This window comes from Heterodontus francisci, chromosome 22 (genome assembly GCF_036365525.1).
Source record: "Heterodontus francisci isolate sHetFra1 chromosome 22, sHetFra1.hap1, whole genome shotgun sequence".
NCBI lineage: Eukaryota > Metazoa > Chordata > Chondrichthyes > Heterodontiformes > Heterodontidae > Heterodontus > Heterodontus francisci.
Window position 1 is genome coordinate 58,354,152 of NC_090392.1, and position 236,854 is coordinate 58,591,005.

The 236,854-nt window shown below is 42.3% G+C and overlaps 3 protein-coding genes across 5 annotated transcripts; 2 read left to right on the plus strand and 1 right to left on the minus strand.

Annotated features, from left to right (window-relative positions):
- Positions 1-39,269: 39,269 nt before the first annotated feature.
- lim2.1 (lens intrinsic membrane protein 2.1) lies at positions 39,270-45,003 on the plus strand. The gene is made up of 4 exons (XM_068054324.1): positions 39,270-39,444; positions 40,993-41,142; positions 41,252-41,386; positions 44,942-45,003. Exons 1-4 carry the CDS (start codon positions 39,270-39,272, stop codon positions 45,001-45,003), a joined length of 522 nt encoding a protein of 173 aa, XP_067910425.1.
- Positions 45,004-65,624: 20,621 nt separating this feature from the next.
- Positions 65,625-70,807, plus strand: bsx (brain-specific homeobox). The gene is made up of 3 exons (XM_068054325.1): positions 65,625-65,886; positions 68,732-68,922; positions 70,550-70,807. The coding sequence occupies exons 1-3, from the start codon at positions 65,625-65,627 to the stop codon at positions 70,805-70,807; spliced, it is 711 nt and encodes a 236-aa protein (XP_067910426.1).
- A 38,094-nt stretch (positions 70,808-108,901) lies between these two features.
- jhy (junctional cadherin complex regulator) lies at positions 108,902-213,159 on the minus strand. 3 transcript variants are annotated; one of them, XM_068053885.1, is made up of 10 exons: positions 213,097-213,159; positions 204,804-205,362; positions 194,180-195,230; positions 147,874-147,993; positions 142,816-143,630; positions 137,079-137,373; positions 123,407-123,497; positions 122,367-122,503; positions 112,388-112,469; positions 108,902-109,911 (listed from the first exon to the last, which is right to left on the minus strand). In XM_068053885.1, exons 2-10 carry the CDS (start codon positions 205,166-205,168, stop codon positions 109,853-109,855), a joined length of 3,015 nt encoding a protein of 1,004 aa, XP_067909986.1. In that variant the 5' UTR covers positions 205,169-205,362; positions 213,097-213,159; the 3' UTR covers positions 108,902-109,852. The 3 variants fall into 3 exon arrangements, with proteins under 3 accessions (XP_067909986.1, XP_067909985.1, XP_067909983.1); XM_068053884.1 differs by having other exon boundaries at positions 108,902-112,469; XM_068053882.1 differs by lacking the exons at positions 108,902-109,911; positions 112,388-112,469 and adding an exon at positions 120,268-120,723.
- Positions 213,160-236,854: the final 23,695 nt, after the last annotated feature.

Sequence of the window (236,854 nt, forward strand, 5' to 3'; positions counted from 1 at the left end):
TTGACAGAATAAAATTAAATGGTTAAATACTCAAATGCTCTTCAGCAATTCTCCTAAAGCAGAAGAGCATGGAGTAGCAGCTGTATGTTTTTAATTTGAGTATTGATCTGGTGGCTAATCCATTTTATTCAATGAGCACTGCAATAATGTGGGGCTTGTGCAGAATTCAGCAATTCTGGCAGTTTTCTGCAGTTGATGATTAGATCCCATTATCGCAGCCTAACCAGAGCCCTGAGATAAAGGAACAGGAATAAGAATCCAGTCCAATTATTGTCCCTCTAAACCAACTTTAAAACTCTTCCGGTAAATGTCAATAATCAAAGGAGCCAGTAATAAAAAATTTGTGTTAAAAATAAAATTAGTGTTTCAAATAAAATCCTGCCCTCCACCCTATTACAGATCTTTCCTTTTGTTCTTCTTTCACTTGTTCTAAACCTACTACATTCCTAACTTTTTCCAGTTCTGATGAAAGGTCACTGACCTGAGACATTAAAACTGTTTCTCTCTCCACAGATATTACCAGACCTGCTGAGTACTCCCAATATTTACTGTTCTCAATTCTCAATCCAGCTCAATAGAAAATTAGGAAATCAGTGGCAAAGGAGGAGGAGCAAGATGTTGAAGTAACGTGTTTTCTCTTTGTTGTTTCTGACTTTTCTTTATTGAGTCTATAAAGTTGCATGTTTGCAGCCCTGTAGAAAACTGTCACATGAAACAGCCCAACCTGAACATCAGAGTAAATGGTCATTGACTCTGGATAGTAGAATAACTGAAGAACTGGGTTCGAAATCCACACCAAACCAAAGACACCTAGTTCATACCGAATGTCTGATCTGTTGTCTTTAGCAACCATTTAAGTGAAAACCTCGCTAGATTTTAGCTTGTTACTTTGAAGTTTAATACGTCCCACAAAAGCCAACAAAGCTATATAATTAGGGCACAATCTATAGCAGCTACAAACTTAGTTATTGATGAATTATTAACACAAACAAAGTAAGGAATTCAGTTAACCAACTTTGAAATTTACATTGCACATAACTTTATTTCAATTCTATCTCATTAATTGTGTCTTTGATCATCTCCCCAACTTTTCTTGTGCTGTTGCTCTTTGTCCATTATCACCTCTGTAAAGGAAAATGGAGCATTTTACTATGTTAGCAGCACTGAAAAATGTAAACATTATTGTTGCCCAAGGTAATGTTAATGATGATAGAAAATACAAATTCAGCACATCTTGAAACATCGTTCAATCTTATACTTAAATCCTATTGTTGAGAAAAATGGAAACATTGAGAAACTTTTTTTGAGTGAACATATGCCCTTTCCCAATGTTTACCCTGGAAGAACTGAGACCAGATAGATCAAAGCATTAAAATAATGTGCAGACTGGGAGACAATACTGTGGCATCGTACTGGAGAATTTTGGATTAAATGTGATGAAATGCTCATCCATATTTTACCATTTGACATTAACAAAGTTGAAGACTAAGACTAGATAAAAGTACTAAAGTCAATTGATGCTGCATCAAAATGGTACTACTGTACCTCAAAACATACTCAGTTCAGTAAAGCTGCATTAATAACACAATGTAGAATGCTGACTCAAAATAAGGCCTTTTAGCTTAACATTATAGCCTTAAAACATACAGACAAAAATAGTTTTTTTCTGATTTTAAATGTAATTTTGGATTAAAAGACTTTATTTGAAGATGCATTTGGCAAATGCAGGATAGTCAAAGTGTGGTTCAATTGCGAGCTGTCCGACTTAGAATCTGGAAATATAGGCTAAACTGAAAATAAAATAAAAAGAAAAGCAATAGAGTATAAAATGCTTTGAGTTAAGTGTGTCTACTGACAACCTCACATTTTCTTTTTGTTCCCTCTTTTCAGGCTTCTATTTGTCCCCATATCTCTGCCTAATGCATGTAATGGACCTGCTCCTTCACTTTGATCTTCAGGATGGTTACTGTTGAAAAAAATAAATGTTCATCTGATAAACAGAGGCCCAGCAACACAGGCATGAAAGAGAATAAGAGCTCCTTAATTATTTGACAGAGAAAATTTTCATTTCTCTTTCTGAATTAAACACACATATAGAGTTCTGCCCACTTGACGGTGACCTCAAATCATGGCAAGTCTCTTATTGCACCATCTGGTTCATTCCAGCGTTTAATTGGAAAACTCTCAGATTAGCTGTTTTAATGTTAATTTTTCTTTGATTGAAGTTGTACACCTTCAATTAAATACCATGCAATTTTTACAATATAAATAATAAAAGAGCAATTCCTTCAGGGGACTGAGTAGTGCAGTACATTGGATGTGGGCTTTTAACCTCTGGGAACTCAGTTCAAATCTAGTTGAAAGTTTCTTCTTCCATTTGCTATGATTTTCTCATTTGCTCTAAACAGTCTCTTAACTGATGGGTCCAATTTCACCTTATTCAATATGCTGATGTCTTTTTGGTATTAAGGAAGATTGGGGTAGATCTTGGCTTTATGCAATAGTGTAAAACGGATGCTAGCGAGTCGGCAGCCCATTTTACATCTCTCCCGATTTTTATTACCATTGAAGTAAGATTGCATGTGAGAAAACATTGTTGTCAAAATTCAGAACACAGCAGTCAGGCAGTGTGATGCCTGTGATAGTTTAAACACATAATGCAAGGCTACATTTTCAGTATGTAAAAATTCCATGGGTAGATATATGTGGTAATACTTGTGAAGATATTTTTGGATTGCGAGTTCACCCATTGCCTGCTTACATTCGATTTGTGCATCTCTTGTACCTGGTGTGTGGATAAGAAAGCTCATTGCCCACTTATTTTTCTAGTTCAAACTAAGAGGCAACTATATCCAAGTGTCTGCAGCCACCACTTGAAGTGTGATTTGGTAATCATACAATGAACAGGCTATGAAGACAACAATGTGCAGCTAAATAGAGCTGACTTTGTGTGTGTCTTTGGGGGGAGAGAATGCTCTCAGTGGTATTTGTAATATCTCTTGTGGAATATCTCTAGGCTCAATTTAATTCATTTGTTAACCCATGTAATTTAGAACAAAGCAAAGTATCTGTTAAAAATATGGCTGAGATCAATCTGACCCCTCTAGTGTCCACATTAGACACACGTCAGAGATTAATGCTGGGTTAGTATGTAAGGAAGCTGCAATTAAACAGAAGCACTTGTATAATGGGAAAAAAAACAGGAGAAATGGCCATTGAGTTTGAACCTCCCAATAGCCTACATACAACTGACCTTATCATGAAGTCTCCTCATCATCCCAAAAGATTTGAGAAGACCTAATAAAAGAACATTCAAAAATGCCATCCTGATTTTCTGGATAGCAATTAGGCAGAAACTCCAAGATATTAATGAAGCTTATAATCGGTATCATTCAAATTAACAGTATCTCCTCCCAGCCTAAACTTTTATCAAGTTGGAAATGATAAGATTATATTGATAGATATTTGCAAAGTTACTTATAGTTCTACCAAACTATGTTTGCATGCCTCCAAGTGACAATATCCATCAAGTCTTCAGGCTAAAAATTACTCAGGAATGCTTAATGCATTTTAAATAGATTAACTTCACCAGTTAAAAAAACAGAGAGAGGCATGTGATATAAAAATATTCAGCATCCACATACTATTATTACCAGTGGTATTTTCTACCTTCGCTTTATATAGAACCCTTATAGCCAGAGGAGGAAGAGACTTTCATCCTGTCAACTTGGGCTTCATTTCAATCAGGCAATAAAAGATGAAAGGACAATTTACTAATCTATTGTATCACTCAGTCCCTTTTGCAATGACTATTCTATTGAATAATAAATCATAATATGCTGTGTCAAAAATGACAATCCATTATATCATGTAGGCTTGCTGTTATATTTCTGTGCCTGCATTTGGAAATAGAAGCTTCTCTGTTGCAAAGCCTAGAGGAACTGGACTCCTTTCTGCAAACAGATCAGGAATGGAAGACTTGCAAATCTCCATAAACTAGTGTGATGCATTGGAATCCTGTAACACAAAAATGTAGTCCACTCTGCATATTAATACAATGTTGTAATCAGTTACTCCAATTAGTTTATGCTAGGAACTCACTTACAACCTTTTCCTAATGTTGAGTTTGATGGCCGAGATCTGGAAACAAATTCTGCATTGTTTCTTGTTTTTGCTGACACTGTTTGGAATCTGTTCATTTCTGAGTATCAGTTTGGCTGAGATTAGGGATAGCTCAAATTTGCCATTGTATTAAGGATTAACAGATATTCAATGTGTTATTCACACTGGTTTCAGTCAGGTAGATAATCAACTCACTCCAAATCTTGCACAATTTGATTTTAAATCTATTAAGCAGGAGGAGGGCTATGTACATGTACAACTTGAAATTATATAACATCTGTAATGTAGCAAAGAAAGGGCGTTTCACAGAAACATAATTAAAAAAAAATAAACAAATGAAAGATATTAGGTAGGGTGACCAAAATGTTGGTCAAATAGATGTTAAAGGAGCAGAGGGAATTAGAAAAGATTTAGGGCTGGAATTTAGAGCTTGTGGCCTAGCATGCTGAAAACATCACTGTCAATCGTGGAGAGAAGGGATGGGGATGTACATGATACAAGAGAAAGAAAGAGTGCTATGGGAGATTGCAGTGCTTAAGGAGGTTACATAGATAGAGGGGTAAGACCATGAAGGGGGACCAAGTAGGTCAGCGAGGACAGGGGGATAGGTGCATGGGGCAATGCAGGGTTGGATACAGGCAGCAGATTTTAACTGAGCTGAAGTTCATGGAGAGTGGAGGATTGGAGGCCAGCATGGGGAGCATTGGAATAGTCAAGTCTGGAGATGACAAAGGCATGGTTGAGGGGTTTGGCAGGAGAAGTGCTGAAGCAAATTGCAGATGGTGTTGCAGAGGTTTCGAAACACTGAGATTGTGAGAATCTCATGTTCCATAAAAAGTATGCAATTGATGGCAAATGTACAGAGTTTGTGACAGGAGCCAACTGTGATGGCTTTGGTCTTCCTAATGTTTGACTGAAGGAAGTTTCAGACAACCAATCTGACAATGTAGAGGCACTGAACGAGTTGTGAAAGATTGTGAAGAGATAGAGCTGGGTGGCATCAGTATAAGTGTTGAAGCTGACCCATTATCTGCCCTTGCTACCCTCAGTGCTTCTTTCAAGTGGTGTTCAACATGGAGGAGAACTGATTCATCAGCTGAGGGTAGGTGGTAATCAACTGGAAGTTTCCTTGTTCATGTTTGACATGATGCCATGAGACTTCATGGGACCTGAAGTCAATGTTGAGGACTCCCAGGGTCACTCCCTCCCGACTGTATAGGTGTCTGGGACATTGCTTGTAAGGTATGATTCTGTGAGTAGGACTATGTCAGGCTGTTGCTTGAATAGTCTGTGGCTCAACCATCCCAATTTTGGCTCAAGTCTCCAAATGTTAGTCAGGAGGACTTCACAGGGTATGCCTTTATCATTTCCAGTGCTTAGGTTGATGCCAGGTGGTCCATCCAGTTTTATTCTTATTTGACTTTTTTGCAGCTTGCTAAACCATTTCAGAGAGCAGTTAAGAATCAACCAAATTGCTGTGGGTCTGGAGTCACATGTAGGCCAGACTGGGTAAGGATGGCAGATTTCTGCCCCCGAAGTGAACCAGATTTTTTTTTCACAACAATCTGGTAGTTTCATGATTATTAATGAGACTAGCATTTTAGTCCAGATTTATTAATTAATTACTTTCCCATCTTTTCTTTGTCCACCAAGCCAAATCTATCCCCAGGCTCTGCCTTGTCCTAGCCCTGAACCTGCATCTCTCTATCTTCTCTCAAATCTATTCAGACCTTCTTCTCATCCATGAGACCTACAACCTATTTCCACTAAATTGCTGATCACTCAATTTCTCTTCCTGGCCTTCAAGCCAGCGGACATTGTAAGTAATTTCCTCTGCTGAGGTACTGTTTCCCTCTTTTTCAGAGCTGCCATCATCAGCAACCCCCCCCCCCCCACTTAAAACAGCACCCTAAATTCCTTTGTCTTTACAAATGATTTGCCCTTCTTCCATCTTCTGTTACTCTCTAAAGTCCTTGAACTTTTTTGCACCTCAAATCTATGCCCATCTTTTCACCTTTTGAATCTCTCCAATCAGGTTTCCACATCCACCCCAGCACTGAAATGGTCCTAAACAAGGTCATAATGGTCATCCTCATTTCTGCTCAGCATCCTCAACTTACCTACAATATTTGTTGCCCATCCCTGATTGCTGTTTATGAGCTGTTGGTGACCCACCTTCTGGGCAACTGATTGACTTAGTAGGCCATTTCAAATGGCAATTAAGAGTCAAACACATTGCTGTGGATCTGGAGTACCTATAGGCTAGACCAGATAAGGACAGCAAATTTCCTTCCCTAAAAGACATTAGTGAACCAGATGGGTTTTTACAAGAATGTAGTAACTTTATGGTCATTATTATTGATACCAACTTTTTATTCCAGATTTATTTAATTAACTGAATTTAAAGTCTGGCAGGATTTGAACTGAGATCTACAGATCATTAGGATAGGTCTCTGGATTATTAGTCTTGTAACATAATCACTATGCTACCATTAGGTGAAAGTGGGGTTTGAAGAGGGTAGTGGAACATGGTGGACATGGAGGCAAGAAAGTGGTCCGAGATGGCTTTGTCTAATACATTAGAGTGGAGAAACCATGCAAAATAACAGTGTGGCTGTTAATATTGGTACGAGAGTTTATCCAGAGAGAAAGGTTTAGGAAAGACAGGAGGGCACTGAAATTAGAGGGAAAAGGGCATGGGGATGTTTTTTTTAACAGCTGGAGATGAGGATATACTCAATGCCTCCTCTCTCTCTCTCCTTCTTCTCTCTATAATAAGAGAAGACAATGGAGGATATCTCAATGAAAAACTTAAGGTGAGGCTTAGGGGTGGAGGTAGGCAAAAGGAATTTTAAAGGAAAGGCGAGGGGGTGGAACATGATGAGGTGCTTGAAGGTGGAGAAAGTATAGGAGGAATAGAGTCATTTGGTGATAAGGGCCACACTGCTACTGCAGTAGTTTGTGTGGGAGCAGTGATAAACTATGGACAGTTGGGGAGGCTTCAAGAAGGTACAAGGTGTTGTTATCCATCAGCTAAATTTCAATCAAAGTGAGAATGTGAATGGAATCATCCACAATAAGGTTGTGGACTTCAAGGACCGTGTTTGTGTATGAATGGAGGGCAATGTGGACAGATCAGTGATTGTTCAACTATTAAGTGCTTTCTGAGCTAAGGCCCCCAGTGTTCCAAGTGTCAAATGCTTGCAGTGTAACATCCTGTTACAAATTCAGGTTTGCCTTAGATTTCTTTTCAGGTTGTTAGTGTCAGTTACTCCTGTAAGCAGCCTGTGTGTTTCATGTTTATGGAAATTGACTCACACTACCCATCATTTACATGCTCGATTGCTTAACCATGGATTATGATAGTAATGTCCCCTTCTGACCTTCAATAAGAGGCAGGCGAATGAACATTTGGCGAGTCTATAAAAACAGCAAGTCACAGACTTGAAACATTAACTCTGCTTCTCTCTTCACAGATGCTGCCAGATCTGCTGAGTATTTCCAGCACTTATCGTTTTTATTTCAGATTTCTAGCATCCGCAGTATTATATTTTTATTTGGTGAGTCTATGCTTGATATGAATTGCTTAATAAGTTGCTTTAATTCACAGCAAAGTAAACATGATCAGAGTCACTTTATTCAATATATACAATTTATCTTCAAAAAAGATACAAAATTAAGATTACACCACACCACACCTCATCAGTGGGCTGTTTTACTTCAATTAAGTAAGATAGCCTCTAACGACTCTCCAACATGTTTAACCTCTACAGAAGCCCCCACAGTTTTCCCTTTAACAAAGCTGAGTGGCTTTTCAATCTTAGTGTTTTTTGCAGTCCTATTTGAATATGGAAGCCTAAAGGAGGAGTTTCTGCTACCAACCTGAAATCATGGCAGGAAGTTGGGCAGGTGAAATAAAAATTGCCAAGGATCCAACATTACTGAACCCTGCCCCATTTCCCACTACCCCTTGCTGGAATACTGCTCCATCTATACACTGGGTGCAAGTAAATATGTAAGTTAAAAGGCAAAAGTTCATCATATTCAAAAACAAAATACTGCGGATGCTAGAAATACTTAACAGGTCTGGCAGCATCTGTGCAGCGAGGAACAGAGTTAATGTTTCAGGCCAATGACCTTTCATCATATTCAAGCCTGGAATTTTCTATTGATACGATTCAATTTTCTCTTACATTCCTATCTGGTGAGCAGCAAAAGTAGATCCTGTTATGTGATCCAGTCATTAACACCTTCCATCCACAGTTACACTTTAAAATGTAAGCATCAAATAACTGTCATCATCTAAGGAACAGACTATCAATTTGACTATTCAAATTTTTTATATGTTCTGTCAATGATGGCAGATATCGAGAAGCTAATTTAAGACCTCATTTATTTGGCATATATGACGGAAACCACACCTACAAAATGAAACATATTAATTTCGTCATGTGGAACATTACTTTTGAACTGTTACTGGACAGTGGCTGAAAACATGGCTGCACATTTGCATTCTAAAAGACAGCTGCATGGAGAGACAATGGGAGTACTCCCTGATTCAATTAGCCAGATGGGTTTTGTCGATAGTGATGATCAAGAGACATTGGGAGTCATTGAATGTGTAAAAGCCAGCATTCCACCGCCCCCCCCCCCCCCCCCACCAGCACCACCAACCCCTCCCCCTTCCTACCACCCCATTAAGAGTGTCTGGTAAGCTTGGAGGAATCCACAAACCTCACAGGTGAGGCTGCTCCAAACAAGGAACTAGTCACGTGACTAACCTGCTGACCAACCTCGGGCTTTTTGAATTGTACCTGACACGGAAAGGGAGAGACTGCAATTGACCTTCAAGGAGGAAGGTCTCCCTTTCTCTGTCTCTTTCTCTCTCTCACGCAAAGTTCCAGGAACCCATGGAAGTAACTTAAGCCTAAAGACAGAAGACCAGTGAAACAGGTTTGAAAGTATGCACTGGGCCCCAATGAGAACTGTAAGACTTAACTTCAATCCAAGACTTTACATCCAACTCAAAACCAGTAACTGAACTCCATCTATTACTTCAAAGCTTTCCCCTTTAATTCTTTCTCCTCCGCTGTCTCTATTTGCATGTGTGTTTATCGTGTATGCATGCTAGCGTGGTTGTGTTGCGTATTTTTAGTAGTTTTAACTGAGAGTTTTAAGGTTAATAAACTTACACCTTTCTTGTTTAAATCTGATAAAACCTCTTTGGTTGATTTCTTTGCAATTACAATTAGACAGCAGTGAGCAAGAACTCACTGAGGGGAAGTTAAAAACACTGTGTTTTAAAAGTTAAGCCCTGTTATGGCCAAACCAAGAAAAGGCTGAGAGGGGAGCCCAAGACCCGTTCCTCACCTGGTTGTAACACATAGTAATCATGCTCTAAGTTCTTCTGATTCACATTGAGGGAATGATTTGGAACATTGACAGCTGAAGAACAAGATTGTTAAAAGAGTAACAGTCATGACTGAGGGGGTAATTTTTACCTAACCCACCCAGCAGGAACAGAATGAGTTCAGGTTGGCATGTTTACTCCCCACCAGATTCTAATCTCCATTAAAGTTAATGGCGAGTAAAATAGGGCAGAGTGGTAAATTGGGCATCCAACCCAAACCCACCCAGTTCCCATTCAGCGGGTTAGATAAAAATTGCTCCCTAAGTTTCTTGCTGCTGTTGGATACGGTCTATAGATGTTATGTTGGTGGACTAAGATGCCCTGCACTCATGGCCAGAACAAAATTAGTAGCATCTCACGCCCATTGTCAGTGCTTTCTTCCAGAGACTCATCTTGTAAAATTGCCTCCAGTGACACTCTTTACTTATGAAACAGCAAAGGCAGGAGTATCTCCAGCATAGCAATGTGCTATTTATACGTTATGAAGCATTAACCCCATTTAGGGTTAAGACTGTAAAATAGGGTCGATTTTAACTCCCAGGAAGCCAGTGAGCATGGACAGCAATCCCATGTGGAGTGTGAGTTGGACCCGTCAGATGTTGACGCCAGTCAGATTTTAACTACCAGTCCTCATTTGAATCTTGCTGGTCAGCTGCTCGCTGTTTCCAGTGAAAAGCAGCAATTGGACGTCAGAGAAGGATGAAAATTGGACAGCCCAGAGGCCTCCTTCTGCCATTGAAATAGAAATCTGCAACAGAAAGATCAGTCTGGAAGACGTGTTGTTGCCAAGGGCTCACATACAGGAAATGCAAGGGGAGCCTGCAGCAACAGTGACCCAGACTTCCCTTGTGAGGCCCAGAGGAACACTTCTGTACCTCCAGACTACACTAAGAAATGCTTTATTTAAACTTACTCTAACTGGCCTAACTTCCTGACAGGTTTATCTGGTGAGTTAGCCACGATGGAAACCCTACACAGGAACAGCAGTAAATTTGGGGTCACACATACTTCTTGGGAATCTGATTTCCCGTCTTCTACTAAAAGCAGAGTCAATAAAATCATAGATCAGTGAGAAATGGGGTTGTTCCATTTTAACAGTCGCCAGGCTCCATTCTCACTGATCAGAGTGACCACGCAAGTCTGCACTGCCATGGAATCATCCCGACACTGTTAGAAATTATTAGTATATATAGTATATATAATATATTGTTACGGACAGGTGGTAAGGGCTCCTACTGTTCACCTCCCTACAACCGCAATCGTGTTTTGTTTAAAATGATCAGTTAGCCCCTGAGTATGTTACTTGCCAAATAAGCAGACAGTGACAGGTTTTCTTGTATGTTTAAAACAGAAGATTAACTATTTATTAAACAATATTCGTTCCCCTCCCGAAATATTCACAACACCACTCTCACATGCACTCTCAAGAGAAGATAGATAGCAGGTAAAGGGTAAGAGTTCAAGGTGTGGTAAGTGTTTGTGGTTTATGGTTAACCTGTTGAATCTTCTAAGTTGGGCAGTTTCTTTTAAAGATGCAGGCCTGGGTGTTTGTAGTCTTGAACTTATTGAGGTGTCGTAAATTTCTGGTGGGTAAAATTTCAGACTGGAGGGAGCAGTCACTTTCAGTTCTCTGCTGCACCAAGCTGAAGTGTAGAATTATCAGCAGGACTTCTTTTGGTTGAGCCTGGATCTTTCCACAATCTCTCCCTCTCTCTCCAGAGACTTACCTTTTAAGGTCAAAATCCACCAAATTAGAGTTTCTATTAGTTGACACATGGCGTGACCACATAATGGACCAGGATGTGGGCTCCATGGCTATCTATTAATGTCTGGATGAGTATCATTCTGTTATGATGTGTTTACTTCATACCTTCTTTGTCTCTAAAGAAATCCATTCAATTCAAGAATGGCTCTTGATGGTTCAGGATGGGTATAGCAGACACTTCTTACTCCAGAATGTATCCTTTTGTCATTTTGAGATAGTGAGGCAGTTTTTGAATACACAGGCCAGGTCATATGACCTTCGGCAGCCATCTTTCAACACAGAAAATATCAGCCTGAAATAGGTAAAGGAATAGATTATGCTTTAAGGTTCGTTTTACTGGAAATTGCTCAAGGTTTCGTTTCTCTGGAATCAAACCACTAGAATGATTATTCTATGGCACTTAGAAGAATGAGAGATGATCTCAATGAAACATCTAAGATTCTGAAGGGGCTGGATAGGGTAGAGACTGAGAGATTGTTTCCACTGGTCGGGGCATCTTGGGCACAGTCTCAGGATAAAGGGACGATCATTTAGAACTGAGATGAGGAGAAATTATTTCATTCAAAGGGTTGTGAATCTTTGGAATTCTTTGCCCCAGAGGGCTGTGGATGCTCTAGCGTTGAATATATTTAAGGCTGGGATAGACGTATTTTTGGTCTCTCAGGAAATTAAGGGCTATGGCGAACGGAGAGAAAGTGGAGTTGAAGCCTAAGATCAACCATGATCTCATTGAATGCCATATGGTCTACTCCTGCTCCTATTTCTTGTGTTCTTGTATGATTCTTAGAAGATGGCAGCTGTACCTAGCCAGGAAAGCGGCCATAATCAGACAAGGCCTAGTGGGAGAGCAACTGGCAGATACTTAAATAACGACCATACCACAAAACTGTGTTGGGCTTCTCATTTAATCTTACCGTGGGAATAGAGTAGGAGTTACTTTAGTAATCACCATGGTTCAAAAGTCTGATAAAGCACAAGGACACTAGACTGAATGCCCATTCATGAACAGCTCATTAACAAGCCTTCTGAACACTTTTGGGAATAAGTAAATGGTAATAGAACAGATACAAATTAATGCAACTTCTCAAAGTTAGCTTTGAAAGCCAGTGGTGGAATGTTTTTGGCGAGGATGGGACTAGTCAGGGAGAGTGGCTTGAGACACAATAAGGAAAGGATGAGGTAAGAGTGATTGATCAACGACAGAAGGTACATACAAAGGCTCAAGAAGGTAATGGCAGATGAATGACATTAAAGATGGGCTGTTCAACCCAAGATTTAGACAGAGGGCTGCATTTTAAGAGCCTGCTGCTGCTCTTGGTGGCAGGCTGAAACAATGGCGGCCCACACATGCGGGCCGCATGACGCAGAGCCACCATGCTGTGACTCATTTAAATAGCTAGGGCGGCCTGCCCCCTCCCCCAATCACATGGAAGGGGGCGGGCTGTCCGACGCCGGCAATGGCTTCAGCTGCCTGTGTGCAGGCACTGCTGCATTTTTAAAGGACAGCCAGCCCTACCAGCATATTTACATTTTTAAACCTACACCCCCCAAAAAATTTATTTAAAAAATTCTAACTCCCCTTTCCCACCCCTCCAATAAGAATTACATTAACTATTTGCCTTTCCCTCCCAAAACATTTACCTTTTAAATCTGACCATCCACCCGTGCTCCCCCCCCCGCCACAGGCTGCACAAAGGTTAAAGTTCATCCTTTCCCACCATCCCCTACACCCATTACGTTTATTTGACCATGTTCCCCTGCTCCCCACACTGAAAATCTTAACTCCTTTCCCCCTCCCCACCAGTGTCGCCTACTTTCCCCGACGGGGAATTGAAGGCACGGGAGTGTCGGCCACCGCAAGGAGCCTTGCCGTCGGCGGGAGAATCGGGCCGGGTCCTCCCAGCATCGACCTCCGTGGTGGGCCTCTGCCAGAACCAACTTCCGGCATCCCCCGCCACGGAGCCCAACATTGGGGACTTGGAAAAATCCAGCCCACAGATCTCGACATTTTATAGGGTATTTAAAAATAAGGTAAATCCTTATAGGGTGAAAAGACCTCATCAATAATCCATCCAGGTGTCCATCTCTAAAAAAAGGTATAGAGTAAGAGATTTTGGGAGGCCATCAATGTAGTTAGATGGTGAGGAAGAACTCTTAAGAAAGACTCCAGTCCAACACTCCTGAGTGGTTCGAGAAATCGAGAAGACTTGGGGCACCGAGAGAAGTGGAAGAAAAAGAAAGAAAGAGATGTTCGTGCATGCCAGCCATCCTGCCTAATCTGGACTGGTATTCACTATTTAGAAACATAGAAAATAGGAGCAGGAGTAGGCCATTCGACCCTTCGAGCCTGCTCTGCCATTCAAAAAAGATCATGGCTGATTGTCTAATTCAGTAACCTGTTCCCACTTTCTCCCCATATCCCTTGATCCCATTGGCATTAAGAAATATATCTATCTCATTCTTGAATATATTTAATGACTTGGCCTAAACTGCCTTCTGTGGTAGAGAATTCCACAGGTACACCACCTGTGAGCCATTTCTGAGTGAAGAAATTTCTCCTCATCTCGGTTCTAAATGGCATACCCCATATCCTGAGACTGTGACCCCTGGTTCTGGACTCCCCAGCCATCAGGAACATCCACCCTACATCTAGCCTGTCTAGTCCTGTTAGAATTTTATAGATTTCTATGAGATCCCCTCTCATTCTTCTAAACTCTGGTGAATATAGGCCTAATCAATCCAATCTCTCTTCATACGTCAATCCTGCCATCCCAGGAATCAGCCTAGTAAATCTTCTTTGCACTCCCTCCATGGCAAGAACATCCTTCCTCAGATAAGGAGACCAAAACTGCACACAATACTTCAGATGTGGTCTCACCAAGGCCCCGTATAACTGCAGTAAGACATCCCTGCTCCTGTACTCAAATCCTCTTGCAATGAAGGCCAACATACCATTCGCTTTCCTAACTGCTTGCTGCACCTGAATGCTTGCTTTCAGCAACTGGTGTAGAAGGACATCCAGGTCTCGTTGCCCCTCCCCCTTTCCCAATCTAAGACCATTCAGATAATAATCTGCCTTTCTGTTTTTACAACAAAAGTGGATAAACTTGTCATGGTCATTTGTTTTTGCTGTATAACTAGTGTAACATATACCATCTTAAACTCTGATTAAACTCAACATGCCCACCATATTGGTTGCAGTCGATCCTGATTCAAAGATTAAAATCAAAACAACACTCCCCCCAACCACACCACCAACCTAATTAAATTACTGTCTTGCAATCCCCTTGCAGGTGTTCATTATCATCTGTTTAATCAATGACTGCTTCATTTAGCCCTGGGTATCTTTTTTGGTGTTTTATCTGCCGGGAGCGGTTTTTAATGATTCTGCACAGCGCGATGATCGTGGTCCATGTTTATTCGCATATGGCACCTTAATTGGTTCATGAAAGCAAATAAACAGGAATAATGAATAATTATGCTTTTAATATTTTGGCAGTATGAATAAAATACATACCATTTGAGAATAATTTGTCACTTAAGTTGAATTTTCTGTTCTCTCTGAAACAATGTTTGAAAAACATGTTATTTTATACAACTCAATTTACAAATGCAATTAGTGACATTAGAGGCTTTATATTTACTTTTATTTTCAGTCATCTCCCATTGAAACACCTTTGAAGGCTGAAGAAGTTGGCACTAATTAGTTCAATAAAATAATGCAACATGTGATGGTTAATAAGTGATGCAGCTCATTGTACTGTCCTGGAGCCTAAGACGCTACAGAGAGAGAGAGAGATGTTAAGGGCACTTGTCAGCCTTTGATGCAGAAATAAGCGAGATTTCCTGGACAAAGCCCTGTGTTCATCATTTTGAAAAGAAGCTAGGTTTCATGGTAGAGTTGAAGTCAGATGGAAACATGTTATTCAGTAAAAGGTATATCAGATGAGTTACTACTGAGAGCATTTTTCTGCAGTTACTTTTTTAGCCAGGATATTTAAATACAATCTTAAATGTAACATTTGTTCATGACACTTGGTCAAAAGTAAGGACTTGAAATATGCACAAAACATACAGTGCAAAAAACACTAACTGGAGTATATTAAGCTACTGTGTCTGTATTATGGGATTGGGGACAGCATATATGTCATTTGTCAAAAATCAAAGATTTGCCCAGCAGTTGTATGTACAGTTCATATCTTTTCTACATTGACTGTTGTACATTATGTGTTATCTCCTGTATATCTCCTGCAGATAATATACTTATAGAGCTGAATGTTATGGGACCTGCAGGATAAGAGTTGGGGGCGGGGGCCAAAAAATCGGGAGGGGATGCATTAGCCCGTCATGGTATCGGTTCCGCATTTAGCCAGCAGCAGGAAGGAGCCAAGGTGGCTACCATTCAGTGGGACTGCAATTAAGCTCATTGACAAGGTAGTTAAGATTAATTTGCATGGAACTGACTGTGATTTCACACAGAGTTTTAAACTTAACAAACAGCACTCGGATATCACTGGCCTAGTTAAAGCTAGCGGTATGGAGGTGAGGCCTCCGTGCCGCCTCTGGAAGTCAACCATAGTAAAATTGTTGGTTGATTGTTGGTTGCCTTGAAAGGGAAGAATAGGGATCAAGGCCATTGCTGGCCTGTGGCAGAGGCCTCTAAGAGCAGGAGCTGCTTGGGTTAGTCGGCTCTCAGCAAGGGATGCAGAGAGGCATTGGCATGCGTTGAGAAGGGAGTAGCAAGTGGAAGGTCCTAGGGGAGTTTGTACCTTGGAGTCTGGAAGCAAGGACTCCTCTAGAGTGCTGCTGCGACGATTGCAATGTGCAAGGCTGAACTGAATGCAGGACTGACAGGCCTTTACAAATGGCAGCAGAACCTTCCTCTTCATCAGGTGACACCAAGATCAGCGCCTCATGGCCCATGCCCAGCTCAAGTATTGGACAGGCCCTGCGCCTTCAGCCCATTAATTGGCTGGCTGGCCGCATTTCTCTCATGCGGTGATGGCATTCGCTTCTGGGGCTGCCTCCAAGATCCAAACATGAGCACTAAATTCAGCCCGTACTGCACAAATAGCAATGGTTGTCTACATATGTGTATACGTATAACCATACCCATTTTTATAGTACAACATGAATGCCAGAACTCTTTATCCACAGAAGAGCTTTCCTGCTCTCAAGTAACAAATTATCTGATATAATTGCCAAAACTGACCCAAGTTAATTGCTTAAATCAATGAATGTCAACGCAAATGTCATAGAGTCATAGGGCTGGATTTTATTCCGGTGATGGGGGAGAACTCACCTCGGCCCTCTGTCGGATCACTGTTGCAATTTAATGGCAGGCAGCCAATTAACTGTCCCATTAAAGAATGAGCTCCCACCTCCAGAGCTGTCGGCCACTCAGAGAGCCAGCAATACTGCAGTACTGGCAACGCCACTGAGAACAATGGCCCCTGCAGTGCTGAAAAATGGAGGAGACCCAGGAGAGGTGAGTGGGGTCAGGGTCGTCTGGGCCAGTCAGGCAGGCCCTGGTGTGGGGTAGGGTTGGTGAGGGGGGTTCTTGCTGGGGTGGGGGGGGGAGGGCAGCCATTGCCACCAGGGGAGGCCCTCTACGGGTCATGGATTGTCCCTAGAGGTGGGGCTTTCCAACTCTTCTAAGAGGCCGCCAGATCTCACATGGCAGCACCTCCACACAGTGGCAGGCCCATCCACCTTCCACAAAATTGGAATGGAGGCAGGAGGAGCCCTTAAGTGGCCATTAATTGGCACCATAACAATATCAGGAATGGCACCCCTTGCCATTTTGTTTGACCGCCCCGCCCCCCCCACCTCCATTCCCATCTCCACGGGCACTATAAAATCCTGTCCATAGAGTCATTTATGGTGCAGAAGGAGGCCATTCAGCCCATGGCAATCCACTCAGTCCCATTCCCCCCGGTCTATCCCTGTAGCCCTGGAAGTTTATTTCCTTCAAGTGGCCATCCAATTTCCTTTTGAAATCACTGATTGTTTCCGTTTCTACCATCCTCATAGGATTCAAGTTCTCGGTCATTACCACTCACTGTGTAAAAAAGTTCTTCCTCACATCCTCTCTGTATCTCCTGCACAAAACCTTAAATCTGTTCCCTGATCCTTGTACCATCAGTTAATGGGAACTGTTTTCGTTGTCTCTCTTATCCAAACCTGTCATAATCTCGTGCACCTCTATCAAATTTCCCCTCAATCTCCTATGCTACAAGGAGAATAACCCCAGCTTCTCCCACCTAACCTTGTAGCTAAAATCCTTCATCGCTAGAACCTCCTCTGCACCTTCTCCAGGACCCTCACATCCTTCCTAAAGTGTGCTGACCAGAACAGGACAAAATACTCTAGGTTGTGGCCTAACTAGAGCTTTATAAAGGTTCAGCATAACTTCCTGCTTTTGTGCTCAATGCCTCTATTTATGAATCCCATATGCTTTGCTAATCGCGCTCTCAATATGTCCTGCCACCATCAAAGAGCTATGCACATGCACCCCCAGCTCCCTCTGTCCCTGTACATTCTTCAGAACTGTGCCATTAAGTCTATATGACCTTTCCCCATCACTACTGGCAAAATGCATCACTGCACACTATCTATGTACTGTTGCAGTCAATTTGTATTATCCTTACTGTTTGCCACTCCTCCAAGTTTAATATCATCAGCAAATTTTGAAATGTTACTCTGTATTCCAATATCCAAGTCATTTATATATATCAAAAAGCAGTAGTCCTAGCACTGACCCTTGGGGAACACCACTGTCTACAATCCTCCAGTCTGAAAAATAACCATTTACCATGACTCGCTGTTTTCTGTCCTTAAGCCAAATTTTTATCCAAGCTGACACTGATCCTCCTATTCCATGAGCCTCAACTTTGTTAACTAGCCTTTTATGTGTTACTTTGTCAAACGCTTTATTAAAATCCATATAGATAACATCCATTGCATTCCCTTCATCAACCTTCTCTGTTACCTCATCAAAAAATTCAATTAGATTATTCAAGCATGATCTGCCTTTCACTAATCCTTGCTGGCTATCCTTAATTAGCTCAAACCCCTTCAAGTGCCTGTTAATTTTTTTCCCCTAATTCTTGTTTCCAAAACCTTACCCACCACTGATGTTAAACTGACTTTCAGGTAGTTACTAGGAATATCTTTACACTGTTTCTTGAATAAGGGTATCACATTTGCCACTCTCCAATCCTCCAGCACTTCCCCCATATCTATGAAGACTGGAAGTTCTGGTAAGCCCTTCCGCTATCTCCACCTCTACTTCCTTCAGCAATGTCTTGATCGATACTGCCATACACATCAGAAGGTCCCAAGTCCAATCCCTGTGTTACCTGAGTTAGTCGATGCAGCAAATGGGAGCCTATAATTGGCCTCAGTATCCCAGGGCTCGGGGAGAAAAGAAGTTGGGGCTTCTGCTCCTATCACCTGGCTGATAAAGCATTTGGGCATTGGATGAGGACAGGATGAAACTTAGTTGTGATGCTTTCTATGGACAAATAACCTGTGAACTTTAAGGTTTAGAAATTGGATCACACCATATCTGTTTTTCAGAGGTGAAATGGGCACCTAAAAGTCACAGGAACAGGAGTCAGCCATTCAGCCCCCTGAGCGTGTTCCGTCTTTCAGTTAGATTATGGCTGATCTCTACTTCAACTCCATTTATCTGCCTTTGCTCCAAATCCTTTGATATCCTTACCCAACAAAAATCTATCAACAACAATCTTGAAAATCTCAATTGATCCAGAGTCACAGCCTTTTGCGGAGCAAGTCCAAATTTCTGCCATCTTTTAAGCGAAAAAATGCTTCCTCATTTTACTCCTAAATGGCCTAGATCTAATGCTAAGATAATGTCCTCTTGTTCTGGATACCCCACTGGAGGAAATATTTTCTCTACATCTACCCTAACAAATACTGTTATCATTTTAAACACTTCAATTAGATCATCCCTCAACCTTATAAAGTCAAGAGAAGACATGTGTCACAGACTTGTATTATTCTTCTCCTGGGATTAAAACAGTGCACCTTTAAGACAGGGAGAGAAGTTTTGGATTTCTGGGGGCACAGTGTGCCCCTGCTGCATTTTGTTACCGAGGCAACAACAGGGGAGAGAGAGAGAGAGGTCACATGGTATAATGTTTCAATTTGACTGTATGTAAAACTGGCAAAAACCAGTCTCAACCAGACTCACCAGCAAAGCGTACTGAAATGAAAAGAGCTGTCCATTCTCTCTCAGCAGAAATTCTACAAGGAGCTACAGGCTGAATTAATTGCCTAAAGAGAGCAATTGATATTGCTGAAGGAACTGTTGATGCCCGTTGCAGCCGAAGAGTTTGAATGCCTATCAAACACAGACTGCTTCATCAAATCCAAGTGAAGACTTCTAGTGGCCTTTGTGATTATTTTCACATTAGAACACCTCATCCATCAGGAATGTAATCCACAAAGACTTACTTGTTTATTTATTCTTAAGAAACAGCTAATCTTTAAAAACGCCATTGTTAAAACTGGTTAACTACCGTTATTTTTGAGTGCATGTGTCTGAATGGGGAAGTTAGGTTAAAATAAGAAGTTATAAGGTCATTAGGGATAAGTTTATCTTAATAATGTTTAAGATTTAGTTTTAATAAATTAGTTAATTTGTTGTTGTCTAAAGATACCTGGCTTGGTCTGTTTTATTCTGGGGTTACTAGAGTGTTTGATTTGACTGTTTTCCAGTTGGGTGGGAAAACTTTAATAATATGCTGTGACCTGTGGAGTGACAGGACTGAATTGACAGTGCATTGCTCCCGCTGCGGTCGTAACATATTAACTGGGCAGCTCGTTTTGGGATCAGAATCAGATTAATTGAGGGCTCACGTTTGGAATCAAATTAATTACTTGTCTCTGGGATAACATATAAATTGGGGTCTTGGGTCTGGCATCATATTAATTGCTCTCACATCTGGGATCATATCAATCGGAAACTCAATTGTTGGGATCCAAATCTAACGCCAATTACGAGAAAATAAAAGGAACCAGGTTTCTTGTATATTAAGGTAGGGTCTATATTAATGACATTAGCAGTTGCAGCAGAGTTTCTGGGAAAGGAGAGTGTTTCCCTCAGTGAATTGATAACTTTAACTACGAATAAACTAAAAGAGTTGGTGGCAAAATTGGGGTTAGAATTGAAATCAGGTGCCAAAAAAGCAGTGATAATTGACCTAATAGCCCAACATCTGGAATTAGAAGAAGAAGATAAGACACAAGAAGGTAGTAAATCAGAGTGTAATGCAGTGGAATTAGCAAAATTCAGTTGAAAATGAAAAAACCTGAGCCTGAAAAGAATTAAGAAAACTTGAACTTGAAAAAAAGGAACAGGAGAAAGAGAGAGCACATCAGAGAGAAAATGAATGAGAAGAGAGGGAATTTAGGCTAAAAGAGATGGAACTAAGACTAAGGGGTGGTCTTGACTCCAGGGACAATCTGGGTCAGGAAGAATCTGAATTCAGCCCAGGACCTAGCGAAAAGCTGTTTAAATTTATACAAGCTCTTGCTAAGTTTGAGGAAAGGGACGTAGAGGCATTTTTCATATCTATTGAAAAAATAGCCAAACAAATGAAATGGCCAAAGGAAAACTGGACACTGCTTATGCAAAGCAGGTTGGTAGGCAGAGCTCATGAAGTTTATGCCACGTTTCCTGAAGAGGCTTCTGCAGATTATGAGATGGCAAAAAAGGCTATTCTTGCTGTGTATGAATTAGTCCCTGAAGCTTACCGTCAGAAGTTTCGGAACTTACGGAGATTGGCTGGGCAGACGTATGTAGAATTTGAGAGGGTGAAGCAAATTAATTTTGACCATTGGATACAAGCATTCAAGGTGGAAAACACATATGAGAATCTTCGAGAGTTGATTCTCTTAGAAGAGTTTAAAAATTAAATTCCTTTAGTAGGGAGAACTCATGTAGATTACCTGAAAGTTTTGAAAGCTAAGCAAGCAAAGGAAATTGCTAATTATTTTTGAGCTTGTGAATGACCATCACCCCCATAAACCTAAAAAGGATGGAAAGTGGGAGAGTGAAAGGAAGGCAAGTAGCCGGGGACAAGAAGGAACAGCTGGGAATGCCCCAGGATTACCTCCCCAGGCCAGAAATGAAGGTGCTGAGGGCAGAAGTGAGGTTCGCAAGCTGAAGTATTATCATTGCAACAAAACTGGTCATCATCGTTCAGGATGCTGGAAATTGCCAGGTAAACTCATAACACTTGATGGTATGCAAATGCTAATGCAGAGGAAAAGACTCTAACTGAGAGTATAGCAGACCAGGCTATAGCTTTAACAGCAGCTGTAAAAGCAGATACAAAAACTGAAGTGTGTGTAGAGGTTAAGAATAAGAGACCCAAAAGTTATAATTAATTATTGTCAAAGGGGAAAGTAACTCCATATCCTTTAAGTGAAGCAGGAAAACCTATCATTATACTCAGGGATACGGGAGGAAAGATATAACGTTTCCACCAGAGAGCACCTTGAGTGCTAAAGTTTTAGTTAATGGAACTGGCAGGGAGTATATATCCGTACCCTTATATAAAGTAAGCCTAGAAAGTGACTTAATATCTGGGATGGTAACTGTAGGAGTTGTCCACAGTTTGTCAGTAGAGGGAATTGATTCACTCCTAGGAAATGATTTGGCTGGATTGAAAGTATCAGTTTCTCCTATAATTACAGAGGAACCAAGTGAAGTTAGGGAAATGGAACAATTACAGGAACAAGTTCCAGGAATATTTCTGACGTGTGTAGTCTAAACAGGATCCATTGTCAGAAGTAAAAGAGGCAGCACAAATAGCTAGCCAAGTATTTGAAAACTTATTGGGGATTTAGATAATCCAAATGAGATGTTTAACAAATCTTCTATCGTTGCAGCACAGCAAGCTGATCCAGAGGTATACTGAATAGCACAGACTGCTCTGACAGAAGCTGAGGTGAAAGGAGTTCCGGAAGTCTATTATATGGCAAATGGGATTTTGAGGAGGAAATGGAGACCGTCTCATAGACCTGCAGATGAAGACTGGACAGTTGTTGAACAGATAGTGGTACCACCTAAATATCACCAGGAATTATATAGTTTAGCACATGGCATTCCTTTTGCAGACATAGGGGAATTTGGAAGACCAAATCACACATAGCCAACATTATTACTGGCTAGGTCTTACAAAGGACATAAAGCAGTTTTGTAGGGCTCAGGAACACCTTAAAGCATCCCAAGCCAATATGAAAAAATGGGCAGACAAGAATGCAAAAACCTGTAATTTTCAACTATGGGTTAAGTATTGGTATTTACCGTTACAGGGAGAACCTGGTATGCCAGGTAATTGGGAATGTTGAGAAAAAAAAGGATAGTGAAGATGAGGCAGAAGGAGGCCTAGACAATCCTCAGATTGAACGTCCAACTATCAGATTAGCGAATACAGAATGGCTAGGAAAATTTCACAACATGCTTTTGCACTTAGAGGAAAAACAATGTCAAGACTTAACCAGGCTTTTCACAACATTTACAAGAGCTTGTAGGGATAAGCCTGATGTACAACCTTAGCCACACATGATGTGGCTATAGGGGAAATTGTTCCTTTAAAACAACATCCTTACCGCTTAAGTCCAGACAAACAGGCCCAAGTAAAAGCAGAAATCCAATACATGCTGGAAAACAACTTGATCGAACATAGTCAAAGCAGCTGGAGTTCAGCAGTAGTTCTAGTACCTAAACCTGATGGGTCAACCCAGTTTTGTACAGACTACAGAAAAGTCAATGTGGTAACGAAGGCAGACTCCTACCCAATTCCGCATTTAGGAGACTGTATCGAGGGAGTGGGCAGTGCTAGGTTTCTTACCAAGATTAACTTGTTCAAGGGATACTGGCAACTTCCTTTGACTTCTCGAGCCAAAGAGATATCAGCTTTTGTAACACCTGATGGTCTTTATCAGTGCCGGGTGATAACATTCGGACTAAAAAATGCCCCAGCCACTTTTCTAAGATTAATAAATCAGGTGGTAGTCAGTGTTCCCAACTGTGTAGCGTATCTCGATGATATACTAATATACAGTAACACTTGGCAAGAACACTTAAACCAGCTAAAAATTCTGTTTAAAAAGCTACAAGCCGTTGACTTAGTGATAAATCTGGAAATAAGTGAATTCGGAAAAACAAGAGTAACTTACCTCAAACACATAGTGTGAAAAGGACATGTATTACCAAAAATGGCAAGGGTACAATCCTTAGTAGAGTTCCCTATCCCTAAATCTAAACGGGAAATAATGAGGCTTTTAGAGATGTGCAGTTTTTACAGGAAATTTGTACGGAATTTTAGCACTGTGGCTGCTTCATTAACCGATATGCTACAAAAAAAGAAAAACAAAGTACTATGGTCAGATGAATGCCAGGCAGCTTTTGAAAAGCTAAAGGCAATCTTAACTAACGAAACCAGTGTTGGCTGTGTTGTAAAATAAACAGACTTGGCACGGTGAGTACTCGCAACCTACTTTTATTGGCTTGTGCACAAGGAGAACAGCACAGCGCGGCCCACAGTGGGGCTCACTGCAATGTTCTGCATGTCTCCGCAAAACAGTGGCACTTATAGTATTCTGTAACCAATAGTCTTACAATAATAATTTAAATCCTTAATTTGCACTCAAAGACACCAATGATACTGCAGTTGAGCATTTGCCCTAAACGAATGGGATACAGCATTATATCAATCCTTCATTTACATATCTATCTCACCATTGGCCTTGCAGCAGATACTGCAGTCCACAGCGTGAGACAGAAAGGTACATTCTGTTTCAGAAACACTCATCTTATCTCAACTCCCATGCCTAGTACAATCCTAAGGAACAGTTAATGTATAAACATGATGACTAGCCAAATCCACACCCCTTGTCCGAGGATGGCTCACCCTAGATTCCACAGCTGCTCCAAATTTTGCTATACCCTTTAAAATAGCAATTGATGCTAGTGACCTAGGGGTTGGTGCAGTCCTATTGCAGGATGATGAATTGGGCGTAGAGAAGCCAGTAGGGTACTTTTCAAGAAAACTAAATTGCCATCAAAAAAAGTATTCCACTATGGAAAAAGAAACATTAGGACTTTTGCTGGCTCTTAAACATTTCAAAGTATATGTCCGCCAAGACTATAAAGAAATACTAATATAGACTGACCATAACCCATTAATGTTTGTAGAAAAGTTTAAAAACCAAAATGCTAGAATATTTAGATGGAGTTTCTTGTTGCAGCCTTATCATTTGAAAATTGTACATATTTCTGGGAAAAACAATGTTATTGCTGATGCTTTGTCATGAATTTAACCTTGTTAAGGTATATGGATGGCGATGGTATAAAGAAAATGCTGTAAATTATCAGTAGAGTGAATGGTGCGTGAATGTAAGAAAATGTTAGTGTTTTTCCAGTTTCTTTTTTTTTGCATTGTAATGAAACGCATTTCGGGAATGGCGTTTCATTTTGCCAAGGGGAAAGGTGTCACAGACTTGTATTACTTTTCTCCTTGGATTAAAACAGTGTGCCTTTAAGACAGGGAGAGAGGTTTTGGATTTCTGGGGACACAGTGTGCCACAGCTGCATTTTGTCACCTAGGCAACAACAGGAGAGCGAGAGATCACATGGTATAATGTTTCAATTTGACTGTGTGCAAAACTGGCAAAAACCAGTCTGAACCAGATTCACCAGCAAAGCATACTGAGGAGAAAAGAGCTGTCCATTCTCTCAGCAGAAATTCTACAAGGAGCTACAGGCTGAATTAATTACCTAAAGAGGAAATAACCCTTTTAAGAGAGCATTTGGTATTGCTGAAGAAATTGTTGATGCCTGTTGCAGCTGAAGAGTTTGAATGCCTATTAAGCACAGACTTCTTCATCAAATCCAAGTGAAGACTTTGAGTGGCCTTTGTTTATTTTCACGTTAGAATGCCTCATCCATCAGGAACATAACCCACAAAAACTTACTTGTTTATTTATTCTTAAGAAACAGTTAATCTTTAAAACCAGTTAACTACTGTTATTTTTGTGTGTGTGTGTGTGTGTGAATGGGGAAGTTAGGTTAAAATAAGAAGTTATAAGGTCTTTAGACATAGGTTTATCTTAATAGTGTTTAAGATTTAGTTTTAATAAATAGTTAATTTGTTGTTGCCTAAAGGTACCTAGTTTGGTCTGTTTTATTCCAGCGATTACTAGAGTGTTTAATTTGACTTTTCTGGTTGGGTGGGAAAACTTTAATAATATGCTGCGACGGGACTGAATTAACAGTGCATTTCTCCCACCGCGGTCGTAACACATAGAATTACAGTAGAGATTAAAGGAAAGTTCTACAAAGGAGAATGGAGCCATGGTTCCAAAGGTTGATGTAGAGCACATGGAAGGATTTGCACTGGTGCTAGATTTGGAGGGTTAATGGACTATGAGATGAATATGTAACCGAGATCTACAGATATCAGAGTAGGAGAAAAAAACCCAGCACATTCATATAGTGACACAGTAAACTGAATTAGTTGAACAAAAGGTTGAAGGAGAGGAACATATTAATAATAACAAAAATGTATTATAAAGCTATGGGACTTGGTTAAAAAAAAATCACAAAAATTTGGTGTGAACAAGACTCACCATGAACAATGCCATAGGAGATTGAATAGTTTTCTATTTAATATATTCTAGTGTCAATTTTAAAGTGTCAAAAATACAAGAAATGGGAAATGACAGCCACCATTTTCTGCTGGTTTCTTCTGACTCACCGCTGGAAATTTCCAAGCATCTGGCAACCCGTTAACTCCTCTCACTAAAAGCAATTTACCTGTAATTGTCCTAAGGATGTTCCATTTTACAATTTAAGTTCGTGATCTTTGTGGTCAGTTGACACATTGGTACAATAATACATTGTGTGTCCTATAGCATAACAATCAAGTGTCCTACTTACCACAAGAATCATGACAAGAGATGTGTTAAGATTTATAAGCTATTTCCCTACTTCCCAATATTTGCTAAATTAAAATCTTTACGGAAGTATAAGCTGAAAGCTGAAGCCTGGGTAGAGAAAGAGATGGAAATAGTTAAAGATACCATTTGGTGGGGAGAGACTTGGTTGGCTTTGCTCTAATATATAAATCAAAGTTATTGCTTTACTCATGGTTTTCTAACAATAGAAATGTTATGGTAATATGCAGTGTGTTCTTCTAATGTTAGGGGTGGAGATGACTAAATAAGAGTACAGCTGAATGAAGAGGAAATGCAGTGAGGCGATCAGCAGTGCTGTGAAAATGCTATAGATTCAATAAGCCTTTCTTTCAGCATCAAGACAAGAAAACTTTGCTGAAAGCTTTGTCACATACTTTAAAATTAAAAAAAACTTTAACATAGAAGTTCTAAAAAATCATATCTCAGTCAGTTGAAATAGAGACAACTTGGGGCAGCACTCAAATCAAACATAAAGACCCTATTCACAAGCTCATAGTGAGCTTTATGGATTAATTCCTAACACCATGCCAGTAATATTGAAAGCTGTTGTTCTGACTTCAACAGCTGAAAGCACATTTCATCAGCATGTAGGCATCACATGCTTCTGTCTAATCAACCTAACCCATCCTATGCTACAAAGACAGCATGGGCTCTGTTTAAGCTTTCTATACATTGTTGCTATGTTGGAATTGCAATGCAAAGTGGTCATTTTTAAAGAGTCAGGGACTGAGTATAACATTGATTGCAGAAGTAGCCAATTCTCTTTTCAACTTCTCTAGCTCAGACTGTGGGGTTTGACTTTGTAAATTAACAATAGACCAATGCACTTAACACAGCACCACCTCGTGCTTTACTTTTCACTTTGTTAATTGGTTGACAGCGCCAGTGTTGAGGTTATCGGGAATGACAGCATTGATAATGGCTTTGAAAATTGTGAAGAACAGCATCATAATGAGACCAATCACTACCGCCTGCCTCACTCCTCCCTATGAGTGCTACTTCTGGAATTCTACAAAGAATAAGAATTAATGTGTCATAGTTTGAAAAACAGTACAGCACTAATGGTAAAATTCGTTCTCCATTGATGCCTGTAGTTATATACATCTCACAGTGTAGCATATATAGAGTATTGGTGTTTGCTGTACTATTTACTGGCAGCTGAACTATATCTATCGATCTATATAAATATAGTTAGAATGTTTCATTATAATTCATGTTACAACTCCCCACCTCTATATAAGCCCCAGTAGAGTATAACTGCAGCACCAACTTTTAAACGCTTGGTTGCCCTGTTGTTATAAGTGCCAAAATGTACCTAGAATAGAATATAGCAGGATCACACCTTTAACTATGTGTGTAAGCACATTCCAAAATCAAAACTAAGGCATCATTAATTCCTACTTAGGAGACAAGTCGGTAAGTTCCAGCTTAGGTAGTTTCCCATAGGCAAGCAGAATGCAATTCACCTGTCATTGACCCTCCTTATGGTCTTGGTATCAAATTTTGTTTAATAACGTTCCTGTGAAGCACCTTAGGATGTTTTACTATCTTAAAGATGCTATATAAATAAATACATGTTGTTGTTACTGTTGTTGGAATCACTCCAGCCATTGTTGTGTGCTACCCAACACCTGGATCAAAATAGATATAGAAAACAGATCTCCCACAATTAGGGAAATATTCCTTTCCTTTAACTCTGAGTATTTAATTCATATGCACAAGTCAAATTGAATTGCATAGCGCAATGTTGCACAAACTATCTGCTTTGGTTTTATACGGTGTTTACAAAACCTTTTTGCCTTTGTGTAACGGTAATTGATATTTTGTAGTATCAAATACCAGTTCCTTTCTCGGGGACTGCAGGCTTAGTAGGAATCAACTGTATTCAGTAAATGGCTTTTTGTGCAGATTCTGATATATGCAGGCTCTCTTGTCCCTGCCTCATCTGCATACCTATTCAGCTGACAATTACTGTCCATTTGTCTCTTTACTGAAATTAGAAACAAGGACATCTGTGCCCAATTACTGATGGTGTTATCAAAACATGCCAAAGTGCACATAATTTGTCCAATTTGCTGCTTATTTATGTAATTAATATACATCTTTATGATTTTTATGTGTACACAGTGAACTTTACCCATGAAACTGCACTGTGCAAACACATTACCAAAAACCTCACCAAAATATTCTCAAAGGGAAAGGCCACTATGTAAGGCCCTCCTGCTATAGTATACCAAGGAACTGGAACCCGTATGCACCAGAGGATGTTTGACATGAAATGTAAATGTACATTGTAAATGTAACCGGTAATGGCAAGTCTAGTGAGGCACCTCATGTACTGTATTGAAAGAAACTGATCTGTATCGCACTTTATGTAATGTCAAATTTGAACTGTTATATAAAGTTTTTTTTACAAATTTTATGAATAAAGTATATTTTTGAAAAAAATTACATTGACTGTGTAATCCCTATGCAATAAAATTCAATGTCAATGTTTTACCTATTGCATTTTGTTAAATTAAACTCGCACTAGATACTTCAAGGTGAGTGGATATTGCTTGAAGTGTCCCAGACAGTGACAAGATACAGAGAAACAGCAGTGTTAAAAGTGATAACTCCACTTAAAAGGAGAATATTTAAACAGCAAAATGTTGCCATTCAATAAACTCGGTGATATTTAATCTCTAATATATACTGTTTCACTGCCAAAAGCGCTATCAGCTCTCAGTTGAAATGAGTCTTTGATTACTAAATATCCCAATACATTTCGACAAATCTCACACTAAAAATAATGGCAGCTCCATCTATTTAAATGGGTTTCCAATGTCTCACTTTTTAATCATTGATCAACTCCTAACATTTTCTCGATGTTAATAGTTCTACAGTGTCAACCATGCCTCTATGACAGCACTTCATCTCTGAGGTTTAATGTTGTGGGGTCAAGTCCCACTCAGAGACTTGAGCACAAAATCTAGGCTGACACTCCAATGCAGTACTGAGGGAGAACTGCACTGTCAGTGGTGCCACCTTTCAAGATGAGATGTTAAACTGAAGCCTGTCTGCACTTTCAGGTGGACATAAATGTTTCAATAGCACTATTTTAGAAAAGAAGAGGGGAGTTCCCCACACTGCCACCATCACCCCTTCCCTACCACTGCCCCTCGTATCCTAGCCAATATTTATCCCTAAACCTCTCTGCCTCTCCACCTTGCTTTCCTCCTTTAAGACACTCCTTAAAACTTACCTCTTTGACCAAGCTTTTGGTTATCCGACCTAGTATCTCTTTTTGTGGTTTGGTGTCATACTTTGTTTTATAACGCTCCTGTGAAGCATCTTGGGATGTTTTATTACATTAAAGGCACTATATAAATGTAAGTTGTTGTTGTTGTTCAGCCTACATCACTAAAGCATATTATCTGGTCATTATCGCTTTGCTGTATGTGGAAGCTTGCTGTGCACAAATTGGCTGCATTACAACTGTGACAGTGATGTCCTGAGGTTGTGAAAGGTGCTGTATAAATACAAGTCTTTCCCTTTTAATGCACATTGATCAATGCAGATGCAATAACATTCGCACCACACAAGTGCCAGACAATGACCATCTCCAACAAGAGAGAATCAAACCATCTCCCCTTGACATTCAATGACATTACCATCACTGAATTCCCCACTATCAACATCCTAGGGGCTACCATCGACCAGAAACTGAACTGGAGTAGTCATATAAATACCGTGGCTACAAGAGCAGGTCAGAGGCTAGAAATCCTGCGGCGAGTAACTCACCTCCTGACTCCCCAAAGCCTGTCCACCATCTACAAGGCACAAGTCAGGAGTGTGATGGAATACTCTGCACTTGCCTGGATGGGTGCAGCTCCAACAACACTCAAGAAGCTCGACACCATTCAGGAAAAAGCAGCCCACTTGATTGGCACTCCATCTACAAGCATTCACTCCCTCCACCACCGACGCAGAGTGGCAGCAGTGTGTACCATCTACAAGATGCACTGCAGCAACGCACCAAGGCTCCTTAGACAGTACCTTCCAAACACGTGACCTCGACCAACTAGAAGGACAAGGGCAGCAAATACATGGAAACAGCACTACCTGCAAGCTCCCCTCCAAGTCACACACCATCCTGACTTGGAACTATATCGCCGTTCCTTCACTGTCGCTGGGTCAAAATCCTGGAACTCCCTTCCTAACAGCACTGTGGGTGTACCTACCCCACATGGACTGCAGCGGTTCAAGAAGGCAGCTCACCACCACCTTCTCAAGGGCAATTAGGGACGGGCAATAAATGCTGGCCTGGCCAGCGATGCCCACATCCCATGAATGAATAAAAAAAAAGTACCTGGCTATTATTGTGCTGTTCCTCATGGTGCCCACAGAGATCCCAGAATCTTTCCCTGTGATTGTCTGCAAACATTCCCCCTCGGCAAGCGGAAGACAACCATGTTTACAGCTTGAAGTTTGGACCCCAAAGTTTTTATAGGATCAGTGGAAGCATTCATTAGAAATGCTGCTACTATTGCTATGAGGTCTCTATTGCCAATGCAAATAACCATTCAACATAGGCTCCATGATGTAACAGTCTCTTAGGGAACATGAAGATCCTTATTGCCATAAAACAGAGAGAGCAGGGACTCTGTCTCCAATGTGTTCACTTTTCACTATCCAAAGTGAGGTATCTTGCAGATTTTGCTGCTCAACTCCATTAACCAGGATCACTGTCTTTATCTGTCCCGTCTCCAGTAGGATCTCTTTGTTTTCCTTACAGCCCAACAGAATGCCTCTATGTCGTTCTCTCACACTGTCACTTTCCCCAATCTTACAATTGGAATGTTAAACTGAGGCCTCTCAGGTGTACATAAAATGTCCCTATGGCAATATTTGAAGAAGAACAGGGCAGTTTTCCTGGTGGCCTGGCCAATGTTTATCCCTTTAACGATATCACTACCTGATCATTTACCTCACTATTGTTTGTGAGGCCTTGCTACATTGCAGCATTTCCAGACAGCAGTTATCTTATAGCTTATGAAATACTTTGTGTCATGCTGAGTACATAAATTGGCCTACACCAGTAGCACAAACTGGACATGAAGCCAATTAGTAGCTTGGTTTACAAAGCGCAGGATCCCCTTTTCTAATAACTTGCACAGGGAAAAAAATTGAAAAATAATTGCGGAACAATAATTGCACAACAAAACGTCAAAGTGAAGCCAGTGAAGTACTCGGTCAATACACCACACAGTATAGCGATTATTTACATAGAAGGGAAGATTTTCTGTTCTCTAAGGCCAGAGTCTTGTTCCAATCCATATGTAGCTGGTCCTTCTTTATACTGAGTCTGATCTTTAAGACTGGCATAAAGTGATGCCAAATAACGTGTTTCTTAGCTTCTTTAAATATTATTACAGAATTAAATGAAGATAGGTTTGAGTTTCCACATGGAGTTGGGCTGGGCATTCTGGTTACCCTTCTGGGCTTTAGCCAATTGAAGCTCCAGGAATGATGGAGTCCTTATTCTGAGATTTTTCAGTCATCCTTTTGTTCTCCACTATATTTTTGGGAATGGCTTCTATTATTATTTTTGTTCTTTCAAAAGGCACATAATGTTCATGTGGAGCCCAAACTCATTGAATATTGATCACTCATTCACTGGAAACATTTCTAAGACCTCAGCAGAGCAGAACTGAAGGGGGAGCCGCAAATAAAGATTTTTTGTTTATCTTGCAACTTATCATGGGAATGGCAAGACATCTAAGTGAAGAGCCAAATAGCAGTTGACAAATTAAGTTCAAATTAGAGGTGGGATTGGTTTTGCAGTAACACAAGTACAGTACTTAATGGTTGAAGTAGAATAAAATGGTGCAAAAACATGCCAGAGAGATCAGCATGCACCAGAACCAAACTGCCCACATCCATCATTATGTAATCACCACCACCACCACTACTACCACTGCTACTACTACTACTACTACAACAACAACAACAATAACAACAACAAGTATTTGTATAGCACCTTTAACGTGATAAAATGCCCCAAGATGTTTCACAGGAGCATTATAAAACAAAGTATGACACCAAGCCACAAGAAGAGTTATTAGGTCAGATGGCTAAAAGCTTGGGCAAAGAGGTAGGTTTTAAGGAGTATCTTAAAGGAGGAAAGCGAGACGGAGACGTATAGGAAGGGTATTCCAGAGCTTGGGGCCTAGGCAACTGATGGCGCAGCCACCAATGGTGGAGCAATTAAAATCAGAAATGTATAAAAGGCCAGAATTAGAGGAGCGCCGATATTTCAGAGGGTACTGTTGCTGGAGGAGATTACAGAGATAGGGAGGGGCGAAGCCATGAAAACAAGGATGAGAATTTAAAAATCAAGACATTGCTTGACTGTGAGCTAGTGTAGGTCAGCGAGCACAGGAGTGATAGGGGAATGGGACTTGGTGCGAATTAAGACACGGGCAGCAGAGTTTTGGTTGACCTCAAGTTTACAGAGAGTAGAATGTGGGAGACCAGTCAGAAGTACAATAAAATAATCAAGTCTAGAGGTAAAGAAGGCATGAATGAGGGTTTCAGCAGCAGATGAGTTGAGATGGGGGCCAAGTCAGCGATGTTATGGGGATGGAAATAGGCGGTCTTAGTGAAGGCATGAATATGAGGTCATCAACCATATCATCAGGCCCTTGCATGTTTGTCGAGGAACAGGTTACACAGGCTCTGGACCACCACAGCACAAGGTTCAGAATGGTGCCACCTGCTATACAGAGTTCATGCAGCTAACCTGCACTAGAAAGACAGTGCCACCAGGAGCAGTGAATGTCACCTCCTCAATATTTCATGCTGCTTCCTCCTTCCAGGCTAGCTGAATAATTGTTTGCAGTATTAGATATACTGCTGCCTACATATGTAGCAAACAGGTGATTAATGCATAGGTCAGCATGATCAATGCTTTTTTCTTCATTCCCACTGGACAGCAACAGCAGTGTGATATGGCTGACCAATGTTGCTGCATTGTTAAATTGCACAAAGTAGATGCTCCATTAATTGCAGCCATGTGGCCATCATATGTGTCAATAATCACCAGACATCATGTATGTAGCCTACCATACAATAATCTTATGTGTAAAATACTTTCAAAGTTTGATTATGCCAAGAGTGTCATTTTGTAGGTTGCATCTTGAATGTGTGTTCTGCAAGAGTATGGGTTTGCATTCAGATAGCACGTTAAACCAAGGGCCCTTTCTGGTGGACATTAAAGATCCCATGGCACAGTTTTGAAGAAGAGTAGGGGAGTTCTCCCAGGTGTTCTGGCCAAGATTTGTGCCTCAGCAAGCTACATGCTTTGGGACATCCTGGGGTTGTGAAAGGTGCTATACCAGGGCAAGTTCTTTCCTCCTTTTTATTCATTACACGCACTGAAAGAGCTCTACTGTCACGTGTGAGGTTGGAATGAACGAGCAGTAAATGTAAAAAAGATTGTCACATCAGTTTGTGGCATGCATACTTGAACTATCAACCGGGCATATTCAAACTGTTGGGTACTGTTGCCTTGGCAGCTTTCTTACAGTGCCCCATCTTCCATCTAGGTTGTGTGAATACAGTAGACAGCCTTGTTCCTGGCTGCCAGGCATGCTGCACTGCAATTGTATAAGCAGCAACAATTTATCCCCCCCATGCTTGCTGGCCAGTTCCCCTTAAAGATCATCAATAGCACGTTAAGGGCACCTTTCCCTTTAGACAAGCTTCCAGTGTCAGGTTCAATAAGGACCAGGAGCTCATTATCCTATCACTGGGGAGGGTGCTAGAACATCCCATGAGTTTATCTCCGTGAGAAGTCAGTGAGCATTATGTTCACCATGTTCTTATTTTATTGCTTTTGTGCTGGAAAACATAACCTATCATTTCAACAGTAAATAAACACAATCTGTTGATTAAAATATTTTTGCATGGTTTTACAAAATGGCACCAAGTGCATTATTTCCAAAGTTTATCTGCAATTAGACAATGATCCAGTTTGAATGGAAACCATCCCCATCATCAGCTTATTTAACACACATCGTCCAAATTCTCAATGGCTCTGTATGTTCAGCAAATTCCTGCCTTCACAAACCCAGCTCTAGCTAATCGCCTGTTTTTATGGTCACTTATTGTAGCAAACACAATAGTTTCATGTGACGCATTTCTCTTTTTCTTTTAGCTCCACTGGCAAAACTCAGCTGAGAAGTTACTCTGTAAATCTGCCTCCTTTGGATTAGTTGGGATGTGGCTGGGCTGCTGCAGATTTGTGTCAGAGACTGGATCAACACAAACAGCAGTTTGAAAGGTAGGAGTTATTTCATACATTTTCTCATTAAATTGGTGGCAAAGAATATTTTGTCTTTTCAAAAAAAAAACTTGAGTTATATTTTAATTTTTCAATTACATTAAACAAATGCAATCAGTTAGAGGCAAATCAAAATACATTTTAAAGTGGAAACAATATATGATTTAAAAGATAATATAAGGGAGTATTGCTTCTGGTACATTCAGCACCTCTGTGAAAATTCAAATGTGGCACTGAGGCAAGATCTGTATAATGCATAGTAATAGTACAGTAAGAATGGCTTTAACTGTAATTTGGAATACAAGTTCAAAACTAATTGTATGAATCATATCGCTAATTCCACAAGTAGGTTTTAGAAAAACAGATTTCCTTCATTCACTCCAGATCCTGTCTTATTTGGAGTCTGTTCTATTCAGTGTACAATATGAGGAAATGTATTTCCAAATTTGTAACGACACCACAATCAGCTTCATAAAGACCGATCTGTTAATTGTTCATCCCTCCACTCGCGTCAGCCTTTGCAAGCCACGTATTCATCAGGTTTCAGCCTCCAACTGCCCTATTATTGAAACATTTTCTGTACAGCATTTTAAAAATATTTCAACATATTTGCTAGCTCCTGTTCTTCACATTCTATCCCTGATGAATTAATTTTCATGAGTTTTTATATTATATCTAATAAAAGTGCCCTGTCCCAAGGAAGAAAAATGGGTGAAAAGGAAGAATACTATTTTAATGAAAGTCACTTAGATTGTAACACTTTTGTCAATCTGTTTGATTCCATTGTGACTGTATTATTTTTAAAGTGTTAGAATGGCACAATATCTATTATATTACCCTCTTATGTCAGACATCAGCTTCTCAAATACATTGTGTTTTGTCATTTGTCAATTTGCAACTAGGCTCCTTAAATAGTTATGTCTACCTTTGATTTTCTTTTTATTGAGATGTGTTTTTTTCCACCCATTATTCGTTTTTTTTATTCCTTCTTGGAATATGGCCAATTCTGGCAAGGCCAGCATTTGTTTCCCATCCCTAATTGCCCTTGAGAAGATGGTGGTAAGAAGCCTTCTTAAACTGCTGCAGTCCACATGATGTAGGTACACCCACAGTGCCATTAGGGAAGAAGTTCCAGGATTTAGTCCCAGCAACAGTGAAGGAACAGCCATATAATTCCAAGTCAGAATGGTAGGTGACTTGGAGGGGAATTTGCAGTTGGGGTTCCCATGTGTCTGCTGCCCTTGTCCTTCTAGATGGTAGAGGTCATGGGTTTGGAAGGTGTCTTCGAAGGAGCCTTGGCAAGTTGCTGCAGTGCATCTTGTGGATGTTACACACTGCTGCCACTGTGCACCGGTGGTGGAGGGAGTGAATGTTTAAAGTGGTGGATGGGGTGTCGATCAAGTGGGCTGCTTTGTCTTGGTTGCTGCTGAGCTTCTTGAGTGTTATTTGAGCTGCACTCATCCAGGCAAATGAGCAGTATTCATCACAGTCCTAACTTATGCCTTGTAGATAGTGGACAGGCTCTGGGGGGACAGAAGGTGAGTTTTTGCTGCAGAATTCCCAACCTCTGACCTTATATACTCTAAACACACTAGTGTTGTTTAAAACCTGTCTTCCCGAGGAACAGAATGTTGTTTTAAAACTACTAAAAACATTCACTATACATGATGACTAAACCATTTTTGAAACAATAGGGACGAGGAAAGAAACAAGAATAATTCTGCACACTATGTCGTAAAATTATAACCTTATAACCAGATTTATAATTGCACGTAACATGCAGAGGAAATCTTTGAGCAATATTTTATGTGATAATGTTCCATTTAAAAAACAAATTTAAAGAAAATACGCATTAGAAAGACATTTTGAAAACAGATTTGGCGCAAGCAAGATAAGTTAAGGTGGAAATCATATTGATAAGCCTATTGAGAATATTCGGAGTATCAGAATGTTTGCATTATTTGAATCATTTATTTGTCATTGAATCTGTTCCACATACTCCATAAGATATCCTTAAGGAAATGTTTTATTTGTTCAATCCAGAATTTTTGATTGCCTTCAAATTTTATGAATGACCTTTTCTCATCCTTGGCAGAAGAAATACTGTGTGTTATTATATCAGAAAAAGGTCAATACTCATATTCATGTCCCAAAGAAAAATGGATCAGAACATCACCATGAACACTATCATCATCTCCACTATCATTGAAACTATACATATCACGTTCAGCATCATCATAAGTACACCCATATCTCCGCAATCAATACCTGCATCTCCAAATTCACTACCATCGTCACATCCACATCTCCACCGGAAATGTCATCTCTGCCATCACTATATCCACATCTCCATTACCACCGTAGCATATCCGCCATTGCTATGTCTCTATTACTTCCACTAGTAGTTGATATTCTGCAAAGATAGTAATGTCCTCTGGCTAACTATTCTCTGCAAAGGTAGCACTAATCTCCTATGTTGATGATAAAGGCAAGATATTAGGTGAATAAAATAGATCTGTGCCATATATTGTGATGTATATTTATTTTAACATCACCATAAAATAGCATCACCCCTCCCCCTCCTTGTTGTGAAAAACATATATCGTTTAATGTTGCGTGCCTAAGATTCGGCTTGGTTGTAATGCCCTCCATGCTTGAGTAGTCTGCTAATGCTCATTGGCTAGGTGCTCAGATAAATAATAGCCCATTAAGTAAGTTACAGAAGCTCCTGGTGCTCACAAGACCATGTCATGTGTTAAGCAACATTTCCAGGACAGGAAATACAAGATTTCTAAGAATGCAGAATGGTTGATTCCAGTGTGGAGAATCAAGTATTTGGGGCAAAACCCATCCCCATTGGGATTCCACCCTGTATTCAATGGCTCTTTAAATTCCACAAGACAAGACACAACATTGGTGGAGGGAGGAGGGGTGGGGGAGGTACATTTATCAGTGCAGCGGAGTGGGAGGGGGGGAGAAATGAGGTCAAAATAGCATAATGAGGTAGGGGATGGTGGGAAGGGTTGTAGTTGAAAGTTTGTTCAGTTTGCGGGGGAAAGGTCAGATAGTAAAGGTAAGTGTTTTCAGGGGGAAAGGGCAAATAATTAATTTATTTGTTATTGCAGGTGGGAGAGGGGCAAAAGAGATGTATTTATTTATTTTAATTCAATTGACCTTTAAATATTTAAATTAGCCTGTAGGGCTGACAGCCCTTTAAAAATGGCATCAGCACCTGCGCACAGGCAGCAGACGCCATTGCCAGGGACGTTCAGCCCACCCCCTCCACGTGATTGGGAGGGCAGCCCGCCCTGGCTATTTAAATGAGCCACCGCACGGATGATTGCAGCAGTTCTATGGCTGCAGCCCATGAGGGCGGGCTGCTGCTTTTGCACCTCGCCACCGAGATCCCATGCCCATGAGTGTATTTTCCGCCTGTCACATCAAGGAGGCTACCCCAGTTATTACATCCTTTATTCCCTTAAAAGGCCTCAGTAAAACTCTCAATGATTTCTGCTGAGAACCTTGAGAAAACCCAAACCTTTACTAGGGAAAGGTAATCAATACAATGCGAGCATAGAAGTGAAGAGGATTTTTGTCAATTCATTCCACCACCTCTACTCTGCCATTGAAGCATGGGGCTGCTCCAACCAGCTGGAGCACTGCATGCAGTTCAGGTCACCACACTATAAGAAAGATGAAATTGCACCAGAGAGGGTACAAAGGACATTTACGAGAATGTTGCTGGGACTGGAGAATTTTAGTTATGCAGGAAGATTGGATAGGCTTGGTTTGTTTTCCCTGGGACTGAGGAGGTTGAGGGGAGACCTAACTGAAGTGTATAAAATGATGAGGGGTCTAGATAGAGTGGATATGAAGATCCTATTCCCATTGGTTCAGGGGTCCATAACCCGGGGGCATAGGTTTAGGGTAAGAGATAGGATGTTTCGAGGGATTCAAGGGGAAATGTTTTCACACAGAGGGTGGTGGGATCTGGAACTCACTGCCTGAACCCTCATAACATTTAAAACATACTTGGATATGCACTTGACGTGTCATAACCTACAAGGCTATAGACCAAGATTTGGAAAGTGGGATCAGGTTGGATAGCCCCTTGTCAACCAGCGCGAACACAATGGGTCAAATGGCTTACTTCTGTGCTGTACATTTCTATGATTTCTATGATGGTTCATGGAGGGAGTTTCTGAAACATCCTTGTGGACATAATGCGCCCATACCAGCCATGCAAATTACCCCCTCCTTGCACTTTGGGACAGGGTTTGCAGGCGGACACTGGCTCCACTCTGCCCCATTTGTGCTAGTGGAGCAGGCCCCAGGAATTTCAGGACCAGTATGTCCTTTGAAAGTTGAAGAAAGCAATCAGTCTACTAAGGGCTAACCCTTGATACGTTCAGTGCTCCAACCGTCAGAAAAGACAGATAATATTCTATAAAATCTAGAGAAACAAAATTTTTCATTGCAATAATGCACTGAGCAACAAAAGGAATTTGCTTTATCTACAGTTGTTGATATGTTGAAGTTTGTAGAAATGGAATTAATTCAAGGTCTCTAAAATGAATTATAATCTGTACCTTTCCTGTGCATTTCCTCCTACAGGTTGTACCTCCAACAAGATGTACAGTTTTATGGGAGGAGGCTTGTTCTGTGCCGTTGTGGGCAATATCCTACTAGTTGTTTCCACAGCAACGGATTACTGGATGCAGTACCGCCATTCTGGCAGTTTTATGCACCAGGGACTATGGAGATATTGTGTGCCAGGAAAATGCTATCTACACACTGACAGTGTCGGTAAGGAGATTAAAAGCAGGCATGAATGAAATTCATAGTATAGCGAATGACACAACAACCTCGGAATTTAATGAATCCAATTTTTAAATTTTTTTATCAAGGATTTGGGCATAAGTAGAATAATCACTGAACATCACTAGCAGATATTAGAGATCTTGTTTATGTTTAAAGAATGGCAGTTTAGGTGCAGGGGTACTTTATCCCTTTCAAATAAAACAAGAATTTTTAGAAGGCAATTGTTCTGGTGATTTAAGATGACACAATTACAGCTTTCCTGATGGTCGAGCTGATAAAGGCTCCAAGCCAGAGTGACTGCCAGGTTCAGCTCCATGGTTGTGCTGATCACAGATGAGGCAGTAATTGGGGTTATTTTTTTCAAATTGTTTCAAAGAAAGCAACTGAGTAGGAGGTGTACTTAAAAGGAGAGAGAGAAAACAAACAGATGTACAAAGAGAACAATATATGAACATACAAAGAGGAGTAGAAAATGCCATCTGGTCCATCAAGCCTTGTGCATCAGACATGGTTCCACCACATTGTACTCAATAGGTATACAGAGAGATGCAAAAAATTCAGAAAATATAGTTGAAGACAAGCAGAGAGATACAGAAGAAAAACAAGTAAGTGTGAAAGGCATATGGAGAGAGGGGAAGATAAAAGGGAGCAAGACAATGAAGCAAAGGGGGAGGCAGAACAATTTCAAGACAGGAAGACAAGACATGAAGAGAAACAATGAAAAAATACTTTTTTTTAATCTCATGAACAACACCACAAGAGATTCATTGCTGTGATAACTATTTATACCTGTAAATGCGAAGTGTCCTTTTGCCCGGTATCCCAATGTTCAGAACCCCATTTTCGGGACACAGGCATTGGCAGCAAAAATACAGCCAATTGTTTGTTCATGACGCATATGAAACATCTGCACAGAAACAAAATCAAGTCATGGTGGGAACATATCAGGTAATATTTTTGGTGTGACTCTTCATCAGCAATAGGTTCCACCCAAAATAATACCCTGACCAGCCAATACCATGTTTCCAGCATTTCTTCATTTTCAGCCTTTCTTCCACTTTCATTCAGTGTGTACCATTTGCAAGATGGACTCCAGCAATTCACCAAGGCTCCTTTGACAGCACCTTCCAAACCCATGACCTCTATCACCTAGAAGAGGAAGGGCAACAAATGCATGGGAACAACATCACCTGCAAGTTCTCCTCCAAATCTCACACCATGCTGACTTGGAACTATATCGCCGTACCCTCACTGTTGCTGGGTCATAACCCTGAGACTCCCTACCTAACAGCACTGTGGGTTTACCTACATCACATGGCCTGCAACAGTTCAAGAAGGTGGCAATTAGGGATGGGCAATAAGTGCTGGTCTTGCCAGTGACACTCACGTCCCAAGAACGAATAAAAAAAACTTTGATCATTTCTCATTTTTGCAATATTGTTTTTGCCACTAGACAGAATTTAAATTGACTTTGTCCCAATGTATAATGATAACTAACTAATACTATCCTTTGTCTTTCCTGACTTATTTCAGCATACTGGGATGCCACACGAGCATTCATGATCCTATCCCTACTGGCAGGCATCATTGGCATCATTATTGGCATCATGGCATTTATGCAGTACTCTTCTTTCAACAAATTTGATAAAACATTCGCTGCAGGCATCTTGTACTTTATTTCATGTAAGTGATGTAAATGGTTTCAAACATCACAATGCCATGACACCATTCAAATTTTCCACTATGTCTTAATTTTTATTCTTGCTATGCCTCTGCTTTTTTTATTTGACAGGTTTGTTTGTGTTGCTAGCCATGGCCGTTTATACAGCTGTCACAGTAAACTATTATGGTAAGCGATATGGACATTGGCGTTTCTCCTGGTCCTATATCGTTGGATGGGTGGCTGTGGTGCTCACCTTCTTTGCAGGTAAGACATTATCTTATATAAGAGAAGAATTCCTTACAGTCCATGCAGCCTCCCTCCATCTCTGTAAAATCAGTATTGCAATGGATTATTAAAAGCAAATTTACTCTCTCCTGAAAGTGCTGGGTCATGATTCCACTTTACAACTGCATTCTATTGTGACTTTTTCTCATGTGTGAGCTGCAATGTGAGTGTTGGCCTATTATTTTACCAGGGAGGGGATACCACAGCCAGGCCTAATCTTTTTCTCACCAAACTTGCTCTGCAGACAAGCACAGACACATCACTGGACAGTAATCAATCAGGAACAGGAGTTCTGGCTGGTTCTTCTCTCTCAAGCACAGGGCCACTGAGATCAAGTATGCCAACCCAGCTAAATCAGTTAACTTTACAAAGACCAGGTATTAAAGCTGGAGGCTTCTTGATGTGTATAGCTCAGTTCCATACTGGGCACACATAAGTATATAAGTATAAGGGCAAAAGGATAACCAGGGAAAGGGTAGAGCCCATTAAAGACCAAAGTGGCAATCTGTGTGTGGAGCCGGAGGACGTAGGTGAGGTTTTAAATGATTACTTTTCATCTGTGTTCACTATGGAGAAGGACGATGTAGGTGTAGAGATCAGGGAGGGGGATTGTGATATACATGAACAAACTAACATTGAGAGGGAGGAAGTATTACCGGTTTTAGCAGGCTGAAAAGTGGATAAATCCCAGGCCCAAATGAGATGTATCCCAGGCTGTTATGTGAGGCAAGGGAGGAGATAGCAGGGGCTCTGACACAAATTTTCAAATCCTCTCTGGCCACAGGAGAGGTGCCATAGGACTGGAGGACAGCGAATGTGGTACCATTATTCTATAAGGGTAGCAGGGATAAACCAGGTAATTACAGGCCAGTGAGTCTAACATCAGTGGTAGGGATACTATTGGAAAAGATTCTGAGGGACAGGATTAATCTCCACTTGGAGAGGCAGGGATTAATCAAGGACAGTCAGCATGGCTTTGTCAGGGGAGATCATGTCTAACAAATTTGATTGAATTGAACGAGAAAGTGACTAGGTGTGTAGATGAGGGTAAAGCAGTTGATGTAGTCTACATGGACGTCAGTAAGGCTTTTGATAAGGTCCTGCATGGGAGATTGGTTAAGAAGGTAAGAGCCCAAGGGATAAAAACAAGAAATGCTGGAACCACTCAGCAGGTCTGGCAGCATCTGTGAAAAGAGAAGCAGAGTTAACGTTTCGGGTCAGTGACCCTTCTTCGGAAGGGATCCAGGGCAATTTAGCAAATTGGATCCAAAATTGGCTTAGTGGCAGGAGGCAGAGGGTGATGGTCGAGGGTTATTTTTGCGAGTGGAAGCCTGTGACCAGTGGTGTACCGCAGGGATCGGTGTTGGGTCCCTTGCTGTTTGCAGTGTGCATTAATGATTTAGATGTGAATATAGGAGGTATGATCAGTAAGTTTGCAGATGACATGAAAATTGGTGGTGTCGTAAATAGTGAGGAGGAAAGCCTGAGATTACAGGACGATATAGATGGGCTGGTAAGATGGACAGAGCAGTGGCAAAAGGAATTTAATCCTGAGAAGTGTGAGGTGATGCATTTTGGGAGGGCTGACAAGGCAAGGGAATATACAATGGATGATATGACCCTAGGAGGTACAGAGGGTCAGACGGATCTTGGTGTACTTGTCCATAGATCACTGAAGGCAGCAGCACAGGTAGATAAGGTGACTGGGAAGACAAATGGGATACTTGCCTTTATTAGCTGTGGCATAGAATGTAAGAGCAGGGAGGTTATGATGGAACTGTATAAAACACTAGTTAGGCCACAGCTGGAGTACTGTGTACAGTTCTGGTTGCCACACTATAGGAAGGATGTGATTGCACTGGAGAGGGTGCAGAGGAGATTCATCAGGATGTTGCCTGGGCTGGAGCATTTCAGTTATGGAGAGAGACTGGATAGGCTAGGGTTGTTTTCCTCACAGCAGAGAAGGCTTGGGGGGACCTGATTGAGGTATACAAAATTATGAGGGGCATAGATGGGATAGATAGGAAGAAACTTTTTCCCTTAGCGGAGGGGTCAATAGCCAGGGGGCATAGATTTAAGGTGAGGGGCAGGAGATTTAAAGGGGGTTTGTGGAAAAAGGTTTTCACCTAGAAGGTGGTTGGAATATGAAACACATTGCCTGAAGGGGTGATAGAGGCAGGAACCCTCACAACATTTAAGAAGTATTTAGGTGAGCACTTGAAACGCAATAACATACAAGGCTATGGCCAAGTGCTGGAAAATGGGATTAGAATAGATAGGTGCTTGATGGCAGGCACAGACACGATGGACCAAAGTGTCTGTTTCTGTGCTGTATTACTCTACGACTCTAGGACAGATAGGAGTAAACAGGAGGGCTTCAACAGTGAACTTTTGGAAATATAGGATTCTCATTATCAGATCTCCATTTACAAAGAAATAATTCAAACATAAATGTTCTCTCCTCTTATGCTAGTTTTTAAAATAGCTTTTGTTAAACAATAGAGCATTGATGAGTACAGATAGGCAGTGATTATAAAATAAAAATGGATAACTAGAGGTAACTGGGCAATCTACTGCTTTCTATCTTTGAAAATCTGATTGGCAATCAACAGGAGGAGCTGTGTTAAAGCTATGCACATTCCTATCTCCTTTACTTCTTTAGTAAAACCGAAATGAAGTAAGAGAGTTGCTTTCTCAATGGTGCAGACAGTCAGTGCAAAGGATGGTTATATATGAATGCTGTGTTTTTTCACACAATTATGATTGACAGAAAACTGGGAAGAACAGGAGAAAAGAATGGAATGATCTTACAGTTGCCTTATGATCTATAATTTTCTTCCTTTCTGTCATCAGAGGTTCCTTTGCAGGAATACCTTGCTTTTTTTTTAGATTAGAGATACAGCACTGAAACAGGCCCTTCGGCCCACCGAGTCTGTGCCGAACATCAACCACCCATTTATACTAATCCTACACTAATCCCATATTCCTACCAAACATCCCCACCTGTCCCTATATTTCCCTACCACCTACCTATACTAGTGACACTTTATAATGGCCAATTTACCTATCAACCTGCAAGTCTTTTGGCTTGTGGGAGGAAACCGGAGCACCCGGAGAAAACCCACGCAGACACAGGGAGAACTTGCAAACTCCACACAGGCAGTACCCGGAATCGAACCCAGGTCCCTGGAGCTGTGAGGCTGCGGTGCTAACCACTGCGCCACTGTGCCGCCCCACTTTCTTTACACTTGAGTGTTCCAATGCCTGTTTTATCAGGCATCGTCCAAACACATTATCAGCCAGACTCTTCTCTAAAGGGCATTAATGAACCCATTGTTTACAACATCTGCAGCAGCCTTTATAATAATTTTCAATTCAGTTTCACAACTTGCTATGGTCTTGCATCAAAACCACTTGGCTGCTCTGTCCAACTGTACATGTTTTTCGATCATTATATTGTCATTTCACAATTGATCTCTCTGTTGTATTGACTTGATGGCATAATACAAATATATTGCTACACTTCTTTCATAGGTATCTTCTACATGTGTGCCTATCGTATGCATGAGAGTCCACAAAGCTCAAATCCTCGCTAATACCCAAGATTACATCTAAAGAAATGGAATTATATAATGACCATCACAATGCAAGGAGTCCCATATTATGAAGTGGTATTTTTTCATTCTCCTTATAAAGCTAGCTAGTGAAAAGTAGACAGAAATTGAAATAAATTGTAGCTATGTTTTCAGGACTAGGCTGTAGATTTTCTTATTACAGCATCTGAGAAATCAAAATTTAACAAGGCACAAAGCTGCTCTCAAGTACTTTCAAGAATGTCGTGTGAACTTCTCCACAAAGTAGTAAAATCACGGGGAAAAAGTTCTCCAGTTTCCAATGTTGCGTACGAGAAAAATATCTATTTACTAGGTATTTTCATATATTGGAAGTGGAAAAAACTGAAACTAAATTGAATTAATTGCACTCACTTTATTTTACTTAATAAAGGTTCCTGAAACATCTACTAACATTAAGCAAACATAATCTTCTACTGTAGTGTTATTAAATAATCTTTGTGAAAGTTTTTTTTAATATAATCATTCTAAGGGTGCAGGCACATTGGCAAGGTTGGAATTTATTGCCCATTCTTAGTTGCCCTATGGAGATGGTGTAGAGACTTAACACAACTGGGTGGCATGCTTGGCCACTTCAGAAGGCAGTTAAAAGTCAACCACATTGATGTTGGACTGGAGTCACATATAGACCAGACAGGGTAAGAACAGCAGGTTTACTTCCCCAAAGGACAGTGAACCAATTGGATTTTAATGATGATCTAACAGCTTCAAGGCCACTTTTACTGATAACAGCTTTATTTTCTTAATTCCAAATTTTTTAAAAAGTTGAATTCAAATTACCAAACTACCTTCACGGTATGTGTGTTCATACCCTCTGGATTATTTGTCCAGACTTCTGATTTAAATCTCCCAATCAGACCACTGCCTCCTGTTTTTCAGTGTGTCCGTTTTCCCTTACCGGTGACAGAATATTAGAGATGACTACATTTTATGTCTTAAAATACAGAAATTAGTAACAAATTCTATCTGAATTTAGCTCATGTTACTTTAATTCAGAAAAAGAAGTCCAGTGTCCAAAATTATTTTCCATTAGTTTCTGTAATGTAAAATTCCCTTTTGCTACCATTGTATAGAATTTCTGCAGACCCAAACTACTTTCCAGTGTAGAATTCTATCCATCCACATTTAATTGAATTTCAATGAGCCCAACTGCTTCCAGTCCATTCCCATTATATAGATACCCTTGGGGACCAAAGCTCCTGCTATTCAATCTTACTGTATAGCATTGCAGTAGAATAAACCATTCTCATTCACTCTCCCTGAATAGGATTCCTGATTCATTTGAATACAGAATCCTAATCTAAGCATAAAATGTTCCCAGATGATCAAAATATTAATGCTCAGCACATTAAATTCATTGCCTCCCTGTTTCATATAACCTATGTGTTTGTGTTAAGCACTTTCTGTTACCTTTGTTTTGGTAGAATGGCTAATCAAATGGCTGAGCTGTGATTAAAAAAATATATGCGAAGAGACTGTTTCCGAGATTTGCTTTTGTTGTACCGGCTGCCTGTTGACAATACTGTCAGAAATACTCGCAGTATTGCTGCAATATAACTGAGGCATGAGACTGCAGGATTACTGGGATTGATACCCCAATAAGAGTATTCATCAGGGAAACCAGAATAGCTCAGCACAGACATGTGCCAGAGCACTGCAGAGGAAAACACAGCCAACCTGCTACCTGAGGAGAAACTTTCTGTACTTCTTTGCTGACTTAACACCGGAAGCCTATTATTGATTCAGTATAGTCTGTGCAGTAATTGGTTAAAGCATGCTGCCACCTTGGACATTGAACAGTCTCCTGTTATTAAGTGAAGCCCAGCTGATGCTAACATATTGTGTTGCTTACACTTAAATTTATTACTGCACTTGCAATGATTTAGATTTTGTCAATGTTAGAAGAACCGTATGCTGGTGTCAAATATGGTGGAGTAAATCTAGTTATAAAGTAGTTTTTCATAACATTATCTCTAGGGCCAGCTCAATTCGGACACATTAGAGTTATTCTGAACTTCACCCAAGGTTGCATAGTAGTTCTGCTATTGACATAAAAGGGCTTCATCAAAATTAATCGGTTTAGTTTATGAAAGACACTTGAAAGGAAGCTAAGTAGGCATCATTTATGAAGCCCCATGCACAAGTATAAATCACAATCCATTTTTTCATAAATTGGTAAAAGATGGGGCTCACCTGAGACCTTAAGTTAACAAAGGTCACATATCAAGATTGTGAACTTGCTTTTCCTTCATATTGACTGGTCATCATTTAGGATTTGCTTTGAACAGACATTTGTTCTACAAGCTACTTATTTACTGTTAGTGGCAGAGAAATCAGAAACGATAACAATAACTATATAATATAAAAGGTGAAGGACAAAAAAGACAGTACATTCTTTGTTCATTTCTAATGAAATATCTAAATAATGAAATAATTATCTGAACGTGTGTGTAAAAATAATTACACAAAATATATTAAAGTCTCATTCTAACAAAACTTTAGTTATCTCATGCTTATCTAGTATTCAAATACTGTTCAACATTCCAAATTGACTGCACAAAGTGGGGTGTAGCGCCCTCTAACACAATCATTGTGCTGTTACAATACTGCACAGATTTCAAATAGGGAGGGGGAAGAGTATGTGGGACAGGAATTTATAGCTTTGGGGGAACAAGAGAGGAAAGAATTTTTACATGAATCGTAGCGGTCCTCCTCATTGACCATTTTTTTTATTAGCAAACAACTATAACAAGGTCAAGTGCCTAATAACTTGACTCCAGTGTTTTCAGAATGGAAACAAAATCTAGGAGAGTGTTTTACTGGAGGAGCATAATGTTGTCTTATATAGCATATGAAGTCTCTATGCAAATTATTGAAAAATGACTCCAAGGAGCTATCGAAGTAGTGATGTCACCAAGGACATGAAAGAGATTTATCATAAATCTCTTTTCCTCTTTAAATAATATGAATGTCTTGAAGTTATGAGCCTAACTTTCAATAGTTAATAAAACCTTCAATAATCTAAGTAAGCTGTCTTGCATTTGACTTAACTGACCTGGGTTACTATTTATAAACCTACTTCTTTTTTGGGCCTCCTTATCTCGAGAGACAATGGATACGCGCCTGGAGGTGGTCAGTGGTTTGTGAAGCAGCGCCTGGAGTGGCTATAAAGGCCAATTCTAGAGTGACAGGCTCTTCCACAGCTGCTGCAGAGAAATTTGTTTGTCAGGGCTGTTGCACAGTTGGCTCTCCCCTTGCGCCTCTGTCTTTTTTCCTGCCAACTACTAAGTCTCTTCGACTCACCACATTTTAGCCCTGTCTTTATGGTTGCCCGCCAGCTCTGGCGAACGCTGGCAACTGACTCCCATGACTTGTGATCAATGTCACAGGATTTCATGTCGCGTTTGCAGACATCTTTAAAGCGGAGACGTGGACGGCCGGTGGGTCTGATACCAGTGGCGAGCTCGCTGTACAATGTGTCTTTGGGGATCCTGCCATCTTCCATGCGGCTCACATGGCCAAGCCATCTCAAGCGCCGCTGACTCAGTAGTGTGTACAAGCTGGGGATGTTGGCCGCCTCGAGGACTTCTGTGTTGGAGATACGGTCCTGCCACCTGATGCCAAGTATTCTCCGGAGGCAGCGAAGATGGAATGAATTGAGACGTCACTCTTGGCTGGCATACGTTGTCCAGGCCTCGCTGCCATAGAGCAAGGTACCGAGGACACAGGCCTGATACACTCGGACTTTTGTGTTCCGTGTCAGTGCGCCATTTTCCCACACTCTCTTGGCCAGTCTGGACATAGCAGTGGAAGCCTTACCCATGCGCTTGTTGATTTCTGCATCTAGAGACAGGTTACTGGTGATAGTTGAGCCTAGGTAGGTGAACTCTTGAACCACTTCCAGAGCGTGGTCGCCAATATTGATGGATGGAGCATTTCTGACGTCCTGCCCCATGATGTTCGTTTTCTTGAGGCTGATGGTTAGGCCAAATTCATTGCAGGCAGCCGCAAACCTGTCGATGAGACTCTGCAGGCACTCTTCAGTGTGAGATGTTAAAGCAGCATCGTCAGCAAAGAGGAGTTCCCTGATGAGGACTTTCCGTACTTTGGACTTCACTCTTAGGCGGGCAAGGTTGAACAACCTGCCCCTGATCTTGTGTGGAGGAAAATTCCTTCTTCAGAGGACTTGAATGCATGTGAAAGCAGCAGGGAGAAGAAAATCCCAAAAAGTGTGGGTGCGAGAACACAGCCCTGTTTCACGCCACTCAGGATAGGAAAGGGCTCTGATGAGGAGCCACCATGTTGAATTGTGCCTTTCATATTGTCATGGAATGAGGTGATGATACTTAGTAGCTTTGGTGGGCATCCGATCTTTTCTAGTAGTCTCTAGGAGACCACGTCTGCTGACGAGGTCAAAGGCTTTGGTGAGATCAATGAAAGCAATGTAGAGGGGCATCTGTTGTTCACGGCATTTCTCCTGTATCTGACAAAGGGAGAACAGCATGTCAACGGTCGATCTCTCTGCACGAAAGCCACACTGTGCCTCAGGGTAGACGCGCTCGGCCAGCTTCTGGAGCCTGTTCAGCGCGACTCGAGCAAAGACTTTCCCCACTATGCTGAGCAGGGAGATTCCACGGTAGCTGTTGCAGTCACCGCGGTCACCTTTGTTTTTATAGAGGGTGATGATATTGGCATCGCGCATGTCCTGAGGTACTGCTCCCTCGTCCCAGCACAGGCAAAGCAGTTCATGTAGTGCTGAGAGTATAGCAGGCTTGGCACTCTTGATTATTTCAGGGGTAATGCTGTCCTTCCCAGGGACTTTTCCGCTGGCTAGAGAATCAATGGCATCACTGAGTTACGATTTGGTTGGCTGTATGTCCAGCTCATCCATGACTGGTAGAGGCTGGGCTGCATTGAGGGCAGTCTCAGTGACAGCATTCTCCCTGGAGTACAGTTCTAGGTAGTGCTCAACCCAGCAGTCCATTTGTTTGTGTTGGTCAGTGATTATGTCCCCTGATTTAGATTTGAGGGGGGCGATCTTCTTGATGGTTGGCCCAAGAGCTCTCTTCATGCCATCATACATTCCTCTGATGTTTCCGGTGTCTGAGGCCAGCTGAATATGATTGCATAGGTGTTGCCAGTAGTCGTTTGCGCAGCGCCTGGCTGTTCTTTGTGCAGTGCTTCTGGTTGCTTTAAGTGCTGCGGATGTTAAATCACTGGGGGCTTTCTTGTAGTTCAACAGTGCAATGCGCTTAGCAGCTATGACAGGTTCCAGCTCTTCATTATGAGATTGAAACCAGTCTGCATTTCTCTTCGCACTTTTGCCGTAGGTGGTCAAAGCTGACTCATAGATGGCGTCTCTGATGTGGGCCCACTTGGTCTCAGCATCCCCTGTGGGAGTGTTTTGAAGGGCTGTTACAAGTGAATTTAGAAATTTTTGTAACAGCTGTGGGTGAGAAATTCTGCTCATGTTGATGCGTGGGTGGCCCTTCTGCTTGGAATGATGCAACTTCTTTGGTCCGAGTCTAACCTTGCTGCACACCAGGCAGTGGTCGGTGTCGCAGTCCGCACTGTGGAAGCTGCGTGTGATTTGAACACTGTTTAAGGCGGCTCGCCTTGTGACAATGAGGTCTAGCTGGTGCCAACGACGTGATCTTGGATGCCTCCATGAAACCTGGTGACAGGGTTTAGTTTGAAAGAACGAGTCGGTGATGCAGAGGTTATGATAGGTACACAACTCAAGCAGTCTCTGCCCGTTCTCATTCATCCTTCCAACGCCATAGCGCCCAAGGCAGGAGGGCCATGAGTCATGGTCGGCCCCAACCCTGGCATTAAAGTCCCCCAGCAGGAATAGGTGTTCGGTGTTGGGGATGCTGCTAATGATGTTATGGAGTTGCTCGTAGAACTGGTCTTTAGCTTCATGTGGGGAGCAGAGTGTTGGAGCATAGATGCTGAGTAGGTGTACTGGACCAGAGGTGGTGAGCAGTCGGATGGACAGTATGCGTTCCGAGCCATTTGAGGGAGGCTCTATCATGCTGAGCAAGGAGTTTCTGATGGTGAAGCCCACTCCATGCTGTCTTGGTTCTTCAGGATCCCTGCCCTGCCAGAAGAAGGTGTAGTCTTGCTCTGCTGGAGATCCACTCTCGGGGAGGCGAGTCTCCTGAAGTGCTACAATGTCTACATTGAGTCTACTGAGCTCGTTGTTGATGATGGCGGTCTTCCGAGAATCATTGATTTGTGTAAGGTCTTCCGACAGGCCAGGACACATAGTTCTGACGTTCCAGCTTGCAAAGCGAAGGGCTGGTACCTTCTTACCCTTTTTCGTGTTGTTTGGTGCGGTGTATCAGTCCACCTTTCGGGCAATGACCCTGAGCTCCAAGCACCCATTGAAGCAGGTAGACTGTGGCGGGACAGAACCTTATTGACTGCCCGGTTTGAGGTGGGCGGTAGCTGTCCAGTGAGGTGCAATGACCTCTCCCACCGACAAAGGCAACCCGTGGCGCCCAGTTTCTATGCCAATTTATCTGGACTTATAACCCGTAACTGCTGCCTTCCATGTTGTGTCAGTCGCTGTGAGGCAACTATGGAGTGACCTCTCCATGGCGCATGCCTGGGCAAGTTTATGGAGGTTGAGAGTTGCCCAGTCGTCAAAACCCCCCTCTCGGCCTTTCTGGTGGGGTCCAAAGGAGTGCAGGGCATGACGTTTGGCACCAGTATGGCTGCAGGAACTGCCGGAAACATGCCAAAGGTGACACATGACGGCCTACGGGGTTCCGCTCCGGATTACCTGTTAGGGTTTACTCCCTTAGCCTTGGTCTCTCCCGAGACGCCCACAAGGCAGTGGGGTTGTTGGGGCCCCTACACAGGTGTAGGATGGTGCCGGTGGGAGGAGGGGACGCGAGGGGGAGGGGTAGATGGAGGGGGGTGCGAGGGGGAGCTGGGAAGGGGGCTGTAAGGGGGTGGGGGTTGCAGGGGAAGGGGGTACGGGGGGAAGATGGTGCGAGGGGGGTGGGCTGGGACAGGGTTGTGAGGGGGTGAGCTGAGAGGGTGGAGCAGGGAAGGGGACGGGGGGTGGAAGGGGGGAAAGGGGGGGGAGGGGGGGAAAGCGGGTGCAGGTAATAAGCCATTTCCTCAGTGCCCACCATCGACGGATCCTGCTGTCTTCACCGCCCAGACTGTCTGCAGCCACGGCGTGCGGTAAGTCCATTGAGGTGAAGAAGGAGCAGCGGGACCCTAGAGAAGTCTTGAGAAAAGGTGCCCCGATCACCCAAAAAATCCACGAACGGCCCCCCCGGCTGCAACTTCAAAGCGCCCGCGGGAGATGGCTCGGAGAGCATCTGCAGCGCACTGTTGGCAATGCTGCATGCCTTTATTTAAACCACTGCAAAAAAAAGACCCATAGCGAATGTAATCACCTGTGTAAGTCTGCAAAAAGATGCTTCACCTCCCGAAGGACGCGGATGATAAACCTACTACATTATGACAAACCCTTGATAATAATTCATTCAAAATTACATATGGTGGACTCAAATGGTAGCAAGGCTGACATGGTGACCTCATGACACACAACGGATTCTGGAGTATACTTTCAGCTTCAGACGTTATCCTTAAACTGATCAATGTAACTTTCCTACATGATTCTTGTCCTCATCTGGCTTTATTCCTGGCAGCATGGCTAAGAATGGTACTGTGGCAACATCGATGGCTGAGATCAGGAGGGTGGCAGGTGCCCGTGGAACCAAGTGCCAGACAGCAAGCAATTTCTTAAGGAAAGGAATAGAGACAGGAGGAGCAATATAAAACAGGTCTTCTAAAAATGTTATTTATTCTAATAGGTATAGTTAATGAGTCAAATGTATCTGGACACCAAGTTTGATGTTAGACTAGAAGAGTTGGAATACCAAGAAGATGAGTTGGATGGGCCAAATTATCTTGTCTCATCTTTCACTTTTTTAAAATTTTCTTAACTTACACATGTCCTACAGTGCCACCTGTATTTCCAATGGCCATGGAACGGAGAACAAAACTGCAAATAATTTAGCACTAATGGCCTCAAGGAGAGCTGCTGTGGGAAATAGATATGAAAATGTCACACTATATTAAAATACATTGTTGGATCAGGTCAATAACACAGATACGGCAAACAATGGTTAACTGCTGGGGTATCAACTTGGTTTAGTGGTAGTACTCTTTGATTCAGAAAGCTCAGGGTTCAAGCCCCACTCCAGGGGTTCAACACATAATTTTGACCAACACTTTGGTGCCATCTTCAGATGAGATGTTAAACTGTGGCTGTGTTTGCCTGCTCAGTGATGGAATAATCTCATGGTGCAATTGTAGTCATCCCCAATGATTCCACAATAATAACCACTGAAACAGATTAGTTGGCTATTTATCTAAATTACTGTGGATAGTGGAATTTGCATTAGTATATCTTGAGGATGTGAATCATAGAATTATTGAAAGGTGCTCCATTATTGCAAGTTTTCTTAGCCCAACATTTGAAGTTCTGCATAGCTCAGTCAGAGTTCAAGTGAAGACACTGACTGGGAGAGTATTCCATAGACATGATAAACACTGACTGAATCTGAACTGCTGGGCATTCTTGATTGGTGCAGTTGCAAATCATTGAAGTGACATAGGAACATAGGAACAGGAGTAGGCCATTTAGCCCATCGAGCATGTTCCATCATTCAATTAGATCATTGCTGATCATCTACCTCAATGCCACTTTCCCACACTATCTCCATATCCCTTTATGTCATTCGTCTCCAGAAATCTCTCAGTTTCTGTCTTCAACATGCTCAATGATTGAGCTTCCACAGCCCTCCAGGGTTGAGAATTCCAAAGATTAACCACCCTCTGAGTGAAGAAATTCCTCCTCATCTCAGTCTTAAATGGCCTACTCCCTATTCTGAGATTATGTCTCCTGGTTCTTGACTCACCAGCCAAGGGAAACATCCTATCTACATCCACCCTGTCATGTCCTGAAAGAATTTTGTAAGTTTCAATGAGATCATTCTTCGAATGTCCAGAGAATACAGGCTCAGTTTCTGCTATCTCTCCTCATAACACAATCCCACCATCCCAGGGATTAGTCTGATGAACCTCTGTTGTACTCCCTCTAGGGCAGTATATCCTTACTTAGATAAGGAGACCAAAACTGTACACAATACTCCAGGTGCGGTTTCACCAAGGATCTATACAATTGCAGCAAGACATCTTTACTTCTGTACTCAAACCTCCTTGTGATGAAGACCAACATACCATTTGCCTCCCTTATTGACTGTTGCACTTGCATGCCAGCTTTTAGTGACTGATGAACAAGATCACCCAGGTCTCTTCGGACACCAACACTTCCCAATCTCTCACCATTTAATATTCTGTCTTCCTGTTTTTCCTATCAAAATGGATAACTTCACACTTATTCACATTATATTCCACCTGCCATGTTTTTGCCCATTCCCTTAGCTATCCAAGTCTGCTTGAAGCTTCCTTGCATCTTCCTCACAACTTATATTCCCACCTAGTTTTGTGTCATCAGCAAATCTGGAAATATTACAATTGGTCCCCACATCCAAATCATTTATATAGATTGTGAACAGCTGTGGCCTTAGCACTAAACCTTTGCGTTACCCCACTAGTAACAGCCTGCCATCCTGAGAATGACCCGTTTATTCCTACTCTCTGTTTCCTGTCTGTTAACCAACTCTCAATCCATACCCCAATCCCATGTGCTCTAATTTTGTTTACTAACCTCCTGTGTGGGACCTTATCAAAAGCCTATTAGATTTACTTTATTCCTGGCATAAATATGGAGGCTACAATTAAACTCTGGCAAAGGAGAAGGCATCTGCATAACTTCAGGCTGTATTGAGTCCAGGAACAAATCTGCCAAACAAAGCAACAGTATTCCATCATGCTTTGTAGTTTTAATAGACTATGTTATTTAATTCAATTCCATTAAATATTAGTTAACTCAAGCAAACTTGAAAAGAGCCTTCATGAGCCTTGGCATCTCAACAGCGTTTGGTAAAAGCTGTTGAATGCGGTTTAGAAAAAAACAAAAGATGGCACTATACAATAAGTTGGTAAACTGGCTTTTCACTTTTGATACCTGAGTTTGAATACAGCTCAAACCAATGGGTTGGAAGTCTACTAATGTCTAAGCTGTCCTTAGATTCAATGGTGTAACTGGGCTCAGTATGTTGGGATGCCAAGGATGGAGAACTGATGCTGCTCTCATACTTGATTTTTGCCACTGCATTAAATTCATTCTATTGACACATGTGACATCAAAAATCAATCTGGATGTTGTGGTATTGTACCATTCTCTTATCTATTTTCCCAATGTTCCCAACCAGTTAAGTACTTTTGAAGAGTAGCTGTTGTAATGCAGGCACTAAAGCAGGCAATTTGTGCAAAGTTAAGTCTCACAAACAACAATGAGATAAATTACCAAATACTCATCTTTAGACATTTTGGTTGAGGCATTAATTTTGGCCAACACACTAGGACAGTTCTCTTGCTCTTCTTCCAAGAGTGCCAGGGATCTGTTATATCCATCTTAAAGGGCAGATGATTCAACATTTCATCTGAAAGACAGCATTTCCAACAATGCAGCACTCCCTCAGTGCTAAAGTAAAGGGTCAACCTGAATATATGTTCAGCTCTACTTGACTTTAGCTTAAATATTTAGAGTTTCTCCCCTCCCCACTCTTTAAACAGTTACGTCTTTACATGCATCAAGGGATTCTCCAAGCTCTCTCCTAACCAGGAAGTGGGAGCCAAGCATTGGTTGGGAATTATTGATCTCAAATGGGTAGTTATATTTTATATGGGCCTTGACAACATTCCAGCAATAGGACTGATGTCTTGTACTCTAGAACTGGCTGCGTCAGTACAGCTACAACACTGGCATCTACCCGACAATGTGAAAAATTTCCCAGGTATGTCCTGTACACAAAATGTAGGACAAATCCAACCTGACCAATTACCGCCACATCAGTCTACTCTCAATCATCAGCAAAGTGATGGAAGGTGTCACCAACAGTGCTATCAAGCAGCACTTGCTCATCAATAACATGCTCACTGATGCTCAGTTTGGGTTTGGCCAAGGCCACTCAGCTCCTGACCTCATTATAGCCTTGGTCGAAACATTGACAAAAGAGCTGAACTCCAGCGGTGAGATGAGAGTGACTGCCCTTGACATCAAGGCAGCATTTGACTGAGTGTGGCATCAAGGAGCCCTAGCAAAACTGGAGTCAGTGGGAATTAGAGGGGAAACTCTTGACTGGTTGGAGTCATACTTAGCACAAAGGTTGTGATGTTAGAGGTCAATCATCTCAATCCCAGAACACCACTGCAGGAGTTCCTCTGGGTAAAGTCCTAGGCCCAACCATCTTCAGTTGCTTCATCAATGACCTTCCTTCCATCACAAGATCAGAGGTAGGGATGTTCACAGATGATTGCACAATGTTCAGCACCGTTCATGACTCCTCAGATATTGAGGCAGGTGGTGTCCATATACAGCAAGACCTGGAAAACATTCAGGCTTGAGCTGATAAGTGGCAAGTTACATTCATGCCACATAAGTGCCAGGCAATGACCATCTCCAACAGAATCCAACCATCTCCCCTTGATGTTCAATGACATTACCATCACTGAATCCCCCACCATCAACATTCTGGAGGTTACCATTGACCAGAAAATGAACTGGACCAGCCATGTAAGTACTGTGGCTACAAGAGAAGAGCAGAGGCTGGGAATTCTGCAGCGAGTAATTCACTTCCTGACTCCCCAAAGTCAGTCCACAAGGCACAAGTCAGGAGTGTGATGGAATATTCTCCATTTGCCTGGATGGGTGCAGCTCCAATAACATTCAAGAAGTTTAACACCATCCAGGACAAAGCAGCCCGTTTGATTTGCACCCCATCCACCACCTTCAACAGTCACTCCCTCCTCCATCAGCACACAGTGGCAGCAGTGTGTACCATCTACAAGATGCACTGCAGCAACTCACCGAGGCTCCTTTGACAGCACCTTCCAAACCCATGACCTCACCTAGAAGGACAAGGGCAACAGATGCATGGGAACACCACCACCTGCAAATTCCATCCAAAACACACATGTTATCCTGACTTTGAACTATATTGCTATTCCTTCACTGTCACTGGGTCAAAATCCTGGAATTCCCTTCCTAATAGCACTGTGGGTGTACCTACAGCTCACCACCACATTCTCAAGGGCAATAAGGGATGGGCAATAAATGTCGACCTAGCCAGCGACACCCACATCCCGGGAAAGAATTTTTTAAAAATGCCCCCTATCGGAGTGTGGGCCTGACTAGGAATTGAACCTAAAACTGGCTGAGTTACACACTGGACTTAACAACGGAGCCATCCAGAGAGCCAGAAGTCCTGTGACTGATCTACAAGGGGATTAAAGTACTTTGCATTGACCAAATTTTAGGCACTCAATCCCGCTAAGACATTTTAGCTCTTGGTTTATTTGACGGCCTGTATGTGAGCTCCTTCTCCTTGTATTTCATATTTTAATTGTTTTTCTGTTATATTTATAATAATTTATATCCAGTCCTTGCCGGCGTAGTTTACCATATCGTTTCTTTGGGGAGGAGGTGCGGGGGGGGGGGGGGGGGGGGGGGAGGGTGGATGGAATTGCACTGTCCCAGAGATCAGATGACTCGATTTAAACCTCATGGTGGATAACTTGTGATTCCTCGTTTTGTGCTTTGCCTGACCCTCCATCTTCTCTTGCTGAATTTAAAAAAGGAACAGCTCCTCAGTTCTGTTAAGTCGCCAATCAACAATTCTTTGCTTATTATACTTGAAATAAACATCTTTTGTTGGATAATTTGATAAAGATTAAAAGCGAAATCAAAACCAATTTTCTGCCAAAGAAACTTCAAAGAGGGAGAGATTTTTTTCTGGTGGCAAATGTGACTGTTAAAATGCAGGCAGTCCTTATTCCACTAATTAATTTATTGATATTGGAATTTCTGAAGTTAAGGACTTTTTTGAGGAGATAGATATATTGAACGGCACATATAATGCATATTTTATCATAATAAATAAGATTAATTTAGGCAGTTACACTTGGAATTTGCTAAATCTAGCCTTTCAGACACACGCTGTACACGTCTGTCTATCTCTGCGCTTAACTTTTCCACAGGAGTTAAAAGCGCCAGGCTCATATCCTTCATAAACCGCTTGCATCCAACTCTATTTATTCGCAGAAGTCGTTATAATTATTTCATTTACTTAACTTATTCCCAGCTTCTGCCTTTTTATGGCAACGGTTTTACGTACCAACAAAATGTACATTATTATTGTGTATTTGGAAAGTTTAAAATGTGTTGTTTACAGCAACAACATCTTTGCAATCTTAAGAATCCACGAGAAGTGTCAGAGTCTCTTCTGATTTCTCTGTAGCTGGACTGTAGGATTCAGCAGCTCCAGCTCAATCTATTTCTCCTGGTGTGCGAGTCGTTCTCAAGGAGGGAAGCCGCCGAATATTTGGGGAATTAAAACGGTTCTGTTGGTATCGACTTGGAATACTCAGTATTGGTGACTATTCCTGGGAATGCTCCTTGCCGTAAAGATCTGGGCAGAAAATCATGTTCTGCCATAAGAGATATTGATTAAAAAGTGTTTATTTAAATACGCAATTAGCTCCGTTTTAAGTCGTGCTGTTAGCGACAACAAAGTCATATCGTGGGTAGAATTCAATGTGTTTTAATGTAAAAGTAAAATATAATGTAAAAGTCGAATTCTAATCAGATCACTCATATCTTTCACTTTGACAATAAACTACCAATCCAAGCTTTCTTTTCGTTAAGGGTGCATTTAAAACAATACATCAGAGTGTAATTATGAAGAAATTCTTGAAACAAATGATTAAACCGACATTTAAGTATCAATTCTCTAAAATTAGGAAAATAAACAATCATCCCAACAAGATTTACCTCGTTTCTGGGTGCACCTGCTATAACATGAATCGAACAATACAGGAATATGTCATTTAGATTGGACAGACAACACTGGTAAAGGTGATTAACAGTAACTGTGATAAAATGGGTTTCCTGCCTGCTTTGACTTTTAAGGTAGCCGCGGTAAATGCGGCGCACGTTTGAAGAGCAACATCTTTCAAAGCAAAATACACATTATTGGCTGTTTAATCTGTAATCTTGAACAGCCTTCATGCAAAGTGGGTGTATTTCATACTTCAGATACACCCCGGTGCGCGCACACACAAACACATACACCTTCATCTCTGTCAAACGGCCCAGTAGTTTTTGTTGCCTTCGATTTGTTTTTGCAAAGTAGGTGACATGAAATTCTGATACAACCGAATTCTGACTCGGTCAAACGTTTAATTTGTTTCCGAATGAGAAATGCGACCGGGCAATTGGTTAGTTTCTGCATACTTGCATTGATTTAATGCTGATCAATAACGTTAGTTCACATTACTCATGAAATAATTATTTTATTTGTACTTTTCCTGATTATTTCCGTGTCTTCCGCTTGTGTTCTCCCTGCAGATGTCTAATCATCAATTCGAAATCCCCCTGGAGCTGCATTCATTTCTCAGGCTCCTTATCTATCCCGAAAACCTCTCTTCTCGGAGTTAAAGTGCTCCTGTAATGGCACAAACCCCACTCTGAGCACAATCGAGATGTGGATTGGTGATTCTTTGGCTAACCCTGTTGCATGCTCAGTGTGCCCTTGGTCTGCTTTGGACCTCTGTCTGAGTTGCAGTAAAGCTTGATAAATCACAACAGGGGACATCAACCCAGCTTAGTTTCCTCCTTAATCCAATACCTGGTAACTGGGCAAATAAAACCACACATACATACACTCATGGCCTCGTGAATTATTTTTAGCTGTAAGATTTGTGTTGACAGTATTCTTATAAATTGCGCGTCTATTAACATAGCCCAGAATTGCAACTGAACGATGTATAAAGTAGGTTTTAATTTTATCGACACCATATCATAAAGTACTTCACGTTTATAAGTCTTCTCAGTGTATTTCGGAGTACTTCAAGGAATTTATATAAAAATTAAAATTAACCATTCTATGAAGAAAGATTTGCAGGGCGACGGGGAACAGGCAGGGGAGTGGGACTAGCTGAGAGTCGACACGGAGACGACGGGCCGAATGGCCTCCTTCTGTGTTGCAACCATTCTATGATTCAATAACAAAACGTTTTGTGCACTGATATATGCATATATGCATGGGCATATATAATCTGTACATTCACAAATAATATATCCAGTTTGTATATACACATGCACGTGTGTGTGCAGTATATGTATAGTAAATGCAGCAAGCAGTAGTTACAGCCTACAATATATGAGTTACTTAAGGAGATATCCCGGTAACGTTAACTGTCAGAATTTATTGATAAATTCATTTAGAAAATGGAAGATATACAACTGACGGAAAGTTAAGGGCTTTCAGATTCTAAACTTCGGAAAGACAGTCTCTAAACTACAGTGTTCAGCTATGTAACCGATTGGGATTTAAATAACAAATAAAAATACGTTTCTATAATACGCCGATAATTACTAGAGAAGGGCAGAAATAAGATCCCCTACTTATCGAATTCCTAATGCTTTACTGAATTCTTAATACTAATAAAACGTCGCATTTTATGATGTGTGGCGCACGTGTTCATAGATACATCTGAAAGTCACGTTGTTTGCTAAATGAGGCATTTATATAATGTTCTAAAAATAACATTTTGAAGGAAAGAATGAAACCTGTTGCATTTACTGTTTACAACATTCAGCAAACCCTGCAAAGCTCCAGTATTTAGCTCTTGGTTTGTTGCTGACATCTTGCACTACTCTTTCATGTATGCAGACAGCAGAAGTATTATTCAGAAATGTTATTAGTTATCGGACCGTTTACATTCTGACAAGAGTTTAATCCTGGCCTTTTAATAATGACAGAGCCCATCTTGCCCCAAGTGAAGAATTCGCCTTTAACAGTAATTAGAGGTTAAAGGGATCTCTATGCCACTTCAAGTTCAGTTTATAATACCATTCGGTTACTGCCTTTTCCTCAACTCCTAATCATGTTTTCAGAAGTTCCAGGATTCGCGACCTCTCCCATTGTTGCTTTTAAGCGTGTTCGCTCCGATTGTGTGGAGATTTTTTTCCAGCTAGATCCATTGCAATTAGGAGCGATGTACAAAGTGTGGACTCTGAACAACTAAGAGTATTGAGCCGCCTACACTGTGTCAAATGGCAGATTAGATTATTTAGCGGTGCCTTGAAGGGGGGGGGGGGGGGGGGGAAACCCATATGACTTCGAAAAGGAAGTGTAAACCGTAGTGTTTTTTTCATTCAGGTATAATTTATAAAACATAGCGGAGATGTTAAATGATACGATGATCCGGCTATTTTACGTAATGCTGCTAAGAGGAAATTTATAAATTAGATGACTTGAACAATTGAAAGGAATGTGTATATCTGATTATTTCATCTGCGATATTGTAATTAACTTAGTGCAACTTTATCACAAAACTAATTGTAGGACTCCCCTTCAAATTAACCCCTAACTTATAAAATTGGGTTGTGTTGGTTTCACAATATAAATTAACAACGTGAGCTGTAAAAATTGTAACGATTTAAACCTGTACGAAACATACAGAGTGACAACGATAAAGCAATCAGCCCTGATTACAGCTGCCTGTTGCACTGTTTGAATGGAGTATTAGAACAGGCATGTACGAATTCTCGTTAATCCCAGAAGCTTCTTAGAAGCATGTGTCGCTTCAGAGAAAGGGGGCTGTGCTCTGAAAGCTCAACAACAGGCGTCCGACTGGATGAGATGGACAAAAAAGCTGCTTACCTTTTATTCTCCGCAATGACGGCATCAGCAAACTGTACATTAGGACAATTTCATCGCCATTAATTCATTTACATTCCCATTTGCCCCTAACAACAACTAGTTACCGTGTTGTGTTTTTTAATCAGCCTCGCTATATTGCACTCATGCTCAGGTCTGCCCGTGTACACAATAGCAACAGCGTCGCCGCGCAGGAACAAGGGCAGATAGAAAATGATACACATATATGCATGTATATGTTGGTCTGTGCGTGTGTATGTATGATGAGGTTAAAAAATGCGAGGGACAAGGACAACACTGGGTTTATTTTGTTTTACGTGATTTTCAGACCGAAATGTCCAATTCAACCTCCTATCACCCAAGATAACATCCAAAACTTGCCTGTACCGTACTTGCTGGCAACTTGGCATGCATTTATTCAAATATTCTTGTTTACCAGCACTGCGCTCTCTTAAACCTTCATCATTTCTCCCTCATACATATGGAAGACGTGACTCGCACTTGGTGAAGTAATGTTCTTTTAAGGCTAATTGATTCCAGAAATTAATTTCTTCTACCTGCCTGATCGGATGGAAAGACTGTCCCCGTGACCAAGGATTAGCACTTCCCTCTCTAACATCTTCCCTAATTATCTAATAGCATGGGCTGCGAGATTTCTGCCTCTGTTCAACCACTTTGCGCATTAATAAAAAATGATTGAAACTGTGATGGCAACTCGATTTCAACAAATTAGCGCGGGCACTGGGAGATGGAACAGAAGTACCTTCTTGTAATTTTCCCGAGTTTAATGTCAATAATTACACCAATTTGATGGGAAATGAGCTGAAATTATCCGCCGCTCTATTTAGTCCTGTGGTGCAGGGAAGAAAACACGAGCGAACCAGAGAAGAGTAAATAATAGCAAGCGATGACGGAGAAAGGTGAAATAAATTAGCGAGGTTAAGGGTTAAGTTTTTGCTGAAAATATAAATTCATAATTTTCTCACCGCTTCAATGAACACCGTGTATGATTGCACGGATCTAATATCCATCTAAATATGTATTGAATGGCGTAGGACTGAGCGGTATAAACACATATTCAGGGAAATTAAACGGACTAAGATCTAATGAATAGAGAAGAAAAACAAAAGGTGGCTTGGAATAGATAAATCACTTCAGGTTAAATGTACGGACATCATAACATATGCGCTAGAGCTGCGGGGAACTTAACACAGCATGTGATGTGTGTAACACCACATCCAGAGAGATGGCGGGGAAAATTAAAACAGCAACAGCATTCAGAATGGTTCCACTAAATATAAAATTATATTTTTGCAATCCATTAAGAACTTGTATATTAAAATGACTTTCTGATAAACGAAATGTTTTTATTCAACACACAGCTCAGGACATTGGTTAAAAAGTTTCAATAAATAAAAAGTAGTGTGCTAAAATAAATCTCCGAAATTTTGGTCTCATGGTATTTACAAGCCTGCACCGTACTGCCTACAAACCTACGCTGCTCGCTTGTGTAACAAAGGATCTCTGCTCCTGTCCATTCCTTATATGTATTTTTAAATGCTGGTAGAAATTATAACCTACCGCGAGATCTCTCCAACCGCTAAATGAATTCAAGTGTAAATTTAAAATATGCAGGTGGTCCAATGCACTATCCGGGGAGTCTCAAGCTGAGCGTCGCAGTCGGCTGAAGTGTAAAACTATCTGCTAGAATGGCCTCGTGTCAATTGTATTCAGTGCAGTCAGGATGAGATTATTTAGCTCATTCCCAAACTACATTTTTACTTTCAAGTTGACGCAATTTCTGAATTTACGAAAGATGACAAAGAAATGTATAACGGGTTGAGTCATTGGGTCCACCCAGAGGATTCTTTATACGAACAACAACTGGCTGATCCTGTCTGCCTCACACTCCTAATACCTGGAATATCATCAGTAGAGACTCGTTACCTCACCACATTCCCACTCCCCAATACCAGCAGCCTCGGAGATGCAAAAAGATGAAATAAAATTCTTCTCTACCCCTCAGGCGACCGAAACCAGTCCAGGAGGCCATTTAATAGAAACCTAAGATCTCGCAATCACAACACCCAACACTGAGGAGCAAACATATAAAACAAGCGTTGTAAAACCACCTTTAGAAGGTCTTCTTCCACTGTCTGGTAGGCACCGAATAACTGCAGTCTAGTGTAAAGCCATGTTAAGGATGGCCACAATCTATTGGCCTGTACTGGTATTGAGAATAAGCCAGTCTCCCACCTTCCCATTTAGCATTCGCATAGGAATATGCCAGGAAGGAAACTGGACATAAATGCAAGTATCCAAACCTTTTGTCATTAGGGAGGACTTAGCAAAACTGAAGTCGAAAGTTACGCACAGAAAAAGAGCAAATGGCCTCTATCATGTCTGCCTCACACTCGTGGTGCCTGGAACATCATCAGTAGACACTCGTTACCCCACCACATTCCCACTCCCCAACCCAGCAGCCTGGGGGAGGCTTCACACTGTACAGATCAGTATGATAACCTTCTGAAAATAGTCACCTTCTGAATCAGATCACGATCACACTCTCCCTCACACACACCCGCCAGGCAACAAGTTACAATAATATGTGCTCTAACACTCTTTACCTGTAGATTACCCATTAGATTTTCCATATCATGACCTTTAACAAATGGATAGTTTTTGCAAACGCAAATTATTGAACTACATTTAGCACGTGTCAATCAACCAGTAGCACAGCTTTCAATAACTTTGTAGCCATTACTCCGGCAAATGATTGCATTGCGCCTTTTCAGTTCTCAAAGACAATTTGCATCCAAATATTAACACGTTAAATCACAAATGGAACAAATTATTTTGCGATTTTGTTACATTCTGGTGTACACTCAGGCATTATCTTCTGTAATACCCATGCACTATATAAGGCAATACACCCAAATATAAGTGGTTGCAATGCCTTTTGAAAAATTATCTAGGGATGTAATCGGAAGCAATTGAAACAAACACAAATACCTCTTCAATCTGAACAAAAAGTATAAAACTGCAGATGCTGGAAATCTGAACCAGAACTAAAAAAATTTCAACAGGTCAGTCAGCACATGTGGGGAGAACGGACGAGTTAATGTTTCAGATATCTACCCTTCGCCAGAACAATCTGCCCTCCCCATGCTAACTGGCCTGAGGAGTATATCCAGGATTGTGGAGGGCAGACTGTTAAACATGACCCTAATTGCTGGAGTACAGGAAGGCTTAGAAAGACTGCGCAGGTACAATGGGCAAGAACTTGTTCTGGGTGGGAGAGATCGTTTTAGATATTAATGGCAGGCCCAATTTAGCTCAGGAAAACAATTGTACAAATAAAAGCTTTTAAAGGGTGTGCAAAAAGAGTATTTCACTAAAATGGCCCCTTTCAGCACTTGGGCCAGCTCCCGACAACCAGCGCTACCTGCGCCAGCATCCCAGCTAGCCTGATGACTGATTCCTATCCTCCGCCCTAGAGCTTCCCCATTGGTCAATCGTAGTCCTATTTGATGCTGGAGTGCAGATCTTACTTCAGTAAATAGTCTCCCAACCTCCTACAAATCTGTTGTACCTAAAATAAGATATTCCGCAGAGTCTCGGTAATAAAAGGCAAGTCGAGCTTGTTAGAGGAGTCTCCGCAACAAAACAAAAACTAAGGACAATTTCTTTGGACAGCGAAGTGGAAAGATGAACCTAAATTTCACCTCCCCGATACAACAAGTTTCTGCCCAGCGGCCAACGTCTTTCTTCATCGAAGATATTTTACTGCACAAACCCAAGCCTCTGAGGGAAGCTCCTCCAGTTTCTTTTGCCAGTTCCTTGGCATCCCGAGTCCCTTTGCTAGAGTATGGATACCCTATAATGCCAACCCCGACCATACTGGCACCTCATCCTCATCATCCACTCCACAAGCCGGAGCATCATCACCCTTACTTTCTCACGTCGCCTGGTAAGTCTATTTGTTGACGACTAAATGATAACTGACGAGTGCAACAAAGTACTTATGGGCGCTGGAAAAGCAAAGAGCAAGTTTAGCTTAAAAGGGTATTTCTCACTGTGTGCATAACAGCACCCTTACCGGTGTGCACTGAATAGGTAGAAGCAGCCATGTTAAGAGGGCGCATTCATACTTTCAACGTTTTAATTCAAAATTAAATGTTTTCAAAAGTTTAATCGAATGCATTACGCTATTAAATTTTTTCGCAGCGTTCAATTTTATAACACATGTGATCTAGACATAAGCAATCACATTACAACTGCCCAGTTTAGGGACATATCTGTGAAATCGCGTCACAATTTTATAAATGCTTTGGAGATTGTTACACTTCATGTAACAATAAAAATGAATGTAATCAAACGTACAGGCTGAGAATCAAGGCGCAGTAAACAGTTGCTGATCCAATGTTAAATTGATTTTGAGGCTGCGCTTCCTTTCAGGGAAAATGTGTTCAGAAATAATGCATCATGTAAGAAAATAGCTGATATACAAAACTTCTATTTCAAACTGCGTGACAAAAATGAATAATTTTTTTAGAAGGACGTCTATTTCAAAGTGGAATTTTTGCTCACTTTTGTTACTCTGTTGTAGTTTGAAAATAATCTGATTCCAGAGAAATCTGATGTACAAATATAATTGACGATTAAAACAATTTCATGTTATGAAAGTTTTCATACTGACACAGAGGCCAGGAGCAAAATATTCAAGTTTTTAAAGTGCTTTTATCACTGTTTTTAAATTCCCTTTTTCTTGTTTTACAAAGAAATCTGAATGCATTGGTCTCTGCAATATTTTAAGGCAATTATTTTAAAACATGTATTTCAAATGAAATTTGCAGTTGTTTTAAATAGATCCTGTTTATTGATGTTTAGAAAGTTTCTCTCAGATTTTTCTGTTACTTCAAACTTCAATAATAATTGGGATTTTAGCAATGTGCCCTTTTCCTCGATGCATTCGTAAAACTGGATTTTTTTTTTATGGTTAGGGACAATTGAGTTCCTCTTCAGCCCCGCTCTCCAAACTTTATGTTACTGGGACTCTGTTGCATCCGGCTCACACCAACACGGACACTGGATAAACTATATCGAACCTAAAACGTACTTCCAAAAATTCGTTCTGAAGCAAATCTCTTGCTTTTATCCTGTATAAAATGTTCGTTAACTATCAAAAGCAGAATTGAACGATATCATTTAAAATATTACTATTCAAAAGAGAAAAAATTACATTTATAATCTTCATTTCGAGTATATAGCTACCACAAATTGTGCTTATTAGTACATTTAAAATATCATATTTATAAGCAGTATTAGCCTTGCTTATTGAATTGCTACTAATTACACCGGACATCGATTGCCTAACACACAACAAATCACGTAAAGACTTTGAAATAGATAGCTAGGGAACCATAAAGTGGGTGCAAAATAACGGTAATGCTGGCGAGAGTGAGTTTGTGCTGCGGCAAACGCTGATGGATATATATAGACCATCTTTAAACTGAAGTATAATAAATCCCAGACTATTATTGTACATTTAGGCAGTTAATAATCATAAATAATGTATGCAGATTTCCACCATAACTTGTGTGATCTATTGTGGGAGGGAGCGTGACGAGGAAACGCACTCGCCACCGCTACCAAAAATGGACTCCCAAACTTTGAAAGTGAAATAGAATTTGGCGTATTCTAAAATCTAGGGTGTATTTCAAAGGGGTTCACCCCGCAACCGGCTCTCATTTGTAATTTATTTTAACATTGAAGATATCCATAATAATTTGCCATAACATCAAAGCCTACCAGCAAATATGATTCTAGAAGGGAAACGGAAGAAAACGGCAAGTGGTCGAAATGGTGCCATTAATGTATGTCTGTTTATAATTTAACTGATCAGTTACCAACCTGCAACAAAACAAGTCTTTGATAAAACTGTATAAAGTATTCTAACTTATAAAGTGTTTTAGACGCCGGACTTAGGCAAGTTAGGAGAGAAATCGATAGCTGTTTACCAAAGTCATTAATTAGAATTTCATTGCTCCACATCTCATTTCGTGGTTTGAAAAAACACACTAAATAAATCTAAATTATTTGAGCACTTCAACTGGAACCGACACGTCTATAACATGGAATGTAGCTCGGTAAAATAGCCAGTATTGCCCTGTTCTGCAGCTCTCGTACAACAGGCTTTGAATATAAAATACACGTTTTATTGCACTGACATATAAGGACCAAAACACTTCAGGACAAATGCCAATTTGTTCGATAAATCAGTAAATGTGCAAAATAAACCTGGAAGATTCCACAGGCAAAGGTTTGGCAATGCTTTAAACAACGAATAGATAAGCGTGTCTCTTATAGAACAACTTGTCAATAAATGGAGTACCTCAATCATGGTACTTTATAACTTTATCATTGACTTGTGGTAAAACGGTATTTTAACCGAAGTTATTATTAGACAAGTAAACGTTCAAATATTATCCCATACACGTTATCAGTAACATCTAAAGTATCTCGGTTTGTCGTCTGATTTTAAAGTCTAATTTAATATCCATTGTTTTTATTGTCTTAAGGTTATGCATATAATCTGTACAGAAAGAATATTTAAAAGGTGAGTGGGCAATTTCAGAGCATCTGTCTTTGGTTGGCGGTCCAATCTTGGAGCAGCACGGTCACAAACCGCCTTAAAACTGTAAATTGTGACCCAAATGAGCCGGAGTTAAATAGTTGCACAAGGAATCTTTTACATCGAATACTGAGTTGGGAAGGATATTCATCTCGGAGTATTGTGCCTTTGTTATCAGTAGGTATGCATATGCCCGGTCTCTTCCAACATCCCTCTGAGATTCCAGGCAAACACTGCAGGCGGCGGAAAGCCAGGACCGTCTTCTCGGACTCGCAGCTGTCAGGGCTGGAGAAGCGCTTCGAGATTCAGCGCTACCTGTCAACCCCAGAGAGGGTGGAACTGGCGTCGGCACTTAGCCTCTCGGAGACACAGGTACAGCCGGAGGGGCCTTCTCAAGGGCACATAGGGATGGGCAACAAATGTTGGCCTCGCCAGCGACGCTCACATCCCATGAAAGAATTTTTAAAAACGGTGGGAGGGAGATGGAGGAGGGGAATAAAAGGAGAGTACAGCCTCCATAGAACTGAATTCCACTTTCCCAGATACAAATGGGCTTTATAGACTGCTTTCAAAAATAATCTCCCAACACACATATAAACCAATTCCATTGATGCACTATATATTGAGAAAAGTGAAAACATTGAGATTTTCAAATAAAATTCAACTAGTGGGAAGAAATTCTAACAAATATTCCCAGAGAGTTTGACCTTTCTACAATCAGGTGAGACACAAGTGAACAGTTGGTTATTAATTCAATGTCAAGGCATTTTCTATTGATTTAAAGCGATTTTCAGGCAGGTGATGGGGCCCGGTATTTCAACCAGACAGAACCTATCAATCACCGCAAAGGTAGTGAAAAGTCGAGTGGCCCCGAACGGAGTTTAATTCAGACAAACTCCCAACCTCTGTTTCCCTCCTTAAGTCAGAAAGCATAAAACCACTTCTCCATTCGATTCTATTTGGCTCCTCATTTTTCTAGACTGGTGATACCAAAATATCCCCCACTTTCCCTGCAAAGAAAAACTAATTAGAAACTGCACCACGGGTGTAACACCCACACGTTTAAATTCATCGTCAATCTGTCCGGAACAAGAAACTAAACCTAATTCTCAGAATTAAATGCTTTAAAAATGCAAACTGCAGATTCTGAAGGAGCTACTCATTTGAAAATAGCGAGCACATCAACTAACGGAAAATGTTCTGGCTTGGGCCAAAAATACCTGCAGTGAAAGCAGAATGACAATTTTTTGTTTTGAACTGCCCTAATCAGTTTTTTTTCACATGCTAAACGGTATTGGTTCGTTCACTGCACAAATTTAAACCAGAGTTACATCTAGAACTTAAGCTGTAACTTCTGAAGTTAAATATTATGCGAATTTATACTCACATTCTTCTGGCAATATCTGACGCTGGAAATTGCAATCTCGAATTTTGAGATACATTTAACGTGTTGAATATTATGTGTGCACTCATCGTGACGAGTAATTTGTGGTGAAAACTCTTTCTCAAATCCACACCGAATGCAATATGACAGTGAGAAGTTTCCCTGGTTATTTTTAACTCGCAATATTTTGCACCTGAATTTATATTTGTCAGATGAAGCTTTCAGTCGGTGACCATCCAGTGTGTTTCTCGACATGTGTAATTTAATGTTTATTGCAAAGCAGTTAATTTAATTACGTGTTCGTATATGCTTTAAACAGACATAAATTATGGCAAATATTTCTACACACATCGAAAGGAAAAACCATTGGATTTGGTTGTGCAAAAATTAAATTTTGGAACCAAGAAGCAATTCTATTTATACAATAACTAAAACGTGTCTGCATTCCAAATTCTATTCCGTTTAGTCGCTGATAATTTCTACCCTGCAATCCACACAGTATTCTCGACCTACAATTTTATTGCAAGATAAAGTTCATTTCTAACTCACTGGGTCAATAGTGATGCTGTGCCTTCCCGTGAAATTCTTTGAGCTTCTTGTTGGTGTATATCCCAGGTCAAAACGTGGTTTCAGAATCGAAGAATGAAACATAAAAAGCAGCTAAGAAAGACTCGGGATGATCACGGTCAGAAAAACTCACCCGCCGACGACCAGTGTCTGGAATCCAGCGTCAGTGAGGCGGAATTAAACCAGAAAAGTTCCTCAGAGATCAAATCTTTAAGTAGTCAGAACGCCTTTCTCTTAGAGGACCATGAAGATGATGTGGATATAATTGAAGATGATGACATTTGTTCTTCTGATCATATAGTGTAAAATAAGGTTATAAGTTAAGATCACGAAATAAATACTTCATCGCAAAGAACTATTCTCCATATAGGAAATAGGTTGAAACGGTTGGGTTTGTGACCTGACGTGACATCCACTGAAACATATACTCAAATAGTCTGTAAATCTGATGTTCTCTGTATATAGTTAATTTACGCAAATCTAATATTTATTTCAAGTTTATTGTTGCAAATACATTTGGCTAAAATGATGCCTCATGTTATCTATGCTATGTGAAACAGCTGTTAGGCTTTATTTTGATTATTTTATAGCACTTGTAATGTAGAATGTCTGCATCTTGTCAACAATTTAAAACTATATTCATGTCAATAAAATATTAATTTACAAGAAATTAAAATGTAACTATTAACTCCTACAGCAGCGTTGAAAGGTTTCGCGTTCAAATCACCAACATTCTAATATTGGGTTTTAACGGTGTGGATTTCAACTTTTAAACCTATCTGTTCTTGATCGGAATTTCTGTTACAAATTCGCAAGTGATTTTCCCGCCAATATAAAAGTACCTGTAAATTTGAAAAAAAAAACGAATACACCGATAAGGTTTTAAGTTAGCATCTGTACAGAGAAATGCGGTGCTGGAATTGTACATCTAATGCCTATTTATTAATTTCACATTTCAGTACAACTTTTCTTATTAATAATACAAACTATTTTACACTCCAGTGCACGTTATTTACTGTGTTTTCGGCATCAGTTGTGAAACTAGATAGCTTTATTAATCCAACAGCTAGAATTTCAGACCGAGAAAAACCTGGTTTGTGTTATTCTCTATATAGTATATACTGTATATGGTATTTCCTACATAATATATGGTATATGTAATCTCTATAATATGTAATACATATGCTAATATACTGTATGTGTTATCCAATGAATAATATATACTGTATGAAATATCCTCCGCATAACATGCAATGTGCTATACTTCATTCCATATACACAGTTTTTTTTTGCCAATAATCCGCTGAAGAACACAAAGCTTTGCCTTGATGCTTGTGATATTTATACTCAGGTTGAACATAATCAACCATAATCTCCTTGCACTCAGTTCCCTGGCAGTATTGGCAGTTACTCTAAATGTAATATTCAAGCTGTAAGTAGCACACACAAGATTTCTTAAAACAAGAAAACAGTCAAGCAGTCATTTAGAGACCATGGTACTATACAGGTGTCAAAAGGTGTTTTTAAAATTCCTCACGTTTCAAACTCACTTGATTGATGTCGACATAAATCTTAACGGAACTAAATTATTGCATTTTAATGTCACTCTTTGGACTCTATGATACCGTATTCAATTGCATTTCACCGAATGTGAAGCACTTTGGAAGATGAAAAGTGCCATATAAATCTAATTTTATTATTTCTTTTCTTTAACAATGACTACCATGTGCTTGAGGCTTGATTACAAGAAGACATCATTTGAAGCAGATCATGTAACGTCAGCTTCCAAAATAACTGCTCCTTCAGCTAGATATGTTTATAAGATGAGCAGCACCATCCAATTTCAAGATAAACTAACCATCATTTTGGGCTAATTGGGCACAGGAGCTATTTTGATAAGTATGCATTCATGAAAAGGTAATGCTGAATATATACCTATCATAAACACATAGGATTCTGCAGGAGATGGGGTGATGGCACTACTGGTTACCCGCCTGTTCACACCAGGTAACCAATTAAGCCCCTTGATGGCTCAATTAAGAGCACACTCCCAACGCCATCTGGATTTTCTAGCCAGTGTACAGGGTGCCCGTCGAGTCAGAAAGCCGTCCGTGAAACAGAGGTGGCCGCCCAGTGGTTGGGTGGACAGTAATGCTTCGTGTAATCACCCAAGGCTATGGTGTATAAGGGTTCCCTCCATTTTGAGGCTTCCTCTCAGTCCTTCACCTACATCGGCAGCGCCCGCCTCCCCTGTTGGAGCTGCCAGCTGCCCAGAACCTCGGGTGCTCCTATTGGTCCTCCAGACACGGAAGCCCACCTGCCATCCTTAATTCCACTCTTTTAAGTTACAGTGATTTTCAGTTAAATCCTACTTACAAAAGCATAGTTTCTAAAGAAAATATACAATTGTGTGACAATTATACTTTAATCAGGACTCCTACAGAATGGCAGTGAATGGGCTGGTGCTTTGGAACTCTATACTCGAATGAGGCTTGCCTTTTTGCAGCCTCCATTGTAATTAAAACAATGGTGATACAAATTTAAGAAGAATTACCAGAAAACAATTAATTGAGTATGGAGTGGTCTTCACAACTTTTCATTTGTACTGCCTACATAACACGCCATATGTCTTAATCATAATCTGCAAAATTATCCACCCAATTTTTTGATGTGGAATAGTATAACAACATACCAGAAAATCATGGACCATAACAGTACCATAAATTGTTAATTTCTTCATAATATAGAAATTCGCTACATATAATGAAATTGGTCGTTTTATATTGATGCTATATTTTTTCCTTTTGGTGTAAAAGTGCAGCCACATGTCTCAGTTCCCCAAGTACCTGTCTTTACAGCTATGAGTCCAAACCCGAGAGCTGCATTTAAAGTCATCTGTTGACACGATATGAAGTCCTATGACATTGATCACAAGTCGTGGGAGTCAGTTGCCAGCGATCGCCAGAGCTGGCGGGCAACCATAAAGGCGGGGCTAAAGCGTGGCGAGTTGAAGAGACTTAGCAGTTGGCAGGAAAAAAAGACAGAAGCGCAAGGAGAGAGCCAACTGTGTAACAGCCCCGACAACCAATTTTATCTGCAGCACCTGTGGAATTCTGTGGAGTCTGTCACTCTAGAATTGGCCTTTATAGCCACTCCAGGCGCTGCTTCACAAACCACTGACCACCTCCAGGAGCTTACCAATTGTCTCTCGAGACAAAGAGGCCAAAGAAGAAGAAGATGTCAGGAAATTGGACGGAGTTCATCAATTTCACAAATGGCACATTAGTCAAACGCAATACAAATTCTGTCTCTGTCTCTCTCACACACATACACAAGTACTCAAATTTCTTCCCTCATAATCCAAAATATTAAAAGGATTTGATAGCTATAGAGAAGCAATTTCCTCTGGTCAGGTACCAAGATTGAAAGGACATAACCTTAAAATTAAAGCCAGGGTATTTAGAAGTACTTTTTCCACACAATGGATAGTATGAATCTAGCATTCTCTTCCCCAAAGGCTGTGGATGCAGGCACAGTTGGAGCTTTCAAAACTAAAATCGGTAGATTTTGTTTGGTAGGAGTATCAAGGGATATGGAGTTAAGACAACTGGAGTTGAGGTACACATCAGCAATTATTTAAGTGCACGGCAGAGAAGGCTTGAGGGGATGAATGCTGTACTCCTTTCTCTGAAGTTCCTATGTTCACCTACTTGGTTAATGGTATGAATTATTGATGCAATTCCCCTGGCAATAATGTACAAAACACAGTAAGACATACACTTTTCAATATGCTGCAATGATAAAGTACATTAGAAGCAGGCAGCACACTCTGTAACACAGTTTAACCTCATAATTGGGAACATATTGGATTGTCCAGGTAGTTTCTTAATAAGACTTGAGTTCCATTATTGGTTTTCAATGGAGCTTTAGCAGGGACTAATAAAAGGTTTTACATAGTGTTATGACTGAGGTGGTAGGAGTGCACTGTTTATTCTAGTTCCACTTCTCCATGGGCCACACCATACATTTAATTTTTTTTTCCCACTTACTGATACAATCGTAGACTCTATTTTTATCCCAGAATAAAACACACCAACCAGATTTCTTTAATAAACAACAAAATTATCCATTTGACCTTCACACACGCTCAGAACTCCACACGGAGTTCCAAGGTGAGAACCTGGTGGGAAGGGGGGAGTAATAAAACTTTCAGGGCGGGAGGGATGGAGGAGCAGGGAAATTAATTTTTATTGGATGTGGGAATGGTTGAAGGGCAAAAGATTGAAGGTTGGGGGGGAAGGTTCAGGTATTTGAAAAATTAATTGATGGTCATTTTGGACAATGAAATGACCATTAGGATAGGGGGGGCAGTTGGGGAAGGACCTCCATCACTTAATTTTATATTTAATAAACCATCAATAATGTTTTCCCTTAAAAAATTAAAATTAATTGTAAGGGCTTAAAGCCCTTTAAAAATGGCGCCAGTGCCTGCGCGGTGGAGCCAGAGGCTGTTGCTGGGGTCACGGCGGCCGCCTCCTCTATGTCATTGTCGACGGCCGCTCCACCTCCTCTATTTAAATGAGCCCCCACGCCTAATATCAGAGCAGCTCGGCGGCCACCGCTGAATGCGGGCACGCTGCTGTGTTTAAAGGGCGCCGTCACAAATAAAAGTCAGCCCACCGTTTCCAGCCGCTCGGTATATCATAGTAGGAGGACCTTACACAGTGGCCTTTCCCCATTGAATCTTTGCAGTGGCTGCCCAAGCTTTAGTGCATCCTTCAACATGTAGACATGGACCTTGGAATGTGCCAGTCTGCAACACTTGGCCAACAACAGCTCTTTCCACTGGGAGACCAGCAGCTTTTGGGCAGAACAAAGTGTGTTTTTCATTGAGTTGATGGTCCTTCAGCAGTAGTTGATATTTATCTCAGTGTGCATCCCTGGGAACAGCACATAGAGCACTGAGTCCTGCGTTATGGAGCTGCTCAGGATTAACCTCGACAAAAACCACTGCATCTCTTTCCAGATCTGCTGTGCGAAGGCACATTCCAGAAGGAGGTGGGCGATGGTCTCTTCTCCACCATAGCCACCTCAAGGGTAATGTGTAGAGTCGGTGAAACACCAGACATGTGGAAGGATCTGACAGGAAGGCCCTTCTCACCACCAGCCAAGTTATGTCTTGGTGCTTGTTTGAAAGTTCCGATGATGAGACCTTCTGACAAATGCGTTTGACAGTCTGCTCAGGGAACCATCCGACATCCATTATCTCCTTTTCCCGCAGGGCCTTGAGAACCATATCTGCCAGACTGCGGCAGGTGGTGAGAGAACCTCCTCCTCAAAAATCTACCTGTCGCAGATGGATCTGTCCATGTCAGTATTGGAAAGAGTGGGATATGTCGAACATTCCGTGTTCCAGTCCTATTTAGGCCCCCTCCCCCAACTCTTCATCCAGTACATTGATGACTTATCGGTGCCGCTTCCTGCTCCTGCCCAGAACTGGAAAACCTTATCAACTTTGCTCTTCACACCCTGCCTCCTGTTAGGACTCCATTCCATTCTCCCAGTTTCTCCATCTCTGACGCATCTGCTCTGATGACAACATATGTCTTCCTTTTTTCTCAACCCAAGGATTCCCCACAATTGTGATTGACAGGGCCTTCAACCGTGTCCGGCCCATTTCCCGTACCTCTACCCTCACCCCTTGCCCTCCCTCCCAGAACCATGTCAGGGTTCCCCTTGTCCTCACTTTCCACTCCACCAGCCTCCACAGCCAAAGGATCATCCTCCACCATTTCCGCCACGTCCAGTGAGATGCCACTACCAAACGCATCTTCCCCTTCCCTCCCGTGTCAGCATTCCGAAGGGATCGTTCGCTCCACGTCCACTCCTCCATTCCCCCCAACACCTCGTCCCCTTCGCACGGCACCTTCCCATGCAATCGCAGGAGCTGTAATACCTTTTACCTCCTCTCCCCTCACTATCCAAGGCCCCAAACACTCCTTTCAAGTGAAGCAGCGATTTACTTGTACTTCTTTCAATTTAGTATACTGTATTCGCTGCTCACAATGTAGTCTCCTCTACATTGGGGAGACCAAATGCAGATTAGGTGGCTGCTTTGCGGAACACTTCCGCTCAGTCTGAAAGCATGACCCCGAGCTTCCGATTGCTTGCCATTTCAACACACCCCCCCGCTCTCATGCTCACATATCTGTCCTGGGCTTGCTGCAGTGTTCCAGTGAACATCAACGCAAGCTCGAGGAACAACATCTCATTTATCAATTAGGCACTCTACAGCCTGCCAGACTGAACATTGAGTTCAATAATTTCAGAGCATGATGGCCCCCCCTTTTTAGTTTTAGTTATAGTTATTTTTCTTTTATTTTAGTTTGTTTCATCATTCATTTTTTTTTACCATGTGCCTGCCCACTGTGTTTTTTCTGCATGTTAGTTCTTTGGGCCAGGGTTGTTCATTTGTCTGTCAATTAACACCCGCTCTGCACTAACGCTAGTCTTTCAACGCACCATTAACATACCATTTGCCTTTGCTCAATGACTGTCTTGTCAGTTATCTTCTGTGACCCTGTCCTATCAACACCTTCCCTTTTGTTATCTCTTGCCCCACCCCGACTTTATTTGCTTAAAACCTATTACATTTCTAACCTTTGCCAGTTCTCATGAAAGGTCACTGACCTGAAACGTTAACGCTGCTTCTCTCGCCACAGATGCTGCTAGATCTGCTGAGTATTTCCAGCATTTCTTGTTTTTATTTCAGATTTCCAGCATCTGCAGCATTTTGCTTTTAATTTAAGATATTATATGGGTAATAGTGACCACTGCACATTCCTTGTGATGACAAAGTCCCGTCTTCGCACTGAGGACACCCTCCATCATGTTATGTGGCGTTACCACTGTGCTAAACGGGATAGATTCAGAACAGATCTAGAAGCTCAAAACTGATCTAGAAGCTCAAAATCCATGAGGCACTGTGGACCATGAGCAGCAGCAGAATTGTATTCAACCATAATGTGTAATCTCATGGCCTCTCTCTACCATTACTATCAAGCCAGGGGATCATCCCTACTAAATAAGGAGTGCAGGAGAGCATGCCAGGAGCAACACCATGCACACCTAAAATTGAGGTCCCAACCTGGTGAAGCTACAGCACAGGACTACATCCATGCTAAACAGTCGAAGCAGCATGTGATAGCCAGAGCAAAGCGATCCCACAACCAACGGATCAGATCAAAGTTCTGCAGTCCTGCCATATCCAGTCATGAATGGTGATGGACAATTAAACAACTGGAGGAGGAAGCTCCAAAAACACCCCCATCTTCAATGATGGAAGAGCCCAGCACGTCAGGGCAAAGGACAAGACTAAAACATTTGCAACCATTTTTGGCCAGAATTGTCGAGTGGATGATCTGTCTAAGCCTCCTCCTGAGGAACCCCAGCACCACAGATACCAGTCTTCACACAATTCGACTCACTCCACGAGATATCAAGAAATGGCTGAAGGCACAGGATACAACAAATGCTATGGGCACAGACAACACCCAGCTGTAGTACTGAAGACTTGTGCTCCAGAACTAGCCATGCCCCTAGCCAAGCTGTTCTAGTACATCTACTCAATAATGTGGAAAATTGCCCAGGTATGTCCTGTCCACAAAGAGCAGGACCAATTCAATCTGGCCACCTACCATCCCAGCAGTCTACTCTCAATCATCAGCAAAGCGATGGAAGGTGTCATTGACAGTGCTATCGTGGCACTTACTCAGCAGTAACTTGCTCACCGATGCTCAGTTTTGGTTCCACCAGGGCCACTTGGCTCCAGACCTCATTACATACTTGGTCCAAACATGGACAAAAGATGTGAATTCCAAAGGTGAGGTGAGAGTGACTGCCCTTGACATCGAGGCAGTATTTGACTAAGTGTGGCATCAAGGAGCCCTAACAGAATTCAAATCAATGGGAATCAGGGGGAAAACTCTCCACTGATTGCAGTCATACCTAGCAGAAAGGCAGATGGCCTTGGTTGCTGAAGGCCAATCATCTAAGCCCCAGGACATCGCTGATGGAGTTCCTCAGTGGAGTGTCCTAGGCCTAACTGTCTTCAGCTGCTTCATCAATGACCTTCCTCCATCATAAGGTCATAAATGAGGATGTTTGCTGTTGATTACATAGTGTTCAGTACCATTCAGATACTGAAGAAGTCCGTGCCTGCATGGAGCAAGACATGGACAACATAAAGGCTTGGGATTATAAGTGGCAAGTAACATTTGTGCCACACACGTGCTAAGCAATGACTATCCCTAACAAGAAAAAATCTAATCATCTCCCCTTGATGTTCAATGGCATTACCATCACTGGATCCCCTACCATCAACATCCTGGGGGTTCCCATTGACCAGAAACTGAACTGGACCAGCCATGTAAATACTGTGGCCACAAGAGCAGATCAGATGCTGGGAATTCTGACTCCTCAAAACCTGCCCACCATCTACAAGGCACAAGTCTGGAGCGTGATGGAATACTCTCCATTGGCTGGATGAGTGCTGCTCCAACAATGCTCAAGAAGCTCAACACCATCCAGGACCAAGCAGTCCACTTACTGTCACCCAAACCACAACCTTCAACATGCACTCCCTCCACCACCAGTACACAGTGGCAGCAATGTGTACCATCTACACAATGCACTGCAGCATCTCTCCAAGGCTCCTTCGACAGCACCTTCTGAACCTGTGATCTCTATTACCGAGAAGGACAAGGGCAGCAAACACATGAGAACACCACCACCTTCAAGTTCCCCTCCAGGCCACACACCATTGTGACTTGGAACTATATTGCTGTTCCTCCACTGTTGCTGGGTCAAAATCCTGGAAATCATTCCTCAACGCCACTATGGGTGTACCTATGCTACATGGGCTGCAGCAGTTCAAGAAGGCGACTCACCATTACCTTCTCAAGGACAATTAGAGATGGGCAACAAATGCTGGCCTTGCTAGCGACGCCTGCATCACAAGAACAAATAAAAAAGTTATTTAAGCTGTATATCTATGCTACATAATTGCTAGCCCTAAAGTAAAATAAACAATTTCCATACCTCTATCATTTAAAAATGTAATTTTCTTTTTGAAGTGTATAAAATAATAGGGTCCTGACACCTTGTCGAGGGTATGGATTCAAATCCACTCCTAAATGGGCTACAAGGGCCCTATCTTAAGTTTTGGCAATTTCATTCCAGTTCTCCATGGTCCAAAGCACCAAACTGTCGATGATTTAGCACCGATTTGCAATATCAGAAAGCCCACAGGATGGCTGTGGAAAATGGAGAAACTTACATTAGTGCAGCAAGTAGAGCTGATGCATATTACTGGGGAATGAACTTCACTTTGCTTATTGTTGTACAGGCTGATTTTATCAATGTGTGCTTTTGGCACAGAGCCTTGATTTGTTCAGGTCAATGGATGTAGGATCATGGGGACTATATCCACAATTTCTAATGCATGCTCCCAGAAGGTGAGACTCCCTGATGGGATGCACACTTATAAAATCAGCCATCTAATGTACACGTGATGTGGCAAATACTCAATGCTGACAGAAACAAAAAAACAGAAACGCTTTATCTCCATCACTTACCTTCATGAACATAAAAAGCCTTAAAAAATATCAAATGAGGAGTTGGTTCTAAAAAATGCGTCTGGTGCAGCTGATATGCTCAATATATCTACTCAGAGGAGGAAAGCCTATTTCCAACCATAGACCATCATGATAAAAACCAATTGCAAAAATGAAGAATGATTGTGCTCAAAATAAAGTGAAAATGACAATAGACAGGAGATAGTTTGTTATCACCCGAGAACCAGGATTCATGGAAGGCAAGTGAGGCAACTTTCTACAGAACTTGGCAATATTGAGTTATGCATCTTTGACATTGTCAGCTGTGACTCTGAGTCACAAGGTTGTGAGTTTAAGTTCCACTCCAGGACTTCAGCATAAGAATCCAGGCTGACATGAAGGGGTGCTGTCGTTTGGATGAGAAGTTGTTGCTGAGATGTTATATTGAGGCCCTGTCTGCTCTCAGGTGGATGTAAAAGATCCCATGACACTATTTCAAAGAAGAGCAGGGGAGGTATCCCCTGTGTCCTTGCCAATTTTTATCCCTCAATCAGGAAAATACAAAACAGATTAGCTGGTCATTATCAGATTGCTGTTTGTGGGAACTTGCTATGTGCAAATTATTTGCCGCATTGCCTACATTAGTGCAGTGATGACACCTCGAAAGTATTTCATTGGCTGTAAATGCTTTGGGACATCCTGAGGTAGTGTAAGGCACAATATAAATGCAAGTCTTTCTTTATCTTTGAGTAGTAATCAAGCCCACCCAACATATCGAATGGAAAACAATTGTGCCCTTACAGTTGACGGAGTATAGATTGAGAATCAAGTGCCTGAGCTCCAAGGCAACCAATTCATACATTTATATTATTTTTCAACATTTTCAAACTTTCCACTCCCTTTCATTTAACTTTAAAGCTTGATTGTCTGTTTCAAGATTACTTTAAAGATGTCTAATTGTTTAGGCCAATAAACATTTGTTGCATTTTGGAATATTAGATGATTAGTCTAGGACAAAGAGAGCAAATATTTAAAATTTTGTTTGAATAGATCATTGATAATCTTCATTTAGGAAGCCTAATGATAGAAGTTTGCACTTTTCCAAACTATGCTTGTGCCTATTTAAATTCATATGCAATTGTGTTTTCTGTCCTGCTTGTACTTGCTCTTAAAAGGTATTATAAATTGTATTCTTGCACATTTAAAATATCAGGTGACTGCCTTCCCTGATAGCTCAGTTGCATACATATCAACTTAGAAACTAACCAGACAGCCTCCAAAAAGTGATAAACCTAGACTCTGCGGCCTAGCAATTTATTTTTGGGTGCAGTGTTGCTGGGGGATGGTGGGGGAGAGAAGATGAGGGGATCAATCCCTGCACCTGAATGGTGAGACCCAAAGCTCCCCTGATATCATTTACATCATGCAGACAAGTTTCAAAGAGCAACAGGTAGCTTGCAGGCGATGTGCAATTGAAGATTGAGCTGCTGCTGGTGTTCAGATAAGCAGCGACCCTTCGATAAGTAAGAAAGTCAGGGTGACAGGGAAGGGGGAGAATGTCCAGGTCGAGAGGTTAGTTGTGACAATCGGCAGGGGGAGTGGTCTTGGTGGCCAGCAGCAACCCATGTAATACTCCTGCTCCTCCCGGCTCCACATTCAGGTAATAAGTATTTTTTTTAAAAACTTACCTGTTGGCCAGCAGTGGTTCCTTTAAAGACCAGCTGCATTGGTCACATGTAGGTCTGGTTTTCTTGAGTGCAGCCGGCACCAGCTGCCTCAGGACAAACCAACCTGGTAGAGGGGGACTCCTCACCCCTCCTCAGCCTTATCCCTCCAGAACACCTCCCCAGTTCCCTTTTCTGTGCGGCATATTGGAATTTCCCCTTCAACAGCTGAGTACTACTCTCTTAATTCCTCTTGACCTGGAACTGAGGCCTGTTTTGTGGGTGGGATCTCCTTTAAGTGCAATGTCTTTAAAATTAGCGCAAAAGATCACAGAAACTCAATTTGTGCCAGACATAATTTGTGCTTAAAATTTCATGACAAAAAAAGCACAACTTAGCTGAAACTCCAGGCCAGGATTGCATTACAGAAAATGGAAGACGGACTAGGCAGTAATGCTAGGTGGGTGGTCAAGAACAATATTAAGGGGACATTTTGGGGGCAGCATGGAAGGATGTTGATTTTCATCCACATATGCAGGAAACTTTCCAAAACACCTTTTTGGTTGTGTGAAATGCAACCACTTGACAAGTATGCAGCCCACTGTGGAACTAAGACATTCATGCAAGATAGGCCGCAAGTCCAGCCACACTAGATGACCTCAAATAGAATGACTGTACATCCACAACAACTGGCCTTTGCCCTCCTGGATTGCAGAGAGAAAAATGCCAGCAGCATTCCCACCTATTGCTCTGAAGTGCATGATTGTGGACAGGTGCATGGGTTGAACCATAATGCCATGCACTCTATGAATAAAGAGTTTGCCAGGCTAGGCTCATTGTTCCTTCAGCATGGCACTGGAGGCAGCTAATAATGCAAAGGAGGGCAAGGAGATTGGAGGTGTGGAGGAAATTTAATAAAACCAGTAGGTATAGTATATTTACTGAATTAGCCCTACATATCTGGGTATATTGTTATTCTAGGGGCATAGTGTGTTAATGTATTAATATGTTGCAGTACAAGGATATAAGAATGGGGTCTTGCCCACAATTCACCATAATAGCGAAGTTGCAACCAAAACTGGGTTGTCATGGGGAGATGCCTGACACAATTTTTCTCTCTATGTTCAGCAAATGCAACTGTTACTTTCAAGTTTGTCTGTTGTGTATCCATGGACCATTGTGTAGGAAAGCTGAACAGAATCTTATGCATGTAATCAATTAATCTATACGAAATCTATATCTATCGATATATCTATATGAAAAACAGTAGGTTATATTACATTCTCAGTGACCTTATAATGGCTCTTAGCAAAAGGCTTGCTTATAAAATCAATTGAGAATAAATTGATGGACCAAACAAGCTCTGAGTGATTCACAAATATTTGAGCCAATCATTGTGTTGCAATGAATATCAAATGCTGAAATTGGGCTAATTGCAGCTTTTGCGTATTCAATAGGAACCCTATTGTTTGAAACATGTTTTCTGTTCCACTCAATTGAGAAACCGTTTCAGGACTGCAATCAGACTGTAATCAGATCTCTTCCAATTAAATTTCACAAACCTGTCACATATACTAAATGTTGAGGGATAGTTTTGAGATTGAGTATAATTTCTGGTGGAGAAGAGCAAGTACAACTAGGATCACCTATGTTGTTTATGGAATCTGCCTACAAAACCACCAGCCCAGAGTCAGTTTGGTCCAGTTGGCAGCATTTTCAGTCAAAAGATTGTGGGTTCAAATATCACTCAAGAGGTGTGCACATAGTCTAAAATGACACAGTACTGGGGAGAGCCATCTTGTGTTGTCCATTGGATCAAATATTAAATTAAGAACATCTGCCTGCTCAGAGCAGATGATGAAGTTCGCATGTCACTATTTGGCAAGCAGTTTTCTCTCGATTATCATCGGCAACACCATCTTATTGCAATGGTGGAACATAATTCAAAACTTATCTGTTGTATGTGAAATGCTATAGAGCATCTTGAGAGACATGACATCTTACTGTATAAATGCAAGTTCTTTCCTTCACGTTGTCTTCTAAAGATATGCGAGCTTTTGCTTTCCTGTTTGAGTCAGAAGTCAGTAGATCGGGAATATATGTATTTTTTCTCCCATTGGAAGCAGTGATTTTAAATTGATTGTAAAGATCATTAATACTTTATTCCTATTATCAATGCAAGAATGTGTTTTAATGTGTCATAAAATGCATTCCCAGCATGATATCAGCATACCTACACAATATTTGCAGATCCTAATATCATTCGCAGGTCTTTCAAAAATCAGGTTGAGTCATTTTTTTGATGTACACAATTGAGAGAAAATGAATGAGTGCAGATTTTCAAAGTTGCTTGCAATTGTACTCATGCTTGTGAGCAGGGGTTAAAGTGGCTGGAATGGTTCTTGTCTCAACCAGTCCTTAATGTCACTGCCTGAATATAGCTCTTTTTCTTCATTGGTCACTCAGGCTCTCACAAGATTAGCAAAAGATTAAAACCTGTCCTTTATCCATGCCAACTTCTGTTCAGGTTTCTCAGCCTGATAGCTGAGGGAATTCTCTGAGAATAGACTGGACAGTGAAGCAATGTGTAATCATGGAGAGAGAGAGAGAGAGACCGGTTACTAGGGCCTTGTGGAGCTAGGCAGTTTGAACAGGGAAGTTGGGAACTGGCACAGAGATGTGGTAGTAGGAAGGGGGAATGCTGTTTGATGCCTAGCCAGGTGAGAAAGAACCATCTGCAGAGCCATTAATGCTTTCTATTCGGACTTCTTACCAAGTTAAAGCATACATAGAAATGTTAGTTGAAATTGGATAGATAGAACTTGCATTTATACAGTACTTTTCACGACTTCAGGACATCCAATGAAGTACATTTTGAAGTGTAATTACTATTGTAATGTAGGAAATAGAGCAGCAAGTACATGCATATTTGCATTTATATTTGTGCAAGATCCCACAAAAAGCAGTGAAAGAAATGAGCAAATATTCTGTTTTAGGTGTTAGTTGATGGATTCTTTTACACTCAGCTGAGAGGACAGAAAGGTCCTCAGTTTAACATCTCCTTTGAAAGATGGCACCTTTGACAGTGCAGCACTCCGTAAGAGACAGCCTAAATTTTATGCTTAACTCTTTAGCATGGGGCCTGAACCCATGACCTTGTGACCCAGAGAAGACAGTGCAGACACCTAATAAGCCAAGGTATGCTACTTTCACAACCAGAAATAAGCAAATTGTCCTATAAATCTGGCAAAAGGTGGAAAATGATGACTAAAGGAAGGCACAAAAAAGGTCACAATTTACTGATTGAAATGTTTAAAGCAACATGTGAATTGAAAATGCAGTTATTGGAAGAAAAAAGCAAAAACATCCAAGAAGGCCACCAAAAGACCTGAGCTACCATAATTAATATTCCCAAAGAAAACAGAAATTAAATTAATAATCTGAAATGTATGGCAGATTGCAAATTGCAGAAAATAGCAAAAGAACAAACTAGCGTACACCAAAAAAAAACCGTCACGTCAGCCTTCACCCAATATTTAGACTTATTGCAAATATTTAGTTTTTTGGGTGAATTCTCAAAAGCAATCTATCATTTTATTAAAAAATTAGTATTTGCATAACTTTTTGTACAATTGTTTTGCCAATAATATTGATGACCTTAAAATGTCCTTAAAATCCTCTTAGCTGGTGGCACCTACTTCACAAAGCAGCTAACTCTCTACATAAAAAACAAGTAGAATCTTAATCGCTGCATGAAAATGCAGGCAACACTGTATAATGGGAGAACAACTGATATTTTCAGTGGGCAGAATGTCAAGTTAATAGATCTAGTGTAAAATATTGGCTATGCAGTTTCTCACTAGCCTGGCTGGCATCCTTCCATCTACTAACCTCACTAGTGAGAGCTAAGAAAACATAAAAATAGTAAGTACTCAATTGCTACAATCCAGCTTGGTGGTATGGTACTTATATTTAAACAATGGTTCTGGTAATGCTTTACATAGTGTTACATAGAATTCACAGCACAGAAACTGGCCATTCTGCCCAACAGGCCAATCCCAATGTTTATGTTCCATACAAACCTTCTCCCATGTTACCTCATCTCACATTATCAACAAATCCTTCTTTTCCTTTTTTCACCATCATCTTATCTAGAATCCCTTTAAAGGCATCTCTCCTATTCATCTTAATGACTAAATGATAGCAAGATCCACATTGTACCACTCTTGGAGTAAAGAAGATTTTCCTGATTCCTTAACAGGTTCATTAGTGAATATTTTATTTTTATGGCAACAAGTTCTGGTCTCCCCCACATGTGAAAACAGGAGTGAAATTATAAGCATTGAAAACAGTCAGAAGAGGAGGAATCCTTAAGGTAGCTCACTATTATTTATCACCATCAGCAACTCTAGTGTTTTACACCTTATACAGATATTGTGACTTCAGTTTGTATGCCCTTTTGCAAGCTGCCTATCAGTTCTTTTCCAGCACTGCTTGAAGCTATTGATATTTTTAATGCATAAGTTTATATTCTCTGTATAGGTTGAGAACAAGACACACCTATGCAAACCAATGGATTTGTTAAGGATAGTGACTAACTTCATCTCAGAGTTGATCCTTCATATATGATTAGAAATACAGGACCAAGTTGTCAGGCCTTTCCAAGATTACGACATGATAGCACAGTAAGAGTTACAATATTTGAGTAAGACCCCTGTTTAGCAGCAGCAACAATTCATATATGAACAACATACTCGTACCAGGGCTTCAGAACCCACTTTACAAGCCTATGGAGTTCTCTCAACAACAACAACTTACATTTATAGAGCACCTTTAACACAGTAAAAAACACAATGCACTTCATAGGAGCATTATCGAACAAAGTTTAACACCAAGCCACATAAGGAGATGTTAGGACAGATGACCAAAAGTTTGAAGGCATGGTCACCAATGTTGGAGCAATGAAAGTCAGGGATGCGCAAGAAGCCAGAATTGGAGGAGGGTTATAGGGCTGGGGGATGTTACAGAAATGTGGAAGGGTGAAATCATGGAGGAATTTGAAAATATGGCAGAGCATTTTAAAATCAAAGCGTTGCTGGATTTGGAGCCGATGCAGCCCAATGAGCATAGAGGTGATGTGAGAACAGGAAAATGTAGGTAAGGATCCAGCAGCAGAGTTTTGGATAAGTCAAGGTTACAGGGTCAAGTCTCACATCCAGTTTCATCACTTACTAATTTTGTCAAGTATGTGTAGAATTTTAAATCATCATCGATTAAAGCAGAATGGTTGAAGTACGTACTGCATTATGGGAGATTTGTATGTTGTCAAATTCATGAGATAACTTTCCTCTTATCAGATGCATTCAGTTACATCAGAGAGAATTTTAACCCCTCCCCAGGACAGGCAGGAGAGCGACAGAGGGGGAATTCCGCCCCTAGACAAGCTGTTCCAGTACAGTTACAACACTGGCATCTACCTGTCAATGTGGAAAATTGCCCGGGTATGTCCTGTGCGCAAAAAGCACGACAAATCTGACCCAGCCAATTACTGTCCTATCAGCCTACTCCCGAGCATCAGCAAAGTGATGGAAGGAGTCGTCCACAGTGCTATCAAGCGGCACTTGCTCAGCAATAACCTGCTCACTGACGCTCAGTTTGGGTTTCGTCAACCCACTCAGCTCCTGACCTCATTACAGCCATGGTCCAAACATGGACAAAAGAGCTGAACTCAAGAGGTGAGGTGAGAGTAACTGCCCTTGACATCAAGGCAACATTTTACCGAGTATGGCATCAAGGAGTCCGAGCAAAACTAGAGTCAATGGGAATCAGGGGGAAAACTTTCCACTGGTTGGAGACATGCCTAGAACAAAGGAAGATCGTTGTGGTTGTTGGATGGCAATCATCTCAGTCCCAGGACATTACTGCAGGGCTTCCTCAGGGTAGTATCCTAGGTCCAACCATTTTCAGCTGCTTCATCAATGACCTTCCTTCAGTCATAAGGTCATAAATGAGGATGTTCACAGATGATTGCACAATGTTCAGCACCATTCACAACTCCGCAGATACTGAAGCAGCCCACTTCCATATGCAGTAAGATCTGGACAACATCCAGGATTGGGCTGATAAGTGGCAAACAACATTCATGCCACACAAGTGCCGGGCAATGACCATCTCCAACAAGAGAGAATCTAACCATCTCCACTTGACATTCAATGGCATGACCATCGCTGAATCCCCCTCTAGCAACATCCTGGGGGGTCATCATTGACCAGAAACTGAACTGGTCTGCACTGTTAATTCAATCCCATCCCTGCACAGATCGCCTAACATATAATTTTAAACTTTCCAAATTAAAGAAAGAACCAGCTAAATTGTACCATCTATTAACACCCAAATGAGGCTAACCAAACCAGGTGTCTTTAAATCAACAAATTAACTGTTTAATTATAAACATAAATGCTGTGGCTACAACAGCAGGTCAGAGGCTGGGAATTCTGCGGCGAGTAACTCACCTCCTGACTCCTCAATGCTTTCCCATCACCTACAAGGCACAAGTCAGGAGTGTGATGGAATACTCTCCACTTGCCTGGATGGGTGCAGCTCCAACACCACTCAAGAAGCTCGACATCATCCAGGACAAAGCAGCCTGCTTGATTGGCACGCCATCCACCACTTTAACATTCACTCCCTCCACCACCGATTAAACATTGAAACATAGAAAAATAGGAGCAGGATTAGGCCATTCGGCCCTTCCAGCCTGCAAGGCCATTCAATACGATCATGGCTGATCATCCAAACTCAGTACCCTTTTCCCGCTTTCTCCCCGTATCCCTTTAGCCCAATGAAGTATGAAGCACTCAGTGGTTCCTTTTGGAACTGGATTTATATTTCCACACTCAGTTCATTCAGGAAGCATACAGCCTGCAGGCAGGAAAACTTTCAACCACTTTACTGAAGAATAGTGTGGGAATGGCTGATTGAAGAGCTGGAAGCAGTGGGTGTTACTTATAGAAGGCATGTCAAACTGGGTGAGGGAATGCTGACTGAGAGGACATCATTGTGATTTAATCTGCATTTTAGCTCACTTCAGTTTAAAACCAGTTAGGGAGGTACAAACTCTCCATAAATATTTCAGTCCTTTAAGGGAGGCACTTATTTATGTGGGGATGGGCTTGTCTGGCCCGCAATTCAACAGAACTACTTAACCTGGAATCATTTAACTAAACATATGCATATTGTGATGAAGATATTGCAGCTCTTTACTGGATAGGTGATTTAAGATGGGCCGAATGGCCACTTTCAACTGCACCCATTTTGTGATTATTAGCTGGATTCAAACCCAAGGGTCACAAGGTCAGAAGTACCCAACAATATTCACTTACACAGTAACATTTCGTGTAGCAAAGTATCTCAAGGGCAAAACCAAGCCTACATGGGGTGGGTGGTAGGAAGATATTGGGGGAACTGACTAGTGGCTGCCGATAAGGTAGGTGTTACGAACGACCACACCAGTCAAAGCCCCCAATCAAAATATATGATTCTGATTGCAGTGGGAGAAACGCACTGTTAATTCAATCCCATCCCTCTGCAGATCGCCTAACATATAATTTTAAACTTTCCAAATTAAAGAAAGAACCAGCTAAATTGTACCATCTATTAACCCCCAAATGAGGCTAACCAAACCAGGTGTCTTTAAATCAACAAATTAACTGTTTAATTAGAAAAACTAAATTCTTAAAAACTATGAAGATATAAACAACATTTAAAATAGAAAAAAATAGAGTCCTTGCAAATTTACAGTCCAATGTTGCTTGAAGTCCTCACAGCCATCTGATGGGGAAAAAAAAGGTTCTTCAACAGTAGAACAGTCTGTAGTCTAATTCCAGCAGTCAGTGATGCTTTCCTTCATCAGCGATGGATTTCAACAATTAACAGCTTCCAAACACTTTCAATAGAATCAATCTGACTTGAGAGTTATTGAGGGATGAAAGATTGTCACAGTCTTACTTCCCTTCCTTCAGTTTAAATGATCAGAGATCTCTGTTTTGGCTTGACTTTTTTAGAATTTTAAGAGATGATAAGTAAAGAGACTAAATTCTCCTTCAGTTTAAATGGCTGAGAGCTTATCTTTCAGGTGCTAACACCAGCTATCTGTCTGTGCTCTGTTAGAACAGACTATCTTCAACTAAAAAGTCAGTTCAAAATTGAATTGTAACAAATGTATCGCTTGACGCTCAATCCAAGTGACTGTATCCATGGTAACGAGAATGCACCCTTTGAATCGCAGTCTCTGAATGGCTGTTGCCAGGTAACCAGGATGCATTCTATGAAGCTGGTTGGTTCCCTCTCCATATGGTTGCATCCAACAGCAACCAAAATGCATTTTCTCTAACTTCTGAGGTTTGCTGGTTCTTAAAGCAGTACGGCTCCTTTTCTAGCCTTAAAGACACACCAAATATTTCCTGGAGGAAAAAAAAACTACAGGACCATAACAGAGGTTTTAAAGAGATTTTGAAGGTGGAAAGTGATATAGTTAGGATGATGGACTCCAGGTTATTGTGGCAAGATAGCTGAATGCCCTAACACAAAAAACAAAGGAGAAGGGAGTACACAGGAACTGAAAGATGGGTGAGGTGAGGCTGTTATTCAAACAAGGCACGATGTTGAAGTTAATGCAGTGAGAGCAATGGTGAGAAGTGGATGGGACACTGCCTGGTGGTATTTGAAGCTCTGCTCAAGCTCCAACTGCGCAAGGTTGAGCACAGTCAGGTTCAGCATCCAGAAAGCGGGTGGGCTGGGGGTACGAAAATGTGGAGTATTGAGTGGGGGCAGAGCAGGATGATTTCAGTCCATATTGGTATTTAACCCCACACGAGCGGTCGTGCTAATTCCATGTCCTTTTCCTGTTCCTATATTTATACTACATCCAACAGACATCCTCATCACTATGTTTCACTGTACAGAAATAGATTCGCCATACTGTTTCCTACTCCAGTGGTTCTCAAAGATTTTTGGTTGAAGAACCCATTTTCAAATGGATTAATCATGGAATCCTCCATCTAAGTTATACTATTTCATACTTACGAAAATGCTGCATGTAAATACTTTTTAATAATGCTTTTAAGAAAACAGACATGTACTTTTATGCCACTCTCAGCACTCCTCCAGTGCATCACCTCGTATGTGAGACAGCCAGCCCACTCTCTGCTCCCAACTCCCGCTTTCACATTATTTCAAGAACACCCTGGAAAATCTCTATGGACCACTGTTTGAGATTCACTATAGCTTACCCTTTCCTGGATCTCAAAACTATAAACCTCAGGCTTCCTTCTTCCTACAGTCCACAGGACTTTAAAACAAGTGCTTAAAATCACCTAACCACAACTTCCTAATTTACCTCATCTTTCTTCTCTTTAATAGTTCATTAATTCTATTAGAATAAAACCAAAGAATGGTTACAGCACAAGAGGCACCCATTCGGCCCATTGTGTTCATGCCAGCTCTCTGAAAGAGCAATTTAGATAGTGCCACTCCCCTGCCCTTTGCCCTGCAAATTTTCTGTCTTCAGGTGGTTATTCAATTCTCTTTTGAAAGCCATGCTTAAATCTCCCTCCACCACACTCCCAGGCAATGCATTCTAGATCCCAGCCACTCACCGATGCACAATGGCAGCAGTGTGTACCATCTACAAGATGCACAACAGCAACTCACCAAGGCTCCGTCGACAGCACCTTCCAAACCCGCGACCTCTAATACCTAGAAGGACAAGGACAGCAGATGCATGGGAGCACCACCAAATGCAAGTACCCTCCAAACCACACACCATCCTGACTTGGAACTATATCACCGTTCCTTCGCTGTTGCTGGGTGAAAATCCTGGAACTCCCTTCCTAATAGCACTGTTGGTGTACCTACACCCCAAGGACTGCAGCGGTTCAAGAAGGTAGCTCACCATCACCTTCTCAAGGCCAATTAGGGATGGGTAATAAATGCTGGCATAGCCAACGACACCCACAATTAAATTTTTAAAATTGAAAACCCCAACCCATTGCAAATGCTTCTACTTCCAGTTTAACTCGGGTGGGTTGGGAGTTGTCAGACAAGTTACCTCCTCACAAGAGGCAGGTCATTGATTATAATATTTAACTGAGGCTGTGTACCTCATATTTTAGCAACTGTTTGGATTTAATGGCTGTGGGTCTGGATTCCTGGGCTCCAGAAAACACGGCAGCTAAAGGGGGAGCGAGAACTGTCGGATCCAGCAGGTAAATATGTTTCAGCACTGCTGTGGGACCGAGAGAAACAGGAATGGTTCCCCCTACACCACCCAAGCTAACCTGCTTCCCTCTTTGTGATTGTCCAAATCCTTACCCACCATCTCCAGCCTGCAATCTGATGTCCCCTGCTGCGCAATATCTTCACTCCCCTTGATCTCAGACCTCCTTGCCATCTCTTCCCCTACCTCCAACTCTCCCTCTCCCTGTGCACTCACCCCCACCCCATTGATACCTGGCTGTAGCCTTGTACAGCCGGCTTTCCTGCTCAGCAGCCAATCAGCCTCTCACTCTGGCCAGCTACCATGTGGGAAAAAAACATTCAATGAAGTCCTGCTGTTAAGTTCAGCAGGACCTCCACCTTTCGGGTATTTTCAAATTTTCCAGCAGCTGACAGTCACCCTCACTCCCTACTCACCTTCCCATAAATATCAGGCTATCTTGTTGTTCGACCACTATTGTACAAACTGACAGAATAATCAGTATTGAAAGTTTTTTGATATTCTCAGAATAAAAATCTGAGTAAATTATTTTGAAGACTTCTTTGGAGCTCACTTGCAATGCTTGTTAAGCCTTTTTTCCAATAATGGGTTTACTTAAATGCTTGAACCTTTCACCAGAGGAAGATTTTTGCACTGAACACCTGAAGGTAAATTGGTGGCTTTCCATAGTCGCAGTAATAAACACAGGCTGAGAGCTGCCAGTGCTGTTTTCTGGCAATATACAAAGACAGCTATTAAGTCCTAAAAAGCTTAAGTCAATTAAGGACTAATTCAAGACCATTTCCATCACAACCATCAGCAAGGAAAGAAAATTACTGGAAATTATCTAATGTGAATTCAAAGGATAAAAAGGATAGTAACTGAGCCTAAACCAAATTGCAGGTTACTGTCCTTGAGTAAGCAAAAAGGCTTGAAAATATGGTCATTTGTGTGATTCATAGCTTTTAGTGCTAGGTTTTCAACTGCAGCAAAGATGTCTCCTGCCTAGGGTGACCATTTTACTTTTTAACCTCCAGCATAGTCATGCTGTTCTCTTGCTTTATAATTTATATCTAGCTTACATTGGTTTGTGGTGCCCAGGGTCTAGGTGCTGCAGAAGCCAATTTTGTAGCTTGTGTGTATTTTACCAGACCTTTAAAAATGTCATAGATTCGACATTGTCTCTGTTGATGGATCAACTATCATCTCCTTTGCAATTCCCTCAGAGCACCTGTTCACTCATGAGCAAGGCCCTTGCCATCAAGAATCTTATTGTGGATGATTGCATTGACATCCTGGCTTTGAATAATATGATACATACCTTGCCCCTCCAGACACCTGGTCATATTTTCCACCACCCACCTTGTTCAAACTACTACAGTGACCGTGTGGCCATTATCATCAAATCACACCTTGATCTTTCCCCCACAAAATCCACAAATTCAAGCACTTCAGTTTTCTGTCTCACCTCCCCCTTTAAAATCTTTTTGTCTACTGCCTACCCTGCATTTCTTGCTAAGGTATCTTTCCTCCTTTCCTTACTCAGTCTCTGTATGAAATGACACCCGGTGTGATTCTAATCTCAGCTCCCTCTGCCCTCTCCATCAATTCACTGCCATCCTGTCCTGCCTAAATTTCTTTTCACAAAAACGTTCTTACTCATATTCATGGTCACCCATTGACTTTACCAGCCCCATGACCTCTGAACTCCCTTGGTTTCAATCACACAGAAGCCATTTCTGAGCACTTCTTTGTGCCCCTTACCAGCCACAACTCCTCTTCCCCTTCCAACCTCACTTCCCTCAGCATCCACTCCTGTTAAAAATGCTCCCCCAAGTCACCTACAACTGTACTTTCAAACTACCAACTACCTAGCCTTAGGCAATCCATTCACCATGACACTTCTGCAGCTGATTTGCTCAACCATGCCTTCACCTCCATTCTAATGGGTCCTGGAGTTTGGGATATTCGGATACAGTATATGAGTAATATTGAGACAGTGGCGCAGTGGTTAGCACCGCAGCCTCACAGCACCAGCGACCCGGGTTCAATTCTGGGTACTGCCTGTGGAAAGTTTGCAAGTTCTCCCTGTGTCTGCGTGGGTTTCCTCCGGGTGCTCCGGTTTCCTCCCACTTGCAGGTTGATAGGTAAATTGGCCATTAGCAATTGCCCCTAGTATAGGTAGGTGGTAGGGAAATATAGGGACAGGTGGGGATGTGGCAGGAATATGGAATTAGTGTAGGATTAGTATAAATGGGTGGTTGATGGTCGGCACAGACACGGTGGGCCGAAGGGCCTGTTTCAGTGCTGTATCTCTAAACAAATAAACATAACATGTGCTAAGTGTATCCCAAGATCTCAAACTCCAGTTGTAGTTCTAATTCTACTTGGGACTGTACTTTAGCTGAGGTGTTTTCACAGTCTGTTTTGAGCTCCGCAAATTTTATCTGGTCAATATTGGCTGCTTTTTGACTACTCCTTGTGCTTTTGTTTTATCAATGGTTTATTCAGATTTGAACTGTAATCTCTGAGACTGCAACTTGTTTTCTAATCCTCCCACAAAAATATCACCCACCATTTTGTCATGCAGCCAGTGTCCAGCGGTAACAAAAATGATCTGATTCAATTTCTAAACAGTTCTTTGGCTGAATGCAGCTTTCTTAAAAATTGAGTTTCTATGCACAGAAAAATGCTTTTCCCTCATAGCATTCAAGCCAGTTAAAAAGGGCATATACCTGGTTACTAACCTCTTAGCTAGGACTGACCCATAAACCCTACATGAATCACCTAGACCCAAAGTATTCTAAAATGTTATTGCAGATGTCAAAATATATCACATAGAAATGCAGCAATCCACTACAAATCATCCCATAAGCCTAAGATCAGCCATGAGTGTATTGAATGGCAGAACAGGCTCGTTGGGCCATATGGTCTACTCCAGCTGCTATTTCTTGTGTTCTTGTATAAAAGATTTGGGGGCCATATAATCCAGAACTCTCAGTAGGTTATGGGAACACCGAAGAGCATTGCTCTTTTAAGTTTATTTAGTTTGCCTATGAATTGCTGCTAATTTTTTGTTTTTTTAATTACAGCTTTTGTTCACCACTGTGTTTCAACATTTCTTTTATTATCATTTCTTTAACAAGTGTCACCTGTTTGCAGCCTGTTCCTGTACTCTCGTTTATATCTGTATTGTATTATGGGTTATGTGTGTTGCCAAATCAAAGTTTGGCACAACATTGTGAGTTAACATTTTAAAGGCAATGGCTGCAATTTTGTTTGGAACAATTACCTGTAATTCAGTAATCTTTGTAGTTTTATCTGCTTACACAGTAATCATAGCTAATGATATTTTCTGTGTTCATTATTATGGGCTAGTTAAGACAGAAGAGACAAGTGGTTCATGCACCTGCCTGTGAACCGAATCCTCTACACTGTGAATTTGGCAGTGGATTAGATATGCATATGTAATTTCTATTATGTAATGCAAAATTATTAAAACTGTACACTGCAATAATTGTTACATTTATTTAAATCAGCTGTTGATGAATTTTTCACTAACAATCTGCACAGAAAATTGTAACCGATACTTTAAGCTTACTGTATTTTCTGGGATTTAATAAATAAAATGCTAACAACAGCTGTTTCAAAAACAGACATGGGCTAAAATATTGAAACAAACCATTTTCTGTACCATAGTAGAACATAAGTCACCATTTTGTGAAAAGATGGTTTGTTATTTACTTCAGTAGCACGATTAATATACAATTTATAGAAGGATGTAGAATGTAATGGCAGTTAAAAATTCAAGTTGTAAACCTGAGTTCTATTATAGGAACATATGTCATTACTTAAATATTTCATGTGATACAGGATGATCCTGTACTGTAAGATCGGGGATATGTGTCCATTCCATTTCCACTCCTCGGCTTGTTCCTGTAGCTACTTAAGACCACAATGCGGTTCTCAGAATTGGGCACAATACTCCAGCTGGGGTCTAATGATTTGTAATGGTTCAGCATAACTTCTTTGCTTTTGTACTCCTTGCCTCTGTTTATAAGGCCAATGATCCGGTATGCCTTTTTAATAGCCTTCTCAACTTGGCGTGGTACCTTCACCAATTTGTGCACATATACCCCCAGGTCTCTCTGCTCCTGCACTCCCTTTAAAATTGTATGATTTAGTTTATATTGCCTCTCCTCATTCATCCTACCAAATGAATTACTTCACACATCTCTGGATTAAATTTTATTTGCCATGTGTTTGCCCATTTCACCAGTCTGTGTCCTTCTGAAGTCTGCTACTATCCTCCTCCCTGCTGGCTTTTATTTATTAACCCATATTTTTCCAAGTGCCAATTAATTTTGTCCTGTATTAATGTCGCTAAAAGTTTCCACACCACTGATGTTAAGCTGACTGGACTGCAGTTGCCAGGCAGGTTTATCCCTCTCCCCTTTTTGAAAAGGGGCACAACATTTGCAATTCTCCACTCTTTGGTACCACTCCCATATCTAAGGAAGGTTATGGCCAGAGCCTCTGCAATTTCCACTCTTACTTCCCTCAGCAACCTAGGATGCATTCCATCCAGACCGGATGACATTTCTACATTGAGCACAGCCAATCTTTTACCTCCTCTTTATCTACTGTTTTCTATACAATTTCTCTACTACCTCCTCCTTTACTGTGTTGCCTTCCTGAATAGCCCAACATTAATTAACCAGACTCAAGCATGAAAAATTACTTGAAGTACCTGTGGACTTTGCATGAGCCAGTTAATTCAAGAGAAGGAAACTGGTGACCCCAAATCCACATTAGTACTTTCAGTATTTTGAGGTACTCTCATTGGCCTTGATGCAGTCCTTACCAGAATGGGACTCACCTGTGGCAGGTAGACTATTGTAGGAGAGGGACTATAAAGTTGAGAGTATTTAAATTAGAAAGTTTGATCTAAACTTCAATCAATGTCAAATTCATTCTCAAACAAACATTATGGTGTAATTGAGCGTACATTAGAAATGTAATAGCTACATGAACTATTACTATCTCCCATGCTGCCATTTTAAAAGGTTTATAACATTTCAAATAATTAGTATTTCTGGTTATTCCTTCTCTGAGTACACCAGAATTTCTATTTAAACTCTACTAAAAGAAAAAAATATCCTCTATTTCTTTTCATTTTAAATTATCTGTGCACTGCTTTCTCCTACCTTTAGAAGGACCCTGTGTTCTGCTCCATAGTCTAACATCTCATCCTCTTCTCATAAGTTCTGTCACAAGGTTTAATGTCTGCCCCATAATTTCTAACCATTTTTTTGGTGTGTACCTCAGGACTACCACATGAGCAACACCAACAGATTGGAAAAGAGCCATTATGGTGCGGTTCAATTTAATCGACTTGCTGTGGAATTAATTCTAACTTACCTGATTTCTACAGGTTTTCTGCGTAACCATTGCCAATTTTAGTCTTGCCTAAGAAAAGGGTACACAAAGTTTAGCTTCCCTCACCCCTCCCAATGGCTGTTTGTTTTCTTTATGAAATTAGCCCTTCCTTTTCGCAGATGCATGTTAGTCATTTCCCTCTACAGTTCTTTTTGTGCAAATTGCACCTATTCAGTCAGGAAAAGCATTTGCATTATTATTTATCAGCATAAAGATCAAAAGATGCCCTTTCACTGTGAGGTACAGTTATAGAAAATACAACGGCACCTTTTGAAACTTCACTGATTGTGAAAATTCACAAATAATTTTGTCCCTCATTTAAAAATGGTACCATGAGGGAAGCTGGATATTTAAATTGGACTTTATATGTGAAACAAGAGAAGGGAAAGGGCAGTATTGGTAGATCTGGTTACGCCAAAGCAATTCATTTTCCAAAATGTGACTTTGATATGCTGACAATTTAAAAGAAAAGCATTGGTGTATGGATAGTGCGGAAGGTGATCAATTAAGAGATTAAGCATTTTGTAGCACATGGGGTGCATCTGCATTTTATCCCAATAACAAGGCCATCAGCTCATTTTCAGAGCACTGCTGTCTACTTCAGTTCAGACTTCACTTCAAAGAGGCAACGTCTGCCTGTGCTATTTAATCAGAAAAGGGATGCTAATTTGGCCTTCTTAATGTGTGGTGGTAAGAGACTCCTTCAATTAACTGAATTCTATAGTTAGGGAATAAAGGGATGCAAACAGAGTCGAACTGGAAAGGCAGATTTCTCATTAAATCAAAAGGTCCAGCATTCATTACCTCTCGCATCTGAGGCTAAACACTAAATACACACAGAGCATCAAAGGGTCCGTGATGGGTTAAATAGGAAATGCAATCTAATTAAAATATTACATATGAGTAAATAGCTCTTTGATATTCATCTAAAGGTTCCATTAAAGAAATAGGTGCTTCAGATTTGTATTATGGGGGGATTATCACTTTTAAGTACATACAACAAGTTTGTGCCCAATCAGAACCGCTTCAAAGTGTCATCATTTTGTGACCCATTTGCAGAACCAGCCATGAATGAGAAAATATGCCGATATTTGGGCCATGAAAGGACATTTAATTCTGCCTCAATATAGCAGCAGGTGCAGAAAACCAGAGAGATCAAGCAGGAGAAATGAGGCAGATAAAGAGGGGTGGGGGGGGAGGGGGGGGAAGTAATTCAGTAGTATGAAGAGAGGACAGAATATATTCAATAATGTTATCAATATGTATTCATTAAGATTTCAGTAATTTGAAATGTTGCAATTGCTTTGGTAGAACCCGCAGGCTAGCAGCAAAAATGCTCCTTTCACCATTCTGTTTATGATTTTGAACCTCCTACCACACCTGATTCACCTTGTGAGCTCTTACCTTGTAAGTAACGTACTGGGTGTGACATCTCTAGTAGCAGTGCTCTGTTTATACTCGATTCTGAATGGCATAATCTGGTGGGCTCCTGAACGTCCTAAGTGGTTTGTGTAATTGTGCTTGTTTTACAGCCCGCGAATTGCAAATTTACTTGGATTCCCTGCCAACCAACCTCAGTATTTATCCCTGGGATGTAAAGAATTCTGCTCAGCAGTGAGTATGCATCTGCTTTAAGTCAACTAGATTGTGTTGGAAATTCAGAGCATCCAGTTTTGTACTTGCAGAAGTCAGGGCAATGTTAAAACAACAGTTAATGGAGACCATCTTGTCACTTTCAAACTTAGAATTATAGAAAGTTTACAGCACAGAAAGAGGCCACTTGGCCTCAGCCAAAAAACGAGCCATCGAGTCTGATCCCACCATTCAGCATGTGGTCCATAGACCTGCAGGTTACAGCACTTGAGGTGCATATCCAGACACCTTTTAAATGAGTTTCTACCTCTACTATCCTTTCAGGCAGTGAGTTCCGGACCCCCATCACCCTCTGGGTGAAAAGGCTTTCTTCATCTCCTCTCTAATCTTTCTACCAATCGCTTTAAATCTATACCCCCAAGTCACTGAACTCTCTGCTAAGGTAAATAGGCCCTTCACATCCACCCTGTCCAGGCCCCTCACAATTTTGTACATTTCAATCAAATCTCTCCTCGGCCTTCTCTGTTCCAAGGAGAACAACCCCAGCCTATCCAATCTTTCCTCATAGCTGCCTTCTTCCAGTCCCGGCAACATCTTCATAAATCTCCTCTGTACCCCCTCTAGCGCAATTACATCCTTTTTGTAATGAGGTGACCAGAACTGCACACAGCACTCAAGTTGTGGCCTAACCAATGATTTATAGCATAACCTCCCGACCCTTGTATTCTATACCTCGGCTAATAAAGGAAAGGATTCCATATGCCTTCTTAACCACCTTATCGACCTGTCCTGCTACCTTCAGGGATCTGTGGACATTCACTCCAAGGTCCCTCATTTCCTCGACATCATCTTGTTCAGAACCAGCACCCTCACCCTCTTGGTTTATTACACAGTAATATTAATGCAGAAGGGGGAAGCCAATGGGTTGTTTTCTGTATTATAATGTGCTAATCACTGGTCAATAACTGAATGCAGTGTTCTTCTTCAGTATTAACTTGAGAAGGGCCCTCCCTGTCAGATCCCTCATGTATACCCAAAGTCTCAGTGCCACCCTGCTATCCTTGAGGCAGCTGCTGTGAGGAAGAGACAGCTACCTACCTCCTTCTGGAATATGCCTTTGCAAAGAAGGCCTGGAAAGAAATGCAGTGGTTTTTGTCAAAGTTCATCCCGAGCAGCTCCATAACGCAAGGACACACACCGAGACAAACATCAACTGCTGCTGGCGGACCATCAACTTGGTGAAGGATGCTCTTTGGTCTGCCTGAAATATGTTCTGCTTCCAGTGCAAAGAGCTGTCCACAACCGAGTGTTGCAGACTGGCACATTCCAAGATCAGGACTACGTGCTGAGGGATGCACTAAAGCTTGGGGCAGCTGCTACAAAGGCTCAATGGGGAAAGGCCACTGTCTAAGGGCCTCCCGGGACGCTAGAGTATACCGAGGGACTGCAAACCGTGTAAAACCTCGAGCTGTATGTTTGCTATGACATATACATTTTAAATATAACCTGTAATTGTGGTGCCTTACTACACTTACAGTGTGCTGCATTCTATAGTGAAAGGAATTTAACGGTATTGCACTTTATGTAATGCCAAGTTTGAACTGTTAAGTAATGTACTTTTACAATTTTGTGAATAAACTATATTTTTGGAAAAAAATCAAGTTGCATAATGAGAGCACATCTGAAGCAAACATACATCCCAGAAAATTAAACATGATGGTTGAAAAGCAAAACACTGTAGATGTTGGACATCTAAAATAAAAACAGAAAATACTGGATATACTCAGCAGGTCTGGCAGCATTGGTGGAGAGAGAAATAGAGTTAACATTTCAGGTCGATGACCTTTCATCATCTGTGGTGACAAAAGGAATGAACTTTTTTGAGACAATCTATACACTGCTACCAACTTTTCTAGTCATCTTTGCAACTTCAAGATTAAATGTAAGCTCTCTTATTGAAGGGTCATCAAAGGTTTTCTGTTCCACATATTTACTACAATAGGGAAAAATTCTTCTAAGCTGTAGTCTCACTTGAGGCATTTACATTTTAAATCTGCATCCTCTGGTTCTATGCCCATAAATCAAATCAAATAGGCTTCTCACAATTACATTATCTGTAGTTTTCACCATTTGAAAGATCAGAAGCACTTTTCTTTCTAAACAGTCTTTTCCCCAATACAAATAAGTGCAGCTCTCACCTCAAAAGTCAAAGCTCTGTTCCAGTCATTCTTGCTACTCTTCTCTGGACTCTCTCTTAACTTGTCAATGACCTTTAGGAGGCCAGAGTCCAAAATTATATAAAGTATTTCAAATATGGTCTCACAAGTGGTTTGTGCAAGTTCAGAACAATATATTTCAGCTAATGGTGAAATGCACTGGAGTGCCCTACCTAGTACTTAATTAGTTTTGTTAATAACAGCCTCATATGATGACAAATATTTGGCAAATACCCGTCACACCTACATCATTTTTTCACCTTTACTATTGAACCTGCATTCTTCCCAGCATAGGAGGTGACAGAGAATGCTGCTTAGCAGATGCAGGTTCCCTAAAGGCAGTTCTTGCTTAGGCTAATTTCCCCATTTGAACAGCGAAGGTGTGTTTCTTACAAATATGAAACTGTCCATCAGGAAAAGACCAGCTGATCTATCAAGCCTGCCCCACACTTCTGATGCCCCATGACTAGACCCATCAGCTCCTGCAGCCACATAATCTATTGAGAGGAGTGAATAAATGGAAAATAAACCCCAAGGCCAGTAAGGGAATAAACACTCCAGAAAATTCCTCTCCAGCCACCTCAGGCGATTGAAACCAACCCATAAAATCCAATTGACTATTCATACCTTACTGTTAACCCACTTGCCTTCAATATGATGTGATCTCTGCCCAGCCTAGAACTGGTTTAGCTCCCTCTTGAAGGCATGTAGTCCACACATAGCTCACCAGCCAGCAATGCATTCTAGAGGATCTCTACTCTCTGGGAAAGGAAGTACTCCATAACATCTAGTCTATTCCTAAATTTGCATAGTTTAAATTCAAGTCCTCTGGTCCTCCCTAATTTGTTAAACTTGGCAGAATTTGAGGTCTCTATTCATGCTCAAATACCCTTGTTATCAGGGTGTGTCTCCAACAAATAGAACATTCACATCAAACTCCTCTGCTGTGGCTGAAGCAGGCTTTACAACTTTGAAAATCAGAATGAATTTATAGATCAGTGGGAAAGATGTCTGATATTCACATACATTTTAAAACTAGGAACCTGCAGTAACTGGAAGCTGAGGATGAATCAACTCATATGAAGTAACGAGAGTTATGGCTGAGTCATTATAATCAACCACTGAGTAAGTCTGCAGCAATGACCAAGCAAAAAGTAACTTCCAATAAAGATTATTTCTTAAAACTGAGTCCCAAAAAACTAAACAGATTTACATTAGGGGCAGAAAATTGCCAAATGGGGAAAATTTCTTCTGGAGTTTATGAAGACTTGAACAACGGGAGCAAAAGGAAATGTGTGGGGAAGATCATCTAACCAAAATGCAATGCAATTATGTAAAGAGATGGTGTTCGCCTGGGTTGATTTTCTCTTCCTGCCATGGCAAATTCATGATAATTTTCTATTTGTTTATGGAGTTAAACTGAATGTAATGAGAGTGAGTGGGCTGTTAATCATAATTTTTCAAATATGTGAAATTAACTTAGTTAGATTCCTACTGGGAATGAACTCAAATCACAAAAGTGCTCTCTCAAACAACAAATTTGTATTTATGTAGCGCCTTTAATGCAGTAGAACATCCCAAGGTGCTTCACAGGAGTGTTATCACACAAAATTTGACATCCAACCACATAACATATAGGAACAGAGGAAGATAGGAACAGGAGTAGGCCATTCAGCCACTCAAGCCTGTCCCGCCATTCAATGAGATGATGGCTGATCGGTGGCCTAACTCCACATACCTGCCTTTGGCCCATATCCCTTAATATCTTTGCTTAACAAAAATCTATCTATCTCAGATTTAAAATTAACAACTGTTCTAGCTTCAACTGCTGTTTGTGGGAGAGAGTTTCAAACCTCTACCACCCTTTGTGTGAAGAAGTGCTTCCTAACATCTCTCCTGAATGGTCCGGCCCTAATTTTTAGACTATTCCCCTAGTTTTAGAATCTCCAACCAGTGGAAATAGTTTATCTTTATCTAGCCTGTCTTTTCCTGTTAATATCTTGAAGACTTTGATCAGAGCATCCCTAACCTTCTAAATTCTAGCAAAAACAGGCCTAATTTGTGTAATCTCTCCTCGTAACGTAACCTCTGTAGTCCAGGTATCATTCTTGTAAACCTACACTGCACTCCCTCCAAGGCCAATATATCCTTCCTAAGGTGTGGTGCCCAGAACTGTTCACAGTACTCCAAGTGGGATCTAACCAGGGTTTTGTACAGCTGCAGCATAACCTCTGTGTCTTTATACTCCAATCCTCTAGATATAAAGGCGAGCATGCCATTAGCCTTTTTGATTATTTTCTGCACTTGTTCATGGCATTTTAAAGATCTCTGAACCTGAACCCCCAAGTCTCTTTGGACATCCACTGTACTTAACTTCTTCCCATTTAGAAAGTACCCTGCTCTATCCCTTTTTGGTCCAAAATGGACAACCTCACACTTGCCCGCATTGAAATCCATCTGCCACAGTTTTGCCCATTCACCTAGTCTGTCAATATCTCCTTGCAATTTTATGCTATCATCTAGACTGTCTACAATGCCGCCTAACTTTGTATCATCAGTAAATTTGGATATATGACTTACTATGCTATCATCCAAGTTGTTAATGAATAACGTGAATAATTGAGGCCCCAACACAGATCCCTGTGGGACACCACTAGTCACATCTTGCCAATCAGAGTACTTACTCATTATCCCCACTCTCTTTCGCCTACCACTCAGCCAACTTCCTAACCATTTCAATAATTTGCCCCTCAACTCCATGGGCTTCTACCTTAGTTAACAGTCTCTTATGTGGGACTTTATCAAATGCCTTCTGGAAGTCCATATAAATAACATCCATAGACATTCCCCTGTCCACTACCTTAAGTCACCTCTTCAAAAGGTTCAATGAGATTTGTCAGGCATGACCTTCCCGTCATGAATCCATGCTGGCTGTCCCTGATTAACTGAAATTTTTCTAGGTGTTCAGTCACCCTATCCTTGATTATAGACTCCAGCAACTTCCCCACCACAGATGTCAGACTAACTGGTCTGTAATTGCCTTGGTTCCCCCTTTCACCCTTCTTAAAAAGTGGAGTGACTTTCCAATCCAGAGTGACCACTCCTGAATCTAGGGAACTCTGAAAGACTATATTAGGGCATCTGCAATGTGCTCCCCTACTTCCTTTAACACCCTCGGATGGAAACCCTCCATCCGGTCCTGGGGATTTTTCACTCTTTAGTTCCATTAATTTCCTTGTTACTGATGTTTTACTTACGTTAATTGTATTAAGTCCCTGTCCCCTATTGACTATTAATTTTTTCGGGACTTCTGGCAAGTTATCCTCCTTTTCAACTGTAAATACTGAGGCAAAGTAATTGTTCAACATGTCTGCCATTTCCCCATTATCAATGACAATATCTCCATTTTCAGCTTTTAGTGGGCTTACATTGCTCTTGACCACCCGCTTTCCCTTTATGTAACTATAACATTTCTTCTTATTGATTTTGATGTCCCTTGCAAGTTTCCTTTCATAATCCCTTTTAGTAGCTCATATAAGCCGTTTTGTGACCCTTTGCTGGTCTTTGTATCTATCCCATTCGACCAGATCTGTGCTGCGCTTTTGCATTTTTGTAAGCCCTTTCGTTTAGTTTTATGCTATCCCTAATCTCTTTAGTTGTCCATGGCTGTATTTTTTGTGAAGAGGAGCTTTTTCCTCTCAGGGGTATATACTCGTTTTGTATGTCGTTAAGTGTTTCTTTAAATATTCTCCACTGTTTTCCAGTCGTTTGACCCATTAACAGATCTTCCCAGTTTACCGTGGACAGTCTCTGTCTCATCCCGTTAAAGTCAGCCTTACCCAAGTCTAAAATTCTAGTAGCTGATTCGTGCTTTTCACTTTCAAACGCTACCTTGAATTCGATCATGTTGTGATCACTATTTGATAAATGTTCACGCACAGTTAGGCTACTAATTAAATTTGGCTCATTACTCATAACTAAATCTAATATTGCCTGTCCCCTTGTTACATGTAGGTCATATTGCTGTAGGAAACTATCCCGGACACATTCCAGAAATTCACTACCTTTCTGACAGGTGCTAGTCTGCCTCTCCCAATCTATGTGTAAGCTAAAATCCCTCATTAATACTACTCTGCCTTTGCTACACACTTGCCTAATTTGTGCATTTATACAATCTAACACCTCAGAACTGCTACCAGTGGGTCTATACACAACACCTATTACAGTTTTAGATCCTTTTCTGTTCCTCAGTTCCACCCATAATGTTTCCACTGGATGCTTTCCCCTCATTATATCCTCCCTCACCAATGAGGTGATATTATTTCTAATAAGTAAGGCTACTCCACCCTCTCTGCCATTTTCCCTGTCCATCCTGTAAACTTTATAACCAGATATATTTAGTTCCCAGTCCTGACCATCCTGCAGCCACATCTCCGCAATGGCCACCACATCGTAATCTTCTATTTGAATTTGCGCCTGCAGCTCATCTAGTTTATTCCTTACACTCCGTGCATTTGTATATAGAACTCTTATTTGGGCTATACCCCCGAACCTGTCCCTCAGCACTGATGCTTTATTCGCCTGTTTATTATTTCTCTCTTCTGGTTTAACCAGTATACTTCTTGCAGCTTTGCCATTACCTGCAGTTCCTGAAGTAGGGGTTCTGACTGCTTCTTTACTCTTCTGCCCTGTTACTTGTTTTAGAAATTGTAATGACTTCCCCTGAGGCCTCCCCCTCTCTGCCATGTACTAAAGTCCTTGTGACCACCCTATTTATCCTTTCCGCTAGGACACTGGTCCCAGATCAGTTCAGGTGGAGCCTGTCCCAACATTACAGTGCCCTCCTGTCCCAAAAATGATGCCAGTGCCTCATGAAATGGAACCCCTCTTTCCCACACCACTCCTTTAGCCACGTGTTTACTTCCCCTATTTTCTTATCCCTATTTCAATTTGCACGTGGTTCAGGTAATAATCAAGAGATTATAACCCTTGAGGACCTGTTTTTTAATTTTGTTCCTAGTTCCTGATAATCCCCAAACAGGCCGTCTTGCCTAGTCTTGCCTATGTTGTTTGTCCCAACGTGGACCACAACAACTGGAACCTCCCCCTCCCTCCCCAATATCCTTTCAAGTTGGTTAGAGATGTCCCTCACCCTGGCACCGGGCAGGCAACATACCATGCAGGACTCTTGGTCCTGCTTACCAAGGATGCTATCAGTACCCCTAATTATGGAATCCCCTACCACTACCACTTTTCTTTTTGCTCCCCCCACTTGAATAGCCTCCTGCATCACGGTGCAGTGGTCAGTTTGCTCATCCTCCCTACAGTCCTTTTTCTCATCTACACAGGGAGCAAGTACCTCGTACCTGTTAGACAAGGTCAAGGGCTGAGGCTCCTCCATTGCTGAATTCAGGATCCCTCTACCTGCCTCACTTGCAGTCACACCCTCCTATCCCTGACCACTGGCCAAATTTGAGATACTTAATCTACGGGGTGTGACTGCCTTAAGCACAGTGTCCAGGAACCTCTCCCCCTCCCCGATATGCTGCAGTGTCTGAAGCTCAGACTCCAGCCCATCAACTCTGAGCCGAAGTTCTTCGAGCTGCAAGCACTCGCTGCAGATGTGGTCACTGTGGCTCGCAATGGGATCGACCAGCTCCCACATCATGCAGCTATGGCACATCGTCTGCCCTGCCATCTCTACTTTACCTTAGTTAATTAGTTTTTCAAATTTTTCAAATTAGTTTTTCAAATTTAGTGCAGATTCCCAACCAGTTTTCCAGTGACGTCACTTTTTTCAGATTTTTCTCAGTTTCAGGTGGAACACTGAAGCAGTGAAAGCAGCTCCGCCCCTCCGGGTCCACTCTACCTTCACTCCCCAGTGACTAGGCTGCGAAATCCCCGAGGTAAGTTATTTATACTCACAGCTCCGATGCTCCACCCCTCCGGGTCCGCTCTACCTCCGCTCCCCAGTGATATGTTAGGGCAGATGACCATAAACTTAGCCAAAGATGTATGTTTTACGGAGTGTCTTAAAGGTGGAAAGAGAGGTAGAGAGGTTTAAGGAGGGAATTCCGGAGCTTAGGGCCTTGGCAGCTGAAGGCATGGCCAACAATGGTGGAGCAATTAAAATTGGGAATGATAAAGAGGCCAGAATTGGAACAGTGCAGCTATCTTGGAAGGTTGCAGGGCTGAAGGAGGTTACAGTTAGGGAGGGGAGAGGCTATGGAGGGATTTGAAAGGAAGGATCAGAATTTTTAAAACCGAGGCACTGTTTCATTGGGAGCCAACGTAGGTCAGCGAGAATGGGGGTGATGGTGAACGAGACTTGGTGTGAGTTAGGACACAAGCAGCAGAGTTTTGTACAACCTCAAGTTTATGGAGGGTAGAAGATGGGAGGTCGGCCAGGAATGCATTAGAATGGTCAACTCTAGAGGTAAAAAAGGCATGGATTGGGTTTTAGCAGATGAGCTGAGGCTGGGGCAGAGTCGAGCAATGTCAAAACTGGCAGTCTTGGCGATGGTGTGGATATGTGGCTGGAAGCTCATATCGCGGTCAAATACGACACCAAGATTGTGAACCTCAGACGGTTGTCAGGAAGAAAGATGGAGTCAGTAGCTAGAGAACAGAGTTTGTGGAGCGGACCAAAGACAATGCCTTTGGTCTTCCCAGCATTTAGTTGGAAGAAATTTCTGCTCATCCGGTACTGGATGTTGGGTAAGCAGTCAGACAATTCAGAGACAGTGGAGAGCTCAAGAGCGTATGGTAGTGAGGTAGAGCTGGGTGTTTTTAGCTTAAATGTGTGCACCTGAACTCGATACTAAATTTGGAATCTTGTTCTGAGTGTCTGTCGGACAGCTGGTGTAGGAATTGGAAAAATGTCACATTAGAGAAGTAGAGACGTTCTTCCTGAGGTTTTTGCAAACGTTCATTGTTAGATCAAAATAGATGGAGATTACTCTGCACCCAACATTACTATACCCAATTGGGAGTTCATAATGATGATACTGGGAATCTGAAATGGCATGCTACCCTAGTACTAACTATATAAGGCCAATTCCACACATTAAAAAATAACACAAGTACTTGCTTCAAGTCAGGAGGGGTAAGATTGTGGGACCATCAGTGGGCTTTTTTTTTACATTTACAATACGTAGTGAAGATTAGTCATAGTGAATTTTCTCAAAAAAAATCAAGGAGCAATTACAAGTAAAAATGAGAAAATGAGTTGCTTTAAGTTTACAAAAAAAAAGAAAGTTTCAACACTGCAATCAAGATCACAGGTTTTTAGTTTTCACAGAAAAATGGACATCATTGCAAAATGAGGATTTACCCCCAGACAAAAATCACAGTATCCCAAGGAATAAAAATAGAATATAATTTTATCATCCATTGTAAACCACCCTGATTATGATCACCACATCTTAAGGAGACTTAAAACCTAATTCTCCATAGCTCTTGTTTGTTTCTGATTCATTAGAATTGCATAACGGAAACAGCATAGAAATATTTTAAAAATTATACTGCAAATCAGATTATGATTTAATCAAAATTGATGCCATTTTAACAGCTAAATGATACACTAGATTAATAAGAATAATTATATGAAAAATCAGTTTTGAAAATTGGGTGCATTTCATTTTAATGGAAACCTTGAGCGGGGGCTAATCATATAAATTTTCCACCATGGAAGGACACATATTTTGATCACAGTTGTGTTACTTACAATTAGCTGGCACAAAGTATAATAAAAAAAAAAATGTATAAACATATACCATTATGAATAATCCACAAAAATAATTTTTCTAAATCTTAACACCTCTCGTAACACTCCAGATCTATTCAGCTGTGAGCAGGAAATAAAAACATTTCCTGGAAATGAATAAAATTAAAATTCAATTAAGTCAGTCCATAATAAAGGGCTTTATGGATCATACTTCAAAGAGTCTTACTGGAAAGAAGGCTGGGCACACTGAAATTACAGCCTGTAAATGATGAGCAAATTTCACATCTTAAAATGCAAGATTGCTTTCAAAGGTATTTCAATAAAATTTGAAAACACTAGTTAAAAGTGGAGAATTTTTCATACATATTTTACATCAGAATCTGTTACTTTCACTCATTGTATAGAGTGGAATACAAACAAGCATCAGTCGTCCACAACACTGTGGTGCTGCTGTACCTCCCTGAAATGTGTGGTCTTGTACAGGTTCTACAGGTTATTGGTTTGAATTAATGAGGTTGTCTTGTTCCCATTATGAACGCACATTTAAAAAAGGAAACACAATTTACGACAAAAACTCACTTTAAATACAATAAGTTAATTTCCATAAACCAACTGAAATGCTCTGGGTGAATTAAACATACGCTGCCGGGAATTATATTGGGGCCCATATGCTCTTGCACATGAAACGATAGGGTGTGTTTATGCCTATAACCCTTTATGCGGTGAGTTCCCAATCTCAGCTATGCTGCCATGGAGAGGAAACTTGGTTCCTACCTAAGAGTTGGGAGGAGAAAAGGGGAAAAAAAAATCAGAGAGGTACCTTAGGGCTGCATTCCTGATTGTCCTAATGTTCATTCTCAGGGTGGTACCGGAACAGGCCATGAATAGCCTCCTGGCCTCTTGCTGAAAATGGTGCATGGAAATCCAAACAATAGGAGGAGAAAATACTTCAACAGAAAGGCATCCATCAGAAAAAGTAGGTTTGTGAATAGTTAAACTGCCTAGATTAAATCAATCATTGGCATTTGTAAAGATCAAAACTGTTCTAGCTTGCTGACCAAGCGCACATATTGTTTGTGATTGAACATTATAAAATGAGACAGGATTCAATTAATAAAAACTTGCTTTTTTAAAAAAAATTATGCATCTAAAAGGCATTTAGTACATATTTATACAGAACAAACTTTATACACCATGTATACAAAAAGATCTCATGCTTCATTTATAATAATTAATAATGGGGCAGTAATATTACTGTAAGTGCATATTCATATTATGTGGTCAATAGAATTAAAAAGTCATTTTTTGGTAATATAGCCTCATCTGTTCTGTATCCCTCTGTGATTATATTACAACTAAGTAAGTTCCTTGATTTCTGATTGGTTAGGAGGGCACTAGGTGTAATTTTAATCTAAGATTTTTGCAGGAAATGGATGATATTTGGGGCTATTCACTGGGAAGTGGTGTATTAAAAGCAACAATGTGAAATGTTAAATTGATTTAATCCAGTGGTATGTATTAGTTCCTTTTCATAATAAATGAAATAATATTTTAAAAATAAATGCAATAAAATAATCAGTGTTAGAAAATCTTACAGCAGAGATCTGGCAACATTAAAATCAATTGGTTACCTCTAGTTGCACTGAGCTGGTACAGACACTAAGGGCATTTTTTTTCCTGTTCACTATTTTTAATTAAAAGTGGATATGAGTAGAAGGCAAGGAACACTGCCTTATATTCAGATCTACTTTTTCATTAAAGTTAGCAAACAAAGGAAAATAGACACCTGTATGAGCCTGGAGATATAAAGAACAAGTTTAGAATTTACCTACCATTTTCAAAATATAATCACTTAATGATAATGAACTTTCTGTTGTGCAGTAGATTCTATTATGAGAGCAGACAGAGTGATTGTAGGACTCAACATGCATTCTGATCTATGATTCAATGGTGCTCGAGTTCAGTTGCAACTCAGTATCTTCCATGCCTACAACATTATTTGTAGCACATGCTCCTTGGCAGACTTTATCTCTATCAATACCAAGATCAATCACAAAGAAGATTATCATTATGCAGACCACTTACCTGAATGAATATGACAGGCAAAGTGTTTTTAGTCATCATCTGAGGTAATTTACTCTATATAGAAGCTTCTTCCTATTTTTAGGCTTTGCTTTTGTTGCACATTATAGAATCATACAGCACAGATGGAGGCCATTTGGCCCATTGTGCCTGGTCTGGCTCTTTGAAAGAGCTATCCTATTAGTTCATCTCCGTTGCTTTTCCCCCATAGCCCAGTAAATTTCTAATTAATAATTAAACATTAATAGACCTTTCTTATTCATACTGCAATTGCAGATGACAAAAGTATGTGACATGTCTATTTTACAGACAGTTAAACACAATGCGGGATCAGAAGTAATATGCAATGTCTTCTAATAGTTCTCCTGCAGTTGTTCAGTGAAAATAGATCTTGAGGTTGGTGATAATGAAAGGTCATGAATTCCTTTGAGTTCTTAAAGTTGGATTTTAAAGTTAGTTTTTAACAGGGCTGCAAAAGAGCTCTTAGACTCAAAAGAATGTTCTGCCATTATTAAAAGTACAAAATCACTTGTAAAGGTACATGAATTTCAGAATATTATAATGTTCATTCACAAACAATTGGACCAACTCTCGACAGTCAGAATTTCCAAAGATTTCCTCAACATTGAACAGACTTTTTCGGATTTTACAGTTTCTCCAATGGTGTCACACATCCTTCTTATGCACAGAATTTGTCTCTCAAACTGACTTTTTAACTAGTAAGAAGCTACAAGATCACATGTTGCAAGCATCAGTTTAGTTCTGGTGATAAAGGAAGCTTTACAAAATAACCCCAAAAAATTATTTTTAAGTCAAATTTAAATGGCTCGCTAAGTCCATTCAACCCGTCACCAATAATGATGGTCATTCATAATCCCACCTCCAAAACAGTCTGAAATCCTTAAAAGACAGACTGAAAAATATTTTAGGAAGAATTTAACAATATTTTCAGTCACAGTCTTTGTACAGAATGCAAGGATAGTCCATTATTCACTGTCTTTCAACAGTGGAATGTATGTCATGACAAATGCAATTGTTTTATAAAATATGAAATGTGTAAACATTAGGACATATAATGCTGTGTTAATAGCACTCTGTAAGTCCTTTCCGTGTGATTCATATAGTATATGATGTTCCTCTTGAAATACCAAAATCACATCTCATCATCAGGTCACATGCATTGCTTTAAACGCTGCCACAATTTGCTTCTCATTTTCATGTCGTTTCTGCATCATCTTAAGTAGTATATTGTGGGATGGGTCCAATTGTGCATATTGACCATGTTCAGTAAGCTCACCTCTTTCCGGTTTCTCATTGACATCCCCAGGTTTAGTTGCAAGTGGTTTTGGCTTATGGATATTTCTGGCATATTCCAATGCCTAGGGTTGTGTAAAGAGAAACAGGGAAAAGTCCATTTAAATGTATAATATGATTCATTGTATTCTGGTTGCAAAACAGAATTTTACAATAGGCAGAGGTAAGTTTACTGTTCCGATCAACTCTCAAAGGTTTGTGTTAAAATTGATTTCTGAGACCGAGGGCTGAATTTTTTCAGTGCGCCGTGCTCTGCGGAGTTCTGAAGATGTGCGAGTTGCGGCTGGCTGGCCTTAAAATCAGCATGGGACAGCCGGCGGCTGCTGGTAAGTTAATTTGCATGTTAATATGGCTGATTTCAATATTATAATGAAGGCACCGCCGGCAAGCCACATCGAGGCCTCGTCGCCGCTAATATCCAGTGGGGCCTTCTCGGCGTCATGGGTCGTAGCGGGTCGCTCCCGCTAGCATTTTACGGGCCTCCCTACCACAACCCACGGCGTCGAGGGGCTGGGAAAATTCATCCCCCAGTATGGGTGGCAGGGGGAAAAGAAAACTGTAACATCCATAGAAGCATCCTTCTCGTTCACCAAGATATTAAACAAAACTGATGACAGAAACCATGATAAAATCTCCTTAAATAGTATGTGGATAAGTGGCTTAGTAGTAGCGCCCTTATGATATCCATATCACAATGCTTGTAGTGAAGGCTCCAGTCACAGCAGCTGCAGACACAGATTCTTTTGTGAAATATATTTTTCTATTTTTCATAGAAAGCTTTTATTATCTGGGCAGTAAAACAGAGATACTACTGGGTTCAAACCACAATAACGTTTCATCATGCAGATTGAAGTGCAGAATAGGTTTGTAGCTAGAATTTCTAAAGCTAAAGGAGAAGCATTGCAGAGGGATTAAAATCACAGTACCTCAGTTGGTCGAACATTTCTATAAATATATGCGGTGGAAGCAGATTCAATGGTAATATACAAAAGGGAATTAGATAAATATCTTAAAGGGAGAAAATTGCAGGGCAATGGGGAAAGAGCAGGGGAGTGGGACTAATTAGGTTGCTCTTTCAAATAACCAGCACAGGCACAATGGGCTGAATGGTCTCCTTCTGTATTGTAAGATTCTTTAATTCTGGATGATTTCTAGGAAAAATACATTAATTGCTAAAGAATTAGGCTTATATATCTCCTATCTATAGGTCTGATCATGTATTATTCTGACACGAATGGGTCCCTTGATTTTAGAGGATAAAACAAAGATATACAAGACAACATGAGGTAAAATAATTAAAATATAATTCTATAAGATGGGCATGGTTATTAAAACCAGGACATCATTTCAAGTTATCTTTTCAGTTAGATTTTATCCTTTTCCATAGGCAACAGGCTGAAAATTTAACCCCTCATAATGTTTTGTAAACAATACAGGGAATAGATTCAATTGCCCCAAAAATGGACACAGGAATCACAATGCCCAATTTAAACGTGTCCGTCAATTAGGGCAGCACACCGACGCAGTGGTTAGCACCGCAGCCTCGCAGTTCCAGAAACCTGGGTTCGTTTCTGGGTACTGCCTCTGTGAAGTTTAGGGCGGCAAAGTGGTTAGCACCGCAGCCTCACAGCTCAAGGGACCCAGGTTCAAATCTGGGTATTGCCTGTGCGGTGTTTGCAAGTTCTCCCTGTGACTGCATGGGTTTTCGCCGGGTGCTCCGGTTTCCTCCCACCGCCAAAGACTTGCAGGTTATAGATAAATTGGCCATTGTAAATTGCCCCTACTGTTAGCGAATATGGGATTACTGTAGGGTTACTATAAATGGATGGTTCTTGGTCGGCACAGACTCGGTGGGCCGAAGGGCCTGTTTCAGTGCTGTATTTCTAAAAATAAAAAAAAAGATTGTGTTGCAGGCAGAACGCCAACTTCGTAACTGTGATAAAGGTAAACTATCCCTCCACATCCTGTCGGCAGCCTTTGATATAGTTGACCATACCATTCTCTGCCAATGTCTCTTCACCTTTGTCCAGCTGGGTGGGACTGCACTCACTTGGTTCTACTCATCGATCCAGTCATAGCCAGAGAATAGTTTCTCTTCCACTCCCACACCATTACCTCTGGTGTCCCCCAACGACCTATTGTTGGCTCCCTCCTACTTCTCATTTACATGCTGCCCCTCAGCGATGTCATCCGAAAACACAGCATCAGTTTCCACATGAACGCTGATGACCGAGCTCTATCTCACCACCACCACTCTTGAGCCCTCCACTGTTTTTAAATTGTCAGACTGTTTGTCTGACATCCAGTACTGGATGAGCATAAATTTCCTCCAACTAAATATTGGAAAGACAGAATTGTCTTCGGTCACTGTCACAAACTCCTCTCCCTAGTCTGTTCACAATCTTGGGTGTCATGTTTAACCCCAAGATGAGCTTTTGACCACACACCTGCGCCATCATGAAGACTGCCTAATTCCACTGCCGTAAGATCGCCCAAATCTGCCCTGCCTCAGCTCATCTGCTGATGAAACCCTCAACCACATCTTTATTACCTCTATGGAGAGAGAAGCAGAGTTAACGTTTCAGGTCTATGACCTTCATCAGAAGGTTAACTCTGCTTCTCTCTCCACAGATGCGGCCTGACTTGCTGAGTATTTCCAGAACTTAATGTTTTTATTTCAGATTTCCAGCATCTGCAGCATTTTGTTTTTATCTGTGTCACCTCGATTCCGACACACACCTGGCCGGCCTCCAATGTTCCACACTCTGTAAACTTGGTCATCCAAAACACTGCTGCCCATGTTCTAACTCACACCAAGTCCCGTTCACCCATCACCCCTGTGTTCACTGACCTACAGTGGCTCCTGGTTAAGCAACGGCATAATTTTAAAATTCTCATCCTTGTAATAAAATCCCTCCATGGCCTCGCCCCTCACTAGCTCTGCAATCTCCTCCAGCCCTACAACCTTCTGAGATATCTGCACTCCTCCAAATCTTGTCTCGAGTATCCCCGATTTTAATCACCCCACCATAAGCAGCTGTTAAGGCCCTAAGCTCTGGAACTCCCACCCTAAACTTCTACCACTCTCGTTCTATCCTCCTTTAAAATGGGCCTTAAAACCTACTTCTTTGACCAAACTTTTGGTCATCTGCCCTGATATATCCTTATGTAGCGCAAAGTAAAACTTTGTTTGATAATGCTCCTGTGAAGCATCTTGGGATGTTTTACCCTAATAAAGGTGTTATGTAAATACAAGTTGTTGTTGCTTGCTTACTTTAATTATTTCAGCATTCAGCCAATGCAAATTGCACTGTTACTTGGCTGGATGCATTAGCGGGGGTTAGTACCACCTAAATCTAGCATGCACTACTTAAAGGGGAGGTGAGTTATGGCTGGAGCAGGTGCTGGTAGTTGTGCAGGAAGTGATTCTGACTTGGGAAACACTGAAGAATGACACAACATGGGAAACAGTGGGCTCCAACGTTTTCAGATGTTGCAGCGGAGGTCTTCGTGGATGAGTTTGAAAGGAGGAGAGATGATCTGCATCTGCAGGGGGCCAGGAGGTCCTCCTGACACATGCGGATAAGGGAGTGGGAACAGATAGCTGTGCAGTCAATGTCAAGCCCTAAGGACCTGGATGCAGCACCTCAAGATGGGCGGCACAGTGGCGCAATGGTTAGCACCGCAGCCTCACAGCTCCAGGGACCCGGGTTCAATTCTGGGTACTGTCTGTGTGGAGTTTGCAAGTTCTCCGTGTGTCTGCGTGGGTTTCCTCCGGGTGCTCCGGTTTCCTCCCACCGCCAAAGACTTGCAGGTGATAGGTAAATTGGCTGTTATAAATTGCCCCTAGTGTAGGTAGGTGGTAAAGCATATGGGATTACTGTAGGGTTCGTATAAATGGGTGGTTGTTGGTCGGCACAGACTCGGTGGGCCGAAGGTCCTGTTTCAGTGCTGTATCTCTAAATAAAATAAAATAAAAATAAAGTTCAATGACCTTACGAATGCAACTTCAAATGCCATATCCAACCAGCTGCACCACTTGCCTCAGATACTGCTCAATGCACCACACCCCATCACTGACTTACCAACAATTTCTATCGATCAGTTAGGACTCATATGTGACATTCATATGCTTCGACGCACCCTCACATACTAAGCAGTGTGCAAGCCTCACAGCCATATCTCACAGTTTGCATATATGGCCAGCTATGACAGCCACATCATCCAAAAAATTGCACGATGCTCACTGACACACTTCCATCTGTCTTGCAGGATAAGGTGGCCCACAACAGGAGGCAACAGAAGCTAACTGGAGGTGGAGAGACTTTCCTGCATGTCCTAACCCCCATGGAGGAGACGGTGTAGGCCGTTATTCAGATGCCATTGCTGAGGCTGTAGCCAGCAGTGGGGCTGAAACCATCAAAGATGACAGCTTCCTCAAACCTAATCCTCCTTCTCACATTCCACCTTCCCCTCATCCCACACTTCCTTCTGATTTACAAGCTGCAGATGGCAGAAGCATGCAACCCACCCCCCACCCCCCCCACTCCCATCCACAACCTTACCCTCGTGCCTTTCTCCTTTCAGATACATAAGCGCAACCTGGTCAGCCAGTGGAGGGACAGCGAAAAGACAGTGATAACGAAGGCGCACCCTCAGTTGATTTCACACTCGCAGCCACCAGCTCAGATACTGACACTGCACGTAATTTAGGGGATAGCATAGAGGTGGGATCTGCATATGGTGCGACACTGGGTACAAGTTGCCAGTAGCTGGGACAGGGGGCAAGGATAGCAAAGCTGTCAGATCGCACATGAGTTCTGTTGCAGAGGGCTCAGATGAGCACTTTGACGGGGCAGTCTACAGAAGAAGACCGATGGATATGCACAACTAAATGCTTGGTGCATTGGGAAGCTGTGGTCAATGTCAAGGTGTCAGGCACGAACTTTGCATAGGGCTCTGCACAGTGCTTAAAGCGCATCCTTTGCAGCATGGAAGCAGTGGCAACTCCGTTTGCACACGTGTGGACCCAACCATGATGCAGCATCGATTGGCTGATGTTGCTGCTTCCATTGCTGCATAAGCAGCAGCCACACAATGACTGTGTGCTGCAGTGGAAACTCAGACTGCTATCATGCAAGGTCGGCTTGTTGCCGTGCAAGCTCAGAATGTTATCATCGTGGCTGTGGATTAAAGTGTGCAAAGGGGCTTGCAGGGTGTCACAGTAATCCAACAATCTGCCCTCCAACAGATTGATAGGATTTATGAGGCGTTGCCCAAGGAGAGTGACAGTGGCTCCATGGAGCACAAATGTGCTCTCCTCTCTCAGGATGACAGCATTCATCCTCCCATCCCCGCCGCTCTGCCAGTGACCTTGCTGTTGCCTGTCCGTCAGCCAACCCTGGCTTCTGTCGCCCATGCCGAGGTGGTGCAGTCAGCAAATAGGCCTTCTAGGCCAGAGCTGCTGAGGTCATCCTCCAAGGCCATCTGCAGTCCCTTTCACTGAAAATCATCAGCCTTCTACTAGTCATGCTGCAGTCACGGGTTGCACAGCATATGAACAGTAGAACCAGAAATAACACATGGAAGGCAGGCACGAAGGGAACACACAAGGGTAATCGATGACTTTTGTATGCAACATGGCAGGATTTTATTTATCAATCTGGTTTAGAATGTTTATTTTGCAGTGGCTTTTATTTTTGTATTGTAGCCAAGCGGAAGTTGTAATGGTCAGTGTCGGAAGGAAGGTAAGATGTGGGACTGTTGGTGAATCAGGAATTGGACTTGCGGTTGCTGATACTGTACGCTGATGAGTTCTTTACGGATGTCATCAGTGGACAGCCTTGTCACCCAGTAGTCACCCGATGGTTTGCTGTGATGTCTCAATTCAGTCAGCGTAGTGGACTGCCACAGAATGAAATGCTGTCAGGATACCGGGCATTGGCCTGTATGATTCATTGCCTATGGTCACTGTTATGACCAGGTGAGAAAGGGTCTAGGGTTCGTAACAGGGTTTAATTTTAAACACACCGTTTTGTTTTAGCTCCCCCTTACAGAATCCTTGTTCACTGCTTTCCAATTGTAAGGCAAAGAAACCAGCCAAACAGGTTTTCTTAGGTTTAAAGAAGGTTGAACTTTATTAAACTTAAATTCTAATTCGGCTAATGCCTACGGATACGCGACATGCCCACGCTAGTATGCATACGCGATACACACATGCAGATAGAGACAGAAAAGAGCAGAAGAAATAAAGTGAAAAGTTTGAGGCAATATCTGAAGATGGTTTTAGTTACTGTTCTTTGAGCTCACTGTAGAGTCCTTGATTGTAGGTAGGTCTTGCTTTTCGTTCAGGCCCAGTATTCTTCTTAAACCTTGTTCGATGTAGAAGACTTTTCTCTCTTGAGGTTCATGTCGTCAGTGGATTTGGAGTTCCGTGAGAAAGAGATGGGAGCAGAGGCTGTGGTGAGCCAGCCAGGAGAGGTCTTTACAGTCCAGGAGCCAACAATCTGTCTCTCTCAAACTATCTGTACAATTCAGAAAAACTCAGGACACCCAACAGGTTAGTCATGTGACTAGCTGGTTTGACCATTCGGCCATTTTAGCAGTCATCCTGGAATGTGAGCTTCCTTACCTTCAACGTCTGGTGATCAAAGTCCATGTGGGTTGAATGTGTCAGGGTATGGTCCTTTGTTTCCACAAGCACTGTCCGTTAGTATGTAAATGTTTTTTCCAGACACGGCTGATCTGTTTAACAAGTCACTTCCGCGCTCCAGCAACAGTTTAAAATCAATGTTCACATGACAAAATTAATATGCCTCATTCTTGGCAGGGGGGGGCCTACATGACATTACACACCAGCTGGATGTTGATGGAGTGGAATCTCTTTCAGTTCTGGTATAGGGCAGAACTGATGTACGGCACCCGCAAAGTCACAGAGTCATAGAGAGATACAGCACTGAAACAGGCCCTTCGGCCCACCGAGTCTCTGCCGACCAACAACCACCCACTTATACTTCTTCTTCTTCTTCGGCCTCCTTGTCTCGAGAGACAATGGGTAAGCGCCTGGAGGTGGTCAGTGGTTTGTGAAGCAGCGCCTGGAGTGGCTAGAAAGGCCAATTCTAGAGTGACAGACTCTTCCACAGGTGCTGCAGATAAAATTAGTTGTTGGGGCTGTTACACAGTTGGCTCTCCCCTTGCACTTCTGTCTTTTCTCCTGCCAACTGCTAAGTCTCTTCGACTCGCCACACTCTAGCCCCGCCTTTATGGCTGCCCACCAGCTCTGGCGATCACTGGCAACTGACTCCCATGACTTGTGATCAACGTCACAGGACTTCATGTCACGTTTGCAGACGTCTTTAATGAGGAGACATGGATGGCCGGTGGGTCTGATACCAGTGACGAGCTCGCTGTACAATGTGTCCTTGGGAATCCTGCCATCTTCCACGCGGCTCACACAGCCAAGCCATCTCAAGCGCCGCTGGCTCAGTAGGGTGTATATGCTGGGGATGCTGGCCGCCTCAAGGACTTCTGTGTTGGAGATACGGTCCTGCAAGGTACTGAGGACACAGGCTTGATACACTCGGACTTTTGTGTTCCGTGTCAGTGCGCCATTTTCCCACACTCTCATGGCCAGTCTGGACATAGCAGTGGAAGCCTTTCCCATGTGCTTGTTGATTTCTGCATCGAGAGACAGGTTACTGGTGATAGTTGAGCCTAGGTAGGTGAACTCTTGAACCACTTCCAGAGCGTGGTTGCCGATATTGATGGATGGAGCATTTCTGACGTCCTGTCCCATGATGTTCATTTTCTTGAGGATGATGGCTAGACCAAATTCGTTGCAGGCAGCCACAATCCTGTCAATGAGTCTCTGCAGACACTCTTCAGTGTGAGATGTTAGTGCAGCATCGTTAGCAAAGTGGAGGTCCCTGATGAGGATTTTCCATACTTTGGTCTTTGCTCTTAGACGGGCAAGGTTGAACAACCTACTACCTGATCTTGTGTGGAGGAAAATTCCTTCTTCTGAAGACTTGAACGCATGAGCAGCAGGGAGAAGAAGATCCCAAATAGTGTAGATGCGAGAACACAGCCCTGTTTCACGCCACTCAGGATAGGAAAGGGGTCTGATGAGGTGCCGCCATGCTGAATTGTGCCTTTCATATGGTCATGGAATGAGGTGATGATACTTAGTAGCTTTGGTGGACATCCGATCTTTTCTAGTAGTCTGAAGAGACCACGCCTGCTGACGAGGTCAAAGGCTTTGCTGAGATCAATGAAAGCAACATAGAGGGGCATCTGTTGTTCACGGCATTTCTCCTGTAGCTGGCGAAGGGAGAACAGCATGTCAATGGTGGATCTCTCTGCTCGAAAGCAACACTCTGCCTCAGGGTAGACACGCACAGCCAGCTTCTGGAGCCTGTTTAAAGCAACTCGAGCAAAGTGGAGTCGTTCCACTTATACTAGTCCTACATTAATCCCATATTGCCGACCATATCCCCACCATTCTCCTACCACCTATCTACACTAGGGGCAATTTACAATGGCCAATTTACCTATCAACCTGCAAGTCTTTGGCTGTGGGAGGAAACCGGAGCACCTGGCGGAAACCCACGCCGTCACAGGGAGAACTTGCAAACTCCGCACAGGCAGTACCCAGAACTGAACCCAGGTCGTTGGACCTGTGAGGCTGCGGTGCTAACCACTGTGCCACCCCGTGCAGTGAATGGCAACCTGTCGCTTGGGGAAGCCTGCAATCCTAGCGAAGTCATGTGCTCTGCCTGCTTCTTTCTGGAAAGAGAGAATGAAATGTAGTTATCTCTCATTGATTGGACAGCCTCTGTGACCTCCTTTACACAACAGTCGACTGCAAACTGCGAGATGTTGCAAATGTCGCTAGCTCCAGCCTGGAAAGAGCCAGACGCATAACAGTTCATTGCTACAGCCACCGCAATGTGGTTCTTGTTCTGCTCTGTGGTTGCAGTTGTGTCTGCAGCAGGTGGCAAATTTCAGTGATGATGTCCTTTCTGAAGCACAGACATCTCCCACATTGTTCCTTGCTGAGGTTCAGGTAAGAGAATTGCTTCCTGAACAGCTTAAGTGGATTTTGTCTCCTCCTGAGAGCCCTACTCTCCCTCCAGCAGTTTATCCTGCACTGCGTTGCCTCTGTTCATTCTTAAGTCATGCTGTATTCCAAGGGGAATGCCTACTAGTACATCCAGTCTGGGAGCAACTGGTTTGTGCAGAAGCCTCAATTAAAAGTCCTTTAGCACATGCCACGCCACTCCCTTTAGACTTCTGCAACTTTAAACAACTATAGAAACACTTGTAGAATCAAAGCAATAGTTAGAAGAAACCAACCAGCAGCTAACCTGTAAGTATTTGATGATCCCTTTAAATAATGCTGATGGAGGTCCTTCCTGCTGAGGAACGCACATTCTTAAAACGCGGCATTTTAAGAGGTGTTAGCTGGAATGTTGAGCTCCAAAATGGCACCGTTGGCATCAAATCAGCATTGGATGCTGACTGACATCATGATCCGCCTGCTCTGCATACACCAGCCAGCAGTTCACTGCATGCACATACTGATGTCCTCACCAATACGGTGTTCAGCACAATTCGCCCCAGAAGTGTGCATGTGCTGTGGATGCCATTTGGAGCTCTAAGAGCACTTTCAGTGCCCAAAAAATGGGCGCACATGATTCCAAATTCTTGCCCTATAGCTTTTATTCAAAAGAAATTCTCAAAACTTAAGAAAATTCATTAGGTACATCAGTGTGGTAGTTTTTTTAATATCCACCTAAAATACAATAATAGTACTTAAATGTTTCAGATGTTCGTATGACATTCCTGTTCGCTAGTTTAATTCCAAATTATTCTTTTCAATGTCATAACTTTTTTCATCATAAACCAATGAATAAATATTGCTATGATGGTGATACAACATTGTTTACTTATTTTTTACGTACCAATTTCCGCCGTGAAGTTGCAGCTTTGTTTTCAATGCTTGGGGGTGGTTTCAGCAGGGATGGGATTGATTTGGAGCCAACTTTCAAGTTCTGTTCTTTAATTTGTCTTGCATATTCCTTTTGCCGTTTTATTTTCTCTGCCTTAACAGACAAACACACAAAAACAAATGTCAGCAACAGGAATGGAAGGAAAGAATAAACTTTGCTTAGCTCTGAAGGAAAGGAAGAATAAAAAAAAAAGATTGTGACTTTTCCCATTCTCATCTCTTGCAGTTCTTCCATTATGTTGCGTCTTTTGTACCATGCACCCAGCACCACAAGAGAAACCACACACTGTGGAATTCTACATAACATTATGCAGAGGATTTGATGTTTAATTACAGTATACAAGATAAGACTCCCACCTGAACCCAGCAGGAATTGCTGCCTGGCTACTGGACGGGAGTGGGAATTTGGGCAGTAGGAAGCAACTGATGATCACCAGTAGGGAAAATTCCCAGCACAAGGAGGGCTCCATGAGGAAGTCAACCATGGGCTGGGGGGATGCCTGGGGCAGAGCTGGCCCAAGGTTTCCTTGTGGGGCCTGTAGGAGCACTCCTACTTCACCAGGCCCTCGAGGAAACTAAAAGTGTAAATCGCTGGGCCTCTTCTGGCCCTGGCTGCTGTTCCCAGTAGGTTTGGTCTGGCAGGAAAGGCACCCCTGCTCTGGCCAAAAGTTAAAATGGAAGTTTGGGGCCCATTATATCATCAGATCTTAAAGATACTTAAAGAGGGCCCCGCTGGCATTGTCAATAATTAAAAATTGCAGTCACCTAGATTGGGGTGGGAAAGTCCCTGCTTCATTTTAACTGTCCCCGGCCCATGTTAATATATACACAAAAGCTGAAAACACTTAAATAAAAGCAAAATACTGTGGATGTTGGAAATCTGAAATAAAAACAAAAAGTGCTGGAAATACTCAGCAGGTCTGGCAACATCTGTGGAGAGAGAAACTGAGTTAACGTTTCAGGTCGATGATTTTACATCAGAACTGAAAACACTTGCCTTTTCCTGAGCAGATTTATAGTCTGGTCCCAAACCTCCGAGTTTCATATCCTGTTTTAGGTCCTTGTAGTCTCTCAGTGTATAAGGCTGAACAGGAAGCAAATGGGATAAAGATCAACTAAGTTTATTTAAGCTTATTTTATAATAATTAGAATTGGAAATAAAAGTGAATACTATAAAGATTGTGCATGAGGTTTGGAGAAATTGATGAACTGACAGTGAGTAAACAGAGAATGATTTGACATTCTTCATTGTTTTTTATTCTCCATAAACTTCATAAATAATTGTAATACAGCAAAGTAATGCAAATAGCTAAAGCTAAGAATTTGTGTTTCAAGAGTTATTGCCAGTTGGGGCACAGCTATCTCGAACTGTTTGCTATCTTCAGCCATCAAACCAAGACTATGACATTGAAGCGATGAAAGTTGACCCAAAATGTGGTTGCACCATGGAAGGATTAGCTTAACCTATCTATCTGTGGTTCCTGACTAGCAAAGAATATAATGACACTGATTCTGGTACTTACCAGGTTCATCTTTCCTTCTTGACAAGTTATCAATAACCAGAAATTGCATTTATATAACACCTTTAGTGTAGAAAATACCCCCAAGGTGTTTTATAGAGTAGGAAGAAAAAGTTAGGAAAAGAGACAAAAACTTTGACAAAGACTGAATTTTGCAAAGGTTTCTAAGGTGGCGAGAGAAGTGGAGGGTTTTAGGGAGGGAGTAGGGCGGGAGTAGGGCTGGAGCAGCTGAAGCCCCTGGTGCCAATAGTAAGATAAAGGGAAGGCAAATTGCTTAAAAGGCCAGAGTTGGAAATCAAAAATGTGTTTAAGCTTGTAAAACTGGAGGAGTTTGAAAGTTAAGGTACAGTGAAGTCAGGCTCGGAAGGGATTTGAAGACAGTGACAAATTGAAGTTTACCTAAAATTTTATTCATAATTGAAACAAGAAGTTAGCTGGCCTTGTGAGCACTTTTTAAAAATAAAGACAAAGATTTTTCTTACACTGTAAACATGCTGAAGTATACCATCCTTCATTATACAGATTACTATCAGCCACTAAGTACATCGCTGAGAAACCATTCAGTTACACAAGAACTGGGGAAAAGTTTGTCCTGTCACAGGACTATAAAACACAATGCATTTGACAGTATTAACCTCATTTTAGTCCTAGTTTGTTGAAGATGACAATTAATTCTAGCAGTAAGCAGTGATTGTATTGTTTGTCTCCAGTAGCATTAGGGAAATCAGAAGAAACTAAGTCAGGATGTAAAACTTGGAAATTTTGAAAGAGATTATAAATTTACTCAGGAAAAGTCATGTGTTTTCAGCTTTCGTGCATGGAGTCACCTAGTTGGCTAAATAACAATCCATAATAGAGGAGTTACTGATTGTACTTGAAAACAGAAGAGAGTCAGGACCTAGCTAAAATTTCTCCTCTTAACTTGTTGCAAGCTGAAAGTTGACAATATCAGATAGTCCTTTTCAAATTTATGTACAAGGAAAAGTTATGGCAGTTGGTTTTGCTTTCATCGGAAGAGTCTTCTAAGGTGACCTGATTGAAAATGTCAAGATTAGGAAGGGGATTGAGAAAGCTGATTCAAGGAAATTGTTCACTATGGTGAACAGTTCAAATTAACAAGTTAAAAATGAAGCGGTTAGGAATAAAAAGAAAAATCAGGCTGAGGGAAATCAAGATGATCTTTTTCATCCTGGCCATAATAGAACTGTAGAATAATTTGCCAAAGCAGACCATTGAAGTAGATGGCATAAATCAGTTAAAGAGTTGAAAATAGCTGGAGAGAGATGGGATTAAGGGTTATGGCCAGAAAATGGGGTCTTTTCTTCCAATTGTGTTTTCTGGGTAAATTTTAAATGTGAGCCTGGAGGATGAAGTGATACCATTTTTGCTTCCAGTATAAATGCAAAGCATACAGTGGAGATGGTGCTGGTGCAAACGTCAGCTCTCAGTCGAATAGGTGCTAGAGCCTCTTCTTCTGCACATTTAGTAACAAGATTATCACATTTTGTTTGGTAAAGGAATACCTCAGAGGCACAAGACTGACAAAATTAGTAAATACAAAGGGAAACAATTATTACAGCACTGAGGAGAATGGATGAATCAGACAGATTTATGCTATAGTCAGTGACTAATCCTCAAAGCTAGTCTGCAGGGCAGTCAGCAGGCAATACACAAAATGCCCAGCTCAAAAATGCAAAAACCATTACTTCTGTTTACTATGTCTGTGTGGAGCTTTAAGTTAACTTTTAAATGTGTGTTTGGTCATGGTTCTGATAATCACTTTAACACTTTGCCGGCAGCTTCACCGGTACGTTCTAATGCTCAACCAACATCATGAATGTGCCCCCTAAACGAGTAAACAGGAAAGTACTAAACTCTTAATTGCCAACCAACACCAAAAGGTTGTTGATTCACACATGTCATAGTTAACATCAACTGAGTATCTCTGAGTCCCAATGTCACTTCAAACTGTACAATTCCTCTTAATGCAAGTAGATTATTGATATGACAAAAGTGCTATCTGTATACTTAACTTGTTTAAAATAAAGGAGGAAGTAAGAATCTATCAACTGCATTTGTTCACGAAATAGATGCGTGTTTATGCCCCTTGCTGAACATATACAAAGCTGATATCCTGTTGTCATAGTACAAATTCTAAGCCACTCACAGGATTTGGCAATGCACTCAAACCACTGCTAAAAACGATTACTAAGCAGTAATCTTACTGAGGGTTCAGACAATACCATGAACTGCGAAAGTGAAGCTCGAATGATTTATAACTGCCAACTGAACTCAGATTACATGCTGACAAATCACTCAGGTACCTATCTACATATATAATCACCAGGACAACAAACACTGCAGAAAGTGTACACTCACATGCAAAACGTGGATTTGGAAGTATGTACAAAAATATAAAATTTGATAACCATGTTGCTAAAAAAAAATTAAATTCCAACTATAATTCTCAGTAATTTAATAAGATCACTATAAGTTAACTAATTCTTTAAACAGACTTGTAATTTTATCTCCTACAATAATGCTAAACTGTATAATAGCACAACTCATTAAGTATAGAAGCAGAATTTATTTAAGGTTTCAATGTTTTGAAAGAAAATTTATGATGGGGATTTTAGGGGTGACACAGGATAGTATCACAAAACAAAACCAGTCTGATATTTGTCTACCACCATGTTGATGTGGGTAAACAGTAGTATGTTATGCCAATATGTTTCGTTGAATGATAATTTGCTTTAATCCACTGACTGGAGATCTGAATTTATATATTTTTTAAAAAACTTAAAAGACATTTAAAACAGGATGACTGCTAGCAGCTCAAGATGATCACTTAGTTTGCTACACTGTTATCCTACATTACAAAGGACTGTGAGGAGGGAGACAAAATGTTTGTGCATTTCCCAGCAAGAACCAAGACCCAGAAAGTTTAAGGGAACTACCTGTCCATTTTAACAAGCAGAGAAATACTGTTAACTGCTATGTTTGAATCACTTAGTCACTGCCATGTGACAAGCCCTCCCCATCTGTGGTTTTTTAAGCTGGTATTTTCTCTGCAGCAGAGGAGAAGCAACTGGACTTTGATATGCGCAGATCCTAAATGGGGTCCTTCTCTCTCTGTTCCAGCTTGAAAGCTTTCAAATCTTGCTTATTGACTGACTACCTCTGCCTTCTCTGGCTACAATCAGAAACCCCGTTGGAGGAAATCATCCACATTGCTGTTTCCACAAGACCCACTGAACCAGTCATCTACCTCTTCAAACTAAAAGCCTCAGGACCATTGAATTCAGCTAGAAGCCAGCCGAATCACCAAACTCCACAGACTGTATACCCCTTTTTTCTATGGACTATAACTCAACAATTCCATCCTTCCCCACTCTGTAACCTATTTGTGTGTGTGTGAACCTCTAGGGCTGAATTTTATTCAGGTGCGGCGCCCTTTAAACTTGGCGGGGTGCCTGCATTCAGCAGCTGCCGCAGAGCCCCCGCGATATTACGCGCGGGGGCACATTAGCATCACTGCGCTGAGCCGCCCTACCCCCCCTTCATATTACATGAGGAGAGTCGGGACATCCGGCGCAGTAAGGAACCATTTGACAGCTGTTTAGCAGGTGCTGGGGTCCTATTTAAAGTGCCCCAGCACCTGCTTCCTGACAGCTGTCAGAGAATACTTGCCTCACTGTTGAAGAGTGGGCTGCTGTCAATCTGGCAGCAAAGCAGAAAGTGCTGGAGAAGCTCAGCAAGTCAGGCAGCATCTGTGAAGACAAAAGCTGAGTTAACTTTCAGGTCTGCGACCAAGTTCACAGACCTGAAAGTTAACTCTGCTTCTCTCTCCACAGATGCTGACTGACCTGCTGAGTTTCCACAGCACTTTCCGCTTTGCTGCCACATACTTACCCTGTTGTGTCCCAGTGTCCTGTGAAGTTGCGATCCTCTTCTTCCACTCAAGTATTACATTGCTTCTTGTAGGTGTGCTGCACCTGGGTGAAAAATCTTAATTTTGCACATTCCAGTAGGTGAGACTTAAATGTACCATAAAAGGCAAAAACACAACAGAAATAAAGCCATAGTTGAAGAATACTTACAAACTATGGACTTCTAATCATCTGACTGTGAAAAGCTTCAGACTAATATGCATTTGGAATCTGTATTCATTCCTCTGCTAATTGTTACGTGAAAAGGCATGTAACTGCGATTAAACGATCTTTGTAAAAAACAGGAAAATATGGTCATATTCTAGCTGCATTGTCAACTCGAAATACTACACCACTATGAGCAGCTGCTACAGAAGCAAAGTGTTCGTGAACATGTATCGATGTGTAATAGTTGAAAACCATGACAACAGCACAGATTTCCTCACTAGTCCTGTATTGGTTATCAAACATGTGCAAGAAAACCTTGCAGCCAGAAGTTAAAGCAGTTACACGGCACAGTCACCATTAAGAACTACACCAAAATCGAGGATGGCAGAGGGGTGCTCTAGGGTGACCCATGCGTCACCGAAGCCTCCCTGTTCACTCTCCTCCAGGCTGTGTGGGCAAGGCGGGAGGTCCTTTTCACTAGCAATGGTAAGAAGAGGCCCTCCCGCCTGAACAAGCTGGAGATGGCAGAGGAGGCGAATAGCCATGGGGCCATCCAGCATCAAAGGATCCAATTCCAGAAGGGGATGGACAATCACTCTCCCAGCCAGCTGGGGCCCTCTAGGCCTCATGCATACAGGGTACAACTGCTAAAGTCATACACAACCAAAAGGCCATCATATCAGCAGCCTTCCTACAGTCAGGCTGCTAGCGCAGAAGTGGCACCGCGTAGCAGCATCCGCAAGCATTTCCAAAAAGCATCGAGACACAAATGGATCTGCTTGGGCGACACAACAATGTAGAAAGGTCGAAAACAAAATCGTCTTCACTAACATGTGCGTTGTTTTTACTGTGTGAATGAAATGTGCCAGCATGTACCAATCGTGGCTCCTCTCATTACATCTTTGGCCTTTCAGAACTGCCAACGTATGGAATAACATCATTGCCATGCCAGTATCACTCATGTGCCTCTCCACGGATGCAGTAATATGCACAATGGCGATGTGTGGCTTGCAGAGCTCATGTCGGCTTCTATGGAGCAGACAGCCTTTCTCTGATAAGCCACTGCCGTACATCCCTAGCTCACGCTAGCCATGCATGCAGATCCTGGGTGCCATCTGCCCTCCCATGCGCTTTTCCTGTTGTAGTACCTCAGCATCCTCATAGTCCGAGGAGGAATCCTGTTGACATCTCTCCTCATCATGCCACACCTGCCCCCTATTGGGTGTGTAGTTGTGCAGAGCACGACGAGCAGCAAAAGAGCTGGCCTTTTCGGCCCTTATACAGGGCACCACCCTAACTATCCAGGCATTGGAAATGCTTTTTCAACATGCCAGTCGCCTGCTCAATGGAGTCTCTTGCAGCTCAGTGGCTGGCGTTGTATCTGTCCTCTGCAGCAGTGGTGGGGTCTCTCACAGGTGCCAGGAGCCATGTCTGCAAGGAATAGCCCTTGTCTCCAAGAAGCCACCCCTCCATCTGAGCCAGTTCATTGAACAGCAGTGGCAGCTGGGACTGGCGAAGGGCCCAGGTGGCATAGCAGCTTCCTGAGAAGCAGGCACAGATTTGCATGAAGCATCTCCGGTGATCACATACCAGCTGCACCTAGATTGAAAGGATTCCTCTAATTACAACGTCTGCAGGTGTTAGCCTGACCAAATGGGTGCAATCTATGAACCCTGAGGACTATGGTTCTCTGGCAATGGTGCCGAGACTGATGGCCCTCTGGGCCTGGCTGTGAGGGTCCGTCCCGAAGCAGGCATACTCACTGGCCCTCCGGTGCAGGACAACGGTGTCCTCCCTCATGGAGCGGTGCACTGCTGACTGTGTGACCCCACAAAGGTCACCAGTGGGCCTCTGAAATGCTGCATTGGCATTAAGCTTAAGAGCCACTGCCTCTATGAGGACTGCAGGCATAGGATGTCGACTGAAGCCCATGGGCTGCAGGTCATCCTTGTGCAGGGCACAGAGATGTGTCGCCAAGCTCTCTACATGTGCTATCGCCTCTAAAACTGGTGCTCTGACATCCAATGGCATGTCATGTGGGACCTGTAGATGCACGGCGACCATAATGGCAAGCTCCCCTTGGAGGCTGCTGCTCACAACTGGAGGTCTCTACGTGAACCGCATCTGCCTGTTGATCTTGCCTCCAGCGCATACGGATTCTTAGGAGAAGCGGATCGTATGCTGTAGGATGAGCCCTACCCATTTACATGTGATAAATGAAGTTGTATCCTTCATTAATTTGAAGGCTCCTAACAGGGCAGGGATTGCTGCTGATGGGTACATCAGGTGCTAACATGAATCAACTATCTGGCATTGCATGGCATTGCCCATCTTGGCCAACAATGAGAAAGGCACAGCATGACCACATCAAGATCCGACCAACTGCATCGATTGCTCCCACCATCCTTATAACCTTAACATTCCTACCCTTTCTGTTACCCTCCCCAAACACTGGGTGACTAGAGTGCCATTTCTCCTGCACAAACATAAACAAATGCAGTGGGTACACAGTTCCTCCCTTCCAGTATGCAGAGACCCCTGTATATCCCCCCTCCCTTCCAGTATGCAGAGTGAGACCCCTGAATATCCCCCCTTCCAGTATGCAGAGTGAGACCCCTGTGTATCCCCCCTCCCTCCCCACTTCAAGTATGCAGAGTGAGACCCCTGTGTATCCCCCCCTTCCAGTATGCAGAATGAGAACCCTATTCTGAGGGACAGGATAAACTTAGAAAGGCATGGATTAATCAGGGATAGTCAGCATGGATTTGTTAAGGAAAGGTCACGTCTTACTAACTTAATTGAGTTTTTTGAGGAAGTAACAAGAAGGATTGATGAGGGTCGCGCAGTGGATGTGGTCTACATGAACTTTAGTAAGGCATTTGACAAGGTCCCACATGGCAGACTGGTCAGTAAAATGAAAGCCCATGGGATACAGGGAAATGTGGCAGGTTGGATCCAGAATTGGCTCAGGGCCAGGAAACAAAGGGTAGTAGTTGACAGATGTTTTTGCGAATGGAAAGCTGTTTCCAGGGGTGTTCCATGGGGGTCAGTGTCGTGACCCTTGCTGTTTGTGGTATATATTAATGATTTGGACTGAAATGTGGGAAGCATGATTGGGAAATTTGCTGATGACACAAAAATTGGCCGTATAGTTAATACTGAAGAGGATAGCCGTAGACTCCAGAAAGGTATCAATGGTTTGGTTGAGTGAGCAGAAAAGTGGTAAATGGAATTCAATCCAAATGGTAAATGGAATTCAATCCAGAAATGTGTGAGCTAATGCATTTGGGGAGGGCAAATAAAGCGAGGGAATACACAATAAACAGGAAGATATTGAGAGGGGGAGAAGAAGTGAGACACGTTGGAGTGCATGTCCACAGGTCCCTGAAGGTGGCAGGACAGGTAGACTGGTGAAGGCGGCATATGGAATGCTTCTCTTTATTGGCCTAGGTATAGAATTCAAAAGCAGGGTGTAATGCTGGAACTGTATAAAATGCTGGTTAGGCCACAGTTGGAGTATTGCATACAGTTCTGGTCACCACAGTACAGAAAGGACATAATTACTCTGGAGAGAGTACAGAGGAGATTTACAAGAATGTTGACAGAGCTCGAAAGTTGCAGCTATGAGGAAAGATTGGATAGGCCAGGGTTTTTTCCTTAGAACGGAGGAGGCGAAGGGGTGACTTAATAGAGGTGTACAAAATTATGAGGGGCCTAGATAGAGTAGACAGGGAGGACCTGTTTCACCTAGCAGAGAGGTCAATTACCAGGGGTCACAGATTTAAGGTGATTGGTGGAAGAATTAGAGGGGACATGAGGAAAAACTTTTTCATTCAGAGGGTGGGTGTCTGGAATTTACTGCCAGGAACAGCGGTGGAGGCATAACCCTCAATTCTTTTAAAAGGTACCTGGATATGCACCTGAAGTGCTGTAACCTGCAAGACTATGGACCGGGTGCTGGAATGTGGGATTAGATTGGGCGTCAAGTTTTTTCTTTTCGACCAGCAGACACGACAGGCTGAATGGTCTCCTTCTGTGCTGCAATTTTTCTATGGTTCAATGGTGTATCCCCTCCCTCCTCCCTTCCAGTATGCAGAGTGTGAACCCTGAAAATGGAACTTAACTTTTGTCGCGAAACCTTCTGCTTCTGAGGACCTGCCGGCTTTTCTATTCATGAACAGGACAGCACATGATGGCTGCCGTTCAAAGTAAAATCCAGAAGTGTGCAGGAGAGGCGGTGGGCTGCATTATCTACAGAGTTAAGTACAGTTTTACATATTCTAATTGGGATGCCGCCGAGCGGCGAGGGGGGCCACACCGAGGTCCCCTCACTGCTGGTAATTTGCGGCGGGTCCTTCTCGATGTTGCGGGTCGAGGCTGGCCTTTCCCCACAGAATTTTTCCTGGCCCCCGTGCCGCATTGAGGGGCCGGTAAAATTCAGTCCCTAGTGTGTGTGCGCACGTGTGTGAAAGTTGGAGCATAGTTTATTATTTCACTTAGTTTGGTTTAAGCATAATAAAGTTAACCTCTTTCTTTGTTAACCCAAGAAAACCTGTCCGATTTGTTCTTGTTATGATCATAGCAAGTAAGAAATCAAACATCCACTTTAAAAACAATTAAACCTGTTGTGGTCCAACAAGGAAAGGGAAAAATGGGAAGCCCATCGACCCCTCCTCACCTGACCATAACAGAAATTTGGGGGGGTCGTCTGGGATCAAACCCAAAGACAAATGGGAAATTGGAAGCGGGAAACCAAATTGATCCTTAGCAATAACTTAAAACTTCAATACAAGTTTTCTTGTGGTTTTCAGTGCTAGAGTTCTAAAATTCCACATTTGAGGCCAGTTCTTTCCTAGAACAGAGTAAAGCAACTTGGGACAGTTTAAAAGCCCTATTTGTTGAAGAGTTAAGTCCAAAAGCAAGGAAACCCAAAATCCTAAAACCTGTCGCCAACCATTTTAAAATTGACACTTGTTACGACCAGGTGAGAAAGGTGCCTAGGGTTCCCTCTCAGCCTTCACCTGGTCTTATCATAACAGGGTTTTAATTTTAAACACACCGTGTTTTTAGCTCCCCTTTGGTGAATCCTTGTTCACTGCTTTCCAATTGTAAGGCAAAGAAACCAGCACAAACAGGTTTTCTTAGGTTTAAAGAAGAAAGGTTGAAATTTATTAACCTTTAATTCGGTTAACGCTTATGGATACACGACATGCCAACCCTAGCATGCATATGCAATACACACATGCAGATAGAGACAGAACAGAGCAGAAGAAATAAAGTGGAAAAGTTTGAGGCAATCTCTGAAGAGGGTTTTTGTTACGGATCTTCAAGCTCACTGTAGAGTCCTTGATTGTAGGCAGATCTTTTTGTTGGGATTCAGTATTCTTCTTAAACCTTGTTTGCTGTAGGAGACTTTTTTTCTCTTGGGGTTCATGCGTCTTCAGTGGATTTGGAGTTCCATGAGAAAGAGATGGAAGCAGACAGGAGAGGCTGTGGTGAGCCAGCCAGGAGAGGTCTTTTCAGTCCAGGAGCCAACAAACTCTCAGTTAAAATGTTTGTACAATTCAGAAAAACCCGGTTGCCAAGCAGGCTAGTTACATGACCACCTAGTCTGACCATGTCTGTTTGTGGATTCGGCTATCCCAGCAGTTATCCTGAAATTTGAGCTCCCTCACCTTCAACGTCTGGTGCTCTAAGTCCATTGCGGGTTAAATTGGATAAGGGAAGTAACCCCTTTGTCACTACAAGAACTGCCTGTTAATATGCAAATGTCTTTTCAGCCAGGGGCGTGGTGATTTTTTGAACAAGTACTTTCTTCACTTAACATAGAACATAGAACAGTACAGCACAGTACAGGCCCTTCGGCCCACGATGTCGTGCCGACCCTTTAACCTACTCTAAGATCAAACTACCTACATACCCTTCATTCTAATAGAACAGTTTTCAAATCAATGTTCATATGACAAAATTAATATGTCTCATTCTTGCCAGGTGGGGGTCTAGCACGACACACTGAAGAACCAGAGACAGGCTTAGAGACGGAAACAGACAGAGTAACATTAGCTAAGATACAGCTAGCATAGGAGAGACTAGAATTAGAATTCCAGAAGGAGAAGAAGAAGAGATAATTCCAGGAAAGGGAAATAGAAAAGGAGAAAGAAACAGCTCAAGAAAACCTGTCTGATCATAGCAAGTAAGTAATCAAATACCCACTGAATGGCCAGTATATCTATTTAAAAAAAAATTAAACCTGTTATAGTCAAACAAGGAAAGGAAAAAAAGGGAAGCCCTTTGACCCTTCCTCACCTGACCGTAAAAAGGGGGCAAGGACAGAAACCCATTTGGTTAGAGTTGAGAAGCAAAAAGGGTATGATCACGCTATTAGGGGTATTCTACAGGCCTCCAAATAGTGAGTGAGAGAGAGAGAGAGAGAGAGGAAAAAATCTGCAGGGAAATCATAGAGATGTGCAAGTACTATAGAGTAGTGATATTGGGGCAATTAATTATCCAAATATCCATTTGAATAATGTTAGAGTAAAGGGAAAGGAGCGGCAGGAATTTCTGGAATGCATTCAGGAAAACCTCCTTGATCGATATGTTCTCGGCCCAACCAGAAAGGTGACTTTGCTGAACCTGGTGCTGGGAAATGATGTGGGCCAAATGGACCAACTGCCTATGGGGGAGCTCGTGGGTAAGAGTGATCATCGTATCATAAGGTATGTAATGCAGTAAAGCAAGGAACGATATAAGGTAGAACAGTTAGATTTGAAGAGGAAAGCTTTCAATGCGATGAGAAGGGATCTAGCCAGGATAGAATGGAAACAAAGACTGCCAGGAAAAATGGAACAATGGGCTAGGCACATTCCAAAAAGGGCGAAAGGTAGGGGAACGAAAAACAGGGCTCTTTGGATGATGAGGAGGATAGAGATTATGACGAAACAAAAAAGTGCGTGTGATGCATGTCAGGTGAATTCTTCAAATGGGAATCGGACAAAATACAATAAGTTGAGTGAGGAGAGGAAGAGGAAAATAAGACTGGCAAAGAGAGAATATGAGAATAGAATGGCAGTCAATATAAAAGGGAACAAAAATCTTACACTGGCATGTAAATAATAAGTGGGTAGTAAGAGGTGGAGTGGGGCTTATTAGGGACAAAAAGGGTAATATATGCTTAGGGGCACAGAACAAAACTAATATACTTAATGAGTACTTTGTACCGGTGTTTACAAACGAAGAGGAATCTGACAAAATATCAGTAGAAACGGTGAAAGTAGTGGCAATGGGTAGGGTAAAAATTGAGAGTGAGGAGACACTGGAAAGGCTGGCTATGCTTAGGGTAGATGTGTCACCTGGTCCGATTGATTGCATCCCAAGTTGCTGAAGGAAGTGGGGGTGGAGATAGTAGATGGGCTTGCCATAATCTTCCAACCTCCCCTGGATATGGGCGAGATAATTAGAGAGTGGCAAATGTGACACAATTATTTAAGAAAGGGTGTAAGAACAGTCCTAGAAACTACAGGCCAGTTAGTTTAACATCAGTGGGTGGTTAAGGTTATAGAAACAATAATCAGGGAAAAAGTCAACAGGCACTTGGAGAGGTTTTAGTTAATTAAGGAAAGCAAGCAAGGATTTGTGAAAGGCAGATCATGCTTGATTAATCTAATTGAATTTTTTGATGAAATAACAGAGAAGGTTGATGAAGGGAATGTGGTGGATATTGTCTATGTGGATTTTAAGAAAGCGTTTAATAAAGTACCACATAAAAGGCTGGTTAACAAAATTGAGGCCCATGGAATTGTAAGCTCATTGTTCAATTGGATAAAAAATTGGCTTAAGGACAGAAAACAGCGAGTCATGGTAAATGGTTGTTTTTCAGACTCGATGATGATAGACAGTGGTGCTCCCCAAGGGTCAGTGCTGGACCACTGCTTTTTTTGTTATACATAAATGATTTGTACAGAGTACAGAGTAGAATTTCAAAATTTGCTGATGATACCAAACTTGAAAGAGTGGCAAACAGTGAGATGATTCAAACCACCTGCAATAGGACATAGCTAGCAGAATGGGAAGACAAGTGGCAAATGGAATTTAATATAAACAAGTGCGAGATGATGAATTTTGGCAGAAGGGACAGGGTGAGGCAATACAGACTTAACGGCACAGTTCCAAAGCAGGAACAGAGGGAACTCAGGGTGCATGTGCATCAATCTTTGAAGGTGGCAGAACATATTGAGAGAGTGGCTAGCAAATCATATGGAATCTTAGGCTTCATAAATAGAGGCATAGAGTGCAAAAGCAGAGAAGTCATGCTGAAGTTTTATAAAGCTTTGGTTAGGCCAAAACTAGAGTATTATGTCCAGTTCTGGTCACCACACTTTAGGAAGGATGTGAGAGTCCTTGAGAGGGTACAGAGGAGATTTACCAGAATGGTTCCAGGATGGGAGATATTAGTTACAAGGTTAGGTTGGAAAAGCTGGGGTTGTTTTCCCTAGAGCAAATAAGATTGAGGGAAGATTTGCTAAAGGTATACAAGACTATGACAGGCTTAGCTAAGTTAGACAAGGAAAACTTGTTCCCATTAACTATTGTTACAAGGACCTGGGGACACAGATTGAAGGTTTTGGGGAAGAGATGTAGGGGAATGTGAGAAAGAACTTTTTAACACAATGAGTGGCAATGACCTGGAACTCGCTGCCCACGAGAGTGGTATAAGCAGGTCAAGTGCTGCCTGGTTACTGAGTGTTTCCAGCAGTTTCTGTTTTATTCCAGCTTTTATAATAGTTTTCTAAATGCGCACAGACTGAAGCCAAAATATTTAAGTCTGAAATGAAGTTGTTCGAACAGAGACAAAGAGGTATGAACATGAGGTCATATAAGCTTTTTAAAAGGTATATCTTTCTTTTGCGGGGGGGGGGGGGGGTGGGTGGCAATAATTCCAGTAATAAGGATGTAATTAACTTTTTCCATAAAGTATAAAAATGAGGATACCATTTTCATAACTATTAAATAAAATGCCATAAACTGTCAGCCATGTTGTTGTGTGTGTACCTTGTGGTTATTCTTTTCGTTGAGCTTATTAACCTTCTCCATTTGTGCCAGGTAGCTATCTGAGTTCCAGCGTGTTATTGTCACTGCTTTCTTCTTGTTTGACCGAGTTTGATCCAGTTCAGAGTCGCTGTCTGCCATGGGAACAATAGGTGGCAGCACCAGGCGGGAACCAGGATGTGTGTGAGCCAGACGTGGCGTGTCCTCATATATGTGCTCCATTTGCCGAATGAGGCGTGTGCTAGGAGAATGAACCAAATACTGCTGATGAGAGGAGAGAAAGGGAAGAGTAGGGAACCTAGAAAAAAAAGAAAGGTGGTTAACTTATTTTTATTGTATTGACTATTACTTGCTAGGAACATCTGTTCTAAGATGGAAAGGCAGTTTAATCACTCATAATAGGCCAATGAATTTTAAATCATTTTTCAATCATATTAAAGGAAGCGGAGTCTCAGGTAGATATTATGGGGTTGTGGCTGTAACAGAAGAGTAAAGTCTGGAAGCAGGGGAGATGGTGACAGTGGTAATGTCACTGAACTAGTAATCCAGAGGCCCAGGCTAATGCCGTGGGGACACAGCTTCAAATTCCACCATGGCAGCTGGTGAAATTTAAAATCAATTAATTAAGTCAATTAATTAATAAAACAAAATTGAAAGCTAGTCTCAGTAATGGTGTCATGAAACTATCGATGGTTGTAAAAACCCATCCGGTTCACTGATGTCCTTTAGGGAAGGAAATCTGCTGTCCTTACCTGGTCTGGCCTACACGTGACTCCAGACCCACAGCAATGTGGTTGACTCTTAACTGCCCTCTGAAATGGTCTAGCAAACCACTCAGTTATCGATGGCAATTAGGGATGGGCAACAAATGCTGGCCTTGCCAGAGACCCCTGCTTCCCATGAAAGAATTTAAAGAAGAGTACTAATTGGTGCTATTTTAACTTGCAGGTGGTACCTAATCATGTTTACCAGCACTATCTTAAGTCAAATTATTAAAATGCATATATTTGGTTCATAATGTTTTGTTAGTCAGAAATGGGAGCAAAATTAGCTTTTGTTGCTCCATTTGGTTTCTTTTCCTATCACAAAACAGGTGTAATATCTAATACTAAATTTTAGCACGAGTAAATATAGTACTCCATTTCACGCTGTGCTTGAGATATTACAGTATAAAATATTGTGCTACCCTAATAGCAAAAATGGTACAAGAGGAAACCCATTGAATCTGCCTTGTTTGAAACCAGGACTCTGTTTAGTGGCCCTTCAGAAATTGTTAATCTCTTCAGCAGTCATCCTTAGGAAGGGTAAATTCCCCATTAGGGGTACTGTTGGCCACATGAATAAATAAAACGTAGTTTTAGTGTGTCAAATATTCGAGCTTCCTATAATTGTTTAATTGATAGTTAATTTATTAGCTGTTTTGGTTTGTAAACACTTAGATTGGTGTTCAATGTAATTCAATTCGACTGGTAGTCTACCACAAGACTATATTAAATGCAGAAAGTAGATTTCTGCAAGCAAGTCATTTTTAATTTTTTAAATACTCATCTCTGTAAGGGTAGACTGCAGAAAAAAATACAGCTTCTGGATCAATCAGGATTAAATCAGATTACAGGAAATGGTTATATAGCCCAAAAACTGGTCAATTCTGTAATAAAACAAATTGTAACAAGAGGTCGAGATTGAAAAAATATAAATTTTTTCCTCCATTTTAGCCAAAGCGACAAAATATTTGTTACATTAAAGGGGAAATCGTATTTGTAAATTATTTGCAATTAACAGTCTGTCCAACAAATTTGGAGAAATGCTGCATTTAATCTCATTATCCACAGCTTTCACAATGAGTGTGAAAGCCTAAGATGAGTTGCTCAATCAGCATCACTGGCTGGCCCATCAACGAATGGCTCTCATAATGATAGGACATATCAACATTGTTTTCAGCCCTGGTTGCTGAACAGGAACCATCTGCCAGTTAAAAACTGCGTGCCAGCAAATTAATAGCAACAGGTTTTAAGTATAGTCAAAACTGCATGTCGCAAAACAGATGTAGCCATAATAGTGATTGTATATCTGATTTTTGTTACATCAGGGTTTATGTCAATTTCTGCAAAATATGATAATCACCATTGTCCTTAGTATTTGGAAAATAGTATTAAAATATTAGTAATAATGAGACAATGCTGCATATATAAACAAATGATTTATTCAACTTATACAATTAAATATATTAAAATAAATGGAATTTAAATAATACAAAATGACTGCTTTACATATTGGACAAGAACAGTGCAAAACACTATCTTACTTAGCAAGAACCCGAATAATTTTGGTCAGAATCAAACAAAATAATCAACGACCAGGAAATGAACAGACATACATTAAAACTCAAATAATCAAAGTGTCAAATGAGGTGTAAAAGCCGATTGGCATTTTTAAATTCATTTTTCCAGGACTTCTCTCAACACAAGCATGGATATTTTCAGGACTTCTCTTAACACAAGCGAGGAGATCCATCTTACACGAACCATCGACACTGTTGCATTGTAGAAAGGAGGAATTTCTCCATGCTGTCTAATGGTTCGACCACAGGGCAGTCATCTTCAATGTCACCATATCCACCAAACTGATTTGTCCTGCGATGAGTCAGACCTTGTTGCTGATCATCTGGCCGTTATCTGTCATATATGCCTCAAAAATCCCTTCAGCAGACATTTAACGCATCCCAGGAGAGATTTGAAAATAGCAACAGCTGGCTCCTCAGGCTGTATGCACATTGACCATCTCTACATCCCCTTTGATGATGTTCACTTTGCACTAGAAGCTGAGGTAACCAGGAAGCAACAAAGAAATCTGATGCTGCTTTGGGGTTCTACAGTTTTCAAAGGGCATTATCAACCACAGGTAATGGCTGGGGAAAAGGGTGCGACACTTTGCCTTAAGATAATGATGTCCATATTATGGTTGTAATTTTGACACACTGTTGATTGGCAGAAAAGGAGTAGTGTACTAAACAGGCTTGATTTCTCTGGAGAACAGGCTGTGCAATTATCGAGTAGGAGAAGAATCCAAAGACCTACTGCATGTTCCTTGTTGTTCAGGTGATTCAAACAGGCTCAAAACTGGTTTGCTGCCTGTCATGTTTGAACAAAATAAAATGGTATGGTAATTCTTTCCTTATTTATCCTGCCACCTAACAACAACAAAACTTAAATTTATGTAACACTTTTGAGGTAGTAAAATATACTAAAGGGATTCACAGGAACGTTATCAAACAAAATTTGACACAGAGACACTTAAGGAGATATTAGGACATGTGACCAAATGTTTGGTCAAAGAATCAGATTTTAAGGACTGTCTTAAAGAGAGAGGTGGAGAGGTTTAGGGAGGGAATTCCAGAGGTTAGGGCCTGGGCAGCTGAAGGCAAAGCGAGCAATGATAGAGTGATTAAAATTGGGGGTGCTCAAGAAGCCAGGACTGGAACAAAGAAGATATCTCAGAGGGTTAGAATTAGAATTAGAACATTACAGCGCAGTACAGGCCCTTCGGCCCTCGATGTTGCGCCGACCTGTGAAACCATCTGACCTACACTATTCCATTTTCATCCATATGTCTATCCAATGACCACTTAAATGCCCTTAAAGTTGGCGAGTCTACTACTGTTGCAGGCAGGGCGTTCCACGCCCCTATTACTCTCTGCGTAAAGAAACTACCTCTGACATCTGTCCTATATCTTTCACCCCTCAACTTAAAGCTATGTCCCCTCGTGTTTGCCATCACCATCCGAGGAAAAAGACTCTCACTATCCACCCTATCTAACCCTCTGATTATCTTGTATGTCTCTATTAAGTCACCTCTCCTCCTCCTTCTCTCCAACGAAAACAACCCCAAGTCCCTCAGCCTTTCCTCGTAAGACCTTCCCTCCATACCAGGCAACATCCTAGTAAATCTCCTCTGCACCCTTTCCAAAGCTTCCACATCCTTCCTATAATGCGGTGACCAGAACTGCACGCAATACTCAAGGTGCGGCCTCACCAGAGTTTTGTACAGCTGCATCATGACCTCGTGGCTCCGAAACTCGATCCCCCTACTAATAAAAGCTAAAGGTTGTAGGGCTGAAGGAGATTACAGAGGTATGGAGGGGCAAGGCTACTGGAGAGATTTAAAAACAAGGATGTTCCTTCAAAGAGGTAAAGATCTTGTAACGCAGCATACATTGAAAGCAGACAGTTGTGTCAGCGTAAAATGTCTGACAGACTCAGGGAAGTGAAAGCATCCTCTCAATCAACAAAACCCAGATGCATAACACCTGCTTCACTACATATATCTTGTAATTTGATCTTGCAATATTTCTTCAATTTTCCCGTTCAACCATTGGTAGCCTCGAATTCCTCCATGCCAAGTTATTAGAACAAGGCAACTGTTTTCTCTGTTAGGAATAGATTACTGACCAGCAGAACTTGCACATACACCCGGTGAAACTACCACAGTGCTTGTCCACATCCAATATGGGTGGCCTTTAGAATGCCATCTCCTTGCAGAATTTATGTCTGGATATGGTCTTTAGTCTTATGCAATGTTGAGAGAAAGTGCCTTCAGCTAAATTATTTTGTAACATTGCCCTGGTTTTTCTTTTCCACTCTGCCAGCACACTAAATCTCCATTTTCTTATTCACCAGTACGTTCCTAACCATCACCTTTCCCTTTGACACCATGGGCAGGATTTTACATTTTACAATTTGGGACACAGACATCGGGGTAAAATGCAGGTCAAGACCTCACACTGTGTTGGGGACCAGTCACCTGACATCAATTTTACTTTGATTGGCCAATTAGTAGCCAGAGGACACGCTCGCAATCCAATTAAGGACAGCGGGTGGACACTGGAGGGCCAATAGGAAACCTCCAGTGAGGAAGGAGCTGCAGCCTCCTATTGCAGGTAAGAGAGAGAGACAGTGCCTCCAACTTGAGGCACCCTCTCAGCTCTGTGAATAAATTTGAAGTAATAAATGGCCACAGTTGCTGGGCCACTACCGCGGAGGGGAAACCCCTCCACAGGGTGATCACCGGCCACAGCTGTGGCCAGGGCAGTGGTGGGGTGGGGAAGTGTGTGGGCAGGGTCTGAGTCGTCCTGGAGTGCTGGCCCCCTGTCTGCCTGGGAGGCCGCTTCCAGGCAGCTGCCAATTCCAGGTCGGCCTCTGATCTATATCCTTAAATGGCCTTATCATGACCTTATTTAGTTACCCACCACTTACGGGGCAATAGCCATTCTCCCCCTGAGCCAGCCTTCCCCAAAATGGCTCGGGCGGGATGGTTTCAGTAAGCCAGCACGCTGGCTGGTGGCACGAAATAACACACCCACACACCTCTGTTCCCGCCCCCATATAGGGACAAAAGTCCTGCCTCATATTTCATTGACATCAAACGATCGTGTGTGTGGAACAAGTACGTAAATATTCTTTATAACAGATATCAAAGTGTCCTTTGGGTAACCACAATACATCTTTAATAAGCGATCTCACACCAGAACCAACCTTTTAAGCAGATTTTAGCTCATACTGAATAACACAGAAAATCTATAGAGAGAAATTATTTTGCTATTAGATTTTTCTTTTAGCTTTTGTTATATACAGGTTCAACTATATCAATACATAAATGAAAAAATGATTCCAACTTCGATATGTAAGGCAAACTATGCAAGTGATCATGACATTCCTATATAGTTATATAATTCCTTGCTTACCCTGCATTTCCATATTCCTTTCCAAATTGGTTGTGATCCTCTTTCATCATTTTCTCCTGGTTCATGGAATAGAATAGTGAATTTCCTGCACTAATATCTGGCGCTTGCAGATGGGGGTGATTGTAAAGACCTGGTGCTAATGTTCTAGTGTAAGCAGCTTGGTAGTGGTTAGGATTGACCATTTGATCACATTGGGCTTGTCCAAAGTGTGCATAGGAAGGGGCCTGTATGTCATACAAAGGTTGATGTTGGGCATTTTCTGGTATATATAAAGTTGGTGAAAAATGGGATGGGTCGGTATTGAACTGCTGTGGATAGCGTGAGGTCCTTGATTCAGGATTCTTTTGATATTCCTGAAAATATGGAACAAAATTTTGAGGCTGTGGTGTACTATAAACATTGTGGTTGCTGTGAACTGAAGATGTTTGACTCATTGGATGATGTGATGGGACCAGCTTAACAGTGGTCTGTGTGTTGCCACCAGATGACAAAGTATTTAAATTAATGTTCAGATTCACTGTAGGCTGAGAATTGGGAATGAAGGCAGGGCCAGTTTGATTGACAGATGAAGTAAATGTTCGGTCACTACTAGGAGACAACAAGACACTGTTGTCATCTCGCTGAATTATTAGCAACTCAGATGTATTTTTATTTTGATGAACCACGTTTTCAAAGTGTTGCGGCTGCTCTTCACGAATCTGGGCTATCTGCATTTTCTGTTTAGTAGAGGGCTTCTCAGGAGGACGTGGGGGTCTTTCTCTCACTACATTTGTTAATCCTTTTTTCTTAGTAGATAGTTGTTTTGCTTTCTGGTTCTGAAAAAAACAAACGCAAATATATGGTGGATTAATACTAAAATATTATGGGCAATTTTCAACTGACGGCTGTCCATTTCATGCCTGAATAATGAGTGACCTGCAACTGAACATCTGAGAAGGTGAGGTTACCTCGGCAGCCCCATTGATGCCCAAGGCCCGCCTGATGCAATTTTCAGGCAGGACCGTAAATGGGGGAGCAGCAAGCCGAAATGACCAGGAGCCTGTGTAAATTTGCAAACCAGGATCCTATGCTGTTTGTAGGATGCTGATTGCAATATTCATGACAAAATGAGTAGGCAATGTGTTGTAAATGCTCTGCCCAGTTATACCAGATGTACACCAACCAAACTAATCGTCATTAAAGAGGCCACTGCAGGCTGCTCAATAAATGGCCCAGTAAGTTTTCAATTTTGCTAGGCTAGGAATAGCAGCAGTGCTCCGCCTATGTCCCTTTACTAGAGGCCACCTCCTGGGATTTCCTCCCCTACACCTTGGTCCAACAAACGGGTGGTCTGAATGTCTGCTTCGTTGAATACACACCGATTTTGGGCGCTACTTGAAAATCGCCCACAGTGTAGCTGAAAATCAAAATCTTGTAGTATGTTTAATCAATATAATTTCTTTTATCCGTTCACAGGATGTGGGCGTTGCTGGCCAGGCCAGCATTTATTGCCCATCCTGAATTGCCCTCGAGAAGGTGGTGGTGAGCTGCCTTCTTGAACCGCTGCAGTCCATATGGGGTAGATATACCAAGAGTGCTGTTAGGAAGGGAGTTCCAGGATTTTAACCCGGCGACAGTGAAGGAACGTGACATAGTTCCAAGTCAGGATGGTGTATGGCTTGGAGGGGAGCTTGCAGATAATTCAAAGGGAGAAAGGGCAGCACTGGAATAGAAGCAAATTCCTAGCACCAAGAAGAACACTGCTACATCACAGTTTTTTTTTATATTTCCAAAATATACTTTATTCATAAACATTTGTAAAAAATACATGACAAAACAGTTCTAAACAGCACCAAGTCAAAAATTACAAACAGTGCAAAGGAGGTCAGTTTCCTTCAATGCAGGAGTGAGTTGCCTCACAACCGTTCCATTTCATTTTTCATGCCTTATACATTTTACAGCAAACAAAAATTTTCCCGATACAGTTCGAGGGGTTTTCCATGGATCCAGCCCCTCAGTTCAGCTTGTGTAGAAAGCTGAAAGTGTGTAGAAAGATAAAGGAAGATTAGCTAGGGACCATCACAGCTGTTTGAGGAAATGACATTATGACTTTGTATCATCCCTTTAATGTAATACTATTCACAAAATGTTTGTCCAACCAATGAGGGGCATAGATAGGATAGATAGGAAGAAACTTTTTCCCTTAGCGGAGGTGACAATAACCAGGGGCATATATTTAAGGTAAGGGGCAGGAGGTTTAGAGGGGATATGAGGGAACATTTTTTCACCCAGAGGGTGGTTGGAATCTGGAACACACTACCTAAAGGGGAGTAGAGGCAGGAACCCTCACAACATTAAAGAAATATTTAGATGAGCACTTGAAACGCCATAGCATACAGGCTGGAAAATGGGATTAGAATAGATAGGCTTGATAGCCGGTGTGGACACGGTGGGCCGAAGGGCCTGTTTCTATGCTGTATAACTCTATGACACGCTGAAAGGCCAATCTGAGGAATGTTGAAAAAGCAAAAAGGCCGAATGGCCCTCTTACATGCAGTGATTTCTATTATTTTATGCTATGCCACAGAGCGATGGCATGTGGGTCTGCAACTATGATTCTGCACTTGGTGAGCTTCTGATTTCAATCACCTCATTGCAGGCAGTGACTGAGTGTAGGACTGGAACTATCCCACAGGAAGTAAAAAGAAACTATTGGATAAATAGTTGTCAAGTTGTTCCATTTCATTTCGTATGCCCGATGCAAGATGGGACAATCCAGTGTCCAAATAGCACTCCTTTGTTGGAGAACAAAAAGAGAGAGGGGAAAGAACTAATTCCTAGCTCAGTCAAGATTTCATTGTCCTGCAGCTTGTGAATGTAGGTCCACAGAACATGGAACAGCATGTCTGCCATGACCACAGCTGAAGGGAAGATAGTCTGCAAGCCCTGACAACATTTCGGCCATAGTACTGAAGACCTGTGCTCCAGAACTTGCTGCGCCCCTAGCCAAGCTGTTCCAGTACAGCTACAACACTGGCATCTACCCTACAATGTGGAGAATTGCCAAGGTATGTCCTGTACACAAAAAGCAGGACAAGTCCAACCCGGCTAATTACTGCCCCATCAGCCTACTCTCAATCATCAGTAATGTGATGGAAGGTGTCATCAATAGTGCCATCGAGCAGCACTTGCTTAGCAATAACCTGCTCAGTGACGCTCAGTTTGGGTTCCGCCAGGGCCACTCAGATCCTGACCTCATTACAGCCTTGGTTCAAACATGGACAAAAGAGCTGAACTCAAGAGGTGAGGTGAGAGTGACTGTCCTTGGCATCAAGGCAGCATTTGACCGAGTACGGCATCAAGCAGCCCTAGTAAAACTGAAGTCAATGGGAATCAGAGGGAAAACTCTCCGCTGGTTGGAGTCATACCTAGTGCAAAGGAAGATGGTTGTGGTTGTTGGAGGTCAAACATCTGAGCTCCAGGACATCACTGCAGGAGTTCTTCATGGTCGTGTCCGAGGCCTAACCATCTTCAGCTGCTTCATCAATGACCTTCCTTCAATCATAAGGTCAGAAATGGGGATGTTTGCTGATGATTGCACAATGTTTAGCACCATTCACAACTCCTCAGATACTGAAGCTGTCTGTGTAGAAATGCAGCAAGACTTGGACAGTATCCAGGCTTGGGCTGATAAGTGGCAAGGAACATGTGCACCACACAAGTGCCAGGCAATGCACATCTCCAACAAGAGAGAATCTAACCACCTCCCCTTGACATTCAATGGCATTACCATCGCTGAATCCCCCACTATCAACATCCTAGGGGCTACCATTGACCAGAAACTGAACTGGAGTAGCCATATAAATACCGTGGCTACAAGAGCAGGTCAGAGGTAGGAATCCTGTGGCACGTAACTCACCTCCTGACTCCCCAAAGCCTGTCCACCATCTACAAGGCACAAGTCAGGAGTTTTAGTTGTAGTGATACAGCACTGAAACAGGCCCTTCGGCCCACCGAGTCTGTCCCAACCATCAACCACCCATTTATACTAATCCTACACTAATCCCATATTCCTACCACATCCCCACCTGCCCCTATATTTCCCTACCAACTACCTATACTAGGGGCAATTTATAATGGCCAATTTACCTACCAACCTGCAAGTCTTTTGGCTTGTGGGAGGAAACCGGAGCACCCGGAGAAAACCCACGCAGACACAGGGAGAACTTGCAAACTCCACACAGGCAGTACCCAGAATTGAACCCGGGTCGCTGGAGCTGTGAGGCTGCGGTGCTAACCACTGCGCCACTATGATGGAATACTCTCCACTTGCCTGGATGGGTGCAGCTCCAACAACACTCAAGAAGCTCGACACCATCCAGGACAAAGCAGCCCGCTTGATTGGCACCCCATCCACAAACATTCACTCCCTCCGCCACCGACGCACAGTGACAGCAGTGTGTACCATCTACAAGATACACTACAGCAATGCACCAAGGCTCCTTAGACAGTACCTTCCAAACCCGTGATCTCTACCAACTAGAAGGACAAGGGCAGCAAATGCATCGGAACACCACCACCTGCCAGTTCCCCTCGAGGGTAACACACCATCCTGACTTGGAACTATATCACCGTTCCTTCACTGCCGCTGGGTCAAAATCCTGGAACTCCCTTCCTAACAACACTGTGGGTGTACCTACCCCGCATGGACTGCAGCGGTTCAAGAAGGCAGCTCACCACCACCTTCTCAAGGGCAATAAATGCTGGCCTGGCCAGCAACACCCACATCCCATGAATGAATAAAAAAAAAAGAGGCCCTGAGAAATCACTGCTTCGATACCATATGTAATGCATCTACTCACTGTTCTAACTACAACGGACTACAGACTGCCTACATGATCAATGCCACATATTCTGTGCTTGAGGACAGACAATTATTAAAACTATTGCTGTACCACATTCAAAATTTCACATTACAGTTGGAAAAAAATCAAGTTTGGATGTTTGATCAAAAGCTTTATATTGTGAGTGATAATTGCCATATTTACTGCATATTAAATGGTCAGAATTGTAACTAACCTGCAACCTCTGTGCCCTTTGTTTCCACTTCATTTGAATATTGTAGTTCTCCCGGCCATCCATAGTATTCTGTCTAGACTCATCAGTATTCGTGGATTTGGAACTTTTAGCAGTAGATACCTATGAAAGTAAACAAGTGCCAGTGTCATTGACCAAGTTTGAAAACAGAGTATAATATATGCCGAAAATGGTCTGAAGATACACTGTACTTAAATATATATTAACTTATATATTTTTTTAATTCATTCACAGGATGTGGGCACCACTGGCAAGGGCAGCATTTATTGCCCATCCCTATTGCCCTTGAGGAGGTGGTGATGATCCGCCTTTTTGAACCGCTGTAGTCCATGTGGTAAAGGTACTCCCATAGTGCTATTAGAGAGGTAATTACAGGGTTTTTACTCAATGACATTGAAGGAACAGCGATATATTTCCAAGTCAGGATGGTGTGTGACTTGGAGGGAAAATTGCAGGCGGTGGTGGTGTTCCCATTGGCTTGCTGCCCATCTTGCTTGTTTATCTAGGCAATAGTGGTTGTGGGTTTGGAAGGTACAATCGAAGAAGCCCTGGCAAGTTGCACTGATCCAGGCAAGTGGAGAGTATTTCATTACACTCCTAACTTGTGCATTGTAGATGGTAGAAAGGTTTTGAGGAGTCAGGAGGCTAGTTACTCGCCACAGAATTTCAAACCTCGTGACCTGCTCTTGTAACCACTGTGTTTATGTAGCTGGTCCAGGTAAGTTTCTGGTCAATGGTGATCCCCAGGATGTTGATGGCAGGGTTCAACAATGGTTATGTCATTACATGTCAAGGAATATGGTTAGATTCTCTCTTGTCCAAGATAGTCATTGCTTAGCACATAAGTGACACAAATGTTACTTGCCACTTATTGACCCAAGCCTGAAGGTCGTCCAGGTCTTGCTGCTCACAGACACAGACTGCTTTACTATTTGAGAAGTTGTGAAACATCAGATCTTGTCACCTGTTAGTACTTCCTATGGACATTTCAACTTTAGTTGTGTCCACACATATGCTAAATCTGGTGACACCTGATATGTTTCTCATAAGATTTTCCGGATACACTGCCTGTAATGCCGGAAACATTAGGAACTCTCATGTTTGCACGTGGTTCTAGGCTGTCCGGCATGGTTCAATTCTTTATCTCTTGATAAAAGTAACTAATAGCAATTAAGTACTGAATTTTATTTATTGTTAAAATTTATTTTGATGGACTTCATCCTCTGCTATTTTGCCACAGCTAAATGTTTCTTTCTACCTCTCAGCTACTACCAATGCTTCCTTGGTATCCACTATTTGCCACTACTATACCTCGATCTTGCTCTGTAACAGGTATTCATTGCTTCCGAAGAGGATTCTTCTTATTCTTCCCATTCTTTGCTGTTGGTGCCATTATGCAGCAATGTTGGAGATGCCCCATTGACTTTGCCCAGCCACTATCAACTCACACTTACGGCAATCTGCGATGCAAAATTTTTCAAGTGGAAGGATTTGGGAAAAAGTACAACTAATGGAACATGACGCAAGATGCTGTGTTACAACAAAATCTGGGACTTTATAGTATAATGTGTAACTTTTGATAATTTTGTTACATCAGAGTTTGATTTTAAGCTATGGCCAGCAAGCTGACAGTAAAAAGTATTTGAATTGTTTTTGAGCTGTTTGATTGGTTTGCCTTCATCTTGCCAAAAACAATACATACAAATGAATCACATTTTTAAAAAATGCTTATAATTCACTGAAGATTTGAATATGAACCACCAGAAAAGTGCATATACACAGGTGCAATGCCTTGCGTACGACAATGGAAGTGAGGTAGACGGAAGTACATACCATTATACCAATTTTATGGGATTGTTAGTTGATTATCAGTGGACTGTATGCTATATAACATATTATCAGGGCCACTGCTTTATAGCAAATAACTAAAATTGCATATTTATCCTATGTATTATGTGAGTGTTGTCAGTCCTTTTGAGTTCAAATTTTGTGACTACAACTAAATAAATGAGTGGTTTTATGTATTATTTGTTGCCTTATCTCCTTATCGAATCAGATTGAAGGATTGTAATGAGCAGTGCAGAGTCTGAACCAGGAAGTATGGAATGGTGAATAGCGAATAATTAGAATCTTGAATTCATTGTTAAAGCAGGTAGCAAAAATGAAATAATGAGGGAAAGAATGATTGGATTGAGAGATGAGAGAGAGATAAAGAAAATGTATTTACTTTTTTAAACTCTCCAGCAATAATTAAAAGCTGAAGGAATGAGGCTCCACACATGTAAAAGTTAGTTTTCAGAGCCAAAGAGATTGCTTGGCAGTAACTGAGATGTACAATGCTGTTTAATGGGTACATAGTCTAGAATGCACGAGGCTTAACTTTCTGTGATGAGTTTAGTCAGTATCTATTTTAAGGAAAGATTAAAATCAGTCAAGTGGCCTTTGTTGCCCTTTCCAATGCTACCTTCTACCAAAATAATCCATAATGTGTTATGCTTGTGCCACACTGCCAGCTGCTTACCATCTGAATGGTAACCAAAATCTGTTTGGCTAGATAACTAAAATAAGGCTCCTTGTTGTGCCTTGACTTTCTGAAGTAAGTTGTCTCTATATTTGGACAGTAGTCCTGAGACTCACACTCATGCAATAGAATGCACTTCTGTGGTCAGTAAAGGAGCTAAGAGACACTCAGCAGAGATGTCACCTAATATTATAAAGTGTTGATTTATTAAATATTGCTCTGTAATTATTGCCAGGCATAATTTCTAAACCAACAGCCAAAGGGGGGAAAAAGTATAGTCCTGCAGTAAATTTTCCTTTGAATATTGTTCAAATGTAAATCCAATGTATTGCCTTATATTTAACAGAATAATATACTGTATGATGGACTCTGCCAAAATACATGCTCTTGGTGAGTGTTATGAGTGCTTCCTTTTTTTTGGTAAATTTTGAAGATTTATGTTTCAAAACTGAAAAGATTCCATAGATGCTGGAACTTTTGTGTGTTTTCCTTTAAAGGGAAGTCACTAGAAGGTTCCCAGACTGAGCTTGAAAACCAACAATTACTAGAAGGCACCTGTCTGCAGATAATTACCCAGTTGGGGTTGTTCTTGACTTGGGAAAGATGTTTACAGAGAAGTGACAGGGCAAGATTTATAGAGTTCAGGAGACTTGTCTCTTGTGACATTGTTTATGGTTTCACTTTGTACAGTGAGTTCAGTGAATTGGGAAATGGGCAATGGTTTGAAAAGACTGTTGGAGAAAACTTGCCAAGAAGAACAAACCACCCTACTCAGTCTGTTCCAGCAGTTTGAAAAAGCCTGCCAGTTTTCCATCTCTAGAGGAGCTGAAATGCAAGTTTAAGAAGCAGACTGAAATTGTGGTTGCATTCCTCCTGTAAGGCCTGTGTCTGAAACCTCAGTTGCTGCATTTCCTGGAAGCCTACCCAAAGTGATCTTAAACATCGACTGAAAAGAACCGTTCCAGGAATATCCCCGTGACAGGGCAAGGGAAGTCTATATGCATTTGGGATGCCAAATTAAAACAAAGGACATCGTTCCATGTCTTCTCTTTCACCTTCAAGAATTAGCAAGTATTTAACCCAAGTGGTTTTTTTTTTGTCTTTTTTTTGTAATCGAGCTCTAAAACACAAATCCTTTTATTTTTCCGGTTAACCGGTGTATGTGAGTATGAGGGGCTAAGGTAAAAAGGGAACTTTAATATTTCAATCTGTGTGTTTATGCTTTACTGCATTACTGGTTAAGACTTGTTTTATAATAACCTGAAAAGTTTGTTGTTTATTAAAGAAACCTGGTTCGTATGTTTCATTCTGCGGTAAAAAATAGAGTCTATGATTGTATCGTAAGTAGGAAAAAATTTAAACATATGTTGTGACCCATGGAGAAGTGGAACTAGAATAAACAGTGCAATCCTCCCCCATTGGTCGTAACATAAGATGGTAAAATACCACCTAGTGATCATCTAGTTAGACAAGTAAAGCACTCTGAAGAATGAAAATAATTGAATGATACTGTTAAATTACTTCATTTACATAATTCAGTTGTGCAAGATTCAAATTGGTGCAAAAACACAAGTCAAGCTTGGGAATCAAAATCCCAATTTGACTCAGACTGCACAAAGGGTTGAGATAGCTCGTAGAAAATACTGTTCCATCAAAGGTATAACTTCATCCTAGTGCAAAACTGAGTATAAAAAGTGGAATTTTAATATTTAACATTAGTAGGGAGCCTATCCTCTCATTAGCTCTTTCCTAATGTTAAAATACAACTAGTTAAAGAGCAGAGTTCTGTGTACATAGACACAGAGCTAGCTTGTCACGGGACTAAGTTTAGCACACAACCAACAACAACTCAAATCTGTTGGGTGTGCACTGCATTCTACAGGGACTGCTCAGAGACCAGGAACAAAGAACAAAGAACAAAGAAAATTACAGCACAGGAACAGGCCCTTCGGCCCTCCAAGCCTACGCCGATCCAAATCCTCTATCTAAACCTGTCGCCTATTTTCTAAGGGTCTGTATCTCTTTACTTCCTGCCCATTCATGTATCTGTCTAGATACATCTTAAAAGACGCTATCGTGCCTGCGTCTACCACCTCCGCTGGTAATGCGTTCCATGCACCCACCACCCTCTGCATAAAGAACTTTTCACACATATCCCCCCTAAACTTTTCCCCTTTCACTTTGAACTCGTGTCCCCTTGTAATTGAATCCCCCACTCTGGGAAAAAGCTTCTTGCTATCCACCCTGTCTATACCTCTCATGATTTTGTACACCTCAATCAGGTCCCCCCTCAACCTCCGTCTTTCTAATGAAAATAATCCTAATCTACTCAACCTCTCTTCATAGCTAGCGCCCTCCATACCAGGCAACATCCTGGTGAACCTCCCCTGCACCCTCTCCAAAGCATCCACATCCTTTTGGTAATGTGGCGACCAGAACTGCACGCAGTATTCCAAATGTGGCTGAACCAAAGTCCTATACAACTGTAACATGACCTGCCAACTCTTGTACTCAATACCCCGTCCGATGAAGGAAAGCATGCTGTATGCCTTCTTGACCACTCTATTGACCTGCGTTGCCACCTTCAGGGAACAATGGACCTGAACACCCAAATCTCTCTGTACATCAATTTTCCCCAGGACTTTTCCATTTACTGTATAGTTCACTCTTGAATTGGATCTTCCAAAATGCATCACCTCGCATTTGCCCTGATTGAACTCCATCTGCCATTTCTCTGCCCAGCTCTCCAGTCTATCTATATTCTGCTGTATTCTCTGACAGTCCCCTTCAGTATCTGCTACTCCACCAATCTTAGTGTCGTCTGCAAACTTGCTAATCAGACCACCTATACTTTCCTCCAAATCATTTATGTATATCACAAACAACAGTGGTCCCAGCACGGATCCCTGTGGAACACCACTGGTCACACGTCTCCATTTTGAGAAACTCCCTTCCACTGCTACTCTCTGTCTCCTGTTGCCCAGCCAGTTCTTTATCCATCTAGCTAGTATACCTTGGACCCCATGCGCCTTCACTTTCTCCATCAGCCTACCATGGGGAACCTTATCAAACGCCTTACTGAAGTCCATGTATATGACATCTACAGCCCTTCCCTCATCAATCAACTTTGTCACTTCCTCAAAGAATTCTATTAAGTTGGTAAGACATGACCTTCCCTGCACAAAACCATGGTGCCTATCACTGATAAGCCCATTTTCTTCCAGATGGGAATAGATCCTATCCCTCAGTATCTTCTCCAGCAGCTTCCCTACCACTGACGTCAGGCTCACCGGTCTATAATTACCTGGATTTTCCCTGCTACCCTTCTTAAGCAAGGGGACAACATTAGCAATTCTCCAGTCCTCCGGGACCTCACCCGTGTTTAAGGATGTTGCAAAGATATCTGTTAAGGCCCCAACTATTTCCTCTCTCGCTTCCCACAGTAACCTGGGATAGATCCCATCCGGACCTGGGGACTTGTCCACCTTAATGCCTTTTAGAATAGGAGCTGCAATATAAATTACATTAAGTTTTACATAATGAATTACCAAAATATAAACTGACTATATTGGGACAGGATTTGATGTAGGGCATCCTGAGTGAACAGGCATGCAACTGTGTATCTCCTTAACCAATCAGATCGAAAGATTGTGAAATAAATAGTGCAATGACTTGAAAGAAGTGTTAATTAGAGTGGATGAATTCAATGTCAAATCAGATACAGAAAGAGAAATAATGAGAGGGAAAGAAAGATTGGATTTAGAGAGTGAAAATAAGATAAAAAAAAAAAAATTAATTTAGCATTTTTAAAATTTCCAACAATTATAGCCTGAAGTAATGAGACTGCACAATTGTAATAGTTAATTTTCAGTGCCAGAGAGGTTGTTTAGCAGTAATTAACACATCATTAATAGGATATTTAGACTTGAAATGCCTTGCCTTAACCTCCTATGGCCAGGTTAGTTCATGTCTACCACTCAAACAGAGCAACTTCACACCAGCTTTATAAATAGAGTCACGGAGTATCAAAATCCAGGAAGTTATGCTAAACCTATTACACAACACTAGTTTGGCCCCAGCTGGACTATTGTGTCCAATCTGGGCACCAGACTTTAGGAAAGACGTGAAGGCTTTGGAGAGGGTACAGAAGAGATTTATTAGAATGGTTCCAGAGATAAGGGATTAGAGTTATGTGGAAAGATCCAAGAAGATGGGATGGCTTTCCTTAGAGCAAGGAAGGCTATGAGATTTGATATAGGTGGAGAAAATCATGAAGGGTTTAGATAGAGTAAATAAAGAGAAACTGTTTTCAATGGCTGACGGGTTGATAACCAGAAGGCACAGATTTAAAGGCAATTGACAAAAGAACCAGATGTGCCATGATGAAAAACATTTTTACACAATGAGTGGTTAGGATTGGAATGCATTGCCTGATAGGTTGGTGGAAGCAGATTCAATAGTTGTTTTCAAAAGGGAATTGAATAAATATTTGATGGAGAAAAAAAACTATAGGGATATGGGGAAAGAGTGGGGGAATGAGACTAACGCTGAATAACACTGTTCTGTGCTCTACTATTCTATGATTTTAATGACATCGCTGTCAGTAAAAATGTAACAAAAAACTTAATAAATCCCTTCACTTTCATCTTCACTATGTATGCATGAACACCCTCCCCCCACACACAAAAAAAAGGTGGGGGGGGGGGCGGATTTCAGCAATGGTAATGCCACTGAATGTCAAGGGGAGACAGAGGCAGTTAGGTGCTCTCCTGTTGGAGAAGGTCATTGCCAGGCACTTGTGTGGTGTGAATGTTACTTTCTACTGAACAGCCAAGCCTGGATGTTGTCCAGGCCTTATTGTACTTGGGAACAACTGTTTCATTGTCTGAAAAATTGTGAATGGAGATGAACACTATGCATTATCAATGAATAGCCCTGTTTCTGAACTTTGGGACTACTTAATGTGACACTGAGTATCCGGAGCAGGTAAACATTCAGCATAGCAACACTGACATCACTCATTTTGATAAGCACTATAAAACACCCAAGATGTTTAATTAACCTTCACTACAGCAATTTATGTTAAAACACAGGTTTTTTAGAAACTTTTATCTTAGCACTTAAATTTATACTGGAGCAGAGAGCTTTAAGTTACAAGGGAACAAAAAACAGTTTTTCATTCCCCTCTGTAACCCTGTGCTTGAAAAATAAATGAGGTGAAAAATAATTGCTTGCATCAACATTACTCGGAGAACAGTTTTGACTGAATGTTATATTTTCATGCTTTAATTATTAGTCCCTGGTCAATACCAATATCCTACAAATCCAACAGCCAAATACCATGTTCAAAAGGACATTTTACACACTGATTGAAAAATGTGACAAGTCTAGTGTTCAAATAATTTTGTAGCTGTTTTAATGGATGTCTCATTTAATTGTTGATTCCTTGGCTTTAAACCATTGTAGTGTTTGTCAATAAGTAGAGGGTTCTTCACTGCATGCAGCTAATATTAAAAGCTTTTCTGAACACGCGGTTACACAACATCAAACTTCAGTTAGCTAGTAGACCTGGCTAAAATAAAACAATAAAATGCATCGAGTTTTCAAGTATCCTTCACCTATTGAATATCAATGCAAGATGAAAATGTAGCATTTGACAAATCAATTCATATGTTCACATGATACTAAGAGGAGTAGGCCACTCGGCCCGTCGAGCCTGCTCCGCCATTCAACAAGATTATGGCTGATCGAGTTGTAACCTCAACTCCACATTCCTGCCTACCCGATAACCTTTCACCCCCTTGCTTACCAAGAATCTATCTACCTCTGCCTTAAAAATATCCAAAGACTCTGCTTCCACTGCCTTTTGAGAGAGTTCCAAAGACTCATGACCCTCAGAGAAAAGATTTCTCCTCATCTTTGTCTTAAATGGGCGACCCCCTATTTTTAAACAGTGACCCCCTAGTTCTAAATTCTCCCATGAGGCGAAACATCCTTTCCACATCCACCCTGTCAAGACTCCTCAGGATCTTACATGTTTCAATCAAGTCACCTCTTACTCTTCTGAACTCCAGGGGATACAAGCCTAGCCTGTCCAACCTTTCCTCAAGAGAACTTGCCCATTTTAGGTATTCATCTAGTAAACCTTCTCTGAACTGCTTGCAACGCATTTACATCCTTCCTTAAATAAGGTGACCAATACGGTACACAGTACTCTGGATGTGGTCTCAACAACGTCCTGTATAACTGTAGCATAACCTCCCTAGTTTTGTATTCAATTCCCCTCGCAATAAATAATAGCTTTCCTAATTACTTGCTGTACCTGCATACTAACTGTTTGCAATTCAGGCACTAGGACACCCAAATCCCTTTGCAGAGTTCTGCAATCTCGCACAATTTAGATAGTGCGCTTCTTTTTATTCTTTCTGCCAAAATGGACAATTTCACATTTTCCCACATTATACTCCATTTGTCAGACCGTTGCCCACTCACTTAACCTATCTATATCCTTTTTTAGCCTCCTTATGTCCTCTTCACAACTTACTTTCCTACCTATCTTTGTGTCATCAACAGATTTAGCAATCATACCTTCGGTCCCTTCATTCAAGTCACTTATATAAATTCTAAAAAGTTGAGGTCCAGCACTGATTCATGTGACACACATCTTGACAACTAGAAAATGACCCATTTATGCCTTCTCTCAGTTTCCTGTTAGCTAGCCAATCTTCTATCCATGCCAATATATTACCCCCTCCACCATGAGCTTTTATTTTCTGCAATAACCTTTGATGCGGCACCTTATCAAATGCCTTCTAGAAATCTAAGTACAGTATATCCACCGATTCCCCTTTATCCACAGCATATGTTACTTCTTAAAATAACTGCAATTAACTGGTTGAACATTAATTGCCTTTCACAAAACCACACTGACTCTCCCTGATTACCTTGAACTTTTCTAACTGCCCTGCTATAATGTCTTTAATAATAGCTTCTAACATTTTTCCTACGACAGATGTTAAGCTAACTGGCCTGCTTTCTGTCTCCCTCCCTTTTTGAATAAAGAAGTTACATTTGCTATTTTCCAATCTATAATTCCAATCAATAACTAGGCTAATGATAGATATACTGGAATCATACTTTTCAGTAAAATAATGATTAAATAAGTTTACAAAGTCAATTCATTCCTCATATATGATATGATCTTTTAATGTGGTCAAGCCTAAAAATGTTCTTGTGTATACTCGAGAAGTCTAAGATGGATCACTAGCTACTACAGGTAATGTATATTGGACCGTGTCGCCATTGCAACACAGACATAATTAGAGAGCTGATATGATTTTATGCAAAACATACTCAACAAAACTTAAAATCTTTTATGGTTGCAAATGCCAATATAATTTGATCATGATATTTTTTCCACACATAACTCAGCTTCAGACCTCATTACAACATGAGGTCCAAACATGGACATAAAACCTGAATTCCAGAGGTAAAGTGAAAATGACTACTCTTGACAACAAGGCAACATTTGACTGAGTGTGGCATCAAGGAGCTCTTGCATAATTGGAGTCAATGGGAATCAGGGGAAAAACTCTTCACTCCCTGGAGTCATACCTAGCACAAAGGAAGCTGGCTGTGGTTGTTGGAGGCCAATCATCTCAGCCCCAGGACATCGTTACAGGAGTTCCTTAGGGCTGTGTCCTAGGGCTAACTATCGTCAGCTTCTGCATCAATAACCTTCCCTCCAACATAAGGTCAGATTAGTTAGTTTCATTCTTACTGAATGGGAAAATTGCCCACACAACACAACACAAAAGCAAAATACTGCGGATGCTGGAAATTTGTAATAAAAACAGAGTATGCTACAAATGCTCAGCAGATCTGGCAGCACAGTGGAAATGGAAGCAGAATTAACATTTCAGGCCTGTGGCCTTTCATCTCACCCTTGAAACATTAACTGTTTCTCTCTTCACATCTGCTGCCAGACCTGGTATTTTGAGAAAATTGCTCAAGCTACAATGTACTTTTAGTTTCAAGTTCCAGGTTAGAAGCATCCAGCATTAAGTGACTGACATTATCTCTATTTCTGAAATATCATTTTAAATCTATAACAAAATATTATGTCTGGTATACAAGGGACAAAATATGCAGTGAGACAGAATTCACTCCTGTAGCTCACAGCGAGCCAGAAATTATACTGCTGCATGGAGAGCTGGGGTGGGAAGTGGAGACGTGCATAGCTCCGTTTAATGAATTTGTAAAGAAGTTTTTAAGATATCTCCCCATTCCCAGGGTGGAAGAGTCAATTACTAGGGGACATAGGTTTAAGGTGCGAGGGGCAAAGTTTAGAGGGGATGTGCGAGGCAAGTTTTTTACACAGAGGGCGGTGACTGCCTGGAACTTGCTGCTGGGGGAGGTGGTGGAAGCAGGTACGATAGTGACGTTTAAGAGGCATCTTGACAAATACATGAATAGGGAATAGAGGGATACGTCCCCAGAAGTGCAGAAGGTTTTAGTTTAGACAGGCATCATGATTGGTGCAAACTTGGAGGGCCAAATGGCCTGTTCCTGTGCTGTACTGTTCTTTGCTCTTTGTTTTTTGAAGTAATTGCTTTCCAACTGGTTATTGGAAAATAAGTAAATATTTTCCTGACCAACTTCAGATTAACAAATAAAGAATTTTCCCCTCACATTGCAGACTTGAATAAATGTCTGCCAGCAATACAGGAGAATTACTGATCATCATTTCATTCCACCTATTTCAACAATGCCTTTATATTATGAAGACAAATATATAAAACTTTAGTTTAATCTTTTCCTTTTTGTATTGTTCCTTAATTACTACTTTTTCTCCACAACAATACTTATGGTATTTCAGCAAGACGTTTTGTAAAATCCAATTCAGCACTTTTATTCAGAACTTCTCCGCAAAGCCAAGTCCTTTCCCATTTCCTGGTTTCTTCCTCAGTTGTATCTGTATTTGGTCCACGAGGTTCTTGATACACCACAGATGGATCGATGTTCCAGCAAATTACAGCACAAATATTGATCGATACAACAGGCGGCTGCAAAGTCTGAATAAAAGTATGTGCCGTTCCATCAAATTCAGGCCCAACAATTTTATTTTAAAGATTGTGAGATTTATTTGGTTTCTGGTCTCCTTTCTTTATTGGTAGCTGTTGCAATATCCATTTTTTGATTTGTAGTCGTGTAAACTTAATGATTAGCCATTTACATTCCCATTTATAACTTAGTGATTTGTAGGTTTCCAACCTACATTTAATTATGATTTTTTGCCCATTTATGAACATAACATGTCAACCAATCGTGACTGACACAAAAATGTTGCAGGCAAAATGATGAGATCTGACATTTGACAATATTGTTTGATGGACACAGGTACCTCAAACACATACCACTGCAAAATTAAACCTAGGTGCTGATCAGCATTCAAGAAAAATCTAGTCAGGGAAAGGTAAGCATTATATACAAAAATATTATAGTAATGCTTTAGTTATGAAATAGTGCACAAACCTGCCATCAGTATATGGAATTAGCAAAAGCTGAACTCCCCCTGTGATATTAAACCCAATCAGCAGGGGAGCCCCACACTGTTTTTTTCTGCTCCTTATATTCTTTTTGCACAGGTAATGTTAATTCTAATTTAATTTTAAAATCCCACAAAATGGAGCTTTACATTTGGTTTGATTCAGGAAGGAAATTTTGCAGCTGGAACTAAAGCAATTCAATGCAAGCTAGAATACTGATATTCACCTGAATTGGTGATCATGATCATGAAAACATGATTGTGAACTGTGAGGAGGATAGTGTAGCACTTCAAAAGGACATAGACAGGTTGGTGGAATGGAAAAACAAGTGGCAGATGAAATTTAATGCAGAGAAGTGTGAAATGATTCCTTTTGGTAGGAAAAACACAGAGAGACAATATAAAGTGTGTAATTCAAAAGGGGGTGTAGAAGCAGAGGGACTGAGTATACATGTGCATAAATCATTGAGGGTGGCAGCACAAGTTGAGAGTGCAGTTAATAGAGCATACGGCAGCCTAGGCTTCATTAATAAGGGCAGAGAGTACAAAAGCAAGTAAGTTGTGTTAAATTTGTATAGAACACTGGTCAGCCTCAACTGGAGTATTGTGTCTCTTACCTTCCGAGAGCGGAGGGGAGCGGAGCGGACCTGTGGGGAGAACGCCGAGAGCGGAGCCTATAAATCAAACCTGAGGATCGAGGCCCAGTTTCTTACCTTCCGGGAGCGGAGAGGAGAGGAGAGGAGCGGACCTGTGGGGAGAATGCCGAGAGCGGAGCCAATAAATCAAACCCGATGATCGAGGCCCAGTTTCTTACCTTCCAGGAGCGGAGAGCAGAGGAGCTCTTCCAGCGCACCGACACTTCGAAAAAAAACTAACAGTTACGTCACAGGAGAGCTGCAAGGTGATTGGTTGGTGAGTAACTGCTGTTAGGGAATAGCTCTAAATAGCTGAGTAAGTATCTCAGGTAAGAAAAGTTTAAAAGTTTAAAGTTTATTTCAAATATAGTAAGTAGTGTTTTTTTTTTAGGGAGTTCTGTACTAATGAGGACCAGGAAAGAAGGGCCCTAGTGTAACTGATATTATTGGACATTAAGATCTTCCAGAAGGTTTAATTTAATTTAAAGGGTTAAGTCATGGCAGGAGAGCTCAAAGCCGTGGTGTGCTCCTCGTGCTCCATGTTGGAAGCTGGGAACATTTGCAGCGCCCGGGACCAGCATGTGTGCAGTAAGTGTGTCCAGCTGCAGCTCCTGGAAGCCCGGGTTTCGGAGCTGGAGCGGCAGCTGGGGACACTGTGGAGCATCCACGAGGCAGAGAGTATCGTGGTTAACACGTATAGAGAGCTGGTCACACCGCAGGCTCAGTCCCCACAGGCAGGAGGGGAACGGGTGACCACCAGGCAGAGCAAGAGGACTAGGCAGGCAGTTCAGGAATCTCCTGTGGCTATTCCCCTGCAAAACAGGTATACTGCTTTGGATACTGCTAGGGGGAATGGCCTCTCAGGGGTAAGCAGCAACAGCCCAATTCATTGCACCACGGTTGGCTCTGCTGCACAGGGGAGAAGTAAAAAGTGTGGGAATGCAATAGTTATAGGGGATTCAAGTGTAAGTGGAATATATAGGCGTTTCTGTGGCCGCAAAAGAGACTCCAGTATGGTATGCTGCCTCCCTGGTGCTAGGGTAAAGGATGTCTGAGAGTGGTTACATGAAACTCTGAAGGGGGAGGGTGAACAGCCAGTGGTTGTGGTACACATTGGTACAAACGAAATAGGTAAAAAAAAAGGATGAGCTCCTGAATGCAGAACATAGGGAGCTAGGAAGTAAGTTGAAAAGTAGGACCTCAAAGGTAGCGATCTCAGGATTATTACCACTGCCACGTGCTAGTCAGAGTAGAAATAGCAGGATATATCGGATGAATACGTGGCTGAAGAGATGGTGCGAGGGGGAGGGTTTTAGATTCCTGGGGCAATGGGACCGGTTCTGGGGGAGGTGGAACCAGTACAAACTGGATGGGTTACACCTGGGCAGGACCGGGACTGATGTCCTAGGGGGAGTATTTGCTAGAGTGGTTGGGGAGGGTTTAAACTAAAATGGCAGGGGGATGAGAACCTTTGCAAGGAGTCAGAGGAGGGTGGATCAAAGACAAGAACAAAAGACAGTAAGGGGAATAAGAAAAGTGATAGGCAGAGAAATCAAGGGCCAGAATCAAACAGGGCCACAGCGAAAAATAGTGAGAAGGGGACAAGTAATGTTAAAAAGACAAGCCTTCAGGCTTTGTGCCTTAAGGCGCAGAGCATTCGCAATAAAGCGGATGAATTAATCGCGCAAATGGATGCAAACGGGTATGATATATTCGGGATTACGGAAACATGGCTGCAAGGTGACCAGGGATGGGAAATGAACATCCAGGGACATTCAGTATTTAGGAAGGACAGACAAAAAGCAAAAGGCGGTGGAGTTGCATTGCTGGTTAAAGAGGAAATTTACGCAATAGTGAGGAAAGATATTAGCTCTGACAATGTGGAATCTGTATGGGTACAGCTGAGAAACACTAAGGGGCAAAAAATGTTAGTGGGGGTTGTATATAGACCCACAAACTGTAGTGGTGATGTTGGGAATGGCATTAAACAGGAAATTAGAGACGCATGCGATAAAGGAACATCTGTAATTATGGGTCACTTTAATCTGCATATAGATTGGGCAAATCAAATTAGTCACAACACTGCAGAGGAGGAATTCTTGGAGTGTATATGGCATGGTTTTCTGGACCAATACGTTGAGGAACCAACTAGAAAGCAGGCCATCCTAGACTAGGTATTGTGTAATGAGAGAGGAATAATTGACAATCTAGTGGTGCGAGACCCCTTGGGGGCGAGCGACCAAAATATGGTAGAATTCTTCATCAAGATGGGGAGTGACGAAGTTAATTCTGAGACTCGGGTCCTGAATCTTAGTAAAGGAAACTACGAAGGTATGAGGCGCGAGTTGGCTATGAAGGATTGGGAAACGTTACTTAAAGAGATGACTGTGGATAGGCAATGGCAAACATTTAAAGAGCACATGAATGAACTGCAACAATTGTTTATCCCTGTCTGGCACAAAAGTAAAATGGGAAAGGTAGCCAAACCATGGCTTACAAGGGAAATTAGAGATAGGATTAGATCCAAGGAAGAGACATATACATTTGCCAGGAAAAACAACAGACCTGAGGATTGGGAGCAGTTTAGAATTCAGCAAAGGAGGACCAAGGGATGAATTAAGAAGGGGAAAATAGAGTACGAGAGCAAGCTTGTGGGGAACATAAAAACTGACTGTAAAAGTTTCTATAGGTATGTGAAGAGAAAAAGATTGTTGAAGACAAATGTAGGTCCCTTACAGTCAGAAACAGGGGAATTTATTATGGGCAACAAAGAAACGGCTGACCAACTAAATGCATACTTTGGTTCTGTCTTCACAAAGGAGGACACAAATATCATACCAGAAATGTTGGGGAACACAGGGCTTAGTGAGAGAGAGGAACTGAAAGAAATCAATATTAGTAGAGAAATAGCGTTGGGGAAATTGATGGGATTGAACGCCGATAAATCCCCAGGGCCTGATAATCTACATCCCAGAGTACTTAAGGAAATGGCCCTAGAAATAGTGGATGCATTGGTGGTCATCTTCCAAGATTCTATAGACTCTGGAACAGTTCCTACAGATTGGAGGGTAGCTAATGTAACCCCACTATTTAAAAAGGGAGGTAGAGAAAAAGCAGGGAATTATAGACCAGTCAGCCTGACGTCGGTAGTGGGGAAAATTCTAGAGTCCATTATCAAAGATTTTATAGCAGAGCACTTAGAGAACAGTGGTAGAATCAGGCAGAGTCAGCATGGATTTATGAAAGGGAAAGCATGCTTGACAAATCTACTAGAATTCTTCGAGGACCTAACTAGTAGCGTTGATGAGGGGGAACCAGCAGGTGTGGTTTATTTGGACTTTCAGAAGGCTTTCGACATAAGAGATTAGCATGTAAAATTAAAGCGCATGGGATTGGGGGTAGTGTATTGCGATGGATAGAAAATTGGTTGGCGGACAGGAAACAAAGAGTAGGGATAAATGGGTCTTTTTCTGAATGGCAGGCAGTGACTAGTGGGGTACCGCAGGGATCGGTGCTAGGACCCCAGCTATTCACAATACACATTAATGATTTAGATGAGGGAACTAAATGTAATATCTACAAATTTGCAGATGACACAAAACTGTGTGGGAGGGTGAGTTGTGAGGAGGATGCAGAGAGGCTTCAGGGTGATTTGGACAAGTTGAGTGAGTGGGCTAATGCATGGCAGATGCAGTATAATGTGGATAAATGTGAGGTCATCCACGTTGGTAGCAAAAACAGGAAGGCAGATTATTATCTGTTTGGCTATAAACAGAGAGGGGAATATGCAGCGAGATCTGGGTGTTCTCGTACACCAGTCGCTGAAGGTAAGCATGCAGGTGCAACAGGTGGTAAAAAAGGCAAATGGTACGTTGGCTTTCATAGCGAGAGGATTCAAGTACAGAAGCAGGGATGTCTTGCTGCAATTATACAGGGCCTTGGTGAAGTCACACCTGGAATATTGTGTGCAGTTTTGGTCTCCTTATCTGAGGAAGGATGTTCTTGCTATAGAGGGAGTGCAGCAAAAGTTAATCAGACTGATTCCTGGGATGGTGGGACTGACATATGAGGAGAGATTGAGTCGGTTAGGATTATATTCACTGGAGTTCAGAAGAGTGAGGGGGAATCGCATCGAAACCTATAAAATTCTAACAGGACTTGACAGGGTAGATGCAGGAAGGATGTTCCCGATGGTGGGGGAGTCCAGAACCAGGGGCATAGTCTAAGATACGGGGGTAAACCTTTCAGGACTGAGATGAGGAGAAATTCCTTCACCCAGAGAGTGGTGAGCCTGTGGAATTCGCTACAACAGAAAGCAGCTGAGGCCAAAACATTGTATGTTTTCAAAAAGGAGTTAGATATAGCTCTTGGGTCTAAAGGGATCAAAGGGTATGGGGCGAAAGCAGGAACAGGCTACTGAGTTGGATGATCAGCCATAATCATAATGAATGGCGCAGCAGGCTCGAAGGGCCGAATGGCCTACTCCTGCTCCTAGTTTCTGTGTTTGTGTGTCCAGTTCTGGGCACCACACTTTAGGAAAGATGTGAAGGCATTGGAGATAGTGCAGAAAAGGTTCACGAGAATGGTTCAAGGGATGAAGAACTTCAGTTTCGTGGATAGATTGGAGAAGTTGGGACTGTTTTCTCTGGAGAAGAGAAGGTTGAGAGGAGGTTTGTTAGAGGTATTCAAAATCAAGAGGAATCTGGGCGGGGTACATAGGGAAAAACTGTTCCCATTGGTGGAGGGATCGAGAACAAGAGAGCACAGATTTCAGGTAATTGGCAAAAGAAGCAATAACGTTATGAGGAAAAACTTTTACACAGTTTGTGGTTAGGATCTGGAATGCACTGCTTGAGGGTATGGTGGAGGCAGGTTCAGTTTTAGTTTTTAGTTTTAGTTTTAGAGATACAGCACTGAAACAGGCCCTTCGGCCCACCGAGTCTGTGCCGACCATCAACCACCCATTTATACTAATCCTACACTAATTCCATATTCCTACCACATCCCCACCTATCCCTATATTTCCCTACCACCTACCTATACTAGGGGCAATTTATAATGGCCAATTTACTTATCAACCTGCAAGTCTTTGGCATGTGGGAGGAAACCGGAGCACCCGGAGGAAACCCACGCAGACACAGGGAGAACTTGCAAACTCCACACAGGCAGTACCCAGAATTGAACCCGGGTCGCTGGAGCTGTGAGGATGCGGTTCAATTGAGGCATTCAAGAGGGAACTGGATTGTTATCTGAAAAGGAAGAACGTGCAGGGCTACGGGGAGAAGGTCAGGGAGTGGCACAAGATAAGCTGCTCTTTCGGAGAGCCAGCACAGACACAACAGGCCAAATGGCCTCCTTTTGACTTGTAACAATTCTATGATTCTGTGAAGTAATTTTTGCAGTTGCTTGACACAGCAAGTTCTCATTGTTGAAGATAATTTTTGGACTCTAAGGGCTGAATTTTCATAGCTTTCTGTGTTCTCAGTGGCGAACTTCCAAGACAGTGTGGCGCACACGCGAGATGTGCGCCACCGCGATATTTCGCACGGCGGCTCATTAGCATGGAGTGGGCGGAATTCCCGCCCCCAATGATGTAAAGGGGGCATGCGCTCTGCCTCCAGCGCCACCGCGCAGGCACTGGTGCCATTTTTAAAGGGCTTCAAGCCCTTCAGTTTAATTTAAATGTTTAAAGGTACCGTTGTTCAAAAAACTGAAATAGAATTTTAATGTCACTTTGAATCCCCTCTCCCACCCCCAACTGAGTACTCAATATATAAATTGCCCTCTTCCCCCCACAAAAAAATTTTTTTGCGATCCCGAACTTTCCTCCCTGAACCTCATTACCTTTGACCCTCAACCCCTTCCCACCATCCCTGCAACCAGTAGGAACAGTTTTCCTCACTCCCCACCCCGCCCTGAAAAATTCACTCTTCCCCCCTCCCCATTAGTGTCACGCCTCGGATCTCCGAATGGAGATCCGGAGGCGCAGGAGCTCTGGCCACCGGACAGAATATCGGCTTGGGACAGTCGTCGGGACAAGGTAAGTGTTTATGCATGCATTAACATTTATTTAAATATTTAAATTAAGGCTCTGCCACTGAGCGGCGGGGAGGCCACCCTGAGGCCTCGCAGCCACCGGTAACATGGGGCATAACCTTCCCAGTGTCGAGGCCCGTAATGGGCCTCTCCCGGAATTATTTTCTGGGCCCCCCAGCCACGACTCCTGAAGTCGGGTGGGGGGGGGGGGGGGGGTGGCGCTGGAAAAATTCAGCCCTAAATATTTTTTACAACAAGCACTGCAATGACTCAACAGTCCAAACCACTATATTGAATAAAACCTATACTATGCTCAGCATTTCAAAATGCACTGTAGTCACAACACTGAGAAAGTACACTGCTAGAAAGTACTGCAGAAGCTGCATCTATTGTAGGTGTTGATTGCTCAGACACAATCGCAACATAGTCCTCATTACCTCTTTCACTGTGACGCAGGCCTTGACCTCTGCCCATGTTTCTTACAACATCTTTTATGAGCTATTCTAATGATACTAATCAAATTGAGAAATGATCAAATGAAATTACATTTTGAGCATGATAAGCTGTGTAATGTTCTTTCTGTTAAATCGAGTCCGTAATTACTTCTCCACAGAGAATATACAACAAAGCTTGCAATCATGGCATGTTATTATCCCAGGCTCGGGTACAGAATTCTACAATAGGACTTCAAAGGCTTACGGTTGTTGAATTGCATTTGGCTGTTATTGTGGGGGCTTGAGCAATCTTGATTAGATGTTCATACTGAGGCGAAGCATGCTGCACAGAGAGCCCAAGCCCTTTGGTCTAGAGCCAATGAGCCATTAATAAATTGTACATTATGTTTTCCCACTTTGATGTGAAAGTTATTGGGAAGGAAGGAACTAGCTTAAGTGCAGCTGAGGTTGATACACAGCTACTTCTGTTATCAAAAGAAGTCAACAGGTTCTCCTAGACTAACATAACTGGCAAAAGTTGCTGCTTTATCAAACACCAAATTCATTTTTATAGATTGAATATCATACTCATATATTGCTAATAAATTGATGCTATAACCAGTTTTCTTTCTTTTGAAAGTAACTTAAAAAGCCAAGGTAAACTGAAGCAATACCAGCAATCACATAGCAAAACTAAGTGTTTGCTCAATATGGATAACTTTTTAAAAAAATCTGCAGACAAGAAACAATTGTTTAATATAAGTAATCCGTACTGCAGTCCTCAATTATTACTGTTAATTTTATTCCATTGCAAACATCTCCTTAAAACCAGTTTTAAAATAATGTCGACAAACAGTGACGCCACAAATCCCAGCTAGAAGGGATTTGATTGGGTAATTTTCCTGTCAATCATGCTTGGCGACTGCACTGCTAGAAGAGACTTGAATTGACTTTATGCACAATATTTGTATTATGTAACTCTCCATTCATAGAGTCATAGAGTCGTACAGCATAGAAACAGGCCCTTCGGCCCACCGCGTCCATGCCGACCATAATGCCTATGTATACTAATCCCACCTGCCTGCATTAATTCCATATCCCTCTATGCCTTGCTCATTCAAGTACCTGTCTAGTTGCCTCTTAAATGTTGCTACTGTACCTGCCTCCACCACCTCCTCAGGCAGCTCATTCCAGATACCCACTATTTTTTGTGTGAAAAATTTACCCCTTTGATCCCCTTTAAACCTCCTCCCTCTCACCTTAAATCTATGCCCTCTTGTTTTAGTCAGCCCTACCACTGGAAACAGTCTCTGGCTATCTACCCTATCTATGCCTCTCATAATTTTATATACCTCTATCATGTCCCCTCTCAGCCTCCTTCGCTCCAGGCAAAACAGGCCCAGCCTATCCAATCTCTCTTTATAACTCAAGCCCTCTAAACCAGGGAACATCCTTGTGAATCTTTTCTGCACCCTCTCTAGCTTAATCACATCTTTCCTGTAGTGCGGCGACCAGAACTGCACACAGTACTCCAACGTCATGTACAACTGTAACATGACGTCCCAACTCTTGTACTCAATGCCTCGGCCAATGAAGGCAAGCATGCCATACGCCTTTTTCACCATCCTGTCTACCTGTGTTGCCACTTTCAGGGAACTATGTACTTGCACCCCAAGGTGTCTCTGCTCAACAACACTCTCCAGGGCACTGCCATTCACTGCATATGTCCTGCCCTGGTTTAACTTCCCAAAATGCATCACTTCACACTTGTCTGCATTAAATTCCATTTCCCAATCCCTTTCCCACTTTCCCAGTTGATCTAGATCATGTTGTAACCTTCTTCACTGTCCACTATACCACCAATTTTGGTGTCATCTGCAAACTTACTAATCATGCCCCCTACATTCATATCCAAGTCATTAATATATATGACAAACAACAGAGGGCCCAGAACCGATCCCTGCAGCACACCACTGGTCACTGGCCTCCAATCTGAAAAACAACCCTCCATTACCACCCTCTGCCTCCTATCACCAAGCCAATTTTGTATCCAATTTGCTAGCTCACCCTGGATCCCATGTGTTCTAACCTTCTGGACCAGCCTACCATGCAGGACCTTGTCAAAGGCCCTGCTAAAGTCCATGTAGACAACGTCCATCACCCTGCCCTCGTCAATCCTCTTGGTCACCTCCTCCAAAAACTCAATCAAATTCGTGAGACATGATTTCCCACGCACAAAGCCATGCTGACTATCCCTAATCAGACCATGCCTTTCCAAATGCATATAAATCCTGTCTCTCAGAATCCCTTCCAATAACTTCCCCACCACTGATGTAAGGCTCACCGGCCTGTAGTTCCCTGGCTTATCCCTGCTGCCCTTCTTAAATGAAGGCACAACATTAGCTATCCTCCAGTCTTCTGGTACCTCACCTGTGGCTAAAGAAGATACAAAAATCTCTGCCAGGGCCCCAGCAATCTCCTCCCTTGTTTCCTATAGCATCCTAGGATACACCTGGTCAGGCCCTGGGGATTTATCTACCTTAATGCGCTTCAAAACCTCCAACACCTCCTCATTTGTAATGTTGATCTGCTCCAGGATATCGCTGTTCCCTCCCTTGAACTCACGAGCTTCCATGACCTTCTCCATGGTAAATACGGATGAAAAATATTCATTTAAGACCTCGCCCATTTCCTGTGGCTCCACACATAGATTGCCATACTGATCCTTAAGGGGATCTACTCTCTCCCTAGCTACCCTTTTCTTAATATACTTACTTATAGAATGTTTTAGGATTTTCCTTTATCTTATCTGCCAGGGAAATCTCATTGTCCCTTTTCGCCCTCCCAATTTCCTTCCTAAGTGTAGTCCTACATCCCCTATACTCCTCGAGGGACTCGCTTGATCTCAGCTGTCTATACCTGACATATGCCTCCTTCTTTGTCCTGACCAGACCCTCTATATCCCTCGTCAAGCAAGGTTCCCTAAACCTGCCAGCCTTGCCCTTCCATCGAACAGGAACATGCCGGCGCTGAACTCTTCCTAGCTCACTTTTAAAAGCCTCCCACTTGCCAGACGTCCCTTTACCTGTAAACAACCTCTCCCATTCAACTTTTGAGAGTTCCTGTCTGATGCCATCGAAATTAGTCTTCCTCCAATTTAAGACTTCAACCTGAGGATCAGTCCTATCCTTTTCCATAACTATCTTGAAGCTAATAGAGTTATGGTCACTGGTCCCAAAGTGCTCCTCCACTGACACATCAACCACCTGCCCATCCTCATTTCCTAAGAGGAGGTCGAGTGTAGCACCTTCTCTAGTGGGGCCACCCACATACTGCTTCAGAAAACTATCCTGGACACACTTAACAAATTCTTCCCCATCTGATCCCTTAGCGCTAAGGCAGTCCCAGTCAATATTAGGGAAGATAAAATCAACTACTATTACAACCCTATAATTCCTGCACCTATCTGTGATTTCCCTACATATATGCTCCTCCACTTCCCTCTGACTACTGGGGGGCCTATAATATAATCCCATCAAACTGATCACCCCTTTCTTATTTCTAAGTTCTACCTATATGGCCTCGCTGGACATTCCCCCCCGGGATATCCTCTCTAAGTACTGCCGTGATGTCCTCCCTAATCAATAGTGCAATTCCCCCTCCTCTCTTACATCCACCTCTGTCACGCCGGAAAGATCGGTACCGCGGAACATTGAGCTGCCAGTCCTGCCCATCCCTCAACCACGTTTCCGTAATAGCTATAATATCACAATCCCATGTACCGATCCATGCTCTGAGTTCATCTGCCTTACCTGTAAAGCTTCTTGCATTAAAGTAAATGCAGTTTAGCCTATCAGACCTTCCACGCTTCCTGTCCTGCCCCTGCCCGGCCTGCCTACTGGACTTGCTTGCTTTAATCTCTACATTTGCCTCAACTATCTCATCGGAGAGACGACTACTTTGGGTCCCACCCCCCTGCAAGGCTAGTTTAAACCCTCTCGAGTAGTACTAGCGAACCTCCACGCAAGGATATTGGTCCCCCTCCAGTTTAGATGCAACCCATCCTTCTTGTACAGGTCACCTCTGCACCAGAAGAGATCCCAATGATCCAAGTAACTGAAGCCTTCCCGCCTACACCAGCTCTTCAGCCACACATTCATTTGCCTTATCCTCCTATTCCTACTCTCACTAGCATGTGGCACAGGGAGTAACCCTGCGATTACAACCCTAGAGGTCCTGCTTTTTAACCTTCTGCCTAACTCCCTATATTCACTATTCAGGACCTCATCTCTCTTCCTGCCTATGTCGTTAGTACCAATATGGACCACGACCTCTGGCTGCTCACCCTCCCCTTTCAGAATGTCCTGCAGCCGCTCCGAGACATCCTTGACCCTAGCACCAGGGAGGCAACATACCATCCTGGAGTCACGTTTGCGGCCATAGAAACACCTATCTGCACCCTTTACGATAGAATCCCCTATCACTATAGCTCTTCCAACCCTTTTCCTCCGCTGCTGTGCAGCAGAGCCCTCCGTGGTGCCACCAACTTGGCTGTTGCTGCTTTCCCCTGGGAAGTCATTCCCCCCCCAACAGTATCCAAAGCGGTATATCTATTTGAGAGAAGGATGGTCACAGGGGACTCCTGCACTACCTGCCTACGCCTACTACTCTGTCTGGTAGTCACCCATCTCTTTTCTGCCTGTGCAGCCATTACCTGCGGTGTGACCACCTTATTAAACGTGCTATCCACGACGTCTTCAGCATCACAGATGCTCCACAGTGAATTCACCCACAGCTCCAGCTCCGTAATGCGGGTAGTCAGTAGCTGCAGATGTATACACTTCCTGCACACATGGTCGTCAGGGACATTGGAAGCATCCCTGATTTCCCACATAGCGCAGGAGGAGCATATCACAGGGCTGAGCTCTCCTGTCATGACTTACCCTTAGGTTAATTAGTTACTCCCTTAATTAAAAAATACTAATTACACTAGGGGCCTTGTTCTACCCACTCCAACCTAAAGTCCTGAAAAATAAAACACTTTAGTAGTACTCACCTTATCACCAGAGGTTTTTTTTTCCAACAAAAAAAATTTCCCCCTTTTTTAAGATATTCTAACAGCTGCTACTCACCAACCAGTCACCTTGCAGCTCTCCTCTGACGTCACAGTTGGCTTTTTTTTTTCAAAACCTCTGGCGCGCTGGAAGAGGTTCGACTGCTCTCCGCTCCCAGAAGGTAAGAGACTGGGCCTCGATCCTCGGATTGATTTATAGGCTCAGCACTCGGCGTTCTCCCCACAGGTCTGCTCCGCTCCCGGAAGGTACTTTGCTGGAGAAGTAATGTTACTGTATTCAAGTGACTCTGCTGTAGCTTCAGTTGTGAGTTCAGAGACACCGTCTGTCGTTCAGCAGCAACTAGACTCTGTTTGCTGTAGGTTATGAGTAAATTGGAACCACAAGTCCTGCCTCACCTGCAACTGATACAACTGGCTGACACAGCAGTATCAATATTCACTCCATAAAATAATTACTACTGTGTACTAGTAAAAGCTGTCATGAACACCCACAGTAGAAGCTTTCTCTGAATACCTTTCAATAATAGTTACTTGGATTTTTACATGAAGTTGCACAGTAGCATTCCATAAAACAGATGGTTGCTTGCAGCTGATTCTCCCTTCAAAGAATTTATTTTGAGGTCGCTGAATTGTACGAAAATGTAAACATTTTTATCAGATCATGGTAAAAATAACAGGGTACATGCTGCTTTGTAGGTTACACAGTACTTGCCAATGCACACATTGAGGGTTCAGGTCCTATATGGTAAGATAGTTCACACTTTGGTAGAGTTACTAGTTGGCAGGGTCAGGATTGTTCACTGTTGGGAGACCTCAGGGCACATAGGGCAAGAGGGTCACAAGGTTCAAGGATTAGATTGGAACTGCACCTGGTATTGTCATCTCAACGATCTCAATAATTTTACAGCACACTGCATTGACTGTTGCTGACAAAATATAACTTCCAACCAGGGTAGAAGCAATGAAGGTTTATTATACCACTAAAACCAGGAAAATGTTTCTGTAGCTCATGATCTAATATTTTATCACTTTTTTGACAGCAAATTGGAATGCAGTTCAAATGCTGGTTATTAGTGAAGTGACCTTACTCATATAATTAGAAATATTGCCCAATGCTTCAGAGTTGTGTTGATCCATGCTGGTTACAATTTTTTTTAAATATTGAAAAAGCATAGTGAAGGGTCAAGGAACATATTGCTGCACACCAAAATGAAAAGTAGAGTGTTGAACTTTGGGGAAGGTCCATACTCAGAAGGACCAAGATCTCTAGAATTACTCTGACACTTCTGGGCGACTCTGCCTAATCTATGTAGATGGAATTCAAAATTTACAATTGCAATCTGTGCAAAAGCAGCATGCTGATGCACATCCAGTGCAATATTTTGAATTGACCTCTCTCAAATAGGTATTAGTGAACACTGCACAGCAAGTGTTCCAATCCTCCACTGTAGTTACTATAAGCTGCAGTCTCTAAACTGCACTCACGCTCACTAGAAGAATGAATACTAACATGGATTATAAAGCTAGGGCAATCTTATCCTCACTTAGAGGAAGAAAGACACAAGTATCATCAAAGAATTTGCAATCTGGTGTATGGCACATTATGTTGTACCTGAAGAAACAAAGAAATCACCCCTTCTCAAGGTGAACTACCTGATGCAACAATTTGTAAGGGCAGACCACATTGGCCCAAAGTTGGCTGTACTAGTAATGGCGAGGCTGTCAGCACTCGCTGTTACTACAGGGTAAAACTGACAGCAGCTTCTGGCATTCACGTATACGCAGTTAAACACGGAACTCAGGATGTTGCTGTTACAGTCCATGCTCCTCCACAGGCTGCACTGTTGTAGTCTTCATCAATGGAATCTGCACAGAGACCATGGTGGTGGCATGAACATGGGGTAATTCTCACTTTAAAAATGCCTAAAAAAAGTTAGGGTTTGTTCAATTAGGTTTGAGTTTTTACGGTTCATTAAGTGATAGTTACTGCTGAACAAGCTCTGCTGTTCTGAAAAAATTAATTTGACACGTGCGGAATCAATGTTTTCAATAGTTTTCCTGTTTTGCTCTTTTTGTATTTCCCTTAATCCCATGAGTATGTCCCAATCTTTATTTTGCTTACTGTACAAAGATTTAAATGTAATTTATACTTCCTGTTTTGCTGTCTGATGTCAGTGAAAATTCTTGACTCTCATTGGCTGAACAGTTTTCCAACTGCTCACCAGTTCACTGGTGCCACAGATCCCCTGTAGGAGGCACCAAATTCAAACTGACATTGAAAAAGAGGTGGGGTTGAATTTTCGGTCTCCGCCAAAGGCATTGAAAATACCGGCAATGGCCAGCGTGTCAGTTTTCCGATGCTGTTCCCAGCACAAGTCATTTTCGCCAGAATGGGGGGAGGGCGGCCCTGCGATCCCACCCAATCTATGATGAAGGCCAAGTAAGATGGTTAAAGAGCTCATAAACGCTCTTAATGAGAGATGTGATTTTCACAGGGGCGCACAGGCTGAACGCACTGTCTGGGGCAGACCAGCTGAATGGAGACAGGTACACAGTAGGGAGCCAGTCATGGCCGCCCCAGGGATATAGCTGGACCCACAAAAAGGAGAACAGCGCCAAGGAGGCCTCACCCATTGAGAGTCAGGTGCCCTTGAAACAGCACAGTTGGAGGTGAGAATGGACAGTAAGCGCTCGTGCAGTGCATAGGGTTGTCACCATTCTGGCATCATGGGAGCATTAAAGCAGGAGACAAGGCTGCCAAGCATTACTGTGCCACCTGGAAATGGTGGCATGACTCAGAATTTGGGCCCAGTAGCCATGAGGAGCAACACCCTCTGCAGAAATGGCAGAGCCCCTGGCATCAGGAGGACAGAGTTGAGCGACGAACAGGAGGAAGGACATAAAGGCCACATCTTCAGCATAAGATCTACCGCCAAAGACGTAGCTACCTGGAGATGGCCACAGGTGACCGCGACTCTCCAGGCAGATGATCACAGGCATCTGTGTCCTCATCACTGAAGACCACACACCTCGCAGGACTGGTCATCATGCCCTGCCAATAGCTGTTAAAGTCACTGTGGCCTTGATGTCCTTTGCTTCTGGCTCCTTCCAAGGATCAGCTGCAGACCTTGGTGGTATCTTGCAAACGGCTTAACACTACTGCATCTTGCAGATCATTAATGAACCACTTGTCAGAGCTGGACAGAACATTAAACTTTAGACAGATGAGGCCTTGCAGGCAGAGAGGATAGTGGGTTTCGCCATCATTGCTGGATTCCCCAAGTGCAGGCCATCATTGATTGCACCAGTGGCCATCAAGACACCCTGACTGGCCAGTCAGATTCATCAACAAGAAGGGCTACCATTCTCTCAACGTTCATCTGGTCTGCGACTACAACAAGAGTTTCCTCCATGCGTGCGCGCGCTTTTCTGGTTGCTGCCACGACTCCTGTTTTCTCTTGCCAGTGCAGGCTTGCCACGGCAAGAGCGAGGCCATGTTCTTTTGTCCCCTTCACCGTCAGGTCAGATTACCTGAAGGTGCTGGGGATATGGTTCGGAAGGGCCGGGGCATGCACCAAAACCTGGGAGGAACGAGTAGCCAAGGTACGACAAAAGTTGGGCATGTGGGGGCAGCGATCTCTCTCCAATGTGGGCAAGAACCTGGTCATCAGGTGCGAGGCGCTCACATTGTTGCTCTACGTGGCGCAGGTCTGGCCCATACCCCACTCCTGCGCCGTGGCAGTCACCCGAGCCATTTTCCGCTTCATCTGGGGATAAAAAATGGACCGGGTCCGGAGGGACACAATGTTCAAATCTCTGGACAAGGGCGGGAAAAATGTACCCAACGTGGCCCTCATCCTGATGACCACCTTCGTGTGCGGCTGCATCAAGCTGTGTGTAGATCTCCAGTACGCAAACTCCAAGTGTCACTGCGTGCTGAGGTTCTATCTGTCCCAGGTGTTGCAAGGATGGGCCTGGTCACATTGCCGCGGAACGCTCCATGCAGTTGGGCCGTGCCGTACCACCTATCCTTCGTGGAGCAGTTTCCGCGGGAAAACACCTTTGACCACCGGTCCATCAGGCAGTGGTCTGCACGGAATGTCCTCAAGGCCCTACGGGAAAAGGAGACGGTGGATCCTGTCGGATGGTTCCCCGAGCAGAGCATCAAAGTCATTTGGCGGAATGCCTCATCACCAGAACTTTCAAACAAGCACCAAGACGTAGCTTGGCTGGTGGTGAGAAGGGCCCTCCCCGTCAGATCCTTCATGCACACCCGAAGTCTCGCCCCCTCTGCACAATGCCCCCGCGGTGGCTGTGGTGGAGAAGAGACGGTCGCCCACCTCCTCCTGGAATGTGCCTTTGCAAAGCAGGTGTGGAAAGAGATGCAGTGGTTTTCGTCGAGGTTCATCCCAAGCAGCTCTGTAACACAGGAGTCTGTGCTCCACGGGCTGTTCCCAGGGATGCACACCGAGACAAACATCAACTGCTGCTGGAGGACTATCAATTCGGTGAAAGACGCCCTTTGGTCTGCCCGAAACTTGCTGCTCTTTCAGCGCAAAGAGTTGTCCACCACCGAATGTTGCAGACTGGCACATTCCAAGGTCCAGGACTACGTGCTGAGGGATGCACTAAAGCTTGGGGCAGCCGCAGCAAAGGCTCAATGGGGAAAGACCACAGTGTAAGGTCCCCCCACCAAGCTGAACTGAGGGGCTGGATCCATGGGAAACCCCTCGAACTGTATCGGAGAAATTTTGTGTGCTGTATAATGTAAAAATGTATCTGGCAGGACAAATGTGAAATGGAAGGGTTGTGAGGCAACTCATAATTGTATAGAAGGAAACTGATCACCTTTGCACTGTTTGTATTTTTTGACTTGATGCTGTTTTAAACTGTTTGGGAATGTAATTTTTACAGATTTTTATGAATAAAGTATATTTTGCAAATTAAAAAAAAAAGATTTAAGGCTATCAATAGGTCAATGAGGCCTTGACGATGTAACATTCTGTTCACCATTGAAAGGAAAAAAATATAAAAGCTGTTGCGATAACCTCATTACTGCAGACAAGGAAGGAACCCAACCAATCATGGAAGGAGAGCTGCAACCAAAGCAACCCATTCTCAGAAGGAAAATGGCAAAGAGGGAACTCGACTCATCTTCAGAAGAGTAACTGTTCTGTGCTCAGAGCTAGATATTTAAAGGGAGCCTGACCCATCACCGGATGAATATTTAAGGGAGCCTGATCCATCAACAGAAGGATATCTAAAATCAACCTGAGTTTGCCACTCTGGGGTGATTGTATGACCATTTATTTAGAACATATTTGGGCCTTGCTAAAGCATCTTTATTGCTAAGAGTAGATTAAGAAGGGCATTGTATTTCCAGGTAGACTAAGAAGGGCTCGTTTGAAACATGTAACTGTGAGTGAGTATGTGTGTGTATGTGTGCGTGAGAGAGAGAGACTATTGCTGTATGCTCCATGGTTTTTCTTTGAATCTGCTTAGAACATTTATTGTAGGTGCTACATGCCTATATTATAATAGAATTTTGCATTATAAAGCTTAATATTTAATTTCAGATATTTGAGTGTGCTGTCATAATTCCTTGTAATTTTCGTGTCCAAACCTATCAAAGCTAGAAGTTTACATCCTACACTGTCATCCTCCGAGAAGAGGACCTCCCTCCTCTCCCTTACAGTCTCCAGCAGAACCTCCAGGACTGCATATGAGAATCGAGGGCCTGCCTTGGCCTGGGTTCCAAATCTCTGGCAGTGCAAAGACATTGTGGAATTCAAGTCTTCTGTCTTCTTCCAGTCTGCAGTAACAGCACTCAAACTGCAGCCACAGAAATGGCTGCTATGGTCAGTTTAAATTGGGCCCCCACTTGAGTGGTCTCGCCTCTGTTCCTGCCCCGGCTAATTGGCCACCAAGCCTGTCTCCAAAATAATTTAGGGGCCAGCCCTGTGAAACGCAGCAGATTACTGTTTCTCCCCTCAATTCCCCTCATTGCATGGGGATGAGCACTGGACTTGGAAACAGTCCTGACTGTCGCTTCCCACTCCCACAGCAAAAATCTAGCCTGAAGTCTCTACTGACAACCCCACAAAAAGTCTGTGGGCAACTGTATGTGAGGTTTGCTGCTCACAGCAAAATGCGGGTCATTATCTTTCATTGCTTGTTATTACTTCAGACTCATACTGAGCCAGTAACAAGATCCTCCACCTTTTACAAATGACAACTGTCTGAAATGAATCAGACAACAGAATTTTCAGAGATCTCCAGCATTTATAAATAAAATTACAAAAATAAAAGTACTTCTCCAGTAGGGGAGGAACTTAAAGTTTTGTGCACTAAAATTATTAACAGTTAATGTGAAGATGGAAGGAAAACGGGGAGGAAATGCTGAATTCCCATATTCCCCCAAAAGTGAAGTTTGAAGTGAGATTTAGATGGAATTCACAATAGGAAGTGCAATTGATAGTGGCCCTGATTTTGTCTTGTGACCCCTCTCCGCATCCCGCTGCCCAAATCCTCGCCCTGATTTTATGTTCCTGCTCAAGATCAATCATTCTGCGAAGACGGAGAGTAGACAGCTGTACAATTACAGTGACTAGGCTTTGTGAAGAAAGGAGAAAATTCTACTCTTATAATGAACAAGAGGAGTTTTGCTGGAGGGGGAAGAGAGGAAGCTGTAGGTTAATTTTCCAATATACTTTAACCAGCTGTAGTGCATCAGCTGTTTGGAACGGACTGCCAAAGTAAGCAGTTACAAAGAAGCAGAGCAAAAACATAAAGTGTAAAAGAAAGCACATAATGAATCCTCCTAAAAAAGGTCTATTTTTATACTTATTAAAGGGCTATCAATTGTTTATGTATATATGGATAAAGTAGGTAGAGGGAATTGACATTTTAAATTTATTTTGAGTTGATTTGCCCTTACTTATATCAAATCAATCTTGAAGTGACACTCTATCATGATTAAGGTCTATCATTTTTAGAGGTCCCATGTTGTCTTGCAAAGAAAAGTCGTACAAACGCTAACAAAATATGCTGATTTACAAATTAACATTATACGTTGTTGTATATTTGTATTCTTAGAATTTTAATTTTATTTAATCAATCCCGGTACCAAATTAATCAGCAATTATATTTGGGATTTTTATTAATGAGAAAATTTGGTTCCAAGGTCAAGAGATGTAAATAGAGATTCTAGAAACATTTTGCTAAACTGGATGCAAAGTAGCAGTGATGAAGTGCTCAATTGTACATGGCAGTTCTGAATGAATGAATGAATGAAAAGATGAAAGGCAATTTACTGAGTAACATCTGAGAATACAACAGTCTGTACATGTGCATCTTATTACGAGGATTCCAAATAGCCGCATATATAAAATCTATTGAAATCAATGCTATGAATTTTCTTTTGGTAGAGTGCATTGAGCTGGCAATTAGTTATTGCAACCCAGCAAGACAATTAATCTACAAAACGATTCATCTATGACAATGTTGAAAAGCTTTCATCATTGCAAGTACTGTAGCTTAGATACTGCGAGTCCTTGCTAAATGGCCTGAATGGTGGTAGTTTTGGTAAAATTAAGGATTGCACATCAATTAATATGTGCAAAACCACAGGCACACTGCAATGTTTTCTTACAACATTAGCCATAATTGGTACTTGAATATGCAAATATTGTGATAGAGGACATTATCACACTGCTGGGAACAGATGGAGGCCAGAAACAACAACCTCAGCTCCTTAGCAATATAAATATCTGTAGCAATTCTCATATTCCTGCATCTTCCTACAGTGATTATAACACCAATAATGAAGAAAAAATACAGAAAAGCAGTCCCAGGGTCACAGTTCCACATCAATAAAAAGTCAGCTCTTTAACAGATTTTTGAGGAAATCAATGGAACTTAAAATTGGACTGATTTTATAATGACAGACAATATGCTCCACCCCTTTACCACTGAAGGTGAAAGTTACCTCCATATTCTTCAGCTGATTACTAAATAAGGTTAAAAAAGCAGAAATTGCTGAAAATGCATAGTGGTTCGGACAACAATTATAAAGAAAATAGGTTTCTGATTGTGATCCTTGCTCAACCCCATTCTAATCATGGAGTCATAGTCATAAAGGCACAGAAGGAAACCATTCAGCCCATCATGTCCATGCCAGCTGTCTGCACAGCAATCCAATCATTTCCACCCAGGATCATAGGTATCTCCGAGAAATACAACATTCCTCGGACTGCTACTCTCCGCATCCTGAGATCCACACTCAGTGCTATGCGCCGCCACATGCACACACTGGACCTCTCTCTCCAGCAGCACCGCCTCACCTTATCTCAAAGCTGTTCTACTCCGCAGTTTCATCTCATCTTACGTCTCATCCGACGCATTAACAAAAAACTTTTTTTCTTCCTTTCAGGTGTTAAGGAACGCAAGCTCCAGCAGCTGATGGGGACTAATGCCCCTCCAGATCCTCCCTCCGCTTCACTTCCCTCTGACCCCACCCCTTCTGATCTGACCCCTTGCCGTGTATTCACTATACCCTCTGACCTCCCCCTCTCTGATGCTGAGCGTTCTGTACTCAGCAAAGGTCTCAGTTTTATCCCCTTACGCCCCCACCTCAATGAATTTCGCGCTCGGCAAGACGTTGAGCTCTTCTTCCGTCGCCTATGCCTCCGGGCTCACTTCTTTGACCAGGAGTCCTCCCCCCGACCAGCAGACCCATTCACCCGCCTCCAGCATTCTCCCTCTACCTGGACCCCTCCCCCTGGCCTCTTACCCGCTCTTGATCTCTTCATTGAAAACTGTCGGCGAGACATTGGTCGTCTCAATTTCTCTGCCCCCCTCACTCACTCTAACCTGTCCCCCTCTGAACTTGAGGCACTCCGTTCTCTCAGGTCTAACCCCGACATGGTCATCAAACCTGCAGAAAAGGGTGGTGCTGTTGTCGTATGGCGTACCGACCTCTACCTTGCAGAAGCTCAACGCCAACTCACGGACACTTCTTCCTACCTCCCTCTGGACCATGACCCCACCACCGAACATCAAGCCAACGTCTAAAGGACTGTCACTGACCTCATCTCCTCTGGAGATCTTCCCTCTACAGCTTCCAACCTCATAGTCCCACAACCCCGGACAGCCCGCTTCTACCTCCTTCCCAAAATCCACAAACGGGACTGTCCCGGCAGACCCATTGTGTCAGCCTGCTCCTGCCCCACTGAACTTATTTCTTCCTATCTAGACTCTATCTTTTCTCCGCTGGTCCAGTCTCTTCCCACCTACATCCGTGACTCTTCTGACGCCCTACGTCATTTTGACCATTTCTAGTTTCCTGGTCCCAACCGCCTCCTCTTCACTATGGACGTCCAATCGCTCTACACCTCCATCCCCCACCAGGATGGGTTGAGGGCTCTCCGCTTCTTCCTGGAACAGAGGCCCAACCAGTCCCCATCCACCACCGCCTCCGCCTGGCTGAACTTGTTCTCACATTGAACAACTTCTCCTTCAACTCCATGCACTTCCTTCAAGTAAAAGGTGTCGCTATGGGTACCCGCACGGGTCCTAGTTATGCCTGTCTTTTTGTGGGATATGTCAAGCATTCTTTGTTCCAGTCCTACTCAGGCCCCCTCCCCCAACTCTTTTTCCAGTACATTGATGACTGTATCGGTGCCATTTCCTGCTCCCGCCCCGAACTGGAAAACTTTATCACCTTTGGTTCCAATTTCCACCCTTCTCTCACCTTTACATGGTCCATCTCTGACACTTCCCTTCCCTTCCTCGACTTCTCTGTCTCCATCTCTGGGGATAGGTTGTCTACTAATATGCATTATAAGCCCACCGACTCCCACAGCTACCTCGACTACACTTCTTCACACCCTACCTCCTGTAAGGACTCCATTCCATTCTCCCAGTTTCTCAGTCTCCGACGCATCTGCTCTGATGATGCTACCTTCCATGACGGTGTTTCTGATATGACCTCCTTTTTCCTCAACCGAGGTTTTCCCCCCACTGTGGTTGACAGGGCCCTCAACCGTGTCCGACCCATTCCCCGCACCTCTACCCTCACCCCTTCCCCTCCCTCCCAGAACCGTGACAGGGTTCCCCTTCTCCTCACTTTTCACCCCACCAGCCTCCATATCCAAAGGATCATCCTCCGCCATTTCCGCCACCTCCAGCGTCATGCCACTACCAGTCGCATCTTCCCCTCCTTTCCCCTGTCAGCATTCCGAAGGGATCGTTCCCTCCGCGACACCCTGGTCCACTCCTCCATTACCCCCACCACCTCGTCCCCGTCCCAGGGCACCTTCCCTTGCAATCGCAGGAGGTGTAATACCTGCCCATTTACCTCCTCTCTCCTCACTATCCCAGGCCCCAAACACTCCTTTCAGGTGAAGCAGCGATTTACTTGTACTTCTTTCAATGTAGTATACTGTATTCGCTGCTCACAGTGTGGTCTCCTCTACATTGGGGAGACCAAGCGCAGACTGGGTGACCGCTTTGCGGAACATCTCCGCTCAGTCCGCAAGCAGGACCCTGAGCTTCCGGTTGCTTACCATTTCAACACTCCCCCCTGCTCTCATGCTCACATCTCTGTCCTGGGATTGCTGCAGTGTTCCAGTGAACATCAACGCAAGCTCGAGGAACAGCATCTCATTTACCGATTAGGCACACTGCAGCCTGCCGGACTGAACACTGAGTTCAATAATTTCAGAGCATGACAGCCCCCCATTTTACTTTCATTTTTAGTTATATTTTCTCCCTTTTTTTTTCCATTCTTTTTTTACATTTTTTACAATGCTTTTTTTTTGCATTTATTTCATTTCATCTTAGTTTGTTCAGTTTGCTTACCCACTGTTTTTTTTCAGGTTTGCACTTGCTGCTGTTCAATATTCAGTGTATTTACACCTAATCTGTACTAATGCTTTGTCTTTCAACACACCATTAACATATTGTTTGCCTTTGCTCCGTGACCTTTTGGTCAGCTAAGTGGCCTGGTCCAATCTAGACCTCCTTTGTTATCTCTTGCCCCACCCCCACCTCACTTGCTTATAACCTGTGATTTTTCTAATATTTGTCAGTTCCGATGAAGGGTCACTGACCCGAAACGTTAACTCTGCTTCTCTTTCCACAGATGCTGCCAGATCTGCTGAGTGGTTCCTGCATTTCTTGTTTTTATTTCAGATTTCCAGCATCCGCAGTATTTTGCTTTTATTACAATCAGTTCCATCCCCTGGCTGTATCCATGTGGCCCTGTAAGTTGACTTCCAAATGCCCATCCAATTTCCTTTTGAAATTATTCATTGTCTCTGCTTCCACCACCCTCGTGTGCAGAAAATCCCAGGTCATTACCACTCACTGTGTAAAAACGTTCTTCCTCACATTCCCCCCTGTATCTCTTGCCCAAAACTTTCAATTTGTGTCCCCTGGTCCTTGTACCATCAGCTAATGGGAATAGCTTTTCTTTGTCTACCCTATCCAAACCTACCAGAATCTTGTACACCTCTTATCAAATCTCCCCTCAATCCCCTTAACTCCAAGGAGGAACTGCATAGAAAATGTTTCAGTTTTTTATCTTTTAGATACTGACTGATCTACTCTGAACATAGAGTATTTTCCTATTTTTATTTCAAGTTTACAACACTTTTTTTTTTAGCTCTCCCAAACATATTCTTTTTGTACTTATACTCGATAAACTTATGACTTAGCGATGTGCTCATATCACAGTGTCCCAAAGAGATCTGAAAAGGAGGGCAACAAGAGACTTTCTAATGCGATATTTGTATGGAGAAATACTTTAAATTTTAAAAAAATTGTATTTTCAGATCAGCTGTGTATTTTGAGAAATGCAACACAAGACTAATTAGTACAGTACACTTCTCATCTGAATGGCGAACATTCCTTGTTCCAATCCTACTCGGGCCCCTTCCCCCAACTCTTTTTCTATTACATTGATGATTGTATCCGTGCCATTTCCTGCTCCCACCCCGAACAGGAAAACGTTATCAACTTTGTTTCTAATTTCCACCCTTCTCACCTTTACATGGCCCATCTCCAACACTTCTAAACTAAACTAAACTTCCCTCCCCTTCCTCGACTTCTCTGTCTCCATCTCTGGGGATAGGCTGTCTACTAATATTCATTATAAGCCCACAGTCTCCCACAGCTACCTCGACTACACTTCTTCATACCCTGCCTCCTGTAAGGACTCCATTTCATTCTCCCAGTTTCTCCGGCTCCGACGCATCTGCTGTAATGATGCTACCTTCCATGACAGCTTCTTCCTTTTTCCTCAACCGAGGATTCCCCCCCCCACTGTGGTTAACAGGGCCCTCAACCGTGTCTAGCCCATTTCCCACACCTTTCCCCTCACTCCTTCCTCTCCCTCCCAGAACCGCGACAGGGTGGGAAGTGAGGACAACGGGAACCCTATCAGCCTCCATATCCAAAGGAGCATCCTCCGCCATCTCCAGCGTGATGTCACTACCAAACGCATCTTCCCCTACCTTTCCGTCAGCATTCCAAAGGGATCATTCCCTCTGCGACACCCTGGTCCACTCCTCCGTTACCCCCACCGCTTCGTCCCCTTCCCAAATCACCTTCCCCTGCAATCGCAGGAGGTGTAAAACCTGCCCATTTACCTCCTCTCTCCTCACTATCCAAGGCCCCAAACACTCCTTTCAGGTGAAGCAGCGATTTACTTGTACTTCTTTCAATATCGTATATTGTATTCGCTGCTCACAATGTGGTCTCCTCTACATTGGGGAGACCAAACGCAGACTGGGTGACCGCTACGAGGAACACCTCCGCTTAGTACGAAAGCATGACCCCAAGCTTCCGGTTGTTGGCCATGTCAACACACCCCCCTGCTCTCATGCTCACATCTCTGTCCTGGGATTGCTGCAGTGTTCCAGTGAACATCAATGCAAGCTCGAGGAACAGCATCTCATTTACCGATTAGGCACGCTACAACCTGCCAGACTGAACATTGAGTTCAAAAATTTCAGAGCATGACGGGTCCCCCATTTTACTTTTATTTTTAGTTATTTGTTCTTTTTTTTGTGTTTATTTCATTTTAGTTTGTTCAGTTTGTTTCTACTGTGCCTACCCATTGTGTTTTTTTTCATGTTTGTCCTTGCGGCGGTTCAGTTTTCAGTCCATTAACACCCTATCTGTACGACTGCTTTATCTTTCAGCACATCATTAACATATTATTTGCCTTTGCTCCATGACCTTCTGGTCAGCTATTCTGTGACCTTGTCCTATCAACACCTTCTCTTTTGTTATCTCTTGCCCCACCCCTGCTTTACTTGCTTAAAATCTTTTACATTTCTTATATCTGCCAGTTGTGAGGAAGGGTCACTGACCTGAAACGTTAACTCTGCTTCTCTCTCCGCAGATGCTGCCAGACTTGCTGAGTATTTCCAGCGTTTCTCGTTTTTATTTCAGATTTCCAGCATCCGCAATATTTTGCTTTTATTTACACTTCTCCTCCTAATTGACTAGAGAAGTTTAGCACCTAACTGCCCCTTACAAAGCCAAACAATCTCCAAGTCAGCTTTCCTCATTTTATAATAGTTAGAAAAAAAAATCAATCTGCGCTACTTGTTTTTTTACCCCTTTACGCTATTAACGACCAAGATTTTAATGTGCTATGTATTATTCGTTTTATTCCTGACAGCAATGTGCACCAGGTGTTAACCACCAAATGCTGCAGGTGGATTGCGCTATTAACTTAATCATTAAAAAACAGATTTACCACGGAGTTTCTTCCAGCCAATGCAAGGCTAATGTTTCTAGGTTACAAAAAGAATCCTACTCTTTTTTATACTAAAAAAGGGTGGAAACTGAACTGCAATACTTACACATTCATAACAAATTACTCAGTTTACTATTTTAACAGAGGTGTTAACCTGTTTAAACCAGATTAATGCCTCTATCAAATCACAGTCAAATTTCATAAGAACACAAGTGTTAAGTGTTTCTATGTTAATATCACACAATGTAATTTTGAAGCTTAATTAGGTGACCTTTCATGGAATTGCTCACAAGAAAAGTCTCTCTTACTATAAAAGATTTTTATTCATCTTCCACCCTAATATCTTCTGCCTTTCTTACTCTCTGCTTCTCTTTTCTAAATTTCTCTCTCTGTAAAGCTTGCACATTTTTTTCCTCTTGTTTAGCGTCTGTAATTTTTAAAATCTCATTCCTTTCCTCACTATTTCTCTCTTGCTCTCCCTTTTCTTCTCACCCCTACAGAGACCTGGAATCAGACTCAGAATCCCAATCCTCTGACTTCAGCAGAAAGGTCTCATCTCTCCCTTGGGTAATAAGCAGGGATTGGGGGAGTGAAAACTTTGACAGTTATATAGACAGTAAATTATCTCATTTTTCTTAATTCAATGCTGTCCAAACTCTAGCAATGACATATTGTATAATATAAATCTATATATGCAGATTTACAAACAGATTTTAAAAAACTCAGCAAAGTAAAGAAAATAGCTGAAATGCAGACAATCTCATTGAGAAGTTAATAACCATAAAATAAAATGCTGAAAGTTTCATAAGAGAATTATCATATCAAATATTATACAGAGGTACAACCCCAAATTATTAATTTGACCCAGTTATCACAGTAATAAATGTCCCAGCCTCTGCACTAATAGATTAATGAGATATAACAGAAATTGTCTACTCAACATGTATTTCCATAATTCCGTTCACCTTCGGGCACTGAAAAATATGAGTGCCGATTCGGTTAACAAGGGGAAAAATTGTACCATTATTATCACAGCAAAGCCAGATGCTGAGGTTATTATATAATTGAGACAGAAAATAATGAGAGACTGATTATCAAAAAAACCTGGAAACAGCGGTGACTTGTATGTCTGAAAGATCAAAGTACTGCTCATACCGCAAGTGTGTTATAGAAACTACAGTAAGCAATCTATTTGTTATATATGATTAAAGACGTCAGATTTTTAAATTATCATTGTCAATCTCTATTCTTTCCAGTATGTTTTTGATATGTAAAGTTAGAATAAACCATTTCATCATTTGCGTAATTTGTCCCATACAATTCTTCAAGATGTTTTAATAAATTCTGTAAGTCGACAAAAACTATAATAAAATAATGTTATGGCCATGGATAAATCTCTGTAAAAGTCAGTACAAACAAGCAAGTTCCATTCAATAGGTTTGCATGGATGGTTTTAAAACTGGGTCTTCGTATGAGCACAACATTCACCATGTGTGGGTTACAAGATCTTTACTTAAGGGTTAGGTTGAATATCTCACTTAATCTCTATTATGCATCCTCCAAAGAAACGATGGCATCAAATGAGAACACAGTTCAGAATTTATCTGGGGTCACCAACTCTGAAAGCTCTGAAAAAAGTTTCCTCTGATGCCTGTAGTGTTTCGGTTCCTTGCCAGCTTCAACCTTTGCCTGTGCACTAACAAGACTCAAATGTTGCTGCTGATATGGGTTAAGCCCCTCAAGTGGACCAGCATGAGAATGCTACCAGTGTTCCGCCCTGATAATAATTTCAACAGTTTTTTTTATATAGCAAATGTCTTGAACTGTCTTCTTTTAGGTTTTCTACTTTTCCCCCTGTAACAGTCAAAAGCATTTTTATTTAGCTGAATTAGTTGTTATGACCGAGATGGGAGAAGTGCACTGTCTTTTCTAGTTCCACTTCTCCACAGGTCACAACATATATTTAAATGTTTACCCAGTTACCGATACAGTCAATCATATACTCTAGTCTTTATCCCAGAATAAAATACACCAACCATGTTTCTTCAATAAACAACAAAACTATCAGTTTATTATAAAACACGACTTATCCAGTAACAAAGCAAAGCATCAACACATTCTGAAATATGAAAATTCCCTTTTTAAATACCAGCTCCCCACCTCCCCCCACCCCCGCCACACACACACACACCGGTTAACTGAAAAATAAAGAGATTTTCTCTGCAGAGCTCTGTGACGAAAGAAAACAAAAAAAGGAATATTTTGGCCAAATATTTGTTAATTTTTGAAGGGAAAAAAAAGATGTGGAAGGATGCCAGTTGTCAGTTTTGGTCTGGCGTCAAGGTATACGGAGACGGATCAGTGGGATCTTTTCTGGAGCAGTTCATTCTGGAGATGTCGAGAAGTAGTCTAGTGGGCTTTCCAGGAGAATTGTGGCATCAGGGGTTTCAGTTATCCCACTCTTGATTTGCAGTTTTTTCAAAAAGGTAGAGAAAGAGGAGCTGACAGTGAATTTCTCCAGACCTCTTAGAAAGGTGCAGGAAAGATGAGCTGGATGTTTCTCCTTTGGCAGTTGATTACCGACTGCTTTTCAACACAGTCCACACCCCAACTGAACCAAAACAATATCTCAAAAGCAAAACTCTGAACAGCAAGTCAGAACCTCCTGACCACTATAAATTGGGACATGTCACTTCTCTGTAAACATCTCCCCCAAGTCATCAAGGTTTCTGTTGTTTATTGAGCTTAAGGCATGTGATTTCCAGTAAAGGTTGTTTTCAAACAAGACCTCTCGGTGACCCTTGTAAAAAAAAATCAATGGAATTTTTTTCAGTTTTCCCAAATAAACCAATGTCCATAATTCTAACAGATGAATCTTCAAAAAATATTTTAAAAAATAGAAGCACTTTCCTAACATAGTTCTCGGAGTGACATGCAGAATAAAAAAAACGTTTTACTAGTATTGTATCATTTGGGCCAATTATATGGGTACTAACTTTCCAAGCATTCTGTAAAGCAGGATACAGTTTTAGACTTCTAATACTGGCATTCAGAAATTCAATGGATTCCATTTACTCACATACAGATTAAGGAGCGTAGCATTCTCACACAATTCCCTAATATTGTAACTAAACTTTTGATTAGACTATAAAATATATACAAAATCATCTCAAATGATTTTATTACTATAGTATATTACATACAAAACATGGTATTTCTGGTGTAGCTCAATTTTGTTTCCTTCAAATTACTGTTTTTCTGGCATCTAATTTTGATTTTACTGAAAAGTTTGTATCTTGCTTCTTCAATCGGTCAAAATTTACAGTAACTAGTGAATGAACTTGACTTGCCCATTGAATTTACATGAGATTTAGCAAGACAAGCTGCAGTTAGTGGGAGATCTACAGGGCATCTGGGACTTGTGTGAACAGGACAAGTATCTTTGTATCTCCTTAACCAAACAGATTGAAGAATCGTTAATAAGCAGCGCAAGGTCTGAACTCGGAAGTTTAAGTTAGAATAGTGAATCCCTTGCAAAATGGCCTCCTTCTGTGCTGTACGTAATGTATAAATGAGGCACTGAAAAAGAAATAAAAAATGGAAATAAAGACTGGAGTAAGAGAGAAAAATAAGAGACAGAAAGAAAAAGTTACAAGAAAAAAATATATTTACATTTTTAAAAAAAAAGTCTTCAGTTAATACCTCACTGCTATTTTTTTTTACTGTAAATTTTGGCACATTATGTTACTTGGAGAGATAGTCATTTTAATGTTCATTTGTAAGATATTTGCAAGTTTCTTGCGATATCTTGTGTACTGCAGTGCTCTCTAGTGTCTGAAGGTTGCCATTGTATCCCATAACTTTCACTGTTGCAAATAAATATTAGTAAAGCTAACAGAACCTTGATTTAACAGCTTCAGAACATATTCCTTGAAATATTTACTATTAAAGGTTATTTTATAATTCTTTACACATTTTTTGAAAAATATATGCACCAAGCAATAACAGAGGAAGTGGTACTCCTGCTACTCCCACCAAGCCCACTGCTTTCAATGTAGGCAGGTTGCCTATTCCCCAAGAAGCAAATTCACTAGGGAAACTAACAATAGGCTCAGGACATGAGTCTGCTCAGAGTGCCGGTGGAACTGACTACATTGAGAAGAAATATTTTCGGGTTTTTTTGATCAATTACATGGTTTCATTAATTTGTAACCATTTTGTCTGTTACTCAATATCTTAATTCAGATTATATTTCTGACTGCCCAGGTGTCAATCAAACCCCCCACCTGCCAAGACTGAGGCACACATTATTTTGCCACATGAACATTAAAACTTAAAATTGCAGGCCTCTGACAGGAAAGATATTTGCATAGTAACAGTGTTGGAACAATGGGGACCCAGTCCTTGCTTCCCTAATAAACAGAAGTGGTCAGACCAGTTTTAATCATATGATTAACTGGCTGTTGCAGAGCTTCGAACTGAGAGTTTTAAATGGGAGAAAACAACATTTGAAATCAGAAAGCCATGTGCTCCCAGTTGGAATAGAACCTCCTCTCCAGTCCTGCCTGCCTCCATCTCTTTCCCACAGAACTAAATCTTGTGGAAATATGTGAACCTCAGAGAGAGAAAAGTCTCCTACATGAACAAGGTTTAAGAAGAACACTGGGCCCCGACAAACAGCAAGACTACCCACAATCAAGTGAGCTCGAAGTTTAGTAAACAAGAAACTCTTCTGATATTGCCTCAAACCCCTCTCTACTATATTTCTCTCTCCTCCTTTCTGTCCCTATGTGCATGCGTGTATCGCGTGTGCATTCTAGCGTGGGCACGCCGTATATCCGTAAGCGTTAACAGTATTAGATATTAACTTTAAGTTTGAATAAAATTTCATTTTTCTTCTTTAACCCTCAGAAAACCTGTGTGAATTGGTTTCTTTGTCTTATAATTGGAAAGCTGTGAACAAGGATTTACAAAAGGTAGAGCTCAAAACACAGTGTTTAAAAATAAAACCCTGTTACAATAAGATCAGGTGAAGACAGTAAAAGACCCCTAGACACATTTCTCACCTGGTCGGAACACCAGGATACTCTTAAAAAATGTTACATAGGTTATCAATATAAAGAATTTGTAAACAAAGAGGCCAATAATGAAGACCTGCAGAGCTCTGATCCTAAGGTGCTCGGTGCGCTTGTCTCCCATTGAGCTGGCATTGTCCAATAACATAAGATCAGATTGATACTATACTTTGGTACCACTCCCACTGTATGCCGCATCACATGCTGGCAGTATTAAGAGTACAGTATTGACCATCCTTAATGTTGCATTTCAGATTTCATCAAGACCAATGGCTGAGGGCAGAATGGACTCATTCAATGATCAGGCTCTGGAGTCGGTAGGGCGAGCAGGCAAAGGCAAATAGAATTGCACTGATGGAATGGGTAGCTCTTTCTATTCATGAATTGCACTACGCTTGGGCTAGAGACATCAACAGCCACATGCAGTAAAAGATGGTGTGTACTTGTAGGAATTCTGCACCATAGCAGAAGTGGAGGACTTTTCTTTTTGCGGGCGGCTTTCCAGAGAATATGTGATGAAACCCTTGGCAATGATACCCACTTGATACAGCTGTGGACTGAATATCAGAAGATGTAACAGCAATCTCCGCACTTGCTTGTAGAAAGCCTATCACATAAAAGTTCAAAGCAGCAGTAAGCTTCACAACTGCTAACCGGGTCATTTCTATATACGAACTGGTCTCCAAATCTGGCTGCAGGAGTTGCAGATTTGGCTGAAAGTTACTTTTGGTATTTAAATCAGCGCAGACTGATCAATATAAAGAAAAAAACCTTTTTTGAGACAGGTGCCAGTTAGAAAACTAGGCATAATGCCAGCATAATGATGTTGTCATGACCAACCGCTCAAGACAAAGCCCCAATCAAAAGATATGATTCTGATTGCAGTGGGAGAAACGCACTGTCAACTCAGTCCCATCCCTCCACAGATCACCTAACATATCACTTTAAACTTTCCAAATTAAAGAAATCCACAGCCAAATTGATTCATCTATTAACCCCCGAATGAGGCGAAACAAACCAGGTGTCTTTAGATCAACAAATTAACTGTTTATTAGAAAAACTAAACTCTTAAGCACTACTAAGATATAAACAACATTTAAAAAAAAATAAAGTCCTTGCAGATTCACTCTCCTGCCGAAGTGGAATCTTCTAATGTGGAATGGTCCAAGGTTGCTTGAAGTCCTCGCAGCCGTCCGATGGGAAAAAAAGGTTCTTCAACAGTAAGACATTCAGTAATCTAGTCCAGCAGTTGAAGCGATGTTCTTCTTTTCCAGCGATGAATTCAGCAATTACAGTTCAGTAGTTAAAGTAATTGGTTATTTTCTTTTAAGAAATTAATCTGGCTTGACTTTTCAGAATTCTGAGAGTATAATAAATAGGGTTTAAACAGACAGAGGGAGAGCTCTCTTAATTCCATCACTATATGTTGGCAGACAGTCTGTGTGTCTGTGTCTGTTCAAAGCCCATTTTTCAGCTAGTTTCAAAAATTAATCACAATATTGCATATTTAACCTTAGTCTCTGAGTGGCTGTATCCAAGGCAACCAGGATGCACATTTTAAGCTGGTTGGTTCCCACTCTGTATGGCTGTATCCAATGGCAACCAGAATGTACCTTCTCTAACTCTTGAGGCTTGCTTGTTCCTAAAGCACCACTGATCCTTTGTTGACTTAAAGACACACTGCATATTTTCCCAAAAAATCCACCAGTATCATAACAATGTGTCTAAAGTATAATCTTACCTGTCTGGCACGTCTCTGCAATGGGCCTCGTGTATAGTCTCCAAGTGCTTAAATGCTGCATTATGGCAGTTTAAGCCCAACTGGCTTGGAGAAGGCCTCGGGGTTCCTGTGCTGTGTGGCTTTGGTTGCTTGATATTGTAATATTGTTTCCTTTCACATTGCAGAAAATTAATGCTATATTCAGTTTCAGCATATTGTTAAGGATTCTTTTAGCAATGCAATGCTTGGGGGAAGAAAGGCAATCCCTAAAGATGGTTTCAAATCCGTCTTGCCACAACCAGTTAGAGTGGTACTTCTCCAATCTGGATATGGGTCACATGCCCACCATTTTAGGGAAAATACAATTTGGTGTGGGAGAACTTAAAGCTATAGGACCAAGAAATTGAGAAAACTAATCAAAAACGAAATGACGAAAGACATTTTAAAATGTCACTGAAACAGGAAAGAGGTGATAATGTTTCATAAAACAGAGAAACTAGGAGAGAATAATCATAAAGGCATCATCTAATAGATGAAGTAAAAGAGGGGAACAGAGTAAACAGCAAAGCATGGAAAAGAAATGGGAGGTGGAAAGAATAAAACAGACAGTGGAAGAATGGTGAAAATACAACTCCAGCAATAAAAATGGGACAAAACACTGCATTTTTTTTTAAAAGAGGTAACATTAAAGTATTTTCAGTGTGAAGCTTTGCTTAGTTTAAAAAAAACACTAAATGTAACCTACAAATTGGCAGATCGCTTACAATTACTTTCTCATTCTCAGGCCCTGGAGCCACAGCAGCTTGCCTCTTAATACTAGAGAGTAGTTGCTCAACTGACTTCAGTTAGCAGGTTGAGTTATCATCGCCCAGTTTTTAAACTGGACATCCTGGGTTTTCTGTGGATTGTCAATAAATTTTTTAAATGATAAACAGACACCAACAGCCTGTTTTTCGCATCAAAACCCAGTTTTCCCATTTATTCTGTGTCTTATGATAAATAGTTAAGATGAATAAAGTTTTAAAACAATATTCCAGTTAGTATAATTAGTAGCCATGATCCCACTCCCTGCCCCCATCTGGATTTAGATTTAAAAGGTTGTAGCAGTAGAAGTTGATCCACCACTGAGCAGATGCTACTGCTGTCAGTCCTGAATGACAATCAGAAGGTGTTAGCAAATTTAGTTCAGAAACTAAAACATAGAACAAACACAAAATTAAACAAAGGAAAAACACAAACTTAGGTAATCGATTTAGGCAAGAACTCTGCAACAAAAACTCTGCAAAGATATATATGAACAAAAGAAATAAAAAAATCGTGTTAAACCCTCAAGTTGCAATAGTTTGGTCACCTTAACTTCAGTATAGCAACCAGTTTTCATACACTGATAAGCACTTGAGCACTAAAACTCATGATGGCTTCTGCCCTCATATAGCACATTCACTGCAGTCAAAAGGAAAATATTTTATCACACCTACCTGCTGTGCACTTTTCACCTCCTTTTCACTGTATAATAGTTGATATGAGGCTATTTTGCGTCTGCCCAGAGTTTGCTTATTATGCTCCACAATATTATCCTGCGATCTTACTTTTGGTTGCAATTTCCCCTCACGAGAGATCACAGAGTCCTTGTGGTATTTCACACTATTTATGCTCACATCACTACATGTTGATTCATGTTCTAAGAACTGCTGGTATTCTTTCTGATAGTGATCATTCAAATTTTCATAGTCTTCTTCATCATTAAATTTATTTTTCTCATGGCTATCCTCCGGTACTGTTTCTGTGATTTTGTCTGTTCTGGTTTTCCTATTGTTTTGCAAATCACTTTTAATGGTATCAGCATAAAATCCAGGAGAATCAAGTGAGTCACAATCTTGAGTGCTATCTTCACTCTTACAATAAGGAGAAGGTAGTCTTTTCCTTTTCGATTGTTTTTCTACATTATCACTATCTTTCAAACTAAATCTAACTCCTTGAGCTTTATTTGTTTGCCTTTTATGTTCCAATAAGTCTAGACGTTCACATTCAGAATCACTGAACCTTTCACAGTCATCTTCATTGTGACATTTATTTTTCCCATGGTTATCCTGGGGCACTCCTTCTGCAATTTTGTCTGTTCTGGTTTCCCTGTGGTTTTGCAAGTCACTCTTGATGGCCTCATCATAAAATCCAGGAGAATCAAGTAATTCACGTTTTTCTTGAGAGCTAGCTTCACATTTACAATAAGGAGAAGGTAGTCTTTTCTTTTTAGGTTGTTTCTCTACATTGTTATCACTTTCTCTCAAACTAAATCTAACTCCTTCAGCTTTATTTGTTTGCCTTTTTTGTTGCAATACAAACGAAGATTCATGGTATCTTCCAATATTTTTCTCCAACAGCTCATTCGACTCTTGGAGCAAGCTCTCCAGTGAATCATTAAGATGCGAGTTGTGTTTCTGTTTGTACATAAAAATCTCTGCTCCCACTCTAGTATTTCTCCAATTGGGATTATACCGCAGGCTGGCATATCTGTCACTGGACTGATGTCTGCAAGAATTTTTTTACAAAGTTCAATTGTAGCATTAAAAATTGTTGACCAAGTAGCCAAAAAAAAATCCTATTCATTAGTTTATCTCAAGTTTATAACCTAATGTGCCCTAAACATATGATAGGGCAGTGTAGCACCAAATGTGGAACAAAGGATTGAGTAGGAAAGCTACTACCCTGTTGCATCACTGTAGGTAAGGGCTATCATGCATCCTAAATTCATGCATTGAACAAGGCAGTAAGGTCTCTTTGTTTGTAATAATAGAATGGAGGCACAGGAGAACACCCTTTCTTGCAATTTTAATTATTGTTAAAGACAGTCTGGAGGCATTTATACAACAACTTACATTTGTAAAACTTTCATCATGTGAAATGTTGCAAGGTATTACTTCACAACAAGGGAAAATGGACACTGACCACGAAGTGGGGAATTTTGTGAAAAAGCATTTCCCAAATGCACAAAGTTTTTAAATAGACTTTTGAACACAGGGAGAATGGAAGCAAGAGGAAGTAGTTTTGGAAAAGAATTCTGAGAACAGAGGCGGAAAGATCTGCATTTGATGATGGACTACAGGGAGCAGAGACCCGTGTGGAATTAGAGGCAACCTGTTGGCTTGGCTAGGAAAATGGTTAGGATGGAAAAAGAGAAGGGATAATAGATATGTATTCAAATTAACAGTTGATGATAAGTGGTATTCCCCCAAGGATCTGTACTGGGGCGACAGCTTTTCACTATATTTAGAAATGACTTGGATGAAGAGCTGTATACTAAGTTAGGTGGCACAATAAATACAGCAAATGGCAGCAAAAAGTTGCAAAAGGATTTTGATAGATTAAGAGAGTGGGGAAAACTGTGGCAGATAGAATTCAATGTGGGAAACTCTGAGGTCATTCACTTTGGACCAAAGGAAGATAGATAAGAGTATTTTCTAAATAGGAACTGTGGACAAGCAGAGAGATTTAGGAGGCCAAGCACAGAAATCACCAAAAACTAGTGGATAGGTACAAATAATAATTAGAAAGGCCAATGGAATGTTAGTATTCCAGCCCTCGAGATAAAAGCTAAGGGGTGGAAGTAAATTGCAGCTCCAAAGAGTTCTGATTAGACCAGGGTCTGGACTACTGCATTCAGTTGTAGGCAGCACACTTCAAGAAGGATATATTGGCCATGGAGTGTGTACAGTGCAGATTCACCAGAATCATACCAGGGCTAAGAGGGTTAAATTGAGGACAGGTTGCATACACTAGGCTTATATTCTCCTGAATATAGAAGATTAAGGAGTGATCTAGTTGAAGTGTTTAAGATGATTAAAGAATTTTATAGGGCAGATATAGAGAGAAAAACTATTTCCCCTGGTTGGAGAGTCCATAACAATAGGGCACAACCTTAAAATTAAAGCTAAGCCATTTAGGGGTGATGTCAGAAAGCACTTCTTCACACAATCTGGAATCCATTTCCCTAAAAAGCTTTTGAAACTAGGTCAATGGAAAATTTCAAAATTGAGATTGTTAGATTTTTGTTAGGCAAGGGCATTGAGAGTTATGGAACCAAGGCGGGTAGATGGAATTAAAAAACAGCATCCATGATCTAACTGAGTGGCAGAATAGGCTTAAGGGGCTGAATGGACTACTCCTGTTCCTATGTTCCTAGTAATTGAAATTCATTGAAATGGAGTGTGTAGGCCGGGACATTAGAAATTAATTTCGCTCGTGCACGTCTGAGCACATTTCAAATAGCAAAGAAAATTCTGGGGAACAAAATGCGATCCCAAAAATAGAAACGAGCAGGTCCCTATAATGCACTTAGAGGAGACAGTTTAACAGCAAGTCAGAGCAATACAAGGATGGAGCTAGGAGGGGGGTGATGGCAATATGGAACTTTGTGCATGAGGGAAGTCAAACTGCAGAGTTCTGGATCAACTCAACTTTATGTAGGGTGCAGATGGGGAAGACATTTGATAAATTGAGCCTTGAATCTGCCTTCATTTGCATGGCTAATGGCCAGTCTGAGCAGTTCTGTGTCATATTTCAGTACAGAACTGTGCCAAAGGTGTCATTTAAAAATGTGTGGAGATAAGCACTACAGACAGGATTAGGTACCAGTACCAGACACACACAGCTTAGGGCTGACTATATTTTTTAAATTTGAAAAATAAGAAAAACCTTCATCATTGGAGTGTTGTTTGTGCACTTTAACTTTATCTGAATCACATGACTGTGAAAGCTCTGAAATTTCTATTGTGATACTACAACAGCAAAAATCAAGACCATGACATTCTGCAATGAGAATCTGGTCAAACAAATGTTTAGTGCGTTCAAATGGAGTTCAGGTGTCTCCCATTGTTAGAGGTCTTACACCATTTAAAGTAAATGGGTCAGCACCTCCTAAAATAGCAAAGGCATTTCATATAAATTTGTGTGTTTAAATGTTAATATTCACAAGTAATTTTCAGACCTAAGAGGTTTTTTCCAAATTTATATTAATAAAATGATAAAAACAGTAATAGTTATTAAACAGTTGAGTTATTTAATATTAAAATCAGTATGCCACTTTCTGAAGGATTTGATTTCAAACTTTTTGTGGATTGATACTAATTAAAAACTAGGTATTTTTGGCTAAATAAGATCAAATCAGTGTTAAATCACAAAAAACAAACTGTGTAGCTGTAAACAAACCATGAATTTAAAACTAGCAATAACTGTGAAAGAAAAGCAAATAAAAGCTAAATGCTTAATAACATGTTTCATTCACATATTCAAAGAGCAATGAGTCCCAATTATTGAAAATGTTAACCTAAGTGCAAGGGCTGTAATTAATCAGGAAACTGTTCCAATTCAGTTCCTTGGACTGAATGATGCAGTGTTTGTGAAACTGTTATCAATTAAATGGATATTTTGTTTTATTTGATGTGATCATGATGAACACTACTAATGTAGTCCATTAACCTATGGCAATATCATCACATATGAATTTGAACCCCATTAGTCACTCAGGAATTTGAAGCACTTGCCCAGCATCTGTTGTATATCCATAAACAAAAAATGTTGTGTACCTATTGTCTGCATAACCTTTTATTTGACAGAAAACAAAAAGATTCACGTTCATTTCATGATAGACTATGAAGGAGCACTGCACACTTGTTGCGTTTCAACATAGCGGCTTGGGTCACAGTGAACAATGTGACCCATTTGGACATCGCGCAGTACAACAAACCTCTTTAGATTCATATTCAGACAACTGAATCATTAGGATCATTTGAAGTGATCCATTCTGACACCTAGTTGTCTTTATGAGAAGGGTTTCAAACCCATAAACGACAACTGCAGTGTTAGATATGTTTGCATCATTTACATTTATTGGACAATTAGTTCAGCTGCTGCGCCAAGCTGTTGTGTTAGCTTTCACAGAACATCTTTGTTTTAACATGTTTCTTTGTATACTTGATCTTCTTGCTTCTAAGCATCTTAATGATATAACACCAATCTTCTACAGAAAAGGGAGGTCTTAGTATAATTCTTTATGGACGGCATGTTTTAAAATATGTAACAGCTCAGTTAACATTTAAAAGAGAAAGACAAGTTAATGCATCGGATGGGACCATCAGAATTCTGAAGTTTATAAAGTTATTTACCTAAACAGAAGCGGGAAGTAACTTCATAAAACTTTATCAAAATTTTGCCAAGAGTATCATCCAGACTAATAACTTATCTTGTTCTCACAGATGTTGATTGATCTGTTGCAGATTTTCAGCATTAATACTTTTTCGCATTAAGACTTCTGTATTGCAGACTAGGCTGAATAAGACTTATAGACCTAGCAACTGTGGTTGGTGCTATTCAGTAGTTAACTGTGGATGATATAGTTTCTGGAAAAAATAGTGCGCGCTTGTTAATCGCCAATGATGCTGGCTTCTGTTGAACGAGCAAATTGTGTTCCAGAAAATCCAAACGGCAGTCTAACCAAAAGGAATGGCAAAAGCAAAAGGAAGGCGGTGCAGCAGTTGACTACATTAAGCAACTATGTTGCTGTAAAATACAGATTTCTAGGGCTCATATGATGGTCAGCTGAAGTATTGATACAGTAAGAGACATGAGGACAACACTAAGCTGAAGAACATCCTACCCAGGGTTCCAGGTAGAAGAAGGGAACAAAGAGCAAATGTGGGAATATATTCTCCAGAACTCACTGGACTTGGAGAGATGTGAATATAACTGTGGTTGACCACATGAAATCAGCGAAGGTAAGATCAAATTACATTTTGGGATGCCATGTAGCTTCCCCAAGCATACTCTCTCAACCTGTAAATCACTTGGTGCTTTACCATTAATAACTCTTATACTGTGCAACAGTGCCATAAGGGAAACCTGTCCTGAAGGCTTATGATGCATAGCCAAAATGTAGCAAGGAATAAATGCAACAAGCAACTTGACAACTCTACCTGTGGGAATCAAAGAAGTCTTCAAGGGGCTTTAGACAAGAATTCCTCACAAGCCAACTTAGCTGTATCATACACATATATTTACTATCAGGCAAAATGGTCTGGAGATGGATAACTACGTCACTGTGCTGCTTAAACTTGCAAAATCTCAAGACTATTTATCTGCTTACAGAACAAGATGGCTCATAACAGAAAAGAGTAGAACAAGAACCGAAGGCAGATAAAAAACCTTTGGCTCCATCAGGAGGCCATCCGACACATCATAGAGCACAAGCGTATCAAGGGAATAGCAGAGAGTGAAGCCAGAAACCTCCCCTGAACTCAGATCCACTGCCATCAAGTTCTTATTATATCTATTGCCTAGTCAGTCATTGACACACAGAGATACATTCAGTTTCAGGAACATCGCACCCAATAGGTGCTCAGACTGCTAAAAGATTCTTCTCTGCGGCAACATTTTGATCTATGCTCCTTTTTCATTTTTGCAGGCCTGGAAGAACCAGTGAAATGACAGCTACTGTCATTGACCAAGTTAGCACCTCAAAATGTATGATGAGAAGATCAAATGAATGTTGCTAAAGTGGAAAACGTTTCTATTTGTGCACAGAATTGTATAATGTGACTGTATGGGTGCCAATCACCCCAGTGGAATTGGACATCCTTGTTGTGCTGCTGTTCTTGGTCAGTGGGATAAAAGAAACGCATTGGTCCTCCTGAAAAGATCATCAATCTTCATTTCCACAGACAGAAAGTTGTCTAATACCATTAGCCTAGAAAGACTGAAGGAATAAAGAATGAAAAAGAAAATCAGCCATGCTTCTGACTGCTAACCAATGATCCATGATGAAAAGTTGATGTTTGTGGACAATGGTTGAAGACAGGATATACCGCAGCTCTGTGCTTATCACAACCAAATAGTCTGCCACATTGTGTCAATATGGCCACTTGATTGAGGTACTGAGCCACAATATATTGAATGAGCCTGTCAGCAATTTCAGAAGGTAGCAATTTAGACAAGGTTGTTGAGGGGAGAGAGAAGCAGTGGGCTAAACATCAGATTCCCAAACAAGATCATGTCCATAGAAAAAGCAAATAATTGTAGATAAAGACTGAACAAGATCACCATTGACGATTAGGAGGTAAAAACTGTGGAACTGTTTCCATACCTAGGAAGGTGAATACCCAGCTAAAGAGAACGTGAGAAGTGAAAGATCTATTGCTCTGGACAAAGTGTTCTGAAAAACTGTTGGAACCAATCTGGAGGAGGAGAGATTGGTTATGGGATATGAAAGGAGTATACGAGGCCAATGTCCAATCAAAACTCTAAAGGTTGCTGAGCACTATAATCCAAAGGCAGCTCAGAAGTAGTAAGCAGAAGTGTTTAGAGTGCATGATGCAAGAAAGATGTTGGGTGCAAGCTGGGAGGATACAATGGGCAACACTTAAATAATAACAATTTATATTAATATAGCACCTTTAATTTAATAAAACATCTCAAGGTGCTTCACAGGAGCTTTATAAAACAAAATATGACATCAAGCCACATAGGAGATATTAGGTCAGATGACCAAAAGCTTGGTCAAAGAGGCAGATTTTAAGGAGTGTCTTAAAAGGAAGAAAGTGAGGTAGAGAGGTGTAGGGAGGGTATTCCAGAGTTTAGGGCCGGAGCAATTGAAGATGCAGCCACCAATGGTGGAGCGATAGAAATTGGGGATGCTTGAGAAGCCAGAATTAGAGAAGCATAGATATCTCGGAGGGTTGTGGGGCTGGAGGAGATTACAGAGGTAGGGAGGGGAAAGGCCACGAACAGATTTGAAATCAAGGATGAGAATTTTAAAATCAAGACGTTGCGTGACCAGGAGCCAATGTAGGTAGTGAACAGAGCAGGGATAGATGAATGAAACGTAGTTAAGACATGGGCAGCAGAGTTTTGGATAATCTCAAGTTTACAGAGGGTAGAATGTAGGGGACCAGTCAGGAATGCATTAGAATAATCAAGCTACGAGGTAAAGAAGGCATGAATTAGGGTTTCAGCAACAGAGGTGGAAACAGGCAGTCTTAGTGATGCCGCGAATATGAGATCAGAAGCTCAACTCAGGGTCAAATGTGACACCAAGGCTGTGAACAGACTGGCTTAATCGCAGACTGTTGCCAGAGAGAGGGATGAAGTCAATAGCTAGAGAATGAAGTTTGGAGTGGAAGCCGAAAACGATGGCTTCAGTCTTCCCAATATTTAATTGGAGGAAATTTCTGTTTTTCCAGTGCTGGATTTCAGATACATAGTCTGATAGTTTAGCAACAGTGGAGGAGATGAGAGAGGGGTGGTGAAGTAGAGCTGGGTGTTGTCAGCACACATGTGAAAACACAGTGGCGCAGTGGTTAGCACTGCAGCCTCACAGCTCCAGGGACCCGGGTTCGATTCTGTGTACTGCCTGTGCGGAGTTTGCAAGTTCTCCCTGTGTCTGCGTGGGTTTCCTCCGGGTGCTCCGGTTTCCTCCCACATGCCAAAGACTTGCAGGTTGGTAGGTTAATTGGCCATTATAAATTGCCCCTAGTACAGGTAGGTGGTAGGGAAATATATAGGGACCGGTGGGGATGTTATTGGAATATGGGATTCTTGCAGGATTACTATAAATGGTTGGTTGATGGTCGGCACAGTCTCGGTGGGCCGAAGGGCCTGTTTCAGTGCTGTATCTCTAAACTAAACTAAACTGAACTAACACTGTACTTTCTGATGATGTCACTGAGGGGCAGCATATAGATGAGAAATACGAGGGGCCCAACGACACATCCTTGTGGGACACCAGAGATAACGGTGTGGGAGCACGAAGGGAAGCCATTGCAAGGGATTCTCTAGCTATGATTAGATGGACAAGAATGGAACCAGGTGACAGCAGTCCTACCTAGCAGGACGACAGTGGAAAGGCATTGGAAGAGGATGGTGTGGTCAACTGTGTCAAAGGCTGCAGAGAGGTTGAGAAGGACGACAAGGGAAAGTTTACCTTTGTCACTGTCACATAGGATGCCATTTGTGACTTTAATAAGAACTGTTTCGGCACTGTAGCAGGGCAAAAATTTGATTGAAGGAATTCAAACATGGAGTTCCGGGAAAGATGAACATGGATTTGGGAGGTGACAACATGTTCAAGGACTTGAGAAGAAAGGGAAGTTGGAGATGGGACAGTAGTTTTCAAGAATTGTGGGGTCAAGGGTTGGTTTTTTGAGACAGCAGAATTAGAGGAGAGAGGGACAACACCTGGAGAGAGAAAAAAGTTAACAATAATCGGCTAACATGGGGACCAGGAGGGGAAGTTGCATGGTCAGCAGTTTAGTGGGAATAGGGTCAAAGCAGCAGGGTGTGGTTCTCAGGGACAAGATGAGCTCAGAGGGGGCATGAGGGGAGATAAGAGAGAAACTAGAGAAAGATGTGAGTTCAGGGCTAGGGCTAGGGCAGGAGGGAGCACTGAAGGAAGCTTGGCCAGATAGGCTAGTAGAAGGGCTGATCAGATGTTCTCGATCTTAGTGACAAAGAGGCCCATGAGCTCCTCACACTTATTGATGGAGGGGACAGAGGAGAGGGATTTAAGAAGACGTTCTGCAGTAGAGAAAAAAAGCCAGGGGTTACTTTTGCATTCCAGAATGCTCCTCGAATAGTGAGCAATTTTAGCAGACGACAGCAGGACTCGATAATGTTTTAAGTATTTCAGCCAGATCTGGTGGTGAATGGCTAGGCCAGTTGAGCGCCATAACCTTTCAAGTCTGCTTCCGATTGACTTAAGGGAGCGGAGATGAGGGTAGTACCAGGGGGAACGGCCAGGGTGAGAGTAATAGTTTTGCTGGGGACTAGGGTATCAAAGGTGGAAGTGAGGATGTGGTTGAACAAGGGGTAATATGTAAAGTACAGATCATGTTATTGCTATAAGATAGCTGCCAGCATGGAACTTAGGTCATATGCAATTGACTGTGCCTGGCCATGTGGAATTATGGTAAGTGGCTACTTGGATGTGGTAGCAAAGACGTCTTGGTTTCAATGAAACCATAGCTCAGCAAGAGTCAATATCTAGAATCTTAGAAAATTACAGCTCAAAAGGAGTCCCATCATGCCTGTGCTGGCTCTTTCAAAGAGCAGTCCCACATCCCCACTTCTTGTATGTAAGTCTGCAAGTTCCTCATCCTCAAGTACCTGTCCAACTCCCTTTTAAAACTGTTTATGGAATTAACTTCCACCACCTTTTCTGGTGGATTATTCCAGATCCTGACAACTCAGTGAAAATATTTCTCTTCAATTCCCCTCTACATCTTGTAATAATTTTGAATAAATTTTCTCTGGTTACTGACTTGCTTGACAGAGGGAATAGATTTTCTCTATTTTATCAAAACTTCGCATCACCTTGAAGACCTCCATTTTGTAACCTCTTAACCTACTCTGTTTCAAGGAGAACACTCCTAACTTTTCCAACCTCTCCTCATTAAAGGCCTGCTTTAGGTCGGAAAAAAGAACCCGACTCGAACCCGACCAAACCACAGCGGGCCCGGGCACGACCCGGCCCGAGTCCCTCCGATTTTGCCCCAAGCCCGACCCGACCCGAACCTGCCACTAGTCGCCCCGACCCAACCATCCCTTTACTTACGTTCCTGACAACTTGCAAGAAGCTGCAGCGCATGCGTGAGATGTCATAATGACGTCACTCGCTCGCTGAGCAGACTCAGTCTCGTCCCGGACTCCCAGCTCAGGTAAGTTCTTTTATTTTTAATACCTACCAGCAGAGCACTTAGCGTGTGTGTCCATCCCGACCCGACCTGACTCGATCTGGACTCGGCCCGACCCGACCCCGAAAGTCGGCCAACGTGTCCCGTCGGGTTCGGGTCGGGTCGGGCCCATCTTCCGGGGCCAGCTTTCGGGGCCTCTACTCCTCATATCCAAAGTTCCCATTACTTATAACATCCTGATAAACCTCCTCTGTATTCTTTCTAAGGCCTTTCCATCTTTCCTGAAATGTGTTGCCCAGAATTGTCCACAGTACTCCAGCTGAGACCTAACCAATGATTCAGGAGAACTGGGGAAAAATTTGGGAGTGATAGCTAGGGGAAGGAAGAAATTTGTTTAAATACATTTTCAAAATTTCAAACTTACCTTATTTTGTCGTTGTCTTTGTGTTCAGGTTCAATCTTGTCTCTATCCTGCTCATCTTCAGCTTCTTCCAGACTATCATAGAGATTCCATCCCTCCTCATCCCCATTCTCTGCATCAAATTCAGTGTCTTCTAAAGTCTGAGTCACCATCTCTTCATTTTCCTGAATGCGATGCTGTAGTTCCTGTTGGTATTGCCGCTCTTGATTTAAGCTGTCAGAATCAGATTCCAAGGAGTCATATAAACTTAAATGAAAATCCTCTCCTTCTTCCAGTGGAAATGGTCCTTCTGGCACCTCTTTTAGTTGGGTGCAAGCCCCTGGATAAAACAGCTTTATCCTCTGTGTGGAATTCCTATTTTTCTCCATTGTTACAATATTCAAGATATTAAAAAGGTTTTATTTCTTGTTCATTGTGCAAGTACAGTAACAGTCCACAAGAATTAGATATATGATGTCTTGTATCAATAGGATTTCCTTGACTTCAAAACATGCATAGGAAATTCATCTTCCGCAAGATGTGCCAGCCATTGGGTTTAATTGGACTTATATTTATTCAACAGCTAAAAACAACAACAAAATTGTTAATATACTAAAAATCATGGAAAAGCTGACAAATTAAGATGCAGGCTTTGTATCTATATAATGTGGTCAAAGCTATTTTTGTTAAATATTTTGTCAAGATTATATAACTTTAGATTGCAGAGTGCTTCTCCAGTTAGGATACAAGTAATGTTTACTCTGTATACAATGCCTTTTTTATAATATATAAAATTAGAATACCAATAATCAGCATAAAATACACGGCATTAAATTTTCAGTCAAAGACTCCAATATCTGTTGGTTCTGGCAAAGGTTATAACTGAAATATTAACTTGTCTGTTCTCACCATTGATACCGGCTGATTTATTGAACGTTTTCAGCATTCTTTGCCTTTATATCTACCACAAAGGCTTCAGTTTTAGTTCCTTGATTTTCAAAATAACTATATATGCATTAAGAACTGACTCTGCAGTTCAGGTCTTGGTAATGGAATCTAACAGTACCCTCTGAACAAAGAAATATATTTGAGTACAAGCTCCAAATCGTACTTTCTATAGTTACATTTTGGGGGGAGTTTTGAGCTCAAGATGAAGGATGCAACCATCAGGAATTGGGTCTTCTCTACATCTTACACCCAATATCAAGTATACAATTGCTGGATACACAAGGTTCACTTTAGCCAGTCCTAATAATGTATCTTAACATCAACCTTAAAAATGCCCCACTCAGTGCACCAATATTATTTTTTCCATATCTTATTCTAGTCATCATTGTGGCCTCTCTGAATGTGATTGACAGTTTAATATTAACTCATGCCAAAATGTACGAGGTTTGTGTGAAGGAGTTATAGCCACTAAGAACTGAGGCAAAAAAACTCAAAACTTTCAGCACTGTCAAGAGAGGTTTTTAATCTCACCATGGACTTAAAACCAGGTCCTAACCTCATTTCCTCAACATCACATCTTTATAATTTGCACAACTTATACCAGATTCTGCAGGGTGTTATATTGTATTTTGGAACTTAAAACAAAACATTGTGCTTCATAAACTTTCTATGATTCTATGATTTCTATTACAAATTGCTTCTTTACCCAAGCAATGCACCAACTTGAATAACGTAACTGAAATCAGGAACTTGCTGTATGGGAATCAAAGGCACAAGCCCACAACCTATGACAATGCTTATTAGTTAACATTCACATTATTGAAACAAGTATCAACAATACTGAGATGTAATGATTTCCAGATCAGTCGATTCTGTAGAATGTAAAAGGTTCACTAATATTATGGAATAGAAATTAGCAGCCTTGAGTTGGTTAAATCCCCAAGCAAGCGAAAACAAGAGTTCCAGGCTCTGAATGCTGGGGTGGCATCCAATGGGGTAGCTGCATCCGATGGGAATGGAATAGAGATTCCCCCATCACCTGTAGCTAGGTCTCCTCGTCAGGCTAATGACCTATTCACATAAAAAAAAGGGTTGTTGTTATGGAAAATCCCAGAGCGCCATCTGCTGTATGTAATGCAGTGGAAGAAATGGGTTGTCTCGCGCTGTTAGGCATGGAAGAAAGAGAAGTTGATTATACTAGCTAGTACCATATAAATTTAGATAAAAACTAACTTAAAAACAAAAAGAACTATTAATATTTACAAATGAAAGCACCTCAAAGCTAATTTTTGATTTACAGTCATCAATCCTATATGGGAGAATTTTCTTAATAAGCATGTTTTTTAAGTCTTGCTCATTATTATATGTCATAGTAGCACAGTGCCATTATCACCCTATTCCTGAAAAACGTGTCCAACTTGATAGGGTTAGCCCACTATCCTTTCATCTTTGGTACCTGAATTTCTATCCTGGCCCTTATCAAAATCACAAATTACATCCTATGTAACTGACCATGGTGTACTATCCCTCTTCATTCAGTTGACAATACGAACCTCCTCCAACGCTTCTCTTCCGTTGTCCAGCTGAGTGGAGTTGCCTGTTCCTGGTGTCCTTATCATCTATTGAGTCGTAGCCGGAAAAGTTCCTACAACAGCTTCTCTTCCTGCTCCCACACTGTTGTTAACTCTGAAGTTCCTCAAGGATCTAACCTTGGCCCCCTCCCCATTCACATCTACATGCTGCTGCTTGGTGACATCATCCAAAAACCAAATTCTATAGATACACTGGTGATACCCAGTTCTATCTCACCACCACTTCTCTCTCCACCACTGAATCTGATTTGTTACGTTGCTTCTCCAACATCCAGTATTGGATGAGCAGAAATGTTTTCCAATTAAACATTGGGAAGACCAAAGCCATTGCCTTTGGCCCCACCACAAACTCCAATCTCTAACAGGTTTCATTCTTCTCCCTAGCTACTAGCTGAGACTGAACCAAATTGCTCAAAACCATGGTGTTCTATTTGATTCCGAGCTGACCTTCTGACCCCATATCTTTTCCATCACCAAGACCACTGACTTTCAGTTCCGTAATATCGTCTATCTCCGCCTCAGCCCATCTGCTGTTGATACCCTCATTAATATTTTTGTGACTTCCAGACTCAGCTATTCCAATGATCTCCTAGCTGGCCTCTCATCTTCCACCCTACACAAACTTGAGTTCATCCAAAACTCTGCTGTTCATATCCTGACTTGCACCAAGTTCCTGTCCACCCAGCACCCCATTGCCTTGTGGTCCAACAATGCCTCTATTTTAAATTTCTCACCCTTGTGTTCAAATCTCTCCATGGCATTGCCCCTCCCTATCTCGATAAGCTCCACAGTCCTAAAACCTTATGAGAACTCTGCATTCCTCCAACTCTTAAACATCCCCAATAGCCTTCGACCCTTTACTGTTGGCCATCTGTCTAAGCCCTTGAGGAAGTAACCTTTGAATAAATAAGAACTAGGCCATTCGGGGTAATGTCAGAAAGCACTTCTTTGCACAAAAGATAGTGGAAATCTGGAATTCGTCTCCCAAAAAGCTGTTGAGGTTAGGTCAATTGAAACCTTAAAACTGAAATTGACAGATTTGATCTAGGTAAACGTATAAAGGGTTCTGGAATCAAGATGAGTCGATGGAGTTAAGATACAGATCAGTCATGATCCAACTGAATGGAAGAACAGGCTCAAGGGGCCGAATGGCATACTCCTGTGCCTTTGCTCCCTATTGTCTGAAATTCCCTCCCTAAACTTCTCCACTTCTCTCTCCTCCTTTAATACACTCCTTAAAGCCTACCTCTTTGACCAAGGTTTTGGTTATCTGTCCTTATGTGGCTTTGTGTCAAATTTGTGTCTGTTAATGTCCTGTAAAGCACTTTGGGACATTTTAATACATTTAAGGCACTACCTAAATGCAAGTTGTTGTTGATGGAACGCCCTGCCCAGTCTGATAGGATACAAGTCTTCTTCCTGTGCTGTGTGTATGGGTTGTAGGTGAAATAATTTAATGAAGTCTATTGGACATCGATCCAAAGCACAAAGCTAATTGAAAACCTGTACTAATCAACAATCCCATTACTCATTTACAGGTATAGTGAATTATGAAGACAGTACAAGATTAAAAAAGGACAGACAGATTAAGAAAATAGGTGGAATGCTGGAAGATGCAATTAACATAAAGATATGGTATATTGACTTTTAGTAATCCAAGAACACAGGTCATTAAAAGTTAGTTTGTAGGTGCAGAACATAATCGATAAGACTAATGAGTTGCTTAACTTCCTCACATAAGGTTTAGAATATAAAAACAGGGAAGTACTACTACAACTGCCAGTGTTTGATAGATCTTATTTGGAATGTGTTGAACTGCATTTAGTTTTGGCTGCCCAATTCTAAGGATATATTGGGTTTTGGAAAATGTCCACCAATGATTTGCCAGAATGAAAGCACTAAGTTATGAAGAAAGGTTGGGTGAATTTTGGTTATATTTGCGAAAAGGTGGGGGGGGGCAGCTGTGGCTAATGGGTGATCTGTTTAAAATGATAATAGACGAGGGAGAGAGAACACTTTCCTCTAGGAGCAGGTGTCAAAACAAGGGGACTTAATCTTACAATTCAAGCTAAGCTGATTAAAAGTGCATTAGTGAAAAACACCTTCAGCCAAAGGATTGTGAGAATGTAGAATTTGCTACCCCAAAAGGCCATCAATACAAAGTTGATTGAGGGGCCTAAAAGAGAGATATGTACTTATTAGAGAATTAATGGTATTAAAGGATCGTTAAATTTTCAGCACTTTCAACTCTAGGCTTGATGAGACAATCAGCTGCAGATTATTAAGCTTGCCATGTTCACATCATAATTACTGGTCTTTCAGTAAGAACATCATTGTACATTAACTGCTATAGAGAATTCTGATCAACATCCATTTACAACATAAATGGAGCAAAAGCAAAACAGAACTGTTGCCATCACCTTCAAAGTATCTCTGAACTGTCTGTCATCATAAATTTATATGACAGCCGTAGCTCAGGCGGTAGCACAAATGGGTTCAAGTCCCATTCCAGGCATTTGAGTACAAATATATAGGCTGACACTATTGTGCAGGACGTAGGTCGTGGCGTCAGTTGAATGAAATGTTAAATCAAAGCCCTGTATGCTCTCTCAGGTGAATGTAAAAGATCCGTTGGCATTATTGGAAAAAGAGCAGGGATGTCCTGGTCAACACTTAAGCCCCAATTGGCATCACCAAAACATTATCTGGTCATTATAACATTGCTGTTTGTGGGAGCTTATTGCGCTTCCTTAATTACAACAGTGATCACACTTCAATAGGACAGAATTAGCTGTAAACTGCTTTGGGACATCTAGTGGGGAGGAGGGAGTGAGTGATGTTCTGGTCTTTTACAAAGCAAGGAGTGGTCTGAGAGATGGAGTGAATTCTAGAGGCATTAATTGGGTGCACAAGGAGATGTTTATCTATATCACAGAGAGACTCACTAGCAGCAGCAATGGGCCTGGGTGGGGACTGTGTGCAGTGACTGAGGAGTTAAAGCTTGGGACAGAGCCTCCAGTGAAATCTTCAACAACAAAAGCAACATCTGCAAAACAGCGATAGTGATGTCCCAACCTGGAAAGGGGTCAATTGGTAAGTAGCTGCTAAGTGTTTCCAGATAATAGTCCAGAAAGTAAAGGCATAGCAAGGAACCTCAGCCCTGTGGAATACACATCCTATGTCATGTGGGAAAATCCTGGATACTTCTCGTGGCCTTCACGACCACATGTACAGAAGTGTCACCAATTAGAGCAGCTCGAGCTGCAGGTTTCAGAGCTTGAGCAATGGTTGGAGTCACTATAGGGCATCTGCAAAGCTGAGAGCTTTGTGAATAGCATGTTTCTGGAGGTGGTCACCCTGCAGCTTAAAAATGTGCAGGCAAAGAGAGAGTGAGTGACTGCCAGAAGGACAAGGAGAACCAGGCGGGCAGGGATCCCATGAGTGCATCATGCTCTCCAACCAGTATTCAGTTCTGAATACTAGTGAGAATGATGGTTGCTCTGGCATGTGCAGGCAGAGCCAAGTCCACAACACCATTGGTTACTCAGCTGCATAGGGGGGTGTGGGTGCGAGGGGATGACGGGGGAGGAAGAAGAGTGGAAGAGCAATAGTGTTGGAGGATTCCATAGAGAAGGGAACAGACAGGCTGTACTGTGGCCGCAGACGTGATTCCAGAATGGTATGTTGCCTCCTTGGTGCCAGGATCTAGGATGTCATTGAGCAGCTGCAGGTCATTCGAGGGGGGTCATGGCCCATATCACCAATACCAAAGACAAAAAAAGGGATGAAGTCCTGAAGGCAGAGGTGAGAGAGCTAGGAGACAGAGACTGAAAAACAGGACCTCAAAGGTAGCAATCTCCAGATTACTCTGGGTGCAACTTACTAGTGAGCACAGAAATAGGAAGATAATGCTGATGAATACATGGCTGGAGAGGTGGTGCAGGAGGGAGGGCTGTAGATTCCGGAGGCATTGGGACCGCTTCAGGAGGTGGACAGGTTGGACCTCAACATTGCGGGGACCAATATCCTCGCAGGGGCTTTTACTAGTGCTGGTGGGAAGGGTTTAAACTAACTTGGCAGGAGAATGGGAACTTGAGAATAGATTCAGAAAGGAGGGAAGAAAAGTTGGAAATAGAAAGCAGAAAATTAGTAAGCATGTTTGGAAGGCAGAGTAAACAAAGACTAGAAAATAGGCAATAAGGGAGTTTGGCAGTGCTAAATGGTATATACTTCAATACAAGTAGTCTGGGAAATAAGGCAGATGAGCTGAGAGCACAGATTGACACGTGGAAGTAAGATATTATAGTTATTACTGAGACATGGCTGAAAGAAGGACAGGAATGTTCGATCAACAGACGAGATGGGGGGGGGGGGGGGGGTCATAGTATTGAATAAAAAACAATTATGTGAGGTGGAAAGATATGGCAGAAGGATTATTAAATGGGGCCATGTGAGTTGAACTGAAGAACAAAAGAGGGGCAATCTGGGAGAGTGCTATAGACCCCCAAACAGTCAAAGGGCGATAGAAGAGCAAATATGTAGGCAAATCTCTGAGAAGTGCAAAAACAACAGAGCAGTAATAGGGAGGGGGAGGGGGGGTTTCAACAACTCTATTATTAACTGGGATAGAATTAGTGTGAACGGGGGCCTTATACCCCTCGATTAGGGGCTCCATAACCAGGGGCACAGATTTAAGGTAAGAAGTAGGAGGTTTACCCCCACCAAGCTCAACTGAGGGGCTGGATCCATGGGAAACCCCTCGAACTGTATCGGAAAAATTTTCATTTGCTGTAAAATGTAAAAATGTTAATGGCATAACAAATGAAATGGAAGGGTTGTGAGGCAACTCATGATGGTATTGAAGGAAACTGATCTCCCTTGCAATGTTTGTATTTTTTGGTGCTGTTTGAAACTGTTTGGCAATGTATTTTTTACAGATTTTTATGAATAAAGTATATTTTGGAAACAAAAAAAAAGTAGGAGGTTTACAGGGTATTTGAGGGGAACTTTCTCACACAGAGGCTGGTGGGGACCTGGATCTCTTTTCCTGAAAAAGTAGTAGAGGCAGAAATCCTGATAACATTTTAAAAAGTACTTGGACATGCGCTGAAGTGCCGTAACCTACAAGGCTTTGGACTGAGAGCTAGAAAATGGGACTACACTGGATGGCTATTTGTCATCGGGCGTAGATACAATGGGCCAAATGGTCTCCTTCCATGCTGTAAATTTCTATAATTGCAAGTGGGAGCCCATGCCAAATAATTTCCCACAGAATTTAAATTCATTAAAAAATAATGTACACATATAAGACAATTTCTAAGATATAATTTGCCCTCGGGTCTGAATGAAAGTTATAAAACTGACCTTTTCTCTACATTTCACCAGCGCTGGGGATATGTTAGAAGTGGCATTAATGATTAGAAAGTGCCAAGGCAGCTTGCTCAAAGCAGTTCAGTACATATTTGGGAGGTGCGGTATTTTCAAAGTGACATTTTAAAACCCGAAACGAGTGAGTTCGACACTTGATGCAATCACTGCCCTTTTAATTGTCCCTTACTTCTGAGCCAGACCAGGATCCAGCAGGAACAGTGCTGGAGACAGTTGGAGCATCGCAGCCCGGCTGGGCACAGTTTCAGGAATCCCCCCCTGGAGCTGTGCTTTTACATATTCCTGCATTTTATCACCCATGGGCCCAGAGCTATTTACTAATTTACCGATTTACTCATTTATAAAACATTAAATTTCCCGTTGCTACGGGTTGTGACCACACAACTCACCCCTGAACGAACACGCCGCCATGACACCAGCCAGCAACTTGTTCGGGCGACACAACGTCGTCGCCACGGCAACGACGCCCCAAACGTCATCGCGTAATTTGCGCTCTGTGCGTGTGTTGGTCAGGAGGTAAAATATAACAGCGTTACATCACGTGGGTATGGGTTCCCCAGGCTGGCTTTTGTTGCGAATTAATAATTTACATCCCCGGACACAGTATCATTAGGTTACATTTCCATATTCATTGGAGTACTTTCATAAATAACATTATATTTATTTACATTTAAGCCAAAAGATGGTATTGAGGGAAGGTGTTGCTGAATCGTGTTGGGTGGGAGTTAAAGATTTTGGGGTAGAAATTTGTCTCGGGCGGTGGCAGAAAATGGGCGGTATCGGATTGACCACCCGTTATACACAGCGCCTGATATTCACTTCCGTTGCAGTCACGGCCGAGGTCAAATTTATACCCTTCATCAGAATCTGAAACGTTAACTGTGTTTCTCTCTCCACAGATGCTGCCAGACCTGCTGAGTATTTCCAGCATTCTTTTTATTTCAGATTTCACTGTTCCTTCACTGGATCAAAATCCTGGAACTCTCTAACAGCACTGTGGGTGTACCTTCACCAGAAGGATTGCAGCGGTTCAAGAACGCAGCTCACTACCACCTTCTCTGGTAATTAGGGATGGGCAACAAATGCTGGCCTTGCCAGTGACGCCCATATTCCATGAAACAAAAAAAAATGCGGCAGTAACCGCAGCTATAAGTTCAGAGTTTGCACAATGCAAAGCCCCAACGTTCTCTATACTTCCAAAACCCTAAACCCTCCCCCAACCTACTCTTAACAAAGATGGCTGCAGTGTTAATAGTCACTGTTTTTGGAGAATGCTGCAAGCTTCTATTTATGTTTGAATACAGTTACATCAACAATGTCCTCCATCCATTAAAGTATGTACTAAATGGAGAAGCAAAACTTCTACAACAACCCTGAACGTACCCAGAGCTGCGATGCTGTGAGCTAAATTTGGATTGATTGAACAAGTGAAGTGTACCTAATATCCCATGACATGTAATGACCATTCAATCAGTTACACTAAAGCAATATTTTTCTTTAGTTTCTACTAATTTTTGCTCACTTGTATTTCAAACTTATATAAGAAAAGTTTAAGGACACATTTTAAAAGTTTTATTCAGGTAACATTTATACTGTTTTTTTTTAAAATAGAAAGGCAATGTGTGATACAGAGACTGTATGAGTTGCATGTAAAAGACAATGTCAGTTTACTGATCGCACATCATTTGTATCTTTTGTGTAATGTAAACCAGAGACCGTATTAAGCAAAGTAGAGTCTTCTATGCCGAACAGGAATAGGCCCTTCAGTCCCTTGAACCTGCTCTGCCATTCAGTTAGATCATAGTTGATCTGTACCTCAGCTCCATTTACCTGCCTTAGCTCAATATTGTTTGATACCCTTACCTAACAAAAAACAAAAATAATTGTTCCATTTTGAAAGAAGAAACTATTTGCGTTTTGAAGCCCCAGCAACGGTTGCACCTCTGTTTTGTTGACAAATGGGAAAGGAAATAAGGAAAGACAATATAAAATAAAGGGTGAAATTCTAAAGGGGGTGCAAGAGCAGAGGCACCTGGGTGTATATGTGGATAAATCATTGAAGGTAGCAGAACAGGTTGAAAGCACCCTTAAAGAGCATTCAGTATCCTAGGCTTCATCAACAGGGGCATAGAGTATAAAAGCAAGGAAGTTATGTTAAACTTATGTAGAGCACTGATTCGGCCTCACCTGGAGTATTGTGTCCAGTTCTGGGTGCCACACTTTAGGAAAGATGTGAAGGTATTGGAGAGAGTGCAGAAAAGGTTCACAAGAATGGTTCAGGGATGAGGAACTTCATATTGGTGGATATATTGGACTAATTGGTACTGTTTTCTCTGGAGAAGAGAAGGTTGGGAGGAAATCTGACAAGAGGTATTCAAAATCATGAGGGGTATGGACAGGGTAGATAGGAAAAACTGTTCCCATTGGTGGAAGGATTGAGAACAAGAGGGCACAGATTTACGGTAATGGGCAAAAGAAGCAACAGCGACATGAGGAAAAACTTTTTTACACAGCGAGTGGTTGGGATCTGAAATGAAAAGTTTGGTAGAGGCAGGTTCAAGCGAGGCATTCAAGAGAGAATTGGATTGTTATCTGAAAAGGGCTACAGGGAGAAGACCGGCAGTGAAAGGAGCCAGGGTATAAAAAGAGCAGAGAGCGAGGCCTGAGACCAGAAGCGGTGGTGGTGAGAGAAGCCGGGAGATAAAATGAGCAGAGAGACAGGCCCGAGACCAGAAGCGGCGGCGGTGAGAGGGGCCGGGATATAAAAGGAGCAGAGAGTGAGGCCCGAGACCAGAAGCGGCGGCGGTGAGAGGAGCCGGGATATAAAAGGAGTGGAGAGCGAGGCCCGAGACCAGAAGTGGCGGCGGTGAGAGGGGCCAGGATATAAAAGGAACAGGGAGCCAGGCCCGAGACCAGAAGCGGCAGCGGCGGCGGTGAGAGGGGCCGGGATATAAAAGGAGCAGAGAGTGAGGCCCGAGACCAGAAGCGGCGGCGGTGAGAGGAGCCGGGATATAAAAGGAGCGGAGAGCGAGGCCCGAGACCAGAAGTGGCGGCGGTGAGAGGGGCTGGGATATAAAAGGTACGGAGAGTGAGGCCCGAGACCAGAAGTGGCAGCGGCGGCGGTGAGAGGGACCGGGATATAAAAGGTACGGAGAGTGAGGCCCGAGACCAGAAGCGGCAGCGGCGGCGGTGAGAGGAGCCGGGATATAAAAGGAGCAGAAAGAGAAGCCCGAGACCATAAGTGGTGTCGGTGAGAGGGGCCGGGATATAAAAGGAACGGAGAGCAAGGCCCGAGACCATAAGTGGTGGCGGTGAGAGGGGCCGGGATATAACAGGAGCAGGGAGTGAGGCCCGAGACCATAAGTGGTGGCGGTGAGAGGGGCCGGGATATAAAAGGTACGGAGAGTGAGGCCCGAGACCAGAAGCGGCAGCGGTGGTGAGAGGGACCGGGATATAAAAGGTACGGAGAGTGAGGCCAGAGACCAGAAGGGGTGGCGGTGAGAGGGGCCGGGATATAAAAGGAACGGAGAGCAAGGCCCGAGACCAGAAACGACGGCGGTGAGAGGGGCCGGGATATAAAAGGTACGGAGAGTGAGGCCCGTGACCAGAAGCGGCGGCGATGAGAGGGGCCGGGATATAACAGGAGCAGAGAGTGAGGCCCGAGACCATAAGTGGTGGCGGTGAGAGGGGCCGGGATATAACAGGAGCAGAGAGTGAGGTCCGAGACCATAAGTGGTGGCGGTGAGAGGGGCCGTGATATAACAGGAGCAGAGAGTGAAGCCCGAGACCATTAGTGGTGGCGGTGAGAGGAGCCGGGCTATAAAAGGAATGGAGAGTGAGGCCCGAGACCAGAAGCGGTGGCGGTGAGAGGAGCCGGGATATAAAAGGTACGGAGAGTGAGGCCCGAGACCATAAGCGGTGGCGGTGAGAGGAGCCGGGATATAACAGGAGCAGAGAGTGAGGCCCGAGACCAGAAACGGTGGCGGTGAGAGGAGCCGGGATATAAAAGGAACGGAGAGTGAGGCCCGAGACCATAAGCGGTGGCGGTGAGAGGAGCCGGTATATAAAAGGAGCAGAGAGTGAGGCCCGAGACAAGAAACGGTGGCGGTGAGAGGAGCCGGGATATAAAAGGAACGGAGAGTGAGGCCCGAGACCATAAGCGGTGGCGGTGAGAGGAGCTGGGATATAAAAGGAACGGAGAGTGAGGCCCGAGACCATAAGCGGTGGCGGTGAGAGGAGCTGGGATATAAAAGGAACGGAGAGCGAGGCCCGAGACCAGAAGCGGTGGAGGTGGTGAGAGGGACCGGGATATAAAAGGAGCGGAGAGAGAGGCCCGAGACCAGAAGCGGCGGCGGTGAAAGGGGCCGGGATATAAAAGGAGCGGAGAGCGAGGCCCGAGACCATAAGCGGTCGCGGTGAGAGGAGCCGGGTTATAAAAGGTACGGAGAGTGAGGCCCGAGACCAGAAGCGGCGGCGGTGAGAGGAGCCGAGATATAAAAGGAGCGGAGAGCCAGGCCCGAGACCAGAAGTGGCGGCGGTGAGAGGGGCCGGGATATAAAAGGAACGGAGAGCGAGGCCCGAGACCATAAGCGGTGGCGGTGAGAGGAGCCGGGATATAACAGGAGCAGAGAGTGAGGCCCGAGACCAGAAGTGGTGGCGGTGAGAAGGGCCGGGATATAAAAGGTACGGAGAGTGAGGCGCGAGACCAGAAGCGGCAGCGGTGGTGTGGGGGACCGGGATATAAAAGGTACGGAGAGTGAGGCCCGAGACCAGAAGCGGCAGCGGCGGCGGTGAGAGGAGCCGGGATATAAAAGGAGCAGAGAGTGAGGCCCAAGACCAGAAGTGGTGGCGGTGAGAAGGGCCGGGATATAAAAGGTACGGAGAGTGAGGCCCGAGACCAGAAGTGGCGGCGGTGAGAAGGGCCGGGATATAAAAGGTACGGAGAGTGAGGCCCGAGACCAGAAGCGGCAACGGTGGTGAGAGGAGCCGGGATATAAAAGGAGCAGGGAGTGAGGCCCGAGACCATAAGTGGTGGCGGTGAGAGGAGCTGGGATATAACAGGAGCAGAGAGTGAGGCCCGAGACCAGAAGTGGTGGCGGTGAGAGGGACCGGGATATAAAAGGTACGGAGAGTGAGGCCCGAGACCAGAAGTGGTGGCGGTGAGAGGAGCCGGGATATAACAGGAGCAGAGGGTGAGGCCCGAGACCATAAGTGGTGGCGGTGAGAGTGGCCAGGATATAAAAGGAACGGGGAGCCAGGCCCGAGACCAGAAGCGGCAGCGGCGGTGGTGAGAGGGGCCGGGATATAAAAGGAGCAGAGAGTGAGGCCCGAGACCAGAAGCGGCGGCGGTGAGAGGAGCCGGGATATAAAAGGAGCGGAGAGCGAGGCCCGAGACCAGAAGTGGTGGCGGTGAGAGGGGCTGGGATATAAAAGGTACGGAGAGTGAGGCCCGAGACCAGAAGCGGCAGCGGCGGCGGTGAGAGGGACCGGGATATAAAAGGAGCAGAGAGTGAGGCCCAAGACCAGAAGTGGTGGCGGTGAGAAGGGCCGGGATATAAAAGGTACGGAGAGTGAGGCCCGAGACCAGAAGTGGCGGCGGTGAGAAGGGCCGGGATATAAAAGGTACGGAGAGTGAGGCCCGAGACCAGAAGCGGCAGCGGTGGTGAGAGGAGCCGGGATATAAAAGGAGCAGGGAGTGAGGCCCGAGACCATAAGTGGTGGCGGTGAGAGGAGCCGGGATATAACAGGAGCAGAGAGTGAGGCCCGAGACCAGAAGTGGTGGCGGTGAGAGGGACCGGGATATAAAAGGTACGGAGAGTGAGGCCCGAGACCAGAAGTGGTGGCGGTGAGAGGAGCCGGGATATAACAGGAGCAGAGGGTGAGGCCCGAGACCATAAGTGGTGACGGTGAGAGGGGCCAGGATATAAAAGGAACGGGGAGCCAGGCCCGAGACCAGAAGCGGCAGCGGCGGCGGTGAGAGGGGCCGGGATATAAAAGGAGCAGAGAGTGAGGCCCGAGACCAGAAGCGGCGGCGGTGAGAGGAGCCGGGATATAAAAGGAGCGGAGAGCGAGGCCCGAGACCAGAAGTGGTGGCGGTGAGAGGGGCTGGGATATAAAAGGTACGGAGAGTGAGGCCCGAGACCAGAAGCGGCAGCGGCGGCGGTGAGAGGGACCGGGATATAAAAGGTACGGAAAGTGAGGCCCGAGACCAGAAGCGGCAGCGGTGGTGAGAGGGACCGGGATATAAAAGGTACGGAGAGTGAGGCCCGAGACCAGAAGCGGCGGTGAGAGGGACCGGGATATAAAAGGTACGGAGAGTGAGGCCAGAGACCAGAAGGGGTGGCGGTGAGAGGGGCCGGGATATAAAAGGAACGGAGAGTGAGGCCCGTGACCAGAAGCGGCGGCGATGAGAGGGGCCGGGATATAACAGGAGCAGAGAGTGAGGCCCGAGACCATAAGTGGTGGCGGTGAGAGGGGCCGGGATATAACAGGAGCAGAGAGTGAGGCCCGAGACCATAAGTGGTGGCGGTGAGAGGGGCCGTGATATAACAGGAGCAGAGAGTGAAGCCCGAGACCATTAGTGGTGGCGGTGAGAGGAGCCGGGATATAAAAGGAATGGAGAGTGAGGCCCGAGACCAGAAACGGTGGCGGTGAGAGGAGCCGGGATATAAAAGGAACGGAGAGTGAGGCCCGAGACCATAAGCGGTGGCGGTGAGAGGAGCCGGGATATAAAAGGAACGGAGAGTGAGGCCCGAGACCATAAGCGGTGGCGGTGAGAGAAGCCGGGATATAAAAGGAGCTGAGAGTGAGGCCCGAGACCAGAAACGGTGGCGGTGAGAGGAGCCGGGATATAAAAGGAGCGGAGAGAGAGGCCCGAGACCAGAAGCGGTGGCGGTGAGAGGAGCTGGGATATAAAAGGAACGGAGAGTGAGGCCCGAGACCATAAGCGGTGGCGGTGAGAGGAGCTGGGATATAAAAGGAACGGAGAGCGAGGCCCGAGACCAGAAGCGGTGGCGAAGGTGAGAGGGACCGGGATATAAAAGGAGCGGAGAGAGAGGCCCGAGACCAGAAGCGGCGGCGGTGAAAGGGGCCGGGATATAAAAGGAGCGGAGAGCGAGGCCCGAGACCATAAGCGGTGGCGGTGAGAGGAGCCGGGTTATAAAAGGTACGGAGAGTGAGGCCCGAGACCAGAAGTGGCGGCGGTGAGAGGGGCCGGGATATAAAAGGAACGGAGAGCGAGGCCCGAGACCATAAGCGGTGGTGGTGAGAGGAGCCGGGATATAACAGGAGCAGAGAGTGAGGCCCGAGACCAGAAGTGGTGGCGGTGAGAAGGGCCGGGATATAAAAGGTACGGAGAGTGAGGCGCGAGACCAGAAGCGGCAGCGGTGGTGAGAGGGACCGGGATATAAAAGGTACGGAGAGTGAGGCCCGAGACCAGAAGCGGCAGCGGCGGCGGTGAGAGGAGCCGGGATATAAAAGGAGCAGAGAGTGAGGCCCGAGACCATAAGTGGTGGCGGTGAGAGGGACCGGGATATAACAGGAGCAGAGAGTGAGGCCCAAGACCACAAGTGGTGGCGGTGAGAGGGGCCGGGATATACAAGGTACGGAGAGTGAGGCCCGAGACCAGAAGCGGCAGCGGTGAGAAGGGCCGGGATATAAAAGGTACGGAGAGTGAGGCCCGAGACCAGAAGCGGCAGCGGTGGTGAGAGGAGCCGGGATATAAAAGGAGCAGAGAGTGAGGCCCGAGACCAGAAGTGGCGGCGGTGAGAAGGGCCGGGATATAAAAGGTACGGAGAGTGAGGCCCGAGACCAGAAGCGGCAGCGGTGGTGAGAGGAGCCGGGATATAAAAGGAGCAGAGAGTGAGGCCCGAGACCAGAAGTGGCGGCGGTGAGAGGAGCTGGGATATAAAAGGAACGGAGAGCGAGGCCCGAGACCAGAAGCGGTGGCGAAGGTGAGAGGGACCGGGATATAAAAGGAGCGGAGAGAGAGGCCCGAGACCAGAAGCGGCGGTGGTGAAAGGGGCCGGGATATAAAAGGAGCGGAGAGCGAGGCCCGAGACCATAAGCGGTGGCGGTGAGAGGAGCCGGGTTATAAAAGGTACGGAGAGTGAGGCCCGAGACCAGAAGTGGCGGCGGTGAGAGGGGCCGGGATATAACAGGAGCAGAGAGTGAGGCCCGAGACCATAAGTGGTGGCGGTGAGAGGGGCCGGGATATAACAGGAGCAGAGAGTGAGGCCCGAGACCATAAGTGGTGGCGGTGAGAGGAGCCGGGATATAAAAGGAGCAGAGAGTGAGGCCCGAGACCAGAAACGGTGGCGGTGAGAGGAGCCGGGATATAAAAGGAACGGAGAGTGAGGCCCGAGACCAGAAGCGGTGGCGGTGAGAGGAGCCGGTATATAAAAGGAACGGAGAGTGAGGCCCGAGACCAGAAGCGGTGGCGGTGAGAGGAGCCGGGATATAAAAGGAACGGAGAGTGAGGCCCGAGACCATAAGCGGTGGCGGTGAGAGGAGCCGGGATATAAAAGGAACGGAGAGTGAGGCCCGAGACCAGAAGCGGTGGCGGTGAGAGGAGCCGGTATATAAAAGGAACGGAGAGTGAGGCCCGAGACCATAAGCGGTGGCGGTGAGAGGAGCCGGGATATAAAAGGAACGGAGAGTGAGGCCCGAGACCATAAGCGGTGGCGGTGAGAGGAGCCGGGATATAAAAGGAACGGAGAGCGAGGCCCGAGACCAGAAACGGTGGCGGTGAGAGGAGCCGGGATATAAAAAGAACGGAGTGAGGCCCGAGACCATAAGCGGTGGCGGTGAGAGGAGCCGGGATATAAAAGGAACGGAGAGTGAGGCCCGAGACCAGAAGCGGTGGCGGTGAGAGGAGCCGGTATATAAAAGGAACGGAGAGTGAGGCCCGAGACCATAAGCGGTGGCGGTGAGAGGAGCCGGGATATAAAAGGAACGGAGAGTGAGGCCCGAGACCATAAGCGGTGGCGGTGAGAGGAGCCGGGATATAAAAGGAACGGAGAGCGAGGCCCGAGACCAGAAGCGGTGGCGGTGGTGAGAGGGACCGGGATATAAAAGGAGCGGAGAGAGAGGCCCGAGACCAGAACCGGCAGCGGCGGCGGTGAGAGGGGCCGGGATATAAAAGGAGCAGAGAGCAAGGCCCGAGACCAGAAGCGGTGGCGGTGGTGAGAGGGACCGGGATATAAAAGGAGCGGAGAGAGAGGCCCGAGACCAGAAGCGGCAGCGGCGGCGGTGAGATGGGCCGGGATATAAAAGGTACGGAGAGTGAGGCCAGAGAACAGAAGTGGTGGCGGTGAGAGGAGCCGGGATATAAAAGGTACGGAGAGTGAGGCCCGAGACCAGAAGTGGTGGCGCTGAGAGTATCCGGGATATAAAAGGAACGGAGAGTGAGGCCCGAGACCAGAAGCGGTGGCGGTGGTGAGAGGGACCGGGATATAAAAGGAACGGAGAGCGAGGCCAGAGACCAGAAACGGCAGTGGCGGCGGTGAGAGGGGCCGGGATATAAAAGGTACGGAGAGTGAGGCCTGAGACCAGAAGCGGCGGCGGCGAGAGGGGCCGGGATATAAAAAGAACGGAGAGCGAGGCCTGAGACCAGAAGCGGCGGCAGTGAGAGGGGCCGGGATATAAAAGCAGCAGAGAGAGAGGCCAGAGACCAGCTGCGGTGGCGGTGAGAGTAGCCGGGATATAAAAGTAACGGAGAGCCAGGCCCAAGACCAGAAACGGCAACGGCGGCGGTGAGAGGAGCCAGGATATAAAAGGATCAGAGAGTGAGGCCCGAGACCAGAAGCGGCGGCGGTGAGAGGGGCCGGGATATAAAAGGAGCAGAGAGAGGCGCCCGAGACCAGAAGCGGCAGGGGCGGCGGTGAGAGATGCTCTGTTCTGTTCTGTGGACCTGTTTGACCAGCAAAAATCAAAGTGTGACGTCACAGGAGAGCTGCTAAGTGATTGGTGGGTATTACTTACATGTCTCTTTTGTTTTTGATTTGGCCAAGTGATTTAAATCAGGAGACATCATTGCAGGTTAAGAGTACACTTAAATAATTTTTTTTTAAATACTGAGATCCAGATTAATTAAATAGAATAGAGACGGCTGGACAGACGATGTGTTGCAGCTGTAGTATGTGGGAGCTGGTGCGATCCACGGTGACCACATCTGCAGCAAGTGTTGGCTGCTTGAGGAACTTTGGCTCAGAGTTGATGATCTGGAGTCCGAGCTGCGGACACTGCGACACATCAGGGAGGGGGAGAGTTACCTGGACACTGTGTTTCAGGAGACAGTCACACCCCTTAAATTAATTACATCAAATTTGGACCATGGTCAGGGACAGGAGGATGTTACTACGAGTGAGGCAGGTATGGGGATCCAGAATTTTGCTTTGGAGAAGCCTCAACCAGTGCCCTTATCCAATAGTTATAAGGTTCTTGCTCCCGATGAGGACAAAGGCACAGACTGCAGGGAGGATGAGCGAACTGACCACAGCACCGTGGTTCAGAGCACCATTCAAGTAGGGGGGAGAAAATAGAAATGTTGTAGTCATAGGGGATAGCACAGTTAGGGGAATAGACACTGTTCTCTGCAGCAAAGATAGAGTCCCGAAGGCTGTGTTGCCGACCTGGTGCCAAGGTTAAGGTCATCTCTTCTGGGCTAGAGAGGAACTTGGAGCGGGAGGGGAAGGATCCAGTTGTCGTGGTCCATGTAGGTACCAACGACATAGGTAGGACTAGGAAAGAGGTTCTGCTGAGGGACTATGAGCAGCTCAGGGCCAAATTAAAAAGCAGAACAACTAAGGTAATAATCTCAGGACTACTACCTGAGCCATGTGCAAATTGACATAGGGTAAATAAGATTCGAGAGGTAAATGCCTGGCACAAAGATTGGTGTGGGAGAAATGGGTTCCGATTCATGGGACACTGGCACCAGTACTGGAGAGAGAGCTGTTCCATTGGGATGGGTTTCACTTGAACCATGCTGGGACCAGTGTCCTGGCAAATCGTATAACTAGGGTTATAGATAAGGCTTTAAATTAAATAGTGGGGTGGGAGGGGGTTGAATTGAAGGGAAGTTTAAAAAGTCAAAAAGTAACGAGAGCGCAGAGATGCAGGGTAGTGAAGGGGCATACATTAATCAGAGTGTGGCAGGTAGGGACAGAGAATACAAGCATCAGAGTACAGCAGAAATTAGAACCAGAGTAGGTAAAAATGGTAATAAGTAAAAGCTTAAGGCTCTTTATCTGAATGCACATAGCATTTGTAACAAGATAGATGAGCTGACGGTAAAGATAGAAATAAATGAATATGATATGATAGCTATCACAGAGACGTGGTTGCAGGATGACCAGGACTGGAATCTCAATGTTCAAGGATATTCGTTGTTTCGGAAGAATAAGCAGAAAGGAAAAAGAGGTGGGGTAACTTTGTTATTAAAGGAAGGGATCAGTGCAGTTGTGAGTAATGATATAGGTGTAATAGATGTTGATTCAGTTTGGGTGGAAATAAGGAATAGCAAGGGGAAGAAATCACAGGTGGGAGTGGTCTATAGGCCCCCGAGGAGTTGCCTCTCTGTAAGACAAAATATTAATCAGGAAATAATGGAGGCATGTAAGAAGGGCACTGCAATTATCATGGGTGATTTTAATCTGCATATAGACTGGACAAATCAAATTGGCAAGGGTAGCAAATAAGACGAATTTGTAGAGTGCATCAGGGATTGTTTCTTCGAACAATATGTTGCAGAACCTACCCGAGAACAGGCTATTTTAGACTTGGTAATGTGTAATGAGGTAGGATTAATAAGGGATCTCTTAGTTAAGGATCCTCTAGGGGGAAGCGATCATAACATGGTAGAATTTCAAATTCAGTTTGAGGGTGAGCAACTCGGGTCTCAAACCAGTGTCTTCAACTTAAACAAGGGCAATTACAGAGGTATGAAGAAAGAATTGTCTAAAGCGGGCTGGGAAAATAGACTACAGGGGAAGTCAGTAGATGAGCAGTGGCAGACTTTTAAGCAGATATTTCATAACACTCAGCAAACATTTATTCCGATCAGAAGGAAGGACTCGAAGAAAACGATGAACCACCCTTGGATAACAAAGGAAGTTAAGGAGAGTATCAAATCAAAAACAAAGGCGTACAAAGCGGCAAAAGCTAGTGGTAGGCCAGAGGATTGGGAATTTTTTAGAAACCAGCAGCGGATGACTAAAAAACTAATAGAGAGAAAATTGATTGAGAGAAAATTGGCAAGAAATATAAAAACAAACAATAAGAGCTTCTACAGGTGTATAAAAAGGAAGGGAGTAGCTAAAGTAAGTGTGGGACCCTCAGAGGATGAGACTGGGGAATTAATAACAGGGAACGGGGAAATGGCAGATAACTTAAACCAATATTTTGCATCGGTCTTCACAGTGGAAGACACTATAAACATCCCAACCATAATAGATGAGCAAGGTGTAAATGGGAGGGAGGAACTTGTAACAATCTCTATCATGAAGGAAGAAGTGCTGGACAAACTGATGGGTCTAAACAAGTCGCCAGGACCTGATGGCCTGCACCCAAGGGTTTTAAAAGAAGTAGCTGCAGAGATAGTAGAGGCATTGGTCATAATCTACCAAAACTCACTGGATACCAGCGGATTGGAAAACCACTAATGTGACACCCCTATTCAAGAAAGGAGGGAGACAGAAAGCAGGAAACTATAGACCAGTTAGCTTAACATCGGTCATTGGGAAAATACTAGAGTCCATTATTAAGGAAGAAATAGCAGGACATTTAGAAAAACAATCAAACAGAGCCAACATGGTTTTATGAAAGGGAAATCATGTTTGACAAATTTGTTAGAGTTCTTTGAGGATATAACAAACAGAGAGGATAAAGGGGAACCAGTAGAGGTAGTGTATTTGGATTTTCAGAAGGCATTCAATAAGGTGCCACATAAAAGGTTATTACACAAAATAGGAGCTCAGGGTATTGGGGGTAATGTGTTGGCATGGATTGAGGATTGGCTAACACATAGAAGGCAGAGAGTCGGGATCAATGGGTCTTTTTCAGGTTGGAAAGCCATAACTAGTGGGGTGCCACAAGGGTCAGTCCTAGGGCCTCAACTATTTACTATCTCTATTAATGACTTGGAAGAAGGGACAGAGTGTAGAATATCCAAATTTGCTAACAATACAAAAATAGGTGGGAAGGCATGTTGTGATGAGGACACAAAGAATCTGTAAAGGGATATAGATAGGTTAAGTGAGTGGGCAAGAACTCGGCAGATGCTGTTCAATGTGGGAAAGTGTGAGGTAATCCACTTTGGTAGGAAGAATAAAAAGGCAGATTATTATTTAGATGGAGAAAGACTACAAAATACAGAGGGATCTGGTTGTTCTTGTACATGAAACACAAAAGGTTAGCATGCAGGTGCAGCAGGTAATTAAGAAGGCAAATGGAATTTTGGCCTTTATTGCTAGGGGGTTAGAATTTTAAAATAGGGAAGTCTTATTACAACTGTACAGGGTGTTGGTGAGGCCACACCTGCAGTACTGTGGACAGTTTTGGTCCCCATATTTAAAGAAGGATATACTAGCATTGGAGGCAGTTCAGAAAAGGTTCGCTGGGCTGATTCCTGGGATGAAGGGGTTGTCTTATCAAGAATGGCTAAACAGGTTAGACCTCTATTCATTGGAGTTTAGAAGAATGAGAGGTGATCTTATTGAAACATACAAGATTCTAATGGGGCTTGACAGGGTAGATATTGAAAATATATTTTCACTGGTGGGGGAAATCTTGAACTAGGGGACATAGTTACAGAATAAGGGGGCACACATTTAAAACTGAGATGCGAAGGAATTTCTTCTCTGAGGGTGGTGAATCTCTGGAATTCTCTACCTCAGAGAGTTGTGAAGACCAGGCCACTAATTGTATTTAAGGAGGAGGTAGATAGATTTTTGAAATCTTGGGAGGTCGAAGGTTATGCGGAGCAGGCCTGAAGGAGGAGTTGAGGCCTGGGACAGATCAGCCATGATCTTATTGAATGGTGGGGCAGGCTCGAGGGGCTGAATGGCCTCCTTTAGAGCTGTAACAATACTGTGATTCTGTGAAATTGCTAAATGCTTACACCTGTGAGACAGATTCTAATTGTTAGCACCCATCAGACAAAGGTGTACTCAATTGGATATCACCTGTTTTGCACCATCACCAAAGTTAAGATTATTCACAAAGAGTGGGAGAGACAGTGTCATTCCTCATTCTAATTAGATTTTTTTTTAAAAGGCAAATTACATTTTTAAAGCAACTAAAGCTTCTTTGAGGGAAAGATAGGAAGGGAGAGTAGCCTCTCCACATGTACATTTTGGGGACGTTACAGTGGGCGGAGTGAATGGAGGACTAAGGATGAGGTAAGTGACAGAGGAGAGAGGGAAGGAGGAGATGAAAGAGATTGAGTGGGTAGTTTAAAGGGGAAGTATTATAGACAAGATAGGAGGCAGGAAAAGAAGCAGGAGACACAATGTGAGAGAGGGTATTGGGGAGCCACAAATGATTATGAGGTTGGAAAGGGAACCATCAAGGGTGACATTTTCCTAGCAACCCCTACTCCAAATGCTGCCTGCAACCATTGAACATAAGAACATAAACAACCATTGGTAGCTCATTTCCCCAACACACCCTGTTCTCTGTCCTTTGATCTGAAAAGAAAGAAGAAAATAGACAGGAAAAAGCAGATAATACATAAGCAAAAGTGTTAGGAAGAGAGCAGCAGAAGCATGAAGAGAAGCAGAAACATGAAAATAGCAAAGACAAACACAACAACTTGTATTTATATGGCACTTTAACATAATAAAATATCCCGTGGCACTTCACAGAAGCATTATAAAACAAAATATGACACCAAGTCACATAAGGAGATATAAAGGCAGACATTGGAAAGATCATATTCTTTGATGTAAAGTGTGCAACAACACAGAAACTTAACTGGTATTACATTTGCTCTGTATGTCATAAACTCATCAACTCTTTATTTGGACATTGCCACCATCCTTATGTTGGTATTTGCTGGCTTGACATGCTTAGGCCAGGATTTTGCAGTCAGCAGCGAATGAAATGCTCTCGCTGCTGACCTCGTAGAACGTTGTCCACAAAGATCTAATGATCTCTGTGGTGGGATTTTCCCCTTTCCTGATGGCAGTTTAAATCTGGCACCAAATTAAAGGGATGTCTTGATGTGGAGCAGCAGTGATGTTAGCAAGCACATTGAAGTATTCACCCACAGCAAATCTAGAAGTCAACAGCACTTAAAATCCTTCATTTTTAAATTTTCAGATAGTGTAATAAATATATGATTGTATTAAGAGAGACGCTAAAATAAGATAAACAGACTTTTAAATAAAGAAAAAGAAATTTTAAAAACGTGTATGCGAGTCTTTTTATCATTGTGGAGAAATTTGACTTTCCATAAATATAAAATTAGCTTTTCAGGGCCTGTGAAGATGTTTAGCAGTAATTACGAAGTCAGTGCACTGTTAAAAAACCAGCTACACCTCATTCAACAAGATGTAACTTTTTCAAGCGTTTTTACAGCGACACCAACAGTGTAGAAGTAGAAGTTTGCATCAATTCATGATTACAATGGAGACTGCAATCTGTGGGAACCTCAGCAGTGCAACTTCTGGAGGAATTTAGCACTCTCTGGCAGTAACTTCTGCATTTCCGTGTTGTTCTATGCATGTCTGGACTCCTGAAGTTGCTGTCAGTTTCAGTGGAGTAATGATGGCAAACATTGACACTTTCACCGCCATTATCACAGCAAGATCTAGGCCATAATCAAGCCTGCATCTGCAACTGTACACTTCTACCACTGAGGCTTCAGAAGCTCCAACATTGTACAGGTTCACAGCCTTCCAGATCACAACCAACCATACTGATTTTTGTTATGTTTACGCTGGATCACTGGGTTTAATTTCAATATCCGATTTAACTCTGAGCAAAGCATTGTGTTAAATAACTAACTGGTTTATTTAAAACACATTAACATTAACTATAAAAGATCTTACAGATTGCAGCACATGACTTGACAGCAGCCTGTGGCTGTGAGACATTCAAAATGTCTGATTTCTGAAAGCTTCTGCTCTCTCTAGCTCCATCCGGAGGCTTAAGTAATCAAAGCAGTGAACACAGACCAAAACCATCAAACTCAGATCACTCAAACACTACACTGCTTTCCTGAAATAAAAACAGAAAGTGCTGGAAATACTCAGCAGGTCTGGCAGCATCTGTGGAGAGAGAAGCAGAGTTAACGTTTCAGGTCAGTGATGAATTCTAATGAAAGGTCACTGAGCTGAAATGTTAACTCTGCTTCTCTCTCCACAGATGCTGCCAGACCTAATTTAAATGGCATTATTTTGAGGTGTTGCAAGGCCTTTGGGACCTTGGGCGGGGGGTGTGGTTAATGTTTACAAATCTTTGAACATGGCAGCGCAATTTGATATAGCAAGTAAGAAAGCATATGCAAAACTTGGCTTTGTAAATAGGAGTATTGAATACAAAAACAAATGCGTTGTGCTAAACATGTACAAATCACTGATTAGGCCTCAGCTAGAGTATTTTGTACAGTTCTGAGAACTGCACTTTAGGAAGGATTTCAAGGTCTGGGAGATGGTGCAGTGGAGATTTACTAAGATGGTAACAGGCATGAGGGACTCCGGTTATGAGGAGAGATTGTAGAAACTGGGATTGTTCTTCTTAAATCAGAGATTAAGGGGTGGTGTAATAGAGGTGTTCAAAATTATGAGGGGCTTTGATAGAGTAAGTATGGAGAACCTGTTTCACCTGGCAAGTGAATCAGTAACTTAAGGTCCTTGATTTAAAGTAATTGGCCAAATAAATACAGGGGAAATGAGAGACATTTTTTCACACAGAGAGTTGTTAAGATCTGGAGCACACCATCTGAAAGGGTAGTGGAATCATATTCCATAGGAAATTTCAAAAGGCTATTGGATATTTACTTGAAGAGGACTAATTTGCAGCTATATGGGGAAATAGCTGGGGTTTGGCAATAACTTGGAACACCTCTTTCAAAGAGCTGACATAGGCATAACTGCCCAAATGGTCTCCTTCTGTGCTGTATAATTCTACTCTATTGTTCTATCTGTAACAATCTTGCGATCTTAAGTAACAGAAATGTTGGGTCTTTTTTTGAAATTACATTTCTCCTCCAGTAGGTGGCATTTATAAACTGATTGAAGCCCTTGAGCCAAAAACACATACAACAGTGTCTGGAATTTGACAGAGTTCCAGTGGAAAACTGCAGTGACTGAATTGTTGGGTCAGTGGGAATGCATTGTGGCTCTGTATGAAGCAATGAAAGTTGCTAGGAACTGGCTGAAGGTTCAGGGTTCCAAAGTTTGTTTTCTCTCTGCTGCATTGTGAGAAAGGAGAAACGTTGAAAAACCTAGAATATTATAACAGTGAACCACAGCTCACTCAGTTTGGTTCAAATTTTGACTAATTTTGATATGTTTCATTCTAGAAAAGAAACACAGTTCCATATGGTTAATTGGGCTTTTAATCCATCTCATTCATTAAACACAAATCTCACTCATAAGAAGTCCCTATTCTTGACAGTTATGTCAAACTAGTAAGAGATCCTAACATGAACACAATTAAAAGGAAGTCAGTTCTACTGTATCATTTTCTTGTTCAGAAAGGAAAGCTTACGACTCCTCAATTTCCCACAGCAGAAATTAGATCTCGTCAATCTAGAAATAACACAAATTTAGTAGCCATTGTATAAAGGAACTGTATTGTAGCTAGAACCGTTGATGAGGATGCAAGTTCCGTCATTAATAAACATTCAGAATAATATCTTGTAATGCAGGTTATTGACTACATGGGGAATCAGCTCCTGGTTTAAAATAGCCACTGATAAATAAGAAAGAGTTTAGTTTGAGCCAACAACTTTTATTTACTTAAATAGTGATTTTAGTTCACTATCTCCAGAAAGAAAATGTAATTGTTTTGTATTGATGTCAATGAAATGAACAGACAGAATCTAAAGTGGCAGCTCTATTGTACATGCAGTACAGTGATTTTGTAATTTAATATTTTCTGGATAAAATATCAAAAGCTATGAAGTCTCTATTATAAACTATTTCTGGTTATTGAAAATAATTGCTTGCTAATGCCTGTACCCATTTGATAAGATCTATTTAGAAGTCTTCCAATCTTTGCATCCAATTGAAAAGTGCATCATCCTGCACTTTGTACCTCTCCTAAATGTCATGCTTGTGATGGGAACCAGGCCATCTGTAGCATTACTGATTCCCTGCCCTCGCACTTGCTGACAGATTTTGCATTAGGAGAGCACTTAATTCCAACTAAGGAGAAAATTCTATAATTTAAAAAAATAGAATGTTTTACTGAATCTTGCACGTTTCAAAATATCAAAATGATAAGAGGTTTTAGGAAAAAAAAGATTTAAAAAAGAAAAAAGTTAGAATAACACATTTTCCACACTCAGCATTCCAGGCAGTGCAATAGCAGGGTAAAATCTTTGCTGTGTGTTTGCATTGTTTGAGAAATGCAGGGCATGCCAGCCTTGTGAAACAGGTCATTAATCACTTGCTGAATGTAGGTGGTCACAATGACCTGGTTAATATCAGCAACATCATCCCTCGTACTCAACACAGTGCAGCAACCATGAAACTGATGCTTGCTGGATTTCAGTGCTACGGGCAAAGCAATTGCAGTCACTGGGAGCCTTCCTACTCCAGAAAACTAGGTCTCACGATTTAAAATAAGTTACTATTTCCCGATTGCATTTTTGAAAGCATTGATCTGACAAATTTAGGTAACCGGGCACAGCCACTATTAAGGGTATGGCCTAGTATTGGGTCTTCCCCAAAACTGTTCTATTTTTCAACCGTTTGTAAAATGTTAAATGTTTTGATTTAGATTTTGTGATACAGCACAGGGTCCATTGATGCTGATTTATTCATGTGTAAGGGAACACTAATCATCCTGGTGGAGGAAAAATATTCTTGTAATGCAGTGATCATTGATCATTGTCAACTTATAAAACAATGAGTCAATTATTAGGTACCCACAAATTAGTGTGTACTTTGTTGAATGATAATTTTATTTAATCCACTGACTGGAGATCTGAATTTGTATTTTTTTTAAAAGACATTTTAAAAAGACGAACTGTCAGCAAAGTCAGCCTTTCCGCTTAAGATGATCACCTAGTTTGTTACAGTGCATGCTACACTGCAAAGGACTGTGAGGAGAGAGTTGAAATGTCTGTGCCTTTCCCAGCAAGAACCAAGACCCAGGAAGTTTAAAGGAACTACCTGTTCTCTCAGCAAGCAGAGAAATACTGCTAACTGCTATGTTTGAATCATTGAGTGACTGTTATGTGACAAGTCCCTCCCCATCTGTGGTTTTAAGCTGGTGCTTTCTCTGCAGCAGAGGAGAAGCAACTAGACTCTGACATGCGCAGACCCTAAGTGGGGGGTCTCTCTCTCTCCATTCCAGCTTGAAAACTTTCCAATTCTGTTTGTTGACTGACCACTTTTGCATACTCTGGCTACAATCCGAAACCCTGTTGGAGGAAATCATCTGCATCACTACCTCCTAAGAGTCCCACCGAACCAGTCATCTACCTCTTCAAACTAAAAACCTCAGGACCACCGAATTCAGCGAAAAGCCAGCTGAATTACCAAATGCTAAAGATGGTATACCTTTTTTATGGACTCTAACTCAACTAATCTACCTTTCCTCACTCTAACCTATTTGTGTGTGTGTGTCTAAACCTCTAGTGTGTGTGTGTGAGAGTGAAAGTTGGTATATTGTTTATTATTTTAGCAGTTTGGTTTAGGTACAATAAAGTTAACCTATTTCTTTGTTAGCTCAAGAAAACCTGTCCAATTGGTTCTTGTTATGATCATAGCAAGTAAGTAATCAAGCACCAGTACATCCACTTTAAGAAAGAATTAAATCTGTTGTGGTCTAACAAGGAGAGGGAAAAGAAGGAAGATCTTCAACCCGTCCTCACTTGACCGTAACAAGTGTTAGCTTTCTTTCTGTTTCCGCTCTTCTCAAGTAATTTAGTTGAAGTACTGATTCCATTTGGAACATATCCCTTTCATAGAATCTCAGATATTATATTACTGAAGAAAGCTACTGAGTCTACCACACCTATGCCAGTGTCAAGTCTTTAACTGGAGCAATCTACTCAAATCCCATTTTACGTGCTTATCCCTATATCAATTTATAGTCTGAACTTTTAAATACTTATCCAGTTTCATTTTAAATAAGGTTCTGGTCCCTTCCTCAACATGCACTCGTGGTAAAGCATTCAATGCTCTAATAACCCTCCTTAATTTAAGTTAGCAGATCTCCTGTGCATTGTCTTTGGTGAGTCAGAGGTTATACTCTTGTGGAATGAGAAAGGATATCGTGGTGTGGGAATGAGAAAAAAATTTAGGTTTGGAGATGTTGGAGAATGGAGAGAAGTAAAGGCAAACTTCCTTATTTAAAGGGTTTCATGTAGTTAAAAAATTGCACAAGCTGTTTGAAGAGTGGCTGAATTGGCTGGAGCAGTAGCAGAGTGGTAATGATCTGGGGCCGAGTTCAAACCCCACCACGGCAGCTGGGGGAATTTAAATTCAATTAATTACCAAACCTGGGGTTTACTCTGGTTCAATGAGTGGTAGGACAGCATGCCAGGAGCAGTACTTGGCATACCCAAGATGAGGTGCTAACCTGATGAAGCTACAACACAGGACTACATGCATGCTATAGACAGAGCTAAGCGATCCCACAACCAACGGATCAGATCAAACCTCTGCAGTCCTGCCACATCCAGTCATAACTGGTGCTGGACAATTAAAAAAACTAAGCGGAGGAGAAGGAGGCTCCACAAACATCCTTACCTCAATGATGGCGGAGCCCACTACATCAGTGCAAAAGACAAGTCTAAAGCATTTCCAATCATCTTCAGCTGCAGGAGTTCCTCAGGGTAGCATCCTAGGCCCAACCATTTTCAGCTCCTTCATCAATGACCTTCTCTCCATCATAATGGATGTTCGCTGATAATTACAGTGCTCAGTACCATTTGCAATTCCTCAGATACTGAAGCAGTCCATGTCTGCATGTAGCACGATCTGGACAACATTCAGGCTTGGGCTGATAAGTGGCAAGTAACAATTGTGCCACACAAGTGCCAGGCAATGACCATCTCCAACAAGAGAGAATAGAACTATCTCTCCTTGTCGTTCAATGGCATTTTCATCGCTGAATCCCCCACTATCAACATCTTGGGGACTACCATTGACCAGAAACTTAACTGGACCAGCCATAATAATACTGTGGCTACAACAGCAGGTCAAAGGCTGGGAATTCTGAGGTGAGTAACTCATCTCTTAACTTCCCAGAGCCTGTCCACCATCTAGAAGGCACAAGTCAGGAGTGTAATGAAGTACTCTCCACTTGCTTGATAAATGCAGCTCCAGCAACACTCAAGAAGCTCGGCACCATCCACGCCAAAGCAGTCCACTTGATCTGCACCCCACACACCACCTTAAACATTCACTCCTTCCACCATCGGCATACAGTGGCAGCAGTGTGTACCATCTACATGATGCACTGCAGCAACTCACCAAGAGTGCTTCAACAGCACCTTCCAAACCCACAACCTCTACCACCTAGAAGAATAAGGGCAGCAGATGCATGGGAACACCACCATCTGCAAGTTCCCCTCCAAGCCACACACCATTCTGACTTGGAACTATTTCGCTGTTCCTTCAGTAAGTAGTATAATGACATCACCAAAGACCAGCAAAGGCTTACTTGAACAACAGGGGAGATAACTGAATCCTAAAATAATATTCAAGCATTGCCCCTTTCTGTGAGAATGTGACACCATGTCTTTTGTCTGAGAAGCAGTCACTTGGCAGCACTAATGTTAAGTGTGTCATATCCTGTAATGCACACCAAGCACACTTAAGTCCTTGTTCCTTGACACCTACCATTATTACCAGGCTGAACCTGACTGATTGTGACTGCAATATGCAAGGACTTAATGCCAAGGAATATCAACTACTCGAGAGGCAAGTGCCAACATCCAATATTTAATATTTTTATGTATTTTTTCAAACTCATTAGACACTGCATTACTCATATGATAGAATGCTGCCTAAGCACATCGAGGTTAACAGTGCTGTGCTTTTCCCCTCCAGAGGCTGTGAGCCACCTGGCATCGGAACACATTTCCGAACAGCAAGACCTTGATGTCCCCTCTATCTTTGGTAACACTGATGACCACTCAGGCACCCATGATTGACTCTCTTCCTTGCACTCAGCAGTTCAAAGACACCCACTCAAGGGGTTGCAGAGCATCTAGATGGTGATTTGTGACACAGTGAGACAAATGGCACAAGCAAGCCAAAGAATATAAATGTGGAAGTAAGGGCCGATGAGGTTCAGTGAAGCCGTATAAGACATGTCGGCCCCTGACTGAAGACCGTGGACGATTATTTCAGGTATTCTGCCATGAAGAATGCCATCAGAGCATCATGCACACATGGAGGTTCTGCTTGTCGCTCCCAAGATATGCAGGAAACGGCTGGATTAATGGTGGAGTCCACTATCCTGCTGTGTTGAAACAGCCAAGAATTTTTCAACTAAGTGCAGAGCAACCTGGAGCAAGTGGCAGCTGCAGACCTTCCCTCTGTTTCATGACAGACCCAGGTAAGACAATGTGGATGCATTGAATGAAGGGTGTCAGGTCTTGGATAACATCTAGAGAGGTTAATATCAACCGTATTGCAAACCTTTCAGTGAGGCATCGTAGAATGACTAAAATATATTCTATTGGCTCTCTGTCAGGGATTTAAGGATCTTTTTTGTTTCTGTAAAGTCCGTTGTCTCACTGACTGCTGATAACTAGAATCTTCTTCCTAGCACCAATGGAGAAAATTATATATGTGCTTCAGAGGTGCCATGAACACTGCTTTTGGACTAATGCTTTGTCTTTTACTACAACTATTACCACTCCCTTTACTTTTTGTTCCGTGACATCTCTGTCATTTAATCTCTCCTGGCCTTTACCCATCACACACCTTCCCTTTTGTTCTTCTTTTCCCCTCGCCCTTTCACTTGCTCAAAGCCTATTACATTTCTAATCTTTGCCATTTCTGATGAAAGGTCACAGACCTGAAATATTAACTGTGTTTCTCTCTCCACAGATGCTGCCAGACTAGCTGTGTATTTCCAGCACTTTGTTTTTATTTCACATTTTCTAAATTCTCCCTGCTCTGCTCTGTTGGAAATAATTGGGGAACTAAAAGGACAAGGGATGTAGTGATAGTCACCAAGCTTTTTTTTTTAAAGAAGTTTTTGTTTCACCAGGTTTCCTGTGAATAACAAGTAATAATGCTGGTACTTATTCTGAGTTTGGTTCAGGTATATACTAAAACACAGTAAAGGCTAAATGCTACTTACTAGAGCTAACAGGCAGAAAACAAGTAACAGAGGCAAAACAAGAACAGTTATAACAGTAAGAAATGATTGAGGCAGCATTTCCACGACCACTGTTGGACCCACTTAGGCTAGTTTCAGGTGCACATTAATGTAAACGTAGTAGTATTACTGGAAAGATAGTGGAGTGCACTAAAACCATGAAGAGTAAAACTCCCTTCCAGGAGACATTTTCCCAAAGAGTCCCATTATAAATAGTCAAACAATAAGAAAGAACTTGCATTTATAAAGCGACCTATCACATCCTCAGGACAATCCAAAGTGCTTTAAAGCTAATGGACTACTTTTGAAGTGCAGTCACTGTTATTACATGGGCAAACGTGATGGACAATTTTAACAGAGTAAGATCCCAAAAATAGCAATGGAATAACTTGACTGGCAGTTGAGAATGCTTTAGTATCTGTGGCTGTGTGAACAATTCCAATGCTTTTCACTTGGCTGCTTTCCTCCACTCTTTCATTACATTGACATTGTTTTTGGAATTCTGTTACAATATTATGTGATGCAATTAGTCTGTTCTGCTTCTGTCGACAAATGGTAAAACAATATACAGGCTACTTTACCAGCAAAACAAAGCTTTTTTGTGACTGCCAAAAAAGCAGAGCTAAACTG

Coding starts and splice junctions, on each gene's coding strand:
- lim2.1 (XM_068054324.1), top strand. CDS start 39,270: ATGTACAGTTTTATGGGAGGAGGCTTGTTCTGTGCCGTTGTGGGCAAT. Junction 39,445..40,992: donor TCTACACACTGACAGTGTCG/GTAAGGAGATTA, acceptor GACTTATTTCAG/CATACTGGGATGCCACACGA. Junction 41,143..41,251: donor CATCTTGTACTTTATTTCAT/GTAAGTGATGTA, acceptor TTTATTTGACAG/GTTTGTTTGTGTTGCTAGCC.
- bsx (XM_068054325.1), top strand. CDS start 65,625: ATGAACCTAAATTTCACCTCCCCGATACAACAAGTTTCTGCCCAGCGG. Junction 65,887..68,731: donor TTACTTTCTCACGTCGCCTG/GTAAGTCTATTT, acceptor TGTTATCAGTAG/GTATGCATATGCCCGGTCTC. Junction 68,923..70,549: donor TTAGCCTCTCGGAGACACAG/GTACAGCCGGAG, acceptor TGTATATCCCAG/GTCAAAACGTGGTTTCAGAA.
- jhy (XM_068053882.1), bottom strand. CDS start 205,168: ATGGAGAAAAATAGGAATTCCACACAGAGGATAAAGCTGTTTTATCCA. Junction 137,374..142,815: donor AAGGAATATGGAAATGCAGG/GTAAGCAAGGAA, acceptor TTTTTTTTCTAG/GTTCCCTACTCTTCCCTTTC. Junction 120,724..122,366: donor CAACTTCACGGCGGAAATTG/GTACGTAAAAAA, acceptor TCCCTTCGCCAG/CTACAGGAGAAATGCCGTGA.